At 41.5% G+C, this 263,035-nt stretch overlaps 5 protein-coding genes and 5 long non-coding RNA genes across 21 annotated transcripts; 5 read left to right on the top strand and 5 right to left on the bottom strand.

Moving 5' to 3' along the window:
* Window positions 1–5,457: 5,457 nt before the first annotated feature.
* Window positions 5,458–6,443, bottom strand: LOC134221119 (uncharacterized). The gene is made up of 3 exons (XR_009982231.1): window positions 5,998–6,443; window positions 5,837–5,935; window positions 5,458–5,772 (listed from the first exon to the last, which is right to left on the bottom strand). It is a non-coding gene; the product is annotated as an uncharacterized LOC134221119 (long non-coding RNA).
* Window positions 6,444–13,051: 6,608 nt separating this feature from the next.
* LOC134228054 (RNA pseudouridylate synthase domain-containing protein 1-like) lies at window positions 13,052–27,866 on the top strand. Its single transcript, XM_062709822.1, has 4 exons — window positions 13,052–14,213; window positions 14,278–14,521; window positions 24,283–27,172; window positions 27,235–27,866. Exons 1-3 carry the CDS (start codon window positions 13,977–13,979, stop codon window positions 24,702–24,704), a joined length of 903 nt encoding a protein of 300 aa, XP_062565806.1. The 5' UTR covers window positions 13,052–13,976; the 3' UTR covers window positions 24,705–27,172; window positions 27,235–27,866.
* Window positions 27,867–33,339: 5,473 nt separating this feature from the next.
* Window positions 33,340–34,830, top strand: LOC134221034 (uncharacterized). Of its 2 annotated transcripts, none has more exons than XR_009982188.1 (4): window positions 33,340–33,843; window positions 33,913–34,126; window positions 34,188–34,452; window positions 34,505–34,830. It is a non-coding gene; the product is annotated as an uncharacterized LOC134221034 (long non-coding RNA). The 2 variants fall into 2 exon arrangements; XR_009982203.1 differs by having other exon boundaries at window positions 33,340–33,857.
* Window positions 34,831–47,846: 13,016 nt separating this feature from the next.
* Window positions 47,847–48,711, bottom strand: LOC134220955 (uncharacterized). The gene is made up of 3 exons (XM_062700148.1): window positions 48,560–48,711; window positions 48,289–48,425; window positions 47,847–48,145 (listed from the first exon to the last, which is right to left on the bottom strand). Exons 1-3 carry the CDS (start codon window positions 48,633–48,635, stop codon window positions 48,047–48,049), a joined length of 312 nt encoding a protein of 103 aa, XP_062556132.1. The 5' UTR covers window positions 48,636–48,711; the 3' UTR covers window positions 47,847–48,046.
* A 3,489-nt stretch (window positions 48,712–52,200) lies between these two features.
* On the top strand, window positions 52,201–53,011 carry LOC134220896 (uncharacterized). The gene is made up of 3 exons (XR_009982121.1): window positions 52,201–52,246; window positions 52,312–52,383; window positions 52,781–53,011. It is a non-coding gene; the product is annotated as an uncharacterized LOC134220896 (long non-coding RNA).
* An 834-nt stretch (window positions 53,012–53,845) lies between these two features.
* Window positions 53,846–54,691, bottom strand: LOC134220843 (uncharacterized). Its single transcript, XR_009982087.1, has 3 exons — window positions 54,554–54,691; window positions 54,419–54,489; window positions 53,846–54,021 (listed from the first exon to the last, which is right to left on the bottom strand). It is a non-coding gene; the product is annotated as an uncharacterized LOC134220843 (long non-coding RNA).
* Window positions 54,692–58,207: 3,516 nt separating this feature from the next.
* On the top strand, window positions 58,208–61,513 carry LOC134228039 (putative helicase MOV-10). Of its 2 annotated transcripts, none has more exons than XM_062709803.1 (5): window positions 58,208–58,358; window positions 58,440–59,291; window positions 59,368–59,666; window positions 59,724–61,173; window positions 61,241–61,513. In XM_062709803.1, the coding sequence occupies exons 1-4, from the start codon at window positions 58,305–58,307 to the stop codon at window positions 61,105–61,107; spliced, it is 2,589 nt and encodes an 862-aa protein (XP_062565787.1). In that variant the 5' UTR covers window positions 58,208–58,304; the 3' UTR covers window positions 61,108–61,173; window positions 61,241–61,513. The 2 variants fall into 2 exon arrangements, with proteins under 2 accessions (XP_062565787.1, XP_062565794.1); XM_062709810.1 differs by having other exon boundaries at window positions 59,724–61,177.
* Window positions 61,514–78,035: 16,522 nt separating this feature from the next.
* LOC134228008 (2,3-bisphosphoglycerate-dependent phosphoglycerate mutase-like) lies at window positions 78,036–125,765 on the bottom strand. Of its 5 annotated transcripts, none has more exons than XM_062709766.1 (4): window positions 125,512–125,765; window positions 94,148–94,491; window positions 79,515–80,012; window positions 78,036–78,561 (listed from the first exon to the last, which is right to left on the bottom strand). In XM_062709766.1, the coding sequence occupies exons 2-4, from the start codon at window positions 94,248–94,250 to the stop codon at window positions 78,401–78,403; spliced, it is 762 nt and encodes a 253-aa protein (XP_062565750.1). In that variant the 5' UTR covers window positions 94,251–94,491; window positions 125,512–125,765; the 3' UTR covers window positions 78,036–78,400. The 5 variants fall into 5 exon arrangements, with proteins under 5 accessions (XP_062565750.1, XP_062565773.1, XP_062565766.1 ...); XM_062709789.1 differs by having other exon boundaries at window positions 94,148–94,397; XM_062709782.1 differs by having other exon boundaries at window positions 94,148–94,382.
* Window positions 125,766–141,434: 15,669 nt separating this feature from the next.
* On the bottom strand, window positions 141,435–258,994 carry LOC134227976 (cadherin-23-like). Of its 6 annotated transcripts, none has more exons than XM_062709712.1 (22): window positions 258,790–258,994; window positions 256,925–257,082; window positions 239,229–239,842; window positions 238,623–238,888; window positions 238,456–238,562; window positions 238,217–238,396; window positions 227,260–227,904; window positions 227,004–227,194; window positions 226,595–226,942; window positions 225,812–226,539; window positions 200,932–201,077; window positions 200,645–200,790; window positions 200,183–200,310; window positions 199,935–200,038; window positions 153,909–154,038; window positions 153,577–153,684; window positions 153,015–153,500; window positions 152,839–152,954; window positions 152,380–152,540; window positions 142,073–142,453; window positions 141,942–142,008; window positions 141,435–141,867 (listed from the first exon to the last, which is right to left on the bottom strand). In XM_062709712.1, exons 2-22 carry the CDS (start codon window positions 256,949–256,951, stop codon window positions 141,700–141,702), a joined length of 5,247 nt encoding a protein of 1,748 aa, XP_062565696.1. In that variant the 5' UTR covers window positions 256,952–257,082; window positions 258,790–258,994; the 3' UTR covers window positions 141,435–141,699. The 6 variants fall into 6 exon arrangements, with proteins under 6 accessions (XP_062565696.1, XP_062565689.1, XP_062565704.1 ...); XM_062709705.1 differs by having other exon boundaries at window positions 256,925–257,071; XM_062709720.1 differs by having other exon boundaries at window positions 258,813–258,994.
* Window positions 158,843–159,631, top strand: LOC134228001 (uncharacterized). The gene is made up of 3 exons (XR_009983816.1): window positions 158,843–158,887; window positions 158,943–159,007; window positions 159,068–159,631. It is a non-coding gene; the product is annotated as an uncharacterized LOC134228001 (long non-coding RNA).
* Window positions 258,995–263,035: the final 4,041 nt, after the last annotated feature.

Below are 263,035 nucleotides of genomic sequence, written 5' to 3'. Positions count from 1 at the left end.
AACAATAAGTGGATCTACTCATAAAATGAGTAAAACATTGTTTACTCTTTAATGAGTAAACGCAATATGTGTCAAAAAATGGGGATTTTTTAACCCATTTTCAAGAATGATTCAGAACATTGAATGGGTAAATTTTACTCGCTTTGGGAATAGTTTTTTTTGGCGACGATCGATAATTTGAATGATTCTTCTGACTTCAAAATAAAAAAGAAAATGAAACCATACGAACACAATAAGTTTATTTGTAAGTCATATAAAGTGTATTTTAATTAAAATATGTTTTCGCCAAAGGGACCGACACAAGTTTTTCCAAGCTGAAAAAACGGCATATATTGTGCGAATTTTTGTCATCTTTTTTCTGGGATGTGCCGTCTTTTTCTAGAATTTTGGACTCGGGAAACCTTGTGTCGTTCCCCTGGGACCTGATGGGTTTTTGCAGAAAATGCAGCAATATAGTCCGAGTTGCACTGTGTATGCTGATGGTGTTGCTTCCGTAACTCCTGCATGCTGAAACAAATTATATTAAACATGAGGAATAAAATTGAAGTTGAAAACAAAGTGCATACTTACTTTTACACGTACTAGCTCTCCCTTGTTGTTAACGGTCGTAGTAATAAACTCAAGCAACTCAAATCGAATTTAAATAAAATATTCAATGTAAAAACCACTTTACGTTTTGATAGGTTCAAATTCATCTCCTAAGTATTTTTTCACCCATTTAAGAGTAAAAGATAGTCATTTTCGTACTGAAACAAGATTCTCAAAATGAGTATTTTTTCACACATTTTAAGTTGTCAAATTTTCCCCATTTTCTGACAGCTACATACTTGAACTTAAAATGAGTACTTTTTTACTCATTAATGAGTTTCTGAGTTTATCCGTAGTAAAGGTACACTCTGAGAAAAATCTATACTAAATAGATTTAAAGTCATTCTAAATGGCTATTCGCCTGGTTGACCCCAACTTCGTTTATGTTCTGGTTATACTCGATTAGTATAACTTTCATTTATATGTGAATAGTATTGTTGCAAAGCCGCTTGAGAACCCCTGGTTGTGCAGCTGCAATAAATATGACAGCTTATATGCAGCAGTGATAGTAGCGAAAGAAGAGAGAAAATGTGGTAGTTGTGGTAGGAATATAAAACATAAACAACAAGTAGTACAGAACGAATATAATTTGCGCTCGCACGATAGGAAGAAAAAGGTGATTTAGATTTGCATGAAGTAAAAGAGTTTTAGTTGATTATCAAGTGTAGGTATAATTTGTAGGAAAAAAACAAGTGTCAAGGCAATTTCAATACTGAATCCAGTGAGTATAAAACCTAAAAAGAAAGAGAAATTGTGTAAATAATAAATGTAAACAAATGTAAATACTTACCTGCAGGAACGGTGAATATTGATGCTTATCAATTAAGTACCATCGGATGTGCAAGACAGTCCTGTATTAGTTGGCCTGTTCAGGATTAGCTCGTAAGTAGTCAATGTGTAAAGCTTCAGCAGAATTGATAATTGATTGTTTGATGATTTAGATAGACCCTGACGACCAAACCTGCTTAGGGTAATTGCACAAGTGATTGGCAATCGAAGTTTAAAGAAAGAGTCAAAGAAGTTAGCGGGCTAAAGGATACCGCTTCTTGTGAGTAAAAAATAATGAAATTAAGTTTAAGAAAATTGTTTACTAATGAGAAATATATTATAGTTTAAGCGTTGCTAAAAAATAATTGGCTGCTATAAGAATTGTGGTTCCCTTCGGGAACATTCTTAAAAAGAAGTGACACAAACCAGGTGTCCAATTAGGAAATCGGACCTGCCTGCAAAATGGCTTCGGATTCAGAGCTTGTGGAAAAGCATACCAGTCCAGAATACACGGAGGTTTCGTGTGGTATCTGTGGCCCGTCAACTCGTGATGAAGATATGGTAAGGTGCGACTGTTGTTCGGGATGCTTTCATTCCCGTTGTATGGGCATCGTCGAGGGCAATTTGCCGAAAAAGTGGTTCTGCCCAAGCGCCGCCTGTCAGGAGAAGGCCAAGGAGTCCAAAGAGAAGAAGACCGTCAAGAGGCATCAGACCCGTAGTCAGAAAGAAGCCGATGAATCTGACAAATCTAGCACGAATACTTATTTGGTCGCATCCAATGTGGAAGCAAAGGTGCGTGCGCTGGAGGAGCGACAGAAGCAGCAGATGGAGCAGTTGGAGGTGAAGATGCAGCTGCGGAAGAAAGAAAAGGAGATGCAGCGTGCTCTAGAGCGGAAGATGATAGAAATGGAGTTGCAAATGCGTGCCGAAGAAGAAGAAGAGCAGAGGGCCTGGCAAGCCGAGATGCTTCAGAAGAAGAAGGAGCAGATGGATCGAATGAAGGTGAACCAGAAGACTTTCGAGCAGCAAATGGCGGCCATGGACAAGGAGATGGCGGATCTTTCAACTTCCAAAGTGCCCAAGCCATCGTCGAAATATGTGGCAGACGATTCGCGAGCAAGAAATTCCAGCAAAATCCAACAAAATGTGTGGAAGCTGACCCAGAAGCACGTCAAAATGCTGGAAGAAGACGACGAGGACACCGAAGAGGAGGACGAGGATGTCGACGAGGAAGAAGAATCGGAATTATCGAGCCGGAGCTCCGAGTGGCCACTGGAGAAGGGAGTCAAATGGCGTGATTCGCGGAACATCAGAAGGCAGGTAGTGAAAGAGTTTCAAAATGGGCTGGGGCATCAGCAGACTGGACCGTCAAAGGCTCAGCTGGCTGCGAGGAAGGGGCTGACATACAAGCTTCCAAAGTTTTCGGGAAAACCGGAGCAGTGGCCATTATTTTACGCGGCCTACAAAGCGTCCAACGATGCATGTGGCTACATGAACCACGAGAACCTGATGAGGTTGCAGGAAGCGCTCGAAGATGATGCACTCGAGCTGGTGTCGGGTCAGCTACTACTGCCGGAATCAATCCCGAGAGTATTAGAAAAGCTTCGTAGGCATTACGGCCGACCAGAGCAACTACTCGATAGTTTACTGGACAAGGTCAACAGGTTGGATCCCCCTAAGCCGGATAACCTTGGCAGTTTCGTTCCTTTCGGGAACGCGGTAGAGCAACTCTGCGAACATTTGGAGGCCGCTGATCTACGACAACATCTCGTAAATCCATTATTGATCAAGTCTCTGGTTGCAAAACTTCCTGACCGTGAGAAGCGAGAATGGATTCATTACCGAAAAATCGAGGAGAAACGACATTGCGGACACTTACGGACTTCCTGATGGAGATTGTGGATGACGCATGCGAAGCCAATGTTGATATGGATTTCAAATTGTCGTACCCAGCTCAAGATGACTCAGATTGTGAAGGAAATAACTCAGATGAGAATAGCGCCACATGCTGCAACTGCAAATCTAGCAGTTTTAGGAGAACAAATAAAGAAATAAGGACAAACTCTTGTAGGCTTTGTCAGTCTACAAACCATCATATAAGGCACTGTGCAAACTTTAAGAAGATGCGATACGGCGAACGTTTGAAAGTTGTAACACGGGAAAGACTGTGCTCTGTGTGTCTGAATGAGCATGTTGGACAGTGCGAATTTAGAATATACTGTAACATAGGTGATTGTAGAGAGCATCACAATCCGCTAATGCATCCAGTTGAGAATGCGACCGGATTGAGTGCACACATGCACACAAACTGTGATGTCCTATTTCGGATTGTACCGGTGAAAGTGCACTGTGGACAAAAATCGGCTACGGTGTTAGCGTTTCTTGACGAAGGTGCTTCCGTCACGCTTATTGATAAAAAGCTAGCTGATCGCCTAGGTGCAGTCGGAGAGCCAGAGCGGCTAACTATCCATTGGACAGGAAATGTATCTAGAGTGGAAGAGTCTCAAAGAATTAATTTGTGTGTCTCCAACACAAATTCCGGCACCAACGCCAAGATGTTACTGCATACCGTCCACACGGTTGACAAATTGAAACTTCCTCACCAAAAGCTGGACTACAAGGAGCTTGCCGCACGGTACAAACACTTGCGAGGACTGCGGATTGAATCCTACGATGGACAGCCACAGTTATTAATCGGAGCTAACAATATTCATACATTTGTGCCGGCCGAAGCAAAGGCAGGTGAATTATTGGAACCTATCGCGGTGCGTACTAATCTTGGCTGGACGATCTATGGACCCAGACAATCAATTACGGCAACAGCTGATCATTATGTAGGGCATCATCAACTGGAAAACAACGAAGTTTTGGTGAAGAAAACTGGTGTAGAGATAAATTTGAACGAACTGCCATCGTCAAAGAAGTCGGCGAATAAAATAGGAGAACGATCGAGGATACGGGTAACACTGAGACAAGAGTTTCTAAACTTTCCCAAGTAAGAACGATCTGCGACGCGAACGAAGATCCAGCGTTCAGATCGAATATTTTCAAAGAGAAGCGTAAGTACCGAAGGAAATGCGTTATGAACGAAGTGGTCAACGGTACGAATCGTGGTTGCGATCGAAGTATACGTGAAATAAGCGGCACTGGAGTTACTGTAAATCCTAGAATGACGGATGTTACGGGCTGGGGTGTTGCAAAGCCGCTTGAGAACCCCTGGTTGTGCAGCTGCAATAAATATGACAGCTTATATGCAGCAGTGATAGTAGCGAAAGAAGAGAGAAAATGTGGTAGTTGTGGTAGGAATATAAAACATAAACAACAAGTAGTACAGAACGAATATAATTTGCGCTCGCACGATAGGAAGAAAAAGTGATTTAGATTTGCATGAAGTAGGTAAAAGAGTTTTAGTTGATTATCAAGTGTAGGTATAATTTGTAGGAAAAAAACAAGTGTCAAGGCAATTTCAATACTGAATCCAGTGAGTATAAAACCTAAAAAGAAAGAGAAATTGTGTAAATAATAAATGTAAACAAATGTAAATACTTACCTGCAGGAACGGTGAATATTGATGCTTATCAATTAAGTACCATCGGATGTGCAAGACAGTCCTGTATTAGTTGGCCTGTTCAGGATTAGCTCGTAAGTAGTCAATGTGTAAAGCTTCAGCAGAATTGATAATTGATTGTTTGGTGATTTAGATAGACCCTGACGACCAAACCTGCTTAGGGTAATTGCACAAGTGATTGGCAATCGAAGTTTAAAGAAAGAATCAAAGAAGTTAGCGGGCAAAAGGAAACCACTTCTTGTGAGTAAAAAAATAATGAAATTAAGTTTAAGAAAATTGTTTACTAATGAGAAATATATTATAGTTTAAGCGTTGCTAAAAAATAATTGGCTGCTATAAGAATTGTGGTTCCCTTCGGGAACAAGTATAGATCGAGTATATTTAAAACAGTATTGATTAGAATTATTTGATTTTGTTTAGAATTACCGTTTACAAAAAACAACAAACAGCAGTGAAGAAAGTTTCCAACACATTTTTATTTGTTGTGAACAATCAAAAAAGTTGCAGCTTAAAATATAAATTGCTGTCTTTTCCACTCTTTTAATTACATTTCTGGAGTTCCCGATGGTCTTATTGTGATTGTTGCGTATGTGCTTCACTCCTCCGAAGAATTCCTTGCCTACGCTGATCCAAGAGCCTATCTTTGATTAGCTATTTTCGAACTTTTTGGATTTCGATAATTTGTTTCGTTGTTTTGCTGCAACAGTTAATCCCTCTGACGATAGTTAGCTTCCATTCTTTTTTAACTGCTGATTTTGTTCTTGTGTTTCGTGATCGTCTGTTTAAGGGCAGCTACAATCCCCGTCATTTCTTGGCGTCAAAAATATGGATTCTTTACGAAAGCTGACCTAAAATAAATAGATTCGATTGAGCCAATGGAAAAAATAAGTCAATAGAAATTTCCATACTTACCAATTTATGTTTTGGTGTATAGAGTTTTTAGCTCGTAGTTCATTATTATCAAATAACCTCTTCAGCTGATTATTTCGATGGGCAACACGTTCCAATTACCTGTAATAAAAAACATCAGATAATGTTGTGCTGGATTATACTAAGTCGCCGTTCAAAGTTACCGTGCGAGAAATAGTCTGCGGGTAATAAGTCACCTGCTCCGCTACATTTATATCAGCCGCTAGGAGCTGGTTCTAGCTGACGGTCGTAGTTAACGCACGACGATTGTAATCTGGTCCAACGGGTCATTGCGGTACAACTTTGTAACTGATTTTTGAGTACCTTTTTGCCAATTTTGTCCGTGTTGTCAACAACGCTGCATAGATTACATCCAGCTGTCCTGCCCAAACCAGACTGACCACACATTTCTTGTTTCGGATTGTCACCAGCTTGGCGGACCGTATCGTGTATTGCAGAACAATTGATGTTTGCTTATGTACCATCGTCACGACATTGAAATTCTCAATAATGTCCATTCTGTCTATCCAATTCGCCTCCGAGATTGGGGATTTCGTGGAACTTTCACAAATAAAAACTGTGTTGCTTTGCTTTTCAAATGCTCATCCATTACCGCAGACATTATCGCCATATACACAAGGATCCTTATTCTACTTGTGATTAAAGCCATTCGAATCATATCGGAACGATTTTTGGTACAGTAGACGTTCGATAACTGCAAGTCATTTAACTGCAATGCTTTTTAACTGCAATTCGATAGTTGCAACAGTTTTGCAGTTATCGGACCGCTAAACTTCAAAGTGATGTCAGATTCAATGACAGCTGCATTGCGCTGCACATTTCAATGCACTTTTATTGCATCTGACGTCGATTGACAACCGTTTGACGTCTAGAATGCGTTGCAGTTATCGAACGGCATTCGTTAACTGAAAAGTAAACATCTTGCAGTTATCGAACGGCTACTGTACTGAAAACCAAATTCAATGAGCGCTATTTAAGAATTTTAACTCAAAAACCTACCTCCAACTTTTGTCCTCTTTATCGCCGTAGCCGTGGCATTGTAATAAATCCGAAATCAGCATCAGAAATGACCAATTTGGGGGTAACATCCGGGATCAGAAAGATTAATTAACAATGCGTTGACGGCAAAAATGTGACCAGAGCAACAAATATTTACACTGGATAGAATTTTCTCGCAAAATGCGGTGGTAGATTAAATCGTAATATTTCATAGATTACTTTTTAAACTATGCTGAGTATAAGTTTCGAAAATATGAAAAGAGATTTGTTTTTACACTATCATGGATTTGTTCTATTTCTGAGTGAGCCTCACACCTCGGGAAAAAGCTATTCATCATCGGTTACTTCAAGACAAAATTTTCAAAACGACTTATCTGCTTTTGTAAACAAAGATACAAACGACGATTTGACGAATCTGATAGCTCTCCCGCGCAAACCAACACCACCAATAGGTAGATGAAGGTTTCCGCTATCTGTTGATGGTGTTGGTTTGCGTGGGAGAGCTATCAGATTCGTCAAATCGTCGTTTGAATCTTTGTTTACAAAAGCAGATAAGTCGTTTTGAAAATTTTGTCTTGACTTGAGTCTGCCGAAAATCTCAACATCTTGCTCGAGGAACAGTTTGGTTTCCGACGCGGTCGGTCAACTGTACACCAACTGACTCGAGTTACCAACGTCCTCAGACGGAACAAGTTTGTCTCAAAAACATCCGCCATGGCCTTACTCGATGTCGAGAAGGCATTTGACAATGTATGGCATGATGGCCTGGTGTACAAACTACAACGCTACAATCTTCCCTGCTACCTGGTGAAAATCATCAACAATTACCTGTCGGCAAGGACATTCCGGGTCTCAATCAGCGGAGCGAGTTCCAATGCGCACAACATTGTCGCAGGCGTCCCCCAGGGTAGTATCCTCGGGCCCCTGCTTTTCAATCTGTTCACCTCCGACATGCCAGAACCTCCAGAAGGCGGCATTCTGTCTCTGTTCGCAGATGACACCTCCATCGTCTACAACGGTAGAGTGATCAGAGCGCTAGTGGCAAAACTCCAACGAGGCCTGCCCAGGTAACCAAAAGTTCCTTTAAGAGTACGTTTTACGCTTAAGCAGCTCTTTGAAGCTGATTAAGCGAAAAACGTACTCTTAAAGGAACTTTTGGTTACTTGGGTGGATGCCCTGACAGAGTACCTCACCAGCTGGAAGATCTGTATCAACGCGGCGAAGACCCAGGTCATCATTTTCCCCCACTCCAAATCCCCTAAACTTGTTCCGCCTGGGGACTGTAAAATCATCCTCAATGGCACGACTGTGGAATGGGCCAATGAGGCCGACTATCTTGGCTTGACCCTCGACAGCAAGCTTATTTTCAGGCAGCAGGTTGACAAAACGGTGACAAAGTGTAACGTCTTGTTGAAACTACTGTACCCTTTGATCAACCGCCGGTCGTCATTGTCCCTAAAAAATAAGCTTGCTGTCTACAAGCAAATCATCCTCCCTGTGATCGAATATGGCATGCCGGTCTGGGAGAGCTGCGCTAAAACCCACCACCTCAAACTTCAACGGGTCCAAAACAAATTCCTGAGGATGATCCTCAACACCCCTCCCAGGACAAGAACAGGTCCTGGAGGTCCACCGTCTGGCCGGAATGAAAACCTTACATGAACGCTTTGGTGAGTGTAAAGAAAAGTTTAGAAAAGTTTGCTTGCACTCGAACCAAGAAGCGCTTAGGGCGCTAGTTCCAATCTAGGTTATCAAATTTTTATTGTAAATATTAGTGTACATAGTAGTTAGGTTATCAAATTTGAAAAAAACACTAGCGCCTCCTGAAGGCCGTCATGATACATTATATTTTAAAAATTAAGTAGAAACATAAAAATAATAATAATAATAATAATTAAAATTGAAGTTGGAGGGCCAAGCCGGCCGATCACTGTACATGTCAAAAATAATTGTAGAACAAAAAATGTGTAAATAAAGAAGAATTTTACTACTTACTACTACCTCGGGAATTTGGTTCGCGGAATTTTTCCCCATGCATTTTTACATATGCGATGTTTTCGGGATTTGGGCACGGAAAATCAAAATCCCGGCCCCATTTAGGCTCGATGCCCACGTAGCGTTTTTTCAACGCCACGTGCACGCAGCGGTCAAATAACGCAGGTGTGCATCGGCGCGGCGACGCTGCGTTACCGCTTTTTCCCGATGCACACCCGCGTCTTTTTGACGCCGCGTACACACAGCGTTGAAAAGACGCTACGTGGGCATCGAGTCTTAAAATGCACGGGGTCCAAAATCCGGCGGAAAATTTTCCCGAGGTGTACACGGTTAGATGACTTTACCCATTAATGGGTACTGTGTTATTGTTGATATTATTCCCACCGTGAAAAATTCACCCATTTTCTTGAAAAAGTGCCACTACCCATTTTAATGAGTAGTGGCGCTTTTTGAAGAAAATGGGTGAATTTTTCACGGTGGGAATAATATCAACAATAACACAGTACCCATTAATGGGTAAAGTCATCTAACCGTGTAAGGTAGCCTTAAAGAGCTAAACACATAGGATACGTTTGCGTTGCATTTGACACATTTCCCATAGGAAAACTGTCAAACGCAACGCAAACGTATCCTATGTGTCGGGCTCTTAAAGGAGCACAACTTCGTGATCGTGATAGCTGTACCATGTTTCCAGATTCAAGACCCATATGAGAGCATTCTACGACATCAACGACAAAAAAAATAACAAAACACATATTTAATCAGCATAACTTGCTAAATAATATAAATAACTTGAATTACCAAATAGTAATGGTAAATTAGTTTTTTTTTGTTTTGCCCCAATTTTCTAAATTGTATCATTTGTCGTGATTCGTCAGTTGTTTATTAAATATTAATAGTCAGCTGATCAGCTGCCCCAAAAGCTCATTTCACTCTCAGCCCCATATTAGCATCACTAATGCAGCAATTGAGCTTTCATCAATGCATTATAGTAGCATGATAATTTGCTTTGTCCGGCATTATATCAGCATTGTATCTGCACTGAAAGCCGATGAGCATTAAATGGGTAGCATCACGTGCAGATATAAAGCTGAATTAAAGCAGCATTTTAATGCTAACGGTTACTTGGGAAAGATAAAACGTGATTCATACTTTTGTTCCCATCACGTGCCACAAATCTTTACATGCTTTAAATTAGGATCTAAGTAATGAATGGGTGGGGATTAGAGAACAACAAATTTACGAAGCAAATGGCCTTCTTTTGTTATCCGAGATTTTAACAAATACAATGAAGTTCCAATTTCTACCAAAAACATTCCAAATCTTACCCAAATGCAATCCCAAACTGAGCGGTGTTGAAATTCATTTCTAATAAGATTTAAGAACAACCTAATTAAGATTAGAAAATCCACGCTAATCCAATGGATCAATCAAGGTAACTCATTTTGCACTCACCGCATCAAAACAACGGCGGCACTGTATACGCATATTTATATTCGTGTTGTTTTGACAGAACATGTCTACGGTGGCTCGATCCGTTCGTTTCATAGCGGCAGTTTTTGCTTATTGATTGATCCATTCAAATCCAATCCAAATCCAATCTAATCCAATCCAAACCTAATCCAATCCAAACTCAATCCGAATCTAATCAAAAGTCAATCCAAATTCAACCCTAATCCAATCCAAATCGAATTCAAATCCAATCCAAACTCAATCCAAATCCAATCTAATCCAATCCATACCTAATCCAATACAAATCCAATCCAAACTCAATCCGAATCTAATCCAAATCCAATCCAAATCCAATCCAAATCGAATTCAAATCCAATCCAAACTCAATCCAAATCCAATCTAATCCAATCCATACCTAATCCAATACAAATCCAATCCAAACTCAATCCGAATCTAATCCAAATCCAATCCAAATCCAATCCAAATCCAATCCAAATCCAATCCAAATCCAATCCAAATCCAATCCAAATCCAATCCAAATCCAATCCAAATCCAATCCAAACTCAATCCGAATCTAATCCAAACCAGTCCAAATCCAATCCAAATCCCATCCAATCCAAACCAATCCAAACCAATCCAAACCAATCCAAACCAATCCAAACCAATCCAAACCAATCCAAATCTAATCCAAACCAATCCAAACCAATCCAAACCAATCCAAACCAATCCAAACCAATCCAAACCAATCCAAATCAATTCAAACCAATCCAAACCAATCCAAACCAATCCAAACCAATCCAAATTCAATCCAAACCAATCCAAACCAATCCAAACCAATCAAACCAATCCAAACCAATCCAAACCAATCCAAACCAATCCAAACCAATCCAAACCAATCCAAATCCAATCCAAACCAATCCAAACCAATCCAAACCAATCCAAACCAATCCAAATCCAATCCAAACCAATCCAAACCAATCCAAACCAATCCAAACCAATCCAAACCAATCCAAACCAATCCAAACCAATCCAAACCAATCCAAACCAATCCAAACCAATCCAAACCAATCCAAACCAATCCAAACCAATCCAAACCAATCCAAACCAATCCAAACCAATCCAAACCAATCCAAACCAATCCAAACCAATCCAAACCAATCCAAACCAATCCAAACCAATCCAAACCAATCCAAACCAATCCAAATCAATCCAAACCAATCCAAACCAATCCAAATCCAATCCAAATCCATTCCAAACCAATCCAATCCAAACCAATCCAAACCAATCCAAACCAATTCAAACCAATCCAAACCAATCCAAACCAATCCAAACCAATCCAAACCAATCCAAACCAATCCAAACCAATCCAAACCAATCCAAGTCCAATCCAAATCTAATCCAAATCAATCCAAACCAATCCAAACCAATCCAAACCAATTCAAACCAATCCAAACCAATCAAACCAATCCAAACCAATCCAAACCAATCCAAACCAATCAAACCAATCCAAACCAATCCAAACCAATCAAACCAATCAAACCAATCCAAACCAATCCAAACCAATCCAAACCAATCCAAACCAATCCAAACCAATCCAAATCAATCCAAATCAATCCAAACCAATCAAACCAATCCAAACCAATCCAATCCAATCCAAATCCAATCCAAATCAATCCAAATCCAATCCAAATCCAATCCAAATCCAATCCAAATCCAATCCAAATCCAATTCAAATCCAATCCAAATCCAATCCAAATCCAATCCAAATCCAATCCAAATCCAATCCAAATCCAATCCAAATCCAATTCAAATCCAATCCAAATCCAATCCCCGCTATGTTAGTAGCCAGTATATACATTCCAAGATAAATTTCCAGATAACATATTTGGCTTTCCGATTATAATCTTTATCTTGTAACTATAATGTCTTTTACTCCAATGCATCAATGCTCAAATGGATCAAATAATGCTGAAAATTTTGCAATACTTTATTTGACTGCTTCGAAAATGCCTGAATGATCTGCTCCTCGGCACGACGATCTTGCTTGCTCAAACCAGGTCGGTGGCACGACGCCATGTTTTTGCAGCCAACTTCTCAGTGTAAAATTCATGATAGTATGTGTTTTGTTTACAAACATCACAATTGATTCTCATTGGGATACAGAACTGTCAGTGGGATACGGTCGCGCGGGCTGACTAAAACGCTCTGAAGAATAGAGGTAATAAACTATCCAGTTTTCCGCGAGCGGTAATGGCCGCCAGCTTGCCTGCGGGTCAGTCTCTGATTTGACGTTTCTGGAGGTCAACTGCACCCACCGCTCCGAGCATTTTGACCAATGTTGCATATAAGAAGGTGCTGATTCAGTAAATTCAAGCCTTCTTATATACCACCTTGATCAAAATGCTCGAATAGTGGGTGCAGTTGACCTCCAGAAACGTCAAATCAGAGACTAACCCGCAGACAAGCTGGCGGCCATTACCGTTCGCGGAAAACTGGATAGAGGACGATCGTCGCTTCGGTTCCCTTTGTTATCGTCCCCATGTTGGGTACCTATCTTTCAAAACGTACTGATTTTTCCTTCGTTGATATTTAGTGCTCTATCCTCGCCAGCAAAAGATAATTCGCCAGTGACGACAGCGACAATCTTCCTCTATCCAGCATTTCGCGTGCGGTAATGGCTGCCGTTTTTTGACACTTATCCAGACAGTCAAGTGTCAAAAAACGGCAGCCATTACCGTGCGCGAAATGCTGGATAGTTTATTAGCTTTATTCTCTGAAGACATTTTGCGATGCGATTTGTTGAAATTCGACCATTTACAGCCAGTTCCATTCTCGCACGTCCAAAAGATAACTGTCAAAAATACTTCACCTCTCCTTCCGCATACATCTAAAAACGCTAAAAACGCTTTTCACCGCAAACCCACCCACACAACCCACTCGCCAGCAAGGATAACGGAGCCAAAGCAAAATCTTCGATGACATCAGACTTTTGCTTTAGAACGAGCGGAAAGGATACTCTCAACGAGGAACAGGACTTTCAGTCGGGTCCGAGAGAGAGAATCGTAATGTTGTAAAGTGGGTAATCGTCATCAGTGCCATCGGAGTGAGTTCGTGTGAAGGACTATTGTGCAGTGCGGTCGAGCTACATTTTCGAGTGTGCCGAGGAAAATTCCATAATTTGCCATCCTGTTGGCCCTGTCCGAGAACCAAACTGGTTGGTGATGAACGTTCAAACGGTGGAGCGACAGTTGCCGTATTGCGATCACCCCGTTCGAATGGCCAACCGAACGAAAAACTGCCAGGATTCGAGGGTTCCTCCATTGGGTCAGAAGAATTTTTCTCGATGCTAGTGGAATCATTTTTGCACCAGGAATTCCACCAGCAGTAGACGAGAGAGCAGTGAGAGCGACTGGACAACAACGACGGAGAGCAGTGGGAAAGTGCGAGAAAGAATTCCACCAGTAAGGACTAAGAAGAGCAGCATAACTTATGGAGGAAACCCTGGAAGGAAATCGGAATGCATCCTGAATAAATAATTTGACAGATCCCGCGGAGCAGATAGAAGACAAGATATTCCAAGTAGAAAAAAAAATCCTCTACGCTTTCGAATCCCACATTTGCTAGTTGCTAAGTAGCGTTTATATTAACAAAATTCGAGGGTCCAGCCAAAGCAAGTATGATCGATGAAGTCGTGTATCGAATCATACAGTTCTTCTCCACCGGGTTGGTGGAGAAAATTATCAAAGCGTTTTTGGTTTTGTGCGATCGCTTTGTAAACTTCGTCCTGTCCTTATGTGAAGGGAATAATTACAAAAAGAAAGACGAAACCGTAGACGTTCTGTACAGTAGCGGTAATTTTCTCGTCATTAACAAAAAACACGATCTACTCATTAACTCGAACGATACGAAAAAGGTAAATGTTTTTTTTTCGAGTGTATAACATTATTGAATAATTTATAGAATTTATTGGGTTTTAGAAAACGGTTCAAACCATCATGCGAAAGCAGTTTCCCGAGTACGTGCAGGACAATCTGACGCACGATTTCTATTTTGCCCATCGGTTGGACTTTGCCACCAGTGGGATTCTGTGCATTCCGCTGAATAAGAACGCCTGCAAGGAGGTCTGTCAGGTGTTCGAGGAGCAACGGGCTCGGAAGTACTACCTGGCGTTGCTGCGAGGTCATACAGACTTTGACGACGAAGTAATCGACATTGCAATTGGTGAGTTGTTGGTGGAGTTAATCAGTTGTGTGGGAATGACATCATTCCGGTGACTGAATGGAATAATCAAAATGGTAACAATTTTGCATCACAGTGTGAGCTCACCAAAAACATAGGAATGTCAGGTTTGATAATGAAATTTTGTTCATGATTAATTCAATTGTTTATTTATAATTATTTTATTATCGCTGTAGCAAACAGCTCACCACATAAAAATACTGTCGAAATAGTTTTTAAATTGACGTATTGACGTACGTATAGCATATTTCTGGAAGAAAAGTAATATCGACAAAAATGGACATGGGATTCATAAGCGAATATTGTATAGGCAGTATATTGTCCTTGCAAAAAAGATCTACGAGAAGCCCGAACATTGCCTCGGATTACTGCCTTGTAGTTACAGAAATTCGTGCGCAACTGTCTAGCGTGAGGAATTTTTGAAATAACAGAACGACGCGTTTCAATATCAAACGATTCGCTGTTGACGGGGTTGTTGAGTATCTGGCAAAAAAAGATCTTAGTACTTAGTGGTTATCGAGACTTTCAACCCAAGGCAAACTCGGGACATCTTTCATGCCATTGTCCGGCAATTTTTAAAAAGAGATTACAGTTCTTCAACAGGGGGCTGATACAACCCTCTGAAGTTGGAGAACAAATCCCAATACGGTAGTAAAGTTCATCAGAACCATAATACCGAATTGCGACAACGCTGTAAGTCAAGGCGATGCGATTTCTCTACATAGCAATAATGCGTCAACTTGACAAAGCTATATCAAATGGGGAATATATCACAATAGGTCTAACAAATGGTCGCAGTGATTAATATACCCAACAAGGAAAAAAAATCTGGCGGTAGTTGGACGAGATGATAGGTGATGCTAACGATAGAGAATAGATGCGACGTCAACAGAATATGGGAGGTTACCCATGAAACTGTGACAGCAACAGCGCAGGAAGTGTGGCGGCACAGCGTTGGTTTGATAAAGAGTACCAGCCAGCGATGGACCGGAAAAATATGTACTACGAGGAGCTAGTGGCTGGTACCCGAGAACACAAATAATGGGTTCAATCAAAGTTAATTGCCTATATTCCGGGACCACCCGACTTCTTACAAACGAGCGTGAGGTGATCCAAAGGTGGCGGCAGCACTACGAAGAGCACCTGAATGGCGATGTGGCAGACAACGGTGGCGGTATGGTAATGAACCTAGGAGCACGCGCGCAGGACATACGACTTCCGGCTCCGCATCTCCAGGAAATCCGGCTGAAAAACAACAAAGCCCCTGGAGTTGACCAACTACCAGGAGAGCTGTTTAAACACGGTGGTGAGACACTGGCTAGAGCGCTGCACTGCACCAAGGTTTGGGAGGATGAGGTTCTGCCGCAGGAGTGGATGGAAGGTGTCGTGTGTTACATCTACAAAAAGGGCGATAAGCTGGATTGTAGCAACTACCGCGCAATCACATTGCTGAACGCCGCCTACAAGGTACTCTCCCAAATTTTATGCCGCTGACTAACACCAATTGCAAGAGAGTTCGTGGGGCAGTACCAGGCGGGATTTATGGGTGAACGCTCTACCACAGACCAGGTGTTCGCCATACGTCAGGTATTGCAGAAATGCCGCGAATACAACGTGCCCACACATCATCTATTTATCGACTTCACTCCGCATATGATACAATCGATCGGGACCAGCTATGGCAGCTAATGCACGAAAACGGATTTCCGGATAAACTGATACGGTTGATCAAGGCGACGATGGATCGGGTGATGTGCGTAGTTCGAGTTTCAGGGGCATTCTCGAGTCCCTTCGAAACGCGTAGAGGGTTACGACAAGGTGATGGTCTTTCGTGTCTGCTATTCAACATCGCTTTGGAGGGAGTAATACGAAGGGCAGGGATTGACACGAGTGGTATGATTTTCACGAAGTCCGTTCAGTTATTTGGTTTCGCCGACGACATTGATATCATGGCACGTAACTTTGAGAGGATGGAGGAAGCCTACATCAGACTGAAAAGCGAAGCTAAACGGATTGGACTAGTCATCAACACGTCGAAGACGAAGTACATGATAGGAAGAGGCTCAAGAGAGGTCAATGTAAGCCACCCACCACGAGTTTCTATCGGTGGTGACGAAATCGAGGTGGTTGAAGAATTCGTGTACTTGGGCTCACTGGTGACCGCCGATAACGATACCAGCAGAGAAATTCGAAAGCGCATAGTGGCTGGAAATTGTACGTTCTTTGGACTCCGTAAAACGCTCCGATCGAATAGAGTTCGCCGCCGTACCAAACTGACTATCTACAAAACGCTTATAAGACCAGTAGTTCTCTACGGACACGAGACCTGGGCGATGCTCGTGGAGAACCAACGCGCACTTGGAGTTTTTGAAAGGAAAGTGTTGCGTACCATCTATGGTGGGGGGCAGATGGCGGACGGTACGTGGAGGCGGCGAATGAACCACGAGTTGCATCAGCTGTTGGGAGAACCATCCATCGTTCACACCGCGAAAATCGGAAGACTGCGGTGGACCGGGCACGTAGCCAGAATGTCGGACAGTAATCCGGTGAAAATGGTTCTCGACAACGATCCGACGGGAACAAGAAGGCGAGGTGCACAGCGGGCAAAGTGGATCGATCAGGTGGAGGACGATTTGCGGACCCTCCGCAGACTGCGTGGTTGGCGAAGTGCAGCCATGGACCGAGCTGAATAGAGAAGACTTTTATGTGCAGCACAGGCCACTCCGGCCTTAGCCTGATAATAAATAAACGAGATGAAAGAACCATATCGCGTCTGGGGCTGAAATAATTGTAGATAGTTTGCTTAGTTATGCTGAACAATCATAATTTGAGTTTCGACATTGTACGAAAACTATTAAGCCAGATTTGGGCTTTTGGAAATGTATGTAGATAAACGTATGGTGAATTTAAAATTCACCACGGGCTTCATTGTATAATCACCATAATCGTTGTTTGGTATCCATCTGAGCAAGGCTGTTCACTTACTGGCATAGGATGCTATGATTGAATTAGATCAATGCTCGTCCGCTTCACTCACGCTTTCAATGCCTGGTCATAGCAGCCCGCGGTTTGGTTCACGATCAATCGCACCTATCAGAATCTCGTCGATTACGATGAGGAAAAGTGACGGTGATAGAATACATCCTTGTCTCACACCAGGACCCGGATAGGGTCGGACAAGACCCCATTGTGCAGCACTCCACAGGAAAAGGCCTCGTACTGTGCCTCGATGAGACCGATGATTTTCTCAGAAACCCCCTTGCGTCTCAGGGCGCCCCACATATTCTCGCGATTGAGACGGTCGAAAGTTTTTTCGTAGTCAATGAATACCAAGTAAAGGGACTCTTGGAATTCGTTGACCTGCTCTAGAATGATACGGAGGGTGACAATATCATCCACACAGGATCTACCGGCCCGGAATCCGGCCTGCTCCCGCCGGTCTGCATCGATCTTCTCCTGAAGCCGGTCTAGGATAACTTTGCATAGAACTTTGAGAACGGTACACAGCAACATAATGCCTCGCCAGTTATCGCATACAGTCAGGTCACCCTTTTTGGGCACCTTCACTAAGATACCTTGCATTCAGTCGGCCGGGAAAGTTGCGGAAAATGTTACGAAATAAACGATGCAGTAGATGATGTCATGGGGTCAGCTTTTAGCATCTCGGCTGATATGCGATCGACCCCTGGCTCTTTGAATCTCTACCAGTGATAAAGCTTCGGTATTGACGCGTGTTATACGTCGGATCCTAGGCAGATCATGCCGAGGTGGTGGTAGCCTGGCTGGCACTTGAAAAAGTTGTTCAAAGTGCTCGAACCAACGTTTCAGCTGGTCAGTTGGGTCGGTTAATAACTGATCATTCGCGTCTTTCACAGGCATCGTTGCATTCATCTTTGCCCCGCTTAAGCGTCGTGAGATATCGTAGAGGAGACGAATGTCCCCGGTTGCTGCGGTTCTCTCTTCTTCGTCGCCCAGAGAGTCCTCCTGCCGACGAATCCGCGCAATGCGCAGGCGTATTTCGTCGATGAGGAGGTGATGATCAGATGCGATAGCGGCACTACGTTTATTTCGTACATCAAGAGGGTTCCGTTTCCATTTTCGACTGATGCAGATGTGGTCGATTTGATTTTCTGTAAAGACGTCGCGGGAGACCCACGTGAGCAGGTCGATAAGGGAAGAGCGATCCCCCGATCACCATGTCGTTATTATCACAGAATTCTGCGAACAGCTCTCCGTTTTTGCTCATTTCTCCGAGACCATTGCGCCCCGTAATGCGCTCATGGTTCTCAGTTGTCGGATTCGATCTTCGCATTGAAGTCGCCCATACAGATCTTGATATCACCCCTCGGAATTCTATCTACGACGGCATTGAGTTGGCTGTAGAAGTTCTGTTTGTCTTGCAGATCGGCAGTATCGGTTGGCGCATAACATTGGATTATAGTAAGGTTTAGGAACCCGTGTTCTAAATCTAGCAACGATTATCCTTTCCCTTATAGTTTTCCACTTCATAAGCGCAGATTGTGCCTGGTACTTAGTAAGAAACCAACTCCGTGGTGGGATAGGGTTAAAACGTTCCATGCTCCTATTCGTGTCCGTTGTTTCGCGCTACAAATTGATGTTTCGGGAACAGTAGGTTGTTGGCCCAAGGTTCCCTATCCACCGAGATGGGGCTGTCATCTTAGGTATAGCACCTCCTTGGTGAACAGACGCTTGATCAGTCGGGTAATATTTGTTTAAAGTTATTTGTTTTCTCATTGGTTTGACTTAAACGAGTTAAAATGTCGAAATAATACTGGAGTAGCGCCGAAGCAAATGATTCGTTTTCTCTTCGGTTTCCATTTGTAATATTGAAGGTGCCAGATTGAATGATTTCTCGCTTAACTTTTCAAAAGGACCTAAGTAACATTTTTTTCATGAATTAATTTGAATACTGCAATCAATAGCTTTCATGTTGTTCTGTTGTTTGCGCTATTCAAATTAATTCATGAAAAAATGTAATTTAGGTCTTTTTGAAAAGTTAAGCGATAGATGTTTTGCTTATCGGTATCGACTAAACATGATTTTTTCGGAATAATTTTTATTTGTTTTCTGCTTGTGTTGTCGAAGGTGCTCTGGAAGAGTATCGGATTGTTGCAGCTTTTTGATGGTGAAGGTTGTGTAAAAGAGGGGCGGATTGTTCGCGTCAAAACAACGTTAATGCAGATCAGCAGAACACAACCATTAAAATTTGAATTTCGAAGGTGTTGTGTGAGAGTACCGGACTTATTGGCTTGAGCTTGAAAGGCATAGTATGTTTGGCGAACCACCGATATTGTTTTGATTTTCCCATTGGAAAGCCAACAAATTGTATTGGATATGGACTGCCGGATCGAATTCTATTGGTTTTGGATTGCAATGCTGGAAATATTTGCAAAAAAAAAATAGAAGGAATACAGCTGGAGGATCATGAATCTGAAATAGTTGACATTTTCAGAATGTTAAAAAAGGCTGGATTAATTTGCTTAGTAAATATGTATTTGCGTATTTGTATGTGGACTTTGAATTGAAATATTGAACTTGGATTGTTTTTGGTATTGGTTTTCAATGAAACATTTGATTTTTGATAATGGGTGAGGTAACATGATTATTAGATTTGAAAATTGGAGTTGGATTAGAATATTAGTTGTGAAAATTGGATGGACAAAATACATAACCATGCAATGGCAGGCATAAACAAAACTTTCAATTAATTACTGTGGAAATGCTAAAGAACACATAAATAGTAAACCGAGAACTAGTTGTAATGCAGAGCCATGGAGGAGAATGATAAAAAAAACTTGATCATATAATATGAATGTTTGATTTTAGTATTCCATTATAAAAACGTTCCAATGTTGGTCTGGGAATAAAACTTTGTTCATGGAATAGGAATATTGGATTTGCTTTTCGGGTTCATACATTGGATTTGAGTATCAGATTGGAAAATTATATTGAAATATTTGAATTCCAAGTTGAATTAGGATCAGAGCCGTAGCGTGGACTCCCAGCGCCCTTGGCGAAACCTTTATTAGGCGCCCCTTACTCAGATGTTAAAAAAAACGTGCTATGAGCAGGGAGATTTATTTTTTTTTTGCGAGGAGGGTCTAATGAATTTTTGCTTTATGAATTCCTAAAGCCTCTATAACCTGCATATGTTCCACTAGGTAGAAAGTAAGGATTATTAAAAGACCAGAACATCTCTAGAAAACCGCTGAAGTTTACCGATTTTCCGAAAGATTTAATAAACTAATGCAAGTAAAAAAAAATAGATCCAGTAGTGTGTGGACTCACGACAAAAAAAGGGTTTAATTAGGAAAATAAAATAGCTCTCAATTTTTGCTTGCTATTCGATTTTGATTGCTATCGAACCTAGTCACATCAAGCAGAACCCTTATATGAAGTGGATGACCATCGGAATCGCCATTAGCCCTTTCGATGACGAAAAATTCAATTTCGGAGTGGCTTGGTTTGCAAAAACTACTGATCTTTCAATAAACTTCAACTTTGGAGTGAACTGGTTGATTGTGAGAATAGCGATTGGTCCAAGTCGTATCAAGAACAAAACAATTCTGGAGTGGGTTGATTATTGACCAGAATAACCAACGGGCCCTATTCAGATCAAGGTATATGAGTTTTTGGAGTGGGTCTGACGGTAGTTTGGTGGCACTGTTTGTTTTGGATGAACCAATAAATTTCTACTTTAAAGAAAGTCAGTTACTGATCTCCCTCCCTCTCCCTAATCTGATTTAGGGCTCCCTGATCTGATCATATTCTCATATTCAGCATACCATCATTTCAAATACTCTTTCCCGCTAAAAGCTTTACCAGTTTATAAAGATTAGACTGGATCAAATGCGATCGCATAGTTTGTTTGCATAAAATGAGAGAATTTATCTCAAATTCACACAAACTTCTTATCAGTATTTCTGTACATCTATTATTAGATTTTTTCGGTTTGCATTTTCAAATAGCGAACAAAAACTATATGTATTTGATTTACGCTTCGCCTTTGGCTTATTGAAGTCCTTATCTGGGGCTCCTTCCCCAGAAGCTTGTTTCATGCTCTTTTCCATTTGCATTTCCTGTTCCTTCCTTTTCCTTCCACTTTCTTTTCCACCAAGTAAATTATGAAAAAGACATTCCCAAATTAGGGGAGCATGCCGACGTTCTGATACATTGAAATGTTATGACCCTGGGAGTTCCAAGAAAGGGACTAGCCTAGACCCTAAGCTGCTGGTCTGACCAACGGCAGCTTCCGGGGTGGGCGCAACATGCCTCCTTTCTCCCAGGTCCCAAGGACTTTATTCTTAACACTTTACCTTTATGGTTTATTCAGGGGTATGGGCGACGATGAGATACAGTGGCAATGGCTTGGTCAGTTAGCAGTGGCACTATCGCAGATGGCGTTAGGTACTGGCGCGACGTGTAGCTTGATGGTCGTTGGTCAGATGGTCGTCGAATGACCCGGCGGCGTCCACGAGGTGTTGCTTCTCGACGATCTTATGGCCGAGGTAAATTCCGGAATTTTCATCCGTTGACAGAAGCCGATTACACGGCGTTAGTTGGCACGATACGTGAGAAAAGCTGGGACGAATAATAGTTGTCGTTATCAGGACTCCGTATGACAAAATGGCGTTCGTGGCGTGGTTCCGCCCGTCAGTCCGGGCGAAAAAGTACCCTCAGGAATACGAGAAGTCCCGACACCTCTGGGCAAAATATTAGCAACCTCGGTGATTCTCACTTGGCAGGTCTTGCCAAGCTCGGGACGATCGGCTTCTTCACTACGCACCGCTCACTGGAAGTGGTCTGCCGACCGGATAGCTTTGGTCCACGGAAGTCGTCTCGCAGAACTGGGGCCAACAGTTGTAAACCCCGGAAACGAATAACCAAACGTTGGCCAGCCAAATGGTGATTCCTCGCTCCGGAGGTGCACTAAGGCACGCGGAAAACTACCAGCAACAGGACGCCGATTTGCAAGATGGCGTTCTCGTGGTAATAACATCTACAGTTGGTGAGAGGCGTCGAAAAGGCGCAATCACCACACACGCACGTAGCTGGATTCCCACTTAGTTCGTTCCCGAACGTCAAACTATCGGACCGACTATATGGGCTGATTTACCATCATCAAATTCCGAGTCTCACGAGGATAGGAACAAACTTCAAAGATGCGAGTTGGCTGTAGGTTCATAGTACCTCGTTCCTCGACTGATAACCGTATTCATTTGTCATCCACTTTGCCCGTTTTTAAATTACGATTGTACACTAACTTGACAAATTATTTCCCTGCACACAAAGTGATACCATTCGGTAACAACCTGTATCAATTATTGACGGAACAGGGCCTTCCGGAAATACGTCAAATGTATTGATTATGTGTCCCCGAGAGAATCGTAATAAAAGGTTAAATTTGTATCAATTTGAACCAGTGAATTTTTGAAAAATTTGTCATCACTTCCTATAGCGGAATTCTGGATTTTGGCGCCCCCCTAAGGCCAGGCGCCCTTGGCGGGGGCCAACCCGGCCAACCACACGCTACGGCGCTGATTAGGATGATTTTGAATATAAGAATTGAGTACAGATATTGGATACTGGATTGTAAAATTAGAAAAAAAAATGCGATTTAAATAGTTGTTTATGAAAATCCTAAGTCAATGTTTTTTTTCTCTTTTTTAGTGAGAGAAGAAGGGGAATGTGAGGGTGAGATATATTATGAGTTGGGCAATCCACTTTTAGAGTGCATTGATGACAGATATGCAGACTCAAAATCAAGACAAAATTTTCAAAACGACTTATCTGCTTTTGTAAACAAAGATTTAAACGACGATCTGACGAATCTGATAGCTCTCCCACGCAAACCAACACCATCAAAAGGTAGGTGAAAGTTGCCGCTACCTGTTGATGGTGTTGGTTTGCGTGGGAGAGCTATCAGATTCACTAAATCGTCGTTTGAATCTTTGTTTACAAAAGCAGATAAGTCGTTTTGAAAATTTTGTCTTGAAATAATCTACACATTAATGGTACGTGAAAAATCACGTAGCTACTAAATTTCACTCACACCACTCATTTTACCTGATATCTATAAAAAGTAAGAAGTGGCACATGATTCTTGACTGAAAACTTTTTTAATTAAACCAAAATAAACGGTATGATTTACGTGAATTTCACATTAGTGAGCATAAGCTGAGAACCTTACGCAGCTTGATGTTTAGCTGTCAAAATAATTCAACACGTCAGTCATTGCTGAATAAAAATTTGTTATAATTCTAATTATCAGGAATTCATAGTTCCTAAGGTAATTGTAGAAATAAGTGACCAAATTATCCATGTGGCGGAAGCATATATTTATTTACGTTTTCAAAATACGTTGCCTTTGCCTCTTTCCTCGTGGGACAATGAACGGAGTCGCATGCGCGATTAGACAGCACATCCCGTGATAGCTCGTTCGGCAGAACTAGGCCGCACAGTAGTGTATTCTCGCGAGCCGCACTTTGGGGATCACTGATCTACAGCTACCATGGAAAGGAAAGGGTTAAGGTCGTATTCTAGGGATTTCTTGGATGACCAAGAACATATTTAACAAAGCTCGACAACCTTCATAGACCAACGGTGTGTACGAAGCGTTGGAATTCCTTCTGAATATCTGCTGTCTTGCAGTAAAACACTATTGAAAAAAAAAAAACAGAAAAGGCAAACAGTTTGATGAACATTTTTATTCTCTATTCCAGGCGAGGACATCCGATTCAAGGACACCAGCAAGAAGATGTGCACTATCCTAGAGGATGAACTGTGCCAAAATCCTCGCCGCAGCATCACCAAAGTGTTGGTGCTCGACCGAGGCTACTACAATGGGAAACCGGTCACCAAAGTGCTCTTGCGGCCTATCACTGGTCGGCGGCACCAGCTGCGGCTACACTGTTCCCAGATCGGGCACGTGATCGTCGGGGACTATACGTACAGTCTCAAAATCGACACGTCGCCGCCGCGTATGTTTCTCCATGCCTTCCGCCTAGTGCTGCCCAATTCGTTCGAAAATATCGACATCCAAACGGACGACCCGTTCACGGAGAAGGCACTCAAGTACAAGTGGAAGGTCGTCGAGCAGGTAAACGCTGTTGGGAACGCGTTCGATCTGATAGATTCTTTTTAACATTTGTGGGAACCATGTAGTTACCAACTGCGTAGGACTCGCACCTTTACGTTTCGACTGGAGCAGTTTCGTCGGCGGTTAAATGTAAATATTCGATCGATTTCGCGAATTTACTCGCTTTAGGTTCTAGCGTCGTCCTCGTCTCGCTACTGGAAGAGGAAAAGGCTGCGGCCCGGTGTGCCTCGGCGACGGAAAGCATCGACGACAATCCATGGGCGGGAATCCGGTACAGAGCGGGGACGGCCCGGTTAGATTTTCCCTGAATTCGCGAAACTCTTTACCTAGTAACATTTAGACGTATTATGTAAATTATGACGAGCAGGCTGACGCGTGGCGTGAGCATGGCAAACGCGTGCCCAAGACGAAAATCGCAACTTACATGCAACATTTTTAGGAAGATAGGTATGGTACCGGAGAATGCCTACATCCCTCCACGTTTCGGGCGGGTAGCGTACAAGGTCGAACGTTTAGTGATAGAAGCGTAGCGAGGGTACCAACAGAAAAAAAAACACATTTCAAGAGAAACCGGGAATGAACTGTGAGGAAACATATTGAAGGGACTTGTTCAGCCATATTCACACTAATAAACTTTAATAACTAGTTACACATTTGATCTTATAATTAGTTGAAGTTTAGAAGTATTTACTTAAAGAATGAATACAAAAGTCCTTTAGATAACTGGAAGGTGTGTCGATGGAAGACACAGAGACAAAAATAGATAGTTATTTAATTTCGGAAATAATTACGGAGTTGCTGGTGACTGTTTTGGGGAGCTGCACAAGCCTTCTCTCAATTTAGAAGAATTTTCAATGATGGTTGTTTTTTTTTGCTAGATTGAATGTAGTAGTGGAACAGATTGATAGTCATCAAAATTATTCTAAATTTTCGCGCCAATTAATATAAGTTCAGCTAAATTAACCTGGGTCAACCAAGGCAAGGCACCCCGATTGATGCATATGGCCGAATTGATATCTCGCTTAACTTTTCAAAAGGGCTGTAACATTTTTTCATGAATTAATTTGAATATTGCAATCAACAGACCAAAATGAAAGATTTTGATTGCAGTACTCAAATTAATTCATGAAAAAAATGTTACTCAGGTCCTTTTGAAAAGTTAACCTTGGCCGGCTTCACGTTTTAACCTGTTGCCAGGTTAGATTTTTTTCGACTTCTTTCTTTGTGAAGGCAATTCCGCCACAAATCACTGGTTCTGAATCTGGGTCACAACCTAACGCTTGTTTGCAGATGTTGTTTGCGCCCACCATGTAAGGTGTGGCCGACGATGACGGAGACACTGACGGTGGAGATCGTTGTATGAGATCCGATTATTAGGATCGAATTATGTGCAGCAATTATCGTTTGATTAGTGTGCTCCGCTGATACACACCATGTTTCACAAAAATTGGGTCTTAGCGCGTTGACTAATATATCTGTTCTTCGAAATGTTTTTTTAATTCGCAATGGCAGCCTTTGGCTTCCAAACTGTTGTAAATTGCGGAATAGAAATTAGCAACACCGCCGCTTGGACATAATGGGGCGCTTGATCAACTAGCTTAACCTTCTATTGGACATTTGATTCGACTATTCCTATATTGATTTGTTTTCCCTCGCCCAAATAGGGAGACTATGAAACTGCCCACACTGTCACCAGCAGCTACCTCAGCCATTGTATATTGTTGAATTGAATCATTGATGATCGCCAGTCGCGAAGGAAGATGAAACGATTCCGTTTCCGCGAGACATTTGAACGTCTCGGCAAGTCGCTGAACTACCAACCAATCAGTGTAACAAATTTCAATTTAGACTAGAAAACTTATTCAACGCAAACGGACAAAGTTATTTAATGACAAACCTTGCAAAAAACATGTATCGCCCAGCACTAATCTTTTTGTAGGAAAAAAAGTCCAAAGAAAACGAAGGCAGACAGCGTGTCTCGAGCCAACAAAAAAAGTTTATCCGAACTTTAGAATGGAACGGAACAGTTTCTAGATAAAAAAAACGATAAATCGCTCCTCTTTTCACTTGTAAAACTATTCAAGATGCTTAGGAAAATCGAGCTGCAAAAATATTTTTGTTTGGCATTCGATTCGAACTTAACTTTTGGCGTTATCGGTTTACGAATTATGCGTAGTAATGAAATGCCTAAATAGAAGAAAATCCAGAGTAAACGCAGAAACAATAGGAACTTATAGACATTCAGAGAAGCAGTTGGTAAAGTTTCACCTATTACAAGTTGGTCGTTGAGTTCATTGTTCTGTATTCGATTTAAGTTGGGTTAAAAAATAAAAATTGCTTTGAGCTGCCGCCGGAACAAGCAAGATGAAGCCAGTTTACGAGTTCAACCTTTATCAGACATGCGCACGTTAATCAGTACTAAAGCTATTAAGGTCCTCTGGTCGTGCTGTGGGGAATTGACACGATTTTTCCTCTACGACGTGAGGATCGGTTTTAAGGATTTACTATGGAATGTAGGTTTTCATTTATTAAAGGTGTAATTGATTTTACTAATGTTGCTATATTCTATTTTCAGCACGTTCTAATTCAATATGGCCAATGCCTGAATTCTTTGCCACACTGCCAATTTACTGTTACTTTACCGAGTCTTTTATGAAAAAGAAAGCGTTGGAGAGCACATGTATCAAGACCAAGACGGAAAGGACAACTCAGGAAAGCTATTCGTGTGGAGGAAGCGCGGCAGCTTGAATCGCTCAACTGGTTTAATAATTAACCGTTCCTAGTTTGATTAGATTTTTCTTCCGTTTTGTGCTGTTTCTTAACTTAATCACAAAAGCAAATATTTACATTTACACTGTTGTCAATCGACGGAGATCATTCCAAAAGGCTACAGAACGACTCCTTCGAAGGATATTGTTAAAAGCTTATACGAAAACACAAATACGAAAATCCTTTCACAGACACAACCCAACACATCCACACACATACATTTGTTGAATGGAACCAATCTCTTTATCTGCCTGGTGAAATAAAAAAAAAGTAACAAACAAGCAGGAACAATAGTAGTACTTTCGTCAAAGAGCAATTGTACGTAAAACCAAAAGAAAAATGTAAAGAACTGACGATTTCTTTATTGTTTGATTATCAAAAACATCAAAAAAGAGAACATAACGGAAAAATAAATAATGCTTTTTTGAAGTCATTGAAGTGTGATTGAAGTTTTGAGTGGAAAGAAACTCTGATATGGAAAGATATGGAAAGTGTGAATCAAACATGAACCGTATCTGCTGTTGGGTGAAACATTCATCACTCATGATACCACCGTGAGCATCGGACGGGTAGTGGGCTGGGCATGCAACCAGAATGTCGGATCGCAACCCGGTACAATGGTTGTCAATTCAACTCAAGATCAAGCACGCTTTAATCAAGATGGATCATATAGATGGAACTAGATTGGCGCAATCACTAATCGTAAGCAGCATGGTTGCGACGACCAGCAAGTATATGGGAGATGTTTTTTTGAGTGTCCTACGAAAGGCGGAAAGCACATAAGACGGAATACAAAAAGCAGAATGAACGAAAAGCGGTACAATACAAAAGGCAGAATGAACGAAAGGCGGAAAGGCGGATTTTTTTTTCGGATCGGCGGACTCTCCTTTCTCTATAATAATATATCTTTCCGCTTTTGATTAGCCAGCCAGATGCATGCTTTCTTGTTGTTTAGTGGGAAGGAGACCTTCCGTAGCTTAGCGATCAGGCATATTATACGAAGCATGCCTGTTGTAGAGAAAACGGAAACGGTTATAGTGGGCGTAAGAATAATTATTGTCATTAATAATTAGAAAATAAATCATTCGCATTTGTTCGTTCATTCTAACCAGACATTATTATCCACTGAGAGTTTACTCCTCACAAGAATACCATGCTGAAGACGGTGACTGATATCGAATTTCTATACGGTCTGAGAAGTTTTTGGGTGAAGAATTTTCTCGCCATTCCGAAGCATAGATATCAAACACTTAATAACTCTGGAAGGTCATTCCTGACCTTGGAAAAAAAGTCATGATTATGGAAAAAAAAGAAAGAGAAAGCAAACACTGATGATGTCGATGATTGAATTCGTCGAATGTGAATCAATGATTAAATTCGTTGTTTAGTGTTGTCGATGATTGAATTCGTTGGAATCTTTAACGTGTGGATGAAAAGTCGATGATTAAATTCATCGTGAATGAAACCTAAATGGTCAATGGTGTGAATTCTAAATGCTGCCATGCTAATGATTTAATTCGTCGAGGGAAAAAGAAAAAGAAATGTAAACATTCGTATTTTTTCTCAATCTATTCTAGGGAGGAAATGAACAGAACGAACTTCTGTTTATACAAGCACCACAGACACAGCTCTATGCAATTTTCCGCAATTTAAATTTAAACACCTGCCTTCCTCGGAAGTACGCGGCGTATGGAATGGGTGGATTCGCGGTTTCGAGCGCGTCATGAAGGCTTCTAGTATTACGGATGGATCGATGCGGAAAATTCAGATGCTAGCAATGGGCGGATTAGAGTTACAGTCCGTTTTCGATTCAATCCCTGGAGCCGATAACGAGTCAGAACAAAGCCCGGATCCGTTTACGAGTGCAAAAGCCAAATTGGATAATTATTATTTTGCCCCAAAACAGTACGAGAGCTTCGAAAGGTACTTGTTTTGGGCAATGTCTCCGGAATCAGAGGAACCAATTGAAAAATTTTTGGAACGCATCCAACAGAAGGCGGAAAAGTGTACATTTGGGAATTCCAACCAGGAGAACAAAAGATATTTTAGTTTGTACTAGATAAAGATTGTCGCTTCGGTTCCCTTTGTTCTGCTGTCCGAAACATGTGTGGTACATACCTGTCAAATCGTATGGATTTTCCTTCTTTGACATTTAGCTTCCCTATCCTCGCCAGCAAAAGATGTTCCGGACAGCGACGACTGCGACAATCTTTATCTAGTAACTAAAATATCTTTTAGGAGAACCGACAGATCGCAGTGGTGGACAAAATCATTCAGCACGATTTGCGCGAAAAACTTTTGGAGAGAGAGCATCTTGCACTAGATGAATGCATAAAAGTGGTCAATTCGCATCAAGTATCAAGCAGCAAAGATGAATGGGAAATCCCCGGTTCCGGTGTCTACCGATGTTCAGACGATGTATGCAAGTGCAAGCAGAGGAAATTTTCGACAAGCAGCTCCGTTTCCAAAGAAGGCACCGCGTTGCACTAGGTGTGGTTATAATCAGCATAACGCAGGTGAAAGGTGTCCCGCTACCAATCAAAAATGCGTCCGCTGCCATGGAATCGGTCACTTCAAAGTTGTTTGTAGAAGCACTAACTGTGAAACGATGAATTCCCGCCAACATCGGGTCATTTTAAACGACAATATCCATTCAATTCCCGTAACACGACCGTCTTCAAGAAACCCAGGAGTGTGATGCACATTGAAACGCCGGATGACACAGAAGGAAAGAACGTGGAATCAGACGAGGAAGATCTACCAGTATAGACGAATCAAGTAAAAATAAGAAGAACACATACGACGGTGTTAACTTCGACAGATCCTACAGCGCAGCATAGGGAGATCATTTTAAAATGCTTATAATTAATTCTAGACAAATTGTAATTAAAATCTGATTGATGTACGGTACGGAAAAAGTTCTGAATTACATATCTGGAAGCTTATCTCAATTTTTTTAATATTTTCCAAAAATGTATCTATCATACAGTTCGGAACTTATTCCGTATCATACATCAATCAGATTTTAATTACAATTTGTCTAGAATTTATTATAAGCATTTTAAAATGATATCCCTATGCTGCGCTGTAGGATCTGTCAAAGTTAACACCGTCGTGTGTCTTCTTCTTATTTTTACTTGGATTCGTCTATACAACGTTGGTAAATAATATGGACGACGAGCTTATTCAATAATGCAGAGTTGGAGGTGTAAACATAGAAATGTTGATCGACTCAGGTTCGAAGTATAATTTGATCGATGACGCGACCTGGTAAACAATGAGTAGGTGCAACGTCAAAGCAAATAACATCCGTTTAGATAAAAGCAAAAAATTCCTCGCATACGGAAAAGTGCCTTTGAAATTGATCGCCGTGTTCGATGCTGAAATCGAAGTTGAACTGAGAGGAAACTGGAATTGAACACAACATTCTACGTTATAGAAAAAGGATAGCAACCTCTTTTGGGCAAAATAACTGCCCAACAGCTTGGAGTTCTTCGTATTGGATTGGGATCAGCGCACGTCAATCACGTGGGCGTAGCTAAACAGCGTTTTCCGTGTATTCCCGACATTGAGCTTACACTTCCTATTGATCGCAGCATTCCACCAGTAATACAAACACTCCGAAGGTGCCCGGTACCATTGTTATATAAAGTGAAAGCCAAATTGGATGAACTTTTGACGCAGGACATCATAGAACGGGTGGAGAAGCCTACATCTTGGGTGTCACTAGAAATACTAGAATAAGAGATCGGCGAAGACGCCATCTTGTTTCCAATCGAACCGTCAAAAGCGGTTCCATTTCGACTTGTTTACTTTTTGCTTCCATAAGAAGCAAGCAAAAAGTTCAAGTGCTGCCAGTATCATTGTCACGATTTCATGCATTTTCATACGTTGCCATTTCGACAGTTTTTCACTCCGCCGGTCTCTGGTTATAGGGTGGCTAGGTGTCACCTCTTATCCCAATATTGAAGGATAATGGAGATTTGAGAATGTGCATCGACATGCGAAGGGCCAATCAGGCGATTCATCGGTTGAATCATCCACTCCCAATATTTGAAGAAATGTTACCACGAATTCGCAACGCCCGATTTTTTTCACTTTTGGACATGAAGGAATCCTACTTCCACGTGAAATTAACCGAATGCTGCAGAGACGTCACCACTTTTATAACCAACTGGGGGTTATGCCGGTTCAAGAGGCTTTTCTTTGGCGTTAATTGTGCACCAGAGCTATTTCAAAGCTAATGGAAAGTCTGTTGGCAACTTGTCCAAATCTGGTAAGAACACAAAAAAAAATCGTACGTTTAGATGCCTCATTCATATTTTGTTTTCAATCTAGATTGGGTTTATCGATGATTTTATTGTGTTTGGTGAGACGGAGGAGGCACACGATAATGCATTAAGGGCCGTTATTCAGAGGTTCAATTATTGAACCACCAGAAATGCAAATTCAAACAACCTGAAGTCGTATTCTTAGGGCATCGACTTTCAGAGAAAGGTGTTCTGCCATCAGATGATAAGGTTCGCTCTGTTTTGGAATGCCGACCTCCGAAGACAAAAGAAGAGCTACGGAGCTTTCTAGGTCTGGTGACATTTGTATCTCGCTTCCTACCTGATTTGGCGACAGCTAATCACCCATTACGTGAACTTGTCAAACAATCCACCGATTACGTTTGGAACCATGAACATCAGAAAGCTTTTGATTTGATTAAACAACGGATTGGCAGTCTAGACTATTTGGGATACTACGATCCGTCTGATCGAGCCCTAGTTGTAACCGACGCATCCGGCGTGGGCCTAGGAGCAGTCCTTATTCAATTTAAGAATAACGTACCAAGAGTTATTAGTTATGCTTCGAAAAGCGTTTTAGAAACGGAGATGAAATACCCTCCGATTGAGAAAGAGGCTCTAGCCATTGTATGGACGGTTGAACGCTTCAGGATTTATTTGATTGGCATAACTTTTGAGCTCGAAACTGATCATCGCCCACTTGAAACAATATTCACAAAAACTTCCAAACCAACACTGAGAATCGAGCGTTGGCTTCTTAGACTCCAAGCGTTTTCTTTCAATGTAGTCTACAGAAAGGGTTCAGCGAATTTAGCTGATTGTCTTTCCAGACTCGCTTCTCATGTGGAGGACGCTTCTTGGAATGAAGAGTCAGAGGTTTACATACGCCGAGTCGCAGCTGAAACGCTAGCTTCGTTGAGTGGCGAAGATGTTCAAGACTTCGACGAAGTTACTGAGATTGAAATAAAAGCCATACAAGAAGCAGCAGCCATTGACATTTCCGAAGTTGTAGTGGAAACAAAATCAAAGAGCAGTGCAAAAGGCAATCATGTCCAGTGTTGTAAAATGTCATTTGCATTCGTTTGTATACCCAGAACTTTTTCCAGAAGGTAGCTATCAAATCATGATGTATGACGAACTTATAGCGCTTAAATGTGCCTACAACTTTGTCTAACAAGACATTGCTGTAAATATTATCAATTCAGTGCAAATCCGAATTATAGCCGCTAACAAAGTTGGATTTTTCTCACAATTCGTACGTTAAACCTAACTTCGGAAGTGGTGCGCTGTTTTCATTTGGTGATGTGCTATACAGCGCACTACTTCCAAAATTAGGTTTAACGTATGGATTGTGAGAAAAATCCAATTTCAATAGCGGCTATAATTCGATTTTCTACTGAATTTATAATATGTAATCTGGGGCGTGGGAGACAAAATGTCATTCAAATGACATTATGTCAAATGAAACGTGACATTTTGGAGAGTTTTCACTCTCCAGCCTCAGATGTTATATTTAGAGCAATGTATCCTTGGACAAAAATATAGCCCTACTCAAGCGTTATGAGTACATCTAAAATTATCTTGTCTTGTCTTGTCTTGTCTTAGCACATGCACAGCCAGTATTGAAAAGCATCCTGGAAATGTCGGTTGTATATCCGAGCATTTTCTTGTCAGCATTAATATTTGCAGCATATCATATATACCCGCATGGAAGGATGTCTAAAAGCGAACAGGAATCTACCTGGATAGGACGCAAACCACTATAGCAAAGCCACAATTTCATCCAACGCATAACCCATGTTCCTTTTTAGAATGATTGGGCATGTATATGTTACCGGTACACTTATACCGCCAAATAAATTAAGCGGTTCAACTGTCACAAAACCTCGTGCTTTTTTTCGTCGTCACTTTTTCACCGAGTCGAGTGTTTGGTGGTTCGGTCAAAGCTTTACCTTGCTGTTTTTTCAATTGGGAAAAATTTGCGAATTTTCCTTTTTTTCTTGAAAATCGCATTAGCCCGCGTGGCGAATATACCTCTGAATAAACATATTTTGCTCCAGCGGAATTCATCAACGAAAAACTGATAAAAACGGGCAGATTCCGGCGGAAAACGACTCTCTCTGATGGTAATGGTACATCTGTAAGTTTCTATCCCTTTCAAATTAAACTCAATTTCCAATTCCGATCATTTTCAGACGCATCTCTATCATGCTCATCAAGTGGGGCTGAATCTGGGAATGTATCCAGAATCCCAGAGCTGAATGCTTACATCCGTCTGGGTTTTTCTGTTGTCTTGCGGAGCAAATCGAACCCGACGAAGTGGTGCCTTTGTTAATTTCTCGCATTCATCGAAATGAGAGCGAGGGGATCAGAGATGTTTCACAAGCTAAACTTCAGAAGATCGAACAGGTAAGTAATTTTTCTTCTGTAGTGTACACCTCCCACTTAACGGTTGTTTTTTTTTTGATAGAGATATCATTCACCCAGTAGCACGATCATTCACCCGTTTCGAAAACTCCATTTAATCACTGCACTTCACCACCTGAGGTATGTGAAGTCCAAAAATGTTTCACCGGCGCTAATGAAGCGTTCACGGTGACTGTAATTAGTATAGACAGGATGCAGGTTTCACGCAGCAAATCCCAGTTGAAATAAGCTTCCATCAGAACTTCTTATAAGGTGAAGATTTACATTTTAATAAAGCGCGGTATTGAAGAATGATGGAGACGGTAAAGGTAAGAAGTTTGTTGGATTCCATTCGTAAGTTTAAGTATTATTTGTATGTAGCTAAAACGACCAATTGGACAACACCTCTATTCCTGGGTTGCATGACTACGATGATCCGCCAGACGCACCTGTATGCCGCATTCGAGGCCGCATTACAAAGAGAAGTCGGGCAAACTCCTGCTGGCCCTATCCACCCGGTATTACAAGTGGCCGGTATAATGCCGTACACGCCCAATGTTCCGGTCGGGAGAGATCAGACCCGGTGTCACCAAACTAAAAACGATACACACTTCGTGCAGCATCACAAGCACGCCGCAACACATCTTTGTCCATCTTTGAACTAGTCCATACCATTATTTTATTAATAATAAACATAAAAATGTAAAATAAAAAAAGTATTCTGAACTTTCCAGCTTTTGAATTTTAGATGTCAACAAACCGAAAATTCCAAAAAAAAAGAATGTTAGGAAGAAGAAGTATCTATTCAGGTACCCAAGTCTCCATTATATCTAGCAAAAATCTACTAGAATGGTGGTACCATAGTCTAAGAGATGTCTAAGAAGTATCGAAGAGATTCTATCTGTCAAATCTCTATCGGTTCAAACGGTTCATTCGCCGAAAATTTGAGGTAGAAACGGTTGTTGCATTTGAGGTCTGACAGGTTCTAGACATCGAAGAAAAATATCTAGGAGACTAACTTTTTTGTCTCAGAGATATCACGGGAGACATCTAGGAGATCTTTCCGAGCGGGTATGACACAAGTATTAAAACGGCCAGGCCCACCGTGCAGGCTTCAATTTGGGAGAAAATCCAGAACTCCCCGGCAATCAGATTATTTAGTATAAATAACATGATCAACGAGAGTTTTGAATCTACGAAAGGAAGAAACGGGGACAGCCGTACCAACCGTTTCACATTCAGGGAGAAAGTTTATTGACGAATCGTTGGGAGTGACTTTGCTAAGAAGATTAATGTACACTCCATGGGTCCTCGACGTCTTGGGATGGGACACAGTTTTTAGTCTAGTGCCTGGCTTATACACTGATGGGCAAAAGTATTCGCATAAATTCAGATACATTACCAAGAAAGCATGACGAATATTTATGTACATCAGTGTAGATATAGGCCTAGGTTTAAGCGCCATTACTCGCTCTCTGGAACGAGAAAAAAAAAAGAAAAAGAAACGAAAGCGATGAAAAACAAGCAAAAACTTATAAGACGATAAAATTATACTATATTTTTACTTACAATCTCCATATTTTCCGTGCTTGGAATCGTTCTTTTTTAATTACCCCTGTCAAAACACAATTTATTGAAATTGCTTATCAAACATTTTCGCGATCAGTGAGTGCGGAGTAAAAATTAAGAAACAAAAAAAAATCATTGAGAAAGCCGATTTTTGTTCATTCTCCCAAGTTTCGTTCTAGAGAAAAGAGGAGTGAACTTTATACCAATAGTCTTTCGGATTAGTTTGTTAATCGTAATAGAACTTCAAAATCATGGTAACTCTTTGCAGAATGCAAAAATAGAGTACACAACTTGAGTAAAAATGGATTTAAAATTGCTACCAGGCCAATCGTTTTATATTGTGACAGACGGCGGTAATTCTTTATAGTTTTGGTTCGCTCTTTGTGCAGAAGGTTATTTAGCAATGAATATTGAGTTTTCAGAAATTGCACATGGATGGAACGCTCAAAGATATGAGTTTTGATAAATATTAATTGGAACAGGAGTAAGGTTTTCTTACGACTTGATTTAGTTAACCGTCACTACTCGATATTTGTGCTAAAGTGTTAAGCAGCTAAAGGACGAGATGGTGTTTTGTCCAGATTTGGACGAGATGGTGTTTTTTGGTGGTGAGATTGTCCAGAATTTTTTAAATGATAGATTTTTGGAAAATTTGTAAAAGAAACGTTAAGCAATGTAATTGAAATGAATAAAAAATGTTGATGTAGTATCAAATTAAATTGTACAGACTCTAATGAGGTGGAATAAAAAATCATGACGACATTCCAAACGGTGGCATGTAAACCAAAGTCCTTTTTAAATTTTTTATCAAGCAAAAATCGTGCTCCGTCTTGAATAAGTTATTTAAGTGGAGGAAAATAAGTCTAATGGATATATTGGATGGACCTTACTTGTAAAGTGATTGTTGCTCCTATTTAACGCCTAGAGGGTGTTAAATCCGATGCTGAATACTTGAACAGGTTGCTTAGTAATGGGGCATTTGATAGCTTGTTTTATGATGAAAATGCGAGGCATTCTTGAGAAAAGCCCATTTATATAAAAAAAACTCTGAAGCTGTTTTTCCTTATCCTCTTAACTGAAGTTTCCTCAATGTCATCAAACTCCGGAAAAGCTCCGTGGATTGAGATATCACTGAACGATTCTTGATTCCTTCGGCTTATGATGAAACTTCAACCTCGATTTTATAATTTTTGTCGGGAGCTTTTCAGTTTTGACGGGAGCTAGAAATGTTTGCTTCCATATTTTCTGACCGGCCGATCGTATTCTGCTTACTGAATAAAACACGACCGCACTCGATACAAAATGTTACTTTTTCCTCTTGTTAGATTTTTTCAAAATTTAAAGCAGTTCAATAACACTAAATCGACTTGGGCCACCACGAAATTCTACTAGAACTAGCTGAAAACTTGACAGGAGGCTTAATTTAGCATAACAATTGTGATTCTGGGATTTCCGGTTGAATTTTGATACTTTTTGAAAGCATGTATACGTCTACTATATATTGCAATGCTTTTAATGGGAATAGAACCATATTGAATTAAATATATTCTATGCTAATAAATGAAACGATTAAAAGAAAAAAAACGGAACCATGAATAAACAGATAGTTAAAACAATATTTGTTCTAGAGATGGAATTGCACAGTAGAAAAACGAAAGCAAATCATAAGCATACGAAACAAACTATACGGTAATAGGTGGATAGTCTTCTGACACTCGCCGCATTGCAAAGAACTGGATAGTGACGCAATCGTGTTATTAGCTTATGATTTCAAGAATTATTTGTTTCACTATGACAGTAAGTACAGGGTATTAGATAGCTTTAAAGGAATAACTCACCGAAGATGTTTGACGGACACTACATTTGAACAAATGTGTTTATAACAAACCGTGCTCCTCAAATTATTGCCGAAATCGCTTAAGTCCCTTCCTTCGTATGATCTATTTCCTCCTCGGTTGTTCTCAGTCATCCTTTGTCTTCAGCTGCGATCCGTAATCGTACAACCTTCCACTATAACGAGTAGTTCCGCGCCAAAGATTAAGATCAGTTTTAAACTATAACATCTTCTTGATGTGGTTTTGCGAGTGTTCGTAGCGCATATCGGCCACATTTTGATCAATGCACATTGACCAACAAGCTCTACAAAATTACACCGTTAGGTAGGTACTTTTGATAAAAAAAATCCTAATCGACGATGAAAAAATTGCGGAGCGAAAATTTTTGACGTCTGTTTATTTCAAAGCACGCTGCGTCCTGTTATTAGTACATCTAAAATTATGGAATAAATTTGGCTTCCAAAGAAAGTTATGAACAAATTAGTCAAATGACATGCAGATGACATTTTACCTGCATTTTACAAGCCTGATCATGTCAAACAATTGTTGTGATTCGTTAGTAAAACCATATGCTCCATTCCATTATGAGTTGAGTTACATTAATGGCTTGGTTATGCGTAATGCGTGGTATCAAGCTTGTGATACCAAGCGTCCTTTGAAATAGAATGTGTCAGTTGGCACATGAAAGCCATCCTGGCCAATCAGCAATGAAAAGCCGACTACGTGGTAAATGCTGGTGGCCCAACATGGATAGGGAGATCATAAAGATTTGCGATTCCTGCAAGGGGTGCCGTTTGGTACATTGTTCCAGCCCGCCTGAACCGATGATTAGGCGTACGTTGCCAGAGAAACCGTGGATTAATCTAGCGATTGACTTCCTCGGTCCTATGCCTAACGGAGAGTATATCCTGGTGGTGATAGATTATTATAGCAGATATATGGAGCTGGAAATCATGAATAGGATTACGGCCCAAGAGACGATTCAAAGGTTGAAAAAGATTTTCAGAACCTGGGGTTATCCGAAAACCATAACCTTGGATAATGGCAAACAATTTGTTTCGCAGGAATTTGCAATATTTTGTAAAACGCTCGGAATTCATTTAAACCATAGTACACCGTACTGGCCCCAGGCAAACGGCGAGGTAGAGCGCCAAAACCGATCCTTACTAAAATGGCTCAAAATATCAAATGCGTTGTATGGAGAATGGAAGAAAGAATTGGATGACTACTTGATTCTCTATAATAACTCACCCCATAGCGTGACAGGCAAGGCGCCGAGCGAACTTCTTCAAAACAGGAAACTCAGATACAAAGTACTCTAAATGGACGATCTCAATTCACTTCCTCTAGACGCAGATTTCCGTGATCGCGACAGTCAGAAAAAATTGCAAGAAAAACAACAAGAGGATGCTAGGCGTAGGGCAAAGATAAGTGATATAGATATCGGTGACACAGTTCTGGTCAAAAACCTAGTACCGAAAGACAAACTCTCCACCGATTTTCATAAAGAGAAATTCCTGGTGGTGGACAAGAAAGGTTCAAATGTCACAGTCAGAGGATAATGCGAAATGTTACGAGAGGAATACGTCATATCTGCGTAAGATAACTGAGCCGTCTAGTAGCAATCTAACGGGAAATCAAAATGAGGAACAACATGTCCTAGGGCTACATCAGGTAATTATTAAATATATATATATATATATATATATATATATATATATATATATATATATATATACGTTATGACGGAACCCGCCACCAGCATAGAGACACATTCGGCCGATGCAACCAATTCCAATTATTGATGACCTACGCACATGGACGACACTCGCAACGTAGCCAACCTATCGGACCCGTGAACCCAACAGAGGACGATCAACCCAGTTGAAGGAATTGCTGACGCTGCAGAAGTGATTATATAAAACTAGTTGTGCAAGAGAAAATCAGCCAGTCTGAAGTGTGGATTTAAGTTGAATGTAATTAATTTTATTTGGTTAGAAATAAATTATTTTTTATCGTAATTCGAGCGATTAGTTCTTGTAGTGAAAAGTGGTGAAACGAAGGACTAAGTGTTTGAGTGTACATCAATACAGAAGAAATTCGGAGAAGTGATTCTAAGTCTACTAGTGACTGGCTGTTACCCGGGAAACCATCCCTGCACGTATACCAGCGGATTTGCGGTACCAGAAAGATTCATCATCTTCACACCACCGGACCAACCAACGAACAATCCCACATCATAGGCTCCAGGATAAGATGAGGACCATCATCCTGTTAATGTGAGTAACATTTTTATACATTACTTATCAACGCAGTTAAAGTGATAGTGTTATCCCAAGTGATCGTTGCATAGGGAAACTCAGAAAAATCACAATTATCAACACAATACGTGAAAACAATTTAAAAAAAAATTAACTACCTACTATAGTAACACTTTTAGGGCATATAACAGTGTGAAATAGTGTATGAAAAGAGGGAAATTATTCGATAAGAATCGCAACATGTCGATCCCCGAAGTTAACGTGCAAGAGCTTCTTGACCAGGTCAGAAGCCTAACACAGAATCAAGCAATGTTAGTGCAAACCATTAACACAATGCGGGACCGATCAAACGATCCGTTCCTAAATTTCTCGATTCCGGACCCCATTAGGAATATTCCGGTGTTCAATGGGAATCGAAAAGAGGTTTTAGCATGGGTAGAAGACGCAGAAGAAACACTCAACGCGTACGATAGCTACAAAAATGATCCGATTTACAGTCAAATCGAGCGGGCGGTTAAAAATAAAATCACAGGTGAAGCAAAAGAAGTGTTAATAGCAGCAGGGAACCCCAAACATTGGAACGAAATTAAAGATGTCTTATTAAATGCGTACGGTGATCGGCGTGACATAACAAGTCATATCCAATCACTTTTTTATATTAGACAAGGAAAAAACAATCTATCAGATTATTATAACAAAATTAGGCAAATTGACACGGCAATAAAATCATCTGCCGCTAGCATGGAAGATTACAAATCACATGCCAAAGTTATTAATTCATTCGTGAGCCTAATTACACTCACCAGATTTGTGGATGGATTAAGCGAGGAAATTTCGATGCACGTTAGAAGTTGTCGACCAGACAGTTTAGAGCACGCGTACGAGATAACTATGCAATACTCCAACGCGGCGTATAGACACAGAATGGATAGGAGAACTCAATTAGCATCGCAAACAAAACACAGTGGGCAACCAATGTATAGCAAACCAGGACCATCAAATCACCCTAACCCAAATAGACCACCATCAGGAAAATTCATAAATAAAAACAATATCGACGAGGATGTTTCCATGAGATCGCATAGATCGAACAGGGCCATAAATAATCACTCTCAAAACAAGGAAGTCAATTTGGACGAGGAAGAAGAGGACGATGCCAAGAACAAAACACACGACGACGAGTTAGATTCAGAAGATGACGATTACTTTAAAGGCGACGAAATAAATTTTCACATGGCAACAGGAAACAAACAAAGAAAATAACGAAGAATAACGACTTTTTACCATACGTTTCCATTCAGACCTCGAAAGGTGAATTAAAATTCTTAATCGATACAGGCGCGAACAAAAATTACATTTCTCCAGCGCATGTCAAAGTAGAAAATTGCCAATCAGAGGGAATATGCAAAGTCAGGAACATCAATGGAGTGCACGAAATTATTAAATTTATCGCATTTGACCTACTCGGAATAAAAAAGAAACTCAAATTTCATGTCTTCAGTTTCCATAAGTTTTTCGACGGTTTAATAGGTTACGAATCACTACGCGATTTGAAAGCAAAATTAAACATAGTAGAAAACTCGCTGAAAATCGGAAGAAAGGAAATTAAGATGAAAAAGTGGTTTCCCGAAACCCACAAAATTAATTTGACTGAGCATGAAACCCAATTCATAAAAATTCCAACCTACGCGAACGGGACATTTTTGATTGAGGAAGAGAAACATTTCAAAAACTGTAAGATACTTCCAGGACTATACAAAAGCGAGAATGGGGTAGCCATAGTTGAAATTCAGAATGAAACGGAAAATAGGGAAATAGAAATCGACATGAATGAATTCGAAATAAATGTTAATGAACTAGAAAACGGATCAGACTATCACGAACTCAAGAAAATTACACCTTCGCCAGATGGACTTAAATACAAACTTAGGGACGAACATCTGAATGAGATCGAAAAAGAAGCATTGTTAGACACCATTAATAATAATAAAGAAGTTCTATACTATGACGAAGACAACCTAACGTTTACTCACAAAATTAAACACAAGATACGAACGACCGACAACATTCCCATTCACACAAAGTCATACAAATATCCCAAAGCTTTTGATGAAATCGTTAAAAAGGAAATTTCGAAATTACTGAAAGATGGAATTGTACGCGAATCCATATCCCCTTACACCTCACCTGTTTGGGTAGTGCCCAAGAAGCCAGACGCTTCGGGTCAAAAGAGGTTCAGACTGGTAATAGACTATCGGAAACTGAACGAAAAAACCATCAGTGAGCGATATCCAATACCAGAGATCAATGACATTTTAGACAAACTGGGAAGAACAAACTACTTCTCTACAATTGACTTGGTATCGGGCTTTCATCAAATTCAGCTCGATGAAGAGGATATTGAAAAAACAGCCTTTTCAGTAAACTCGGGAAAGTACGAGTTTACTAGAATGCCATTTGGGTTGAAAAACGCACCCGCGACTTTTCAACGCGTGATGGATTGTGTTTTAAGAGAATTGTTAGGAGTATGTTGTCTTGTTTATATGGACGACATTATAGTCTTCTCACCGTCTCTAGAAAAACACAAAAGCGACTTGAATAAGGTCTTAAACAAATTAAAAGAGGCAAATCTGAAAATTCAATTGGACAAGTGCGAATTTTTCAGAAAGGAAGTCCAATTTTTAGGACATACGGTCTCCGAAGATGGTATTAGACCAAATCAAGACAAAATTGAAACAATAAAAAACTGGCCTTTGCCAGCTACAGAGAAAGAGGTAAGGCAATTTCTTGGTATTCTAGGTTACTACCGAAGATTCGTAAAAGATTTCGCCAAACTCGTGAAACCATTGACCGCTCTACTTAGAAAGGACAATGAAATTGAAATAACACCAGAAGTGGAAACATGCTTTGAAAGGTGCAAACAGGTTCTGATGAGAGACCCAGTTTTGATCCATCCTGATTATGAAAAGGAATTTATACTAACCACTGACGCAAGTGATTTTGCGATAGGAGCCGTGATTTCGCAAGGTCCTATTGGGAAAGATCGCCCGGTGGCATATGCTTCAAGGACGCTAAATAGAACAGAGGAAAACTATTCAACAACCGAAAAGGAATTTCTCGCGATGTATTGGGCCGTAAAACAATTCCGACACTACCTATGGGGAAAGAAATTCAAGTTAGTAACAGATCATCAACCTTTGACACACTCGCTTACCAATACAAATAGACGGATTTTTAGAGGGAAATTAGAGCTAGAAAACTATGACTACGAGCTGATATATAAACCCGGTAAAAACAATGTAGTAGCAGACGCGCTATCTAGAATTAGGAAAGAAGAAATTAATGTACACGACAATGCACAATCAGACGATGACATAGAGACAGTTCATTCTGCGGACACAAGTGACGACTATTACTTATGGACAACGGAAAAACCTATTAACGCCTTTAGATCACAAGTCATTTTCAAAATCGCTAACATCGAAACCGACATTCACGAACAGATATTCCCGAAGTTTTTCCGAAACACTATAGTCAGAAAAACTTTCACCGAAGAAATCATCGTTAATGCATTTAAAAAATTTTTTAACCCAAAAGGACAAAATTGTATTAAAGCACCGATTTCAATTCTACAACTGATACAGGAAACCTATCGAAAACATTTTTCATCCAATAAAATTTACAAAGCTTTCATTTCAGAGGTTCTATTGGAAGACGTGAGAATGGAAGACCAACAAGATGACATCATAAAGAACACCCATCTATTTGGACACAGGGGCCCGAAAGAAAACAAAAAACAAATCCTGCAACACTATTTCTTCCCAAATTTAGATAAAAAACTGAAAATCTTTATAGATTCCTGTGATACTTGTAAAACTTCCAAGTATGACCGGAAACCTCCAAATTTAATAAGAAAAAGTAATTTTGGCCAAACCCCATTTGAAAAAATTCATATCGACATTTTCTTTTTGAAAGGCTCTAAATTTTTAACAATAGTAGATTCATTTTCAAAATTTGCGAACGCCATTCCAATACAAACCAGAACAATAATCGATCTTAAAACCGCGATTACCGAACACATAAGGCATTTCGGCCGACCAGCCACTATAGTTAGCGATCAGGAACCTGCATTCAGATCAATAGATTTCATTGGTTTTCTTGCCGATCTTGGAATAGAAATTCACTTTGCTAGTAGCTCCAATACAAACGGCATCGTAGAACGTTTTCATTCAACTCTAATTGAAATCTATAGAACGAATAAAACAAAATTCAACGAACATAACTTGATCGAGCAGATAAACATAATGATCGACATCTATAACAACACGTTCCACGATGCCACACAACAAAAACCCAGAGATTTAATTTTTAATACACGCAATACTACAAACACTGAAGAAATAAATGAAAAATTTCAAAAATTACAATCCGCGGCTAAAATCGAATTGGCAAAATAAAAAATTAAAATACGAGGAAAAAAATCAAGATAATCAAATTCCAGTAGAGCTTAACCCTAATGAGGAAAAATACGTACGGATTACACAGAGGCAGAATAAAGATAAAAACCCGTACAAGCTAGCTAAAGTTAAAAACAACGAATTCCTAACTTTTAACGATCGCAATGACATTAAAATTCACAAAAATCGTATAAGGAAATAGCATCAATATTTATAGATTGTAATGATGTAAAAATCCAACAAAGATTTGATATTCCTAATCAATACAAAGCATGTAAAGAATTCCAAATTATACTTAACCACATGGGTAAACTAAAGACAAGCACCTTCTCAATCATCTTTACAGACTTGTACCGCTGACAGCAGCCACCATGTATCACGATGTCTCAACACAAAATGGACTACTAATCATCAAAACAGACAAAGTTCGCATCAGGACAGGGTTTGAACGAGTATTGCATAAAGTCAATCTTGAAGATCTAAAACAGAACATCAATTTTATAGAGCATATTTCCACTCACTTAAACATGTCAGACCACATAAGCCAAACGTTAAACTTCAAATTAAATAAAGCCAACGAGAAATTACTAGCACTGTATCCAAGACGCACTAAGAGAGGACTCATAAACGCACTAGGGACCGCAATTAAATTCATCTCTGGAAATCCCGATCAAACAGATTTAGATATGATAAATCAAAATTTGGAAACCCTAGAAGTAAACAGCAATAAAATTATAAATAACCAAGCTAGACAAATCCGAATCAATAATTTGTTACAGGATACAATCAATAAAGTTGCAAAATCTTTAAGATCAATCAAACAGGAAGTAAACTCAAAACACTTAGATTTCAAAAATGATTTTGAACTCATTAATCTGATATTTAATATTGACATCATCATAAGAACGCTTGAAGATATAGAAGAACAAATAGCCTTTTCTAAAAATAACTTTCTAAATAAAAACATTCTTAGTCCAAACGAAAAAGAATATATTTGGAAATCCCTTAAGGAACAACAACTCAACATTAAATTTGAGGACGAAATTTACAAATTCATAGAAGCGATTGTTTCACTGCAAAATAACCACATTATAATAATTGTAAAGATCCCTACAATTGAACAGCAGGAATATACTCTGATGCAGATCGAACCAGTCAACGCAAATGGAAACCGGATAGACACAGCTATTCGTTACATAGCTGCCCATCAACAGACGTTCTACGAGCAGAAGGAGAGATGCTACATTTGCGTCAACGACAATCCAGTGAACGACGAATGCGTATTCAATATATTGGTAAACCAGAAAGCCAGGTGTCGAATGCACAAACAATCAGATCAACCGATCGTGAAGGAGTTAAACGCCGGGACCATCCTAATCAACACAGATACAGCGGTCCACATTCTAGATTCATGCGGAGACTCTCGCATAGTGTCATCACCCACAATAGTTGAAGCAGGTAATTGCACAATCACAGTGCAAAACACCACATTTAAGGGCAACCCAAAAGCCATAAAACAGCAAGAATATTTCACACCCATTTTTGGGAAGGAAATAGAGGTATCTAAAAGGAATACAAATATTGAAGAGGTGCACCAGATGAACCTACAAAACCTGGAAGAAATAAGGAAACTCAAACTGCATATTGCCGGTTCCCACATGCTAGGAGCAATAGCTCTCGCTTCCTTAATCTTGCTACCGTTAATCATTTTCTGTATTCGTAGATACAAAATTCAACACAGAAATCAGTTTCACCAAACTGATAAGAAGGATATCGTTTCGTTAAGTATTTCCAGCAACCCAGCTAGCGACGATTCAAAAGAAGACCAGAGAGAGAAACCGTTTCGTTTCATGGAAACACTTTTTCCAAGACCCGAATCTGTATTTTACGGGAAACCAAGTAATCAACCGAGGACGCTTGAAACCTAGGGGGGAGACGTTATGACGGAACCCGCCACCAGCATAGAGACACATTCGGCCGATGCAACCAATTCCAATTATTGATGACCTACGCACATGGACGACACTCGCAACGTAGCCAACCTATCGGACCCGTGAACCCAACAGAGGACGATCAACCCAGTTGAAGGAATTGCTGACGCTGCAGAAGTGATTATATAAAACTAGTAGTGCAAGAGAAAATCAGTTAGTCTGAAGTGTGGATTTAAGTTGAATGTAATTAATTTTATTTGGTTAGAAATAAATTATTTTTTTATCGTAATTCGAGCGATTAGCTCTTTACTTATATATATTTGCACTCATGGTTTATTAAAATGAATCAAAGTCTTATCAACATATTTGTCATCACAGATACAGCCACAACATAACAGTCCGTCAATCGTAAATGAATCGGTGATTATCGAGCCATTGAAGGATAACCAAAATAGTAGCCTGCTCAGAAGATCGTCCCGGGTGCCAAGAGCAAGATGTTGCTATAGTCCATAACATTGGGTGTTAAACTTTTGAGTCAAATAAAGGTTTCAAGCACTGTTATGAATCTATGCCAAATAAAATAAAAAAAGGGATATGTGATACCCTTCGTACCTACGTACGTCATTAGTGTGAGTGATTGTTATTAGTCCGATTAGCAAGCTTCGTGTCTTGGTCAGTCTTACTTTACATCGCGTGACCGTCGGTCGTTATCGTTGATCACCACCACAGATACTAAGCTATAAGAGGCTGCTAGTGTTCCAGTTGTGAGATGAGATTCCTATAGATAGAAAGTAGAAAAATCCAACATTTCAAAAGGGCCCTCCTAAGCCGTGCGGTAAGACGCGCGGCTACAAAGCAAAACCATGCTGAGGGTGGCTGGGTTCGATTCCCGGTGCCGGTCTAGGCGATTTTCGGATTGGATATTGTCTCGACTTCCCGGGGCATAAAAAGTATCATCGTGTTATAGCCTCATGATATACGAATACAAAAATGGTAACCTGGCTTAGAAACCTTGCAGTTAATAACTGTGGAAGTGCATAATGAACACTAAGCTGCGAGACGGCTCTGTCCTAGTGTGGGGATGTACTGCCAATAAGAAGAAGATTTCAAAAGGGCAAAACTGCTTTTGTAAACAAACGCTTCTCATGTCACTGGTGGACTAATTTGAGCCCTCCCACGCAATCCAACACCACTGATGGAAGCAGCGAATTCTCTTCTTCCATGAAATGGCGCTGGATTGGCGTGGATTTCGCCCTTACGCCCTACAAAAGGGCGTGCTTTTAAAGAAGGAATCATATTTCTCGTTAACTTAGATCGGGCAGATGCGAGCCTTCAAAGAATAAAATATGTTCTCCCTTACCACAAGCACACGCCTGTGTAAAATTAAGAAATGACAAAATTCTGCCTTTTGTAATTCCGTCTTTCGTTATTACGCCTTATGATACATTCCGTCTTTTGTTACATGTAAAGAAGGTCTGCCTTTTGTGATTTCGCCTTCCGTTAGAGTCCCATTATTTTTGCAGAGGTTAGGTGATTAAACAACGTTCCAACACTGACAACCCGGGTTGTCCGAATAGAAGACATCATGTGATTAGAGGTCCGCACGGTTTAGGCTAACCCAACTACGAACCTTTTTATGGTTTGTTTCGGATCCGAGGCGAAACAATTAATTGTTCGGCTAGTTTCCGATTATTTTATTACTCCATCGATTAGCATAGCACTTTCTTGAAACAACTTTGGAACTTACAGATAAACGGGTGCAAACAACACACCCGGCGACGACTTGGTTTAGTCTTGCTCCGGTTCCGCCGAACACTAGCAACTATATTTCCTAACGAGCTAGGATGTAAACAATCGGTCTATCGATTGTTTAGTGTCCGCCCGTTCTGTACTCACGCATATGGGCCAACACCCAGACTGGATAAGCTAACACTCCGCCGAAAATGGCAAGTCCGTGGATGACTTTTTCCTGTGGAAGAAAAAGAAAATGACCCGGGTTTGTTACGTAACATTCGATGGGTGGGTGAGAACTTTTGCAATAACACTTTTCACTTCGGAAAAAAAACTGATGCAAAGTGGTCAAAGTACAACGATGAACAATGGAATACTTACACCGAGCGACACTCGGACTTGCGGTAGTCCGGGAGTGACCGAGTAGAATCCACGGCGCTGGTGCTGAACCAGAGCGGTACGGGCGACGGTCGTCATACGGGAGGAAATCATTTTGGTTTGTTCGGTTTTGTTTGCAGCTGAAAATTAAAATGAAGGTTATTTTACAGGTATTTAAATAATCGATCGTCTAGAACTTGATGATAGCATGAACATTAGAAAATCTTTAGTTGAAATTGAGAAAAATCTCAAATAGTGTTACAAAAAAATTTACCTGCACGAGCAAATGACGAAGTATGAGAAAAATATGGCGATTTTATTTTGACAGATCTGATTGTCAAAACTGTCATTTTGGGCTCAACCAAAAACTACTTTTCAATTTCGGATATTATTAAGTTCCTATCCCTCACAGGAAAATGCGCAATTTCTCAAAAGGGCAAACATCAACACTGCAAAAACTGCAATGATTTCAAGACAAAATTTTCAAAACGACTTATCTGCTTTTGTAAACAAAACTTCCAACGACGATTTGACGAATCTGATAGCTCTCCCACGCAAACCAACACCATCAATAGGTAGCGGAATCCTTCACCTACCTATTGATGATGTTGGTTTGCGTGGGAGAGCTATTAGATTCGTCAAATCGTCGTTGGAAGTTTTGTTTACAAAAGCAGATAAGTCGTTTTGAAAATTTTGTCTTGATTTGTTTTATCTGGCTTTACACTTCGGTTATATGAATAATCGACAAATAAATTATATTATGTCAAACATGACCAGCAGGGTTCGGATTTCTCACTCACTCACGCGACAACTGATCACTCCACCATGCATTTTATCCGGATAAATTACAGTGCGATAAGGGATCGTTCAAAAATTACGTCCATCGTTTTTCGGCATTTTCAACCCCCCTCCCCCCTCCTGTCACAAACTGTCACAAATAATTGACCCCCCCCTCCCCCTGTACGTACATGTCTCATTTTTATTTTAGCGATTACTGTGGTTTATCTTTTTCGTACACTATTTTCACAATAACATAGTGAGTTATGTCCCTTACTAACAGTTTGAATGTTTTTAAAATGCAAGTTGTTTCTAAAATGCTTTCAGTATTTTTTTCTTGTGGACGGACGTCACATAAGACGAACCCCTCCTCCCCTGTCACAAACTGTCACAAAACTCTGACCCCCTCCCCCCCTCAAACCTTGGACGTAATTTTTGAACGGCCCCTAAACTCCGGCACAAGCGATGGTGCGAAAAATTGTTATCCTTCTTCCCATGTTTCGCGAAAATCAAATGCCGCTTGCTTTGCCACTCCAAGCTGATTGAATCTAACGATGCGCCACGATAAGCAAAAGGTTTAATACAGCAGTTTTTCCATTCGCTCTCAACCAATTCATGTGCACTGTAAACTCGGCAATACTCATTAATGAGGAAAAATACACATTTTTGGCGATATACGGAGCTGTCAAAATAATGGGTATTTTAAAATTTTGAAAAAAGGGTACTTTTTCCCTTTTGTACTTCCAACTGTTTACTCATTAATGAGTGAAAATCCAGTTGGTTACGTTTATATTTGTTTGCAAAAGATCCTCTCGACAAATTTAAGTTTTATTTCGAAAATGGGTGCGAAATCTACAACCAAGGATCAAATTTCGGCGGAAATAGAAGCTGAGGCTGCTGTGTTTGACAGTAAGTATTTTATTAGTGCTCTAAAACATTGAAACATAAATAAATCCATATTTTCAGTCCGCGCCAAACTAGTCCCCTTGCTTGTAACTGCGGCCAAACTTTCGCCAATGATAAAGAACCATGGCTGCAGCTCCCAAAAACCAAGGTCCCGGATTACAGAATCTGATGAAGTCGAGATGCTGGTACCTACTAGGAGATCCCAACAAGTTCATAGGATAAACACTATTGACGATGCTGCGTGACTCAAAAGGCGAGAAGCATTGATGCCTTGATGATGTTTATAAACTAAGTTCATGATCATTAATGCAGGTTTCCATGTATTTAAAAACTTTGTTTAAATAAAATACCTTATCATGATGTGGAAAACTTGATCTTTTCTTCTCGATTCGAAACAGCAAATCCAGTTTCCCTGTTTTTCCACGGTAATAAATAAAAAGGGGTTTATTTTACTCATTTTGCATTATATTTCAATATCCTTAATGGGTAAAAATTACACCTTGTTTTGACGTAAAGTCAAACTACTCTTTAATGAGTAAAGGCCTTTTACTCTTTTAATGAGTTGAACTATTTAACTTCATAATGGGCATTTTTTTACCCATTAAAGAGTACTTTGGTGGCACAGTGATGGTGGCGTGGTTTTAGTGGGCGCTCTGAACATTTTAAAAATTGTTTTGGGTTCGAATCCCGTTGCTGTACTAAATTTTTGTAAATATGCTTGTAAAATTTATCTGATGAGGCGACGAGAAGGAAAATTTGTGGATTAAAATTAAATTATCCGGCGATCTGGCGCTCACGAATTTATCACTCGCCATTCTATCCGGATAAAAATGTTGTGTGAGAATACCCGAATAGAATGAAATTATATAACTATTTTTCCAGTTATCGTTTTGATTTTAAATAATTGTAATTGAATTTTTAATGGAATCATAAAAAATATCGAACGATAATCATACGATGAATAATATTTACGATAGGGTTTACAATAATTCGATATCAGACGATACACTGAATGGGTTGTTAAGTATCGTTACCATTCAAAAAGGCCAACTTTTCCATATATTTTTGCTAAGCAATTTTACCATGTATCGTTAGCTAATCATATATTTTTGTCATGCGATGATTCGGATTATGATTGTATTCAACAAAGAAGATCAAAAGTCCCGAATAGAAATAAATTGTACGCCGAATAGTTGATATTATTAGTTTTCTATTACACTTATAATCATCATAAACTGTATAATACATGTACATTAATATGGTTAACAAAATTTTCGGCCCAATCATATACCATGATTTGCAGATTATACATTCTGTAGTAAGGATTACCTGACATAATTTTATTATAAACGTATCATATCATAAATGATTCAGATAGTTTTTTCCAACACAAAAATTATATGTTTTCTTTTTTAGTGTATTAGTGACAACCGCCAACCGCCATTCAAGTTTTTTCTCGAAGCAGCGGCGATGTGAAGAACCCAGATTAATCAACCTAGCGGTGATGATGCCTTTCTCGCGCAAAAAGGTAATAAATGTAGCCTTTACGCTTACACCTAGATGATGTACAAGAAAGGCAAAACAGTTACACCGTCTAATGTTATGATAGAAAATTTACACTAGTAGACGACAGATGGCGCTGCCAAAAGTTTCTTGAATTTCCTATGTTCGAATTTTGACTTTCGGACAATTTCATAGTACTATGAAACTGAACGAAGAGCATGCTTACGCCTAAATGCGCGCAACACGAGCATCTTTATAGTACGATGAAACTCGTAATGGGAGCAAGCCACGGATAAACACGGAGCAAGGAAACGGATAAAAAATATTCATAGATGCAAGGCATTTTTCATAACACATTATTGTTCTATGTGATTATGTCTCATCACTATTTTAATATTATCTATTTTTTACAATTCGCAATTATTATGAAATTCAATAGTGATCAACAGCGTTTTAGTCTCTGCCGGATGCAACTTGTTGCAAGAAAATCGGTTAAGAGCTTCTATGTGAAAATTTGGCTAATGTTTTTTATGGCATTTTGTGCACACACACACACACACACACATACACACACACACACGCACACACGGACAGACAGACATTTGTTCAGCTCATCAAGCTGAGTCGAATGGTATATAACACTATGGGTCTCCGGGACTTCTATCAAAAGTACGAATTTGGAGTGAAATGATAGCCTTTCGGTACAACTTAGTTGTACGAGAAAGGCAAAAAAGAAAATGTGAATGCTGAAACAAAAAAGCGGATCAGAATGCATGTAAGTGGAAACTGAATATTACTAACTAAAAAGCTGATATAAATATAACCATTGTTTATTTCCAGAAAAATACAACCTCATAAAAGGAAAACGACATACGCCATTACACTAGGGAATCACGAAAAATGTTTGCGAAGGTAAGAATGGTCTATGACGGGCCTTATTTGATGTATGTATTCATATGTATGACCCATAATCGATCCGATAATTTAACACTTGAACAGAGTTGTACCTGGTACAAAGTATCCGTATGGCGGAATTAACAACCATCCGCAATACCCCTTCTATCGACCTTTGCAGTCAAAAACTTTCATTCCCCAAAAAACCCAGATAATACACTTAAAGCGGCAATGGTGCGAAAAAAACATTAGAGAGGTCAAAATAGCACATAAAGAAGAAAGATTCCATTATTTCCATTAATTCACATTTATTTGCCAAAACGGTTTGCTTATAAAGAAGTCAGAGCACAGACGATGCTCAGGAATCCATATTTATGTGACAGCCATTAATTGTTTTCTTTAATTTATTTTATAGGAAATATACAAAGAGTCACTGATGGGAGAGCCTCGGGGAGAGCAGCATATTCTCTGGTGCAGACATGGACATGGACAAAAATTCTACATCACATAAAAATTTCATCAAAGGTTGCAATTGCATCAACAAGAACTTGTCATATGGAAAAAAAATTTAAAAAATGTGATTGACTACAACTCAGTGATAGAAAACTTTAATAACTATAAAAGATGTGAAATAAAATACTATTAACATCAAGATTAACACTTGTTTTGTGCTCAATTATTCTATAATGAACTGAAAAACCCAAATCTAATGGCAATCGTAGCAAGAATAGTAGTATTCTTAAACTATCATATCCTGTATCATCGTTCGTAAAATAGTATTATACATATTGTAATACGGCTATCATATAATTGAATATTTATCAAACACCTTTCAATTTGGATTCACCCTAGAATCTTCGCTTGTTTTAACAAAAATCATACTTTTGATCTTCTTTGTTGAATACAATCATAATCCGAATCATCGCATGACAAAAATATATGATTAGCTAACGATACATGGTAAAATTGCTTAGCAAAAATATATGGAAAAGTTGGCCTTTTTGAATGGTAACGATACTTAACAACCCATTCAGTGTATCGTCTGATATCGAATTATTGTAAACCCTATCGTAAATATTATTCATCGTATGATTATTGTTCGATATTTTTTATGATTCCATTAAAAATTCAATTACAATTATTTAAAATCAAAAAACGATAACTGGAAAAATAGTTATATAATTTCATTCTATTCGGGGTATGATTTTTGTTAAAACAAGCGAAGATTCTATGGTTAATCCAAATTGAAAGGTGTTTGATAAACATTCAATTATATGATAGCCGTATTACAATATGTATAATACTATTTTACGAACAGGATATGATAGTTTAAGAATACTACTATTCTTGCTACGATTGCCATTAGATTTGGGTTTTTCAGTTCATTATAGAATAATTGAGCACAAAACAAGTGTTAATCTTGATGTTAATAGTATTTTATTTCACATCTTTTATAGTTATTAAAGTTTTCTATCACTGAGTTGTAGTCAATCACATTTTTTAATTTTTTTTCCATATGACAAGTTCTTGTTGATGCAATTGCAACCTCTGATGAAATTTTTATGTGATGTAGAATTTTTGTCCATGTCCATGTCTGGACCAGAGAATATGCTGCTCTCCCCGAGGCTCTCCCATCAGTGACTCTTTGTATATTTCCTATAAAATAAATTAAAGAAAACAATTAATGACTGTCACATAAATATGGATTCCTGAGCATCGTCTGTGCTCTGACTTCTTTATAAGCAAACCGTTTTGGCAAATAAATGTGAATTAATGGAAATAATGGAATCTTTCTTCTTTATGTGCTATTTTGACCTCTCTAATGTTTTTTTCGCACCATTGCCGCTTTAAGTGTATTATCTGGGTTTTTTGGGGAATGAAAGTTTTTGACTGCAAAGGTCGATAGAAGGGGTATTGCGGATGGTTGTTAATTCCGCCATACGGATACTTTGCACTAGGTACAACTCTGTTCAAGTGTTAAATTATCGGATCGATTATGGGTCATACATATGAATACATACATCAAATAAGGCCCGTCATAGACCATTCTTACCTTCGCAAACATTTTTCGTGATTCCCTAGAGTAATGGCGTATGTCGTTTTCCTTTATGAGGTTGTATTTTTCTGGAAATAAACAATGGTTATATTTATATCAGCTTTTAGTTAGTAATATTCAGTTTCCACTTACATGCATTCTGATCCGCTTTTTTGTTTCAGCATTCACATTTTCTTTTCTTCACATCGCCGCTGCTTCGAGAAAAAACTTGAATGGCGGTTGGCGGTTGTCACTAATACACTAAAAAAGAAAACATATAATTTTTGTGTTGGAAAAAACTATCTGAATCATTTATGATATGATACGTTTATAATAAAATTATGTCAGGTAATCCTTACTACAGAATGTATAATCTGCAAATCATGGTATATGATTGGGCCGAAAATTTTGTTAACCATATTAATGTACATGTATTATACAGTTTATGATGATTATAAGTGTAATAGAAAACTAATAATATCAACTATTCGGCGTACAATTTATTTCTATTCGGGTACTTCCTCACAGGGGACCATGAAAATCAAACTCCGCTAAATGGATTCATCACAGGTTTTTATTCATATGAGTGAGAATTCCGAAGCCTGATGACCAGCATTTTTGTCATTCATGCTATGTATCTATACCACAATTAGCTACTATGTGTGAAAACAAATAACCAAAATTTATTATAGCATGTACATATAGATGGAATAACCAACAGATTATGGAGAGCGAGGTTGAAAATGGCGTTCCAAGCGCACTTTGAAACCGGGAATCGAACCCAGCCACCCTCAGCATGGTCTTGCTTTGTAGCCGCGCGTCTTACCGCACGGCTAAGGAGGGCCCACATGTGGTATATACCCGGATAAAAATTAACATTAACTTGTATGACATAACTCATTGAAATACAATAGATTGTGTGGTAAACAATACAAACTATTGTACGCTTATTGTAAAATTTTCGCGGTTGTAAAAGATCTTTATTGTACTTACATTAAAAGTACAATAGATTTAAATGTTACCCATACATTCTATTATATTTTATTGTTTGCTTATGTTTAGGGTCTGTCTCAATTGGATAATTAAACTGAAATTAAACTTAAAAGTGACATTTTAATAATTATCGAATCATCCTGCTCGCAGAGCAAGATTACTTTTGACAGATCGAATCATTTTTCATCGATGTCCTATTGGAATTGCTGGGTAGCACCAGCCATTCTTATAACGGGGTCATTTTTTAATTTTCGAACTGTCACTTTTAAGTTTAATTCTCCAAATGAGACAGACCCTTAGTATTGCTCATCCAAAAACTGAACAAAAAATAAAAGTATTCTGTCTGGATGATCAGGAAATCAGTCCTTGAAAAAATTATATAATTTTGGAATATTTCATTGATTTATTATATTGATGAAATTACAATTGAAAACAATAAAATAACATTAGCTTTGCTTATCAAATGAAACAAAACATTATCCCGTTTCTCAAGTATTTATTTTTATATTGCAGGTCTAGAAATGTTATGTAATAAAAATTTGAATTAAAAAATTAAAGGGAACCAAAACTTTTGCTAATCATTTCACTCGGAGAATGGATGGATTCATTTGAGCGTGTACAGTTTTGTTTATAATTGAAGAAGAAGAAGATGGTGCAAGAAGTGTCCTTTTCATTACTGTTTCTGGTGCTGGGCAAGCGGTAGTTTACTGGCTTCTGAATCGAGGTATTTTAAGTGTTATACAACAAAAGTTCAATGTACAGTCGCGGTTCGCTGCTTGGGTCACAACCTGGACCCAACTAACGAATTCTGTTTTTTAGTTAGTTGGGTCAACTGACACCAATTTGAACTCGTGCATTCCAATTTGAACATCACGCAGTGGTTCATCCCGATCAACAAAAAAAAGTGTTATCATCATAACACCTGGTGATATTGAAATCTTTAATGTACCTTCAAGAGGGTCCTTAATTTCCATCGCCAAAGCAATTTGAAACATTTTTGGTAACTTGTTCCTTCTAAGAAATCAAGCTTATGGTAAAATATTGCTGCTCGCTGCCTTCACTGATTCAAGACCGTTCAGTGCAAGGTTCAGTGGCTATCATTGGCCAATCACACAAACGGGAGGTAATTTTTTTCTTTCCTTCTCGACGTATACTTTCTAATAAAACTTTTTTTTTTCTTTATTAATGTGTTCTAATAAAACTGATATTCTTTTATAATTTACATTTTTCACAGGTTTATATTTATATTCAACTTCGATCCACCTATGCAAGGAAAAATAAGCCATTGGAGATAAATCGAATCCCCTTCTCTAGTAGCAGCAGTTACGGCGTATTTAACGAGTATAGCGGACTGCGTCATTGCCGACTTTCAGCGTTTATGCACCCGTGTCAAAATAACAGCAAAGCAAGTAAGAATAAGTAAAAATTAAGTCTGAACTTAATTAAAATTAAATTGGAAATAAAATAATTTGAAAAACAATTAATTGTATTGTATTTTTGTTGTAATATTGGAGTATAATGTATTCTAAATCCTGTTGTTTTTCTACTGTAAAACAATAGAAAAAGTAATTGAAAACATTTAGAACACAATGTTTTCTATTGTTTTGTCGCTCGAAATCATCCCATTGAATAACCGTAAAATCAATTGTTAGGCTCCGAATTTTGTATGGAAAATTTTCGATTTTTTTATTGTAAAGATACATAACAACCCCCCTTTTTTATTGTAAAAGTCCCATTTACCATTTATTTTATCGTGGAAAACCATTATTTTTCATGTGATTTTATTGTTTAAATTCCATTATATTCAATGGTGAAAATTATGTTTTGAATGGTGGTGTAACAATAAAATGTATGATATTTTAATGATATTTTTTATCCGGGTAAACAGGCTTGAATTCACTTAGAGCATCATTATCGGTCGCGAGCATTTTAATCACCCGCGCAGCGTTTTCATTTTAGTTTCGTTACTCGTTTCCGTATCGGTCACTATTTTCGGCTCTCAATTTGGTTGCTGTATTCCATACCGGTGACGTTTGACAGTTGACAGTTCATCAAATAGCAGCGCTCTTATCGCGCTACCAAATTTGGTCACCTGTCAGTCGCGCTACTGTTATAGCAGCGCGTTTAGTAGCGACCGGTGAAGTGTCAAGTAATGATACTGCGCTGCCAAACGGCTTAAACTCACCACCGGTAATCTTGCTCTTATGTGGAACATACCAACAACCAAAACAATCGCAACTGTCTCGTTTCAAACTTTGTAACGTTGCCATTGATACTGCAGAGCAAAGTCGATAAAAGGCAAGGTATTCAATAAAACTTCAAACTTGGGTACCGAGGGACCAAATGCAGTACCAGAAGTGGTCCCTCAAAAGAGCCCGACAGTGACGTCTTAATTCAAGACAAAATTTTCAAAACGACTTATCTGTTTTTGTAAACAAAGATTCAAACGACGATTCGACGAATCTGATAGCTCTCCCAGGCAAACCAACACCACCAATAGGTGGTAGGTAAACTAACACCATCAACAGGTAGCGGAAACCTTCACCTACCTATTGATGGTGTTTGTTTGCGTGGGAGAGCTATCAGATTCGTCAAATCGTCGTTTGAATCTTTGTTTACAAAAGCAGATAAGTCGTTTTGAAAATTTTGTCTTGAATTATTAGTCTTTGCCCCCACTCCCTATTGCGTTACGTAATATTTGAACAGACCCTTATGTGCAATCCGCAAACAGATGTTTTTGTTCAGTGTGGCACCAATCAATATATATACTGTGGCAATTTAGCGGATCTGACAATCACTCACTGTAAACGTCAATCAACTAAACGTCAATGTCAATCAATATTTTGTGGCTATCAGCAGATCGATTACTCCAACGCGTGCTTCAAGTTAGAGCAATTCTTTTTCTGTGAAAATGATTTCTAATTCATCATCGAAAACTGATAAAAGTAAGGTCGCAACCGAAAAGGTAAGATTGTCTAACATAAATGCCAGAGTGAACAATCTATTCATCTCCACAAACATCCTCAACTCAAAAATTTTCTTACAGCCAAAGTGCGATAAAGCCGAAACAACGTCGTCAAAGAGCAAAGAACGTCCATACAAACTGCGACACGTTCGGAGCTTCTCCCGCGATTACCAGCAGATGAGTCACATTCCGCTGTACTGCTATTTATGCCGGTTACAGTGCAAAGATGACGACCGTTTCGCGAAACACATGGCGAAACACGGGCGCGTATTTGGTTTCATTCGTCAGGTTGATGACTACATTCTGGAGGAACCGAGTTTCGCCGTGCGTTTGGACTACCGTCCCGATTACGCCAGAACGTTGGTGTACGTGCGGAACGTGTCACCCCATTCGGTGTTGCGACTCAGCAGGGCGTACATCCACCTGGCAGACGGTCACATGAAGATGCTGATTGAAAGCGAGATGCGCCTTCCTTGGGGTACGGTTTCCAAGTTTTGCTTCGACAGTTGCCTGCTGTCGGAGCTGGATAGGAGCTACGGACTGATATTGGTTGGACTGGCGGACTCAAAGACAGAAATATTGGAACTTTACCACCTGCAAGTGACCGTGTTGAGTCATTTCGTGAAAGAGCAGCTAGTTTTGAAGAAACCAACGATTCATTGTCCGCCGTTGAATCAGTATCCGGTACCGATGTTGATCAAACAGTTGTATAAGCACGACTTTTCAACGAAATCTAAATGTGATGGCGCGAAGCAACTGCTGGATCAGTTGGCTAAATTCAAGGAAGAGGGCTTGAATAAGGGGAACTATGTCGAATATTTAAATGTACTGAACCAGATAGAGGACTTTGATATTCAAATGGAATATACTAAGTACAAAATCGATGAAGCTAGACTAGTGCCCGGAATTTCAGAGAAGTACTATCGTTTGTCGGTATGTAAAAACAAGCGTATTATTTTTTAAATCCAATTTTATTTTATTTTTATATGCTTTCATATTCGATTTGTAGATCGATCAATTTCAAACGGCGCCCACCCTTTTGAATGATGACTGCACGGTAAGGATGATCATTCCCAGCGAGTTCGAACCCCGTAGCTTTCTAGGAACTATCCATGAGATCAATCCAGATTACATGTTGATTCATGTAAACACCATCCTTGAACCATCGCCAACCTACACGATTGTGTTCGAATGCAGTCGGCTCTTATTTAAGCTGGAATACTATGTCCTGTCTTTGGTGAAGGAAATTGACTTTGAAAAAACATTGTTCCCTAAGCCACCGATGGAAAAGAAGATCATATACGAGAGGTGAGTTGTGTTACAAAATGTTCGAACTCAAATGCTTAAATACAGTGCGTTTTACAGTTTTCAATGGTTCAACAAATATGTCGCAACAAATCGCGAGCAGCTGTCTGCTGTGCGGAATATCGTGAATCGGACCGCGTTCCCTGCTCCGTACATATTATTTGGACCACCCGGTACTGGAAAAACTTCAACTATCGTAGAGGCAGTTTTACAAATTTGGAAACTACAACCCAAGGCCAACGTTCTCGTATCGGCAGCGTCAAATTTCGCCTGTGATGAATTCACCACGCGCCTGCTGGAATTCATTCCCGCCACCGATGTGTTCCGTTTCGTATCCAAAGCCTGCGAGAGAAATATTGCTAATATGAACGAGGCTATCATTGATATTTCGAACCTGTCTTCTGGAACGTACACAGTTCCCACGTGGCACGACATATACAATAGTAGAATCGTGGTGGCCACAATAACCATGTGCGGTCGCTTAGCTCAAGCCAAAATTGACCCACATCACTTCAGCTATATATTCATTGACGAGGCGGGAAGTGCCAAAGAAATTTCCACCCTCATTCCAATCATTGGAATCGGAACTAACAAAAAGGAAGCCATTGCCAGTGTGATACTGTCCGGAGATCCTAAACAGTTGGGCCCAGTGGTAAGGTATGAGTACCTTCGAGATACGGTACAGGGAATATCGATGCTGGAACGCCTAATGAATCACAGCATCTACATGAAAGATCCTTCCACTGGGCAGTACAATCAAATCGTTATCACAAAGCTTTTGGACAACTACAGATCCCAGCAACGCATGCTGGAGTTTTCCAATTATGCCTTTTACGATGGGGAGCTGCGTGCGCGAGGATCGGCATTCGCTACCGAGTGGGCCATCGGATGGTCAGAGTTACCGCGCGGCAGGACTCCCTTCTTCTTTCATGCGCTACGTGGCCAAACAGAAAAGGATGCCCATTCGAGCAGTTTGTACAACCGCCAAGAAGCGGATCAGATCATATCGTACATCAAAATAATCCTCTCGGGGAAAATCAACGGTCGCGTCATCAGGCAGAATGACATAGGCGTCATATCGCCGTATACCAAACAAGTGCACTATATAAAGAGTATGATCAACAACAACGAGTGGGACCAGTTGGAGGTGGGCACTACCGAGCAGTACCAGGGTCGTGAAAAGTCAGTCATTCTCATATCGACGGTTCGATCCGGAACGTCCACTGTTGGATTTTTAAGCAACGAAAAACGCCTCAATGTGGCAATCACCCGAGCGAGAGGGTTGATGATCATCGTCGGAAATCCGGATACGTTGCAAAAAGACGTATATTGGTACTCGCTGTTGAAGTTGTGTGTCGACTATGGAAGTTATAAAGGGGAAAACTTCAAGCTGGTACCCCCGTACATGCAGGTTGGCAGAGGTGCATATGAAGGCGATTGGTAATAAACCGGAACAAATATGAAATAATCAAATGATATGGAAGTTCTGTTTCTGTTAGAAACAAAATACGTAGGTATAAGAAGAATATTTGTAGGTAATCTTATAATTTACAAAATCATTTTATTTTATTTTCCAGTAATCCCAACATCTGGCATAGGTACGAGTGAAAATATTGACTCTGTTCAATTTGGTATAAAGGTCAATCGAGTTCTAATTCCAAAGGTTTGAACTGTTATAGAACCTAGAAAAGGATCAAATATTGCTAATATATTATCACAATTTAAGTTTTCTTCCCGTGAATTTATGCAAAGCTAATAGCACTATCTATGAGTGATGTCCTGGTATTATTTCGGAAACGTTTATTTTATTAAATTCCTTGAGTGACTTTGCCTGTATTTTCACTTCTTCAGTTCTTAGAATTTGTATTTATAGAATTACGTTGCTTTTGGTTCTACACCTCGGTCAGGTCGATCTCGTTTGGTTCATTTCATTTCATTTATTTATTTAACATCTAAACAGGTAACACTGAATCAACAATTTGAGGCCACTACTATACATGGGTCGAAGCCATATCTCTCCATCTTCGGTTGCATCCCACGCTTGCCAAGTCGTTCTGTACCATGGCCATGCCACCTCGTTCGCTGCGCTCCACGCCTTCTTGTATCTGCCGGGTCGGAAGCGAACATCATCTCTGCAGGGTTGCTGTCAGGGGTTCATGCCCTTTTACTTACTTTACATATGGATCCTGTACACCTCCGGTGGTGCGGGTCTACTACGAAAGGCCGAATCACAAAAGGCCGAATCACGAATGGCCGAATTACAAAAGGCCGAAAGCAAAAAAGGCCGAAACCACAAAAGTCCGAAATCACATAAGGCCGAAACCACAAAAGGCCGAATGAAACCGGCAGACCAACAAAGTGGACCGGAGCTAGCGCGCGCTCGCTCCGGTCCACTTTGTTGGTCTGCCGATTTATTTCAAACTTTTTTTTTAATTAAATACTTAATATAATTTAGAAGATTTGGATTATTTTGTGATTTCTCACTAAAGTCTTGTGAAGTCAGTTTCTCTTAAATTGGGAGAAAATGAAATACATTTAAGAACACCGCGTTACCGTAAGTTATACAGCTTTTAGTTAAAAGCATAATAATTTGAAATTTTGATTTTGTTTAGCTTCTGATGTCGCAATTAGATCATGAGTAGTGCGCATCATTAGCACAACCATGCGTCATGAAGCGCACAACTCCTACATTAATGCAAATCGGCAATTCGATTCTGTGAGCCATGAATCCGGTGGAATTCAACTTGGGCTCTTGCATTAGATTTAGGAATTTAACTTTTCCCAATACTACTGATAATGATTACTACATCACCAAAGGAAGAAAAAAGAGAGCTCTTGGATTACTCCGTTACTTTAAAGTGCTAATATTTATACGTATACAGTGTTCAGTTATGTTCATCCTTTCATTACTGCAATGAAGATTGATATATTATGGAATATATTAAGGATTCAAATTGACTCTGTAAACACCGTCATACAACTTCTTTCAATTGAAAGATTGAGCTTCGGCGTTGAACTGACATTAAATACCTCAACTGAATAAGATTGATTAGATCGCTGCTAGTAGTTGCAAAACGGGGCTACCCCGTTTGGCATAAAGTCATTTGGCATAAAGCCGTTTGGCATAAAGTCGTTTGGCATAATGGTCATTTGGCATAATAGTCGTTTGGCATAACGCAATGAAAATGATCTTATTTTCGATATTCATATTCTTTACGCAACTTAAAGCTGGACTTCAACATAGGCTTCTTGATATTGACAATAAAGAAGGCGCATGCTTTCAAAAAAGGCATCATCAACTCTTTTGCATTATTCCGAGCAATCGCGTAATATAAAAGAAAGGATGATCTCCCTTTTTGCATTGCACCGAGCAAATGCTCCCTTCAAAGGAAGGCATCATCAACTGTTTTGGATTATCCTGAGCAATCGCGTATATTAAAAGAAGGAATCATCCCCCCTTTTGCATTGCTCCAAACAAACGCGTGCTTTAAAAGAAGGCATCATCAACTCTTTTCATCATCCTGAGCAATCGCGTAATATAAAAAAGGAATTATCTCTTATTTCGCATTGCATCAAGCAAACGCGTGCTTCAAAAGAAGGCATCATCAACACTTTCGCATTATCCCGAGCAATCGCGTAATATAAAAGAAAGGATGACCTCCCTTTTTGCATTGCACCGAGCAAATGCGAGATTTAAAAGAAGGCAGCATCATTTTTTTTTTTTTTGCATTATCGCGAACAATCGCGTAATTTAAAAGAAGGAATGATCTTCTTTTTTGCATTGCTCCGAACAAACATGTACTTTAAAAGAAGGCTTCATCAGCTCTTTTTCATTATCCCGAGCTATTGCGCAATTTAAAAGGAGTATCCTCCCATTTCGCATTGCACCGAGCAAACGCGTGATATAAAAGAAAGGCCATGTCACGTGTTTCGTCTATCTCGAGCAACCGTTTGATTTAAAAAAAAAATGATGCGAACAAAAACCAATAAAATAGAATTGCCTTTACTTACACTTTTTGGGGAATAATACGTTGTGAAGAATGGTCTCCTCGCAATTAGTAAATATATTCTGGGAAAAAGATTCAAATGGTACGGTTTTCGTCAGACAGTTTTCTGGGAAATTGTAAAGAACCTAAATCTTTGATAAGAACATCAATTATTAAAGTGTAGTCATCTAAACTGAAAGAACAGCCTATGTGCAAATGAAGGGAAAATCATATTGTAATTATAACTTACATAAATGCCAATTACAACTTTTCTGAAAGAATTGTAATTTTTCTAAGGGCCAATTTCTTCACCTCCGCTTAACTGTTAAGCGATGCTTACCCATACGTTTAAACCTGGTTTAACGCCTAAGCGAAAGTGAAGAAATCGACCCTAAGTATACATCTATTGTTTTTAATCAATTATGCTTTATGCCAAACGGCGTACCCCCTTGCAAAACACGTGGACAAGTTTTTCTTAATGGGGCACCATAATAAAAGTAAACGTAAATTTGTGAGTATTCTAAGTTCTCTTGGTTGAAAGATTGTAACTTTTGTAATGATTCGGCCTTTTGAGATTCGGCCTTTTGTATCATTCGGCCTTTCGTGGTTCGGCCTTTTGGGGTTTCGGCCTTTTGTGGTATGCTAGAACATTTTCGGCCTTTTGTGATTCGGCCTTCTGTGGTTCGGCCTTTTGTGATTCGGCCTTTTGTACTGATCCCGGTGGTGCAAAGGGCCGACTTGAAAGATCTCCATCCTGGGCGATGTCCAGCTATCGCTTTAACCTGTCGCCATGTTAGATTTCGGTCGACTTCTGCTATTTCTTCATTGATGCTTGGGCGCCATGAGTCTCTGTCTCTGCTGCGATGTCCCGCTGGGTTCTAGTCTAATGCTTGTTAACAGATTTTGTCTCCGCCTCTACGTAAGATGTGGCCAACCCAGCCCCACTTTCGATCCTGAATTTCTGTTGCTATCGGCCTGTGGTGACGATGACGATGGAGCTCGTTGTTTGATATCCAGTTGTGAGGTCACCAGGCCCAAATTATATACCGCAGGCATTTGTTGATGAACACCTGCAGCCGTTGAGTGTTCTCCACTGATACACACCATGTTTCGCTAGCGTATAATGGCACAGATTTCACGTTAGAGTTGAAAATATTTTGGTTGAGTATTTTGGTGCGTTCACAGACGCTTATGGGAGCTTTACAGGGGCGTTAAGCGATTAAACAGGGTCTTAAATGCTTGTGCGAAATTTCCGATCAATCGGTAAAACTATATTTTAGCGCCGCCATAGGATTTACCTTTACAAAGAAAAAATCCCCAAGGTGTCCCATTATTCTCTAACAAGAAATCGATCCAACTATTTTACCTATTTTACCACCAAACTTTCATTGGAAGACCGCAAAGTGATCCGACGCTCATGAAGAATGTTATTTAAATAAAACTAACAGCTGTATGAACGCAAGGCTCATTGTACTTTTTGTTCCAGCATCACTGCCGTCTGCTGCTTGCTGTTGTTTGCACGAGGCACCACTTTGCGTGGAGGATTCGCTTAGCATGAATGAAAAGCGGATTACTATTCATTTCATTTATTTAGTCTACATCTAAACCTAGGATAGGATGTGACAATAGAATTGCAACTGCCTTGTTGTTTCCTCAGTCGATTGCTTTGACGAGGTAGTGGCCAGTGCTTCCGAATATTTGTTATGCAAAATCCGCCGAATAGTACATGTGAAAAAATCATGTTTTCTCGTTCTCTTCTTCCAAAATTCGTCATAAAGGATGCTACGTACTATCAGAAAAAAGTTTTTACGTGGAGCTGAAAGAGTTTTACAGTGGAATGAGAAAAAAGTTGGTCAATAATGCGTCTCATCGAGTGTTTTAAATTAGCATAACTCTTAATAATCATGCATACATCATTTGCAGCCTAGCATAAATTAATTTTACCCAAAAAATGAGAAAACAAACTTTTTAATTTTGTCAAAAATTTCAATTTAATTACCCAGCAACACGGCCAAGGTAACAACAAATGAAAATGTGATACCGCCGATCGAAGTAATCGATTGTCATTTTCACCCAATCAGCAACCGGTACGATTTTGACAGAAAATCGGTACGATTTTTAATGACCAATTGGCACATCCTATCCTAGATCTAAACAGATAGCACTGAATCAACAACTTGACGCCACAATACACGGTTCGAGGCCGCATCTCTCCATCCTCGAATACGCCCCACGCTCGCCAAGTCGTTTTGCACCTGGTCTGCCCATCTCGCTCGCTGCGCTCCACGCCGTTTCGTACCTGCCGGATCGGAAGCGAACACCATCTTTGCAGGGTTGCTGTCCGGCATTCTTGCAACATGTCTTGCCCATCGTACCCTTCCGGCTTTAGCCTAGGATAGGATGTGTCAAGTAGTTATTAAAAATCGTACCGATTTTTTGTCACAATCGTACCGGTTGCTGATTGGTTGAAAATGACAATCGATTACTTCGACTGGCGGCGGAGCGTTTTTCGCAGGGGAGCATGTTGTTAGTTTGTCCGTGTTGCTGGTTTGTAAAGTTGATATTAAGTAAAACACGTAAATGTTTGAGTTTCAGTTTTTTGACACAAAATTAATTTATATTGAACTGCAAACGCCATATAAATTTATCTAAAGGGTTGTTAAGGTTTAAAACTGTTGATTTTAGGCATTATCATTCACCTTTCTGTCATTTTTGATCTCAAAGTCATACTTTCATTAGCGAAAACTTCTCTCTGTTAGTATTTCGCTTCTGTTACATAAATAATGGATGGAACGGAAAGAAAAACATCAAGTCTCGATACATGATATTTGGAAGATTTTGAACCAAATTAATTTGGCTGCACTGGCGACCACCTCGTCAGAGCGATCGACTGAAAAACAACAAGGCAGTCTCAATTCAGTTGTCACATCCTATCCTAGCATTCTAGATACTGGGTTCGCCGTAGAGCTGGGCGAGCTCATGGTTCATTCTTCGTCGCCACACACCGTCTTCTTGCTGACTGCTAAATGGTCAGTTGACATCTGGGAAGGAGCGACCTACACAGCAATAGTCCTCACAAGTTCCAATCTCACGCTTCGACGGATCTTCCGATGGCAATCGACCGCCAGCTAAGGGTTTTGTACTTAGCTGGTAGTGCAGCCTAGGCAATGTTGTCGTTCTGACATCAGCTAGAGTGAGTGGGTGCGACTAAGGGGATTATCGTCCCTAACCCCTAATCCCAAGACGTTAAGCGACCCGTGCCGAGGGGATGCATGGCCATGGGTGAAATAATGAGCTAGGCCTTTAACGGAGCCTGTGGGGTACCTGGGCACCCTCCACAGTAATTGTCCCTTACCGCGTCATGCTGGGCTCTGGCGTGGTGGACCTCTTTTCCCGAGCAACTCGTGGGACCAAAATGGAAAACCAAGTCAATTCTTCAATTAGTGGTGGTAGTGTAGACGACAACCCCTTCGCAAGAGGTGGGTTGTTGAGGTCTCCGCCTAGCAGGCCAGAGGAAATAGTCGGCAGCTCGGTGCGCAGCGCTAGCGTGGGTCATTTAACCTTCCCCTCGGCTATGCCGGTAGAGGTTATGGAAGGTCCATGGCTTGTGAAGGCGATGAACCGCAAACGCGATGGGCTTTCGGCCTTCGAGGTGGCGACGGAACAGCTGGACGCCGTCATCGACTTTGCGTCATCGAAGCATAATATCAGCAAGGAACTCAAGAGGAGCTTGCAGAAACTTCGAAAGTCGATGCTGGACGCCAAGCTGGAGAGTGTAAACCCGTGAAATCCGTGGAGTCGAGGTCTACCCAGACTGAGACCGAGGGTGTGCCAGCGAAGACGGTGGTACCAAAGTCTATCCAGACTGAGGCTCAAGTATTTGCGGGTACGTCGGGGGTGACTGCTCAAAGGGAGTAGACACAAAAACGGGGAGACAGTCTCCAGGGATGAGCTCCTGTGGGCCGCTCCAAAACGCGTAGGGTTACTACCCCGAACAAGGGTAGTGGGGCTGGGAAGCTGAACCCCGGCCAGGTACCTCCAAAACCGGGGAGGAAGGACCTGGAAAATCCGTCCACCCAGGAAAGACGGTGGTAAGGGGTTACGGCAGGCTGAGAGCTCTCAGCCGCACCAGACCAGGGAAATAGAGGGAGATGACGCCTCCTGGACCCAAGAACAAGAGGAAACCGAAGACGTCAAGGGCCGAAAAGAAGGCCCAGGCGAATGAGGGTAGCAAGAAGTCTAGGGTAGGCGCCAATCGCTCCAGGGGCGATGCCCTAGTCATCAAGACGGACGAGGCTAAGAACTCGGACGTCTTGAAGGCGATGAGGAGTGACGTCAAGCTCGGTGAACTCGGCGCCGACGTACGTCGAATAAGACGTACCCGGATGGGCGAGATGATCCTCGAGCTGAAGCGGGGCGTCTCGCAAAAGGGCGCCGCCTACAAGAAGTTGGCGGAGGAAGTTCTTGGCGAGACGGTCAAGGTGAGGGCACTCACGACGGAGGTGAATCTAAGGGTTAAAGACCTGGACGATATCACCGAAGTCGAAGAGCTCGTCACGGCACTGCGGCGACAGTGTGAAGTGGAGACGCCCACCGCAGCCGTTCGGCTACGGAAAGGTCCGGCAGGGACGCAGGTAGCATTGGTTCGGCTATCTGCAGTGGACGCCTTCAAGGTAGTCAAGTTAGGGAGCGTCAAGATGGGATGGTCGGTGTGTCCTGTGAGCATATACGAGCAACCCGAAGTTTGCTTCAAGTGCCTGGAACCAGGGCACAAGCAATGGGATTGCAAAGGCCCTGACAGAAGCAATCTCTGCCGACGCTGCGAATTGGAGAAACATAAGGCACAATGCTGCACGAACCCTCCCAATTGTTTGATTTGTTCCAGCAAAGCTGTGAACAGCAAACACCCCATGGGGGGTTCGATGTGCCCGGCGTTTAAGCGTGCTGCAAAATCACAGTGCAGGTAACGCAGCTGGCTTGCTCGGCCTCGCCCGAGTGTTTGGTGTGCGCAGGTTTAGAGGAAACGGCGGAACACGTGTTGTTCGTGTGCTCACGTTTTCGCGCAATGCGGACAACCTAGTTCGGAGGATGTGTAAAGATGAAGTTGGCTGGAACGCCGTTTTATCGGCTATCACCCAAATCGTCTCGAAGCTACACAGAAGGTGGCGCGTGAACTCAAGGATGGCTAGTTCAGGCGCAAATAAGAGGTGGTCCAAGGAATCGGAGTCGGCTTCATGGGTCATACCGGTGGTCATGCTCTGTGGTCGAACTCGATACTTTATCGAACAAGTGGCCGCGCGAAGAACAACATGGTATCGTCGCTTTCGCGGTGTCGGTCAACCAGGCGGGTTCCGAGCCCGAGGACGGAAAGAGGTCCTCGTCAAGGCTGGGGCAGGCGTAGGCACCGCGTCGGCAAGTCCCTCTGTGTGCTGGCGAATAGGCCCTATCGCAGAGAGGTCAATTTGGGGTGCACGCGGCATCATCATTCTTCATAACAGTCGTGCAAAGGGAGGCAGGCGCAAAGTCGACCCTTCCCACCTTCCGAGGACATAGGGCGTGGTAAGGCTACCTGGAAAGCTGGCAATGTGCTGGCACGATACCATGGTGTTCTTCTAAAACAACGAGTCACGATGTTCGGTGCTGCAAGGACACGCAGCTAACCTCGAGGGTGCGTTGTGCACTGGCCCCTTTAAAGCATTAATTTATGGTTGTACCGAAGGGACGGTTTAGGGTCATTTGGGAGAATGCCGTTTGGCCGAATGCCATTTGGCCGAAAGGGTCATTTGGCCGAATGCCGTTTGGCCGAATAGTTCAAATACGCCTTCATACGAAGTGATGAGTGAGTAGTGAGAAGCAAGAAGAAGATGGAAAAAAGGAAAAAGGAAAAACGAAGCAAGAAGAAGGAAGAAGAAATAAGGAAGAAGGAAGGAGGAGCAAGAAAGAAGGAAGGAGGAAGAAGGAAGGAGGAAGAATGGAGAAGGAAGAAGAAAGAAATAGAAAAAAGGAAGAAGGAAGAAGGGAGAAAGGAAGAAAGGAAAAGGGAGAAGGAAGAAGGAAGAAGGAAGAAGGAAAAAAGGAAGAAGGAAAAAGGAAAAAGGAAGAAGGAAGAAGGAAGAAGGAAGAAGGAAGAAGGAAGAAGGAAGAAGGAAGAAGGAAGAAGGAAGAAGGAAGAAGGAAGAAGGAAGAAGGAAGAAGGAAGAAGGAAGAAGGAAGAAGGAAGAAGGAAGAAGGAAGAAGGAAGAAGGAAAAGGAAGAAGAAAGAAGGAAGAAGGAAGAAGGAAGAAGGACGAAGAAAGAAGGAAGAAGGAAGAATAAAGAAGGAAGAAGGAAAAGGAAGGAAGAAAAACTAAGGAAGAAAGAAGAGGTAAGAAGGACGAAGAAAGCAGAAAGAAGAAAGAAAAAAGAAGGAAGAAGCAAGGAGGAAGAAGGAAGAAGGAAGAAGGAAGAAGAAAGAAGGAAGAAGGAAAAAGAAAGAAGGAAGAAGGAAGAAGAAAGAAGGAAAAAGGAAACAGAAAGAAAAGGGAAGACGACAAAAGGAAGAAGGAACAAGGAAGAAAGTAGAAGGAAGAAAAACTAAGGAAGAAGGAAGAAGGAAGAAGGAAGAGGAAGGAAGAAAAACTAAAGAAGAAAGAGGAGGAAAGAAGGACGAAGAAAGCAGAAAGAAGAAAGAAGGAAGGAGGAAAAAGGAAGAAGAACGCAGAAAGAAGAAAGAAAGAAGAAGGAAGAAAGATGGAAGAAGGAAGAAGGAAGAAGAAAGAAGGAAGAAGGAAAAAGGAAGACGAAAGAAGTAAGAAGGAAGAAGTAAAAAGAAAGAATGAAGTAGGAAGAAGGAAGAAGGAAAGGGAAGGAAGAAAAACTTAGGAAGAAAAAAGAGGAAAGAAGGACGAAGAAAGCAGAAAGAAGGAAGAAAGGAAAAGGAAGAAGAAAGAAGGAAGAAAGAAGAAGGAAAAAGAAAGTAGGAAGAAGGAAGAAAGAAGAAAGAAGATATAGGATGGAAAAAAGAAGAAAGAAGGAAAAAGAAAGAAGGAATGAGGAGGAAGGAGGAAAAAAGAAGGAAGGAGGAAGAAGGACCACTCGTAAACTGAGGTCATTTTTTTAACTATTCGCTCTAACGGCATTCGGCCAAACGACCCGTTCGATCAAACGGCATTCGGCCAAATGGCGTTCGGCCAAACGGCATTCGGCCAAATGGCCTGACACCGAAGAAACTATGGGCTTGGCGGCAATGGAAACGGTTTAGCGGGTCGGGGATGTAGTCCTGCCTCACTCGTTTGCTGTTGGAGGTGGTCCCTAACCCCGCAATTCCTGGACAACCCAGGATGTCTGTTGAGCAGATTCCCCCTCCATTGCTTAGGAAGAAAAAAAAACACGCCGTCTTCTTGCACACCGCCAAAGATGGTCCTAAGCACCCGTCTCTCGAATACACCGAGTGCTTGCAAGTCCTCCTGGAGCATTGTCCATGTTTCATGTCCGTAGAGGACTACCGGTCTTATTAAGGTCTTGTACATGACACATTTGGTGCGGTGGCGAATCTTTTTCGACCGCAGTTTCTTCTGGAGCCCGTAGTAGGCCCGACTTCCACAGATGATGCGCCTTCGTATTTCACGACTGACATTGTTATCAGCCGTTAGCAAGGATCCGAGGTAGACGAATTCCTCGACCACCTCGAAGGTATCCCCGTCTATCGTAACACTGCTTCCCAGGCGGGCCCTGTCGCGCTCGGTTCCGCCCACAAGCATGAACTTTGTCTTTGACGCATTCACCACCAGTCCAACTTTTGCTGCTTCACGTTTCAGGCGGGTGTACAGTTCTGCCACCTTTGCAAATGTTCGGCCGAAACAAATGTGATGTTCGAAAAACCCAGAAAAATTGCTTACGTAATAAGTGTACGACCCCTAATGGTGACAGACGACGGAAGATGATCTGGGATATCACTTTGTAGGCGGCATTAAGGATGGTGATCGCTCGAAAATTCTCACACTCCAGCTTGTCGCCTTTCTTGTAGATGGGGCATATAACCCCTTCCTTCCACTCCTCCGGTAGCTGTTCAGTTTCCCAGATTCTGACTATCAGTTTGTGCAGGCAAGTGGCTAGCTTTTCCGGGGCCATCTTGATGAGCTCAGCTCCGATACCATCCTTACCAGCTGATTTATTGGTCTTTAGCTGTTGAATGGCATCCTTAACTTCCCTCAAGGAGGGGGCTGGTTGTCTTCCATCGTCCACTGAACTGACGTAGTCATCTCCTCCGCTGCCTTGACTTTCACTGCCTGTACTCTCAGCGCCATTCAAATGTTCCTCGTAGTGCTGCTTCCACCTTTCAATCACCACACGTTCGTCCGTCAAGATGCTCCCATCCTTAACCCGGCACATTTCGGTTCGCGGCACGAAGCCTTTGCGGGATGCGCTTAGCATCTGGTAGAACTTGCGTGTTTCTTGAGAACGGCACAGCTGTTCCATCTCCTCGCACTCCGCTCGCACTCGCACTCCGCTTCTTCCAGGCGGCGTTTCTTCTGCTGAAAAAGGCGGGTCTGCTGTCTCCGCTTCCGTCTATAACGTTCCACGTTCTGCCGTGTACCTTGCTGCAGCGCAACCGTTCTCGCTGCGTCCTTCTCCTCCAGAATCTGTCTGCACTCTTCGTCGAACCAATCGTTCCGTCGACTTCGTCCCACATACCCGACGTTGTTCTCCGCTGCGTCGTTAATGGCTGCTTTAACTGTATTCCAGCAGTCCTCAAGAGGGACCCCATCGAGCTCACCCTCTTCCGGCAACGCTGCCTCGAGATGATGCGCGTATGCAGTGGCGACATAAGGTTGCTTCAGTCGCTCTAGGTCGTACCGCGGCGGTCGTCGGTACCGAACATTGTTGACGACAGTTTAACCATCACCAGATAGTGGTCAGAGTCGATGTTAGCGCCACGATATGTCCTGACGTCGATAATGTCGGAGAAGTGCCGTCCATCAATCAGAACGTGGTCGATTTGTGATTCTGTCTGCAGTGGTGATCTCCAGGTGTACCGATACGGGAGGTTGTGTTGGAAGTAGGTGCTGCGAATGGCCATATTCTTGGAGGCGGCGAAATCAATTAGTCGTAGGCCGTTTTCGTTCGTCAGCCGGTGAGCGCTGAACTTTCCAATAGTCGGTCTAAACTCCTCCTCTTGGCCAACCTGAGCGTTCAAACCTAACCCAAAGGTTAATCAGTCCCATTCTCCACATTTAGTTACACACACTTTAAAATCCAAAATGTCATGATCGCCGAGAATCCAACAGCCGAGATCTCAGCAATGATGTTGACAAATCTCGGTAAAAATTTTACCGTGATTTCGGAAAACATTACCGCATCATCGGAAATCGTTACCGATATCTCGGTAGAACAACAAATTTGCCAGATTCCGGTAAAAGATTTTCTCAAGATTTCGGCTAAACAGCCCTGACACGACGGCCCTCCGACGAGACAGGAGGTTTGCGCAGGCCCAATAAGCCTCCTGGAAAACCAATAATTACGAACAATATAAGAGATAATGCGACACGACATAATCGGCAAAGACCTAGGCGACGAATAAAGGATCACGATTGGAAGCTTGGAACATGGAACTGCAAGTCTCTAAGTTTCGCAGGTTGCGACAGCATAATCTACGATGAATTACATCCCCGAAACTTCGACGTCGTGGCGCTGCAGGAGATTTGCTGGACAGGACAGAAAGTTTGGGAAAGCGGGCATTGAGCGGCTACCCTCTACCAAAGCTGTGGCACCACCAACGAGCTGGGAACCGGGTTCATAGTGTTGGGCAAGATGCGTCAACGCGTGATTGGGTGGCAGCCAATCAACGCAAGGATGTGCAAGCTGAAGATTAAAGGCCGTTTCTTCAACTATACCATCATCAACGTGCACTGCCCACACGAAGGGAGACCCGACGACGAGAAAGAAGCGTTCTACGCACAGCTGGAGCAGACATACTATGGATGCCCACTGCGGGATGTAAAAATCGTCATCGGTTACATGAACGCACAGGTAGGAAGGGAGGAAATGTATAGACCGGTCATCGGACCGGATAGTCTGCACAGCGTATCGAATGACAACGGCCAACGATGCATAAACTTCGCAGCCTCCCGCGGAATGGTAGTCCGAAGCACCTTCTTTCCCCGTAAAATATCCACAAGGCCACATGGGATCATCTAACCAAGAAACGGAAAACCAAATCGTCCACGTTCTAATCGATGGTAAATTTTTCTCCGACATCACGAACGTCCGCACTTACCGCAATGTGAATATTGAATCCGACCACTACCTCGTTGCAGTATGCCTGCGCTCAAAACTCTCGACGGTGTACAACACGCGTCGAAGTCTGGCGCCGCGGCTTAACATTGGGCGACTATAATACGGTAGACTAGCCCAAAAATACGCACAGCAGAAGAAGTGGCACTCCTAACGGAAGAGCAGCTAGGCGCAGCGTCTCTTGAAGATGGATGGAGAGATATTCGATCCATCATTGGTACCACCGCAACCGCTGCACTTGGCATGGTGCTCCCGGATCAGAGAAACGACTGGTATGACGGCGAATGTGAGCAGTTAGTAGAAGAGAAGAAAGCCACATGGGCGAGATTGCTGCAACACCACACGAGGGCGAACGAGGCACGATATAAACGGGCGCGGACCAGACAAAACTCGATTTTCCGGAGGAAAAAGCGCCAGCAGGAAGATCGAGACCGTGAAGAGACGGAGCAACTGTACCGCGCTAATAACACACGAAAGTTCTATGAGAAGTTAAACCGTTCACGTAAGGGCAACGTGCCACAGCCTGATATGTGTAAGGACATAAACGGGAACCTTCTTACGAACGAGCGTGATGTGATCCAAAGGTGGCGGCAGCATTACGAAGAACACCTGAATGGCGATGTGGCAGACGAAGATGGTGGTTTGGTGATGGACCTGGGAAAACGCGCGCAGAACATAATTTTACTGGCTCCAGATCTCCAGGAAATCCAGGAGAAGATTGGCCGGCTGAAGAACAACAAAGCCCCTGGGGTTGACCAACTACCAGGAGAGCTATTTAAATACGGTGGTGAGGCACTGGCTAGAGCGCTGCACTGGGCCATTACCAAGATTTGGGAGGAGGAAGTTTTGCCGCAGGTGTTCGCCATTCGCCAAATACTGCAGAAATGCCGCGAATACAACGTGCCCATACATCATCTATTCATCGTCTTCAAAGCCGCATATGATACAATCGATCGGGACCAGCTATGGCAGCTAATGCACGAACACGGATTTCCGGATAAACTGACACGGTTGATCAAAGCGACGATGGATCGGGTGATGTGCGTAGTTCGAGTTTCAGGGGCATTCTCGAGTCCCTTCGAAACCCGCAGAGGGTTACGGCAAGGTGATGGTCTTTCGAGTCTGCTATTCAACATCGATTTGGAAGGGGTAATACGAAGAGCAGGGATTAACACGAGTGGTACAATTTTTAATAAGTCCGTCCAGGCGTCGCCGACGACATAGATATTATGGCACGTAATTTTGAGAAGATAGAGGAAGCCTACATGGTAGACATGGTAGAAGAATTTGTGTACTTGGGCTCACTGGTGACTGCCGAAAATGATACCAGCAGAGAAATTCGGAGACGCATAGTGGCTGAAAATCGTACGTACTTTGGACTTCGAATAGAGTTCGCCGCCGTACCAAACTGACAATCTACAAAACGCTCATTAGACCGGTAGCTTCACGGACATGAGACCTGGACGATGCTCGTGGAAGACCAACGCGCAGTTGGAGTTTTCGAAAGGAAAGTGCTGCATACCATCTATGGTGGGGTGCAGATGGCGGACGGTACGTGGAGGAGGCGAATGAACCACGAGTTGCATCAGTTGTTGGGAGAACCATCCATCGTTCACACCGCGAAAATCGGAAGACTGCAGTGGGCCGGGCACGTAGCCAGAATTTCGGACAGTAATCCGGTGAAAATGGTTCTCGACAACGATCCGATGGGAACAAGAAGGCAAGGTGCACAGCGGGCAGGTGGATCGATCAGGTGGAGGACGATTTGCGGATCCTCCGCAGACTGCGTGGTTGGCGAAGTGCATGGACCGAGCTGAATGGAGAAGACTTTTATGTGCAGCACAGGCCACTCCGGCCTTAGTCTGTTAATAAATAAATAATAAATAAACGTAATCCCCGCACTGAAATGGTCGCATGATTCGCACTTAAAATATGGAAAGTGGTAAGAATTTTCGCCAATGTACCTTCATGTTGCTAAACTTCTATCCAACACTTTACAACATTCATTCATTCATTTGTTTAGTCTACACCTAAACAGATAACACTGAATCAACAATTTGACGCCACAATACACGGTTCGAGGCCGCATCTCTCCATCCTCGGATACGCCCCACGCTCGCCAAGTCGTTCTGCACCTGGTCTGCCCATCTCGCTCGCTGCGCTCCACGTCGTCTCGTACCTGCCGGATCGGAAGCGAACACCATCTTTGCAGGGTTGCTGTCCGGCATTCTTGCAACATGCCCTGCACATCGTACCCTTCCGGCTTTAGTTACCTTCTGGATACTGGGTTCGCCGTAGAGCTGGGCGAGCTCATAGTTCATTCTTCGCCGCCACATACCGTCTTCTTGCACACCGCCAAAGATGGTTCTAAGCACCCGTCTCTCGAATACTCCGAGTAATTGCAAGTCCTCCTCGAGCATTGTCCATCTTTTTTGACCGCAGTTTCTTCTGGAGCCCGACTTCCACAGATGATGCGCCTTCGTATTTCACGACTGACATTGTTATCAGCCGTTAGCAAGGATCCGAGGTAGACGAATTCCTCGACCACCTCGAAGGTATCCCCGTCTATCGTAACACTGCTTCCCAGGCGGGCCCTGTCGCGCTCGGTTCCGCCCACAAGCATGTACATTGTCTTTGAGGCGTTCACCACCAGTCCAACTTTTGTTGCTTCACGTTTCAGGCGGGTGTACAGTTCTGCCACCTTTGCAAATGTTCGGCCGACAATGTCCATGCCATCCGCGAAACAAATAAATTGACTGGATCTGTTGAAAATCGTACCCCGGCTGTTACACCCGGCTCTGCGCATGACACCTTCTAGCGCAATGTTGAACAACAGGCACGAAATTCCATCACCTTGTCTTAGTCCCCGGCGCGTTTCGAACGAACTGGAGTGTTCTCCCGAAATCTTCACACAGTTTTGCACACCATCCATCGTTGCTTTGATCAGTCTGGTAAGCTTCCCAGGGAAGCTGTTCTCGTCCATAATTTTCCATAGCTCTACGCGGTCTATACTGTCGTATGCCGCCTCGAAATCAACGAACAGATGATGCGTTGGGACCTGGTATTCACGGCATTTTTGAAGGATTTGCCGTACAGTATAGATCTGGTCCGTTGTCGAGCAGCCGGCTTGATAACTTCGCACGAACTCATTCACTAATGGTGACAGACGACGGAAGATGATCTGGGATATCACTTTGTGTAGGCGGCATTAAGGATGGTGATCGCTCGATAGTTCTCACACTCCAGCTTGTCTCCTTTCTTGTAGATGGGGCATATAACCCCTACTTCCACTCCTCCGGCAGCTGCTCAGTTTCCCAGATTCTGACTATCAATTTGTGGCTGCAAGTGGCTAGCTTTTCCGTGCCCATCTTGATGAGCTCAGCTCCTATACCATCCTTACCAGCTGCTTTATTGGTCTTTAGCTGTTGGATGGCATCCTTAACTTCCCTCAAGGTGGGGGCTGGTTGGCTTCCATCGTCCGCTGAACTGACGTAGTCATCTCCTCCGCTGCCTTGCCTTTCACTGCCTGTACTCTCAGCGCCATTCAAATGTTCCTCGTAGTGCTGCTTCCACCTTTCGATCACCACACGTTCGTCCGTTAATATGCTCCCATCCTTATCCCGGCACATTTCGGCTCGCGGCACGAAGCCTTTGCGGGATGCTTTGAGCTTCTGGTAGAACTTGCGTGTTTCTTGAGAACGGCACAGCTGTTCCATCTCCTCGCACTCCGCTTCTTCCACGCGGCGTTTCTTTTCCTGAAAAAGGCGGGTCTGCTGTCTCCGCTTCCGTCTATAACGTTCCACGTTCTGCGTCGTTAATGGCTGCTTTAACTGTATTCCAGCAGTCCTCAAGAGGGGCCCCATCGAGCTCACCCTTTTCCGGCAACGCTGCCTCGAGATGCTGCGCGTATGCAGTCGTCGGTACCGAACATTGTTGATGACGGATAGTTTTGGGCGCAGTTTAACCATCACCACTTTACAACATAATGAAGATGGTTGATGATGAGAGAATCTGAGACATGAGAACCAGTGAAGTACTGGGATAAAATTTAAAAAATCCACAATAACCAAGACGCAAATTTGGTACATCTTCCTATGAAATAATGAGCCAAGTATCAATTTAAAACTAAACTTTATTAATCAAAAAGTATCACGAATCGATGTATGTCTTATAAATATCTTTATAAATATCTGTGTATAAATAAAATGTTAATCCACATTTGATTAAACTTAACGGAACATATAACGATTACAACGAAAAATTCGGTTTCGGGCTGAGATAAACGAGTGATAATAGTTTTACAGTACGCAGTACAGCATCAAACCACTATTCAAACTGTTGTCCATTTTGTAAATTTTCATTTGAGGTAGGTCGAGTTTCTTCAACGCATAATAGTTCCGGCAATACTCATAGTCTCTGTCTCTCCTCCGTACTCGGCCCTGTTTATTCTCGCCTCATTTAGCTGACCGCTTTTCCGCCCTATTTGCCAATCGATGCGACCTTTTCCATAGCCTTGAGGACGTCTTCCTGATTAGCCAGAAACCGAATCCCACCGACCATCTTCATGTTCTCGTCGAAGTCGAAGATGAACGGAATACTGTTCGGTAGGTTGAACTTCATGATGTCGGCATCTGAAATATCTGGAGCGGTTAGCCATATTGATCCACGTGGGTTTGGGAAGTTTAATTTTTTGCCATTTTATATTTTTGTTAATTCCCGTTGGTTTTGGATACAATTATTTGGACGACACATACAAAGACGCAAAGATAGACATAAAGATGTAAAAAGAAAGAGAAATAAGAAATTTTAATTATTAGAATTAGACCACCACCGTTTCTGTGACAAAGTATCCAGCATTCAAAAGTGCCAATATTAAATTGAAACGCAGAAGATGATTAACATAGAAAATATGTTTGCGTTATGTCTGCTATTAGCACTTTTGTAGTACGGATTTTTATAAAATTTGATGCGAAAATGACTATTACAATCTTTCTTATTATTTTATTGTATTATAAATTTTTTGATAAAAACTTAATTTCAAAGCAAGTTTTTCATATTATTTGAATTTGAGTGTTTCAATCATGTAACATATGCAAGAGATTTGTAGAACTTACTATTGAATAAACTATCTGAAGTTGGTGTAACGAAAATTTCAATGTATAGCCGCAAAATTAAGCTCCTAGGTGGACCAAAATTCTAAATTGTTTTGAGAATATGTCGCATGTGCAAAATAGAAGCTCTCTTTATTTACACTCTCTTCCGTTAATAGATAGACTAGTTATGCATTTTTGCTACTTCTTCATTTCAGCACGCTTGTCAAAGCTATTGTCCTTAGATATCTGCCAAGAAATCCGAAGTAAGCTTTCGTATATAGTGTTATAATAATCGAAGGAGAAAGGAAGCAAAGAGAGACTCTCTTTTGCACATGCGACCAATTCTCCAATTCTCTCGACCAATAGTATATATAGACCAATTGAACAAATTACCCAACGTGTGAAATGCATATACTCAGAAAATAGCAAGATTGTAACAAACATTGACGCCCATGACGTGCTTGATATACCTTCTAATACCAAAGAGAACTCAATTGTACCTTGGATGTGTTTGACCAAACCACGAAGACTGGTTCCGTGGGCAACCACCAGGACCTTCTTGCCAGCGCGCACCTCTGGAATGATGGTATCAGTCCACTCCGGAATCACCCGTTGCATGGTCGTTTCCAGCGTTTCCGTCAGAGGAAAGTCCGTGTCGGCGATGTGCCGGAATCTGGGATTGTTCCGAATGGCGCCGTAGTAGGGATTGTCCGGTTCGATCGGTGGTGGTGGAACGTTGAAGCTTCGGCGCCACACCTGAACCTGCGGCTCACCGTAGATATCGGCCATCTGCCGTTTGTTGAAGCCGGTCAGGGCACCGTAATGACGCTCGTTCAAACGCCACAGCTGATGAACGGGGATGTGTGTGAGATTGAGTTCTCTGAGAACTACCTCCAGGGTCTGATTGGCTCGACGCAGACAGGATGTGAACGCAACATCGAAGGTGAAGTTTTCACGTTTCAGTGAGGCGGCTGAAATCTCCAGGGCGTCCCACTCTCCTGGATAAGGGAAGGGAAGAAAATTATTATAGAAAAAGTTAGTGTTATTTTTATAGTTAAGGTAGATTTCTTAATGATTATATTCGAAAAACCCTGATTAATCTACCAGTATATAAGAAAAGTCTAGAACAGCACTGATAGGTGAATCAGTTCCATTCTCCACATTGAATTAAATTTTACTTACACACACTTTAAATTCCAAAATGTCATAATCGCCGAGAATCCAACAGCCGAGATCTTAGCAATGATTTTGACAAATCTCGATAAAAATTATATTGTGATTTCGGTAAACATTATCGCATCATCGGAAATCATTACCGATATCTCGGTAGAACAACAAATTTGCCGAATTCCGGTAAAAGAGTTTCTCAAGATTTCGGCAGCCCCCACCGACGCTTCATTCTCTCTCAATCGATATGGAGCATTTTTTGACGTAAACTACGTCTGAGGGGAAGAGTTGGATACAGGGTGTAAAATGGCTAGCATTTGTGGATTTCTAGTTGTCGCGACCGGGTTTTATCGACCCATGCTTCTTTGTCATACTCGACAATCCGACTATCCCTTCTCCGACAGCGATGCCTCGACTAAAGGATTGGCCCCGGACCTTGAGAAGAATCTCTGCTCTGGCTACGGACAAGCGGGTGCCTTTGTCCGCTGGTAGTCAGACCATCGCGATGCATCGAGCCATCACTGGTGGAGGAATACGAGCCCTGGACCCTTGGTGTACCGTCTCGCATCTGACTATGGGGATCCCCATACAAGCGAGCGGTCAAAATAAAATTGGACTTTTAAAGTGATTTTCCACTTAGTTTTAGCTGTGTATGGTCGAAATAGCATGAATATACAATTTCCAACCCCCTTTGGGGATCGTCTATGAATTACGTAATTATTTTTCATAGGTTCGATTAACGTGACAAAGCAAACCTATTTGGGAAGTTGAAATTTCGTGCGTTTTCTTAAGGAGAAGGAAGGGGCTGTACAAAAACTAAGTTCAGCAATTTATGGACATTATGGCGGCGATCATGTTAAATGACATTAATTTCATGACATTCCGTGATATTTTTTGTTCTCACTCTCATGCCTCACAATTTGTATTTAGAACAATTTGTTTGACAAAGTACTAGGATCTGAAGGATCATAAAGCATTAAATGTTAATCAAATAATCAGAATTGAAAATAACTTTTGAAAAAGGGTATTAGCAAATTAGAAATCGCAATCCCATGACATTTTTACGTGTACAAGTTATTCAAAAATGAGATTAATATATTCTCAAAAAATGTGGACATTCATTGTGGAATGTAAGAATGCTCCATTCTTCCGAAAAGCAAAATTCTTTTAATTTAAATAACAACACTATTTGAATTACTTTTGATTTGTTTTCATGATTTCTACAAGTTATATACAGCATCATTCTTTTTCTGTGTCAAGGTTTAAGTCTTCAATGATATTTTCTTCAATTCCATCAACGATGGAAGATGAGATAAATTCATCTAAAGTATTAGAAGATAAAGAACTTTTGAAAATCTTCAAATATTACAAAATTACGCATGGCATAAGAATAACTAAGTGAAAAATTTTTCCAACGTCTCCTCGTTATCCAAATCGAGCTTAAAATGGATCTGATTCATGTAAGGCACGAAGGAAAATGTCAACATTTGCCTCTCTTGGTCATTTTCTTGCATTATGAGTTCTAAATTTCTTCAACTGTTTATATTGACTTTCCGCTGGTTGTTCAGCCAGTGAACCTCAAAGTGTAGATGAGTGAATAAATATTTCCCTACCATTAGCCAGACATTCATGAACACTAGCAGGAATTTCATACGCTCCGTTCTAACTAAGATATTGTTCGTCTTTACTTTTGCAATAAACATGTCGGAATTATTGATTCCAGGAGATTTATAAATATTTACATATTATGAAATCTCATATTTAGTTCTCCATCAGTAGCTAATGAATAGCTCAGAAAATTAGGTTTAGAGAATGACTCAAACCACTCAAGCCCCAAACGCATTTCAGCGGAATGGCGACGGAAACAGTAAAATTTGACAGGAAATATATGAGCGAACTGTTAAATCCTTCCGTTACCGTTGTGCTGCATTGCACATTGGGGTTTTATTCATTTACTCCTTTGAAAAGTTAATTAAATGAGCTCAAATGGTTATAAATAAAGTCGAAGTTATTACCAATAAATGTATTTTGACCATACCCTTTGAGCGCATAGTTCAGTCTGACCCATTTTCAATAGGAAACGATGGGACTAGATTTCCCGTCGAATGAAACTTGTTGCGAGAAAATCGGACACAAATAAGTGTCTAAATGGCGATTGCGTTCTTTTGCGCACATACATACAGACGCGCATGCACACACATACAGACATCACCTCAATTCTTCGCGCTGAGTTAGTTGATATATACCACTAGGGGTCTCCGGGCCTTCTATCAAACATTCGTTTTTGGAATGAGCATTAACCTTGGAGTACGAGAGAGGCAAAACACGGTAAAAAACAAATGAAAAAAATCAGAGTGACTTAACTCTGTTAATTGCAAATACTGGCAAGAAATTCTTTCAGGACATTTTAGTCGAAGCTTTGTCCTTGATGTGTATCATAAAAGAACCCGGGGATTCCTGAGGAAAAAAAGTTCTTCACTATCAAAGTTGAAAATAGCGTCGTTTTTGGAAAAAATATTGCTTCCGCATTTTTCAATTTTTTTCACAGTGTAACCATTAGTTTTTGCACACCATTTAAAAGCTTATACAACCTTTGTAATGATGTATTAACATTGAAGAAAAACATTTAAAAAATATTTCAATAAATAGTTGAAAATAAAATATTTTTCAGAAAATTTGCTAACTTTTTACCCATTTCTGACTTTGCCACCTTATATCTTTGGAACTAGTGCACCTAGAGACTTCAAATTCAGAATTTCTCTTAATTAGAGTATTGACAATGGAGAAAATATTTTAAAATAATTCGGAAGACATGACATTTTCGATTAATGACCACTTGAAATCCTATAGTGCATCTGTCTTAAAATTGCAAAATCTTGGTAAACGCACTCAGCAAAATATACACCCTGAGAAGCACACATATTGCACATCAATCACAGTAACTTATATATGACCGGATTCAGTCACAATATGGTTACTGCAACCAGAACGACATCATTCATCAGGTATACTTTTTTCTTGATCATCTAACATTTCTTCATTAGACATCGTATGACATCATCAATGAGCACTCAATTATAGAGTTTTTTGTTGCAAAATAATATTTCTCTATATTTAATAATCATACTCCACTATTTCCATTTATATCAAATTCTAGACGAACCTGCCCGATTCCGCTAGGGTTTTATTTTGGATCTGTCAATTGATTAGTTGTTTGCAAGGCGCACTCTAGATCGATTTCAGTTCGAGCTTGATGGCATGCTTCAGAAATCATAAAACCGTTTTGGAACATTTTTTTCAACTTTTCCCGTCAAATTTATCAATTCTTAGTGTACATAAACACAGCTGATCCCAAGGCGAATCCATTAGAGAGAGTGAAAAAATTCTCACAAATCGGTCAGCCCGTCCGTGAGTTATATTGCTTCGAAAAATCAAGTTATATACAACAAAATCAGAATTATCCACCTAGCAGCGATGATGCCTTTCTCGTGTATTATAAAACAAGAAAACACATAAGAGTAACAAAAAAAGCACATAAAAGATAGGTCAATGGGTCAATTGGAGGTGAGAAAGGGGTCACTGTTTCTGATTTAATGTATATGAGGACAAGAAAACTTAATTATACCCAGGTTTTTTTTACGCGGTTGGAATTTATTAATTTCTCGATTAACCTAAACGTTCACGGCTTTTTAAATACCCCCTGAATTTTCTTTGTATTTTTTTGTGAATTTTTTCGTGGGGTTAACTCATTGTTTCATTGACGCTTAAGATCTTAAACGATTTAAGGTGATTATAGAATGAAGCCCGTGGTGAATTTCAAATTCACCACACGTTTATCTACATACATTTCCAAAACCCCAAATCTGGCGTAATAGTTTTTGTACAGTGCCGAAACTCAAATTATGATTGTTCAGCATAACCACGGCATACAAAAAACAAGGCAGGCTCATCACGTCTGTAAACATTCAGTTTGAATGTAAACATGTGACGTCACTGCTATCTTCGCACAAGCTGGACCGAGACGATGCTCTACGGTCGCAGCATGCTTACTTTTGTACTCCAACATGTGGCGATAAAACATGCGTCACATTCGAAGTGTCATTTTTCTAACGAGCCTACCTTGTTTTCTGTATACCGTGAGCATAACTAAGCAAGCGATCTACCATTATTTCAGCCCCATACGCGTTATGGTTCTTTCATCTCGTGCTCTTGAAAAAAAAATATTGGAAAAGCACGTAATTTACAAAATGGTCGATTTCTGGCTTCATTCTATAATCACCTTAAACCAAACCGTGTAAAAGAAACCTGGGTGTAGAAGAGACCTTTTTGGACGATTTTGTTATCCGACCTCCAGACTGTAGGTGAGGGCGCTGACCCATTGTCACCCCCGTCAACGGTATGTATTTAACAATTTTCATATTTTAGGTTACGTAAATTTTGTTCTAAACCAGTGCCATTGGCGTAACTAGCCCCAATGCCTAGGGGGGGGGCTATAGCCCTTTCATCTGTTTTCTCTATTTTGAGCATCTTTTCAAAAATTCCCGAACATTTTTCCACCTCATTAAGCTATCTTATAGTGGTATTGTGATGAATACAGTCCAACCACCTAAGGCAATTGCAGACCAATCACACTCATCCATATTATCTTTTCTCAAGCACGTGCTTTCTGTTGTAGCACACAGTATCGAAGTGTGCCTGTTTACCAGCCGATGATAACCAACGACTCAAATTGATAGTGTATGACTATTGCGTCTAAGTGTAGTAACGCTCGGCTTGGTCCCGCACACTCCAAGCACACCGAAAGAAACCTTCAAAGATTCTGAAGGCAATTTATCACGGATTCCGACAGGAATATTCCAGGTAGTCCTCTCGGGATGTCGACGGGAATCCTCCAGGGATTCCAATGAGAATCTTTTAGAGATTATGAATAAAATTCTCTAGGAATTCCGACGCTAAATGTTCCAGGAGTTCCAACGAGAATGTTCCAGAAATTCAGTCGGAAATTCTCCAGGAATTCCAACATGAATGTTCAGGGATGTCGTAGGAAATGTTCCAGGGATGTAGAAGCAAATCTTCGAAGGATTCCTGAGTAATCTGTCGAGGGATCCGTCGAGGAACTTCGAATTATTCATACAGGGATTCGGTAAAGAATCCTCCAGCGATTCCGAAGGGAATTCCCCATGGATTCCGAAGCAAATCATCAAGGATTCCAAAGTAAATCTTCGAGGGAGTCCGAACTAAATCTTCAAGGAATTCCGAAGCAAACTGTCGATGTACACCCAGGTTTTTTTTACGCGGTTGGAATTCATTAATTTCTCGGTTAACCTGAACTTTTACAGCTTTTCAAATACCCCCTGAATTTTCTTTGATTTTTTGTGAATTTTTTGGTGGGGTTAACTCATTGCTTTATTGCCGCTGAAGGTCTTAAACGACCAAAACCAAACCGTGTAAAAAAAAACCTGGGTGTATTCCGAAGCGAATCGTCGAATGATTCCGAAGCAATTCGTCAAGGGATTTTGAAGCAAATCGTCAGAGGGCTTCCAATCGTCGAGGAAGTCCGAAGCAAATCATTGAGGGATTCCGAGGCAAAACGTCGAGAGACTCCGAATTAAATATTGGAATATTTTGAAGTAAATCGTTGAAGTATTCTGAAACAAACCGTCAAGGAATTCAGAAGCAAATCTGCGAATGATTCCGAAACAAATCTTCGTACGACTCCAGAGGATTTCTGAAGCAAATTAATGAAAGATACTGAAGCAGATCCTCCATGTTTTATGAAGAATATTCCCCACAGATTCCCAAGGATATCCCTCAACGACACCGAAAGGAATCCAGTGTGAATTCGTCTAGATTCATGATTCTGAAAGGAATTCTTTAGAGATTCCAATGAGAATTCCTCTCGGATTCTGATGAGAATCCTTCTCGGATGCTGATGCTTTGGTGCCTCACCATTGTTGATCATATCAAGCTTGATGCTCTCAAATCAATTAGATATTGCCTTTTCATAATTAACACCAAGTGCATTTTCACTGCCACATAGGAATCTTTCTCAGAAATGAGAAACAAGCTCATTTGTCTTCCACTAATTTCATTATGATAGGGCGAATATGGGAAATAATTCTTTTGTCTTCAAACTTTTTCAGTAATTCATTTTGCTATTTGTTGAAAATTGATATCACCGCTAACTAACTGTTCAAATCCTAGGGAGGGCTAAGCCTTATTTACCTTATTTACGCCAATGACCAGTGACATAAATAATCAAATTATTTAAAAATATTCATACATGATGATCACTGCAGTCCTCAATGCACCAAACTGTTTTACGTAGTTTAGGTTAGGCGGTCGTGTCGTGTACATAACCCTTCAGATTTTTCCTTCTTTCTTTTACTTTTTTAACTTCTTTCTTCTCTCTCAATATTCAGTTTTCCGCGAGCGGTAATGGCCGTGGTATAACGTGGTATAGCCGTAGTAACGTGGTATATAAGAAGGCTTGAATTTACTTCATCAGCACCTTCTTATATGCCACATTGCACTATAGGGAATCAGGTGGCCGAAAATAAAAAAAATCGACTTTCTCTGATTCGTAATTCAAGTTGACCTACTAAATGCTAATGCTTTGAAGCATTAAACCCCAGCATATCAGCACTCTAAGCCATATGGTTATCAAGATATAGGCATTAGAGCCAGACACTTTTTAGTTCTTGAAAAATCAATGCATTATTCAACTGTCAATATCTTCGGCTACAGTAGCTCTTTTCCAACTGGACTTGCGAAGAACGGGTTAGTTATGGGAAAATAGGTAGTGAAACATCCGAAAATGACCCGAAGAAAAAATTTTTTTTTTCATACAAAAAATTCCATACAAAAAAAGTTTCTCAAAGTTTCGCTTAGCGACTACCACTACGACTTTCTTTGGACCTCCCAGAAGGCATTAAAACAAATTCCAGCTGCTTATGGCTGCAAATCTGCGAATCCGATCACTTTTTCGAAAAAAAAATCATTAATTTTGAACCATTAAATGTAATTATTCTCATAATACACGGCAGACTGTGATGGGCTGGATACAAATCCCATGCGTATGACAAAAGAGCATCAAGAACAGTTAAAATAGAGATAGTAGATAACACGAAAAGTGTCGTAGGCTTCGTGGTAGGCCGTGGACACGATAGCTTATGCAGCTATATGATACTCCATTTGGCGTAGGCTTACCAAGAGGAGGCAACTCATTATCTATCAAGTATCAAGCAAATAAATATGAAAAAAACAATATACTCTTGAGGGTTACGAAAATACTCTAGGCTTCATTTGAAATTATTTCATAAAAAGTAAAATTTTGATATTAATTAAAATCCAATATGTGAATACAAGAAGCAAAAATGTCTGTACCTAAGGACATCTTTCGATAATTATTGGTATGTACCTAGGTGAAATAAATAAACAGAACATTTATGAATGTCTATCTGAGTGCATAGTGAGCTGTGATTGCGAAGGTAAATCGTGTGAAGTGTTTGTACTTATTATTTGGTGAATCATGAATTATAGGCAACTCATTGAAGTATTTAGAGCTCACGAGGGACGTCAGGTAGATCGCGTTGAAAAAGCTTTGGAATATATTTGCCAAAGCTTCGCTGTGGATAAACAAAAAAAGAGTCAACTCCAGACAAAATTGAAAAATCTGCATTTGAAATTTGAAAAAAAATGGCAGGCCGCATCCCGGTCCAAAACTTACTTTGACTCATATAATGAGGAATGGCTTGACACAGAATTTGAATTAGAAGAATTTTATCATGCTGAGCCAGAGCCAGTGGCTTCAACATCTCGTGGAAGGCCATCAAAAAATTTTGAGGATTTAAGTGAGCGTACGAAGCGCAGAAGAATTAATGATGAGCTAATGGATCCAAGAGAGGATACCATAGAAAAAGCGCTACTGGGAGCAAGAAGAACTGCCTACAACAGAAGTGATACGAGTATGGTGAAAGTGATAGGCCATATTTTAAAAAACCGAGATCACGCTTCCAGAATGTACACTACTCTAAGTGATTCTCATGGAATGATGTCCGATGAAGAAACTTTTGAATATTTTCTCGATTGTGGTATGAGTAAATATGTGTACGAACAAACACATAAAAAAAATCCTGCAAGATTTCCTACTTACAAAGTGATACAAAAAATGAAAGCGATATGTTCTCCTCCGCTGGATTCCATCGAAAAAACGGCAACAAAAATACAGGTAATGAAAGATAGATCATCTCCTTGAAATGGAATAATATATGTATTCATATTTTTCTTTTAGGTTAGAATACAATCGCTAATGCAACATACTGTAGAACGAATAGTGAAATCATTGAAACACGAAATCAATCAACCTTTTAAGTAGTTGGGGTATGGACGGATCTACGGGATACTCGCAATACCATCAATCATTCCCAGGTACGAATCAACAAGACGATTCAGATGTATTTTCAGTGACAACGACTCCAATACATTTATATTTACATAGTAATCGTAACATATTTTCTGGTACAACTTGACCCCACAAAGTATTCGTTAATGCAGACCAATTATGCTAGAGTTTGTGAAGGAATCGAAGCAAGTTGTGATCGATTGCAAAAACACCATAGAGAGAGAACTAAGTGAATTAGTTCCAGTTAAGATCGATTTGGAGCAGGAGAAATATGTTTTGGTTGACTTCGATTTTGTCATGAGCATGGTGGATGGTAAAGTTCTAAATTACATAACTGGTACGTCATCTATGCAAAATTGCCCAATTTGTAAAGCCACTCCAAATGTAATGACAAGCCTAGAGGTATTATTTTTTTATAAGAAATACTTGTACATATTTTTCAAATATTCTAGGAGTTTGAAAAAGGATATACACCAGAGATAGGGACACTTATTTATGGAATATCTCCATTACATGCATGGATGCGATTTTTCGAGTGCCTTCTTCACATATCTTACCGAATGGATTTTAAAAGTGGCAGGTATCAAAGATATTAAAGGAAGCGTACTTGAAGAGAAAACAACTTATACAGAAAAGGCTTTATGATAGCTTTGGTGTGAGAGTCGACCAGCCAAGGCAAGGTGGAGCAGGATCAAGTACAACTGGAAACATTTGTCGACGAGCGTTTTCGAATCCAAATCTGTTAAGTGAAGCATTAAATGTCAACGAAGAGCTAATTCACCGGTTCTGGAACATTCTGATCGCGATAAACTGCCAAGAGCCAATCAATCCTGAAAAGCTAGACAGTTATTGTAAAGCAACCTACCGGTTATATTTGCAGCTGTATGATTGGTATAAAATTCCTGCTACGGTGCATAAAGTCCTTGCCCATGCTGGGGATATAATTATTCATTCACCAGCACCACTTGGAATGTTGGCTGAAGAAGCAGCTGAGTGTCAACACAAGCACTCAAAAAAAAGTCGGACTCATCATGCCAGGAAAGCCTCAAGAGAAGAAAATTTACATGACGTTTTCATTCGTGCTATGAACTCGTCGGATCGCTTTGATAAGCTCCCTCAACTTAGGTAAGCGACTTCAAAATAAATCTAATCTGGAATATCCAGAAGATGTTCAAAGTTTTTTAGTGACTGAAACTTCTTGCAATACAACAGATTCGAGTACAGAAAAATATACCATAGCAGATATTTTAATCGATCTTGAAGAAATAAATGATGATTTTGTTGAGGATGTTCATGTACATAATGAATAAATAAATGTTGTTGCAGTATACTTATATATCTTGAAGCTTTTATTGCATGGAGTTCGTTTAGCTTTAATAGAGCTTTATATTGTATTCCCTTTACTTCTTTTACGGGTTAAGCGCCTGAACCAATCTGAAAAATCCTACAAAGACAACCTGTTACGTATGTAGATGCAATGGCCTGTATTTGACGGAGTCCTTGTGCAACTTAGAACATCTGTACAACTCAATTCACATAAAAACAGTATACAATTTTCTAGTTTGAACTCTACAGGTCTGCGCTGCAATAAAATACACATCTATAGACTGCTGTGTACATGAGACATTCGTAGATAAAAGGGATATATTCCATAGAGATCAAAGGTCTGTATTCCAGGGAGTTTGGAGACCTTAGAAGTAATAACGACCTGCAAAACAAGTATTTCACATCTTTTAGACAATAATCTACGATATAAGTGTGAAATATTGCAGAAATGAAATGAAAATATTTTCGGCCACCTACTTGTATGGAGCCGCCCCATAGTGCATTGGTCAGAATTCTCGGAACGGTGGGTGCAGTTGACCTCCACAAACGTCAAATCAGAGACTAACTCGCAGGCAAGCTGACGGCCATTACCGCTCGCGAAAACTGGATTACCTTCTTCCTTCTTACTTCTCCTTTGTCACTTCTTTGACGTGTGAAGTGAGAAGTGAGAAATAAAGAGAGGGAAGTGAACATCAGAGTCTCTTAATTCTCGTGTATGCATGGATGAGACAATGTCTCGGACAATGTGCCATGAGCTGCACAAGTTCACGTAGGATCGATTCGGTGCTAGCGCGCATCAAAAATAACTGAGTAAGCGTGGCTCAATGTACGTCTCATGAGACTCATCTCATGCGCTAGGAATGTATAGCTGGCGTTACTTAGGCGACGATCTTATTGAATGAAAATTTTCCACCCAAGTGGTTTTACGGACCTTTGCTGTTGCTTGCAAAGGTTTGCCATGGCAAACAGCACATGAGCTGATCGCATTGAGATTTCTCAATGCGACTCACCAATGTTAATGACACAAGCTCCGTGAGACTCACGTGCGCTTAATTTTATGGGCGCTTACACAGAGCGAAAAAAAGGTGTGATTTCAACATTTTTCAGTTTTGTTTCAAGAGTAAAAAAAAAAATTGGTATTATTGAGTGCTAAAACTTTTAAGTCAAATATTAAATTGATTGATTGCAAAGTTTTTTCCGTGGCTAATTTTTTTTATGTCTAAAAAAACAATATTGCCGTCGAAACTACCATTCTGAGGGTTATTTTAAGAATGTGCACCGACGATTTTCAGCAGATAACAAACCCGTTTGATTTTACCATGCGCGCAGTAAAAATCAACTGTGGCGCTAGATCTTACCGCGGTGGAGGTTGGTACTCGGATTCTGATGGCTTTTCCGCAAACGTGACCTTTAAGTGGTCTTGTTGTGTAGGGGTTATCACGCCTATCTAGAGAGTAGGAGGTTGAGGGTTCGAGTCCCTCCAAGACACGTGGATTCTTTTTCGCAAATTTTATATCAATTTGTCCATTTCGAAACATGTGCTGTGCATATGCACAGCCAAGATATTTAACAAAAAACGGTTTTCGTACGGCCGATTTGCTGAATAATATGCAAATAATTGTAATCAAGTGTCGGTCTTCCACCGTCATTAGGCGTCTGAGTACACGCGACCGCAGGGGCGTAGGGCAATCAAACTCATCAAATGCTTTAGCCAAGCAAGCCTTTGGCACAGCAGAGTGTGATTTATTCACACTCTATACAAATCCGCCCAGTCCGTTGTTGGGGGCATAGAGTTCGATCCTCTCGTTTAATAAACAATGTGCACTCGCTTGACTGTGGATATACAACAGTAAAGCACATGTGAAGATTGAACAAATCAAGCATCCGAAAGATATTATACATTTGCAAAAAAGATCTAACCGCGGTGGAGGTTGGTACTCGGATTCTGATGGCTTTTCCGAAAACGTGACCTTTAAGTGGTCTTGTTGTGTAGGGGTTTATTATTATTTATTTATTATAGTATACATCAACAGGCTTATTACTGCCCCAATGATATTTGATTTAAACACAAAAACAAGTAATTCAAGGACACAAACAAATCTCTCATAGTCAAGTGATTAACGTGAACAATACAATCACGGTTATCACGCCTGTCTAGAGAGTAGGAGGTTGAGGGTTCGAGTCTCTCCAAGACACGTGGATTCTTTTTCGGAAATATCATATCAATTTATCCATTTCGAAACATGTGCTTTGCATATGCACAGCCAAGATATTTAACAAAAAATGGTTTACGTACGGCCGAGTTGCCGAATAATATGCAATTAAAGTGAGAATAGTTAAAAGAAAATCAAAAAAACTTTCATTTCGAGAATATGATATCCCTACAAACATTGAAAGCTGAGAGAGCGCTTATTCAACCAAAAATAACCTTCTTCAATTTTAATAAAGAAAAAAAAACCTTCTTCAACAAAAAAAAAACAGTTTATCCAGCTAAAATTGTTTGTTGGGATTACGTCTAAGATTGGTGAACTATTAAAACAACTTCAAATGCAACATTCCTGAAACAAAAGTTCTGTGTTTGTTAATCCAACAGTGCTATACTTTCTACTTTTTACTGAAAATCACTAACGAATTTCCTTAATTTTACCAACGATTCTTTTACTTTTACCAACGATTTTTTTTGTGTGTGGCAATCTTTGCTCAATCTCATATTTTTGTACGCGTGCAAGATGTCTGATTGGTGAGACGAGGTGAACCGGCCCAGGGCCGAAAATCTCACTAATAAAGATAATAATAATAATGTCTGGTGAGCATTCTCGCTTGTCATTTCTCACTTCTCACTATCGTAGTGAGATTTCTCACTTTTCACACATCATTACGTATTTATGATTTCTCACTTCTTAATTATCATTAATCACTCCCAAACGTCATTTTTGGCCATATGACTCGTTTTACAAACGAAATTTACGGTGCTATGATTTGTTTTGCTAGATGACATTTTCGGCCATTTAACCCGTTTGGCCAAACGACGGACATATGATCAACCCGTTAGGTCAAATGACATTTTCGGTCGAATGACAATTGCCCTTTCTGCCAAACAACCGTTTCGGCCAAATGACCCGTTTGCCCACACCCCTCTCCGTATTTTCTGATCATGCCTCATCAGCTAAGCAAGTTCCTCAAGTTGTTTGTCGGAATACCCAAAAGACTATCGCTTAAATGCAGCGTTCTGAGTAGATTCCAATTTATCGTCCTGCCAAACAGGCGAACTGAATCAAATTTACCGTCGGATTCCTTTTCCTTTCTGAATTATTCTGACGATTTAGGGGTTCTGCCGTCACATCAAGCAAGAATAATCATCTCCGGAGAGCAGCGCAGCAAGTACAATAAGATCCCAACTACAACACCAACGGATTGGATGGGTTTCAACCGAAGTATGGTTTTGACGGTTATCTTCTAAATAACTTTCGTCCTATGTCCCGTTCCTGTTTCGACCAGATTTTCCTAGGCTACTAGTTTTTCGTTCTTAATTTGTCGTTCAAACCTGTAACTGTTGTTAGTTTCAAAAACCTTGCTTACGGATGGTACCTGGGTGCTTTAGTCGCCGGCCTTCCGGCCTCGGCATCACCATGACAAGCGAGGAACTGTCTATCAAAGTCAAAACTCACATTAATGAACAGGAAAAAAAGAAAGCTTCGAGTTTCCTCTACCTCTACCAATTTGTGAATGGGCTGTATAAAGATTACTTTCAGAGCCAAATTATTATTATTACCATCTTTATGACAATTGCAACGCAAAAACAAGACGTTACTATAATTGTTGAAACAATATTGAATGAGGTTTATAAATAAACCTAAAGGTAGAATGCGCATTTATTTATTTGCTAACATTACGCTGTATCAACAGGCTCAATTTTTGCTTGGTTGGATTAAATTAGACCTTCTTTGTCTCCGGTTTCTTGATTTGCTGCTGTCCAATTACCGCGGTAAGCCCCCTGAATGACTCACGTTGTAAGCCCTTTCGAATGACTCATGCGATACCTTTCGAAAAATGGACACATTTCGTGCACTATAATTATGGGGGATAAACAGCAGCACACTTATTTCCGGTGGCTTTAATGATACAGATAAACATCATCTGCATTCGAAACACTCACTATCTTATCGATGATTCCCTAAACATTTAAATCCTCGGTCCAGTTCAAATGAGATTTAAATTCAAGGTTACTAGACTCACCTTCTTCGCTGAGCCCGACGTCGTGCCAGCCGCAAAAGAGGTTCATCTTGTTCCACTCGCTCTCGCCATGGCGAATGAAGACCACGCTGTACTTTTTTGTCATTTTATCGTCGGTGACGCTGGGATGCGAGCTCCGTAAAATGTCTTTAGAATTCTGTGCACGCGAACGAAGTTCTTCGAATCAATTAGCACCGAAAATGTGATGCCTACAAACAAATCCACATGGTTCACTTCACTTTGAGAAAATGCACTTTCATTTGGAGGATAAAATCTGTTCACTTCTCGAAGGGCATCACGAGGATAACACTTCTTCTGATCACTTGGAATTGTCAGCTTGTAACATACTAGGAGCCAGGTTAGTAGGATTACTAAAAGCTATGAACCGCATCGGTTTGGTAGCACACGGCAACTGAGTCCATACCGGGATCAACCCGCTAAATAATACGAAAACAAACCGGCCGCGCCACGTTTGCGCTGCTTCTACTCATATAACGTTAGCTTCGATAGAACCTACTCATAAATATACCTCGTGGATAGGTTCTGGATTGCGATTTGAATAAACGTTGTCGAAGGGAAGTTTGAATCAAAACTGAGTGAGGCAAACAACGCGCGCGTTCGCTCCCCGATGCGATGCCATATTACCGCATATAGGGCAAATCACTACTTGGGCCTATGGACCCCATTCCCGGCTCACTGCACAGAAAGCTAATGATTTATAGTGTTTAGTAGCCGTAGGTTTATGATTGATCATTTTAAAAAAGTCTCCTATTTATCTCGCACAATACTTAATATTTTTCAACCATTTATTTCACTCCTAATCGATCCAATTATAGAAAATAAAAATGTAGATTTCAAACTTTTGCTCTTCGTTGCAACACCACTGAGCCGAAGTGATTCTTTCCACTTTTACAAAACGGTATCATCAAATAAACACCTACCTGAAAATCGTCACAGTGCTCGATACAACCATTGCTTCAGGCTGTTTATCACCACACAATAATGCTAAACTCACGCACTTTAATCTTTTGTAATTGTTCGTATCACTAGATTTTATATAAACATATTGGAATACATTTAAAAATGTATCCTCAAACCGTACAAAAAATCACCTCGGCCCAAGAACTTCTAGCTGTACAGTGCTGCCAAAAGGCCATAAGTCTTATTTTAGTATGAAGATAATCCTTCATCGTTAATAGGAAAACTGTCTAATACGTTGAAGCTATCATGTTATTTATAATTCTCTCGATTTCAAAAGGTGGAAAAGATATTGTTTTTAAGTGTTTGGAAGAAATTTGGATGAGTAAATATATCTTCTCAACCAAATAAAAATGATTATGAATAATACCATCTGGCATCTTGTTGTCGTGGAACGTGCATATTTTTGTTTACGTCGCATTTTCTACCGTCCCGAGAGAGAATGAGAGTAAGATGTTGAGAGATTGAGTAAAATATTGCGTATGCCGAGGAGATTTGGGGTATGCCGGATAAGCAATCGCCTATGACTGAAATGAGTGCTGCACCATGTTAATTTAAATCAAATAAAAGCTTTTTCAAGCGGTGTTTAGCAAGAATAACTATTTTTGAAGCAGAGGTGAACCCCATCGCAATATTACACGGCCCACAAAATTCAGAAAAGTTGCCCCTAGTCATAAATATCAATTAAATAATGCAGTCGTGCGCATGTTAGGCCGGGAATGGGGTGAGAAACCCTACCGTTGCGTATTAATGTTTACGAAAAGTAGGAAGCGACAAGAACAACTGCAACGAGATCCGGCGATACAACCGCGATGGATGTAGCGCGACATACTAAGATGTGGCATCGGTTGCATTGTATTGAAGCATGCCGCGCGCGGATCCGCTTCTCGAGAAGCACGTGATTAGGAACAGTGAAAGGCAATTGTGTTGTTTGATATGTGTCTGTTTCGTGAGTGACTTTTGGAATGCTTTGAGGGTTTTTGAAATTTCAGGCGAAAGTGATACTTATTGACAAAATAAATTTATTTTCCGCGAAGGTTAACGGAGTTTCTGATCGTTCTTTAGTGCTGTAATGGTGGAAAGCGCAATTCCCAACAAAAAAATCATGAATTAATATTTACCTTCATTCAAATTCTATTTTTTTAGAGTAGTTAATTCTTGTCCAATATACTATTCTAAATATTGCCAAAACTCTGACCAAAAAGACTAACGTGTGAGGTTTGGAAGAAATGATAACAATTATGATTTTAACTTGGGGTGTAGTTGGAAAATGCGAAATAATTAAAATATAGTCCACCAAAACACGTGGCATAGAATCATTGTAATAAACAAAATAAGGGAATCAGAAATATTCATGAATTAGAACCACCACTTTAAATTATTTTCTTGATTCAAGTGCGAGACGCATAAGGCGATCTTATTGTTTAAGTCGAAATACATTTCAGTGAAGTTATAAGATGGTGGAATGAAATGGAACAGTACTATACCACGTCTTGTTGCAATTGAAGACATTCCACTTGACCTAATAAGCTCTGAAAATTATTTTCTATCCAATAAACTTTTGTCTCTTCCTTCGACATGGGAGACTCGGTATCCTATTCGGTCGCGATATAAGTACCGAAGTGCACAGCGAGCGGTGGCGGGATTGAAGGTTCCCCAAACACTCGCGACGCGATTCTATCGCTTGGGGACTCACAAGTTCCAATAATCACGCTTCCACGGGTCTTCCGATGACAATTGACTGCCAGCTAAGGGTTCGGTTCTTAGCTGGTAGTGCAGCCTAGGCACTGTTGGCCTTCTGACATCAGCTAGAATGAGAGGGTGCGTCATGTGGGGTCTGCCTAGGATGTGGTGGGGTTCGACAGTGGGCTCTGTACAACTTCTATAAAAAGCTGCATGTGTCCTCAAGCAGGCCCTATCAAAGCGACCGTGTGCCGCTCAAAGCGCACTAGCCTAGTCCTGGTATTAGGTGGGACTTCAAACAAATTTGACCTGACTGATCGAATGTCTGTTCACCAAGAAGGTGCGGCTCAAACAGCGTCAGTTCTGGCATCCAGCGGCTGAGTACGAAATGCTATTCCCCGGAAGCTATACCTAAGATGGCAGCCCTATACCGGTGGATATGGAACCTTGGGCCAATAACCTACTGTTCCCGAAACATCAATTTGTTCGAGAATCAGATAATGAAAGAATACGGACTGATTTTCAGGCATCTACTTTTAGCGCGAAACAACGGATACGAATAGGAACATGGAAAGTTTTAACCCTAGCCCAGCAGGGTAAATTGGCACAACCTGGCAATGAGGCACGCCGCATGAAGCTTAAGGTGAAGCGTTGAGACACTCAAATTGCAATGTGATTGTGTCATAAAAAGCATCAACTACGGATTTGTAGTGGTGGACACTTCCAATACCAATTCAGTAAGCATACACGTGGGATTCATTTTTTGTTAACATCCGACAACAGTAAACATTGCACGCATTCGGAAGAATTCAGCCCAATTTAGAAGCAGTATTAATCAATACAGTCTAAGCATGGGATTCACTGATGGATTTTGTCAGAAAAGCATCAGTTTTACTTTGGTTTAGGTGAATATTTATGAATTATGTTTTCACGATGCTGGCTGTTTATGTTTACATCCTCAACTGTTGTTGCCAGCTGCTCAAACGCATCAATAACAAGATTATTTTTTGCCCCAATTTTTCAATTTTTAACAATGCACCCCAAAACAAAATCAATAAGGTATTATTATTGCATCAATACATAATGCGTTAGGAAAAGATTGATTAATTAAATCGATATTTTACATGTTTCCGCTATGATTTCACAATAGTTCATATCGACATCACTGTCTGCTGCTGATCAATGATTGCTTGCATACGACGCTACCGACGTCGTGCAGAGTGTTGAAACCGGCGACGTCGTTGGCATTGTGCGCTACTGGGTTGAATTTTTTCACTTTGTCCACTTGCTTATATATCTTCCCTAAATTAGCGCTATGCGATAATATCATCATACCGCCGCATAGATTGAAATTAGAACTAAGTCCAGATTTACTTTTTTAGTGAGAAGATGGTCAGGTATGTAGGCAATATATAAATTAAATTTATCTGTGCATATCGGGGTGGGTGGGGTGGTTGATTGTTTGACTGTGTTGGTAAGCCGCAAGGCAGCCATTCTGAATGACATGTCATGAAGCCTTAAGATCCTGGGAATGAGTGAAGTCCATTGGTCAAACTTTGGAGAACACAAAACGCCGTCGCCGTCGCCAAACGCCGTCACAGTTCCGATATACTCTGGTTTACGAGGTGAACACGCTCCCCGGCATCGCGGAGTTGGCTTCCTACTAAGTGCTCAGGCACACTCTGCGCTTATGAAGTGGGAACCTATAAGTGAAAGGATAATCGTTGCCAGATTTAGAACACGGGTCCGAAACCTTACTATAATCCAATGTTATGCGCCAACCGAGGTTGCCGATCTGCAAGACAAAGAGAACTTCTATATCTAACTCAATGCCGTCGTAGATATAATTCCGAAGGGGGATATCAAGATCTGTATGGGCGACTTTAATGCGAAGATAGGATCCGACAACTCGAACTATGAGCGCATTATGGGACGCCATGTTCTCGGAGAAATGAGCGAAAACGGAGAGCTGTTCTCAGATTTCTGTGGTATTAATGACATGGTGATCGGGGGATCGCTCTTCTCTCATCGACCGGCTCACGTGGGTCTCCCGTGACGGCTTAACAGAAATCAAATCGACCACATCTGGATCAGCCGAAAATGGAAACGGAGCTTTCTTGATGTACGGAATAAACGTAGTGCCGATATCGCGTCTGATCATCACCTCCTCATCGGCGAATACGCCTGCGCATTTCGCGGATTCGTCGGCAGGATGAGAGAGTTGGACGACGGTTCAACACACGCCGACTGGAAGATGCCACGGTGATTCGAACTGGATACGCGTTCTGCAGATATTCCGGAAGGTGGCAGCATGGAAGACCAGTGGACCGCCATCAAGAATGCCTTCATAGCCACCAACGAGAATAATCTGGGCGAACTGCGCACTCAGAGAAAACAATGGATCACCGATGAGACCTGGAGGAAAATAGAGGAGCGAAGAGAAGCCAAAGCCGCGATTCTGCGGCACCGATTTTGTGGCACCTCAGAAATCAGGATGGGGAGACCATCACACTGACTGAGGACTATCTGGGCTTCGGAATATCAATAGGTGGGTGCTACCTGCAAAGTACCTGTCCTTGGTACCTATTGGCAGTATCAAAGTCCGGGTAGGTGAGTGTTAGGCACGCGAGACGTGCCGGGTGTTTCACGCCCACAGGAGGTGCACAGAGTGGATAGAAATGGGAGATGGGGGTATTACAACCCCCACAGGTGAGTGTTGGGGCACATGGGGTGCCAGTGTGTCATGGGGAGTGTCGGAGAGTTGAGGCGCATACGTGCACTTGTGTACGTCATGGAGAGGGCGCAATGCCCGATAGTCATCCCCGAAGTATTGCTTAATTGTGGGCCGGGGAATGACTGGAGAGGAAGGAGTTGGTTTTAGTGGGTCGGGAGTTGTGATCCCATCCCCACACTACCTGGGTTCGTCTTCCCAGGTGTCTGGTTGCAGATTTCCATTACCTTCGTTAAAAAAAGTATCTGTCGCTACTCTCTCACTATGATGCAAGGGCATCTCTTAGCAGATGATTACTTCCGGCACATTATGGTACTACGAGCGACACAACATTATGGGTTCTGAACCTCCATACGCAAGATCACTCTTAAGACACTCCCGTGCAATTGGCACCTCGACTCGTAATGGAAGTATCATTTCCAATAAAACTTGAATTACCAATGTGATAGTCTATGTGATAAAATAATGCCAATGACCTGAAAATTTCGAAAAACCACAAAAAATATTTCGGATGTGGCTTTAGAATCAGACGATTTTTAGATACGCTATATGGGGTTTGATCTAGACACTAATGACAGAGACCACATTGCTCCACAGTTGGCACGGCAAATGCTGGGTAAAGCGTACCATTGGTACTTCGCGTACCTGAAGGAATAAAATAGACCCCATCTCGCGGTCCTTAGCCTCTTACCCAGCTATTCCTATCCCTACCTCCCCGTGGTGCTGGCCGGGATACGAGCAACCTTAGGGAAGATCGGGTAACCAACCCCGTTGGGAACTATGGTCGTATGCTGACAGGGAAGGGGGAGGGGGGGTTGCTCCTCTCCGGAGGTGTAAATCTTATTGAGCGTCTGTTCTCCATGTCAGGATCGGCTCACAACAGCGTCTGTTCTTCATGTTAGGGGCGGCTGATCATCGTCCGAGTGCCAGCGAGGGACTCTAAGTGAAACTGTGCACCGTGGTCCACCGGGAATAAGGAGGAATGGTCCTCCGGAAATTTAGGGGGTTTGGTGTCAGGCCCTGCAAGCCAGCCTTTAAAAAAATATAAGCAACGAACAATCAACAAGAGAGTACGGACCGGAACCATCGGCAAAGACCACCGCGACGAAAAGGGACTAGCGATTGGAAACTCGGTCCGTGAAAGTGCAAATCTCTCAACTTCACCGGGAGCACACGCATACCCACCGATGTGCTCAAGGACCGTGGATTCGGCAACGTAACGCTGCAGGAGTTTTGTTGGAAAGGATCAATGGTGCGAACGTTTAGAGGTAATCATACCATCTACCAGAGCTGCGGCAACACACACGAGCTGGGAACAGCTTTCATAGTGATGGGCGATATGCAAAAGCGCGTGATCGGGTGGTGGCCGATCAATGAAAGGATGTGCAGGTTGAGAATTAAAGGCCGGTTCTTCAACTTCAGCATAATCAACGTCCATAGCCCACACTTCGGAAGCACTGATGATGATAAGGACGCATTCTACGCGCAGCTGGAACGTGAGTACGACAGCCTCCCAAGCCACGACGTCAAAATCATCATAGGAGATTTGAACACTCAGGTTGGCCAAGAGGTGCTGACGAACGAACGACTAATTGATTTCATCGCCTCCAAGAATATGGCCATTCGCTGCACCTACTTCCAACACAGCCTTCCGTATCGGTACACCTGGAGATCACCACTGCAGACAGAATCACAAATCGACCAGATTCTGAAGGAGAAGGACGCAGCGCGGGCGGTCGCGCTGCAGCAAGGTACCCGGCAGAACGTGGAACGTTATAGACGGAAGCGGAGACAGCAGACCGGCTTTTTCAAGAAACGCCGCCTGGAAGAAGCGGAGTACGAGGAGATGGAACAGCTGTGCCGTTCTTAAAAAACACGCAAGTTCTACCAAAAGCTCAACGCATCCCGCAAAGGATTCGTGCCGCGAGCCGAAATGTGCAGGGATAAGGATGGGAGGATAAGGATGACGCACGAACGTGTGGTATTCGAAAGGTGGAAGCAGCACTACGAGGAACATTTGAATGGCGCTGAGAGTACAGGCAGTGAAAGTCAAGGCAGCGGAGGAGATGACTACGTCAGTTTAACGGACGATGGAAGCCAACCAACCCTCACCTTGAGGGAAGTTAAGGATGCCATCTGTGAACGCACGGAACAGGCGAATTGTAACTTTCGATGACGTCCACACGTCTGGAGAGTGGACGTCCTCACGTCCCAAACTAGCTCACCTCGTAGGATAGGTCTCAGGGTCGGCAATCGACCTGCTTTAGGGAACACACGGACGCCTCAACTCAGAAGCGGACTATAATAGTCAGAACCAACCACTTGCATGCATAAGACGACTTCCAACAAAGAAAAATGAGAGAGAGATACATTTTAATTTCATTTATTTTTTTTCATCTTTAAATTAGGGTTAGTGGATTAGGGTTAGTTTACGTTGCGGCCGATCGGAGAAGTTGGGGCCCTTACGGTGTCATGCGGAGAACATACTCCAAACATACCTTGAACGCTTCGGGGGAGGTGTCGCCCCGACTGCATGTCAGACTTCGCGGGGTGGCCTAGGTTCGGTTCGTATCCTATACGAGCCGAGGGCTTCAACGATGGTTGGGGCTTCGGCTGTCGATTGTCGCTGTGGCTCCGTGTCGCGTTCGTTAACGGCCGAAAGAGCCCTGCGAGTGCTCGTGGATTCGGCGTGGCTTGGTTGATAATACGAGTCGATCCCTCCTTCACCTAACGCAGTGACGGACTTCCGAGGTGCAGGCCGGGCTCGCTTGGACTTTCTGGTGGGCTACCCGGGTGATTCAGACGGACTTATAGTAACAAGCACTAAAGGATGCAACCGAGGATAGGCGGACCGCCGGGAATGGTGGTTGCGTTTCCACGGCGTAGAGCTTGGCTGGTCACCGTACGGTATCGGCGAGCGCCGACGACGTGGGTCTGATGGGCTACACGGGTGATTCAGCCGAAGAACATGCACTAGAGGATGCCACCAATGATTGGCGGACCGCCGGGAATGGTGCTTGCGTTTCCATGGCGTAGAGCTTGGCTGGTCACTGTACAGTACTGGCGAGCACCGACGGCGTGGGTTCTCGCTTCGGCCTTTCTGAATGTAGGTAACAGCACTTGTTGTCGAAAGCAACTTTATGTTGGCCTTCCCAGGAGGCTCACGATAACCCTTCCAAATAGGGAACCAGGGTGGGGGCTCCTGACGATGGACACTCTTTCGGGATGCTTCGGTCCTTGCTGCCCTCGACGAGATAAGGAATCACCTCCGGCTGCACCTGGCAGCTCAAAATGCTGCCCCACGGGTTTGGCGGTGGTTTTAGGAAATAAAACTTCTATCGCTGGACTTGCTTGCCTTATGGTTTGCAGCCGACTGATCTCGATCCAACAATCCTATTTCGCTCTTTCCCTTTTCTCCTTTCTTCGCCCCGGATCTCAGGTTGCCTCCATGATATTTCGCCCAAAGGCGAGTCGTCGTTTGGTAACGTTAGTACATTTACACGGTGAGGGTAGAATAATCTCATATCGATAATTGACATACAATTATTCTACCCATTTTTCTACTACATGCATAGTCTCACAATTTGGGGTCTATGTAATTAGTCTTTTTAATCTGGTTAATGTCGTGCAAGCAAGTATGTGGAACTATTAAATTGTTATCGTATTCGGTAACACATCCAACAGCTAAAGACCAATAAAGCAGCTGGTAAGGATGGTATCGGAGCTGAGCTCATCAAGATGGGCCCGGAAAAGCTAGCTACTTGCCTGCACAAATTGATAGTCAGAATCTGGGAAACCGAACAGTTACCGGAGGAGTGGAAGGAAGGGGTTATATGCCCCATCTACAAGAAAGGGGACAAGCTGGAGTGTGAGAACTTTCGAGCGATCACCATCTTTAATTCTACCTACAAAGTGGTATCCTAGATTATCTTCCGTCGTCTATCACCATTAGTGAATGAGTTCGTGGGAAGTTATTTAGCCGGCTTCGTTGACGGCCGCTCGACAACGGACCAGATCTTTACTGTACGGCAAATCCTTCAAAAATGCCGTGAATACCAGGTCCCAATGCACCATCTGTTCGTTGATTTCAAGGCGGCATACGACAGTATAGACCGCGTAGAGCTATGGAAAATTATGGACGAGAACAGCTTCCCTGGGAAGCATACCAGGCTGATCAAAGCAACGGTGGATGGTGTGCAAAACTGTGTAAAGATTTCGGGCGAACACTCCAGTTCGTTCGAGACGGCGTGGAGCGCAGCGAGCGAGATGGACAGACCAGGTGCAAAACGACTTGGCGAGCGTGGGGCGTATTCGAGGATGGAGAGATGCGGCCTCGAACCGTGTATTGTGGCGTCAAATTGTTGTGTCAGTGTTATCTGTTTAGATGTAGACTAAATAAATGAAATGAAAATGACCTGAAAATTTCGAAAAAACACAAAAATATTTCGAAAAATGAATAATCATTATTAGTACGGATGTGGCTTTAGAATCAGACTTTCAGATTTTCAGATACGCTTAATGGGGTTTGATCAAGACACTAATGACAGAGACCACATTGTTCCACAGTTTGTTACCAACAACTGGGAACAATAGCTAGGTCCAGTGCCCGGTGTTCAGGGTAGTTAGTTCAGGCTAGCGGAAAGCAAACTATTTTTCTTAGTATAATTTTTATTGAACAAAATTCCCTAAATGTACATGGCACAACAATTATTTGAAGCAAATTAAAAATATATAAATGCATTTGAAATTATATACCACCTAATTGGAAGTAAAGCTAACGCAATTAAATAAAACTGTCAATTTGAAATCTATGTATCAGTTATATTCTCTACAACGGTTAACATCCTCTAAAACTATAAACTGACTACAGAATATTTAAGAGGTTGGTAGTACGTTTTCCGGAAGAGGGGAAAATAAGAAAGAGAGTGATAGAGATAAAGGGAGAGCGAAAAGGGAGAGAGAAAAGGGGTAGAGAACAAGGAGAGGCAGAAAGTTGAGAAGATAATGACGGGGAGAAAGGCTTGAACCTTGATAGAAGACGGACGGATTAAATGCTCGCTCGATTATGAAAAACGGATCCCTGTTTTGAAGGAACGAAAAACGTGTTCGCGGTGAAACGGGAGTGCAAAGTATTCCCTCGGATTCGGTGTTGAGTGTCCAATTCGGTGTCAAGTGCCCAAGGGGTCCAGTACCAGGATTTAGCCACGTCGTGATCCGGAGGATCCAGCCCGGACCAGTGTCGCTACATTCCAGCCCGTGGCGAAGGCTTTTCAACAACCCGAGGAATCACTAAAGCGCCACGGATTTCTAGCCGCATCATTAATCGGTGCCACGTACCAGAAGCAAGTCACGGAAGTCTGGATTCACCACGGTCCCGGTCTGGTGGAAATCGGTGGTCACGAGTCTAAGGAGTGTTGGACAGTTTCGGCGAGTCCCGTGCTGGTGGTTCGTGCGCCCGACGACATTGCCACACCACACGCCACGATCCGCGATGGCCAAAGTCTTGGAGGTGAGGGTCTAGCAAGGTCCGAGGGCTTGCCCCGCTTGCTAGAATCCAAAATCCGATGAGCCATCGCCCCGTGAGCGAGCACGAGGAACGTCGAAAGGAGGGCGCAGTCCAAAGCGGAAAACCTACGATATCCCGAAAGCATTGAGGCCACGCGGCCGAGACTCCAGGAAGGCGCAGTCCAATTCGGAAGACCTACGATACCCCGAAAGCCATAAGGCCACGCGGCCGATACTCCAGGTAAACCGCCAACAATCAAACTACACCTCTCTCTCCCATTTTGCATGCTTCGCCCAATCAGAGGCGTCTACGGAACCGGATCGGCCGCAACGATACCCCCTTTCCCCCCTTAAATTGATGTAAAACAAAAATGTAAATAAATAGTACTTAAGCCTATCTAATTGTGTATGTGCCAATTTTCTTTCTGGAAGAGGGTCCTGTTCACCTAGTATTGGTCCGCATTCGTTTTCAGTTGTTTGGTCTGTAGTGTGTCCTCTCGAAGCAAGTGAGTGCCGACCCTGAGGTTAGATTTGCCCGAGCTAGCCAGTAGAATAATTTACAAGTTATCAAACAATCTGCTTTTATTGACGGAATGCGTAACCGGAAGCAAATTGATAAACCGCTTTTAACTATGAGTGCACATCTCATATCATATAACTGAACGAAACTAAACTTCTCGACCACATACGACCTTTGGGATCTACAGATCCACAAGGACACCATTCTTCTTGCAGGCGTCCCACCTACGCAGAGGAAGAAACTCTTGAATGCGAGCGTCCCATCACGAAGAATTGTGATCTGTCCGATCCACAATAACACTATTTCTCTCCCAGCAACGCTGAATTGTGGCGACTAGCCCCAAAAAACAATCAAAATGATAACGAGCTCTCGTTTCCACTTTTGTTTAGTTTTTTTTTACTTTTTGGAGCAATGTGGTCTCTGTCATTAGTGTCTAGATCAAACCCCAAGATATAGCGTATCTGAAAATCGTCTGATTCTAAAGCATGTGGCCGTACAAATAATGATTATTCATTTTTCGAAATGTTTTTTTTTGTGGTTTTTCGAAATTACAGAAAATACAGACATTATAATGCGTCTGTATTAAAAATTATATTGATCTAACAGCTATACGTTTTTTCTATGTAATTTATCAAAAAACATGGCCGGACTATCAGGGTTTCTCTCGTTAATCCATGCAAATGAACAAAAAAAATCACAGCACAAATTTGAAAACTGACAGCACAATGTTTTTAAATGGGTGTTGATACTTTTTGATCCAGAAAATTCCGAATTAGCAAGATCCGGAATAATGAATCGTCGGACTAGCAAGGTCCGGATAAGCGGGGGGATACTGTAGGACATCATGTACATCGACAATTTCATAAAATATCAAGCGGTATTTCAATTGGTGAATTGGTGATCAATAGTGTATCTATAATGCCCAAAAATGGTGACCTGACTGTATGCGATAACTGGCGAGGCATTATGTGTTGAGCGCACTATCAGTGGAAACAAAGAAACATCGGATCGAGAAAATAAACTGGAGCGGAGAATAAATAAACCGGTTGCTTGGACTTTACTCGAACGAATACAATTTATTCAACAACATAAATAAAAATATAAACAATAATATTCGAAAACACAACCACAGTGTGTTCGTCTGGCCTGAGCATAAAAGTAGTCTTGATTACGAGGGGTGACGGTTGCACACTAAATCTATTTCCAACACCCCTCCTCAAGTCGACAACCCGAGTATCACAGTAACAAATATCACAGATCCTAACAATGCTAGTCCAACTTTCGACAACTTGATCTTCAAGTTAAACAAAATAAATTTCAGAATACTAGCTTCTAGCACTTCCTTAATATTAATTCCCTTGTTAAAACTTTCTCTTCTTCATTCGAGTCTTCCTTTTGCATCTGCACTAGTCATAATCAAACAGGCCCCTCCTAGTCCCCAGGCCCCTCCTAGCCGCAAGCACCATCGATACATACTGCTATTCCTCCTTCATGGGTTCTCCTTCGGCACTATCTATTCTTCTGTAATATTCGATTCATTCAACACATTTTCAGCTTTCACCACCTTGTGGACTTTCATCTTCTTCTACTACTGCAACTTTTTATGTATTCCGCTTCCACAGGTTCAGTTCATATTGTTTATTTTTGTAATGTGCTGCAGCCACAACTACCCCATTCTCAATCATTTCTGCTCTGTTACCTACAAAACTGACTCGTAAACCAGCTCTCGCCACCCGATTCACTGAGAACAGATTGCAGCTAAGTCCGGGTAAGTATAGCACATTCTTCGCTTCGCACTTCTTCTTTCTATTTCCAAAAATAGCATACACCTCCACATCACCACAGTATTCTGCCAGTAATTTTTCGCCATTCGCTACTAACACTTCCACTGGCCGTTCCAGGCGCCGCATCGTTTTAAAATAACTACTGTCGTTCACCATGTGATCCGTGGCACCAGAGTCTAGGAACCACTGCGCTTTGACCAGTTCTTTTTCTTTAGACGCCATAAAAACAACCTCCGCGCGATCCGAGGTACGGTTTTCTTCAACGACTACGTCTGCTTTATAGTTTCGCCTTCTCACACTTCTGTACTCACTCGGATCTGATTCTGACACTTTCACATGGCAATCGGCTCGTTTATGTCCGACTTTACCGCACCGAAAACAGGTCAATCTCCTCCAACTCTGCCTACTCATCATGGCAACACCTTCATCATCGGCTCCAGGGGCCAGTAGGCTTCTTTTCTTCAAGTCTACATCTAGCAAACGCTTCTTCACGAAAGCCATTGTTACACCGGACGGAAGCGTCTCGATCGCGGTAACTACCGAATCAAATGAAGATGGCAATGTCAATAACAGATGGCAAATCGCGTCACATTCTTCCACAGCCGCACCACTTTCCTTCACCTCTCGAATTAGCCGATCAAAGTGTTCCGACAAACCGTTATCACTAGCATCCTCCACATATTTCGATGTTAGGAGCTGCTTCCGGATAAACAACTGACCGGCAACACCACAACACTCGAACACCGCTTTCAGCGTGTCCCAAATTTGCTTCGGAGTCACATAGTCTTTCACTAATTCCAGTTGATTATCAGCTATCGCCTGATAATAATCACTGCTTTGCACTTTTTATCTGTGGCTCTTCGCGCCATCAGTTTCTTTTTCTTCTCCGCTTTCACACTCGCAGAATCGTCCGCCATCACTTTTAACTCATCGATCGCAATCATCTCCTGGTGGAGGCAATCCAGTAGATCGAAAGTATCGAGGACGGTTTCCATCCGGAACTTCCAGTTGTGGAAGCCGGATCCGTCGAACGCGGCGATTTTTATTTTCTCGTCCATGCCTGGGCCAATAACCTGTTGAGCGCACCAACAGTGGAAACAACGAAACAGCGGACCGAGAAAATAAACTGGGCTTTCCGGAGCGGAGAATAAATAAACCGGTCGCTTGGACTTCACTCGAACGAATACAATTTATTCAACAACATAAATAAAAATATAAACAATAATATTCGACAACACAACCACAGTGTGTTCGTCTGGCCTGAGCATAAAAGTTGTCTTGATTACGAGGGGTGACGGTTGCACACTAAATCTATTTCCAACAATATGTTGCTGTGTACCGTTCTTAAAATTCTATACAAAGTTATCCTAGCCCGGATTCAGGAGAAGATCGGTGTGTGTCTCTCCGGGGGCAGCAGGCCGGATTCCGTATCAATCTGGAGCAGGTCAACGAATTCCAAGTGTCCCTTTACTTGATATTCATTGAATACGAAAAAGCTTTCGATCGTCTCAATCACGAGAATATGTGGAGGGCCCTAAGACGCAAGGGGGTTCCTGAGAAAATCATCGGCCTTATCGAGGCACAGTACGAGGCCTTCTCGTGTAGAGTGCTGCACAATGGGGTTTTGTCCGACCCTATCTGGGTCGTAGCTGGTGTGAGGCAAGGATGTAATCTATCACCGTTACTGTTCCTCATCGTAATCGATGAGATTCTGGTAGGTGCGTTTGACCGTGAACCAAACCGCGGGCTGCTATGGCAGCCTATAACCTTGGAGCACCTGAACGACTTCGAATTGGCTGATGACGTTGCACTCCTCGCTCAACGGCGCTCTGATGTGCAGAGTAAGCTCAACGACCTTGCCGAGCGCTCCCCTTGGGCAAGTTTAGTCATCAACAAAACCAAATCGTTGGATGTAAGCAAAGCGACCCCTTCCAGTTTCTCAGTAGCCGGGCAATCAGTGGAGAATGTTGAAAGTTTCCAATATCTTGGTAGCCAAATGGCAGACGGATCACGGATCAAGATTAAGAAAGCAAGGGCTGTCTTTTCGAGTTTAAGGAATATCTGGAAAAACAGGCAGATAAGTGAACGCACCACAATACGAATTTTCAACTCTAATGTGAAATCTCTACTGTTATACGTGGTCGTACACTAATTACGTATGCCCTTAGGGGGAAGGGGGGTTTGTTATTTTCTTACGCTCCATATAAATAAAAAATGATTTGTATGAGAAAAATCTTACATGGAGGAGGGGGTGTTGAAAAACAAAAAAAAAATGCTTACGTAATTAGTGTACGGCCCCTACGCTAGCGAACATTGTGTGTATCAGTGGAGAACACTCAACGGCTGCAGGTGTTCATCAACTGATGCCTGCGGTATATAATTCGGGGCTGGTGGCCTCACAACTGGATTTCAAATAAAGAGCTCCATCGTCGTTGTCACTCAGGGGACTGAAGAGAAGATTAATACGCCTACCCACCATTCGTTCAATATGGCATGTTGTCATCAGAGGCCGATAGCAACAGAAATTCGGGATCGGAAGTTGGTCTGGGTCGACCACACTCTACATGGGGGTGGAAACGAAATCTGTAAAAAAGCATTAGACTGGAACCCAGCGGGACATCGCAGCAGAGGCAGACCCAGAGGCTCATGGCGGCGAAGCCTCAATAGAGAAATAAAAGAAGTCGACCGAAATCTAACCTAGCAACAGGTTAAAGCGATAGCTGGACATCGGTCAGGATGGAGATCTTTCAAGTCGGCCCTATGCACCACCGGAGGTGTACAGGACCCCAAGTAACATAGTTTGTTGAATGAGTTCAAGAAAATCATCTTTCAAACATATAGGTTGTTTATGTTTTGGTATATACATTTGTTTCATGACCTTCATAGACCGAAACAGCGCAAAAATAGATGAAATTTTCAACACCTTTCAGTCGCACGAAAGAAATCGTAATTCATTCACAAGACTAAAGTTAAGTTGGAAGTGAGTATTCAATAACATTCTCTCAACATGATATGATCTGTCAAATTGAATACAACAAAAGTTGTTGACAAATGTTTCATGCCAAAATAATATTTACAAGATTGGAAGAAAAAATGCATGCATAAATTTAGCTATGAATTGATAAAATAAAATATACTTCACATAGGTACATAGCATTTGAAATTCGTGACGATGCTTGATATGCCACTCACGACTTATCGTGGAACTTTTTATTTTACTTCTCCTAAATTCATGCGCCATTGATTGGAGAAAAATACGCACTATATGAAAAACATAAAATTTAGAAATTAATCTGTAAACACATGCTTGAATCTGCAGAACAGCAATATGGCGAATTCTCGAATTCTGAAGAGATGTTAAAATGAAATTCAAAACACCGATTTCAGCTGAGCCCGCATCATAACTATACATCTTCTAATGTGTAAAAAAAATAAAAAAATAAACATGTTAATTGTAAGTTCGTGAAATCATCCTGGCGACATGTTTTATGTCTTGAGAGTGTAAAACAAAACATCTTGAAAATCCAAACAAATGTCAAAAATGACCTGTTATCAGCAAGTCGTGAGAATGTAATACAAAACATCTTCTATGATCAAAAAGCTATATGCAACACAGATAAAAGTATGTTGTGAATTTAAATGTATTTTCATGCACATATTTGGAGCATGCAAATATACGTAACATTCAATTGATCTCACTGTTCTTTTCAATCAAAATAAATTTAAACTGCGCTTGCTTGTGAAATTCAGTCAAATTTGATTGAAAATCGAATGTTAATTCATTTGATGGGGTGAGGTGCAATTTTACACGTCGTTGAATTTTCAAAATTATTTGCTGTGAACAAGTTATGTTTTGTATTTCATCTTTCTAACCCTCATACAACAAGTATCTCAAACCTCCAAAAAAAGATGTTTTCGGTGTTACTTGGAAAGTAAAGTAAGTAAATTGATCCCCTTCCTACTTTGTGACCAAATACTCTTGGATTTTTTTCAATCAAACAACAAACGCCAGTAACCAGTCGATTTGAGAGTTCAAGAACTACAAATGCAACACATGAACATCACGAATACAAATTTACTGTCAACCAGTGTAAACAACACTGCGAGCTTGTCATAAGACGAGTTTGTACAATCCCATTGAATTCCACCACTTAATTGTATCTTGACAGATACGTATTTCGACCTCAACAGTAAGGCCGTCTTCCATGGGCGTAGCCAGGATTTCGAGAAGGGGGAGGGAGGGCAACTGTTTTGGTCTTCTAAATCGTAGTTTTATAGGAGTTTTATAAAAACACATGAATATTATCACATGAAACCAAGTCGAAACAATAATGGATTTAAAAATGCGTGATTTATTGCTCATCAGATATTTTTAAATAAAGTGAGAAAAATATTAACGAACTTACTATTCAGAAAGAATATAAAATCGGCTATAACAATTATAAAAATCCTGCATTCTTCCATAAGTTTAAGAAAACTAGAACCATACATCTGAATTTCAAAACAAATCCTCTCTGAAATAATATTTATTATAAAATAGGCAGAAAAATCAATATGCAAGCTTTCTCCAGGAATTCCTTCGACAATTGCTCCTGGCATTCTATCCGAAATTCTATCAGGGATTCTTTAGGAATGCCTCCAGTAACTTCTTCGGCAGTGTCTTCTGGAATTCCACCATAAATTTTGCCGGGAATTGATCCGAAAATTCCACCATTATTTACTCCAAGAAAATCTTCACGAACTTCTTTATAAGTTCTGCAGAATTGCCTGCAATAATTCAAATAATTTCGTGCTGTTTCCCATAATTTTTAGGAATAAGAACATTCCGTGGAAATTCCACAGAATTGCCAGTAAACATTCCTGAGCATTTCACGAAAAATCTTCGAATTTCTTTTGTAAATTCCATAAAATTTTCCGTGAATTGTTTCGAATATTTTTTAGTGAAAATTTCAAAGAATTTCTCCAGGAATTCCACCGGAAATTTATACAGAAATTATACCGAAAATCAACAATGGAATTTTCGGAGGAATTCCTAGATTAATTCGCAATGAAATCCTGAAAGAATTCCGGTGGAAACTTCAAGATTTCCACTGGGAGATCCTCCAGGAGTTTCTCCGAAAATTCCACCGGCATTTCCACCAAGAATTTCTCTAGGATTTCCTTCGAGAATTATTCCGGTAGTTCTATCGGCAGTTCCTCTGAAAATTCTTCCGGGAATTTCGGCAGAATTGGAATTTATTAAGACTTTTTCAGGAATTGATATGGATTTTCCACCAGAAGCTCCTCCGAGAATTTCTCTGCGAGCTCCTCAGGGAATTCTCCGGGAGGTCCTCTGATGATGATGATGGCCCAGCTTCAAACCCCAACAAAGGTTTCAGCTAGTTTCCCCAGGGTTCCTTTGGAAATTCTCCCGGGAGTTTCTTCAAAAATTCTTCCAGAAAATTCCTTCGAGAGTTCCTCCGAGAATTCCACCAGCAATTCATCCGAGAGTTTCTCCGGAAATTCCTCCGGAAGTTCGACCAGAAGTTATTCCAGGAAATTATTCAGGCTTTTTTCAGGAAATCATTTAGGCTTTCTTAAGATATTAAGCTGAAAATTTCTCCCGAAGTTCTTCCGATAGTTTCTCTGGGAGCTCATCCGGGAGGTCCTCTAGGATTTCTTCTAGGAGTTCCTCCTGAGATTCCTCCGGGAGTTCTTACGGGAGATCTTACGGGAGCTCCTCCGGCAGTTCCTTCGGGAATTCCTCCGGGAGATCCACCAGCAGTTTCTACGATAATCCCTCCGGGAGTTTCACCGGCAGTTTCTCCGGGTGTTTCTCTGAAAAGGAACTCCCGAGGGATTTTCTATAGGAATTTCCGGAGAAATTATCAGAGGAATTCTCGGAGGAACTGCCGGTGGAACTTCTGGAGGAATTCATTGAAGAACTACAGGAAGAATTTCCGGAGGAAATCCTGGAGGAACTCTCGTAAGAATTCTAGGATGAACTCCCAAAGGAACTTCCGTAAGAATTCCAGGAGGAACTCCTGGAAGAATTCTTAAAAGAACCTCCCGGAGGAATTCCCGTAAGAACTCCCAGAAAAATTCTCCGAGGAACTTCTGGAGGAATTTGTAGATAAATGCCTAAAGAAATGCTAAATGAATTCCTGGAAGAAATCCTGATTGAATTCCCGAAGGAACTACTGGTGGAACTTCAGAGGAACATCTGGTGGAATACCCTAGAGGAAGAGAAAAATATTTCTTAAGGAACTTCTGAAATCCCATTTTCCGTGAAATTCCTACCAAATATCGTCCAGGAATTCCCTGTAAAGTTCCTGGAGGTATTACCGGAGAATTTCTTGGAAAAACTCCTGGAAGAACTCCCGGAGGAACTCCCACAAGCACTTCCGGAGGAATTCCCACATGGAACTCCTGAAATAATTCTTAGAGAAGTTCCTAAAGGAATTTCCGAAAAAATATCTGAAGGAATTCCCAGAAAAATACCAGGAGAAATTAATGCAGAAATTCCCAGATGAAATCCTGAAAGTATTCCCAAATGAATTGCTGAAGAAAATCCCTGCGGATTGTTCCGAAGAAATTTCTGGAAGAACTCTTGTAATCCCGGAGGAATTAAAGGAAGAGTTCCGAGAGGAATGCCCGGAGAAGTTCCTAGAAGAATTTCCGAAGGAATTTCATATAGATTTACAAGTGAAATTATGGAGCTAAATCGGAGGATTTCCGTCATAAAATTTTTTTTGAAGAAAATTCCGTTTGTATTCTTGACGGAACTCTCGAATGCATGCCTGAAGGAAATGACGGATTCTTCCTGAAGAGAGAATAGCCGAAGAAATATCTAGAAGTAAATCTTGGAGAGAAGAAAAGAAATCTTCAAGGAATTTCCTCGTGAATCTCCTAAAAAAATGATGGGGGGTTTCTAGATAAGGAGGAATTACAATTACATGAGACGGATTTTCAAACGATTTTCAGAGGAATTTGTGGATAACTTTCCGGAGGAATTCAGAAGTTCCCAGGGGAGCTTCTAGAAGGATTTCAAGGAGAATTTTTGAGCCCGAAATGTTTCGAGTTGTTTTGAACTTTCATATATTATGGATCCTGGATGCCCTAATAAGTTTTGGGAATCTTTTGAATTTCAACCACCTATTTTTGTATATGATTGGATCGTAAAGTGCACATGTTTGAGGGAATTCATTTCAGTACCCGTTCAATCTTTCCACAGTTTATAATACTGCATTGGGGTTCACTTCTGCTTAAAAAATAGCTATTCGTGCTAAATATCGTTCAAATAAGCTTTTATTTTATTTAAATTAACGAGGTGCAGCACTCATTTCAGTCATAGCGATTCCCAATTCTATAATTCGATTCCCGGCATACAAAAAACCTGTTCCCGGCCTAAGCAAAATTTCACTCAATCTCTCAACATTTTACTCTCATTCTCCCTCGGGACGGTAGAAAATGCGATGTAAACAAAAATATGCACGTTCCACGACAACAAGATGCCAGATGGTATTATTCATAATCATTTTTATTTGGTTGAGAAGATATATAAACTCATCCAAAATTCTTCCAAATACTTGAAAACAATATTTATTTCACCTTTTCAAATCGAGAGAACTATAAATAACATGATAACGTCAACGTATTAGACAATTTTCCTATTAACGATGAAGAATCATTTTTATAATCCTGGCCTTTTGGCAGCAAGGTGCGGCTAGAAGTTCTTGGGCCGAGGTGAATTTTCGTTCGATTTGTGAATACATTTTAAAATGTATTCTAGTATGTTTAAATAAGTTCTAGTGAAACGAACAAATAAGAATAATTGAAGTGCGGGTGTTTAGAATTATGGTGTGGTGATTAACAGCTTCATGCAATGGTTGTATCGAGCACTGTGACGATTTTCAGGTAGGTGTTTATTCGATAATACCGTTTTGTAAAAGTGGAAAGAATCACTCCGGCTCAGTGGTGTGGCATCGGAGAGTGAAATTTTGAATTCTACATTTTTATTTTCTACAATTGAATCAATTAGGAGTAAACAAGTGATAGAAAAATATTGAGTATTGTGAAAAATAAATGGGAGACTTTTTAAAAATTATCAACCATAAACCTACGACTTCCAAACAGTTTAAATCATTAGTTTTCTGTGCAGTGAGCCGGGAACCGGTTCCATAGGCCCAAGTAGTGATTTACCCTATAAAGTAATTAAAAAAAAATTGAAAGTAATATAGTAAATCTAGATTGCTTTGAGAATAGGTCGTATGTGCAAACGAGAGATTCTCTTTGATCACGCTCTCTTTCGCTAATATATCGGCTAGTTTTGCATGTTTTGCTACATTTCCACTTCAGTATGATAGATAAAGCTATTGTCTTTGGATATCTAACAAGAAATTCGAAGTAAACTTTTGTATAGTTTCGTAATAATCGAAAGAGAATAGATCCAAAGAGAGACTCTCTTTTGCACATACGACCTATTTTCAAAGCACTCTAGAAATGTTCTAGTCTACGTCGGTTGGCCAAATAGAACTTAACCACAGCCTTTCGATACACTTAGCGTACGAGACAGGCAAACCAGTGATGCATTTGCAAAAACATTACCAACATAACTCAGATTGTAGTACGAAGCTCGAACGCTCTGCTATATCTTCATTACGCCGCATATTGTTTACGCTGTATTTAATTATATTGTCATTTCTCGATTTTGTTTTCATACCACAGCTATAGCATTTTTTCTCGAATGCGCGTTCTTGCGATCTGGTTATGGTTTGCCTTATCACATAACGCCTTTAACTGCCGTTCCAACCAACTTCAGACTAGTGTTATTTTAATAGAAATAATAACAAGCACTGCGCCCCGCGAGGTTAATCCAGCCGTGTATTTGACACCACCCAACTGATAATCATGCCGCATACAACAGTTCACGGTAAAGTCACTCGTTGATCTGGAATACACCGTAAATCGGAGACAGCTTGATCATCGAGGTGACAAGGTTGTTAACGATCATTCAGTAATTTGCGTTCGATCATTTAGTAGTTTGTCAATAACACATTCCAGAAGCTGAATTTCAAAATGTGTTGTACGGTGGACTTCTAGTGCGAAGGTTTTTCTACAACTCTGCCTAATAGTTCGTTGTTTGAATTCCACTAGTAACGGAGTTATAGCTATAGTTTCAGTAACTTAGACTAAATGATAACAAAATTCCAATCATTTAGTTTGAGTTACTGCAACTAGCGCTCTAACTCCGTTATTAGTTGAATTCTAATAACGAACCATTAGGCAAAGTTGTAGAAAAACCTTCGCACTAGAAGTCCACCATACAACATATTTTGAAATTCAGCTTCTGGAATGTGTTATTGACAAACTACTAAATGATCGAACGCAAATTACTGAATGATCGTTAACATCCTTGGGTGAAACTTATCTCTCCAGTGATGATACTGGCATGGTTGTGGTATTGGGAGTTTCAACTATTTGTATGGCACAGTAAGATCCGGTTAAATTGGTAAGCACACTGAATAAAACTGAGTTTTTTTAAGATTGAACACAATGCCTTCGGTTTAGGGTACCTGTTCACGCACTTTATAGGCATAAACATATTGCAAGCTCAATAGGCGCGCAGTGGATGAAGCCAAGTGTGGTATTCTGATCAAAAACGTTTATTGACATCGCTTATTGCTCTAAATAGGTAGTCAGCTTGTTTATGTGTGTGTGCATACAGAAGGTACAATCAACTTGTGATAACAGTTGAAATGTAGGTCAGGACGCTACGCAAGTATATGGAAGCGGTTATCAGCGTATTTTGGTTTCTAAACAGAGTTATGATGTCTGGTTTCTTCATTCACGTGAATTGCTTTCCACGTTTGCTTCAGACTCATGTGATGCGATAACCCATTACGTGTTTAATGAAGTGTGAAACGTGAGCTCAAACCTGTGAACTCTTTTTTTCTAAACTGTTTTATGAGACAACATTAAAAAAAAGAATAACTTTCGAAACAAATATCGTAAAAAATATAAATTATCATCGAAATAAAATATCAACTAATTCTTCAAGGGATTGATGTTCATTCACTCATTCAAACATTTCTATTCAATAACATAATGCAATTGAAGATTGGTCACAAGTTACATGTATTTATTTAAGCCGACCCGAGCGTCCAAGTTCCAAATTACCATTATTATAGTTTAAGAAGCTGTAATACAGACAATTACACTTGAGTCCGAATAGTATAAAAAAGACCTTGAAATTCTGCGCAAAAATATTTTCATAAATAATAATTATTGATCAGTCACGTTCAAGATTTTCCCTGGGGAGCCAAGCCTTTCCGCCACGTCGCGACTATAATAGTCTGGGAATGCGAGGTTCATGAATGGAAGTGGTAAAACAGAAGCATAAGAACCAGAATAAAACCGGTGGCGCCTGCATAGTAATTGTCTGGAAAACAGGTTGTTGTTGTTGAATGCTCTTTTCAAAAATAATGCATATTCATGAGCCATATTCTGATTCATTTTTGGCCGACGGCTGCAAAAGACATAAAAAACAAACGACTGATAGTCGCAGTTCAATATTCATCTGTATTCTGCGGGCATTTCCATGTTTATTAATTGCGAGGTGTCTGACACTATGTGCAGACTACAGTGCTCGTAACATATGAATCGGTTAGCTTGAAGCAGAGCGTTAATGAGCAAAGATTCCAACATATGATTAAATTCGTTATGAATAAATCATTTAAGTCTATGATTAAAGGTTATGATTAATGGTTGATTTCATGAATATGAATCACGATTAAATACTTTTTGACAATGATTAACAATTATAATAAATGAATGAAATGCTTTGAGTAGGTATGATTTAAAGCGAGTAGGAAAGCCTACTGAGTGCTACGGAGACTTCCCGCTGGTCATCCTGATAAGGAAATGCCTTTCGGCCTACAAGGAAAAACACTAAGAATGCAGGTCAATAATACTTTCTCGATTCTGTCACCCGGCTCCATCTGTTGCCGAACGCTGGGGAAAGTCAACACGCTTAGTGGCAAGCGAAGGTCTTCCTCCATCCACCTAGATACACCTGGTCGTACCATTACCGATCACCCCGAGGTAGCCTACACGATTATGGAGTAATTAAAAAAATGGATTCAGTTTACCGTTTTCTGCTGCCGAGTTGTCATTCGCCCTCTCCAACAGTAATGGGAAGTCCTCCGAACCTGACGGAGATGACCTCTTGTGTGTCTAAGGTTGTTGAGAGGTTGATGAACCGACGGCTGTGTGATAAACTAGAAGTACAGGGTGGACACGGATTCTGGCAGCATGCGTTCCGTCCAGGGTACGGTACAGGCACATACAATGCAAAAAAATTCAATGCAATCTGCCTGATCGAAACAAAATATTGAATAATATGGTTAAGAATATGCTTCTGAACTGAAATCTAGGGTCTGAACCCAACAAACAATTTAAGCTAAATAAGCTCGTTTTTCAGCTGAAGAAGTCTATTTTGAAAGAAATAAGCCTTTTATCAGCTTTCATTGTTTCTTGGGAAGGTACGGAGGCCTCTATTTGAGGTGCATGACGGCATCCTATGCTTCTCAGAAGCCTCCTTTCAAGAAACTCGGAAGCCTTCTTTCATGAGGCCCCGAAGCCTCCCCAAGTAGCACACGCAACATCTTCCAGAAAGCACCTTGATTCTATTCAGTTTCATTAAAGGCACTGGAAAAGCATCAAAGCACGAAAAAGTTGCATCAAGATGTTTAAAACGTTCGAATTGTGATCAATGTTTCATAAACATTGCAATACAGTACGCGTTTGACATTTGGAAACAAACAACCAAAGAATACTGTGCTGCCAGAGTGTATGTAATTAAGAGTGGCGACACTGTCAGAATTGGAACAAAATTCATCTGTCATTCCCATACAAAATCGTGTTACAAACGAGCAGGAGACCTGTCAAATGCGGCACATGTCGCCAGCGCCACTCTTAATTACATACACTCTGTGTGCTGCATGTACATTAATGATTTTGTTTCGTGTATGCAACGTTTCAAGAGGCTCGGAAGCCTCCTTTCAAGAGGCTCGGAAGCCTCCTTTCAAGAGGCTCGGAAGCCTCCTTTCAAGAGGCTCGGAAGCCTCCTTTTAAGAGGCTCGGAAGCCTCCTTTCAAGAGGCTCGGAAGCCTCCTTTGAAGAGGCAGGGAAGCCTCCTTTGAAGAGGCTCGGAAGCCTCCTTTGAAGAGGCTCGGAAGCCTCCTTTCAAGAGGCACGAAAGCCTCCTTTTAAGAGGCTCGGAAGCCTCCTTTCAAGAGTCATAGATGCCTCTTTTCAAGAGGCTCAAAAGCCTCCTTTCAAGAGGCTCGGAAGCCTCCTTTCAAGAGGCTCAGAAGCCTCCTTTCAAGAGGCTCGGAAGCCTCCTTTCAAGAGGCTCGGAAGCCTCCTTTCAAGAGGCACGAAAGCCTCCTTTTAAGAGGCTCGGAAGCCTCCTTTCAAGAGTCATAGATGCCTCTTTTCAAGAGGCTCAAAAGCCTCCTTTCAAGAGGCTCAGAAGCCTCCTTTCAAGAGGCTCAGAAGCCTCCTTTCAAGAGGCTCAGAAGCCTCCTTTCAAGAGGCTCAGAAGCCTCCTTTCAAGAGGCTCAGAAGCCTCCTTTCAAGAGGCACGAAAGCCTCCTTTTAAGAGGCTCGGAAGCCTCCTTTCAAGAGGCTCAGGCCTCCTTCCAAGAGGCTCAGAAGCCTCCTTCCAAGAGGCTCAGGCCTCCTTCCAAGAGGCTCAGCCCTCCTTCCAAGAGGCTCAGAAGCCTCCTTCCAAGAGGCTCAGAAGCCTCCTTCCAAGAGGCTCAGGCCTCCTTCCAAGAGGCTCGGAGCCTCCTTTCAAGAGGCTCAAGCCTCCTTTCAAGAGGCTCAGAAGCCTCCTTTCAAGAGGCTCAAGCCTCCTTTCAAGAGGCTCAGAAGCCTCCTTTCAAGAGGCTCAGAGCCTCCTTTCAAGAGGCTCAGAAGCCTCCTTTCAAGAGGCTCAGAGCCTCCTTTCAAGAGGCTCAGGCCTCCTTTCAAGAGGCTCAAGCCTCCTTTCAAGAGGCTCAGGCCTCCTTTCAAGAGGCTCAGAGCCTCCTTTCAAGAGGCTCAGGCCTCCTTTCAAGAGGCTCAGAAGCCTCCTTTCAAGAGGCTCAGAGCCTCCTTTCAAGAGGCTCAGAGCCTCCTTTCAAGAGGCTCAGGAAGCCTCCTTTCAAGAGGCTCAGGAAGCCTCCTTTCAAGAGGCTCAGAAGCCTCCTTTCAAGAGGCTCAGAAGCCTCCTTTCAAGAGGCTCAGGCCTCCTTTCAAGAGGCTCAGAAGCCTCCTTTCAAGAGGCTCAGAAGCCTCCTTTCAAGAGGCTCAGAAGCCTCCTTTCAAGAGGCTCAAACCTCCTTTCAAGAGGCTCAGAAGCCTCCTTTCAAGAGGCTCAGAAGCCTCCTTTCAAGAGGCTCAGAGCCTCCTTTCAAGAGGCTCAGCCCTCCTTTCAAGAGGCTCAGGCCTCCTTTCAAGAGGCTCAGAAGCCTCCTTTCAAGAGGCTCAGAGCCTCCTTTCAAGAGGCTCAGAAGCCTCCTTTCAAGAGGCCTCAGAAGCCTCCTTTCAAGAGGCTCAGGCCTCCTTTCAAGAGGCTCAGGCCTCCTTTCAAGAGGCCTCAAGCCTCCTTTCAAGAGGCTCAGAAGCCTCCTTTCAAGAGGCTCAGAAGCCTCCTTTCAAGAGGCTCAGAAGCCTCCTTTCAAGAGGCTCAGAAGCCTCCTTTCAAGAGGCTCAGAAGCCTCCTTTCAAGAGGCTCCGAAGCCTCCTTTCAAGAGGCTCAGAAGCCTCCTTTCAAGAGGCTCAGAAGCCTCCTTTCAAGAGGCTCAGAAGCCTCCTTTCAAGAGGCTCAGAAGCCTCCTTTCAAGAGGCTCAGAAGCCTCCTTTCAAGAGGCTCAGAAGCCTCCTTTCAAGAGGCCTCAGAAGCCTCCTTTCAAGAGGCTCAGAGCCTCCTTTCAAGAGGCTCGGAAGCCTCCTTTCAAGAGGCTCAGAAGCCTCCTTTCAATAGGCTCAGAAGCCTCTTTCCAATAGGCTCAGAGCCTCCTTCCAATAGGCTCAGGCCTCCTTTCAATAAGCCTCCTTTCAATAGGCTCGGAAGCCTCCTTTCAATAGGCTCGGAAGCCTCCTTCCAAGAGGCTCGGAAGCCTCCTTCCAAGAGGCTCGGAAGCCTCCTTTCAAAACCTGCCTGGTATTCGACGATGAAGGACTCCTCAAGCGGTCTCAGTCCTGCCATGATACGTCTTCGAATTTCTCTGCTAGTATCGTTATCGGAGGCCCAAGTAACATTTTAAGTTTTAAAACGCTTTTGAAGACCATAATTTACACTTCTAGAGTGGCGTTCAGCAATGCGATTGCGTGGTAGTTGCTACAATCCAGCTTATCGCCCGTTTTGTAGATGGGACACACGGCACCTTCCATCTACTCCTGCGGCAAACCTTCCTCCTCCCAAATCTTGGTAATGACCCAGTGCAGCGCTCTAGCCAGTGCCTCACCACCGTGTTTAAATAGCTCTCCTGGTAGTTGGTCAACCCCAGGGCCTTTGTTGTTCTTCAGCCGGCCAATCTCCTCCTGGATTTCCTGGAGATCCGAAGCCGGTAAAATTATGTCCTGCGCGCATACTCCCAGGTTCATCACCATATCGTCAGCTTCGTCTGCCACATCGTCATTCAGGTGTTCTTTGTAGTTCTGCCGCCACCTGTGGATCACCTTATGCTCGTTCGTAAGCAGGGTCCCGTTGATGTCCTTACACATATTAGGCTGTGGCACGTGAGCGGTACAACATCTCATAGAACTTTCGTGTTATTAGCGCGGTATAGTTGCTCCGTCTCTTTACGGTCTTGATCCGTTATGACTACAAAACACGAAGTCAGTGAATTCAATAATAAATTTTAAGATAATATATTTGGCCTTCCAAACAAGTTTGTAGCATACGATAGTTCTTCCTATCTCCCGATATATCTCGATATATCTAGTTCAACTGGTCGGCTCATGTACACTAACGCCCCTAAGTGTATAAACTTCATACAAAAATTATTTTAACCAAAAATTATGCTTCCAGGACTAACCTTGAGATTTTCTAGATAGTCAACCCTTTTATCGGTAGTCTTCTAGACGCTTCTTGTAGTGCGGGCTTGGTAGTCATATGGCTACTGCTTCTGCCTCATACGCAGGAGGTCGTGGGTTAAATCCCAGGTCCGTTCCATTCTCCTACTTTGAATCTTTCTCTTTATTTCTCATGTTCTAGCAATCGCTAGAACTGGAAATGGACTTCCATACCGTTTCCATTACTATTCCTATACCTTCAACTTGAGTATTCTAACAGTAATCTGCTCGAATTGAAATGAACCATAGAGCTCGTTTCCAACATCCAATAAGAAATTCCATCAGTTACCTTCTCCTATCTATCACATTGGCAGCTCGTTAACCAAGACGGACCTCTGCCTCTCCAACCTAACCCAAAAATTCCAACAAATTCCGCATGAACTCGTGGCAAGTGCAGAGGTATATTCGGCTTGCAGTGGGCGAGTGATTGCATCATCATTTCTCCCCTTCCCTACATTGACTTGCATTCTGACGTGGCAGGCGCCAGTATGATCTAACAAATGAGATCACCAGTACTTGTACATTGAAGATGTGTGCTTGTCCCAAGCAAACATCTGTTGGTTCCCTGTGCAAGAACAGCTGATCTGGTCATAATGGAGTAGCAACTACGAGCAGTCAATCAAGCTCAAGCTCAAGTCTCCTAGACGCTTCTTGTAGTCGATTTCGGTTGTCCAAACCACAAACCATTTTCCAGATGCGTTTTGTGATTTTTTAAGCTACAAATGTTCGGCGATCTTCCTGACGCGTCTTGTGGTTTTTCATACTACAAGCCATCTACCGGCAGTCTCTCAGACCCGTCTTGTGTTTTTCCAAATCACAAATCATTTTCCACTTGAATTTAACTCACTTTTTGAAATCAGCGCCAGGATTCGTAAAGAATAACCCGTCAGCAGGGTTTCCAGAAATCGCTCTCAAAAGATAACGAACAACAAAGAAAGGCAAAAATCATAGTTCATAACAAGACATGATAACAAATTTACCAAACTTGAATACAACTACGAAAAAACAGAATCGGGGGCTACCACACTTCACTTTGTTCTCGCTCATTTTTTGTTGGAGACCGCACAGCTGGGTAGAGCAAGTTGAAATACATCATCAGAACCAGTGCTCCCCGCGTTTGGAGCTTTTTAAAAGAAATTTATCATGAGGTGTAGCCCTCCGAATCAGTTCTTTGTCATGAAAACTTGCGGAAAAAGTGTCTCACGGTATGCTACATATCGTATATGTATACAGAGCTGATAAGTGACAGACCTTTTCATTCTCTTTTGGATTCAATCCCTGTCCGGCTGTATCGCCAAAATGTGTGCACGCCATGGAAAACTGACAAGAAGTAGAAAACTGGCCGAGTAACTTACTTAAACTCCACACCAACTACCGAAGAATAATCCTCATTAATTAGGTTTACACGATTATGTCCGTATTCTGTTTAACCAGCACCAACCTTGAAAACATAGACGTTAAATGAGGCTGATCGGAGAGCTTTCGCCATATTTTAGCGTAAGGGATGCGGACAATACATGGTAAGCGCGAGAACGGCATCTGGCGGCGTCCGCATCAATCATGAGTTATATCAGGTATATAAAAAGCTGGATATTGTTAAGGTGCCCGCCAGAGTAAACGCGACGAGCGATGCGACGCGACGCGACTCACGTAAAAGAATAACAATCAATATCATCAGGCGCGTTTACTCTGGCTTGCCCCTAAGCTTATACAAAACGGCAGACTACGGTGAGCTAGACATGTTGTTCGTATGCCGTAAGATCTCAAGCGAAGATAATATTCAGTAGAGAACCCGAAGGATTCGTGATAGGCCGCGTATACGTTAGCTTTTATCAGTTGAAGAGATCCTGAGGGCGCTAGTCGTTCAGGGCGATTGGAAGCGATTTTCCTAGGATCAAGTCCAGTTGTAAAGGGTACTCCATTCGACGTAGGCTCATCGAGGAGCTGTAGCCCAACAAGTATATAAATGATATTCAAAAAAGAGACAATTTCGACTAAATCTGTGTAGATTTTATCTATATCATGCGTAATTCAAGGAGCAGTTACCCGGAACGGAGCATAAACTTAACCGCTAGAAACTTATATGGCAAAAGCTATCTAACGCATGTTTTGTAAAAAGTAGGATTTTTTTTACGAAAATCTAATTGGCATCAGCTGCATTATGCAGAATTTGAACAAAATACAAAATAGAAATATAAATCAAATCGCGAGTTTACAGATAATTGCTATAAAGCCTTTCAGTAAAACATTGTTGTATGAAGGAATGCAGAAGGGGAGAAACATTATTTTGACAATCAATGTTATCGTAGGGAATAGTGCTACACGGTTCGATTTGGATCGATGTCGATTCAGCGACATCCCTTATCACGTAATGTAATTATTTTTGACACGACTGAGTCTCATCAAGGTCATTCAAGGAGTTAGATCAACCACGAATAGCGATGTATTCTGACTATCCCCATTTCCTAAACCAGCTTGTCAGCCTCATTTTGATTCAATACTCTGAGTTCTACCATCCCAATAGCGTAGAAGAATGATTAACGCCTTCTTCATCGCACTTTGATAAAAAAATGTAAACATTCCTACGCTGAACGGTACAATCGCGCGTCGATTTGCTGGTCAAGGTCGTTCAAGACACCGCGCGCCGTATACGACCGGTTGCCGCCGTATAGCTCGCGTTTGTTTTTGTTTTCGTTCTCCGGCTGTTTCACTGAATACATTCCTGTACACTTTGTACGCCGCATTTTAAACCAAAGAATGATTCCTCCGGCCCCTCTCGTTCTGAATGAACGATTTCTGGTCACGTTTTGATTGCTTCACCGTCGTCGTACATCCAAACACGGACTAAAGGAATGGAATTGGGGTGTCGCTCGAATTCGTCGTACAATGTGGTACAATTATTTTCGTCGTGCCGCGAAAATCACATAACTCAACCATCTGCTTGGTACCTAGTATGTTATCACTCAAGCCAAACACAGTCCACAATTTTTCGAAACACTACACAAGAGTTTAATGGACCTTTGTGTTTCGAGGAAAGATGTAAAAAAGCTACCGTCGCTACCTTAATGAATGAGCGCTGTATCCAACTTAGGTTTGTATCTCTTTAATGCCAACGAGATAGGAGGCAATTTTAATTCGTTCACAAATAGCCCCACAAAAATAACACAATTGCTGCGTAGTTTCGCGAGGCGCAACCACGTTGCTGGAATCGGAAATTATGCACTTTGTCACGGCACAAACGTTTCACATTAAATTTCCCGACTCGCGAGCTTAATAACAACCATCTGCGGTAAATAATTTCTACTAAGTGCGGCCACCTACTACCTAGCACCGACGATCCATGCTGGGTGGTTTCATTTGCCTTTGATTTGCACTTGATGATGACACTGCAGCAACATGTGTATGAGTGAGTCTGCGTACGAAAAATCGATACCCAGCATGGATGTTGCATCACACGGGGTTTTCCTCATGCTGTGGGTGTGACATCTTGGCACCGCGCGGCAACGCAGCATGTGTTGCGGCCAGTTTCAGATATGTATCACACGACGAGTTCTACACCGCATGGCCGTGCGTGCGTACGCAATTACGCAAATGGTTTCGTGAACGGAATCCGCATTCATTCATTTGTGGGTCATTTAGTCACATTGGTCATACTTCTGAACTCCGCATCTCCTTTCGACAGCTCTTTCGTATGACAGTTTGCATGGTTTGCTACTAAGTATACGGTAAAGGCTATATGTTCGCTCCAAAAACGAACTTTTTATAGGATGCCCGGATACCCATAGTGTTATATACCGATCGACTCAGCTCGACGAATTGAGGTGATGTCTGCATTTTTTTTTCTTCCTAAGCAATAGAGGGGGAATCTGCTCAACAGACATCCTGGGTTGTCCAGGAAGTGCGGGGTTAGGGACCACCTCCAACAGCAAACGAGGGAGGCAGGACTACATCCCCGACCCGCTAAACCGTTTCCATTGTCGCCAAGCCCATCGTCCCTTCGGTACAACCAGAAAGTAATGCTTCAAAGGGGGGCCAGTGCACAACGCACCCTCGAGGTTAGCTGCGTGTTCTTGCAGCATCGAACATCGTGACTCGCTTTTTTAGAAGAACACCATGGTATCGTGCCAGCGCATTGCCGGCTTTCCAGGTGGCCTTACCACGCCCTATGTCCTCGGAAGGTGGGAAGGGTCGACTTCGCGCCTGCTTCCCTCTGCACGACTGGTATCAAGAATGATGATGCCGCGTGCACCCCAAATTGACCTCTCTGCGATAGGGCCTTTTCTCCAGCACACAGAGGGACTTGCCGACGCGGTGCCTACGCCTGCCCCAGCCTTGACGAAGACCCCTTTCCGTCCTCGGGCTCGGAACCCGCCCGGTCGAGTTCGACCATAGCCTGAACTAGCCATCCTTGAGTCCACGCGCCACCTTCTGTGTAGCTCCGAGACGATTTGGGCGATAGCCGATAAAAAGGCGTTCCAGCCAACTTCATCTTTACACATCCTCCGAACTAGGTTGTCCGGGGTAGTGTCCAGACCACATGTGGCAAGCATGTGGTCACGCATTGCGCGAAAACGTGGGCACACGAACAACACGTGTTCCGCCGTTTCCTCTAAACCTGCGCACACCAAACACTCGGACGAGGCCGAGCAAGCCAGCTGCGCTTAAACGCCGGGCACTTTGAACTTGCTTTCTGTTCACAGCTTTGCTGGAACAAATCAAACAATTGGGAGGGTTCGTGTGAACAGACCTCTACCGACGGGGCGACGATCCCCGCCGGTGGGCCGCGCGGCGGCACTGGATTTTCGAATAAAAATTAAAACACCACTCAGTTCGGTGGTACAAATAAGACTCTTTATTAACTTACATTTAACTTACAGCTAACCTACTTTATGTTGACAATTTTCTCTCTCTTTTTACTTAATGACTCTCTCACACATAACGGTTCATTTAGAACCTTGCCAAGTGCTGTATTTTGCTTATAAAGCAAAAGTAAGCAGACTTAAACAACAAAAGCCGGTTGCTGGGCGCAAAACTCTTTTTCTAGCGCGGGTCGGTGTCAAGGTAAACTGACTCCGCATAAAAGGTGTGACGAATCCCCTGAAGGAATTTAAGTAGTTGGGGTCGTCACATTACCCCCTACCAATGAGTTGAAAGTGTACTTAAAAAGATCACTTTCAATTGAAATGTGAGTTGAGTTCTAAACTTTATAGCAACTTGGTAGAACTTGCAATATTTTTGTACACTTTTCCTTTTGGATAACTTTAAGTATCCAGATCCATACAAAATTCTATAAATGTACTCCCCTTTTGTATAATTTTCTGGAGGGTGTTTTCCTCTCCCATAATATCCTTTTTAAGGAGGCATAATTCTCCTCCTGCAATATCTCTTTTTATTTCTTTCTATAGGAGGCATGACTCTTCTCCTGTAATATCTCTTTTAATTTCTTTCTATAGGAGGCATGACTCTTCTCCTGTAATATAGTATTATTTCTTCAAATAATAAATCTTTCTATAGGATTATATCCTCCTTCATTATTTTCCCTTATTAAAATTTGGCAAACTAATGTGCCAATATGAACATTTTCATACGTTGTATATAAAACCCACTTTTAGAAAAATGTACCATGTTGTTGTTTTCAAAAATGGCACATGAAAAATACTGCAACTCTACCATATTATATGACTTTCGAACATTTATCCAAAAATTAAAAATGTGATGGCTCCCTTTTCGGTCAAAGGCCAAGCAGAGTCATCGCATCACCCCCTTCCCAATCAGTTCGTGGTGGAATATGAGGGTCCATTTCCCTTTCTGATGATGGAATGTGAGAGTCCATTTCTCTTTCCCAATTTAAAAGACAGCTAAAGTAATGGTTTTGATTAAAAAACCAAGCTAGCCGTCATATAAAAAAAAGATTGTCCACCAAACTAGCGCTTTAGGAGGATAGATTTCAATGTTTCCATTAATTCATATCTATTTATGGTCATTAGAATGCATTGCATTATAGTAGTAATTGCGGCTTTAGCCGAAACGAAGCCGAAGCGCAATAGCCTGACGGAATACCTGCCGATTCCCTGTTCCTCCTTTGAAAGAAGAAAAAAAATAGCAAAAGATTCCTTCTTTGAAAACGTTATAGTGAAAACCAAGGCTCAAAATAGTCCGTTATTAAAAACAAAAAGGCTTGAGAGAGACTGAAATTTCAAAATACAATTAGTCAAGATCCATTTTTTTAAGAGAGAGAAAATTGTTCACAGTTTTTTTTTGTTTTGAATAATTTCATAATTTTAATTTTTCAATAATGTGTTCAACAATAATATAACAATAAATTTTTTTTTTTGAATCGTTCTACATGCTACGAATTATACGCTGAATGTTTTAAACTGTTTAGTCTTTTACTGTTTGAGTTCTTCAATGTGTGTTCGTTTGGGGCAATAATCTGATTAAATTCTGTTAATTAATAATAAAACTTAATAAGCAACGTGCTCGACGTCACATACACTCGAATGATTTTTCTGTACATTTGTATCGCGTAATTCCGCTGCTTTTTAATTTTAAAATAAATTTTCTCGATTAATACACTTATTCTTATATGCTAACTGTTGGACTCAACGTGCTTCTGTTTCTTTGCAATATCACTTGAACGCATAAAAGATTCACTTTTACACACAACTTTTGTTGTTGAATTTAAAAGATGTTTCACTAGTAGATAATAATAAGCGTCAAAAAATACGCGCAAACGAAACAAAATCCGCAGTTAAATTATTAATACAAAAACTTATTATAAGACGTCCAGTTGTAAACCAAATGCATATTTTTCTCTGAAACTTATAAGAAAATACTCGCGTTCAACTAATGAAAGTATCGCACTACACTTAGAAGATAAAAGAAGACAAAAGGCATACTTATCATTTAAATCACTTTCTCGGATATCCTATCGAAGTCGAAGCTACTAGAAACCACCTGCAACAGAGGATTCACCAGGCTTACGTTGCGTGCTGGAACCTTTCTTCTCCGTCGGCAGCTGGACGTTTCCTCGTGGCCGCAGACCCTCAACCAAAGAGTGCACAGTTGAACCATCTTTTGTCGCAAAGCACTCGTTTCTTCCGTGCGTACTACGCAAGCGAATCCGTAACTCGACCAGAGATCTACATCACCATTCACATTTGTTGGGTGTGATATCCGGAACGTAGGACAATTCCCGGCTTCTTCACCTTTGCATATTAAAATCCACTTAGCTGTAGTTCATTGTAAATCAGGATCTGATGAAAACTCAATTTTTTGTCGTAGAAACGAATGCCCGTGGTCGTTTCGCAAGCGCCACTTTTCGCTTATCGCCATTTCAAAACAATTACACTCAGCTGTTTTCGTCGCAATTAATTAATGATCCAATTTTACACTCAAGCTTTGCACAGCATAATAGCTCTTCGCGCTTTGTTGCTTCTTGTTTGCTCACTTCAAATGTTCTCTTTTTGAAATATTATCCTTGGGGTTTTCATTGGAAACCCGATCATGCAGGACACCACATTCTTTGTCACTAATGTTCACCAAACTCTCGAAACTCACTTAAATCCATATAAGCCATTATTTTTGCACTGCAGATTTTTTCTGGCGTACCGGCGCTTCACACGAAGCGCTTTCCGCTGTCACCACAATGAGGTGGCGACGATCCCCGCCGGTGGGCCGCGCGGCAGCACTGGATTTTCGAATAAAAATTAAAACACCACTCAGTTCGGTGGTACAAATAAGACCCTTTATTAACTTACATTTAACTTACAGCTAACCTACTTTATGTTGACAATTTTCTCTCTCTCTTTACTTAATGACTCTCTCAAGCTTAACGGTTGATTTGGAACCTTGCCAAGTGCTGTATTTTGCTTATAAAGCAAAAGTAAGCAGACTTAAACAACAAAACCCTGTTGCTGGGCGCAAAACTCTTTTCTAGCGCGGGTCGGTGCCAAGGTAAACTGACTCCGTATAAAAGATTGTGACGAATCCCCTGAAGGAATTTAAGTAGTTGGGGTCGTCACACGTGCAGCATTGTGCCTTATGTCCCTCAATCCGCAGCATCGGCAGAGATTGCTTCTGTCAGGGCCTTTGCAGTCCCATTGCTTGTGCCCCGGTTCCAGGCACTTGAAGCAAACTTCGGGTTGCTCGTATATGCCCACAGGGCATACCGACCATCCCACCTTGATGCTTCCTAACTTGACTACCTTGGAGGCGTCCGCTGCAGGTAGCCGAACCAATGCTACCTGCGTCCCTGCCGGACCTTTCCGTAGCCGAACGGCTGCGGTGGGCGTCTCCACTTCACACTGTCGCCGCAGTGCCGTGACGAGCTCTTCGACTTCGGTGATCTCGTCCAGGTCTTTAACCCTTAGATTCACCTCCGTCGTGAGTGCCCTCACCTTAACCGTCTCGCCTAGGACTTCCTCCGCCAACTTCTTGTAGGCGGCGCCCTTCTGCGAGACGGCCCGCTTTAGCTCGAGGATCATCTCGCCCATCCGGGTACGTCTTATTCGACGTACGTCGGCGCCGAGTTCACCGAGCTTGACGTCACTCTTCATCGCCTTCAAGACGTCCGAGTACTTAGCCTCGTCCGTCTTGATGACTAGGGCATCGCCCCTGGAGCGATTGGCGCCTACCCTAGACTTCTTGCTACCCTCATTCGTCTGGGCCTTCTTTTCGGCCCTTGACGTCTTCGGTTTCCTCTTGTTCTTGACCAGGGTCCAGGAGGCGTCATCCCCCTCTATTTCCCTGGTCTGAGAGCTCTCAGCCTGCCGTAACCCCTTACCACCGTCTTTCCTGGGTGGACGGACCTTTCCAGGTCCTTCATCCCCCGGTTTTGGAGGTACCTGGCCGGGGTTCAGCTTCCCAGCACCACTACCCTTGCTCCGCGTTTTGGAGCGGCCCCCAGGGAGCTCATCCCCTGGAGACTGTCTCCCCCCACGTGCTCGCGAATACTTGAGCCTCAGTCTGGGTAGACTTTGGCACCACCGTCTTCGCTGGCACGCCCTCGGTCGATTCGACCTTGCCCGAGTCCGCGAATCCTTGCGTTTGCGGTTCATCGCCTTCACAAGCCATGGGCTGTCTATAATCTCTACCGGCGTAGCCTGGGCGATGGTTAAGTGACCCACGCTGACGCTGCGCACTGAGCTGCCGACTATTGCTTCTGGCCTCCTAGGCGGAGACCTGAACAACCCACCTCTTGCGAAGGGGTTGTCGCCTACACTACTACCACTAATTAAAGAATTGACTTGTTTTTCCATTTTGGTCCCACCAGTTGCTCGGGAAAAAAGGTCCACCACGCCAGAGCCTAGCATGACGCGGTAAGTGACAATTGTTGTGGAGGGTGCCCAAGTACCCCACAGGCTCCGTTAAAGTCGTAGCTCATTACTTCACCCCCCTGGCCATGCATCTTCTCGCCACGTGTCGCTTAACGCCTTGGGATTGGGGGTTAAGGACGATGGTTCCCTTGGTCGCACCCACTCACTCTAGCTGATGTCAGAAGGACAACAGTGCCCAGGCTGCACTACCAGCTAAGTACAAAACCTTTAGCTGGCGGTCGATTGTCATCGGAAAACCCGTGGAAGCGTGAGATTGGAACTTGTGAGGACCAGAGCTGTGAAGGTCGCTCCTTCCTAGATGTCAACTCACCATTTCGCAGCCCGCGTGTGTGTGTGTGTGTGTGTGTTTTTTGTCTTCCTAAGCAATGGAGGGGGAATCTGCTCAACAGACATCCTGGGTTGGTGGAAAGTGATTTCCCCATGGCGCCTCTTGACCCACGTACCTATCTCCGGTATCAACCTATGTGTCCATCTACCCTTAGTGGAACTGTCCCACGCACGCTGCCATTTGACCATTGAGGCCAAACCTGACAGTCCTACGGATGCCTCTCGTGCCGCGCATTTCGAAGCACTCTATGTCTTCACCGATAACGATGTCTATAGGCATCATACCGGTGATGAAGCAAAGTGCATCGTGCGACACGGTACGGTACGCACTCGCAGCTCTTAGGCACATGAGCCTATACGTACTTTCTAACTTCGTTCTGTAGCAGTTAATACACAGGGCCGTGCCCCAAGCTGCCCCCATACCTCAGTATGGACAGAGCAACGCTAGCCAGAAGCTTGCGCTTGCTGACATAAACCGCAGAGCTATTGGACATCATCCGGGACAATGCCACTATAGCTGTGGAGACACGCTTGCAGGCGTAATTGACGAGGAAACCAAAGATGAGCTTATCGTCGATTATTACCCCCAAGAGTTTGATGGAGCGTTCAGAGGTGACCGTGCAGTTGCCTGCCCTTATCACCGCTTGTTGCTCCGACTTTCGGAGCCAGATCTAACTTTCTGGAACTCATCCACTCCTCCACAATTGCGATCGAGTGGGCTGCAGTCAACTCCACCTCTTCGATCGATTCGCCGTATACCTCCAGCGTAATATCGTCAGCGAAGCCGACAATTACCACGCCCACCGGGAACTTCAACCTCAAGACACCGTCGTACATGACGTTCCATAACACCGGACCCAGTATGGAACCATGCGGAGCCCCTGAGGTTATATCTACGCACTTCCGACCCGCCTCCGTGTCGTATACCAGTACTCGATTCTGGAAGTAGCTTCCGAGAATCTTGTACAGGTACTCGGGAATTCCAAGACGCAGGAGCGCATCTGCAATAGCTGCCCAACTGGCACTATTGAAAGCATTCCTCACGTCGAGAGTCACTACTGCACAATAGCGAACTCCTCTCCTCTTACGCTGGATAGCTATCTCCGCGGATTTGGTAACTGACAAGATAGCGTCTACGGTCGATTTACCTTTTCGGAAGCCAAACTGGCTACTCGCTAGACTATCCGCACCCTCCGTGCGTATCAAGAACCTGTTGAGGATGATCTTCTCGGGCACCTTCCCCGCCGTATCAAGCAGGCATATTGGTCTATATGCCGACGGATTCCCCGGTGGTTTCCCCGCCTTTGGCAATAAGACCAAGCTCTGACTTTTCCATGCTTTAGGGAAGACTCCCTCGTCCAGGCATCTCTGCATGACAGATCTGAACATCTCGGGAGCCTCAGCAATGGCCGCTTTGATGGCCAGGTTCGGAATACCATCCTACAATAAGGGACTGTGCAATCCCCGCAAGTTCCGCCACAGTTACTCTTCCATCGTCGGCCACCCTGGCCCCTGGCAGCTCCACAAAGGGAGGCCAGGGACTGTGGTCGTGACGTGGGAAGAGCCCCGCGATGATCCTCTCCAGCATCTCTGGAGACCGCTCTGTAAAGGCCATCGCTCCACGTGTCTTGGCCATTACGACCCTATATGCGTCACCCCATGGATTCGCGCTGGCACTTTGACACAGGCCCTCGAAGCAGGCTTTTTTGCTTGATCTAATCTCAGTCTTCAAAGCGGCTCTAGCTGCCACGAACGCCACCCGTCGTTCAACACGCTTCTTTTCTGTGCGTGCTTGCTGCATCCGCCTCCTTGCCCGTAGGCAGGCGCGGCGCAGGTTCGCAATTGCTTGAGTCCACCAGTAAGCCGGTGGCCTCCCATTCCTAGGGTGGACTTTCCTAGGCATGGTGGCATCGCATGCACGTGAGAGTACTGTTACCAGCTGCTCGCCGCTCAGACCAAGAGTATTGTGCTCGCGGCGGAGCGCTTCCTTAAACACCTCGTCGTCGAAGTACGATGTCTTCCACATACGAGGTCTAGGCCTTGCCCCTTCTTCCGTCCGCTGAATGCTGGTCGTATAGTCGATACTGTAGCGAACCGCCAGGTAGTCGCTGTGAGTGTAGCCATCATCTACCCTCCAGTTCGAACTACTCGTTTGGCCAGGGCTCCAGAACGTAACGTCGATAATCGACTCGGCCCCGTTCCAGCTGTAGGTACTTTTGGTACCGACATTGGCCAAGTCCACATCCAACATGGCCAGTGATTCCAGCAGGATCTGCCCCCGTTGATTCGTGGATCGGCTTCCCCATTCCACGGCCCAAGCGTTGAAGTCCCCCGCTATCACCACCGGCCTACGTCCCATCAAGTTAGCCATCAAACAATCGAGCATTCGACCGAACTGCTCGATCGACCATCGAGGAGGCGCATAGCAGCTGCAGAGAAGACCCCGTTGATTTTGGCTATGACGAAGCCCTCGTGTGTCGAAGACTGGGTATTTCCCCGTTGTCCATATCGCCGCCATTGCCATTATCCCATCGGTGACCCAATTACCGTTCCTGGCGGGTACAAGGATCTGCTATGATGGCGATATCCGTCCCCCATTCAGCAACTGTCTGACACAGCAGTTGCTGGGCTGCATCACAGTGGTTCAGATTTAGCTGCGTTACCTGCACTGTGAATTTGCAGCACGCTTAAACGCCATGGGGTGCTTTCTGTTCGCAGCTTTGCTGGAACAAATCAAACAATTGGGAGGGTTCGTGCAGCATTGTGCCTTAAGTCCCTCCAATCCGCAGCGTCGATAGAGCTTGCTTCTGTCAGGGCTTTTGCAGTCTCATTGCTTGTGCCTCGGTTCCAGGCACTTGAAGCAAACTTCGGGTTGCTTATATATGCCAACAGGGCATAACGACCCACCAACCTTGACGCTCCCTAACTTGACTACCTTGGAGGCGTCCGCTGCAGATAGCCGAACCAAAGCTGCCTGTGTCACTGCCGGACCTTTCCGTAGCCGAACGGCTGCGGTGGACGCCGCCACTTCACTCTGTCGCCGCAGCGCCGTGACGAGCTCTTCTACTTCGGTGAGCTCGTCCAGGTCTTTAACTCTTATATTCACTTCCGTCGTGAGTGCCCTCACCTTGACCGTCTCGCCTAGGACTTCCTCCGCCAACTTCTTGTAGGAGGCTCCCTTTCGCGAGACGCCCCGCTTTAGCTCGAGGATCATCTCGCCCATCCGGGTACGTCTTATTCGACGTACGTCGGCGCCGAGTTCACCGAGCTTAACGTCACTCCTCATCGCCTTCAAGACATCCGAGTACTTAGCCTCGTCCGTTTTGATGACTAGGGCATCGCCCCTGAAACGATTGGCGCCTACCCTAGACTTCTTGCTACCCTCATTCGCCTGGGTCTTCTTTTCGGCCCTTGACGTCTTCGGTTTCCTCTTGTTCTTGACCAGGGTTCAGGAGGCGTCATCCCCCTCTATTTCCCTGGTCTGGGGCGGCTGAGAGCTCTCAGCCTGCCGTAACCCCTTATCACCGTCTTTCCTGGGTGGGCGAACCTTTCCAGGTCCTTCCTCCCCCGGTTTTGGAGGTTCCTGGCCGGGGTTCAGCTTCCCAGCCCCACTACCCTTGTTCGGGGTAATAACCCTCCGCACTTTGGAGCGGCACCCAGGGAGCTCATCACCTGGAGACTGTCTCCCCCGTTGTTGTGTCTGCTCCGTTGGAGCAGTCACCCCCGACGTGCCCGCGAATACTTGAGCCTCATGTCTGGGTAGACTTTGGCACCACCGTCTTCGCTGGCACGCCCTCGGTCGATTCGACCTTGCCCAAATCCGCGAATTCTTGGGCCTCAGTCTGGGTAGACCTCGACTCCACGGATTTCACGGGTTCGCACTTGGCAGTCCCGACCGCCGTTTCCAGCTTGGCGTCCAACATCGACTTTCGAAGTTTCAGCAAGCTCCTCTTGAGTTCCTTACTGATATTATGCTTCGATGACGTCCAGCTGTTCCGTCGCCACCTCAAAGGCCGAAAGCCCATTGCGTTTGCGGTTCATCGCTTTCACAAGCCATGGGCTGTCTATAATATCTACCGGCGGAGCCTGGAAGATGGTTAAGTGGCCCACGCTGGCGCTGCGCACTGAGTTGCCGACTATTGCTTCTGGCCTCCTAGGCGGAGACCTGAACAACCCACCTCTTGCGAAGGGGTTGTCGCTTACACTACTACCACTAATTGAAGAATTGACTTGTTTTTCCATTTTGGTCCCACGAGTTGCTCGGGAGGAAAGGTCCATCACGCCAGAGCCCAGCATGACGCGGTAAGGGACAATTGGGTACCCCAGGTACCCCACAGGCTCCGTTAAAGGCCTAGCTCATTATTTCACCCCCCTGGCCATGCATCCCCTTGGCACGGGTCGCTTAACGCCTTGGGATTAGGGGTTAGGGACGATGGTCCCTTTGGTCGCACCCCCTCACTCTAGCTGATGTCAGAAGGAAAACAGTTCCTAGGCTGCACTATCAGCTAAGTACAAAACCCTTAGCTGGCGGTCGATTGTCATCGGAAGACCCGTGGAAGCGTGAGATTGGAACTTGTGAGGACCAGAGCTGTGTAGGTCGCTTCTTCCCAGATGTCAACTCACCATTTCGCAGCCCCTGTATGTGCGTATGTATGTGTGTATGTGTACACATTTTGTAGACACACTAGGAACTTAGCATTGTCCGAATTACTTGCAACAGGTTCCATTCGACGGGGAATATTGTTCCATTGTTTCGGACTATGGGATAAGAAGTTATGCCTAAAATACTATTTTTTATGCCCAAACACGCTAAAAAAACCTTATTTATATTTTTATAGTATTTTTTGCACGAGAAAGGCACCAACACCGCTAGGTGGATTAATCACGCAAAAAAAAAAGATTTGTTTGTAGAGTAAAGCAGAGCTGTAGGGGAAGAGGCCCCAAAACGCCCCCCGAGGCAAAACGCCTTTTGTGGTTTCCTTCATATTTACCGTCATTAAGATGTCCGTAACAAAACTAGATCTAAAATTATGTACACACTTAGTTCAGCTCGGCATTTTTCAATTCTTTTGCCGAGATCCGCACAGCCGAGCGCTCGGTTCGTGACTTTCTGCTGATATCTCGGTTGAAAAAGCAATCTGTTTACTGCGGCACTCATATGTGCCGCCGTAATCATTCGTCAATTCAGCCGATATTTCAGCTAACGAACTTTAACCGAGATTTGCACAGCCGAGATCGGTGAAAATTTTTAAGTGTGTAGGTTAGGCGAAAAAAGTTTCAAAATAGTGTATGGGAAGGTCGGAAAAACCGAAAATTTCCACATTTTGAAGAAACATCTAACGATTTGGCGAGGCAAAACGCCCTAGTGGCACTAACCTACAATGTACTTGCGTCTCCACGCACTATCCATACCAGAATGCTGATTTGCCGACGCGTGGTGCTTTGTTCCTTAGGAGCTGCTAGCTAAAAAGCGTTTTGCCTCATGAGTTTTCCGGCAACAAATATCATCACTTTTTTTAAATGTGAATATTATCAACATGATTGAGATTTTTAACAATTTTTGAATGGCGTCAACTAGCAATCTTGTTAAACTGATGCATAATGTAAAAATATCAATGAATAGCGTTACAAATAAGACAATAAAGCAGTGTTTGCTTAGCTAGGGCATATTGCGGTATGAATCTAAGACCGTTGCATGCTTCTTATTTCGCGCAAGAAAATAGGATAGTTCCTAATTTCGCGCAAAAGTGTTCCTAACTTCGCTCATGTTTGGAATTGAATATCGTTATTGGTTTGATGAAATATAATCAATAGAGTGGGGCGCAGTTGTATGGAAAAACGCAAACTTCGTCCGATCAAGTGAGATCAAGGTTTTTCTGAATCGTTTTGGGACCCCAATCAACTGTGCAAAATATGGGCTCGATTGGTTGTGACCTCGCATGCCGCATCGCGTTTTAAATTTACATGAAGATTAGTATGGGAAAACGTACTTTTTTACATTTTTGCTATTAGCGGCTTCAATTTATCATCAATCACGTGACTCAATACGTTAGCATATAGTCTGGAAGATGCCGAAAGACTTTGCCGAAGAAGGTACGTAGCTGGAAGGTCTACAAAAAATGTTATTACGTTTCGAAAATTAATTGTTCAAACCATATGCAAGAAATCAATGTTTCTGCCAGCACTACCGGACGACCTATGGATATCGAAGGGTAAAACCCATCTTCCTTCTTATCGGATTTTTTTCTTTGTGAAATGATTCCGGATAGCTCCCATGAGCTCTAAAGCCCTATAAGATCAATTATTTTGAAATAACACTCAGTTAAATTATTGGTCTATGTAGTTCGGCAGTGCTGGCAGAATATACGATTTTTTACATATGGTTTGAGCACTCAATCTTCGAAGCGTTATAACTTTTTTCGTGGACGTTCCAGCAGCGTGCCTTCTTCAGCAAAGTTTTTCGGCATCCTTTGGGTTATACTTTAACGCAATGTGCCACTTGGTTTACGATGAACTGAAACCTCTAGTAGTAGAAATGCAAAAATATACGTTCTCCCATACTAATTTCCATACAAACTTCAAACGCGATGCGGAAAGCGAGGAAGCAACCAATCGGTCCCAAATTCTGCACAGTTGTTCAGGACCCAGAATGGCTTCGAAAAACCACTGATTTGAAAAAATGACCATGACGCCCCACTCTAATAATCAATTAACCAATAGAAGCATGCATCCATTGTTCAAAATATGCAGATAACGATATCAGACAGCCGTCAGTGACCCATTCTTTAGTCGAAATGGTATGTGCCTATATTTCGACCCCGGAGCTTTGCTTAGATTTTACTTCATGAATTTTAGTTGACACAAGTCATAAATCCTAAAATATTGTTTTCTTCTGAAATATAAACCATATTTAAGCAATGTTTAGCTGGTGTATAAAAAAAGTTTAAATTTTCGAGACGTCATGAAAGAAAGTCTTAAATTCCGCTATCTCTTACATAGGACATCTTCAAATATGTGTTTTATACAAGACATCTTCAATATTATATACATTATCGAAAAAGCTGCTGTAGTTTTATCTTAAGTTTAGCATCATTTTACACATCGCACATTTTAGCATCATTTTACACATCGGATTTGATAGCTATTGCAGGCACTGATCTATAAGATTTTTCAAGTCAACATTAGTCGATGTCGGTGGTTAAGCTTAGCTTAGCTTAGCTTAGACTGACTGTACATATCAATGGTTGCTACTCCGTGATTGATCAGAACTGGTGCAAATTGCACTACGATCCAAGTAAATAGTGGTTGGGATTTACCAACTATTCTCGAAGTGCACGTTTCAGCAGCTCGCAAATATTGATCAATAACGGCGCCGGCCAAGTCCTTACAGTCAGTTGGGAAAGGGAGGGATTGTTAGTCCGACTCTCGTTGCTACTAGAGACCGAGAACACCTCTGCATCTCCACATTTACCACGGGAAGGAAGTAGTGTTAGTTGGGTGGGGTAATCAGTAACATAGATCAGGATTCACCATGGAAAGTGATGTGCCCTATGAAACTTCTACACAGCAGTACTAGCATTTCCTTATTAGTTCAATTGTTCATTCTTCGCGAGAATAAACAATCAATCGCTCAAAGTGAGCGATTGTTCATTTGAATTTCGGATTAGGCGCCCGCGTTATCATTTCATTAACGTATGAAAAGTAAAAAAGAAACGGGATTGAAAATAATTGATAGTAATCGGAAAGCTAATGTTATTCAGCAACCCTTATTTTATCTCTATTTGACGTTAAGTAAGAATGTAAATTTACGTTCATTTTACATGTCGTTTATTTTGCATTACTCAACATTAGTCGATGTCGGTGGTTAATTAGAAAATTAGATAAAAAGCGTATGGGAATGAACTCTTCGGGTTCTATTCAGTGTAAAACTGTCCAATACACAGGACAGTCTAATGTTGCATGAAGAAGAAGAAACAGAAAAGATTATAGGGGAACTGTACCGGTTTTGGCCATGGTCATTTGGCCATATATCCCCCACGATCAACGCTGCTTTCAAATGATTGATTATTTTGGAAAAATATGTATTTTTCAGGGCTGGCCAAATTAGGCACTAAGTTGGCCAAAACCGGTGCACTTTCCCTATTCGAAAAAAATTGCACGGCGAAGCATACGTAGAAAATTTTGAAACTCTTTTTAAAAATTCTAGAAGCAATATAATTAAAAACTGTTAGCAGTACGGGGTCGGAAATTTCTTATATTATATAATAACCACATCATTTCGATTTAAAATTTCATTTAGTGATATTGCACTCTATACATAGTATAAGAAATTTCCGACCCGCACTGTTAACCGTTTTAATTAAATTTCTTTAGAATTTATAAAAGAGTTTTAAAATTTTCTACGTATGCTTCCCCGTGCAATTTTTTTCGAATATCATCTTTAAGGCTCCCCCAGACCTAAGCGATATCATCGCCGCGACGGCGACAACTAGACGCCGCGATTCTATCGTTGGGTCGCTGCAGGCAATGATCTATTTACGCTTCCATACCAACGGCGACAGAATCGCTGTCGCCAAGAGATAGAATCGCGTCGCGACTGTCGCGTCGCGTGTGTTTGGGGGAACCTTTATGCTTCTTCTTCTTCATGCAACGTTTGTTCGCCAATTATATTGCTTTTGTTTCATTAGAATGTTGCAAATGAAACTGCGCAACAACAATAAACGAAATTAGGCACCATAATTACTCTCATATACCTAATTTCGCGCACAAAGCAAAAGTCTAAATAAGCATAAAATACATAAAATTTTACACTTTCAATAGTAATGACGAATAAACATAGCCAACAAAGCATAATGGATACAAATATTTCCAAAAAGTAGCCAGTTTTGTACAGTAAAATCATTTGTTGACCCAAGTAGGGTCATGTTCTTCGTCGCTGTGCTAAGCACAAGCAAATATGGCGGTCGATGGGAGGATCAAATTGAAATAATTTTATTTGATGTACTAAACCAAGTTTGTTTTTCAAATTTTTTCGTGAAAAACATTCAACAACAATGATATTTTGTAATCCTCCAGATTTTTCAATTTTGACTGGCACCTATACATTGAAAAAAATAAATGATTTTATAATGCGCGAAGTTAGGGCGCGCGCGAAATAAGGGCACATCACGGTATCATTATTATTTACAAAAAACTATCTCTTTGCAGTCATTTTCCTCTCTTGCAGCGTCTGTTTCTTCCTTGAAGCTTGCAGATAAAGTTTTACTTGAGTTCTGTTTTTCAATGTGGAGCAAGTTTTTAATTCTGTCATATTTTTCAATGAAACACCATTTATGTAACCCATGTCACAGATTTATTAATTGGCAATAATAGCTGTAATGAATATAAAAATAAAACAATGTTAAAAGTCGTAAAGTGCTTGTTATCAAAATAAGATAATATGCTGTCCTTATTCCATTGCGCAGTGTCTGAATTATAGACATCATAAAAATACCTCATTCCACTTGACCACATTGAAGGGCAATGCAGCGAATCGAACATGGGACATAACTTCTTGCTTTAACGTTTACATATTCTCCCAGCGCTCAAAATCGATGTATCAGTTCATCGTTATTGTCTGTCTTCGGCCGTGCCGGAGGTTCCGGCTCGAGCTTTATAGAATCCCCTATGTCCGCACCTGATCCACCATGAACCAGCGGGTTTAACGACCGCTGCCGGATGTGCTCCATCAGAGCGGGATTGAGTCCATCATCCTAAACCGAGACGAATGGCAATGGTTATAAAATTAAACTTTTTTGCTGTTGAAAGTTTAAGGTTCAGGAAGTACCTTTTGCTTTGAGTTGGCGAACAAGTCGTTGTCAATTCCAATAAAATCTGATTCGTATGATTGAACACTGTTCAGAGGAAAAAGGCAAATTTTAGAGGCAAATTAAACAAAAGTAATGTTTCCTGACTCACCTGACGTCGTCGTACGCTCCCTTGGTGTACTCTCGATTGTTGAGAACCGGATTGGATCCTTCGACAGAGAAGACATTTGTGGTTGGTACTTTTCGACCGCCTCCTCCCCCGATGTTCATATCGGATGCAATAGACACGAAATCGGTAGCCGACATTGCCTTCAGCTGCCGATTGAGGCTGCGTATTTTGATACAGAATGCTACCAACAGGATTATGCAAAGAATGGCCAATGCAGCAGCGACCACTATCAGGATTGTTTGCAGGAGTTCGCTGTTTTCTTCTGCTTCGGTTACGCTCGTTACGGGCACATCTTGAAGGAAGAGCTGTCGTGCAGATAGGGCCGTTTTTAGATTAGTTACGAAGACGCGATCGTTGGAACGTCTGTGGGAGAAGAGATTATTAATTAGAGTTGATGTTCACGTGCAGTAAATCAACAGCGCGTGCTCGCAATTGCGGTAGAAAAATGTCCAGCATGCTGAGTCTGGATAATAACTCAAACCGCCACATTAGCATTGGATATCAATAGTATAGATAAATGAAGATCACTTTTATTGGTCAAATGAATACAAAAACTGTATTGTATTCCCGTATACGACGTGATAACGCTTCCCGGTACAGTTGATTTTCTACTCCAGGACAAGGTACATTTTTAAAGAGAATTGAATGCCGTGACATCAGGATCTATGTACATGGGTGACATCAATGCAAAGATCTGCTCCGACAACACGGACTTTGTGCGTTTCATTGTCTCAGAGAAACGAGTAAAACCGGCGAGCTGTTTGCACAATTCTGCGGCAACAACGACATATGGATTGGAATATCGCTCTATTCCCATTGACCAGTGCAGTGCACAAAGTCACGTGGGTCTCTCTGGATGGACATCAAAAACTGAATCGACCATCTGCTTCTGCCGAAAAAGGAGACGAAGCCTTCTTAATGTCCAGAGCAAGGATGTTATCAATCATTTAGTAATTTGCGTTCGATCATTTAGTAGTTTGTCGATAACTCATTCCAAAAGCTGAATTTCAAAATGTATTGTATGGTGGACTTCTAGTGTGAAGGTTTTTCTACAACTCTGCCTAATGGTTCGTTGTTTGAATTCTACTAGTAACGGAGTTATAGCTATAGTTTCAGTAACTTAGACTTAATTGATAACAAAATTCCAATCATTTAGTTTAAGTTACTACAACTAGCGCTTAGTTAACTTAGTTGAATTCTAACAACGAATCTTTAGGCAGAGTTGTAGAAAAACCTTCGCACTAGAAGTCCACCATACAACAGATTTTTAAATTCAGTTTCTGAAATGAATTATTGCAAAACTACTAACTGATCGAACGCGAATTACTAAATGATCGATAACATCCTTGGTCCAGAGCAGGGACAGAAAAAGTCATTTCAACTACACTCAAATAGCTGACATCCAACACACAATCAAGTTGCTAGTCCTTCACGAATTTGAATGTGCGAATGAATAGGACGGCATGTGTACGAACAGCAGCAAGCGTCGACTCTCGGTGTCAGCGTTGTTTTGTGCGGTGTCAAAATGAATCTTCAGCTTGGCACATTGATATTCAATTTGAAATCTCAAAATATGAATATCATTTCATACTGCGGTGCATGGATTCAATCTTTTGAAGTCAGATTCCTAAAATATATGCATCTGTTTAGTATATAAAGTAAAATAATCATCATTTATCGGTGCAAATCAACCGCAATTCAAAATATTCATTTCAGCCCCGCTAGATATTCATTTTTTACGCTCGATTATCAATCGGCTATTGAGGATCGGGCGGTAAATTTGGTATGGAAGTTTCACAGCATACTGCGAGATGTTCGTGCCCGCATTGCCGAGCGGCTGATCAAAACAAACACGAATTAATGACGAAGCTGCCTACTGAGCATCGATGCAACTGATAGTAAAACGAAGATTTCCGTCCTTGGTCCAGAGTAAACGCGATGCTGATATAATTCCCCGAGCAGGAGAAATTAACTCAATAACACCTCATTTTGTTATTGATACCAAACTCTGTTATGAACTAGCTTTGCATAAGAGGTAAAATACCAAAAAATAATACCACAAATTACTATGAATATAATTGAGGCATAACATACTCTATTATTACCAGGGATTCATTTTTTCTTGGATGCGCATGCGAAACAAGCAACAAAAGATTCAACGACAAAGCTCTATTTTGAAAAAAAAAATTCGGCAACAAAAAAGAAGACAATTTTGTTGCTAACTTTTCATCTCGTTATTTTGCATTATCTCTACAGCAAATTTCGGTTTTATGTTATCACAATTTCTGCTTTTATAGAATCGAGACTCTTAATACAAAAATATCAGAGTATGCAAGGCAAATGATTCTTGTCATATTGTGTTCGGATTCATATTGATTTCATGATCACAAATTACGAAGTATTGGGGAACGGTTTTCTATAAAAGATACAGTTTTTATAGTAATTTTTCATACAAGCTTCAAACTGCGTGTGCTCACTCAAATTACATCTAAAATTTAGGAGGAAAATTAAAATAACAAATGCAATCCTTTAAACATCGGGAAGCTAAAAAGTCAAAATTTGAATCACTCGTATGTTGACAAAAAGAAGCGACGAAATTGGTGCTTTGTTTTGCGATGAGATGAATATACGTTCAGTGAGATGGGAAACGGAACAGTTCCTCTACGTTATGGATCTTTCTTATGCAGAACTGAACAATTTTCGAATGAGTTTATCATGCTATTCAATTTTGCATTGATTACAGAATTAATAATCTACTGAATTCTGCAACCATGTCAGGAGGAATTCGTGGAAGATATTGCTGAGGTAAATCCAGCAGGAATTTATTGATGAATACCTGTAGGAATTCCAGGATGAATTCGAGCAGAAATTCCAAAAGTAGTTGCAAGAGGATTTTCATGAGAGGTTTCTTCAGGAATTCCAGTAGGAATATTTGGAGAAAGTCCAAGAACAATTCCTAGAGGGGTTCCATGAGGAATTCTCAGAGGAATTTTAAGCAGACCACTTGGAGGATTTCTAGGAAGTTTAGGATGAATTTCAGGAAGAACTTTCGGAGGAATTTCTTGAAAAACCTATGCGATAGTTCATGGAGGATCTCTTGAATGCATTTATCTTGGATTCTTTAAGGAATTTGTCCTGAATTCCCCCAGGAGTTCACTCTGAATTGCTCCAAGAATTAGTCCTGACTTCCTCTAGGAATTTACTCTGATTTCCCCAGGAATTAGGAATTCATTCTGAATTCCCCCAGAAATTCATTCTGAATTCCCCCAGGAATTCATTCTGAATTCCCCCAGGAATTCATTCTGAATTCCCCAGGAGTTTATTTTGAATTCCCAGGAATTCATTCTGAATTCCCAGGAATTTATTCTGAATTCCCCAGGAATTCATTTTGAATTCCCAGGAATATATTCTGAATTCCCTAGAATTCATTCTGAATTCCAGGAATTCATTCTGAATTCCCAGAATTCATTTTGAATTCCCAGGAATTCATTTTGAATTCCCAGGAATTCATTTGAATTCCCAGGAATTCATTCTGAATTCCCAGGAATTCATTCTGAATTCCTCAGGAATTCGTTCTGAATTCCTCAGGAATTCATTCTGAATTCCTCAGGCATTTATTCTGAATTCCTCAGGAATTCATTCTGAATTCCTCAGGAATTCATTCTGAATTCCTCAGGAATTCATTCTTAATTCCTCAGGAATTCATTCTGAATTCCCCCAGGAATTCATTCTGAATTCCCCCAGTAAATCATTTTGAATTCCCCCAGGAATTCATTCTGAGTTCCACCAGGAATTCATTCTGAATTCGCCCAGGAATTCATTCTGAATTCCTCCAGGATTTCATTCTGAATTCCTCCAGGATTTCATTCTGAATTCCTCCAGGAATTCATTCTGAATTCCTCCAGGAATTCATTCTGAATTCTCCCAGGAATTCATTCTGAGTTCTTCCAGGAATTCATTCTGAATTCCTCAGGAATTCATTCTGAATTCCCCAGGAATTCATTCTGAATTTCAGGAATTCATTCTGAATTCCCCCAGGAATTCATTCTGAATTCCCCCAGGAATTCATTCTGAATTCCCCCAGGAATTCATTCTGAATTCCCCCAGGAATTCATTCTGAATTCCCCCAGGAATTCATTCTGAATTCCCCCAGGAATTCATTCTGAATTCCCCCAGGAATTCATTCTGAATTCCCCCAGGACTTCATTCTGAATTCCCCCAGGAATTCATTCTGAATTCCCCCAGGAATTCATTCTGAATTCCCCCAGGAATTCATTCTGAATTCCCCCAGGAATTCATTCTGAATTCCCCCAGGAATTTATTCTGAATTCCCCAGGAATTCATTCTGAATTCCCCAGGAATTCATTCTGAATTCCCCCAGGAATTCATTCTGAATTGCCCCAGGAATTCATTCTGAATTTCCCCAGGAATTCATTCTGATTTCCCAGGAATTCATTCTGAATTCCCAGGAATTCATTCTGAATTCCTCCAGGAATTCATTCTGAATTCCTCCAGGAATTCATTCTGAATTCCTCCAGGAATTCATTCTGAATTCCTCCAGGAATTCATTCTGAATTCCTCCAGGAATTCATTCTGAATTCCTCCAGGAATTCATTCTGAATTCCTCCAGGAATTCATTCTGAATTCCTCCAGGAATTCATTCTGAATTCCTCCAGGAATTCATTCTGAATTCCCCCAGGAATTCATTCTGAATTCCCCCAGGAATTCATTCTGAATTCCCCCAGGAATTTATTCTGAATTCCCCCAGGAATTCATTCTGAATTCCCCCAGGAATTCATTCTGAATTCCTCAGGAATTCATTCTGAATTCCCCCAGGAATTCATTCTGAATTCCTCAGGAATTCATTCTGAATTCCTCCAGGAATTTATTCTAAGTTCCCCCAGAAAATCACATTGAATTCCTCCAGAAATTCATTCTGAATCTCCCCAGGAATTCATTCTGAATTCCCCCAGGAATTCATTCTGAATTCTCCCGTAACGTATTTCAGAAGACCAGGAAACATGGTCAGATGGTTTTGGGACATCCTGGGTTTTCCATCACTCTAGCTTTTTTCGTCACTTCAAGCTTGGATATGTATTCAACCATATCCATAATATATTTGTGAAGAACAGGAGACATGGTAAGATGGTTTTGGGGGTCATCCAAACTGTCATTGCAGAATTGCAGAACTTGCAATCTACAGCTGCTAAGAAGCTCTTTTTGGTACTCAAAGATTCAATATGCATTCAATTATATCCAACTGGGGGCAGCAGGGACTATGTCCAAGGGCTTGACGATCCCTCCCCAGGCCATCTGCGAGTTGTGGCGCCTGCCTAGGATGTGGTGGGGTTTGACAGTGGGCCCTGTTAAACCTCTATAAAAAGCTGCATGTATCCGCAAGTAGGCTCCGCCAAAGCGACCGTGTGCCGCTCAAAGCGCACAAGCCCAAGTCCTGGTGTTAGGTGGGACGCTAAACAGCCCTGACACGACGGCCCTCCGACGAGACAGGAGGATTGCGCAGGCCCAATAAGCCGCCTTTAAAAACAACTATTACGAACGACATAGAAGATAATACGACTCGATACAATCGGCAACGACCTAGGCGACGAATAAAGGATCACGATTGGAAGCTTGGAACATGGAACTGCAAGTCGCTAGGCTTCGCAGGTTGCGACAGGGTGATCTACGATGAATTACATCCCCGCAACTTCGACGCTGGCGCTGCAGGAGATTTGCTGGACAGGACAGAAAGTGTGGAAAAGCGGGCCTCGAGCGGCTACCTTCTACCAAAGCTGTGGCACCACCAACGAGCTGGGAACCGGCTTCATAGTGCTGGGAAAGATGTGCCAACGCGTGATTGGGTGGCAGCCAATCAACGCAAGGATGTGCAAGCTGAGGATAAAAGGCCGTTTCTTCAACTATAGCATCATCAACGTGCACTGCCCACACGAAGGGAGATCCGACGACGAGAAAGAAGCGTTCTATGCGCAGCTGGAGCAGACATACGATGGATGCCCACTGTGGGACGTCAAAATCGTCATCGGTGACATGAACGCTCAGGTAGGAAGGGAGGAAATGTATAGACCGGTCATCGGACCGGATAGTCTGCATACCGTATCGAACGACAACGGCCAACGATGCATAAACTTTGCAGCCTCCCGCGGAATGGTAGTCCGAAGCACTTTCTTCCCCGCAAGAATATCCACAAGGCCACATGGAAATCACCTAATCAAGTAACGGAAAACCAAATCGACCACGTTCTAATCGACGGTAAATTCTTCTCCGACATCACGAACGTACGCACTTACCGCAGTGCGAATATTGAATCCGACCACTACCTCGTCGCAGTATGTCTGCGCTCAAAACTCTCGACGGTGATCAACACGCGTCGGAGTCGTCCGCCGCGGCTTAACATTGGGCGGCTACAAGACGGTAGACTAGCCCAAGACTACGCGCAGCAGCTGGAAGTGGCACTCCCAACGGAAGAGCAGCTAGGCGCAGCATCTCTTGAAGATGGATGGAGAGATATTCGATCCGCCATTGGAAGCACCGCAACCGCTGCACTAGGCACGGTGGCTCCGGATCAGAGAAACGACTGGTATGACGGCGAATGTGAGCAGTTAGTTGAGGAGAAGAATGCAGCATGGGCGAGATTGCTGCAACACCGCACGAGGGCGAACGAGGCACGATACAAACGGGCGCGGAACAGACAAAACTCGATTTTCCGGAGGAAAAAGCGCCAGCAGGAAGATCGAGACCGTGAAGAGACGGAGGGACTGTACCGCGCTAATAACGCACGAAAGTTCTATGAGAAGTTGAACCGTTCACGTAAGGGCCATGTGCCACAGCCCGATATGTGTAAGGACATAAACGGGAACCTTCTTACGAACGAGCGTGAGGTGATCCAAAGGTGGCGGCAGCACTACGAAGAGCACCTGAATGGCGATATGGCAGACAACGGTGGCGGTGTGGTAATGAACCTAAGAGCACGCGCGCAGGACATGCGACTTCCGGCTCCGAATCTCCAGGAAATCCAGGAGGAGATCGGCCGGCTGAAAACAACAAAGCCCCTGGAGTTGACCAACTACCAGGAGAGCTGTTTAAACACGGTGGTGAAGCACTGGCTAGAGCGCTGCATTGGGTGATTACCAAGGTTTGGGAGGATGAGGTTCTGCCGCAGGAGTGGATGGAAGGGGTCGTGTGTCCCATCTACAAAAAGGGCGATAAGCTGGATTGTAGCAACTACTGCGCAATCACATTGCTGAACGCCGCATACAAGGTACTCTCCCAAATTTTATGCCGTCGACTAACATCAATTGCAAGAGAGTTCGTGGGGCAGTACCAGGCGGGATTTATGGGTGAACGCTCTACCACAGACCAGGTGTTCGCCATACGTCAGGTATTGCAGAAATGCCGCGAATACAACGTGCCCACACATCATCTATTTATCGACTTCAAAGCCGCATATGATACAATCGATCGGGACCAGCTATGGCAGCTAATGCACGAAAACGGATTTCCGGATAAACTGATACGGTTGATCAAGGCGACGATGGATCGGGTGATGTGCGAGTCCCTTCGAAACGCGCAGAGGGTTACGGCAAGGTGATGGTCTTTCGTGTCAGTTATTCAACATCGCTTTGGAGCAAGTAATAAGAAGGGCAGGGATTTACCCGAGTGATACGATTTTCACGAAATCAGTCCAGTTATTTGGTTTCACCGACGACATTGATATCATGGCACGTAACTTTGAGAGGATGGAGGAAGCCTACATCAGACTGAAATACTGAAAAAGCGAAGCTAAATGGATTGGACTAGTCATCAACACGTCGAAGACGAAGTACATGATAGGAAGAGGCTCAAGAGAGGTCAATGTGAGCCACCCACCACGAGTTTCTATCGGTGGTGACGAAATCGAGGTGGTTGCAGAATTCGTGTACTTGGGCTCACTGGTGACCGCCGATAACGATACCAGCAGAGAAATTCGGAGGCGCATAGTGGCTGGAAATCGTACGTACTTTGGACTCCGCAAGACGCTCCGATCGAATAGAGTTCGCCGCCGTACCAAACTGACTATCTATAAAACGCTTATAAGACCGGTAGTTCTCTACGGACACGAGACCTGGACGATGCTCGTGGAGGACCAACGCGCACTGGGAGTTTTCGAAAGGAAAGTGTTGCGTACCATCTATGGTGGGTTGCAGATGGCGGACGGTACGTGGAGGACGCGAATGAACCACGAGTTGCATCAGCTGTTGGGAGAACCATCCATCGTTCACACCGCGAAAATCGGAAGACTGCGGTGGGTCGGGCACGTAGCCAGAATGTCGGACAGTAATCCGGTGAAAATGGTTCTCGACAACGATCCGACGGGAACAAGAAGGCGAGGTGCACAGCGGGCAAGGTGGATCGATCAGGTGGAGGACGACTTGCGGACCCTCCGCAGACTGCGTGGTTGGCGAAGTGCAGCCATGAACCGAGCTGAATGGAGAAGTCTTTTATGTGCAGCACAGGCCACTCCGGCCTTAGTCTGATGATAAATAAATAAATACGGATATCGTAAGATATTTGACTTGAAATCTACGATATCTGAAGGCTTCCTAGAAGGTGTGATGGATATAATTGAATGCATATTGAAGCTTTGAGTACTGAAAAACGATGTTCTCGCAGCTGTAGATCTCAAGCTCCGAACTCACGGACAGTTTGGATTGCCCAAAATATCTCAGAACTATTTTACGATATCCGTTGACCTCCCGGGAGGTGTAAAGGATATAATTACGATATTTGTTGACCACCCAAGAGATGTAATGGATGTAGTTGAATGCATATAGAAGCTTTCAGTACTGAAAAAAAGATTTTCTTGCAGCTGTAGATCTTAAATCCCAAGCTCAAGGACAGTTTGGATTACCCAGAATATCTCAAAACTATCGCATGATATCCGTTGACCTCTCGAGATATGTAATGGATATAATTGAATGCATATTGAAACATTGAGTACTGAAAAACGATGTTCTCATAGTTGTAGATATCAAGTTCCGAACACAAGGACAGTTTGGATTGCCATGAATATCTTGAATATATCTTACGACATCTGTTGACGACCCAAGAGATGCAATGGATATAATTGAATGCATATTGAAGCTTCCAGTATAAAAAAAAGATTTTCTTGCAACTGTAGATCTCAAGTCTCGAACTCAAGGACAGTTTGGATTGCACAGTATATCTTAAAACTTACTTACGATATCCGTTGACCTCTCGGGAGGCGTAATGTTTACAATTGAATGCATATTGAAGCTTTGAGTTCCGCAAAGAGTTTCAAAGCAGCTGTAGATCTCAAGTCCCGAACTCAAGGATACTTTGGATGGCCCAGAATATCTCAAAACTATCTTATTATATTCTTTGATCTCCCGAGAGTGGTAATGGATATAACTGAATGCATATTGAAGATTTGGGTATTGAAAAACGATTTTCTTGCAACTGTAGATCTCGTGTTCCGATCGCAAGAACAGTTTGGATGACGCAGAAATATTAACTGTTAACCTTTCAGGAGATGTAATGGATATAATTGAATGCATATCGAAGGTTTGCATCCCGAGAAATGCTTCTGAGCAACTGTAGATCTCAAGTTCCGAACTCAAGAATAGTTTGGATAACCCAGAATATCCCAGAGGTGTTTTATCACCTTTTATAAGATATAACGAATGTGGTTGAATGCTCAAATAAACTTTGAATAACGAATTTGAAGCTTCTGAATTTGAACTTGAATTTGTATAAGAATCTAACAATTTCGCATATGCCCAGTTCTTATTCAGGTTTTGCTAGGTTCATGTTGCCTCGGTTGCCCATCTCACACCTATTGTCCGTGGAAAAACTCTTCAGAAAAACTTCATCGGGTTCATCTGGAAAGCTTTGAAGGAAATTTTGAGTCGATTGGATGCATTACCATTGCAGCCAGTGAGATTGGTGTCACTGGATATCAAAGAAATATATTCGTGCCCACCTCACACCTACTAGCCGTGGAAAATCTCTTCGGGAAAACTTCAACCGGTGCTCTGGGGGAACTCTGAGGGAAACGCCGAAGAAATTTTCACTCTGGCCAGTGAGATCATATGCGTACTGGTATGCGCTGGTATGGCCCTAGATCTCTTCCAGTACTAACATTATTTTAGAATGTATACATTTACCTGGTTGGTATGGTACAGGATAACTTCTTTGAGCTGCCCGCTGGGCCCCTGGTATCGAACTCAAGCGCCACAGCACATAAAAATATACAAAAATAAATAACTTACTGCTGTATAACCACTGCTTCAACGGCTTCATCATTCTGGATGAAATGAGCACGAACATCCGTCACCAAGTCTCCACTTTTGGTCGTCGCATCAATGGTACCCTGTACCACGTCATCAATATTGCATTCCATTTCGTAGTATGTGGTGAACTCGGTTTTCAACTGTAAATTCAAAAGGTAATCCAGTTCAGTAGATCAATTTCCATTTAACGAAAATTGGTCAGCTCTTTTAGCGGAATGTCTACACCTGTTATAAGACTACTTGAGTATGTACATTTCATTTAATTCCACCACGTTGTAATCTTTATAGATACATATTTCGACTCAAGTCGAGTCAAGTACGAAATACTGAAGACTGCCTTACAGTTGAGGTCGAAATACGTATCTGTAAAGATTAAAACGTGGTGGAATTGAATGGACTAGTACTAAACTCGTTCAATTCAACATCAACTCAACTTACGAATTCACGCATTTCCGCAGTGTTGATATCATCGACATTGTTCAGGAATACAAATTTAACACGATTGGATTCGGCTATTATGTATATTTTGACTGGCACCGTATCGTTGTGATCAACTGTAAGCAAACGCCAATGATTCAGACTTTTTGTTAGTACTTGTAGACAATTAAGCTTACCCAAGTCTTTGGCAACAATCGTGAAGGTGAAGTGACCCTTCATGTTATCCTGAATTTGGACGCTCAACGACAGTTGTCCATTTTCCTTGTTCATTGCGAACGGGAATGGACTCGTGGGAAGGTTGGTACCGTGAGTCTCCAGTGTCGTTTCGTCGATCGAGTAGCTGATAACGTCGTCCTCGTCTGGATCGTCGGCGAAAACTTCGAACAAAATTTTGCCCGAATAATCGTTGGCGGTTATTCCGGCCGAATAGGACAGCTGCTGAAACTTGGGCGGGTTGTCATTGACATCGTTGACTTTTATGTAGACGATCAGCTGAGAACGCGAGTCCGCGGTAAGGGTAGCCGTTGGACCGTTAACGTTATTGGTGGCGATTACACGGATTTCATGCGATGGAATTTCCTCGCGGTCGAGCTCTTGCGTGAGACGAAGAATGCGGGTTTCCTTGTCTAGTTGGAAAAGATGGCTTGCGTTGCCATATGTAACTGTGAGAATAAACAAATGAAGTGGTCAATCAGGTACGGTATAAAGTCAATAATGAGTTCAACCAATAATACGTACGATCGATGAAGTAGAACACGTTGCTGTGCTCTCCTTCTGGTAGCTCGGCGTTCTTTGGATCTATGGCTTCGGGAATGGTTCGTTCCTCTTCCATGCCCTCCTCATTCTCTGAAAAAAGAGAGGTAACACTGTAACAAGATGGTAACAAGATGGCTGAATCGTGAGTTTGGCAAATTGGAACACCTAGCGATGTATTCATCTTTGATGTGGACCTAGCAATTGGAATTGTAAATAGGAACTAGTTTTTTTTTAAATTAAGTTTAAAATGACCCAAATAGAAGCAAATATTAAGGTATGCCCAAATGTTGCTTTTACATGCTGAGCTTACTCACCAGTGAAATCCGTGTGGAATGGCGAATCCTCATCTTGGAACTCTGGTTCACCGGTCATGTTGATGAATGCTATTACTATATTTACCGGTGTTGCTGATCTCCCACCACCGTCAACGGCGTGCAAAATGACCTACAAAAAATGTGGCGAACTAAATTTAAAATAATCTCAACAAATAACTGAAAAATTCAGTGGAAGTAAAATATTAGTTTTAAAATAGAAAAAAAATATGGAAAAATGACAAAAGGTAATAACGGAATATGAATTTTATATGTAACAATTGTTATTATTTATTTATTAACATCTTACAGATATTAACACTACATTTGATCAGAAAACTTTGAATCAATGACTCGAAGCCATGATACACGGTTCAAGACCATATCAATCCATCTTCGTGTGCGCCTGACACTCGCCAAGTCGTTTCATATCTGCGCCACATTGCTAAGTGCGCTCCACGTCCTATCAGCTCTGAAGCGAACACCATCTTTGCAGCGTTGCCATCTGAAATTTTTACAACATGCTCTGTCCATCGTTTCCTTCCAGCTTATGACACTTTCTAAATACTGGGTTTGCCGAATAGTTATTTTGCGCTTCTACGAAGATGCTCCTAAGTACGCGTCGCTCGAAAGTCTCGAGCGCTTGCAAGTCTCTTTCAAGCTTGTGTTATGTCCTTAGAGGACAATCGGTCTTGTGCGCGTTTTGTTATTTATTTATTTATTACCAGAGTTGCCTGTGCAGTACACAAACATCTTCTCCATTCAGCTCATCGCCAACTACGCCGTCTGCGGAGGGTCCGCAAACCGTCCTCCACCTGGTCGATCCAGCTTGCCCGCTGCGCACCTCGCCTTCTTGTTCCCGTTGGATAGTTGTTGAGAACCATTTTCACCGGATTACTGTCCGACATTATGGCTACGTTTTGCGGAGTCCAAAGTACGTACGATTTCCTGCCATAATGCGTCTCCGAATTTCTCTACTGGTATCGTTATCGGAGGTCACCAGTGAGCCCAAGTACACGAATTCTTCAACCAGCTCGATTTCGTCACCACCAATACAAACTCGTGGTGGGTGGCTTACGTTGTCCTCCCTTGAGCCTCTTCCTACCATGTAATTCGTCTTCGACGTCTTGATGACTCGTCCAATCCGTTCAGCTTCGCTTTTCAGTCTGATATAGGCTTCCTCCATCCTCTCAAAGTTACGTGCCATAATATCAATGTCGTCGGCGAAACCAAATTACTAGACAGACTTCGTGAAAATCGTACCACTCGTGTCAATCCCAGCCTTTCATATTACCCCCTCCAAAGCGATGTTGAATAGCAGACACCTTGCCGTAACCCTCTGCGGGTTTCGAAGGGACTCGAGAATGCCCCTGAAACTCGAACTACGCACATTACCCGATCCATCGTCGCCTTGATCAACCGTATCAGTTTATCTGGAAATCCGTTTTCGTTCATCAGCTGCCATAGCTGGTCCCGATCGATTGTATCATATGTAGCTTTGAAGTCGATAAATAGATAATGTGTGGGCACGTTGTATTCGCGGCATTTCTGCAATACCAGACGTACGGCGAACACCTGATCTCTGGTAGAGCGTTCACCCATAAATCCCTCCTGGTACTGCCCCACGAACTCTCTTGCAATTGGTCTTATTCGGCGGCATAAAATTTGGGAGAGTAACTTGCAGGCGGTGTTCAGCAATGTGATTGCGCGGTAGTTGCTACAATCTAGCTTATCGCACTTTTGTAGATGGGACACACAACACCTTCCATCCACTCCTGCGGCAGAACCTCATCCTCCCAAACCTTGGTAATTACTCAGTGCAGCACTCCAACCAGTGGTAGTTGGTCAACTCCAGGGGCTTTGTTGTTTTATAGTCGGCTGATCTCCTCCTGGATTTCCTGGAGATTCGGAGCTGGAAGTCGTATGTACATTAGGGCAGTTCACATTTCAAAAATGTTCCAAAATTCCAACTCCCATATGTTTATTAGCATCATTTTGATGATATAGGAGTCCGGGCAAAATTTCATGCAATTCGTTGGCCATTTAGGGGTGGCGCGAAGTCAATTTATGTTTATATGGAAATTTGTATGGGAAAAACTTTAAAAAAATTCAAATCCCCCTACAACTCTTAAATCGTGATGAATTCAAATAAACATCCCCAACCTCCATTTTTGGAATCTATTTGAGCTCAACCAGTGGATAACTCATTAATTTTGATTTATATTTCCACTGCTACGTTGAGGCTAATTACACCATTTTAGCCATTTATCTCATATTCACACTGTCAACAGAACCGTTCAATCCACTCATAACTAATGTGTTACCCGGAGGTCTCATTTATATAGGTTCCAAAAAGGGAGGTTGGGGATGTTTATTTGAATTCATCACAATTAGACAGTTGTAGGGAGACTTGAATAAATTTCAATTTTTTCCCATACAAATTTCCATATGGACATAAATTGACTTCGCGCCACCCCTAAATGGCCTCCGAATTGCCTGAAATTTTGCCAGGACTCCTATATCATCAAAATGATGCTAATAGACATATGGGAGTTGGAATTTTCGAACATTTTTGAGATTTGAACTACCCTAATGTACATATGTATGTATGTATGTATGCAATCTAGCCTATCCCGACTAGAAGAGCCTAACAGAAACTGAACACAATATTAATATATTGTGATATGTATAACTTATTTTGATACAATTTTGTTCTTACTAGCCATTATCTTTCAAATGTTGTAACAGGATTTTATCATAATATGATTTAAAAAATGCTTTACACCGAATTGCCCAACAGTAGGCAATTAAAATAGATGCAGCAAAGTCTTCCAGCCATATAGATATCACAACGCTGATATTATTTGCAAAGGTTGCCTTATTTGTAATGTTGTTAGTTTCATGTTCTAGAAAAATATTCTTGTTCAGACAAAAATGAAAGTTCTGATTGTTGATCACAAGATGAAGACCTATCACGAACTGTAAAAATTTGCAACTGCACAGAAACAATATATTTTGTATCTGATTCTGTTATAAATTTCTAACAAAATATGATATTTTTATGATAAAATTGTAACAAAATTTGATAGTTTTTTGTTTCCAGTAGTGTAATTTTTGATAGAAATTTACATATTTTAACAACATCCTGCACCACGTTTCTAACACATTTTGTTATAAAAATTTAGAATAACATAATAACATAGGTTGATATAATTTTGATATGACCTTCTAGTCGGGATGCTGCATTCTTCTCCTCAACTAATGCTCACATTCGCCGTCATAACAGTCGTTTCTCTGATCCGGAGGCAACATGCCTAGTGCAGCGGTTGCGGTTTGTACATGGTACATTTAGTGCGTGTGTAAATATATTTTACCACAGTTTCTTCTTAAGCCCGTGGCAGGCTCGACATCCACAAATGATGCATCTTCGTATTTCACGACTTACGTTATACTCAGCCACCTCGAAGGTATCATCGTCCACCACAACACTTCAGGCGGGCCGTGCCGTGCTCGGTTCAGCCCGCTAGCATGTACTTTGTCTTCGAAGCATCCATTCCTCAAGTTACCTCACGTTTCAAGCGGGTGAACAGATCAGCCACCTTTTCGAACGTTTAACCGACAACGTCCACATCATCAGCGAAACAAAACAATTGACTGGATCTGTCGAATATCGTACTTCGGCTGCTACACCGCGCATCAGGAAAAGTCGCCGGTTTATGATGATGTTTTGATTAAAAATTCTCGGGGGTGAGTGGGAGTTAAGTTGGAAATTCTAAGTGAGATTCGAAAAGAGTTCAGCGGAAATTTCTGGGGAGTCCTCGAAGTAATTTATGAAGGAATTTCTGGAGGAACTCTAAGAAGAATTTTATGTGAAATTCATTGAGGGAGAAATGGTGTAAATTCTAGGGGACTATTCGTAAAAAATGTAAATAATCGCCAGGTAATTTTATAATAGCTTCTATGGAATTTCTAGACTCCGGAGAAATTTTTCAAGGAAATCTGGAGGAAGTGCTTCAGGAACTCCCGGAATAATTGGTGTAGAAATCTCCAGAGGAATTACCTGAGAGACTTCCGGACGAACTCTCTGGGGAACTTCCAAAGGAATTTTTGAGAAAACTTCCTAAGGAAATTCTGAGGAGTTTTGATGGAACTTTTGTAGAAATTCTGGGATGAGTTCTTGGAGGATTCACAGGATTTTCTGGAGAAGTTTCCCGAAGAATGCCTGGAGGATATTCCCAACTAATTTCTGTTGGAACCTTCGAAATAATTTTTGGAAGAACTTCCGGAGGTATCCCTGGAACAACTGAAGGAAATCATGGAGGAACTTTCGGATGAATTTGTGGACGAACTTCTCGAGTCTTTCTTGGAGGAACTTCAGGAGAAATCCCTGGAGGAACTTCCGGAGGAATTTCAGTACGAAATCCTGGAGGAGCTTCTAAAGGAAGTCCTGGTGGACCTTGTAACAGTAGGCCGTTACACGAAACAAATTTGATTTATTTTGTAAATAATATTTGAATTCTTAATTATAATTAATTGTTTTTTTTTGCACCACATCACATGGAACGACTCAAGAACAGCATAATATTTCAAGAACTACGCGCTTAAGACAAAATTAAAGGTCCGCCTACATCCATGCAATCGGTAGACACAACACCTGAGCCTCCAGAAGATTCGTTAAATCTCTCGCGAGAATTAATTGATTGCCCGCGATTGAGAATCAACCGAATGTTGAATTTGGTGGAGAACCTTTGGGGATTGGGGAAAAGAACGAAGAAGCGTAACTTTATGACTACTGGTGGGAGCGAGAAGTCAGCAACTAGAGCGCGAACATGAAATCCGATTCGGAACTCTTCGCGAAAAGATGACTGTGCCCTGACTATTTAATCTGAGGGCTCCAAAATTCCATTTCACTTTGCCTAGTCACTTTGCCTAGTAGTTCAAACGTTTCTAAAGTTTTTCCCGTGATCCGCGATTTCTCAAAAGTGAGATAAATTAAAAAAGGAGGTAGCTCAGTGAATAACAGTTTGAATTTTGCAGGATTAGCTAGTTTCCCCCAAGTGCCGATTATTCGTTATAGTGTGAGCCAAGAAAAGTTAAGAAAGGTATTGAAGTCGTGCTTAGTGATGTTGCGTTGCTCTCTTAACCCTTTATCTGTCGAACAGCCGTTCGACGGCTTTATGTTTCGGATACAGGCACCTCGTGAAACAACCGTCGTGAACATCCACCAGGCAAGCCGCCGGCCCACATCCATCGGTGGCCGAAGGGGCCGCGCCGTTCATATCGCGCCCAACATCATCCCGCATCTACGTCCACGTAAGTGAGTGATCCCACCTGTGAACCTACGTAGTGCGAACCGTAACCGGGGCCGTTTTGAATCCCCAAGCCGGTCTGCCGTCGATAAGCTTAACAGCATCGGCGGTCAAGTTTAAAGTCTTTGGACCACCACGTGATCGGGAATCAACTCACCAGCAAGACCGCTTAACGCTGTAGGGGAATTGATCAACGCGTTTCCTGCTTCTTTTCCCACGCCGGCGAACAATAGCGGTTCCCACGCTATCTGGAGCAAAGCCAAGCCGACGGACAAAGGGACCCAAGCCACGCCGTCGGACAATAGAGGAAGGTGAGCGAACAATGCCGGCCCGCCGACAATAGAATGCGGAAGCGTAAAGCGTGAGTAACATGTGCACATGTGACGTCATTGGTAGAGTGTGAAAGTGTAGGGTAGAGAGCACGCAAATATAGGGGTAGATCGTTAGGCCTAAAGTTAATAGAAATAGACAATAAAGCTAGCAATGTGAAAATGATCTTGAAATTGTAATCCATCGCCTACTCTCCGCAATATTCTTCCCGCTGTTAATGATCATTTGAGCTCTCTCCTTTCTGCGATTCTTCGTTGTTCATTTATTGGTTGTGAATGAAACCGTTCAAGCTTTCGAGACGGTCGCCACCTAGGTACAAGTAGTGGAACTTCCGATGATGATAAATTGAACTTTTATGGAAGAAGTTCGTCTTTGAAACGTTGCGTTAGGGTCGTGTCAGTAATGTTCGCTCTAGTTGATGAATTTTGAGTAAGTCGGACGCTAGGAAAGTGGAGTTTGCGGAATTGTTCTTGGAACCTTCCTTCGAAGGTTTCTTCCATTGGACCAACTTCGGAGTCTTAGACCGGGCAACAATTCAACATGAGCGGGAAGTCCTCTAACGAGGTGGCGCTTAAGCTTCCTGTTTGAAATCGAACAATTTTCGCGAACCCACCGTGGCGAATTTTAGGGAATTTCCGGCCGGCCACGAACAACTCTGCTCGTGCGGCTATAACCTTCAGAAGGAATTCTTCCTGGAAGTACTTCCGGAGGAATATCTGGAAGAATGTTCAGATGATTTTTTTTAATAAACTTCCCAGCAAGCTCGTGGATGAACTTCTTGACGAATTCGTTGAGGAACTTCCGAAAAAAATCCGTGGAATTTTTGACGCTTGAAAATAATTCACGCCTACCCACGCCGCCGCGCCGCCGCCGTCGATTACAAACGGCGTGACGTCACCGTCGTTGGCCTAAAATGTTCTATTACGCCACCGTCGGTAAAACTTCAATTGGCGCATGGGTCTATTTCCAGGTTACCAAGCAATCCCTGGAGTATAGGCCTTAAGTTCTGCACGCGTAACCAAAGGTCTATTATCTTTTTGCCTTTCTCGTATACAAAGTATACGTAAAGGCTATATGTTCGCTCCAAAAACGAAATTTTTATAGGAGGTCCGGAGACCCATAGTGTTATATACCGTGTGGTATGACGCGCGGCTACAAAGGAAGACCATGCTGAGGGTTGGTGGGTGCGATTCCCGGTGCCGGTCTAGGAAATTTTCGGATTGGAAATTGTCTCGACTTCCCTGGGCATAAACGTATCATCGTGTTAGCCTCATGATATACGAATGCAAAAATGGTAACTTGGCTTAGAAACCTCGCAGTTAATAATTGTGGAAGTGCTTAAATGAAAACTAAGCTGGGAGGCGGCTCTGTCCCAGTGTGGGGATGCAATGCCAATAAGAAGAAGAAGAAGAAATGTGTGTGTGTATTAGGGTGGCTCAAAAAACCCTTTTTCAAATTTTTTGATGGGCCGCCCTCTTATTCGGTTCTATTTGATGCCCTGATGCTCTGGACAAAATTTCAGCCAAATCGGTCAACGTTTGGGTAGTGCTAAACTCGTTGGAAGTTTATATGGAAAAATGTATGCAGAAACATCCAAAAACAGTGATTTGCAGTTGGACGGCACAATTTACGATCAAGAACCATGATACTCATTCAGTTCTTGTAAAATAAAATACAGAATGTTATGCTGAAAACCGCGAGAAGATTAGAGTTTATTACGCAAAGATATTGGCATTTTATTAGAGTGTTGAAGGGGTGAATTTATTTCTTTTCAAAGGTAAAAGAAACGAAATTTGCTCAAACCCCACTGCAGAGAAATGCTTATAACTTAGCCGGGCACACTCGAAACTTCTCACGGTTTTCTGCATAACATTCTGTATTAAATTCTCCAAGATCTGAATGAGTATCATAGTTCTTCATCGTAAGTTGTGTAGTCCAGCTGCAATTCACTGTTTTTGGATGTTTGTGCATACATTTTTCCATATAAACTTCCAACGAGTTTAGCACCGCCCAAACGTTGACCAATTTGGCTGAAATTTTGTCCAGAGCATCAGGGCAACAACAGAACCGAATAAGAGGCGGCCCATCAAAAAATTGATCAAAGTTTTTCCCATACTAATTTGAGCCACCCTAGTGTGTGTGTGTTTGTGTGCGCAAAACTTCACTAATTTTTAGGCACTTATCCTTAATCAATTTGCTCGCAACAAGTTACATTCGATGCAAAATCCTGTCCCATTGTTTCCTATTGAAAATTGGCCAGATCGGACTATAGGCTCAGAAGTTATGGCCAAAATACAATTTTTTATACCAAAAACGGGTGCGTAAAAATTGCTCACTCATTTTTTGGCATTTATTCTAAATCGATTTTCTCGTAACAGATTGCATTCAACGCGGAATTTTTCCCCATTGTTATCTATTGGCCATATCGGACTTTGGGCTCAAAAGTTATGGCCAAAATACTATTTTTATAACACACGAGAAAGGCTCCATCGCCGCTAGGTGGATCAATCTGGGTTTTTAAAATGGTTTATGTCCTATTTATTCCTATCTATCAACCCAAATTGGAAACGACTTCAATAGCAGTTCCTTTCCAGATCATCCAAGAATTCCTGGAGTATAGGACGCGCGTAATGCCCCTTCAAATCCTTAGAATCAAATTGGATACGCCTCCATTAACGGTTCCATCCTAGGTTATCTAAGAATTCTCTGGAGTACATGCCATGGATCCATGTGGCTGAATATACAGCGACTGTCGGACGAGGGCTGTGCGGAGCAATTTCCTCATAAGCTCAAAGAAGGACACCAAACTGAAAAAAATGGAACGTATTGTGGCAACAAGTTCACAAGGCCAATACAACAGCCACAGAGGTACATGGTACCGCATATGGAAACCAACGGAAAACCCTGGATTGATGTGGAGTGAAAAAGAGTGACATATCAGAAAATCCAGACCAGAAGACGCATGCTCGTAGCTGCGTCAAAATAGAGAACGATATAAAGAACTAAGTGCAGCCGAGAAAAAACTCCACCTGTGCACTATGGAGGACTAAAAATAAAACTCCCCCCAAAAATTTAACAAAACATTTTTTTCTGAAGGGTTAACGATGGCCCTCAAAGGGTTAAAAAAGAGTTCCTAAATGTTCCTTCACATAATATGTATTGCATAAGTAGAAACAGTTTTCATTGAAAAAATATTCTTGGCCATCCATTTGTATCAGAATTCTCCATAGTGCGGCGTAAAAAACGGGGGTATGATGAAAAAGTACTTTCGAATGCAGAGGAAGTTCTACAAAATGATCAACAGCATGCGCAAGAAAAGTGCACCGACGCCAGTCATGATTAATGACAGCTCCGAAAATCTGTTGACCGACCGAGTAGTGGTGGTTGCTAGGTGGAAGAAGCACTTTGACTCATTGTTGAATGGAAAATCGGACACAGAGGCGGCAGCAAAATCTGGATTGAGGATGATGGACAATCAGTGGAACTGCCGCCTACAAGGTAATCTCCTGCAATCTGTTTAGAAGACTGCGTCCGTTTGCGGAGATCTTTGTCGGCGAATATCAAAGCGGGTTTCGAGCAGGACGATCAACAACGGACTAGATAATACAACTTGCGGACTCATAATCTGATTGTTAATTTTAAGGCAGCGTACGACTCAGTAAAACGGAACTACAGGGGATGGACAAAATAAGTAGGATAGGCAAATTTTGGGTAAAATTAGATGTGTTGTAACTATGTTAGTTATCATCCGATTTTGACATTTCCGGGATGTCTGAACTAGAAAATTAATGCAGTCTTACGGTATGTCCATGGAACTGACTGTGGCCGTCGGACTCCGGAGATATCCCGGGTTTTTAGGAGGTAGATTCAAAACCGTAAATTTGAGGTGGATATTAGGATAAGTTGTGGTTAATAATATTAGTAACCACAAATGAAGTAGGGCTCTTGCCGATTGGAACCATATATTAGGATTTGGAATCTGACCAGAATCACGTGAGATATGGCAATTTGTTTATAACCGGTTCCGATCGATACTTATCAAAAGGGGTCGGGCCACTAATTTATTTGAATCTCGCTTTTTGTTAGGGGAAGAGGCCCCAAAACGCCCCCACCCGAGGCAAAACGCCTGTTGAGAAGAGTTGAAGTTATGAGTGAAACTGGCAACACTGGCTTTATAACTGCAATTACCGGCGCATTAGTGCATCCTGAAATACTGATTAATTTTGTAATAGTTTAAGGCTCAAGACTCCATCACAATATTTTGAAAATTAATGACTGTATCGCTTGTTTGTAATAGTGAGGTAATTGGTACGGAAAAGTGCAGCAGCAATAGATAAATTTTGTTTACAACTGGGGTGGGTGGATATGGGGTGTTAAAATATGCCAGCTGATGCATAATGTTGCCAGACTTGACGAAATGTTTATTCTATATCATAACACATGTTCGCGATGTAGCAATTATATGGGTATTTATCGGTTTATCAACATTTATTCACCAGTTGGAATGCAACAGAAGCTTACATAACATGTTTAAATATTTATTTCTGGTATATTTGTTCAGTCCGACAAACAACAATGACTTTTTTCAATAAATAAATCTGGCAACGGAGAGGAGATGATTATTTTCTTTTGTATGCACACCTTTGTTTGCGTGCTGGCTGGCGTATACGGTGTATTGTTAGGATTGAATGAAGTTGCATCGCGTAGATTTTGTTCTCACCATTTCACTTATTGCGCTAGTGAATTTGAGTCTTCCGCATTTTATTGCATTTACAATACGGTCTTCACATTTGTCTCTCACTTCGATTTTCGGAAAGCAGTTTTTGACAGTTTTTGGACGTGAAGTGAATTAATCGGTAGTCAAGATTGAATAAAAGGTGTAACTCAGTTAGTGAATATGTTTTCGGAGTGATTAAATCAAGGAAACAGTGGAAAAAGATCAAGTGAAAAATCAAGTGTGTGTGTATGTGTTTGCTCCGAACGTTCGGAGTTAGTATGCGTTCGAAAAAATACGAATGTCGGCCCAGGAAAAAAGGCAGTTTTTAGCGTTTTTTCAGCAATTCCTCAGTAATTGATAATTTAGATAAGTGAAAAATTGATATGAAAATGTAATGAATATGCTATGATGGAGGTAAGTCGGCAAATAGCCCCAAAATATTGAATTTAGTTCAAAACTTTATTAGTATTAGTGCGGATTCGAATAAAATCATCGTCATTATCGAATTGATTACGGTTTATAGAGCCTTAAGAGTTGTGATGTAGAATTTGTTGCTCTGGGAAGATTGGAATAGAAACTAGTTTGTAAGTTGATTTATGTAACCGAAATATTAATTTCTAATATGAAATAAAATCTAGCTTTGAAGCTTTGCATAATGGACAATGCTGTCAAGGAGGTTTCATTCGAGCCAGAGGAAAATCATCGCAACAACGCCTTTTGGGTATTCCCTCATATTTATCGTATTTGGCATGGCCGTAACAAAACTAGACCAAAAATTATGTAGGTTAGGCAAAAAAAGTGTCAAAATAACAGATAGGAGGGTTGGAAAAACCAAAATTTTCTACATTTTGATGAAACATCTAACATTTCGGCGAGGCAAAACGCCTTAGGGCAACTAACCTACAATGTACTATGCGTCCCCACGCACTGTCCATATCAGAATTCTGATTCGCCGACGCGTGGTGCGTTGTTTCCTAATAGCTGCTAGCTAGAAGGCGTTTTGCCTCATGCTTTTTCCGGCAGCGAAATATCACAAATTTTTTGATATTATAAATATAATCAATATGATTGAGATTTTCTTCAATTTTTAGATGGCATTAGCTAGCTACATTGCTTAACTGTTGCATTAAAATCGTTACAGCTAAGACAGTAAAGCAGTCTTTACTTAGCTAGGACATATTACCTCTCCTAGATAGTACACTATGATTTTATTCCAAAAGGCTTCTAATGTGTCAGGAATGAAAAACCAATTGAATAAACGGATCCTGGAGTCGCTGTGATGCCCCCGACGAACCTGTGGAAAGGTACATTTAAGTTTTAGCAGTAAAACCAGTCATTCGACGGCTCTTTTTTCATGGGTTTCAATCAGGAGGCGAAGTACGAATATAAAATAGACCAATGAGGGCTCTGACCGCTTCCAGGACCTACGGATTGCCCCCGAGGAACCTGTAGAAGAGGACATTTTAGTTTTAGCACCAAAACCAGTCGTTCAACGGTTAAATGGCCAATATCTCACTTGATTCTGGTTGGATTCCAAATCCTAATAAATGGTTTCAATCGGAAAGAGCCTTACTTCATTTGTGGTTACTAATATTATTAAATTTTTAACCACAACTTATCCTAATATCCACCTCAAATTTACGGTTTAAAACCTACCTCCTAAAAACCCGGAATATCTTCGTAGTCTGATAGCCACAGTCGGTTCCATGGACATACTGTGAAACTGAATTAATTTTCTAGTTCAGGCATGCATAAATTGTGAAAATCGGATGATAATTAACATAGTTACAAATCTAATTTTACCCAAAATTTGCCTATCCTACTTATTTTGTCCATCCCCTGAACATGCTCAACAAGTCTTACATGCTCCTTGGTTTTGCGGATGACATCAGCATCATTGGTGTAGATCGCAGAGCAGTGGAAGAGGCTTCGTGCCTTTAAAACGAGAGACTGAAATAGTAGGGCTGATCATAAACTCAGTCAACACTTAGTACCTACTCAAGCAGCACAACTTGTTTCACTACTGAACATTTCAACATGCAACCATTCGGGAAGAAACAATCTTTGCGTATGTGCCATCAAATATAACTCTCTTGCAATCTAAAAAGCGCAAGAGGTAGAGTCTACGGAAACATCCTTCGATTGTAGTAAAATTGCAATTATGTTGCAAAATACTACAGCGGAAAAAAATAAAATAAAAATATGGATTCGATTTATGGATCTTGTGATTGATAATCCTTCATTCTACCACAGCACCATTCATCACTTCGAAGAGACTGCATGCTGACTCACCATAAAAACCATACGATTATGAAGTTTTGTACTCGGGTTTCCTGTTACTTGATTGCACTATCACAGGAAAAACATGTGAGTTGTCCAAACGTTGAACGATGCTAAATTCATATTCATAACTTCAAGACACATTCAACTTATCTGCAACTTAATTTAAACAAACAAAAAAAATTTGAAAGACGCATTGAAGTTACATGGTAAAAAATATGCATCTTAAAAATTTTGTTTCGTTTTTGCAACATAAAGTGCAGTATTCTTTGTTTGTTTGTTTCCAAATGTCAAACACGTACTGCATTGCAATGTTAATGAAACATTGATCACAATTTGAAAGTTTTTGACATCTTGATGCAACATTTTCGTACTTTGATGTTTTTCCAATGCCTTTAATGAAACTAAATAGAAACAAGGTGCTTTTAGGAAGATGTTGCGTGTGCTACTTGGGAAGGTACTCTCCCAAATTTTATGCAGCCGACTAAGACCAATCACAAGAGAGTTCGTGGGGCAGTACCAGGCGGGTGTTATGGGTGAACGCTCTACCACAGACTAGGTGTACGCCGTACGTCAGGTATTGCAGAAATGCCGCGAATACAACGTGCCCACACATCATCTATTTATCGACTACAAAGCCGCATATGATAAAATCGATCGGGACCAGCTATGGTAGCTAACGCACGAACACGGATTTCTGGATAAACTGATACGGTTGATCAAGGCGACGATGGATCGGGTGATGTGCGTAGTTCGAGTTTTAGGGGCATTCTCGAGTCCGTTCGGAACGCGTAGAGGGTAACGGCAAGGTGATGGTCTTTCGTGTCTGCTATTCAACATCGCTTTGAGGGGAGTAATACGTAGGACAGGGATTGACACGAGTGGTACGATTTTCACGAAGTCCGTCCAGTTATTTGGTTTCGCCGACGACATTGATATCATGGCACGGAAACAAGAAGGAGAGGTGCACAGCGGGCAAGGTGGGTTGATCAGGTGGAGGACGATTTGCGGACCCTCCGGAGACTGCGTGGTTGGCGAAGTGCAGCCATGGACCGAGTCGAATGGAGAAGACTTTTATGTATTGCACAGCTCATTCCGGCCTTAGTCTGGTAATAAATAATGTGGAGTGTACAACTACTTAGATCATAGAGTTGTGATTATTTTGATCTTTTAGTGGAATGCCTTCGCTTGTCATGGGACGAACTCATGCTGTCCCGTTTAATTCCACCACTTGATCAAGTGGTGGAGTTCAGCGGGATACTACGGGCTCGTCTTATGACAAGCATAGCATTATGTTGGAGTCTTGAATTATCACTGGATGACAAAATCAGAAAAAAGTTTGTGTTCGCGATGCACATATGTTGAATTTGTAGCTCTCGATCTCTAAAATCGACTGGTTATTGGCGTTTGTTGTTGGATTGTAAAAATTCCAATTTTTTGGTCACAAAGTTTGAAGGGGATCATCGCTTTAACGGCGTTGAAGTTCGCTTGCATGTTTGCATTAAGGTTCCCCCATACACACGCGACGCGACAGTAGCGACACGATTCTATCGCTTGGCGACAGCGATTCTGTCGCCGTTGGTATGGAAGCGTATATAGAACATTGCCTGCAGCGACCCAACGATGGAATCGTGGCGACTAGTTGTTGCCGTCGCGGCGATGAAATCGCTTTGGTTTGGGGGAGCCTTTACTGCGTTTTCAGATAAGTTAAAATACTAAGTTGTTACGATAATCTAAATTATTACGATATCTGAATGTCCCCATTAGTGTTTTTCAGGCATAAATGGGCCTCTTAGGGGAAACGATAGGTATGGATTGTAAAAACTGTTCAGCAGCATATAAGCAATGAAGCGTATGGAGACGCATGGTACATTTGTGCGATGATTCATCTTGTGACTAAACATTTTACGCAAATTTCATCTCTTCCGTTTTATTAAATAAATGAACAAGTGTGTAAGCATTTGCATGGAACTGGTATTATGGGAAACTTGAACATAATTGCTACCTACAGGTTCTTGGTTAACATGTCGAATTGATCGCAGTCAAGAAATCATTAGAAACATGATTTCAAACAGCAGGTTCCCAGGCGTCTTCTAAGCGATTTTCACAATAAAATTTACCGATTAAGAAGAACTTCAAAACGAGTATCAATCCAGCTTGTCCCTGCAAGACCCTGAAGCCCTTGCGTTTCTCATGCAGTTCAAATTAGTTTGATGCAGATGTTCTCGGTTCACCAAATTGTTCTGGAATTCAGATCATTTAGTTTGCAAGGTCAACTACGCCTGGTTTCAATCCAAAATCAACCCAGCATGTCCACACGAGTCCCTAGAGGCCTTGCGTATTATGTGTGCAGTTATTGTTGCTACTAGAAACCGAGAACACTTCTGCATCCCCACAATATCATGGAAAGAAATTTTAGTTAATTGGAAAATGCAGTTAAACTGAAGCATAGATCTAGGATTCGCCAAGGAAAGTGATATAGTCCATGCCACATTTTGATTAATAGGGACAAGCCTGGGATTGAACCCACGGCCTCCTGCTTGTAAGGCAGAGGTAGTCCCTACTCCAATGAAGAGCAATTCGAGTGAGCATAAGTGCTAAAAAAAGAGATTTTTTATATATGAAATTAGCAATTTGGTCATAACTTTTTACCTCATAATTCAATTTCTAATAGAAAACAATGGGACAATGCAACTGGTCGCGAGAAAAATAAGTTATTAAAATTTATGCTGACTTCACAATGGAATCGGGTTTAAAACGTCTAACAATGTAGTGAGTGATAACAAAAAAGTGAGTGTGAAAAATAGGGTCATCACGGGTTAAGTTTTTATCAACAGATACGTATTTCATCTTGATAACAAAACATTGAATAAGTTTTCAACTAGGGAAGGAATTACGTATCTATTGAAACAAACAATGTAGATGAATTAAGAAGTTGTGTTTTAAAATTGTGTATTCATTTTCTGCTAGAATTCATTTGAAAAAATTGATGATGTTTCGAGATTTATTTTTGAAGAGATATTTGACTCCACTCTCCCTAATGAAAAATCATGAAATATTGCCAAATCTCGCGCTTACTTTCATAGGGGCGTAACTGTATTGATCGATCTTATATTTTGTTAATAACTCAATTGTTTCAAAATCTACAGCCATTATTATTGATTCTGGTGCAAGATACAATCATCCTTTATCATACCAAACCATTAAATCATCGACAAACTAGTGCAATTTGGTACAATAATAAAAAGAAAACGAAAAGAAAGCGATCTATACAGCCAGTGCTGTCATGGTGGTTACTCCAAGTTACTCACTGAGTAACCAGCTCTCGGGACCAAAAAAAAAATTTTTTTTGCTTACTTTTCACCGAAAAGAAAAATAATTTTCATCTGAAAAATTTTCCGCTCTTCCATTCTGAAATCGTTCCCTCTTATATTCTCCATTGATCCTATTCGGGATTCCCGCTCCCCAAGAACGTATTATTCGAACATTTTGCACACCCGTAGATTTTGAAGTATGTCCTCTGCAGGATCTCCGCCCTCCTATACGAATCCCTCTAACTGATTTGTGCCTCCTTAGATTTAAAAAAAGTCCTCTACGGGATTTCCGCCCCCTAGAACGTATTATTTGAACTTTTTTGCGCCCCCGTAGAATTTATTTATTTATTTATTTCCGCCCTCCTATACGTATTTCTCTAACTTTTTTGCGTATTCAAAATACGTCCTCTACGGGATTTCCGCTCCCCAAAAACGTATTACTCGAACTGTTAGCGCCCGTGTAGATTTAGAAATATGTCCTCGGCAGGATCTCCGCCCTCCCATACGTGTTCCTCTAACTTTTTTTCGCCCCTGTGGATTTAAAAATATGTCCTCCACGAGATTTCCGCTCTCCTAGAACGTATTATTCGAACTTTTTTGCGCCCCCGTGGATTTAGAAATATGTCCTTTGTAGGATCTCCACCCCTATATGTATTCCTCTAACTTTTTTGCGCCCCCTTAGATTTCAAAATATGTCCTCTATGGGATTTCTGCTCCCTTAAAACGTATTTTCGAACTGTTTACGCCCCCGTAGATTTAGAAATATGTCCTCTGCAGAATCTCCGCTCTCCTATATGTATTCCTCTAACTTTTTTGCGCCCCTGTAGATTTAAAAAAAAATGTTCGCTTCGAAATTTCCGCCCCCCCTAGAACATATTATTCAAACTTTTTTTGCGCCTCCTTAGATTTAAAAAAGTACTCTACGGGATTTCCGCTCCCCTAGAACGTAATTTTCGAACTTTTCGCGCCCCCGTAGCTTTAGAAATATGTCCTCCGCCCTCCTATACGTATTCCTCTAACTTTTTTAAGCAACTGTTGATTTTAAAAAATCCGCTTCCGATTTCCGTATTGTTCGAACTTTTCTGCGCCCCCGAGGATTTTGAAATGTATCCTCTGCAGAATCTCCGCCCTCCTATACGTATTTCTCTAACTTTTTTGCGACCCTTAGAAATCAAAATATGTTCTCTACGGAATTTCCGCTCCCCTAGAACGTATCATTCAAACTTTTTCGCGCCCCCGTGGATTTGAAAATATGTACTCTGCAGGATCTCCGCCCTCCTATACGAATTCCTCTATTTTGCGCCCCCGTAGATTTTGAAATATGTCCTCTGCAGGATCTCCGCCCTCCTATATGTATTCCTCTAACTTTTTTGCGCCCCCTTAGATTTCAAAATATGTCCTCTACGGGATTTCCGCTCCCCTAAAACGTATTATTTGAATTTTTTCGCGCCCCCGTGGATTTGAAAATATGTCCTCTGCAGGATCTCCGCCCTCCTATACGAATTCCTATATTTTGCGCCCCCGTAGATTTTGAAATATGTCCTCCGCAGGATCTCTGCCCTCCTATACGCATTTCTTCAACTTTTCTGCGCCCCCGTAGATTTCAAAATATGTCCTCAACGGGATTTCCGCTCCTCTAGGAAGTATTATTCAAACTTTTTTGCGCCCCCGTAGATTTCGGAATATGTCCTCTGCAGGATCTCCGCCCTCCTATATGTATTCCTCTAACTTTTTTGCGCCCCCTTAGATTTCAAAATATGTCCTCTACGGGATTTCCGCTACTCTAAAACGTATTATTCGAATTTTTTCGCGCCCCCGTGGATTTGAAAATATGTCCTCTGTAGGATCTCCGCCCTCCTATACCAATTCCTCTATTTTGCGCCCCATAGATTTTGAACGCTATACGCATTTCTTCAACTTTTTTGCGCCCCCGTAGATTTCAATCTCGCAGAATCACAGAATCTCCGCCATCCTATACGTATTCCTCTAACTTTTTTGCGCCCCTTTAGATTTCAAAATATGTCCTCCACGGGATTTCCGCTACCCTAGAACGTATTTAAATAAAATCGCCCCCATCGATTTAAAATTATGTCCTCTGTAGGATCTCCGCCCTCCTATATGGATTCCTCTAACTTTTTTGCGCCCCTGTAGACTAAAAAAATGGTCCTCTGGAAGATTTCCGCTCCCCTAAAACATATTCTTCTAACTTTTTTGTGCCTCCTTAGATTAAAAAAAAATGTCCGCTTCGAGATTTCCGCCCCCTAGAACGTATTTTTCGAACTTTTTTTGCGCCCCCGTGGATTTAGAAATATGTCTTCTGCAGGATCTCCGCCCCTTCTATACGAATTCCTATATTTTGCGCCCCCGTAGATTTTGAAATATGTCCTCGGTAGGATCTCCGCCCTCCTACACGCATTCCTTTTTTGCGCCCCTTAGTTTTAAAAATATGTCCTCTACGGGATTTACGCTCTCCTAGAACGTATTAGTCAAACTTTTTTGCGCCCCGTGGATTTAGAAATATTTCCTCTGTAGGATCTCCGCCCTCCAAAACGAATATGTACCTCTTTGTTACGCCTCCGTAGATTTTGAAATATGTTATCTGCAGGATCTCCGCCCTCCTATACATATTCCTCTGACTTTTTTGCGCCCATGTAGATTTTAAAAAAAATGTCCACTTCGGGATTTCCGCCTCCTAGAACGTTTTATTTGATTTTTTTGCACCCCGTGGATTAAGAAACATGTCCTCTGTAGGATCTCCGCCCTCCTATACGAATTCCTCTATTTTCGCCCCTCAGATTTCAAAATATGTCCTCTACGGGATTTCCGCTCCCCTAGAACTTATTATTCAAACTTTTTTGAGCCCCCGTGGATTTCGAAATATGTCCTCTGTAGGATCTCCGCCCTCCTATACGTATTCCTCTAACTTTTTCGCGCCCCTGTAGATTTAAAAAAATTGTCCGCTTCGGAATTTCCGCTCCCTAGAACGTATTGTCCAAACTTTTTTGCGCCCTCGTGGATTTAGAAATATGTCCTCTGTAGGATCTACGCCTCCCTACACGGCTACACGTATTCCTCTAACTTGTTTGCGCCCCTTAGATTTCAAAATATGTCCTCTACGGGATTTCCGCTCCCATAGAACGTATTATTTGAAATTTTTACGCCCCGTGGATTTCAAAATATGTCCTCTGTAGGATCTCCGCCCTCCTATACTTATTCCTCTAACTTTTTGCGCCCCTGTAGACTTAAAAAATTGTCCGGTTCAGGATTTCCGCCCCTACAGAGGACAAACGTATTGTCCAAACTTGCGCCCTCGAGGATTTAGAAAAATGTCCTCTGTTGGATCTCCGCCCCCCCATACGAAATCCTCTATTCTGCGCCCCCCTAGATTTTTGAATATGTCCTTTGCTGGATCTCCGCCCTCCTACACGCATTCCTCTAACTTTTTGCGCCCGTAGATTTCAAAATATGTCCTCTACGGGATTTCCGCTACCCTAGAACGTATTGTACAAACTTTTTTGCGCCCCCGTGGATTTCGAAATTTTTCCTCTGTAGGATCTCCGCCCTCCTATACAAATTCCTCTATTTTGCGCCCCCGTAGATTTTGAAATATGTCCTCTGCAGGATCTCCGCCTCCCTACACGGCTACACGTATTCCTCTAACTTGTTTGCGCCCCTGTAGATTTAAAAAAAAATTGTCCGCTTCGGGATTTCCGCCCCCTAGAACGTATTGTCCAAACTTGTTTGCGCCCTCGTGGATTAAGAAACATGTCCTCTGTAGGATCTCCGCCCTCCTATACGAATTCCTCTATTTTGCGCCCCCGTAGATTTTGAAATATGTCCTTTGCAGAATCTCCGCCCTCCTACACGCATTCCTCTGACTTTTTTGCGCCCCGTAGATTTCAAAATATGTCCTCTACGGGATTTCCGCTACCCTAGAACGTTTTGTCCAAATTTTTTTTTGCGCCCCCGTGGATTTCTAAATTTGTCCTCTGTAGGATCTCCGCCCTCCTATACGTATTCCTGTAACTTTTTTGCGCCCCTGTAGATTTTAAAAAAAACTGTCCGCTACGGGGTTTCCGCCCCCTAGAACGTATTGTCCAAACTTGTTTGCGCTCTCGTGGATTTAGAAACATGTCCTCTGTGGGATCTCCGCCCTCCTATACGAATTCCTCTATTTTGCGCTCCCGTAGATTTTGAAATATGTCCTTTGTAGGATCTCTGCCCTCCTATACATATTCCTCTAACTTTTTTGCGCCCCTGTAGATTTGAAAAAAATTGTCCGCTTCAGGATTTCCGCCCCTTAGAACGAATTGTCCAAACTTTTTTGCGCCCTCGTGGATTTAGAAACATGTCCTCTGTAGGATCTCCGCCCTCCTATACGAATTCCTCTATTTTGCGCCCCCGTAGATTTTGAAATATGTCCATTGCAGGATATCCGCCTCCCTACACGGCTACACGTATTCCTCTAACTTGTTTGCGCCTCCTTAGATTTCAAAATATGTCCTGTACGGGATTTCCGCTCCCCTAGAACATATTATTTGAACTTTTTTGCGCCCCCGTGGATTTCTAAATATGTCCTCTGTAGGGGCTCCGCCCTCCTTTACGAATTCCGCAATTTCGCGCCCCCGAAGATTTTGAAATATGTCCTTTGCAGGATCTCCGCCCTCCTACACACATTCCTCTAACTTTTTTGCGCCCCGTAGATTTCAAAATATGTCCTCTACGGGATTTCCGCTACCCTAGAACGTATTGTCCAAACTTTTTTGCGCCCCCGTGGATTTCTAAATTTGTCCTCTGTAGGATCTCCGCCCTCCTATACGTATTCCTGTAACTTTTTTGCGCCCCTGTAGATTTAAAAAAAACTCTCCGCTACGGGGTTTCCGCCCCCTAGAACGTATTGTCCAAACTTGTTTGCGCTCTCGTGGATTTAGAAACATGTCCTCTGTAGGATCTCCGCCCTCCTATACGAATTCCTCTATTTTGCGCCCCCGTAGATTTTGAAATATGTCCTCTGCAGGATTTCCGCCTCCCTACACGGCTACACGTATTCCTCTAACTTGTTTGCGCCCCCTTAGATTTCAAAATAGGTCCTCTACGGGATTTCCGCTCCCCAAGAACGTATTATTTGAACTTTTTTGCGCCCCCGTGGATTTCGAAATATGTCCTCTGCTGGATCTCCGCCCTCCTATACGAATTTCTCTATTTTGCAACCCGTAGATTTTGAAATATGTCCTCTGCAGGATTGCTCTAAATATTTTGCGCCCTGGATATTTAAAAAAATGTTCGCTTCAGGATTCCCGCCCCTGGAACGTATTAAGGCTCCACCAAACCTAAGCGATCGTTGGGTCGCTGCAGGAAATTCTCTATTTACGCTTCCATACCAACGGCGACAGAATCGCTGTCGCCAAGCGCTAGAATCGCGTCGCGACTGTCGCACGCGCGAGTGTGTTTGGGGGAACCTTTAAGGCTCCACCAGACCTAAGCGATATCATCTCCGCGACGGCGACAACTAGTCGCCGCGATTCTATCGTTGGGTCGCTGCAGGGAATGTTCTATTTACGCTTCCATACTAACAGCGACAGAATCGCTGTCGCCAAGCGATAGAATCGCGTCGTGACTGTCGCGTGCGTGTGTTTGGGGGAACCTTTACTCAAACTTTTTTGCGCCCTCGTCCTCTGCAGGATCTCCACCCTCTTATACGAATTACTCTATTCTGTGCCCCCTTAGATTTCAAAATATGTCCTCTGTAGGATCTCCGCCCTCCTATATGTATTCCTCTAACTGTTTTGCGCCTCCTTTAGATTTAAAAATATGTCCTCTATGGGATTCCCACTCCCCTAGAACGCCCAAGTAGATTTTGAAATTTTCCCCTTTGCAGGATCTCCGCCCTCCTATACGTATTATTCTAACTGTTTTGCGCCCTCTAAGATTTTGAAATATGTCTTCTACGGGATTTTCGCCCCCATAGAATGTATTATTTGAATTAGAAATATGTCCTCCGCAGGACATCCGGCCTCCTATATGAATTCATCTAACTTTTGCTGCGCCCCTGTAGGTTTAAAAAAATGTCCGCTACAGGATTACTTTCCGCAGGATCTCCTATACGTATGTTCTGGGATGCGAGAATCAGCGAAAAATGCATCCGGAAGATTTTGTTTACAAATTAGGGGGAAACATCCGAAAAGCAGCGGGAATGCTTCCGGACGCGTTCGTTTCATAATGGTACGCTCCGCATCAACAATCCCCAGCATTCAGAGGCTGTTCCAATGCGGGAACCATGCGATCTGTATGTTCCGGGCTGTGAGAATCAGCGAAAAATGCATCCGGAAGATTTTGTTTACAAATTACGGGAAACATCCGGAAAGCAGCAGGAATGCTTCCGGACGCGTTCGTTTCACAATGGTCCGCTTCGAATCAACAATCCCCAGCATTCAGAGGCTGTTCCAATGCGGGAACCATGCGATCTGTATGTTCCGAGTTGCGAGAATCAGCGAAAAATGCATCCGGAAGATTTTGTTTACAAATTAGGGGGAAACATTCGAAAAGCAGCGGGAATGCTTCCGGACGCGTTCGTTTCATAATGGTACGCTTCGAATCAACAATCCCCAGCATTCAGAGGCTGTTCCAATGCGGGAACCATGCGATCTGTATGTTCCGGGTTGCGAGAATCAGCGAAAAATGCATCCGGAAGATTTTGTTTACAAATTAGGGGGAAACATTCGAAAAGCAGCGGGAATGCTTCCGGACGCGTTCGTTTCATAATGGTACGCTTCGAATCAACAATCCCCAGCATTCAGAGGCTGTTCCAATGCGGGAACCATGCGATCTGTATGTTCCGGGTTGCGAGAATCAGCGAAAAATGCATCCGGAAGATTTTGTTTACAAATTAGGGGGAAACACCCGAAAAGCAGCGGGAATGCTTCCGGACGCGATCGTTTCACGATGGTACGCTTCGAATCAACAATCCCCAGCATTCAGAGGCTGTTCCAATGCGGGAACCATGCGATCTGCATGTTCCGGGCTGTGAGAATCAGCGAAAAATGCATCCGGAAGATTTTGTTTACAAATTAGGGGGAACCATCCGGAAAGCAGCGGGAATGCTTCCGGACGCGTTCGTTTCATAATAATACGCTTCGAATCAACAATCCCCAGTATTCAGAGGCTGTTCCAATGCGGGAACCATGCGATCTGTATGTTCCGAGTTGCGAGAATCAGCGAAAAATGCATCCGGAAGATTTTGTTTACAAATTAGGGGGAAACATCCGAAAAGCAGCGGGAATGCTTCCGGACGCGTTCGTTTCATAATGGTACGCTTCGAATCAACAATCCCCAGCATTCAGAGGCTGTTCCAATGCGGGAACCATGCGATCTGTATGTTCCGGGTTGCGAGAATCAGCGAAAAATGCATCCGGAAGATTTTGTTTACAAATTACGGGGAAAACATCCGGAAAGCAGCGGGAATACTTCCGGACGCGTTCGTTTCACGATGGTACGCTTCAAATCCATAATCCCCAGCATTCAGAGGCTATTCCAATGCGGGAACCATGCGATCTGTATGTTCCGGGCTGCGAGAATCAGCGAAAAATGCATCCGGAAGATTTTGTTTACAAAATTACGGGGGAAACATCCGAAAAGCAGCGGGAATGCTTCCGGACGCGTTCGTTTCATAATGGTACGCTTCGAATCAACAATCCGCAGCATTCAGAGGCTGTTCCAATGCGGGAACCATGCGATCTGTATGTTCCGGGCTGCGAGAATCAGCGAAAAATGTATCCGGAAGATTTTGTTTACAAATTAGGGGGGAAACATCCGGAAAGCAGCGGGAATGCTTCCGGACGCGTTCATTTCATGATGGTACGCTTCGAATCAACAATCCCCAGCATTCAGAGGCTGTTCCAATGCGGGAACCATGCGATCTGCATGTTCCGGGCTGTGAGAATCAGCGAAAAATGCATCCGGAAGATTTTGTTTACAAATTAGGGGGAAACATCCGGAAAGCAGCGGGAATGCTTCCGGACGCGTTCGTTTCATAATGGTACGCTTCGAATCAACAATCCCCAGCATTCAGAGGCTGTTCCAATGCTGAACCATGCGATCTGTATGTTCCGAGTTGCGAGAATCAGCGAAAAATGCATCCGGAAGATTTTGTTTACAAATTAGGGGGAAACATTCGAAAAGCAGCGGGAATGCTTCCGGACGCGTTCGTTTCATAATGGTACGCTTCGAATCAACAATCCCCAGCATTCAGAGGCTGTTCCAATGCAGGAACCATGCGATCTGTATGTTCCGGGCTGCGAGAATCAGCGAAAATGCATCCGGAAGATTTTGTTTACAAATTAGGGGAAACATTCGAAAAGCAGCGGGAATGCTTCCGGACGCGTTCGTTTCATAATGGTACGCTTCGAATCAACAATCCCCAGCATTCAGAGGCTGTTCCAATGCGGGACCCATGCGACCTGTATGTCCCGGGTTGCGCGCATCAGCGAAAAATGCATTCGGAAGATTTTGTTTACAAATTAGGGGGAAACACCCGAAAAGCAGCGGGAATGCTTCCGGACGCGTTCGTTTCACGATGGTACGCTTCGAATCAACAATCCCCAGCATTCAGAGGCTGTTCCAATGCAGGAAACCATGCGATCTGCATGTTCTGGGATGCGAGAATCAGCGAAAAATGCATCCGGAAGATTTTGTTTACAAATTAGGGGGAAACATCCGGAAAGCAGCGGGAATGCTTTCGGACGCGTTCGTTTCATAATGGTACGCTTCGAATCAACAATCCCCAGCATTCAGAGGCTGTTCCAATGCAGGGACCATGTGATCTGTATGTTCCGGGTTGCGAGAATCAGCGAAAAATGCATCCGGAAGATTTTTTTTACAAATTACGGGGGAAACATCCGGAAAGCAGCGGGAATACTTCCGGACGCGTTCGTTTCACGATGGTACGCTTCGAATCCATAATCCCCAGCATTCAGAGGCTGTTCCAATGCGGTAACCATGCGATCTGCATGATCCGGGCTGTGAGAATCAGCGAAAATGCATCCGGAAGATTTTGTTTACAAATTACGGAAACATCCGGAAAGCAGCAGGAATGCTTCCGGACGCGTTCGTTTCATAATGGTACGCTTCGAATCCATAATCCCCAGCATTCAGAGGCTGTTCCAATGCGGTAACCATGCGATCTGCATGATCCGGGCTGTGAGAATCAGCGAAAAATGCATCCGGAAGATTTTGTTTACAAATTAGGGGGAAACACCCGAAAAGCAGCGGGAATGCTTCCGGACGCGTTCGTTTCACGATGGTACGCTTCGAATCAACAATCCCCAGCATTCAGAGGCTGTTCCAATGCAGGAACCATGCGATCTGCATGTTCCGGGCTGTGAGAATCAGCGAAAATGCATCCGGAAGATTTTGTTTACAAATTACGGGAGAAACATCCGGAAAGCAGCAGGAACGCTTCCGGACGCGTTCGTTTCATAATGGTACGCTTCGAATCAACAATCCCCAGCATTCAGAGGCTGTTCCAATGCAGGAACCATGCGATCTGCATGTTCCGGGCTGTGAGAATCAGCGAAAAATGCATCCGAAAGATTTTGTTTACAAACTGCAGAAACATCCGGAAAGCAGCAGGAATGCTTCCGGACGCGTTCGTTTCATAATGGTACGCTTCGAATCAACAATCCCCAGCATTCAGAGGCTGTTCCAATGCAGGAACCATGCGATCTGTATGTTCCGGGTTGCGAGAATCAGCGAAAAATGCATCCGGAAGATTTTGTTTACAAATTACGGAAACATCCGGAAAGCAGCAGGAATACTTCCGGACGCGTTCGTTTCACGATGATACGCTTCGAATCCATAATCCCCAGCATTCAGAGGCTGTTCCAATGCAGGAACCATGCGATCTGCATGTTCCGGGCTGCGAGAATCAGCGAAAAATGCATCCGGAAGATTTTGTTTACAAGTTAGGGGGAAACATCCGAAAAGCAGCAGGAATGCTTCCGGACGCGTTCGTTTCATAATGGTACGCTTCGAATCAACAATCCCCAGCATTCAGAGGCTATTTCAATGCGGGAACCATGCGATCTGTATGTTCCGGGCTGCGAGAATCAGCGAAAAATGCATCCGGAAGATTTTGTTTACAAATTACGGGAAACATCCGGAAAGCAGCAGGAATACTTCCGGACGCGTTCGTTTCACGATGATACGCTTCGAATCCATAATCCCCAGCATTCAGAGGCTGTTCCAATGCAGGAACCATGCGATCTGCATGTTCCGGGCTGCGAGAATCAGCGAAAAATGCATTCGGAAGATTTTGTTTACAAATTAGGGGGAAACATCCGGAAAGCAGCGGGAATGCTTCCGGACGCGTTCGTTTCACGATGGTACGCTTTGAATCCATAATCCCCAGCATTCAGAGGCTGTTCCAATGCGGGAACCATGCGATCTGTATGTTCCGGGCTGTGAGAATCAGCGAAAAATGCATCCGGAAGATTTTGTTTACAAATTACGGGGGAAACATCCGGAAAGCAGCGGGAATGCTTCCGGACGCGTTCGTTTAATATTTTTTGGATTGAGCGCTCGTCGGAGTCCATAAGGGCGGTCGCAGTATCATTTTGAGTTCAATTCGGTTGCTTCAACGCGATAGTAGATTGAGCGCTCGTCTGAGTCCATGAGGACGAGCGCAGTGTCGATATGAGTTCAATTTGGTTGCACTTATATGATGATAGTGGATCGAGCGCTCGTCTGAGTCAATGAGGGTGTTCGCAGTAGCATTCTGAGCTCAATTTGATTGCTCTAACGAGATAGTAGAATGAGCGCTCGTCTGAGAACGGGCGCAGTGTCGATATGAGATCAATATGGTTGCACTCATGTGAGGATAGTGGATTGAGCGCTCGTTTGAGTCCGTGAGGGTGGTCGCAGTGTTGAAATAAATTCAATTTGATTGCAGTTAAGTGATGATAGTGGATTGAGCGCTCGTCTGAGTCCTTAAGAGCGGGTACAGTGTCGATATGAGTTTCATTTGGTTGTACTTATGTGGTGATAGTGGATTGAGCGCACGTCTGAGTCAATGAGGGCGGGCACAGTAGCATTTTGAGTTCTATTAGGTTTCTCTAAGGAGATAGAAGAATGAGCGCTCGTTTGATTCCTTAGGGGCGGTCGCAGTGTCGATATGAGTTCAATTTGTTTGCATTTATGTGGTGATAGTGGATTGAGCGCACGTCTGAGTCAATGAGGGCGGGCACATTAGCATTTTGAGTTCAATTTGGTTGCACTTATAAGGTGATAGCGGATTGAGCGCACGTCTGAGTCAATGAGGGCGGGCACAGTAGCATTTTGAGTTCAATTTGGTTTCTCTAAGGAGATAGCAGATTGAGCGCTCGGTTGAATCCTTGGGGTGGTCGCAGTGTCGATATGAGTTCAATTTGGTTGCATTTATGTGATGATAGTGGATTGAGCGCTCGTCTGAGTCAATGAGAGCGGGCACAGTAGTATTTTGAGTTCAATTTGGTTTCTCTAAGGAGATAGCAGATTGAGCGCTCGTTTGAATTCTTGGGGCGGTCGCAGTGTCGATTTGAGATCAATTTGGTTGCTCTCATGTGATGATAGTTGGTTGAGCTCTCGTTTGAGTCCGTGAGGGCGGTCGCAGTGTTGAAATGAGTTCAATTTGATTGCAGATAAATGATGATAGTGGATTGAGCGCTCGTATGAATCCCTGAGGGTGGTCGCAGTGTCGGTATGAGATCAATTTGGCTGCTCTATCATGATGGTAGTAGAATGAGCGCTAGTCTGAGTCCATGAGGACGGGTGCATTGTCGATATGAGATCAATTTGTTTACACTTATGTGATAATAGTGGATTAAGCGCTCGTCTAAGTCCTTGAGGGCGGGCGCTGTGTCGATAACAGTTCAATTTGGTTGCACTTATGTGATGATAGTGGATTGAGCGCTCGTCTGAGTCCATGAGGGCGGGCACAGTAGCATTTTGAGTTCAATTTGGTTTCTCTAAGGAGATAGTAGAATGAGCGCTCGTTTGAATCCTTGGGGCGGTCGCAGTGTCGATATGAGATCAATTTTGTTGTACTTATGTGATGATAGTAGATTGAGCGCTCGTCTGAGTCCTTGAGGGCGGGCGCTGTGTCAATATGAGTTCAATTTGGTTGCACTTATTAGGTGATAGCGGATTGAGCGCACGTCTGAGTCAATGAGGGCGGGCACATTAGCATTTTGAGTTCAATTTGGTTTCTCTAAGGCGATAGTAGAATGAGCGCTCGTTTGAATCCTTGGGGGCGGTCGCAGTGTCGATATGAGTTCAATTTGGTTGCATTTATGTGATGATAGTGGATTGAGCGCACGTCTGAGTCAATGAGGGCGGGCGCATCAGCGTTTTGAGTTCAATTTGGTTTCTCTAAGGGGATAGTAGAATGAGCGCTCGTTTGAATCCTTGGGGGCGGTCGCAGTGTCGATATGAGATCAATTTGGTTGTATTTATGATAGTGGATTGAGCGCACGTCTGAGTTAATGAGAGCGGGCGCAGTGTCGATACGAGTTCAATTTGGTTGCATTTATGTGATGATAGTGGATTGAGCGCTCGTCTGAGTCCATGAGGGCAGGCACAGTAGCATTTTGAGTTTAATATGGTTTCTCTAAGGAGATAGTGGAATGAGTGCTCGTTTGAATCCCTGGGGGCGGTCGCAGTGTTGATATGAGATCAATTTTGTTGTACTTATGTGATGATAGTGGATTGAGCGCTCATCTGAGTCCTTGAGGGTGGGCGCAGTCTCGATATGAGTTTAATTTGGTTGCACTTATGTGATGATAGTGGATTGAGCGCTCGTCTGAGTCCATGAGGGCGGGCACAGTAGCATTTGAGTTCAGTTCGGTTTTCTAAGGAGATAGTAGATTGAGCGCACGTCTCAGTCAATGGGGGCGGGCACAGTGTCGATATGAGTTCAATTTGGTTGCACTTATGTGATGATAGTGGATTGAGCGCTCGTCTGAGTCTATGAGGGTGGGCACAGTAGCATTTTGAGTTCAATTAGGTTTCTCTAAAGGAGATAGTAGAATGAGCGCTCGTTCGAATCCTTCCCAAGTAACCAATAAGCACTATATTTCGCCAAATCGGCCATATAGTGCTATTCTAATGTTTAAAAGTTTTTAAATAGCCGTATAGTGGCCCTATATGGCGGTTTGGCGTAATATAGTGCTAATGGTTACTTGGGTTAGAAACGATATGAGTTCAATTTGGTTGCACTTATGTGATGATAGTGGATTAAGCGTTCGTCTGAGTCCATGAGGGCGGGCGCAGTGTCGATATGAGTTCAATTTGTTTACATTCATTTGATAATAGTGGATTGAGCGCTCGTCTGAGTCCATGAGGGCGGGCGCTGTGTCAATATGAGTTCAATTTGGTTGCACTTATGTGATGATAGTGGATTGAGCGCTCGTCTGAGTCCATGAGGGCGGGCACAGTAGCATTTTGAGTTCAATTTGGTTTCTCTAAGGAGATAGTAGAATGAGCGCTCGTTTGAATCCTTGGGGCGGTCGCAGTGTCGATATGAGATCAATTTTGTTGTACTTATGTGATGATAGTGGATTGAGCGCTCGTCTGAGTCCTTGAGGGCGGGCGCTGTGTCAGTAGGGGTGCAATTTGGTTGCACTTATTGGGTGATAGCGGATTGAGCGCTCGTCTGAGTCCATGAGGGCGGGCACAGTAGCATTTTGAGTTCAGTTTGGTTTTTCTAAGGAGATAGTAGAATGAGCGCACGTCTGAGTCAATGGGGGCGGGCGCAGTGTCGATATGAGTTCAATTTGGTTGCACTTATGTAATGATAGTGGATTGAGCGCTCGTCTGAGTCTATGAAGGTGGGCACAGTGGCATTTTGAGTTCAATTAGGTTTCTCTAAGACGATAGTAGAATGAGCGCTCGTTTGAATACTTGGGGGCGGTCGCAGTGTCGATATGAGATCAATTTGGTTGCACTTATGATAGTGGATGGAGTCCATGAGGACGGGCGCAGTGTCGATATGAGTTCAATTTGGTTGCCTTTATGTGATGATAGAGGATTGAGCGCTCGTCTGAGTCCATGAGGGCGGGCACATTAGCATTTTGAGTTCAATTTGGTTTTTCTATGGAGATAGTAGAATGAGCGCTCGTTTGAATCCTTGGGGGCGGTCGCATTGTCGATATGAGATCAATTTGGTTGTACTTATGATAGTGGATTGAGCACACGTCTGAGTCAATGAGGGCGGGCGTAGTGTCGATATGAGTTCAATTTGGTTGCATTTATGTGATGATAGTGGATTGAGCACTCGTCTGAGTCCATGAGGGCGGGCACAGTAGCATTTTGAGTTCAATTTGGATTCTCTAAGGAGATAGTAGAATGAGCGCTCGTTTGAATCCTTGGAGGCGGTCGCAGTGTCGATATGAGATCAATTTTGTTGTACTTATGTGATGATAGTGGATTGAGCGCTCGTCTGAGTCCTTGAGGGTGGGCGCTGTGTTAATAGCAGTTCAATTTGGTTGCACTTATTGGGTGATAGCGGATTGAGCGCACGTCTGAGTCAATGGGGTGGGCGCTGTGTCAATATGAGTTCAATTTGGTTGCACTTATGTGATGATAGTGGATTGAGCACTCGTATGAGTCCATGAGGGTGGGCACAGTGGCATTTTGAGTTCAATTAGGTTTCTCTAAGGATATAGTAGAATGAGCGCTCGTTTGAATCCTTGGGGGCGGTCGTAGTGTCGATATGAGATCAATTTGGTTGCACTTATGTGATGATAGTGGATTAAGCGCTCGTCTGAGTCCTTGAGGGTGGGCGCTGTGTTAATAGCAGTTCAATTTGGTTGCACTTATTGGGTGATAGCGGATTGAGCGCACGTCTCAGTCAATGGGGGCGGGCGCAGTGTCGATATGAGTTCAATTTTGTTGTACTTATGTGATGATAGTGGATTGAGCGCTCCTCTGAGTCCATGAGGCGGGCACAGTAGCATTTTGAGTTCAATTAGGTTTCTCTAAAGGAGATAGTAGAATGAGCGCTCGTTCGAATCCTTGGGGGCGGTCACAGTGTCGATATGAGATCAATTTGGTTTCACTTATGTGATGATAGTGGATTGAGCGTTCGTCTGAGTCCATGAGGACGGGTGCATTGTCGATATGATATCAATTTGTTTACACTTATGTGATAATAGTGGATTGAGCGCACGTCTGAGTCCATGAGGGCGGGCGCAGTGTCGATATGAGTTTAATTTGGTTGCACTTATGTGATGATAATGGATTGAGCGCTCGTCTGAGTCCATGAGGGCGGGCACATGAGCATTTTGAGTTCAATTTGGTTTCTCTAAGGCGATAGTAGAATGAGCGCTTGTTCGAATCATTGGGGGCGGTCGCAGTGTCGATATGAGATCAATTTGGTTGTACTTATGATAGTGGATTGAGCGCTGGTCTGAGTCCATGAGGGCGGGCACAGTGTCGATATGAGATCAATTTGGTTGTACTTATGATAGTGGATTGAGCGCTGGTCTGAGTCCATGAGGGCGGGCACAGTAGCATTTTGAGTTCAGTTTGGTTTTTCTCAGGAGAAGTTGAATGAGCGCTCGTCTGAGTCAATGAGGGCGGGCGCAGTGTCGATATGAGTTCAATTTGGTTGCACTTATGTGATGATAGAGGATTGAGTCCTCGTCTGAGTCCATGAGGGCGGGCACAAAAGCATTTTGAGTTCAATTAGGTTTTTCTAAGGCGATAGTAGAATGGGCGCTCGTTTGAATCCTTGGGGGCGGTCGCAGTGTCGATATGAGATCAATTTGGTTGTACTTATGATAGTGGATTGAGCGCACGTCTGAGTCAATGAGAGCGGGCGCAGTGTCGATTGAGCGCTCGTCTGAGTCCATGAGGCCGGGCACAGTAGCATTTTGAGTTTAATTTGGTTTCTCTAAGGAGATAGTAGAATGAGCGCTCGTTTGAATCCCTGGGGCGGTCGCAGTGTCGATATGAGATCAATTTGGTTGTATTTATGATAGTGGATTGAGCGCACGTCTGAGTCCATCAGGGCGGGCACAGTAGCATTTTGAGTTCAATTTGGTTCCTCTAAGGAGATAGTAGAATGAGCGCTCGTTTGAATCCCTGGGGGCGGTCGCATGGTCGATATGAGTTCAATTTTGTTGTACTTATGTGATGATAATGGATTGAGCGCTCGTCTGAGTCCTTGAGGGTGGGCACTGCGTCAATTTCAGTTCAATTTGGTTGCACTTATTAGGTGATAGCGAATTGAGCGCACGTCTGTGTCAATGGGGTCGGGCGCAGTGTCGATATGAGTTCAATTTGGTTGCACTTATGGATGATAGTGGATTGAGCGCTCGTCTGAGTCTATGAGGGTGGGCACAGTGGCATTTTGAGTTCAATTAGGTTTCTCTAAGGAGATAGTAGAATGAGCGCTCGCTTGAATCCTTGGGGGCGGTCGCAGTATCGATATGAGATCAATTTTGTTGTACTTATGTGATGATAGTGGATTGAGCGCTCGTCTGACTCCATGAGGGCGGGCACAGTGGCATTTTGAGTTCAATTTGGATTCTCTAAGGAGATAGTAGAATGAGCGCTCGTTTGAATCCTTGGGGGCGGTCGCAGTGTCGATATGAGATCAATTTTGTTGTACTTATGTGATGATAATGGATTGAGCGCTCGTCTGAGTCCTTGAGGGTGGGCGCTGTGTCAATATCAGTTCAATTTGGTTGCACTTATTAGGTGATAGCGGATTGAGCGCACGTCTGAGTCAATGGGGGCGGGCGCATTGTCGATATGAGTTCAATTTGGTTTCACTTATGTGATGATAGTGGATTGAGCGTTCGTCTGAGTCCATGAGGACGGGTGCATTGTCGATATGAGATCAATTTGTTTACACTTATGTGATAATAGTGGATTAAGCGCTCGTCTAAGTTCTTGAGGGCGGGCGTTGTGTCGACAAGAGTTCAATTTGGTTGCACTTATGTGATGATAGTGGATTGAGCGTTCGTCTGAGTCCATGAGGGCGGGCACAGTAACATTTTGAGTTCAATTTGGTTTATCTAAGGAGATAGTAAAATGAGCGCTCGTTTGAATCCCTGGGGTCGGTCGCAGTGTCGATATGAGTTCAATTTGGTTGCATTTATGTGATGATAGTGCATTGAGCGCTCGTCTGAGTCAATGAGGGCGGGCGCAGTGTCGATATGAGTTCAATTTGATTGCATTTATGTGATGATAGTGGATTGAGCGCTCGTCTGAGTTCATGAGGGCGGGCACAGTAGCATTTTGAGTTCAATTTGGTTTCTCTAAGGAGATAGTAGAATGAGCGCTCGTTTGAATCCCTGGGGGCGGGCGCAGTGTCGATATGAGTTCAATTTGGTTGCCTTTATGCGATGATAGTGGATTGAGCGCTCGTCTGAGTCCATGAGGGCGGGCACAGTAGCATTTTGAGTTCAATTTGGTTTCTCTAAGGAGATAGTAGAATGAGCGCTCGTTTGAATCCCTGGGGGCGGTCGCAGTGTCGATATGAGATCAATTTGGTTGTACTTATGATAGTGGATTGAGCGCACGTCTGAGTCCATGAGGGCGGGCGCAGTGTCGATATGAGTTCAATTTGGTTGCACTTATGTGATGATAGTGGATTGAGCGCTCGTCTGAGTCCATGAGGGCGGGCACAGTAGCATTTTGAGTTCAATTTGGTTTCTCTATGGAGATAGTAGAATGAGCGCTCGTTTGAATCCTTGGGGGCGGTCGCAGTGTCGATATGAGATCAATTTGGTTGTACTTATGATAGTGGATTGAGCGCACGTCTGAGTCCATGAGGCCGGGCGCAGTGTCGATATGAGTTTAGTTTGGTTGCACTTATGTGATGATAGTGGATTGAGCGCTCGTCTGAGTCCATGAGGGCGGGCACAGTAGCATTTTGAGTTCAGTTTGGTTTTTTAAGGAGATAGTAGAATGAGCGATCGTCTGAGTCAATGAGAGCGGGCGCAGTGTCGATATGAGTTCAATACCCGAGCAGCACAAGTCAGACAAAAATGGTTGCAGCAACTTGATTGTAACTAAATCTGGTCACATATGAGTTGCAGCAACCTATGTGAAGCATGTGTGCTGCTAGGGTATGGTTGCACTTTTGTGATGATAGTGGATTGAGCGCTCGTCTAATTTGGTTTTTCTATGGAGATAGTAGAATGAGCGCTCGTTTGAATCCTTGGGGGCGGTCGCAGTGTCGATATGAGATCAATTTGGTTGTACTTATGATAGTGGATTGAGCGCTCGTCTGAGTCCATGAGGGCGGGCACAGCAGCATTTTGAGTTCAGTTTGGTTTTTCTAAGGAGATAGTAGAATGAGCGCTCGTTTGAATCCTTGGGGGCGGTCGCAGTGTCGATATGAGATCAATTCAGTTTGCATTTATGTGATGATAGTGGATTGAGCGCACGTCTGAGTTAATGAGGGTGGGTGCAGTAGCATTTTGGGTTCAACTTAGTTGCTTAAAGTGATAGTAGAATGAATACTCGTCTTAATATTTGCGGGCGGTCGCAGTGTGGATATGAGTTCAATTTGGTTGCACTTATGTGATGATAGTGGATTTATTACTCGCCATAGTCCCATGAGAGCGGACAGTTCATGAATTTGAGTACAAATTTGGTACTCTGAGACGTTCATAGTGCCTTTAGCGCTCGCCAGAGACTCATGAGGGCGGGCACATCATGAGTTTGAGTTCAAAACTCTTGCTTTGAGATGCTCATAATGAATTGAGCGCTCACTGGAGTCCCATGAGGGCGAACACAGCATGAGTTTGAGTCTAAATCTGTTGCACTGAGACGTTCATCGTGAATTGAGTGCTCGCCGAAGTCCCATAAGGGCGGACACATCATAAGTTTGAGTTCATAACTATTGCTTTGAGAAGTTCATAGTGGATTTAGCGCTCACGGGAGTCCCATGAGGACGAACACAGCATGCATTTGAGTACACAACTTTTGCCTTGAGACGTACATAGTGACTTGAGCACTCGCCAGAGACCCATGAGGGCGGGCACATCATTAATTTGAGTATAAAATTGTTACTCTGAGACAGGGTTACTGGATCAATCGCATCGCATCAAGTCACTCGCATTCACTCATATTCTCCGTTACGAATCGGGGAAAAACGATAAACGATGCATCCCGAATAAACCGAACGATGCCCATCGTTTGAATGCTATTGAGTTACTCCCGTACTTTGGTGTTGGTCGTGCTGCTTTTACATCGGCCACGATTCATCACTATGCAGGAATTGGAGATTTGTGATCGGGTGCGATGATGATGAGTGATGAGTGATGATAGAAAAAATGAAACACTGAATCACCGATCAGATCATATGGATAACAGCAGAGTGTGAGCCGGGAACAGCAGTAACGCAATGAGTTATGGAGCATATAAATGGATAGTAAGCGATGCAATTGGAGAAAGCATTTAAGAGCGAGGTTAATAGGTCGCTGTTTGGCTTTCTTTAGTGTTGTGAATGTATTACGTAACACTACATCATTGTCGGTACTTTCATGCCATATTTTTTCGCATTAGAGCAGTACAGAAATCAGGTGGTCATCAGGGTAAGGGAGGGAGGTTGGGTGTAATGGAAAATGACTACGGTAAACCAATTGGGGCAAGAAGGGGGTTGACGGCAGAATTACGTTGTATCTAATATTTTAATTTTGGACAAACAATATTAAGTGGATATGTAAAACCACGCACCATTCAGTTACTAAACGCAAAACAAAATAAATATTCTAAAGAAAAGACATCAAGTACAGAAATATTAGCCGGTCCGATAATCATTGGTAAAGGCATTTGTCATAATTTTGAGATAAACCCTTCAACCCAATTTTTAATTCCCCATCGAACTGCTATCGTTACGTGGTTTACTTTTCTGTTTCTGATATCATCGGGTGGAATGAAACAAATTTCTTAAATTCAATTACATGTAAAATATGAACAGTACTGCCCATGATATCATGATTAACGTAATAACCTTTCAAAATTTCAGCTAATTTAACTCACCGCGCATTTACTACGGTAATTCAACCGTTGTAACATCGATAAGTTGCATACCTCATATTAAATGTTCAAAAATAGCAAAGTTCATTTAATCATCGTACAATGTTCTGTGAAATTGTTCTGGAGCATACCAACAATCGAGCGATCAGAACCAATTTCCAAATCGAATGATGTCCGAGGTATATTTTCCTATATATATATATATCTAATCAAATGCGCAGCTTATGCTACAAGCGATTGAGCAGAAATTTTGAGAGATTGATATTCTCACCATAAGACACAATCCGAGGGGGCGTAGGATTCACCAATTTTTGTTCCTGGGCGAGTATACTGGATACCTTGCGTGGGCGTGGCGTTCATAGTGACTTGAGCGCTCGCCAGAGTACCATGAGAGCCATCATGAATTTGAGTACAAAATTGTTACTCTGAGACGTTCACAGTGAATTCAATACCTAATTTCCATAACGACTTATCTGCTTTTGTAAATAAAGATCCAAACGTCGATTTGACGAATCTGATGGCACTTCCACGCTAATCATCACCATCTACACGTAGGTGAAGGCTTCGGCTACCTGTTGATGGTGTAGGTTTGCGATGGGAGTGCCATTGATTCGTCAAATCAACGTTTGAATCTTGTTTACAAAACCAGATAAGTCGTTTTAAAATTTGTTATTTAATTGAGTGCCCTCCAAAGTCCCATAAGGGCGGACACAGCATTGTTACTCTGATTCGTTCATAGTGAATTGAGCGCTCACCAGAGTCCCATAAGGGGAAAAACAACATTAATTTGAGTACAAGATTGTTACTCTGAGACGTTTATAGTGAATTGAGCGCTCGCCAGAGCCCCATGAGGGCGGATACATCATGAGTTTGAGTTCAAAACTGTTGCCTTGAGACGTTCATAGTGTCTTGAGCCCTCGCTAGAGTCCCGTGAGGGCATGACTCAGATTCGATTTGATTACAATTTGGTTACTCGTAGGTGCTCATAGTGAAATAAGTGATCGTCTAAGTCCCATGTGGGTGGACATGAATTTGATTTGAGTACAATTCGGCTACTCTGAGGCTTTCATAGTGAATCGAGCGATCATCTGAGTTCCATGAAGGCGGACACAGATTCAATTTGAGTACAATTTGATTACTCTGAGCCATAGGTGTTCATTGTGAAATGAGTGATCATCTGAGTCCCTTGAGTGGGCGGACATAGATTTGATTTACTCTGAGGCCTTCATAATGAGTTGATAGATCCTTTGAGTTTTGTAGTGCGGACATAAAATCAATTTTAGTAGAATATGTTTGATTAGAGGCATCCATAATGAGTTCAGTGAACGTATGAGACCCATGACACAGATTCGATTTGAGTACAATATGGTTACTCTGAGACCTTCATTGCGAGTTGGGCGGTCTTGTAAGTCATATGAGGGCGGCTTTAGTAGCAATTGGAGTACAATTTAATTGCTCTAAGGCATTCATAGTAAATAGTTTGTTTTGGTCGATTGTTGAACATTTAAAATTAAAATTTAAGCCGGTACACCTTGTTAGTTTTCATTTTACCGTGACACACCACGATAACAAATTTGTCTTGGCTTAAACAAAGGACAGCACTCTCATGCAACACTTTTGTTGATTAGTGATAAATTTTCCGATGCCGAAAAAAATCTTTTTACTAGTGTAGGAATCAAATCGACATTTCTCAGCACATGCGACTAGACGATTGAAGTTACCCAGAAGCATTTTAAACGTCCAAAACACATGGGCGTAAAACTGTTACTGAAGTAAAGCTTAGGAGTGTGAAAACAAGCATTTTTATGGAATGTTTGTTCAATGAACATACCTAAATGTGTGGAGACGAAATTTAAAAAAAGAAGAAAAAATGTCGGGTGCAGGCAAAATTCAACGAACGCGGACGTAAAGACATTTGTTCAGTTTGTTGAGCTGAGTCAATTGGTATATAAAGGCTCCCCCAGACCTAAGCGATTTCATCGTCGCGACGGCGACAACTAGTCGCCGCGATTCTATCGTTGGGTCGCTGCAGGCAATGTTCTATTTACGCTTCCATATTAACGGCGACAGAATCGCTGTCGCGCCAAGCGATAGAATCGCGTCGCGACTGTCGCGTCGCGTGTGTTTGGGGGAACCTTAATACTATGGGTCTAAGAGCCTTTTATAAAAAGTTCGTTGTCGGAGTGAAATGATAGCCTTTCTTTACGGCAAATGATCACAGTGCAAAATTTTCCTAAAAGCATTGCAAATTAGTGAAAATATCTTCAGAAGTTTCGATACTGGTTTGAAGCTACTTCAAAAAAGCATTCTAAGTGGGCGGAATTTCCTTTAGAATTTTTTTTAATGATATGAGGTAATTAGAAGACTAGTTTGTCAAAGTTAGGCATTTTGTATGAAAAACAACCTTTGTTGAGGCAGTCACCAATTCGAGGCGCGTAGGACCTCTAAATTAAGTAAGAGTTTTCTATAAAATTATGAGTGAAACATTATTTTGATAAATGTATTTTGATTTTTTGTGGCGAGCCGATTCGGTTATGTATACTCTGATATATTCTAAATAGTGGTAACCTTTTTTAACTTCTAGGACGCAAGTATGAAAATGCCGTCACTATAAAATAGTGATCTTCACCATATCGACAATCTCTGCTTAAATTATTTATTGCACAACAAGCTCTTATATTAAACTATTAAACTATATTAAACTAAAACGTACTTTATTTACATAAAAACGTATGTAAATCATCTTGGAGTCCTATGTCTCTATGAAGCATACCAAGTTAGTGGAGGTTGTCTTAGTATTTTTTCCATTGATTTGATGCTTTTAAGAACTTTTAAGAATTTAGCGATTATTTACAAAATTGATCCAACAAGCTTTGAGACGATGTTAAGTTGTTAAGTTAGAAATTAAGAGATATTCAAAATAGCGGGATATGGTAAACTTGAACTCTACATTCCGTTATTTTTTAGATAAAAATGCATTGGTATTAAATGGAGGCGTTTTAAATAGACAATAAAAACTTGACTTGGACAGAGGGCGGAGTAATCAAGAAAAAAATAATGAAATATTCATATACAAATATACAAAGTACAGTTGAAATTTCGATCAATGTTTTACTCATCAACATAATTGTTTTTGAATGGAGTCGGCACATAAACCTGTAAAAATCATAATACGATGCATTACACTCAATGAGTTTAGAAAGCGGTATTTTGAAAACTATAGGAGTTCCGTTCCATCACAGTGTATATTTTGAAGATCCTATTTCATTAGAATTTCACTTTCATTCTAACATGCCAATTGAACTTAATTTCAAACCCAAATCATCAATACTTTGCATATGAATTCTTGTTTATGCAGATGTATATGACGCATCATGGGGCCCTCCTTAGCCGTGTGGTAAGACGCGTGGCTACAAAGCAAGACCATGCTGAGGGTGGCTGGGTTCGATTCCCGGTGCCGGTCTAGGCAATTTTCGGATTGGAAATTGTCTCGATTTCCCTGGGCATAAAAGTATCATCGTGTTAGCCTTATGATATACGAATGCAAAAATGGTAACCTGGCTTAGAAACCTCGCAGTTAATAACTGTGGAAGTGCTTGGGGCCCTCCTTAGCCGTGCGGTAAGACGCGCGGCTACAAAGCAAGACCATGTTGAGGGTGGCTGGGTTCGATTCCCGGTGCCGGTCTAGGCAATTTTCGGATTGGAAATTGTCTCGACTTCCCTGGGCATAAAAATATCATCGTGCTAGCCTTATGATATACGAATGCAAAAATGGTAACCTGGCTAAGAAACCTCGCAGTTAAAAACTGTGGAAGTGCTTAATGAACACTAAGCTGCGAGGCAGCTCTGTCCCAGTGTGGGGATGTAATGCCAATAAGAAGGAAGTGCTTAATGAACACTAAGCTGCGAGGCGGCTCTGTCCCAGTGTGGGGATGTAATGCCAATAAGAAGAAGAAGAAGATATGACGCATCAAACTAATATCTGGTGTTACACTGGTGGTATTACGTGTTTTGTTTGATCTAGAATAAGTATTAAATTGAATTTATTCACATTTAGGCGTGGGGCGCAATTTTCAAATCAATAAAGTTTGATGGGCGGATTTTCCAAGGGCGCAAAATTTTAAATGTATGAGTAACCAGCTCATGATTTGCCATGACAGCACTGTATACAGCTACGCCTCTATGAAACTAAGCGCCAGAAATATTTTTTTAATACATAGTCAAAGAAACATTGCCAAATATTCAACAACAAATATAATTAAATATAATATTTTAAACTTGCTATGAGAACTCTGAAAACAACTTGATTTCATACTTTTTGATAATTTCTATAATGTTGATTACAATACTTATCTCGCATTTAGCATAGATTGGTAATGTTTGTTTACTTTGCTCGTTTGGTACCGTTCGATTGGTACTTTCGGCTTCACTCTTCGCGGGTCTCTATCTATAAACAACGTCTTTACGTCAACGTTTTAACCAGATCGGAAAACATCAATACAAGTAGAGTGAAACAGTGCTGGAGAAAATATAAATTTTCTTGATTTTTCTTGAGTTAGTGCTCCTGAAATATATATAAAATTAAAGCTTTGTAGTTCCTCTATTGCTCTATGGGTTTAGTTTCCTTTAATTCTAGCCGATTCAATCCGGATTTTTTTTTTCATCGTTTTACAACATAAATTTTGGACATTCTGCTTCAAAAACGTATGCAAACCATGAAAAAGTAGAAATATGGGGTAAAATATTTTTTTTGAGATCTTCTAGGGCTTCCAAACCTTCCTTGAGTTCAGATCTTGACGAACTACATAAACAACAAAGCGTTTTACGGGGCCTAAATCCTTATTTGAAGTTGGCATTGCTACTTGAACCATAATTAAACTATTTTTTATCAAATCGCAGTGTTACCAAAACATAAACGGTACTCCAAACTATTCTTGAGTTCAGATCTTGGAGGTCTACAAGATCAACAGAGCAGTTCATAGGTTCCCGAGCTTGTGTAATAGTTGGAGGAGCCCCATGGAACATTATTACAGTAGTATATACAAAATACAAGACTCCCAGAATATCTACGGTACTCCAAACAATTCTTGAGTTCAGATCTTGGAGGCCTACAAGACCAACAGAGTGATTGATAGGTTCCTGAGCTTGTGTGTTAGTTGTAAAAACCCCTTGGGGCGTGATTATGTCAATATATAAAAACATCCACATTCCCAGAATATCTTCGGTACTCCAAACCTTTCTTGAATTCAGATCTTGAAGTTCTACAACACCAACAGAGTGATTCATAGGGTCCTGAGCTTGTACGTTAGTTGGAGCAACCCATTGGGACATCATTACACCAGAATATGCAAATCACAGCATTCCCAGAGTTCCTGGGGTAATCCAAGTCATTCTTGAGTTCAGATACTGGAGGTCTTCAAGACCAACAGAGTGATTAATTGATTTCCGAGCTTGTGTGTTAGCTGGAGAAGCCTCATGGAACATCATTACACCAGTGTATACAAAATACAATATTCCCAGAGTATCTACGGTACTCCAAATCATTCTTGAATTCAGATCTTGGGGGTCTACAAGACCAACAGAGTGATTCAAAGGCAACTCAGCTTATGTGTTAGTTGTAAAAACCCCATGAGACATCATTACACCAGTATATGAAAATTGAAACATTCCAAGAATATCTACGGTACTCCAAACGATTTTTGAGTTCAGATATTGGAGGTCTACGAGGCCAACAGAGTGAATCATAGGATCCTGAGCGTGTGTGTCAGTTGTAGAAACCCCATGGGACATCAATATACCAGTATATACAAATCATAACATTCCCGGAATATTTACGGCGCCATACATGAGTTCAGATATTGGAGGTCTAAAAGACCAACATAGTGATTCATGGATTCTGAAGCTTGTTTGTTAGTTGGAGAACCATCATGGAACATCATTACACCATTATATAAAAATCTTGTTAGTTGGAATTGCTCAAATGGACATCATTACGTACACAATACGTAAGTACGAAAAAAAAACGTGTTATTGTGATCACAAACATCGCATCCAAACATTTTTCGTTCCTTTTATCATCTATAGTGTTATAGAGGGGGCCTCCTTAGCCGTGCGATAAGACGCGCAGCTACAAAGCATGACCATGCTGAGGGTGGCTGGGTTCGATTCCCGGTGCCGGTCTAGACAATTTTCGGATTGTTTGTCTTGATTTTGATTGTCTTGATTGTCTCGAATTCCCTGGGCATAAAAGTATCATCGTGCAAGCCTCGTGATATACAAATGCAAAAATGGTAACTTGGCTTAGAAATCTCGCAGTTAATAACTGTGGAAGTGCTTAATGAACACTAAGCTGCGAGGCGGCTCTGTCCCAGTGTCCAGTAGAGCTATTCCAACTCATAAAAATAGATGGGATGACGTAGATCAACATGAAGATCGATTTGAGTATTGAGATCTGTACTCATGGACAGTTTGGAGTGTCGTCGATGTTCAACGAGTTCTGTAATGTATCTACAATGGTGTATCGAAGTCCCGTGGAGCTATTTCCACTCCATAGAAATAGTGGAGACCTCAAAGATCTTCGTGTTGATCGATTTTAATATTGAGATCTGAGCTCAAAGACAGTTTTGAGTGTCGTAGATGTCGAGCGAATTCTGTGGCGTGTCTCTAATAGTGTAACCAAATCCCGTGGAGCTATTACAACTCATAAAAATAGTTGAGACATCGAAGATCTCTATGTGGATCGTTTTGAATATTCTGATCTGTACTCATGAATAGTTTGGAGTATAATAGATGTTCAACGAATTCTGTTATGTATTTATAATGGTTTAATGAAGTCTCATGGAGCTATTCCAACTCATAAAAATAGTGGGGACATCAAAGATCTTCTAGTTGATCGATTTGTAAATAGGGATCTGAGCTTGTTTGGAGTTTGGAGTGTCGTACATGTTCAACGAATTCTGTGGTGTATATCTTACTGTGTACCGAAGTTCCGTGGAGCTATTCCATCTCGTAAAAATAGTTTAGACATCGGAGATCTTCATGTTGATCGTTTTGAATATTAGGATCTGCGCTCAAAGACAGTTTGGAGTGTCGTAGATGTCAAACGAATTCTGTGATGTGTCTATAATGGTGTCACGAAATCCCGTGGAGCTATTCCAACTCATAAAACTAGTGGGGACATCGAATATCTTCATGTTGATCGATTTGAATATTAAGACCTGTACTCAAGGATAGTTTGGAGTGCCATAGATGTTGAACGAACTCTGGTGTGCTTGTAATGGTGTTACGAGGTATCGCGGAGCTATTCCACCTCATAAAACTAGTGGGGACAGCGAGGATCTCTATGTTGATCGATTTGAATATTAGGATCTGATCTCAAGGAGAGTTTGGAGTGTCGTAGATATCGAAAGAATTCTGTGGTGTGTCTGTAATGATGTTACGAGGTATCCTGGAGCTATTCCAACTCTGCATGTTGATCGATTTGAATATTAGGATCTGTACTCAAGGATAGTTTGGAGTGTCGTAGGTGTCGAACGAATTCTGTGGAGTGTCTGTTATGGTGTTACGAGGTATCCTGGAGCTATTCCAACTCATAAAACTAGTGGGGACATCGAAGACCTGCATGTTGATCGATTTGAACATTAGGATCTGTACTCAAGGAGAGTTTGGAGTGTCGTGAGTGTCGAACGAATTCTGTGGAGTGTGTAATGGTGTTACGAGGTATCCTGGAGCTATTCCAACTCACAAAACTAGTGGGGACATCGAAGATCTGCATGTTGATCGATTTGAATATTAGGATCTGTACTCAAGGATAGTTTGGAGTGTCGTAGGTGTCGAACGAATTCTGTGGAGTGTCTGTTATGGTGTTACGAGGTATCCTGGAGCTATTCCAACTCATAAAACTAGTGGGGACATCGAAGACCTGCATGTTGATCGATTTGAACATTAGGATCTGTACTCAAGGATAGTTTGGAGTGTCGTAAGTGTCGAACGAATTCTGTGGAGTGTGTAATGGTGTTACGAGGTATCCTGTAGCTATTCCAACTTACAAAACTAGTGGGGACATCGAAGAGCTGCATGTTGATCGATTTGAACATTAGGATCTGTACTCAAGGAGAGTTTGGAGTGTCGTAGATGTCGAACGAATTCTGTGGTGTGTCTGTAATTTGGAGTGTCGTAGGTGTCTAACGAATTCTGTGGAGTGTCTGTTATGGTGTTACGAGGTATCCTGGAGCTATTCCAATTCATAAAACTAGTGGGACATCGAAGATTTTCATGTTGATTGATTTGAATATTAAGACCTGTACTCAAGGAAAGTTTGGAGTGCCGTAGATGTCGAACGAACTCTGGTGTGTTTGTAATGGTGTTACGAGGTATCGCGGAGCTATTCCACCTCATTAAAATAGTGGGACATCGAAGATCTTCATATCGATCGATCTTAATATTAGGATTTGTACTCAAGGAGAGTTTGGAGTGTCGTAGATATCGAACGAATTCTGTGGTGTGTCTGTAATTATGTTACGAGGTATCCTGGAGCTATTCCAACTCATAAAAATAATGGGGTCATCAAAGATCTGCATGTTGATCGATTTGAATATTAGGATCTGTACTCAAGGATAGTTTGGAGTGCCGTAGATGCCAAACGAATTCTGTGGTGTGTCTGTAATGGTGTAATGAAGAACCGTGGAGCTGTCCCAACTCACAAAAATAATGGGGACATCGTAGATCTTTTTGTTGACCGATTTGAATATTAAGATCTGAGTTCAAGAACTGTTTGTAGTATCTTAGGTATTGAAAAAGATCTGTTATACTGCAGGACAGGTGCGGGATATTATCATAAAGCATTTCAATTTCAATTATTTAATCAGAATGTGGTAAAAAATGGTGTTGATTCCTTAGAACATCAAAATTAGAACTCAAGGATAGTTTGGATGCTCTAGATCATCCTAGTGACCATAACCTGACCTGGGCAATATTTTTCCTGGATGGAACAGTTAATTTTGAACATTTTTGCTGAAGAAAGCAAGGCTCTATCTCTTAAAACTGATTTTTGACAACTGATTTTCGTCTTGGGTCATATATGACCCATCCGGATTGAATCGGCTAGATCTGTTGGTAAAAAGTATTTTTTTTCAACTGCATTTTCTCCGAATGTAAACAATTGTACTACCATATAGTAAATCACTTGGTATAAAATGTTAATTGAGTAGAAAAAGCATGCAAAATTTGAATAAAATCGGTAAGCCATGTACTGCCAAAGTTATAACATTTTTTGATTTTTATTTTGATTTTTTATTTTTATTAATTACTAGCAGACCCGACAAACTTCGTTTCGCATAAAATTGATCTATTCTCTGATTAGCTCTCGAGTTATGCAGAAATTTTGTTTCATTATTATGGGCCACTTTTCTAGAAGAGGGAGGGGATTCGAATCATCACAGAAACATATCTTCCCTTCCAAAACCTCCTCATGCCAGACTTGGTTTCATTTGCGTGATTAACTCTCGAGTTATGAAGAATTTGGTGTTCCATTAGTATGGGAGCCCCTCTTTCCAAAGAGGGAGGAGTATCGAGCCATCTTAAGAACCTTCCCCGGCCCCAAAAACCACTGCATACAAATATTCACGTCGATCGGTTCAGTAGTTTCGGAGTCTATAAGGTTCAGACAGACAGAAATTCATTTTTATGTATAAAGATATGTATAAAGATTTTGATTTTTTTACATTCATTTTTGAAGGGCCCCACTTCCCCTCAATGAAAATATCTGAAAATTTGCGAAATGTCTTGAACAAATCTTGAAAATTTCATACAAATTGAAGAACAACGATACAAGCGGGGGCGCGCATCTCGCGAACTGGCTTCTAATTTTTGAATACTCCATGAAGGATTTCTTATTTTCCAACAGCTGTGTTTGCCAGTATCTATTATGTATTGAACATGTTATGAAATTCAAAAAAAGTTATCCAACTGGAGTGTAATGCCAGTAAGTGACGGTTTTGTTATTAAACGTAAAAACTAGTGACTTATTGTGAAAACAAGAAAACATATTTACCCGATAGGAACGAGCTTGTATTGCTTCTGCATTTGCCAACTCCAGTCGCACCGTATGCTTGTCGATTACGGTTAGCTGGAAAAACACGTGATCCTGAGATGAATCTAACACGAAAGAAGAAGAAATAAAATCCAAAAGTAAGAAATCATGTACACACATTTTTCCATGGTGTCGTTTAGTCGAAATTGCATTTAGGAAATAAATCAATTTTTCTCCAGTCCCGGTGGACCCTAGTCGTTCGTTCGTACCGTCTTGACTCTGCAAGCTGAAGGTGACCACCCCGAAGTTTCCTCCGTCCGTGTCGGTGGCCCAGAAATTCTTCACCGTGTTGCCCTGCGTGTCAACCAATGGTTGCCCATTGGTCAGCGATTCGAACCTGTTGAATAAGGGAGACGGAGGAGGTACGATGGAAAAGCAATTACATTTGGCACTTTGTCGGTTTGAATTACTTAGGTTTCAAATGTGGATTGTTCGACATACGCATACCTTCGATTAGTATAGAATATCTTTTACCTAAACTGTTGTTTTAATTTAAAATTTCAAACAAGTATGCTGTTATTTTTAGGCATTATTTATATAAATTGGAACCAAACATTTTCAGCTTCAATACTACGTTTTTGCGTATGAATTATATGGGATTATGAACAGTAACCCTGCTTTATCCTAAACGGATTTATACCAATCACAATCGCTAGGTATCGCATACTCACTTTATTCGAATACGTTCGTCATCGCCGGGAAATTCGATTTTCGGTGCCATATAGTTGACCGGATCGACCTGAACGGTGTAGGTGGAATTGCTACACAGTCGAGGGCTGTCTTCCAATCGGTCGTACTCGTCTCCTCGGTCACATGCCTATAGGCGGAGAATTACAGAAATGCAAGAATGAGAAAAAATAGTGATGACATTGCCAGTTGCAATTAAACCCTTCCGTGGTGCTAAATCCATATGCATATATGTACATGTGCATTTATGTTAACCGATCCTGATGCTAACCTCAATCTGGACCGACCAGCTTCCGTAGAAAGTTTTCAGAGCCCGCCCCACCGAGAGCCGGGTCGCAAATTCGTCCAGCGAAGTAAGAGTGAAGAGGGGTTCACTGGTTGTGTCTTGTGCAGCCGCCTCCGGGGAGTTGTCGCCGGCTGGGAACGAGAAATAATAACCGGAAAGCGAAAAGTTAAAAGTTGATTAAATACTCCATCGTGGGATATGGGTTGCACGCAGAGCTGAATCGGAGATTGATGTTGGTGAAGGGTGAGGGCTTCCAAAAATTTCAAATTGGTCTGATGCATGGAAAATTATCTTTTTTGTGGTTTTTGTTTCATTGTACGATTTATTTTTGACTAGATGTGTGGCCTCAAAACGCCCCCCCGAGGCAAAACGACCTTCGGGTATTCACTTATATTTACCTTTTTTTGATAGCCTTAATAAAACTAGACGTGAAATTATGTAGGTTAGGCGAAAAAAGTGTCAAAATAATTGATAGGAAAGTAGAAAAAACAGAAATTTTCCACATTTTGATGAAACATATAACATTTCGGCGAGGCAAAACGCCCTAGTGGAACTATCCTACAATGTACTCGCGTCTCCACGCACTGTCCATACCAGAATGCTGATGTGCCGACGCGTGGTACGTTGTTCCCTAAGAGCTGCCGGCTAAAAGGCGTTTTGCCTCATGAGTTTTCCGGCAACGAAATATCACCACTTTTTTGAAATGTGAATATTATCAATATTATTGAGATTTTTTCTAATTTTAATATGGCATCAACTATTGTTTAACTGTTGCGTGAGGTACACTCAGAATTGAGGTTAAACAAGTATAGTTTAAAACCAAATCATTTTAGTGATTTATCAGATTAAAACATAGCCTAGTATAAAAAGAATATTATTATACATTAAAATTTATACTAAGTCCGATTTGTGCTTAAAAATTTAGAAATGTATTATGTTTTCTCTGAAAAGTTTGAAGAGACATGTTTTCTGTCAGTTTAAGCAAATTGAAGTTCTGCAGCGAATGGCGAATGATATATAAAAAAACGTAAGTTTATCCAAATAATTCTGTTGCGAACGATTTTTATTGAGTACCTAAATCAAATTGCTGGTTCTTCCATAGGTCAAAGTTATCACCAAACGAGTTGTGATAAATGACGGAACATGAAATGACCGTATTGCAGTAATTAAACTACGACAACTATGACTTCCACCGTGACCAACGCAGAGATATTCAACAAGTGGCAAATGGAAAAAAGGTGTCGGAACATATTAAACGAACGAACGCAAAACCTTGTTCTGGCAGAGATTCAAGGAAACTTAGAATGTACTCCCAAACAGACAGCACTGGAGCCGGACCAGAACGGGAAAACTTCTATACGCGCTGTATTCAAGGAAGATGGCTCCTGGTGAAAACGTCCACGACATGTATATGTACCTACGAACCAAGGAAACCGGGTATCTGGAGCGATTTACCCAGGTGTTGGAACGGTATCGTCACTTGCGACTAGTTGATAGATGCCGTTCAGTTGCACCAATAATTGCGACGGAGGAGGAAATCCTGACCAACCATGAATACCGGAGCAGGTGGAAATTCTGCGAAGTGCGGACTCGAAACAGTTCGAGGAGCCGCATTACTATGCCTTTTAAGTGCACGTATAATTGTTCGCTATTAGCTATTACATGAATATGATTAAGATGCGGTGAATGTCGTCGTTGCGAAACGGGTTCAGCATGGGACTGCCATCATCGAATTATTGCTGCGAGCCAGAGATTTTGCCGTGGAAACCATCATCGAGTTTGCCGATCAATATAAAGTACTTCCGTTGAAATTTTATGTGATTTATTAATTTATGCTCGTGTATCAATAAAATATAATTAAACTGAAATTTTATAAAGAAATGGAACATTTTGTTGTTTATTGCTTTTGACAGTTCAAAACTAAACCAAAATCATTAAAGCGACGTTATACTATTTTTATATACCGGAAAGTTATACTATGCGCTAATAAATTAAAGTTATACTATCTCAGTATTGTTCAAGTTTAAACTAATGCGGGGTCAACCAGGCGAATAGCCAGTTAGTATGACTTTTAATCTATTTAGCATTTATTTATTTCTGAGTGTAGAAACACCCATGACAATCGCTAAGGCATAAAAGCAGTCTATGCTTAGCTAGGGCATATTCCCCTCTTTTCCCTAACCGTATGTTCAAAATTGATGATTTGATTTTGCAGCTACGCTGCAGATGATGCTGAGCTAGAAATTAAATGTTAATGTCCATTTAGGAACATTTTTTTTACCATACAGCGTAATTTTCTAGTGGAAGCAGGATTTTTAGTTATAATTCGTCAAAAAACAGACATATTTCTCCCATTGATATTTATTATGTTGAATCTCTTATGTTAGATTTTCTAGTGATTTTCTTGAAAAATTATTTGGCTTTCTTGTATATTTATTTGGTTTTTTGAGTTTTTTTATGATTAAAGATGATTATGATTTATGTTTTTTGAAGTATATTGCCACCAATTTTATAATAGCAAACATATATTTGATTATAATACCATGTAAACATAGTGTCTTATTGATGCTTTTTGTTGATACATTGTTTAGTTTCTTCTGCCTTGAAAAGGGTTAAAATCTCAATAGGTGTAGATATATTTGGTCAGATATTCCTTCTGTCATAAGACGAATTTAGTATTATTCCATTTGATTCCATCACGTTGTTATCTGTACAGCTAAGTAATTCGACTTCAACTGTCCTTGTAGGGTAAGGCGATATAATGTGCGAGAAAGGCAAAAACATCTTCTGTCATTATTGAGCTCTCTGGAACCATTCATTCTGTCAGCGTTTATGCTGCAGCTTGCATAAGACTAGCACACTATCACTTCATGCAAACTTCTGGGTTGTATGACATTCGCCAGAATGCACCATTCCCCAAAATTGATCATCTCCTATTTGCCATGCACTCGTTTGCCCAGTAGGCGCGAAGAATTCATAACGCCATGAGCTTTTGACATAACTATGAACAGCGTTAAAAGGTAGGGTCATTTGGCATAAGGGACATTTTCTATAATTTTGCTTTGTTGTTGTTTTATAGTTGTTTTCTAGTGAGGAATATGACACCGCGCCGGCCGATAATAGAATTGAAAAGACGTAATCTGTACATAAGACGTAAGCATACATAAACCGGGTATAGCCCCTTGCCCGGATTAAGGCACTGGTGGATGTGACTCCTTCTTTAAAAACAGGCGCTTGTCAGGATTAAGGCAATGGTGGTTGTAATTCCTTCTTTAACCTTCCGGGACTCGGACCGTTGTAAAAAGTTCAGTGTAAATACCACCTTCGAAAAAAGCACGCTTATCGTTCTCAAGAGCGGCCGGACTGCGTGAGTGACCCAGGACCAACCCGAGCAGCACAAGTCAAACAAAAATGGTTACAGCAACTTGATTGGGACTGAATCTGGTCACATATCAGTTGCAGAAACCAATGAGGAACATGTGTGCTGCTAGGGAAGCGAGTCCCGGAAGGTTAAAACTAGGCGCTTGCCGGATTAAAGCAATGGTGGATGTGATCCCTTCTTTAAAATAGACGTTTGACAGGATTAAAGCAATGGTGGGTATGATCCCTTCTTTAAAAGTAGGTGTTTGCCCGCGCCCGTGTTTGAATATGGCAATTGTGGATATGATTCCTTATTTAGAAGTAGAGATTTTGCTTAGATTTGCAGATATAACTTCTTCAATTAAAGCAAATAGCTGTCTAGTATGACTTAAAGTGATATCATCCAATTGTAGATATGATTTAATTTTTGAAACGAAGTCTGCGTTTGGAATGAGGCAAAGAAATTTGATAACAATTTGTTTGGTATTAGACAAATATGGATGTATTTTTTCTGATAAATAGCATCCATCTTTCTGAATATTGTTTAATATGTTTTAAAATCCATTTTATGAAAATAAATTATAGCATATATCCCTTCATTGGTAAATAATGCGAAATCCACGTTATACTAAATTACCTTTTTTATATTTTCTTTTTCTATTTTTGAACCACCAATAATAATCGTAATTTCCAGTTTTACTATATCTGGGGAATGGTACATTCTGGGAAATGGTCTATTCTGGGGAATGGCTTTCTGACGTATGGTCCATAGTGGTAAATGGGTTTCTGGCAATCATCATTCTGGCAAATGGTTTTCTGGCGAATGTCATACAATCAACTTCTGATTTCCACCTTAGACTAATCAACTGACTAAAACTGAATAAAAAATAAAAAATAAATCAGGCATTTGACGAAACTAATAATTTGCCCGTCCATATATCTGTTATCTTGAGTTTTCTGTTCAAAGATTAAAGATTTTCAATGCTTTGAGGTCTGGAGATTGAAGACGACGCGGGACCGTTACAGCAGCTGCTCTGTTAAGAGCTTGTAAGAATGTTTTGGATTGTTGCTTTGAACAAATAGAAAAAAAAAAAGATCTATGAAAATCCATTTCAACGGCGCATGCTTTCAAAGGTATCCTTCACATTTTCCAAATAAATGAATCGATCAATAGTATTGCCAATTATCAACAAGCCATCCGAAGGTTGGCAATGACAATTTTATTGTAATTTACGTTTTAATTCTTGTTTCAAAAAGTTCAAAGTAGCCCACGATTTGTCAAAAGAAGCACCGCACGACAGTACTGATAAACGTTAGGTTTTTGGTGCCGTTTACTCTAAAAGCACCCCAAATCATATCATCGATATTCTGTCACTCGATATTTTCCCTCACTCGATGAACTTAACAATACCTTAAATCTAGCATACTGCGTATCCTCCGTAAGTTGATACCTCCCTTACTCGATATTCTCTAAGACGAAGCAATTTTCCAATGCATTTCACCTCGCTAACTCGATGTTGTCAGGAAAGGTTCACACACACGATATACACGGTCTCGGGCAATTTCGTTTGGCCGAATAGTTAAAAATAAACATGGATTGTGAGTAGTGAAAAGTCAGAAGTTGGAGGGAGCAATTCGAAGTGAACGATGCGAAGTGAGATGTGAGAAGTGTAAAGTGAGTAACAAAAAGCGAAAAGTGAGAATTGAGAAGTAAGAAGTGGAAAGTGAGAATTGAGAAGTAAGAAGTGAGAAGAGAAAAGTAATAAGTGAGAAGTGGAAATTGAGAATTGAGAAGTGCTAAGTGAGAAGTGAGGATTGAGAAATGAGAAAATCGAAGCGCAAAGTGAAAAGTGAGAAGAAGAATGTGAAAAGTTAGTAGAAGGAGTGAGAAGTAAGTAATGAAAATTTCGAAGTGAGAAGTGCTAAGTGAGCATTCTTCTCACTAGTTCCCCTTTCCATCTACTTTCTTTCGTTTCCATTTTATTTTTCTATTATTAGTCATGAAATTTCGATTTTACTACCACTGAATCAACGCCATCTCTTGCAGTGAACGTTTTGACTGGTACCTTATTGCAAAATAAGAAGCGAGAAGTGGTAATAGAGAATTGAGAAGTGAGAAGTGAGTAGAGAGAAGTGCTAAGAGAAAAGTGAAAAGTGAAAACTGAGAAATGAGACATTCTACGAAATGAAAGTGAAAGTGAGAAGAACAAAGTGAGAATCAAGAAGTGATAAGGGAGTAGTGTGCTGTAAGAAGTGAGAGGTGGAAAGTGAGGATTGAGAGATGAGAGGAGCACTGAAGAGTGATAAGTGGGATGAAACTTATGAGATTTTGCCATTCGGCCAAATTGAAAATTAAGAAAACAAATTCTTATTCTTTCCAATTTTCTTCACATTTTTTTTGCTACTGTTTTTCTTTTTTCAACGTTTACCTATTTCCTTCTTTCTTTTTCCTTATTCCCTCTCCCTTCTACTTTCTTCCTTTCTCCTTCTCCTTTACAATTTCCATTATTTATTCTTCTTTTTCATCTTACTTCTACTTTCTCCCGTTTTTATCATTATTTCTTCTTCTATCTTCCTTATTCCTTCTTTCGCCTCCCATCCTCCTTATTTATTCGTCCCTTTCCCTTCCATCTCCTCTCTTCCTTCATCTTTCTTTCTTCTTACTTCTTCCTTCGTTTTTATTTCTTCTTACCATAGGCGTAACTAACAAAAAAATCTAGGGGAGCTAACTTTTTTTTTCTATTGTTATAGTCAAAACACAAAAAAGGCAACCCAACTCAACAGACTCGACCCAACTTATATATACTGTTCGCAAACTGGCCTACAGCTATTTCAACAGATCCATTGACGACTTAAACATTACAAACAATGTTCATCGAGGCTCAGCGCTGACTTAAAAAATCTAGAGATGTCCTAGTACTCTCGAAAACTTTGGTACGTTTTGAAGGAACTTATCAATAAATCCATCTTAAAAAAATCAAGTTCTTCCACATTTAAATTTTAATTGCCTCTCCTTGAAATCTCTGGGGATGCCTTGATAATCCTTTTAGAAAGGCCATGCATCTTTTGGGACCATGTCAGAAAGCTAAAGATTACACGTTCGGGTTAGTAAAAAATACTCCAAAACTCTTATAAACGTTTAGTTTTTGGCTGTTGAAGTTTTGTAACGCGGCAAAAACGAGTTCAATTCAGCATCCGACGGTTTCGATAATTTATTTTACCTTTTTCAATAATTGTAAATTTTTTTTTGAACGTCTAATCCTTCAAAAAGGTAAAATAAATTACCGAAACCGTCAGATGCAGAAATAAACTTATTTTTGCTGCGTTACAAGACTGTAACAGCCGAAAACTACACGCTCCGTTATGTATCCACAGTCGCCAAGCATTAATTCTGAAAATAATTTAAAAATATTAAAGGATTGATCATTTGCTGCAAAAATTCAATGAAAATCAGAGTTTGCTAAAAAAAAAAATCCTCACTTCCATTCTTCAGTACTCACATCTCACTACCCTGTACTCACTTCGAACATCTCATTTCTCATTGTTAACTGTTCACTTAAAAAACTCACTTTTTTCTTCACATAATAAGAAAACAATTTTAACTATTTGTCCGAATGACCCTTTCTTCCAAAAATTACCTTTTCTTAAAAAATGACGTTATGGAAAGTATTTGATGTTTTGGGAAAAATATAAATGTGTTTCCTATCTCAATATCTCCCTAACTCGATGGTTCCTTCAATATCGAGTAAGGGAGAGTTCACTGTATGACCAACACTGTGGTTCACACTCGGTCGCCTTTTTTCATATCCAATCCTTTAGTTGTTTGCGCCATTAGGCTGGAGAATTTACTGTCAAAAATTCAAATAATTTCTCGTGTTGATTCCGGAGAATTTCCCGTAAAAAATCCAAAGAATTTCTCGTGGAAACTCCGGAAAATTTCAGTGGAAACTGTTTAGAATTTTCAGTGGAATATCTTGAAAATTGCTCGTGGAAATTCTGGAGAATTTTATGTAGAAGTTTCGGAGAATTTCCCATGAAAACTTCGAAGATATTCCCGCGGAGATTCCAAACATTCCCAGTGAAAATTCCACAGAATTTCTTGAAGAAGTCCCGAAGATTACCCCGAAGAAGTTCTGAGAGTTCTGATTCCGGTGAATTTCCATTGAAAATTACGAAGGCGTTTCCGAAGAATTTCACGTCGGAATTCCGAAGAGTTTGAAGCGGAAATTTTACAGAATTTCTCGTGAACAATCACGAAGAATTTTCCGTTGAAGTTCCGAAGAATCTCCCGTTCACATTCCGAAGAATTTCGCATGAAAATTCCGAAGCATTTCTCATGGAAGTTCTGAAGAATCTCTCATTCAAATTCCAAAGTATTTCCCATGAAAATTCCGAAGAATTTCCCATTGAAATACCAAATAATTTCCCATGGAAGCTCCGAAGAATCTCCCATTCAAATTCCGAAAAATTTCCCGTGGAAATTTCGAGGAATTTTTAGTGGGAATTCCGGAGAACTTCCCATGGAAATTCCGAAGAATTTCTCGTGGAAGTTCCCAAGAATCTTCCGTTCAAATTCCGAAGAATTTTCAGTGGAAATACCGAAGAATTTTTCGTGGAATTTCCGAAGAAACTTTTGTTGAAATTTCGAAGAAATTTCCGTGGAAATTCCGGATAGTTTTCAGTAGAAATTCCGGGGAGCTTCCCGTGGAAATTCCTAAGTAAAATGTCGCCCCAAACACACAATCGCATGAGAAACTCATTAAATTTTCTTGAAATTGCTTGAATTTCTTTTTTACCAGGAACGATGGGCCCTTGAATGCGGGTTCAACAATGGTCATAAAAGCCTAGTCAAGGAATGACATTTTAAATTGAAATTAGTCTTCTGAATTCTTTTATCAGGATCCGATTCAAGATCAAGAGTCACTATGAATAAAGCAGGGTCACGATATATTTTATAAAAAATGGCATGTGAGTGCTCTAATTTTACAAAACAACATCGGGAACTCTGAAATTGCAATTTTCAATTGAAATTTACCTTCTGAAATATTTATAGGGCTGGTTTTAGGGGTCATAGCTTGGCAACCAAGGGACATAAGACAAAACCGGAAGGGATTCCGATGAACAAGCTCATAACTTTATAAAAATTTCTGAGAAGATTTCAATATATGTTTTCGGCTTCATCACTTAAATTCTCAATTGTCATATGAAATCCTACCCTCAAGACCTGATTGGAAGCCTACTTCCGATTGGAATCCATTTGCACATTTTTTTCACTATCTGGACACTACCCGGTTAGGGAAAGCAATGAACCGTACCACTCTGAAACTAGCTACCCACAATCCAGAATGCCTCGTCGTTCGTTAGCAGAGTAATTTTCAAAGTGTCAAATGCACTTGGAATTCATCCCACGTGGTATCCATCCGCATGTATGCTGTTGCTTTGATATGTTGTTCTCTTCCGCCGGTGCTGCAACAATGGACGCTCGACACCACACATCAAATCAAAGTTTACAACAGTAGAAGTTCGTGAGCCTCTTTCCTTTTTGTATCAATTTCCGCCGGAACTAGAACCGGACGGTTGCCTTGTACATTGCATTGCACAAAAATTCAACAGACATTTTCGATGTTTAGTAAAGCTCGTTCATGTGCTTTATTCACGGTTATTATTTCATTGAATCTAAATTATTGGTCAGGTATTCGAATCAGGTCTACGAAATTATACTCAGCAGTTCCAAATTTGTGTAAAGCGATATCTCCATCCGGTCTTCACAGCTGCTTCCGTTCGACACGAGCACAATCTTCATTTGTCACGTTCTATTCATGACTTTCCGAATACCACAGAATAAACAAATATCCGTTCTGAATTTTTTATTTCGCATCCTGCCGTTAGATTGAAACGCTCTCGCAGCACTGAACAATGTTGTGTTATTCCATCCATCTGCAACGAAAGAAGCAGCAATGTCCAATGGTACCCAGGCAGCACTTAGTTGACAAAAAAGTGCAAAACAGGGTAAGGATGTGTAATACGCCCCACTCATAGTAATCCGATGCTAATACATATGATATTGTATAAATAATGCCAAATAAGACTTTGGAAGCTGCTTCTATTGAATGATTTGAATCCACTCGACTCAACGGATGTTTGGTTCGCCTGAACCACGCAAATCTGTGAAACGCCCTGAGGCGCAAAGGAGTTTGGGATAAAATTGTCGACCGCATCAATGCGCAGTATGAAGCTTTTATGCGCCAAATCCTGTAAAACGGAGCATTGTACGACCCCATCCTCATCTAAATTGACGTGGCCGCGATTAAATGCGTACAACGAGCTGTGGGCTGCTCTAGAAGCCTCTTACTATGGAGCTTACTTATGATTTCGATTTGCCTGATGATGTTGCCCTACTAGCCCCAAGCCGCTATGCAGAGTAAGCTCGACGACCTATGGACAAACGCTCATCTATGGTGGATGCCACCATGTACGTCAACAAGAGCACATCGTTTGATGTGATCACAAACAACCTCTCAAATTTTACAATAGCTGGGCAAGCAGTGGAGAAGGCCAAAAATTTTCAATTTTTGAGATCGACATTGGAGCACGAATCAAGACGGCTAGGGCTGCTTTTGCGAGTTTGTTGGCCTTACAATTGGATCTCGAATGCTGAGCTTCATCGACGATGCATCAATTCGAGAGTGTAAATTGCGGTCGGTCGGCAACACATTGCGAAACAGCGGAGATGAAACCGGTAAGCAAGCGCTGTATTGGAATCCGACATCAGAAGTAGTGCCAAAGCTTGCGGCGACGAAGGCTCAACAACGATATAAACACAGTCGATAGGAATCTGACCTGAGCCTGGATCAAGGCTTACGCGTGATCCAATTCTGCTTTTTCCTATATTGAACCTTTCTCTCAATTACTCAGTTTCTAGCGATCCAAATAAGGGTGATACAAATATTTAAAAAAAAAACGTCGATTTTTTTTGCCCAAAAATAATTAGAGAAGCAACAAAAAAATCGGATGTTCTTGAGGATTTTCCAAACATTCTTTAATAATTTTTTTCATTTCAATATTTTTTTATTATACCCTCCTTGACATTTTGGAGACATAATTTTAATTAAATATTTGTAACGGCCTAACTAGAAATGGATAACTTGCACCGAAATGGAATACATTCAGCTCGCCCATTCTATCCATACTACGAAAGCTTTTGTTTTTTTTAACTTTATTAATGTGTTTTTTTAATTCTAGGATTAGGTTCAACACAGATACTGCGAAAGCTTTTTTTCGATATAAAAGAAAAAGTCCGCGAAGGTATTTCGCTGATTTCGATGAATCACGGCATAGCACTCTTATATTTGTGCAATGATCTGAGCTAAATATGGGAGCCATCAATAATCTAACAGATATGAAGACAGCAATTGCTTACTATTCAATACCGCTGGCGCTGGTTCGTTTTCTACCAGTCTCTCCGTTGTTGAACCCTCCAATTAGAATCAGTGCTGAAAGTGTCGTAACAAATTTTCTCCACCACCACCCATTCGATGTACGTGTTTGCCAATTTTTGTGTGGCATGTTTCCTTCGTTCAGATTTCCACAATGTACAATTTCGCCTTTCTCGAAAGGCTAGAAGATCACTTCGAAGACGTAAATTTAAAAGCAGGAACGGAAGTTCTATACGGGACATTTAGAGTAGAGTTGGGCAAGAGTGCGCGGTAAGAGTACGTTTTCGATTTTTTGAAGTAATAAAAACGCTGGTTCGAGCACTTCGAACAACTTTTTCAAGTGCCAGCCAAGACATCACCACCTCGGCATGATCTGCCTAGGATCCGACGTATAACACGGGTCAACACCGAAACTCCATCACTGCTAGAGATTCAAACAGCCATCTAAAACATGAAATCGAATAAAGCCCCATGGGTCGATCGCATATCAGCCGAGATGCTCAAAGCTGACCCCATAACATCCGCTCGACTACTGCATCATTTATTTCGTAATATCTGGGACACCGCAACTTTCCCGGACGACTGAATGCAAGATATTTTAGTGAAGGTACCCAAAAAGGGTGACCTGACTGTATGCGATAACTGGCGAGACATTATGTTGATGTGTACCGTTCTCAAAGTTCTATGCAAAGTTATCCTAGCCCGGATTCAGGAGAAGATTGATGCGACTCTCCGGCGGCAGCAGGATGGATTCCGTGCCGGAATCCATGATGTGTGGACCATATTGTCACTTCACTTTGTATTCATTGACTACGAAAAAGCTTTCGACCGTCTCAATCACGAGAATATGTGGGGCGCCCTGAGACGCAAAGGGGTTCCTGAGAAAATCATCGGCCTCATCGAGGCACAGTAAGAGGCCTTCTCGTGTAGAGTGCTGCACAATGGGGTCTTGTTCGACCCTATCCGGGTCGTAGCTGGTGTGAGGCAAGGATGTATTCTATTATCGTTACTGTTCCTCATCGTAATCGACGAGATTCTGGTAGATGCGATTGACCGTGAACCAAACCGCGGGCTGTGATGGCAGTCTATAACCATGGAGCACCTAAACGACTTCGAATTGTCTGTTGACGTTGCACTCCTTGCTCAACGGCGCTCTGATATGCGGAGTAAGCTCCTCTTCGGCCTGCCAAGCGCTCCTCTTCGGCAGGCTTAGTCATCAACGTCAACAAAACCAAATCGTTGGATGTAAACACGGTGACTCCTTCCAGTTTCACAGTAGCCGGGCAACCAGTAGAGAATGTTGAAAGCTTCCAATATCTTGGTAGCCAAATGGCGTCAGACGACGGTACCAAGATCGACATAGGCGCACGGATCAAGAAAGCAAGGGCTACCTTTGCGAGCTTAAGAAATATCTGGAAAAACAGATAAGTGAATACGAATTTTCAACTCTAACGTGAAATCTGTGCTATTATACGCTAGCGGAACATGGTGTGTATCAGAGGAGAACACTCAACCGCTGCAGGTGTTCATCAACAGATGCCTGCTGGCCTGGTAGACTCACAACTGGATCTCAAACAACGATCTCCATCGTCGTTGTCACCAGAGGCCGGAAGCAAAAGAAATTCGAGATCGGAAGTGGGGCTGGGTCGGCCACACTCTATGTAGGGGCGGAAACGAAATCTGTAAACAAGCATTAGACTGGAACCCAGCGGGACATCGCAGCAGAGGCAGAGTCTTGGCGGCGAAGCCTCAATAAAGAAATGAAAGAAGTCGACCGAAATCTTACCTGGAAACAGGTTAAAGCGATAGCTGGGCAACGTTCAGGATGGAGATCTTTCAAGTCGGTCCTTTGCACCGCCGGAGGTGTGCAAGGATTCATAAGTAAGTAAATAAAAAAAGATAAACTAGCAACACTGTATCAGTTTGACAGGTATTCTATTGTCATGTATAAATGTAAACGTTTTTAATAAACAACAATGGAGATAAGAAGTTAGATCATTTTTTGGTAATTTTGCTAAAAATAATTGGGTTTCCGCAACTAGGGTATCTGTTCCTATATCAATAACAATAAGGCAATGTGCGTATAAAGTACATTGATTTCTTAACCGATTATCAAGAATTGTGAGAAATATTATGCTCAATTCATATAATATTTAAGAACAATTTGGTTACTTCAAAAATGAAATTGAAATCACATTTATGAAGTATTTAAATGAAAAACATCATCACCATTATGCACCCATTTCAATAACATTCAAAATCGTTTAATCCTATGCCTGTATCTATTTCAATAACACTATTTCCAACATAAACTACGCACACTATTAATCGTCTGTATTTTTTCCTGTTATTAGATCCATTGTAGCGTTACCCGTATCCTTAGTGTTAAGGTGCATGTCAAATTACTCCATTACTATTGATAAGCAAAGCAGTATCGGTTTCGATACAGTTGTTGTTTTGTTTTGTCAAGAGCACCATGACAAGGTTCCACTATTTAGACCCTTCACAGAGAGCAATCCCATTGAAGGCGCGCCCCTTATCAATAAGAAATCAATCCTTTCTTGTGAAAATAGAACAGTAATACTGTTTTTGGCCATGCATCGGAGCCCTAGCCACATCCTCGTCTTGCTTCTAGAATATCACCAGTAAAGCTACAAACCCGGGATTTAGCTCTGTGTGCAAGACCATTTCAAGCAAGAGAATTTTGTTCAGTAATAAAAACTTACTCTCACTACCATTGTTCACCAGTTCAAGAAGAGTTAGTACGTATTTAAAGCCCTAACTCAATTTGATCGGGCTTACCCGTGCCTTTTCGAAGGATTTTCTTCCGTCTATTTGATAGACGGCCCAGAAGATCATCCACGATGAATCACACCAACCAGGCTTTCAAGTCTATTGGAAAAAAGCTTGCGAGCCTTTCAAAAGAAGGTTCGAAGCCACTTGAAAGGAAGCTTCCGAGTCTCTTGAAAGGAGGCTTCTGAACCTTTTGAAAGAAGGCTTCCGAGCCTCTTGGGAGAAGGTTTCCGAGCCTCTTGGAAGGAGGCTTCCGAGCCTTTTGGAAAGAGGCTTCCGAGCCTCTTGGAAGGAGGCTTCCGAGCCTCTTGGAAGGAGGCTTCCGAGCCTCTTGGAAGGAAGCTTCCTAGCCTCTTGGAAGGAGGGTTCCAGGTCTAATGGAAGGAGGCTTCTGAGTCTAATGGAAGGAGACTTCCAGAGCCTCTTGGAAGGAGGCTTCCGGCCTCTTGGAAGGAGGCTTCCAGGCCTCTAGGAAGGAGGCTTCCGAGCCTCTTGGAAGGAGGCTTCCAGCCTCTTGGAAGGAGGCTTCCGAGCCTCTTGGAAGGAGGCTTCCGAGCCTCTTGGAAGGAGGCTTCTGAGGCTCTTGGAAGGAGGCTTCAAGGCGTCTTAAAAGGAGGCTTTGAGCCTCTTGGAAGGAGGCTTCCAGGCCTCTTGGAAGGAGGCTTCTGAGCCTCTTGGAAGGAGGCTTCCAGGCCTCTTGGAAGGAGGCTTCCGAGCCTCTTGGAAGGAGGCTTCCGAGCCTCTTGGAAGGAGGCTTCTGAGCCTCTTGGAAGGAGGCTTCCTGAGGCCTCTTGGAAGGAGGCTTCCGGGCCTCTTGGAAGGAGGCTTCTGAGCCTCTTGGAAGGAGGCTTGAGCCTCTTGGAAGGAGGCTTCCGGAGCCTCTTGGAAGGAGGCTTGAGCCTCTTGGAAGGAGGCTTCCTGAGCCTCTTGGAAGGAGGCTTCCAGGCCTCTTGGAGAAGGCTTCCGAGCCTCTTGGAAGAAGGCTTCCGAGCCTCTTGGAAGAAGGCTTCCTGAGCCTCTTGAAGGAGGCTTTGAGCCTCTTGGAGGAGGCTTCCGAGCCTCTTGGAAGGAGGCTTCCGAGCCTCTTGGAAGGAGGCTTCCGGGCCTCTTGGAAGGAGGCTTCCGAGCCTCTTGGAAGGAGGCTTCCGAGCCTCTTGGAGGAGGCTTCCAGGCCTCTTGGAAGGAAGCTTCCTGAGCCTCTTGGAAGGAGGCTTCCAGGCCTCTTGGAAGGAGGCTTCCAGCCTCTTGGAAGGAGGCTTCCGAGCCTCTTGGAAGGAGGCTTCCTGAGCCTCTTGGAAGGAGGCTTCTGAGTCTCTTGGAAGGAGGCTTGAGCCTCTTGGGAGGGCTTCCAGGCCTCTTGGAAGGAGGCTTCCAGGCCTCTTGGAATAAGGGTTCCAGGCCCCTTGGAGTAGGCTTCGCAGCCTCTGGGAAGGAGGCTTCCGAGACTCTTGGAAGGAGGCTTCCGAGCCTCTTGGAAGGAGGGTTCCAGGCCTCAGGGAAGGAGGCTTCCGAGCCTCTTGGAGGAGGCTTCCAGGCCTCTTGGAAGGAGGCTTACGAGCTCTTGGAAGGAGGCTTCCGAGCCTCTTGGAAGGAGGCTTCTGAGCCTCTTGGAAGGAGGCTTCTGAGCCTTTGGAAGAAGGCTTCCAGGCCTTTGAAAGAAGGCTTCCAGGCCTTTGAAAGAAGGCTTCCGGAGCCTTTGAAAGGAGGCTTCCAGGCCTTTGAAAGAAGGCTTCCAGGCCTTTTGAAAGAAGGCTTCCGAGCCTTTGAAAGAAGGCTTCCGAGCCTTTGAAAGAAGGCTTCCTGAGTCTTTGAAAGAAGGCTTCTAAGTTTCTTTAAAAGAGGGTTTCAGGCCTCTTGAAATGAGACTTCCGAACATCATGAAAGGAGACTTCCAGAACCCTCATGAAAGGAGGTTTCGAGGCCTCTTGAAAGGAGGCTGCCGAGCCTTTTCGAAGGAGGCTTCCAGGCCTTTTGGAAGGAGGCTTCCAGGCCTTTGGAAGGAGGCTTCCAGGCCTCTTGGAAGGAGGCTTCCAGGCCTCTTGGAAGGAGGCTTCCGAGCCTCTTGGAAGGAGGCTTCCGAGCCTCTTGGAAGGAGGCTAGGAGGCCTCTGGGAAGGAGGATTGGAGGCCTCTGGGAAGGAGGATTCCGAGCCTCTTGGAAGGAGGCTTCCAGGCCTCTTGGAAGGAGGCTTCTGAGCCTCTTGGAAGGAGGCTTCCAGGCCTCTTGGAAGGAGGCTTCGAGCCTCTTGGAGGAGGCTTCCAGAGCCTTTTGGAAGGAGGCTTCCGAGCCTCTTGGAAGGAGGCTTCCGAGCCTCTTGGAAGGAGGCTTCGAGCCTCTTGGAAGGAGGCTTGAGGCCCTCTTGGAAGGAGGCTTCCGAGCCTCTTGGAAGGAGGCTTCCGAGCCTCTTGGAAGGAGGCTTCTGAGCCTCTTGGAAGGAGGCTTCCAGGCCTCTTGGAAGGAGGCTTCCAGGCCTCTTGGAAGGAGGCTTCCGAGCCTCTTGGAGGAGGCTTCTGAGCCTCTTGGAAGGAGGCTTCTGAGGCCTCTTGGAAGGAGGCTTCCAGCCTCTTGGAAGGAGGCTTCTGAGCCTCTTGGAAGGAGGCTTCTGAGCCTCTTGGAAGGAGGCTTCTGAGCCTCTTGGAAGGAGGCTTCTGAGCCTCTTGGAAGGAGGCTTCCAGCCTCTTGGAAGGAGGCTTCCTGAGCCTCTTGGAAGGAGGCTTCCAGCCTAATGGAAGGAGGCTTCCGAGCCTTTTGGAAGGAGACTTCCAGGCCTTTTGGAAGAAGGCTTCCAAGTTTCTTTAAAGAGGTTTCCAGGCCTCTTGAAATGAGACTTCCAGACATCATGAAAGGAGGTTTCCAGGCCTCTTGGAAGGAGGCTTCCAAGCCTCTTGGAAGGAGGCTTCCTGAGCCTCTTGGAAGGAGGCTTCCGAGCCTCTTGGAAGGAGGCTTCCGAGCCTCTTGGAAGGAGGCTTCTGAGCCTCTTGGAAGGAGGCTTCCGAGCCTCTTGGAAGGAGGCTTCTGAGCCTCTTGGAAGGAGGCTTCCGAGCCTCTTGGAAGGAGGCTTCCGAGCCTCTTGGAAGGAGGCTTCCGAGCCTCTTGGAAGGAGGCTTCCGAGCCTCTTGGAAGGAGGCTTCCGAGCCTCTTGGAAGGAGGCTTCCGAGCCCATTGGAAGGAGGCTTCCGAGCCTCTTGGAAGGAGGCTTCCGAGCCTCTTGGAAGGAGGCTTCCAGCCTCTTGGAGGAGGCTTCCAGGCCTCTTGGAAGGAGGCTTCCTGAGCCTCTTGAAGGAGGCTTCCTGGCCTCTTGGAAGGAGGTTTCCAGGCCTCTTGGAAGGAGGCTTCCGAGCCTCTTGGAAGGAGGCTTCCGAGCCTCTTGGAAGGAGCTGTTACGTTACTGTTCCTCATCGTAATCGACGAGATTCTGGTAGATGCGATTGACCGTAAACCAAACCGCAGACTGTTATGGCAGCCTATATCTATGGAGCACCTAAACGACTTCGAATTGTCTGTTGACGTTGCACTCCTCGCTCAACGGCGCTCTGATATGCAGAGTAAGCTCATCTTCGGCCTGCCAAGCGCTCCTCTTCGGCAGGCTTAGTCATCAACGTCAACAACACCAAATCGTTGGATGCAATCACGGTGACTCCTTCCAGTTTCACAGTAGCCGGGCAACCAGTGGAGAATGTTGAAAGCTTCCAATATTTTGGTAGCCAAATGGCGTCAGACGGCGGTACCAAGATCGACCTAGGCGAACGGATCTAAAAAGCAAAGGCTGCCTTTGCGAGTTTAAGAAATATCTGGAAAAACAGATAAGTGAACGCACCAAAATACGAATTTTCAACTCTAACGTGAAATCTGTGCTGTTATACGCTAGCGAAACATGGTGTGTATCAGTGGAGAACACTCAACGACTGCAGGTGTTCATCAACAGATGCCTGCGGTGCATAACAAGCGCTTGGTGTCCTCAAAAATGGATCTTAAACAACGAGCTCGATCGTTTTTGTCACCAGAGACCGATAGCTACAGAAATTCGTGATCGGAAGTGGGGCTAGGTCGGCCACACCTTACGTAGAGGTAGAAATGAAATTAGTAAACAAGCATTAGACTGCAACCTAGCGGGACATCGCAGCAGAGGCAGAGTCTTGGCGGCGAAGCCTCAATAAAGAAATGAAAGAAGTCGACCGAAATCTTACCTGGAAACAGGTTAAAGCGATAGCTGGGCAACGTTCAGGATGGAGATCTTTCAAATCGGTCCTTTGCACCGCCGGAGGTGTACAGGATTCATAAGTAAGTAAATAAAAAAAGATAAACTAGCAACACTGTATCAGTTTGACAGGTATTCTATTGTCATGTATAAATGTAAACGTTTTTAATAAACAACAATGGAGATAAGAAGTTAGATCATTTTTTGGTAATTTTGCTAAAAATAATTGGGTTTCCGCAACTAGGGTATCTGTTCCTATATCAATAACAATAAGGCAATGTGCGTATAAAAGTACATTGATTTCTTAACCGATTATCAAGAATTGTGAGAAGTATTATGCTCAATTCATATAATATTTAAGAACAATTTGGTTACTTCAAAATGAAATTGAAATCACATTTATGAAGTATTTAAATGAAAAACATCATCACCATTATGCACCCATTTCAATAACATTCAAAATCGTTTAATCCTATGCCTGTATCTATTTCAATAATACTATTTCCAACATAAACTACGCACACTATTAATCGTCTGTATTTTTTTCCTGTTATTAGATCCATTGTAGCGTTACCCGTATCCTTAGTGTTAAGGTGCATGTCAAATTACTCCATTACTATTGATAAGCAAAAGCAGTATCGGTTTCAATACAGTTGTTGTTTTGTTTTGTCAAGAGCACCATGACAAGGTTCCACTATTTAGACCCTTCACAGAGAGCAATCCCATTGAAGGCGCGCCCTTATCAATAAGAAATCAATCCTTTCTTGTGAAAATAGAACAGTAATACTGGCTTCCGAGCCTCTTGGAAGGAGGCTTCCGAGCCTCTTGGAAGGAGGCTTCCGAGCCTCTTGGAAGGAGGCTTCCGAGCCTCTTGGAAGGAGGCTTCCGAGCCTCTTGGCAGGAGGCTTCCGAGCCTCTTGGAAGGAGGCTTCTGAGCCTCTTGGAAGGAGGCTTCTGAGCCTCTTGGGAGGAGGCTTCTGAGCCTCTTGGAAGGAGGCTTCCGAGCCCCTTGGAAGGAGGCTTCGCAGCCTCTGGGAAGGAGGCTTCCGAGCCCCTTGGAAGGAGGCTTCGCAGCCTCTGGGAAGGAGGCTTCCGAGACTCTTGGAAGGAGGCTTCCGAGCCTTTTGGAAGGAGGGTTCCGAGCCTCAGGGAAGGAGGCTTCCGAGACTCTTGGAAGGAGGCTTCCGAGCCTCTTGGAAGGAGGCTTCCGAGCCTCTTGGAAGGAGGCTTCCGAGCCTCTTGGAAGGAGGCTTCCGAGCCTTTTGGAAGAAGGCTTCCGAGCCTTTTGAAAGAAGGCTTCCGAGCCTTTTGAAAGAAGGCTTCCGAGCCTTTTGAAAGAAGGCTTCCGAGCCTTTTGAAAGAAGGCTTCCGAGTCTTTTGAAAGAAGGCTTCTAAGTTTCTTTAAAAGAGGTTTCCGAGCCTCTTGAAATGAGACTTCCGAACATCATGAAAGGAGATTTCCGAACCTCATGAAAGGAGGTTTCCGAACCTCTTGAAAGGAGGCTTCCTAGCCTTTTGGAAGTAGGTTTCCGAGGCTCTTGGAAGGAGGCTTCCTAGCCTTTTGGAAGTAGGTTTCCGAGGCTTTTGGAAGGAGGCTTCCGAGCCGCTTGGAAGGAGGCTGCCGAGCCTCTTGGAAGGAGGCTTCTGAGCCTCTTGGAAGGAGGCTTCCTGAGCCTCTTGGAAGGAGGCTTCTGAGCCTCTTGGAAGGAGGCTTCCGAGCCTCTTGGAAGGAGGCTTCCGAGCCTCTTGGAAGGAGGCTTCTGAGCCTCTTGGAAGGAGGCTTCCTGAGCCTCTTGGAAGGAGGCTTCTGAGCCTCTTGGAAGGAGGCTTCTGAGCCTCTTGGAAGAGGCTTCTGAGCCTCTTGGAAGGAGGCTCTGAGCCTCTTGGAAGGAGGCTTCCAGGCCTCTTGGAAGGAGGCTTGAGCCTCTTGGAAGGAGGCTTCTGAGCCTCTTGGAAGGAGGCTTCGAGCCTCTTGGAAGGAGGCTTCCTGAGCCTCTTGAAAGGAGGCTTCCCAGCCTTTTGAAAGGAGGCTTCCGAGCCTCTTGGAAGAAGGATTCTGAGCCTCTTGGAAGGAGGCTTCCGAGCCTCTTGGAAGGAGGCTTCCGAGCCTCTTGGAAGGAGGCTTCCGAGCCTCTTGGAAGGAGGCTTCCGAGCCTCTTGGAAGGAGGCTTCCGAGCCTCTTGGAAGGAGGCTTCCGAGCCTCTTGGAAGAAGGCTTCCGAGCCTCTTGGAAGAAGGCTTCCGAGCCTCTTGGAAGAAGGCTTCCGAGCCTCTTGGAAGAAGGCTTCCGAGCCTCTTGGAAGAAGGCTTCCGAGCCTCTTGGAAGAAGGCTTCCGAGCCTCTTGGAAGGAGGCTTCCGAGCCTCTTGGAAGGAGGCTTCCGAGCCTTTTGAAAGAAGGCTTCCAAGTTTCTTTAAAAGAGGTTTCCGAGCCTCTTGAAATGAGACTTCCGAACATCATGAAAGGAGGCTTCCGAACCTCATAAAAGGAGGTTTCCGAGCCTCTTGGAAGGAGGCTTCCAAGCCTCTTGAAATAAGCCTTCCAATCCTCTTGAAATAAGCCTTCCAATCCTCTTAAAATGCAATCAATTTTGGTAAAAACTCAAAATCTCAAAAGTCAAGAACTATTCAATTTAACCGTGAGTTGAAACGCACCAAACTCAACACTCATGGCTGAGTTGCATTATCCATTTGAATCATCGTAGGTTTTCTTTTGTTTTTTTTGTTAAAAACAGTGAAGTATGTCGAAGTGTCGCATTGAATAATGGATACTCCTGCGTGTGTGTATTTATTTTTTTGCTTAATGTTTTCAATAAATAAGACGTCTGAAGATGGTCGAAATAACCCTAGCAGCACACATGTTCTACGAAGGTTACTGCAACTCATATGTGACCAGATTCGGTCACAATGAAGTTGTTGCAACCATTTTGATTGACTTGTGCTGCTCAGGAAGGTAGTAGACCGAAACGTCACGCAGGAAAACAAATGGCGTATAATTATTGTTCACCGAAAAATATCAATAAATCAACCCCATATTGAGATTAAACCAATCAAAAAAAAAATAATTTTTCAACTTATTGCTGGTTGATCTAGACAACCACAAACATTTTCCACGACCAGCATCATTTCATTTTTTTGTAAAACGATAAAAATCTTCCATTAACTGGAATCAGTTTACCCATGCTGCTTTCTACTTTATCCGGAATCTGAAAAAATGCAGAAAAAAATCAGCATCAAATATTTCTAGAACCTGAATTTACAGTAAAAAAACTTTTACTGATGGGCTTTCAGCAAAACATTTTGCTACACCCAACCGGCGGTTGTTAGATTTTCCAACAATTATGTATAAGAATCTACCAAAACCTGTATAAGAATTGGGCATATGCGAAATTGCTAGATTCTTATACAAATATTGTATAAGAATCTAACAATGTTGTAAGCTTTTCTTACATTTTTTGTATAAGAATCTAACAATTTCGCATATGCCCAGTTCTTATACATGTTTTGGTAGATTCTTATACAGAATTGTTAGAAAATCTAACAATCGCTGGTTGGGTGTAGATGAAGAAATCAAATTTTGGTGTGTAGGCAACGTAAAGGCTCCAGATTGTTAATTTTATGCCCACATTCTCCACAATGTTTTTTTTTTTGGGGAACGGCCGTTTGGCCGAATACCGTTCGGCTGAATGCCATTTAGCCGAAAGAATCATTTGGCCGAAAGGGTCATTTGACCGAAATGGTTATTTGGCCGAAAGGGTCGTTTGGCCGAAAGGATCGTTTGGCCGAAAGGATCGTTTGGCCGAAAAGGTTATCTGGCCGCATAGGACTTTTGGCCGAATAGGACATTTGGCCGAATAAGACATTTGGCTGAATAGGTCATTTGAAAAATGATCTCATTTTTTACAATGAAACGTTTCACTACTCACTTAACGCTTCAAACTTTTTACAGTGAGAAGTGAGAAATGATTAATGAGAATTGAGACAAGACCTCTCTCCTAATTTCTTACTTTTCAAATGACCTACAATTCGGCCAAATGACCTATTCGGCCAAATGACCCTTTCGGTCAAATTATTATTTCGGCCAAATGACCTGTTCGGTCAAATGGTATGTTCGGCCAAACAACATGTCCTATTCGGCCAGATGTCATATTCGGCTAAATGACTTATTCGGCCAAATGACCTATTCGGCCGGATGACCCTTTCGGCCAAATGAGCCTTTCGGTCCAATGGTCTGCTGAATTCCTATCGCCGATCTCTGGACACTGACTAGCCTAGACACCGTCAACTTCACTGACGGCACCAGAGCTCTAGTATTGGTGGGGCACTAGGATTTTGGCGTAATTGGTTCATTTATAATTTGGTGTCAGTAGTAAGAACTACAGTTGCGTTAATCAGTAAAGCAATAAATCAATTAGAAAAAAATATCTTTTTGAAAGTTCAAAGAAGCAATTCTAAAAAAAATTACGAAAGGTAGATGAAATTCACGAAAGAACTACCTACTATCCGAATGATCCTGGAAGAATTTCTGAATGAATTTCAGAAGTGATTTTTTAAAAAAGTTCGAAGGTATTCCCAAACCAATTTCCGCAGACATTCCTAAAGCCATTTCCAAAATAAATCATAAAGAAATTTCCAAAGGAATTCTCCTAATTTAGGAAAGTTTCCCTGAAGCAATTTCCGTAGATATTACCGAAGAATTTTCCGTAGGAATTCTGACCAAATTTCCAAAGCAATTTCCGATGGAATTTCTTGATTTTTTTCCGTAGAAAGTTTTTCTTAAGACGTTATGGAATGGAATTTTCAAAGAAATCTTGGAATTTTTGAAGGAATATCTTGATGCATTTCTAAAAGAATTTCTGGATCTATCTCCAAAGTATCTGAGAATTTGTAAAAGAATCCTTGGAGGAAATTCCAAAGCAATTCTTGGAGGAATTCACAGAGAAATTCAATAATTTCGAAATTTTCTTCAGGAGTTCCCTCGGAAATTCCTTTAGAAATTCGTTCGGAGATTCCTGAAAGAAAGTTTGGTCAAAGAAATTCCTGAAGGAAATTCCGGAAGGGGTTTCTAAAAGAATTCTTAGACAATTTTTTGAGGAATTTTTGAAGGAATTTCCCGATTTATTTGCGGAGGATTTTTTAAGAAATTCCTTGAGGAGAGAGAAAAGAAATCACGATGGAATTCCTGAAACAATTTTCGAAAGTATGCCTGTAAAGTTTCTGGGCGAATTTTTGAAATATCACCTGAATGATTACTGAAGAAATTTCCGAAATAACTCCTAAAGTAGATTCCCAATGAATTCTCGAGAGTATCCGCAGGAGTATGATGATGGATCGACTGCAATCCCGATATTCGGCAAGACTTAATTCTAGATTAAAAACAGGTTTTTGTTTTACTACTGTACGAATTTTCGAAGGAGGTTTGGGAACTCCTCCAGGAATAATTTATAATATTTTGTAATATTTTTTTAAAATTATTTTGTAAATAATTTGTAAATTTCTCCAGAAATTCCTTCCAAAGTTCCTGCAGGAATTATTTTAGAAATTTTGTTGAAAAAAGTCTTCTGGAAAATTCTGGAAGAATGAAATAGGAAATCCTAAAGGAATTTCCGGAGGCGTTTCTAGCGGACATTTTATAGGATTCCTCAAAGAAATTTCGTAAGGTATTTCTAAAGAATTTTCGAAGAAATTACCAAAATAATTTCCAAATAAAATTTACGAAGGATACCTCTAAAAGAAATTTTAAAAGATTTTCTGAAAAGATTCTTGAAAGAATGCTCAAAAGAAATTTCGAAGGAATTTCAAAAGGAATCTCCGAAGAATTTCGAATGGAATTTCTACAAGAACTGCTAAATTAAGTCTGGGGGAATGACCGAAGGAATAACTAAATGAAGTTTCGAAAAAAATCCTTTAGAAATTCTAGAATTTCTTTCTAAAGTTCCCAAAGGGATTTCTTGAAAAAGCACTGGCAGAATTCTTAAAAATATATTCCGAAGAAATTCCAAAAGGGGTTTTTAAAGGTAATCCTAAAACAATTTATGTAGGTGTTGTAGGTACTGAAAACAATCTAAAAGAAGGATTTTTCGAAATTTTCTTTTAATTCCTTCTTTGAATTTTCGAAGTAATATTTTGAGGAATTTCCAAAAAAAAAAATCTGGATTTATCTCCGAAGTAATTATACCAGATAATTTTCTGGAAAATCCCCAAAGAGTACATTTTGAAAAAATACTTGGAAGAATGTTTGACGAAATTCTTGAACAAGTTTAATGTCGGAAGCGCCATCGAATAACTTGTTTGAAAAAATCCTAATGTGTAAATTTATGACAAATGTTCAGCTTCTGATTTTTAAGAATTCAACGGTAATTCTCACATTGGCAATTGGATTACTCAAAAGTCCAGGGAAAAAAGAGAAATAATGATATAATAAATTAGCAATGATTTGTAATAAATTCAAGAATTTTGTAAAACAACGACGTTTAGGCGAAACAGTGTTTTTGTGCACTAAGAAGCTTGAAAATCATTTTAACATGGTCAAAACGTGAGCGGAACGAATTCCAATCTTCACAAGACTTGTAGAGCACACCAAAAGCTTCCGTTCAGAGATTATTGCGATTATGTTAGGCGTTTATAACTCTTGTTAGATTTTTTTTCATATTTTTTTGTCTTTATTAACGAGACTTTTAGCCCAAGGCTGGCTCGTCTCGTAGGATTTTTTTTTGCTATTGAAAATAGCCCAAAAACACTCAATTTACTTGAGACATCTTGACATTTTATTTAGGAGGCTTATTTTTGCATAAGAATTGTGATTCTGGGCTGACGGGCTGAATTTCTGATACTATACAAAGGGCTGAAATGATTACGTTTTGGAAGTGACGTAAAGGGCGTTAGTCTAGAGTTGGCAGGAAATCTGTTTACAAAAGTCGAAGGTCATTATAAAAATATAATAAAAATAATTTGAGAACAAACACGTTTGCACCTAAATAGAAACCCATCTTCATTCACCAAACGAATTGTTAAACATAATCAATTTTTATCGGCTATATATGGAGTGTCACCAAGTAGCAAGTTCATATCAACTACTTACCTGCCTTAATGTCCATTAACCGGTAGTTAATTTTCGCATTGGGCGTGGTACGATCATCCAAATCGGTAGCTTCGAATCGTTCCACCAGTATCGCTCCCTCCTGGGCGTCCTCCGTTAGTCTCAAACTAGCCAAAACTGGCATTTTGGGTTCCTGATCGTTGATATCCAGCAAGATCAGTGTGAAACTGGCCTCGTCCGAATTCCGCCTACCGGTGTTGCCCGGGTTGTCCTGTGCCTTCACATTGATCGTGAAACGATCCGTTCCGGTGTCACGATCCAGCTCGTAATTGTTTTCCTTCACCAGAACCACTGCCGTTTGGTTCAAACGTTCGCCCGAGTCGTCCTCCTCTATAGTCACTTCGAAAAAGTTTCGCAACTCTGGGAAAGTTTTGAAATCGATTTCGAATGATACCAAGTTGTGCGGCGAATCGCGATCCAGATCTTGCACATTCAGTTGAAGGATTTCGGTTCCGGATTGGGATTTTTCAAAAATCTCCACTACGGCTGGGATTGATTCGCTAAAAGTCGGGCTTTTGTTGTTGGTATCGGTGATTAAGATTTCGAGGGAGCCGTTGGTAACGTGGAGTCCATCGGAGAGTGTAATCTCCAGTGCAATTGCGTAGGTAATTGGCACATCGCAATCAATATATTTCTCTTCCGAAGCATTGACTGTTAGCATTCCATTCGATGCGATAGTAATAAGACCCTCGTGATTAGGACTTTTTGCACTGTAGTAAAATAAAATGATAATCAAAAAGTTTTCTTATTTGAAACTCTACTTACGATATCGAAAAGATTATCTCATCTCCGTCCCTATCAATAGCCTCAACACTACCGACAATAGTTCCATTTGATGCTTCTTCTAATACGTTGCGTTCTACAGTCAGCGTGTTGCCGACAAATTGCGGTTCATTATCATTGACGTTGCCAATTTGTATAACTACAAGGGATTCAGTATCCCCTGGTGGAACAACCTGGTTTTCGTCTACCAAACGAACAGTGATGAACAATGTATCGTATTCTTCGTAATCCAGTCGTTGGTTTATCGTTTGCTGATCAAGCTCCGGATTTACTATAATCTTTCCCGTTACGCGATTTCGATCGGTTGAATCCTGGTCAATAATCAAACATCTGGCGATAAATAAAATATTGATTTAAGTTAGCATAATTAATTATAAATCTGTAATGTTACTCTTTGAAGATTTCCGGTTTGACAGATGATCCTCCTTTTACGGCGTAGCTAGTCGCCCAATCGATACTAAATTGGAGTTGGGCGTCCGTGTCAGTATCGGTTCCTATCAGAATCGCTTCCTCTCCAGTACTTTCAATCAAAACAACTGTACCGGGTTCCGAGTTTTCAAAGATATGAATTCTTTCCCGTGGCTATAAATGACCCATATTATAAGTATGTGTAGTATTATGTTTGCTTATTGTGCGAATAAACTCACCACTGTGATTGACGGTGGTTTGTTGTTGATATCAAGAACTTTGATCACCACCTGTGCGAAAGTCTGATGAAGAGATTCATTCTTTTCAGTTTGCAGCGTATCCGTTGCCTCCAGTTGGAGGATCACCTCATGCGCTACGTCGTAATCGAAAGTGTCATTCTTTTTTGTACTTATCCTGAATACGAAGGTTGGTACTTCATAATCCTGATCGGGAATAGTTACGGGATCTACTGCCATGTCTTCTCCAATAAGACTCATTATACGAAGCTTCACTTCGTCATCTACATCGCGATCGGTGATCGTCACCGTCAGCATCTCTTCATTTTCTGCAATAGTTTCATTGATTGAGATTTCGTAGATTTCTTTATCGAATTCAGGCATTTCATCATTCCAGTTGCGAAGCTTGATGGCAATACTCTGCTGGTTAGTGTGGGAAGCATTTGCTGCCTCGACAGCCGTTATGATAAGATCAAACTGACGCCGTTCCGGTAGCTCGAAGTCAAGTTGTTTTGTATTGACGATCGTTAGTATGAAAGAAGCAAGCTGATAACCACTTCTTGGAATGATGCTGAAGGAGTCCGGATCGGAGTGAATCGTGCCAGAAATGTCTTCTTCCAGATAAACGCTGTACGTTGCGTGGCGATCCTGCGATTGACACATAAAGCTTAAACAATTATTGTATCTGTCAATTCAAATAGTGGGAAAGCGGGATCGCAATTTTTCGTGTGATAACAGATTTCATCTTCGTATATTTCTAGCCTGATATTTATTTATTTATTTATTTATTATTAACAAACTCCATATAGTAACACAAATAATCACCTACTGATTCTCAAAGCTTATGCTACTATGCAACATCTAATACCAATGACTATACACTAAATAAATTATTCAAATTTCTTTTAAAAGTAGAAAAACTTCTTTCACTCCTTTGATTTCGAGGTAGATCATTCCAAATTTGTATGGCTCGTAAACGATAAGATTGTTTTAAACTATTAGAAAGGCATCTAGGAACGATGAGTAATGAACCTCTTGAAAAGCGCGCATGTCTGAAGAAATCTCGAAGGTAAATTGGAGGGTCGTTTATAATTTTGAATGTTTGGATACAGATTCTAAGCTTTAAATGACTTGTAAAATCACATCCAAGTATTGCCTTTTTATAATTAGATATATGGTCGAACTTTTTAAGATTAAATGCATATCTGGTGACTGCATTGAACACCTGGTTAAAATATCTCCATAATCAAACAATGGAACTAAGAGCGACCTAACCAATTGAACCCGGATATGTTGGGGAGTACAATGTCTCAGTAAGACAAGCGAATGTAAGGCATTATAAATTTTACTGCAAACGGCATTAACCTGGGATGTCCAGTTTAATTTAGAATCCATCATTAACCCAAGATTTCTGACTACATTAGAATATTCAATGATATCGTTACCTACTCTTATTGATGGTACATTAACAAGAACGGCACGTTTAGTGTGAAAAATAATCGTTTGAGTTTTTCCTCCGTTGAGTATCAGTCCGTTATTCTCGCACCATAGCAAGATATTCTGAATGTCAGAATTAATTCGATTTACCATTTCAGATATTGTATCAGGCACTCCTGATATGTATAATTGACAGTCGTCTGCATAAAGATGAAATCTACAATATGACAGATTTAAAGGTAGATCATTGATGTACATCGAGAAAAGTAACGGTCCAAGAATTGAACCTTGTGGCACCCCACGTAGGACAGGAATCAGTTCGGATTGTTGGTTGTTGAAATCAACGTATTGCATTCGGTCGGATAGATACGACTTAATTAATTTTATGGAAAATTGATCTATGTAGAAATTATACTTCAACTTGTTACACAACTGTCTATGATCAATAGAATCGAATGCTTTACTGAAATCCAGAAGAGCCAATAAAGTGACCATTTTGTTGTCTAATGCTTCTCTAATGTCGTTTTCAATTTTAATAAGAGCAGTCACAATGCTGCACGATTTCCGATATCCAGACTGGAGAGTACATAAAAGATCGTTGTGTGTCAAATACTCATTTAGTTGCTTAGAGAGTAATGATTCGAATATTTTTGATAGTGCGCAAAGAATACTTATTGGACGATAGTCTTTTTCAGTAACAGGGTGATCAGTCTTACCTATTGGAATTACTTTTGCGATTTTCCAATCAAGGGGGAAATCTGAGGAAGTAATACAATAATTAAAGATGTTTTCAATGTATTTGAGAGTAACACTTAAGGACATTTTCAAAACATTGAGCGGAATTAAATCGTTACCAACAGCATCACACGAAGCAGTAACGAAATCGGAGAGTATTTCATTATTTGTAACACACCTAAATGAGAAATTCGGATGTGTTCCAACATCATCATTTTGATTGAAGCTAAGTGGTGTGTAGTGAGCAACAAAGAATGAGTTGAGGGTATCTGCATTAACATCCCCTCCACCCATATTATTATTTGTTTGTTTTAAGCCTAATCGTTTAATGTTTTTCCAAAGTTGCTTAGCAGGAAGGTCAGCGCTTAGTTGGGAGGAGAAATATTCTCGTTTCGTACGTTTGACCTCTCGATTTGTTAAGTTGCGAAGACAGGTGAAATTTCTCCATTTACTCTCACTCTCTATCGTGTTTCCAACATTCATAAGCTTTGGACCGATTTTTAATCAATCGATGGATACGAGTGTTGATCCAAGGAGTGCTTGGATCTTTGACCGTTTTTTTCCTGAGCGGGGCATGCTTATCAAGAATGGCGAAAAATAGGTCATTGAAGCATTTTAGTTTCACATTAATCTCTGCATAGTTGAGTACAGCATCAAAATCTACGCAGCGCAAATCTGCCAAGAAAGAGGATTGATCTATTTTGTGATAATCACGTGTCCAGTAAACATCAGCACAAGTTTTAGGAAGCTTAAATTTGTAATCAATGCAAATGAAATCGTGATCACTGATTCCACCCATAGACGATTGATAAACGTTGTTTAAGTTCTGAGTGCAATTACCTGTAAATATGTATATCAATGGTTGATGCAGAACCGGGCCTGTGGCAAGTTGGATGAGTGGGAATTAGCTTGAATGATAATGCACTTAAATAGTCGATCAGTTTCAATGTATTGTTAGAATTTTCCATCTTCAAATTTATGTTAAAATCGCCTGTCATCAGAATGTTGGGTTCTGTATAGAGGTGGGCAGCCCGCTCGTGAACGGTTCAAAAGAACTAGTTCTTCTACGCGACTGAGAAAGCGGTCGCTCCTTTTTAACGAATGGTAGTTCTTTCCACACAAACGCTTGAAACTGCTTACTACAGTAATGCTGGTAGTTTATTCATTGCGCCACACTAACGAACGAATGAATGAGCGTGGAGCGCGAGCGCAAAAGAGCTATTTACCCAGCGCAGTCTGGCTGAGCCGAGGAAAGGGTTTTGAGCGAACGAACGAACCAAAACAAAAGAGCGTGGAGCAGGAGCGCGCTTTTGCACAGTGCAGATCTGACTGTGCTGAAGAAATGGTTCTTTTCATGAACGAACGAACTAACAGAAATAGGTTCACACGAAACAAGAGAGTGGAGTGAGAGCGTGCAGTTGATGTGTTTCAGAATATCGGCGTCGTGGCGTGTTTGATGCTTAGCGGTAGCTTGAGCACGTACGTGAGTGTATGCGCGTTTCTGTTTTGTATCGGCAAACAGTTCGAGAGCGGTAACGATGGAAATGGAAACAAATGTACGGGCTGCAAAGTCGAATGGGAAACAGCAAAATGCGCGCAATTCCATGTCGTCGAATGTAGCAAGCGTGTGCTGTGCGAGTATTTATATAAGACTAATGTTATGTTTAGACAAGTGAAGAACAAGTCGTTTGAATTGAACGTCTAAACGCCTTCATTCAACTCAATTGAACGGAAAGAAAGTTGAACAAGTTCAACTTTTGGCAAGTCAATTGAATTGAACTGAATTGTTCAATTGACTTGCCCTGTCAAATCGTATAACGCGAATAACAAGAATGAATTTTGTAAGAATAACCTTCTGTCAATGATTATTGCTTGATAAATATGTCCTTCATATTAGTTCATCTGTATAATTTATATATGACTGAAAGTCAATGGAGACATCAGACGAGGCAGTACCAGTAAGACAGACAGGCGTTGTTAAAAGGAGTGTTGGTGCACTGCAGCTTATTTATTAGCCATGTAGTGCTTTAGTGATCTATCCTATGCGGTAAAATATTATAATTTTATTAGGGTAATTGAAAACATGCGTTGGTACGATAGAGGCGAAGTCTCAACGAAAAAATCAATCTCTTTCTTAGGGGCGTACACAAATTACGTAAGCACTTTTGGGGGAGGGGGTTCTGCTGTTTTCTTACGCGCTATATAAACAAAAAATCATTTTTATGGGAAAAATCTTACATGGGGGGAGGGGGTATCGAAAAACCCAGAAAAATTTCTTACGTTATTAGTGTACGACCCTTATTATATTAATACCATAAAGTAAATAACCACTGAACTGAACTAAAAAAATCTATTATATTTCGCTTTATTAAATATGCTTCATAAAATTTAGTGAGCGGATGAACCGTTCAGATGAGCTAGTTCACTTTATTGAGCGGAACGATTCCGGATCGCTCAATAAGGTGAGCCATTTTGCCCATCTCTATGCAATTTCAGAAACAATGCTAAAAATTGCATCGAGTTTCGTTATTGCAACGTCTGGGGGTTTATACACGACTCCACAGACTAAATTAGCCTTTTTTAATTTGATAAACAAACAGTCAATTTCGCTTTCTTTTTCAGATTTTGTGATTACAGAGTATTTGATGTTTTTCCTCAAATAAAAGGCGACTCCACCTCTTCTGGATTTTTTCTTATTTTGACGATCAGATCTGATAATCTTGTAGCCCTCAAGCTCTACTGACATGCTGGTGTTAGAAGGTTTGAGCCAGGTTTGCAGGTGCTTCAAAGTTATAACAAAACTGACGAAAAAACAATGCTCAATTGAGCATTTGGAATAGATCTATGCGTGTATTTATTTAAATAATTAAACATGTGTTCAGTTTTACGAATATTTAATAAATTGTGATATTCAAATAAACACTCACTGAGCTATATTCATTCTGAAAATTGACGGTGCAGAGCCGAATATGAATATGTTTAGAAGTGAAGTGACAAAGAAGGCCCATGGGCTTCATAAAAAATAATCGAATATTAAAAGCTCTGCCATAGTGCATATGTGTACAAAATTTGGTTGAAATCGGTCCTGGGAGTTGAAAGTTACACTGAATTGTTCGTTTTCTAAACAAACCCCATCCCACCAACCCTCCCCCTTTTCCAAATGACCATCCCACCCCTTTGTTAACTTCTTCTGAGGATAGAGAATGTGTGAACCAAATTTGGTTAAAATCGGCCAAGTGGTTCAGAAGTAGTTAGCGAACATACATACATAGATTGGTTTTTATATATATAGATAGAAGAAAGATAGAAGAAAAAGAAGAAGAAGATCAGACCGCATCGTGCTTTCGTGCTGTGCGGTTCTTTCTCTCTTTGCGGAAGGAAGTTTTTAATACTACCCGAAGCTATTTTAATTTCAACGGTGCTTCTTAGCGCTATTTGTACCCACTGATCCCGTTACGATCTTTGCAAGGACCCGTGCCTTCGTTTTACGTTGGACCCGTTTGCGGAAGTAAAATTCCGACAAGCGGTGGTAATCCTGCAGGGACACCGTTCTGGGAAAAACCTCTTAGCAGGTCACGTCTCCACGCTCAGCCATGAGCATTAATAAAACAAGAGGAAGGGAGTCTCTGAATTCTCCACTTCCTTCAAAGAAACAAGGTTTCAAGACCGTCCTGCCAAAGCGCGGAAAAAATAGAAGGAAGCTGGAGAATTCAGATATTCCTTCTAACTCTAATATCGGAAATAATTCTTCTCCAATCGAACTGAGCAATCAGTTCGATTTGATTAATGATGAAATTGAGCAAATCGAATATACCTCTAGCCCAGGTGATTCGATTCATGCGAAAAAGCAAAGGATTCCGCCAATTGTGGTATCTGTTGCCGAGTTTTCTGGCTTCCGGAATGAGATTTTTAGTAACCTTCAGGGGATCAAGGTTTCATTTCAGATTGCTAGGAAGGGTGACTGCCGCGTTTTGCCGGGATCCTTTGACGATCGCAAACGTCTTCTTCACTATTTAACTGAGAAGCGTCATAAATACTTCACATACGACGACAAAACTGAGCGATTGTTCAAAGTCGTCTTGAAAGGTCTCCCCAGTGATGACAAATCACTGGATGAGATTAAAATTGAAATTTCTCAATTACTTGGATTTTCACCAGTCCAAGTAATTAAGATGAAAAAGAAATCCCACTCTGGTACTTCCCAGAGGGGCATTTCTCAAGAATTTTATTTAGTTCATTTTAACAAAAGTGAACTAAATAATATGAAAAGTTTGGAAAAGGCCTGTATTATGTCTCATGTCCGTGTTACATGGGAACATTTCCGCAGTCCTGGGGGAAATTTCCAAAACCCCACCCAGTGCCGTAAGTGCCAAAAGTGGGGTCATGGAACCAAACATTGTCACATGGATGCTAAATGCATGATTTGTGGTGGAACCTCTCACGCCAAGGACGCATGTCCTGTGAGAGAAGATTCCAATAAATTTAAGTGCGCAAATTGTGGGGGCAATCATAAATCCAATTTCTGGGAATGCCCTTCACGCAAACAAGTTGTGAAATCCCGTGCAAAATTGATGACGGGAAATTCCAATCGGATCCCAGATTCGACGGGTAGAAATTTTTCAAACGCTCAAATTTCGAAACCACCGGTCGAGCAATTCATACCCACCACAATTCACAAACAAATTTTGCCGCTCGTCAACGGGTAGCAAGCAGTAAATTCCAATTTTTCGAATGTACCTACGTATGCAAACATCGCTGCTGGTAGACAAAATTTCTCTTCTCAAAATAAGGTTTATACCCATGTCCCAACGGAAAATAATGGTCATGTTGCCGATTCAGGTAGCATGACTGCTTCCGATTTTGATTTTTTAACTGAACAATTGCATCACATGATTGATGCAATGTTCAAAGCAAATACCATACCAGAAGCTGTTCAGGTTGGTATAAAGTACATACAAAAAATTGTTATCGGACTCCGTTTTAATGGATCTAAATAATTGTGTGAAAGTTCTAAATTGGAATGCCCGCTCTCTAAAGGGTAAGGAAGATGAATTATTCAACTTCCTAACAGTTCATAATGTGCATATTGCCATTATAACTGAAACCTATTTAAAACCAGGACTCTCCATTAAACGAGATCCAAATTATTTCATCTACAGAAATGATCGTCTTGACAGCGCCTGTGGTGGGGTCGCCATTGTCATTAATAGACGTATCAAACATAAATTATTTTCATCGTTTGAAACCAAAGTTTTTGAAACCTTGGGAGTTTCTGTTGAAACAAATTTTGGACAATTTTCCTTCATTGCAGCCTACTTGCCTTTTCAATGCAATGGGCAGCAAAAGAATTTGTTGAAAGCTGATCTTCAAATTCTGACTCGCAACAAATCAAGATTCTTCGTAATTGGTGACTTCAATGCCAAACACCGTTCATGGAATAATGCTCAAAGCAATTCCAACGGCAAAATTTTATTTGAAGATTGTTCTGCGGGATATTATACTATTCAATATCCCAATGGCCCTACTTGTTTTTCTTCCAGTCGAAATCCTTCTACAATTGATTTAGTTTTAACGGATTCAAGTCAGCTGTGTGGCCAATTGGTAACTCATGCTGACTTTGACTCTGATCACCTTCCTGTGACATTTGAAATCTCACAAGAAGCCATTTATAATCCAATCAGCTCTACTTTTAATTATCATAGAGCTGATTGGGATTTATATAAAACGTATATCGATAGGAATTTTGATGTTGATATTCCTCTCGATACCAAAAGTGATATTGATAACGCTCTCGTATCTTTGACAAATTCAACTCCATTATTATTGACGACGATCTTCAGCTACTGATCCGTCTTAAAAATGTGAGGCGAAGGCAATACCAAAGAACTCGCGATCCCGCTTTGAAAGTTATTTGGCGAGATTTGCAAAATGAAATTAAAAAACGTTTCGCTATTCTGAGAAATACCAACTTTGAGAATAATGTCTCGAAGTTGGATCCCAGTTCGAAACCCTTTTGGAAATTAACGAAAATTCTTAAAAAACCTCAAAAGCCAATTCCAGCGCTTAAAGAGGAAAATAAAATTTTATTAACAAATGGTGAAAAGGCTCAAAAACTTGCTCAGCAGTTCGAGAGTGCCCATAATTTTAGTCTAGGTCTCATTAGTCCAATTGAGGATCAGGTTACACGAAGCTTCGAAAACATTCTCAACCAAGACAATGTTTTTGACCCTTCGTTGGGAACTAATTTGGATGAAGTGAGATCTATTACTAGAAAATTTAAAAATATGAAAGCACCGGGTGATGATGGTATTTTCTACATACTTATCAAAAAACTTCCTGAGAGTTCTTTATCCTTTTTGGTTAATTTATTTAACAAATGTTGTCAATTGGCATACTTCCCAGATAAATGGAAAAACGCCAAAGTTGTTCCAATTTTGAAGCCGGACAAAAATCCAGCTGAGACTTCTAGTTATCGCCCAATCAGTTTGCTTTCTTCAATAAGCAAACTGTTTGAAAAGATTATTTTAAATAGAATGATGGTTCATATTAATGACAATTCTATTTTTGCTGATGAGCAATTTGGTTTTCGCCATGGGCATTCAACCACTCATCAGTTATGAGGAGTTTTTTATTCGGCTCAACAAATCTAAAGAATATTCGACTGGAGTTGCTCTTCTTGATATAGAGAAAGCATTTGACAGTGTTTGGCATGAAGGTTTGATTGTAAAATTGATGAATTTTAATTTTCCTCTGTACATTATTAAACTGATCCAAAATTATTTATCAGATCGCTCACTGCAGGTAAACTATCAGAATTCTAAATCTGATAGATTACCTGTAAGAGCTGGTGTTCCCCAAGGCAGCATACTGGGGCCCATTTTGTATAACATTTTTACTTCTGACTTACCTGATTTACCACCAGGGTGTCAAAAATCTTTGTTTGCAGATGACACAGGTCTCTCAGCCAAAGGGCGTAGCTTTCGTGTCATTTGTAGTAAATTGCAAAAAAGTTTGGATATTTTCTCCACTTACTTGCAAAAATGGAAAATTTCCCCGAATGCTTCTAAAACTCAGCTTATAATTTTCCCACATAAGCCGAGAGCTTCTTATTTGAAACCTTCTAGCAGACATATTGTCACTATGAATGGGGTTCCAATTAATTGGTCTAGCGAAGCTAAATATTTAGGACTTCTACTAGATCAAAAATTAACTTTTAAAAATCACATTGAAGGCCTTCAAGCCAAATGTAACAAATATATTAAGTGTCTATATCCACTTATAAACAGAAAATCAAAACTTTGTCTTAAGAACAAACTTTTGATTTACAAACAAATTTTTAGACCTGCCATGTTGTATGCTGTGCCAATATGGACTAGTTGCTGCAATACCAGAAAGAAGGCACTTCAGAGGATTCAAAATAAAATTCTGAAAATGATTCTGAAGTTGCCTCCGTGGTATAGTACCAATGAACTTCATAGAATTTCTAATATTGAGACATTGCAACAAATGTCCAACAAAATAATTTCCAATTTTAGACAAAAATCGTTGCAATCTTCTATTGCAACGATTAGCTCCTTGTACCCTTAGTATAAATTAGGTTAAGTTTAGTTTAAGTAGAAAACATTGTAATTCCTACATGGTTTAATTCAACCAGAGGAAAAATTCTAACTGCCAGAGGCAATTGAAATGTATTAATAATAACTAAAAGTATAACATAGCAAATAAGGATGATAGTGTTAAGAAAACACGGAACACCTAGTCTAAGAGATGAATGCATGTATTAGATAATTAACAAATAAAATTAGTGAAAAAAAAAAAGAAGAAGATATAGATAGATAGATAGAAGAAGATATTCAACAACACTGCACCGTAGGCCGCTTTTATGTTTGAACTACATCAATGATGTGCTCCAAACATAAATAATGACAAGAAAAATGATAGAAATAGTCGATTTTATCATTTTCCAGGATTCTTCCAAGTGATGTGTAGACTAGACTAGACAGTATAAAAATATGGTATCGTTTTTGCTGTGTTAACCGTTAATACAAAACGAGATTAACTGGAGTACCGTCAACTAGGGGGAAGATGATCATTTTTAAGACAAAACATGCAATAACAATGTGTGTTTACATTTTAAATCGAAACAAATATTTTCAAAACACGTACTGCTATACGTTGCAATAATCAACAACTTTAGTTTTCTGAAATACGTTCGCATTTATTAAAATAAATTGAATTATCACACATTTTTTGAGTAATCTGGTTTGGGGTGAAGTTGATCAAGACAGCTCTACTAAAATCATTATGACCTAGTAGTCAAAATACACTAGGTTATTTGTATACATGTTGAATTTCCTACGTAAAGAAGTCTACGAAGTCAATATTTGAAAAGAAAATAGCGTCATTTATGACTATCTCTCTCTTTCTTCCACAAAATACATTTTCATGATTATAATCGAAAAACTCGGATTTCTACCTAGCGGTAACATTACTTGAACTGAGAATATTGTTGACTACCGTTTCATAAAAAAAATTGGCACTTTTGACTGACACATCAAATGATCATCTTCACCTCAGTGATCAAATTCCCCCCAGTTGACGGTAATCAAGTAAATGACATCATGACAGCAAATTTTGATTTCAAACTTTGCTTGGGTATCCGTCAGTATGACTTAGTAGTAATCAAAAGGTAAAGTGAACAAAGAAAGTGTTTGCGCAGAAAAGGTTTTTCAAAATGCTAGGATGAATAACTGTTGAATTGACAAATGTCCAGATTGTCGCCACTTACCAAATCAATATCCTCAATGTAGAAGTAGTCGAATGGCAGTTCCATTAAGGTATTTTCCCAAAATTCTAAACTATGCGGCGTTACATTGAACGTTGGTGCGTTATCATTAAGGTCATCTAGAATTATAGCAGCTTCACTAGTAATATTGTACATTTGGTTGTGGCACTTATAGGCCATAATCTGGAAATTGAGAAAATGAGATATCAACGTTTTAAAACCAAATAAATGCAACCAAAAACCTTAAACTGATAGTACTCATTTTTCTCCACATCCCGATCAATAGGTTTCACTTGCAATATTCCATGTTTAGCATCCTCATCGAGCATTATACTGAAGTATTCAGCATCTGTTGAACAACACAATTCTCAATTAGGATATTACTTTGAAATAATCTCAGGTCATTCACATTCAGGTACTTCGGTTTCCAGCTCATAACAAATGGGGGCGTTAATTCCCGTATCTCCGTCGATTGCTGTGACTGTTGTGTTGAATGACGTCTTCTCCGTAATCCGCTGTGTAGTAAATGGATGCGTGAAAATCGGAACTCGGCTCTCCACATTCTGAACCTGTACTACAGTGCTTAGGGTGAAGTTGTGGGTCCGATGCAGGTCGTGAACAGTGATCGAAAAGGTGTAAACCGCTCGATCAGCATAATTTAAACCTTGGATGACACTGTACATGGGAAATTTTTCGGTAGTTATATTCCTCAATTCCTGTTTTACACCCAACCGGTGATTGTTAGATTTTTTATCTTTTCTGTATAAGAATCTACCAAAACCTGCATAAGAACTGGGCATATGCGAAAAAGCTAGATTCTTATACAATTATTGTATGAGTCCTTACGATTTCGCAAGCTTTTCTTACAATATTTGTTTGTGAGCTTACATTTTTGTATGTGAATCTAACAATTTCACATATGCCCAGTTCCTATACAGGTTTTGGTAGGTTCTCATACAGAATTATTTGAAAATCAAACAGTCGCTGATTGGGTGTACAGATATGTAAATCTTACCTCAGATTAAACAGCTGGTTGAACTCACCCTGAACAATTGTTTGCTCCATTTCAAAGGTATCGTTAAATTCAGATATCTCAAATTTTAATTCGTTTGTATATTTTCCTTCGATATCATTTTGATTGAAACCGTCAGCGTGGTGCACTGTGAACTGACAATCGGACAGGAAGTCTTCCTCGTACTCTGGAATTCTGCAATTTCCTTCGCTATACATTGAAGGAGCATTGTCCAGAATGTTGACTAAATTGCTCACCACAGTAAACGTATTTAAAACGTTACCCTCGATGACAAGAGTTATAGAAGACAATCGATGTGATTCTTGTTCGTAGTCCATACGACTGGTAATTTCAAGATACCAATCGGTGTCCTGAATCAATGCTAGGTGCGTTGGTTTGTTTCCAACCGTGAGATTGTTGCCCTTGTAGTTAATCTTGGCTATCCGAATCGGGGTGTCCATTTCTTCCCACACCGTGATGGTTTGTTCCCGGACATCGTCTAAGTATTCGCCGATGACAACCTTTTCGGGTTCGAGAGATGTGAGATACGGCAAAGTCCATTCCCCTGCAGGTGTAGCAGGGCATCGACACAGGAAGGATAGCAGAATTAATGATATCTGAAAGAAGAAACACAATAGCAATTTTAATGCAAAACAAGTGCGGTTTCAAAATTGTGGTGTGTGGAGGTTTGATGTCGGCGAGATCTATCCCCCCCGGGGGGAGAACCTCTCACTCTAGATCTTCCACAATCATGAAAATCGATGGGAGCCACGCAAGGCGAACCTTTCCGTGTTCATGGATCCCAGGGATGAATACGACGATTTACGAATCCCTTACAATGACTACCTTTATGATCAAGGGGTTCGTATATCATTTCTCTAGGCGGAAATACTGACGCAGCCTTCCCGGAAGTTGAAAGCAGTACCTATGCTGTTAAGGTTAGAAGCCAAATCCACTTCGAAAAGTGGTTAAAATGGAGAAGCTAGACGATGGTTTTGCGGTTCAGATCATCCTTCATTCGGTTCATAACGGGTCAAATGTCGGGATGTGTTCGAGTGTTGAAGAATTGCGTGCAAAACTGGACGTACAAGGTTGTGATGAGGTACATCGTACCTTAAAGAAGGTTGGTAAAGAGAGGACTAACACCTCTCTGCTGGTTCTCATCATTCGCGGAACCTCAAGACCGGAATACACCTATTCGGTTTCTTGAAGTGCCCTTCTCGACCCTACTACCCTTCTCCAATTCAGTGCTTTGACTATTGACAATCTTTTGATCACACAGAAGTCCGCTGTAATGCAAGCTAGGATAATCACCCGATAGTAGAAGATAGGAGGTATGACCTTCCAAAATGTTGAACCAAATGCATCAGTGAACAGCACTGCAACTCCAGCTACCGAACACGTAATGCAGAAAAAAAGGTCAATTACAACTGCACCCACCTGCAGACGAGAAAAAATCTCCAGCAGGAGATCCTCGAAGAGATAAGAGCAATGCGCGTTGAGCTGGATTCTCTTTGGTTCGAGGTATAGACTTTATCGATTAGGAATAATTAATGAAAACCCAACTTAGTATTAGTCGTCGTTTTAGAAGTAGTTAAGATATCGAATCAGTCTTCGGGAAAATACGTTAGACACGCGTTGCTTTTCCGTCATTGTATCATCATGAAAAAAACTAATTAGTCGCTTACCAAGGCGATTTTCAATAGATTTCCTTCCATCTAACGTACTATTCCTCTCCAGTGCGCTCATGGAGATGCAGAGGATTCCTCGGTCTCTTGTAGCAATGAGCGTCGAACAAATTTTCTTCCCCTTAGCCTAATTGACTGTAAGGACGTAGCCGCCGTGGTTATTGATCTTGAAATCAAGAAACTCCGAACCATGTGCGTACAGCGAGAATCTACAAAAAAAAACTCTTGTAACTACTAAAAACTCTTGATGTGCATTCACATAAAAGGAGCGGCCCGATTCCAAAATTACATGACCTTGTTTTCAACAATAATAATTACACGTCGTGACGTAAGCGAAGTTTTACCTAATTTTACGTCATGACGTGTAAAATAATTTCACTTCATTGTCACCTAATTTCGGTTTTAGCAGCAAGGAAAGGGACGCATGTTTTCTTTCATGATCGTCAATTTTTTTTCGCAATTTTCATTTAATCCATCAATGTTATCAGAATTTTTAGTTTTGATAAGCATTTTTTTTTTCTCTTTTATGTTTGGTTGCGCAATATTTTATTTTATTTTGCAGTAGGATAGCCATGTGCGGTATGTCGTTCCTTTCCTTTTGTTTTCCCGATTAAATGGCCGGCGAATTTAAATCCGGTATCAATCGGCCTCCAGCAGGGATTGAATCCAAAAGAGAATGTAACAGTCTCCCACTTGTCATCTCTGTATACATATACGATATGTAGAACACCGTGAGACACTTGTTATGCAAGCTGCCATGATAAAGATCTGATTCGGGAGGCTATACCTCCCCAAGTAACCACCAAGCATTAATTATTGCATGTAATCAATCACAGATCAGCATATTAAATGCGAATTGCATTAGATCAGTTTTAACGATGTACAGATGCATTTATTCATCAACTGTCAAGCAACGATACACTAATTCAACATTACGAATGCAGCGAAGCATTACTTATGTTTTATTTCAACATGTCAAAGTAATGAAGCATTATTTCGGTCGTAAAAGGGCCTTTTTCCACTTTAAGTCAACTTTAATGGCCGTACTATTTGCAAGCATATATAGCTCCATGGTTACTTGGGTCATGATAAATTTCTTTTAAAACGCTCCAAACGCGAAGAGAACTGAATCTGATGATGCATTTCAACTTGTTCTACACAGCTGTGCGGTCTCCAACACGAAATGAGCGAGAACAAAGCGAGAATCATCACTTCTCTGTGGCGTTTATGTTTTTTGCACTTGTATACAAGTTTGATACATTTGTTATCATGACTTGTTATGATTCGGAACAGTTTTGCCTTCCTTTTATCGTTGTTCGTTATCTATTAAGAGCAATTTCTGCAAACCCTGGCCTCTAGCCATCAACACTTGCGCGCATCATTTATCAGCTATTTTCTTCGTACGTGTGACTGCCAAGCATAAACTGCGAAACGGAACACAGGATCCGATGAATATGGTATCTGCATGAAATGTCTGATTCCAATTTGTGTGCTGGAGGAACCTACGTTTAGATAATAATTGAAAATTGACTTACCTTAGTTATTTAACGAGACTGTTAACATTTCGCGGTACGACATTTGGTGGTTTATACCTTTTCGCCGAATGACTTTTGGCGGAATGTACAATTTCGCGGAATATTAATAATAATAGCCTTTGTTCATTCAACATATCCACAATTATAACCTGCGAGGTTTCTAAGCCAAGATACCATTTTTTGCATTCGTTTAACACGAGATTAACACGTTGAAACTTTTATACCTAGAAAGCTAATTTTTTTTTACGATAAATTTCCTAGACCGGGCCAGAAGTTGAACCCAACCAAGTAACATTTTAAGTTGCAGAACGTTCATAAAAATTATAATTTACTGTTCAAGAGTGTTATAAAACCAGCATAAAACCAAAATGTTACTAGGACAGCCTACTTCAGCATAGTCTTGCTTGGAAACCACGCATCTTCCCGCACGGCTAAGGAAGGACTCCCAGAATATGTAGAATTAGTTTCCAAAATTTTAATTGCCCCTTACAAATTCTTTATTATATCTGGCAGACGGGCCAGATATAATGAAGAAGGGATTATCTTCTTTCTTTACTTTGTTGTGGATAGAAATTTTTATGAATAATCCTTTATTTCTTCCTTTCGCCCTTCGCTTTGTACCGGGCAGACGCTACCATTTAAAGAATCACTCATTCTTCGCCTCATACCGGGAATTTCCGTTCTATTAAAGTAGAGTTTTATCAACTCCTTTTGCCTTATACCGGGTAGACGCATACATTCAAAGAAGGCATTATCAACTCATTTCGTCTTATGTCGGGTAGATGCATCCATTTAAAGAAGGCGTTACTCATCCCTTCGACTTATACCGGGTAGATGCGTTCTCTTAAAGAAGGAATTATCAACTCCTTTCGCCTTAGACCGGGCAGATGCATCTATTTAAAGAAGAGGTTACCTTTCCCTTCGCCTTATACCGAGCGGACGAGTTCTCTTTTGGAAGGAATTATCAACTCCTTTCGCTTTCTACCGGGCCGATGCATCCATTTAAAGAAGGCGTTACTCCTCCCTCTACCTTAAACCGGGCAGACGCGTTCTTCCAAAGAAGGCATTATCAACTCCTTTCGCTCTATACCGGGCAGATGCATCCATTTAAAGAAGCCGTTACCCCTCCCGTTACTATGCTGGGTTAAACTTCTGGCTCGGTCGAAGAAATTCATCGATTAAAAATTTTCTCAACTTTTTTGGACATAAAAGTTTCAACGTGTTAATCTCGTGTGATACGAATCCGGAAGATTCGGAACATCCGTAAAAGTGGTCAATTCCAAAGGTTCAATTGAGAGCTTCGCGATTTTTTCGTAGCCATACATACCGGTGAATTGTGTGTGCAATCAATAGTAAAAGTGCCTTGTGATCCCTAAATATTCCCAAAACGGTCCTCCGAAAGATCCAGAACATCCGTAAAAGTGACCAATTTCAAAAGTTCGCCTTTCTGCATTACTTAACTTTCTGGTACATATGACATACGCTATTTATTACATAGAGGCTGTCCCTATACCACGTTGACACCCAGTCAAAGCAAAGTCGTATATGGTGCCACATAAGATGCTAAAGAGGAGGCAATATAGGTGCTTCTACACACAACTTGTACGTACATGGCCTCCACTTTAGCATCTTATGTGGCATCATTAGGGTGGCTCAAAAAACACTTTTTCAAATTTTTTGATGGGCCGCCCTATTATTCGGCTCTATTGGATGCCCTGATGCTCTGGACAAAATTTCAGCCAAATCGGTCATCGTTTGGGCGGTGCTAAACTCGTTAGAGGTTTATATGGAAAAATGTATGCAGAAACATCCAAAAACAGTGCAGTTGGACGGCACAATTTACGATCAAGAACAATGATACTCATTCAGTTCTCGTAGAATTTAATACAGAATAATATGCTGAAAACCGCGAGAAGATTAGAGTTTATTAGGCAAAGATATTAGCATTTTACTGGAGTGTTGTAGGGGTGAATTTATTTCTTTTCAAAGGTAAAAGAAACGAAATTTGCTCAAACCCCACTTCAGATAAATGCTAATAACTTAGCCGGGCAAACTCTAATCTTCTCGCGGTTTTCTGCATAACATTCTGTATTAAATTCTTCAAGATCTGAATGAGTATTATAGTTCTTCATCGTAAGTTGTGCCGTCCAACTGCAATTCACTGTTTTGAATGTTTCTGCATACATTTTTGCATATAAACTTCCAACGAGTTTAGCATCGCCCAAACGTTGACCGATTTGGCTGAAATTTTGTCCAGGGCATCAGAGCATCAAATAGAACCGAATAAGAGGGCGGCCCATCAAAAAAATTGAAAAAAGTTTTTCCCATACTAATTTGAGCCACCCTAGGCATCATATACGACTTTTTGTTGACTGGGCAGTTTTCGGTCAGTTTTAGGTACTTTCTCCCCCAGGTCCACGCTGTTCAGAAACTTATATGATCCGTGGACAATCGACATACTCCTCCTTCCATCCTAAACTGTCCACGTGGTATATGAACAGCCCCATACACAATTCATCGGTATGAATAATAGAGGTTATAGAGGTTACGATCAGCAAATGTAAAACTGATCCATTGTCAATAGCAACAACATTGCCCTCTTTTGCAATTGACAGGACAAACTCGCAACAAACGATTGTCCCAATCTGCAACAGAGAAGTACAGTAAACGTTCGCTGGTTGGGTTTTTTTTCTAGTTGGGGGTTCGCTAATTGGAGCGAAACCCAATTAAAAAGCAGCTAAACGTCAAAATGTGATGTCAAAAACGCGTTGACGTTTTGTTTCCGTGTTTGGTTGGATCAATATTTTCTGGCGCGTAAAATTTTCCTTTGTTCAATGCAAAAAGTAAACAACATTGACGCTTGTCAAAACGCTCCAATTAACGAACGGCATTCGATACTTGGGGTGAGGTCGTGCCTCAATAAGCGAACGATTACTGTACAATGAGAAGTTGCCGGTTCTGACGTTTTTTTTTGAATAAAATTCAATTGGTAGTCCATATTTTGGCATAAAAAACACCATTTATTGACATGATTTCAGTTTTGCCTTTGAAAGATACAAATAATAGCAGTTTTGAATTTGCTCAACAGGATAAGGGAGGTATTTTGGACCACCAGTTCGACGACTCATATTTTGGACCACTGAGTGCAAATTCTTCTTGGTGGTCCAAAATAAGAGCCCCCGTAAGGGTGGCCCAAAATACATCCTTTACCCTACCACACCATATTTGTTGCAGATAAAATTATGGGATTGGGCTAATCATTTTAATACCATTTAGTAATCAGCCAATAGCTCATTCCAGAGACAAAATTTCGAAATGTGTAACACTTATTTTCATTTAGTATATTTATTTAGTGATACATTTCGAAATTTAACCTCTAGAATGAGCTATTGGCTAAATACTAAATGATGATAATGATGATGGTCCCGCCACATACCCCTACAAAGGTTTGAGCTTGACGATTTATCTTAAAGATAATTAATTGAATTTAATTGAACAACATTTTAATCAGATTTGCAAAACAAAACAAAAACGATCTGATTACCATTACAGTAGCCGTTCGATAACTGCAAAACAGTGGCGTAGCCACGGGGGTGGTTTTGGGCATAAAACCCCCCCAGAGACAACATTTTTAGAAGAAATTTTTTTTTTCGAAAAAATAAATGTTCAGAAACCCCCCCCCCCCCCCTTGGACACTGCTGCAAAATGTTTATTTTGCAGTTAACGAATGCCGTTCGATAACTGCAACGCATTCTAGACGTCAAACGGTTGTCAATCGACGTCATATGCAATAAAAGTGCATCTAAATGTGCATCCCAATGCAGCTGTCATCAAGTCTGACATCAGTTTGAAGTTTAGCGGTCCGATAACTCCAAATGCAACTATCGAATTGCAGTTAAAAAGCACTGCAGTTAAATGACTTGCAGTTATCGAACGTCTACTGTACATATATAAATTTCATAACTTTCCATTACTATACAGCAAAAATATGAAATGTGAAAAAACTGTTTATTTCATCTACAGATTCTCATAAGTATCAGTAGTGATGCTTCGAGTTCATAAAAATGCAAAACATGTGATATCTCTCGCACATATTTCAAAAGTTTCACCAAGAATCGTGTTTCATGTTATTACATGTGTAACGTTAGCCACTCGAAAGCATTAATAATAATCTAATAAACTATGTCGTTGTCAACAAAATCAAAACTTGTGTTACCGCTCCGTCGATATCAAAAGTTTCGGTATCAACCGCGGAAACAAAACTCTACTAGTAGCCCATTACTAATCCGCAGAATCATTAAAACAGCTTAAAAAGCGCAAGTCTGTACATAAATTTAAAAACTTTTGTAGACTACACAAGAAAAAAGTCAAATTACAGTTACGTCAATAAATATAAAATCCATCATCATATTCGAGGCGAACGAAATAGTTTATTAGTGCCTTAATTATTAAAAATACAATTGTCCAAACAAAATATCCGTAGGTCAAACTTCGTCATGATAAAATAATTAATGATTTTTAAAAAGTCAACTAAGTAGCTGCTTAAAATACTGTTTTTACGTGTGAAATACAAAGTAGGGGGAAAGACGGCTTTGGCAGGTTTTGTTCTATTATTGGCAGAGGGGATTTTGTCGGCAAAATTTTATGAAATTTGGCCACAATATTCTTTGATATGCAAAGAATGCTTAGGCCAAATTTGAGCCTAGCCAGTCATAAAAAAAACCCCTGCCAATAATAGAACAAAACCTGCCAAAGCCGTCATTCCCCCTATCTTGAATTAAGATAATATCGTTGCACGTTTGATATGTGTAGGCATCGAATTGAAATCATTTATATCTTTAAAAACAAAGAATTTTGTGACGCTCCATGGCAAAAGTTAGGTGTTCTTACATCTTCCGCGTTTCTAGTGTTATATCTATGAATGTCACTTACTCTTTCAATTCGATCACACAAAAACAAAAAAAGATGAGTGAGTGAATCTGAGTGTTATATCTTAACAAACGCATAATCTTACTCTGTAAGCTCTGCAATCTCGATATTTGTGTTTGATTTGCTAAAAACAAAATGGAAGGGCAAAAGTCCAAGTGAGTAGAGATGGTTAATTTGTAACTGTATTTTACTAGCTGTATTAAATTCGTTTTTCAGTCGACATAGGATTCATTGCTTGGCTATTTTCTTGATGACATTGTCAATATGTTGGTCAAATTTCAATTTATCATCAATAATCACGCCAAGATATTTAATTTCCCGTACGCGATCAAGTGTCTCGTCATCAATTTTCACAGAGACATTATCAATTGAACGATTTCGCGAAATAACCAGATACTTTGTTTTACTAATATTCAATTTTAACTGTTTGTACTTCAACCATCAACTTAAAGAATGCAAATCTTCATTCAAGTGTTCAATCGCTTCTTCCAGATTTTAATAATCAAACAAATTAATATCACAATAACGCAAGACCGTCGCATGTCATTAATGTACATAATAAATAAAAGGGGCCCTACACTCAGGCAAATGATCTATCGATTATCATAATACCAGAGCGTTAATGAATAAAGCTTCCAATGAATGATTAAATTTGTTATGATTAAATCATTCAACTCTATGATTAAAGATTATGATTAATGATTTATTCATCTTTGACAGTGATTAATGATTATGATTACCGATTAAATTAATTTTTGACAATGATTAACGATTATGATTAATGAATAAAACGTTTGGAGTATGATTAACGATTACCGATCATGATTAAATGTCGACACAATATGCGTATGATTAATGATTAACGATAGATATGATTAATGATTAATGATAATGAATAATCAAATTAAATGATTTGCATTGTGATCAATAATCAAGTAACCTTTCTACCAAACTGTGTTATTAAAAGGTATAAAAATGTTATGATTATGATTAAAGATTAATGAACAAAAGCGATGTATGCAATGATTAAAATTAATGATTAATTAATGAACTCAAAACAATCATGAATAAGATTAGTGATTAATGATTAAATGTGAAAATCTATGATTAACGATTAGTGATTAATGATTGAATCGTATTTTTTGTATGGTTATGATTAATGAATAATGATTAAATAACCCATTATTCATTAATCATGATTAAATCTATGATTAATCACTAATGCTCTGCATAATACTGCCTTTTGGAAATTTGCCACAAGTTATAAGATTGAAATTCAAAAGGATACATTATGAAAAAAAAATTCATAGTCAATACAAACCATAACAATTTCTTAAGGCACATTTATAAAATCACAGTGATGCATTATGAATATTGTATGCTGGACATTAATCAATCCATAACTCCACCTTATGATTTGCAACAGTAGTACTTGGCAGCCATAATCTCGCCTAATGAAATTCTTAATTCCTATAAAGCATCTTAATTAATTCATAATGCAGGTTTATGATTTCAATATTGCAATTTTTCATATATTAATCAGTTCATAATGTGACATTATAAATTTTTAATTTGAGCTCAATGAAAAAATGTTTCAACTGTGTGAACATGTGCTTCATTTGAAAAGATAATTTTGCAGCTTTTTGGTTCATACATATGCATAATTCATGTAGTTTCAAGTTCTCTTCTCGGCTGTATCGAGGAAATCGAGGGGAAAACAAAAAATAAGTGGTGTCAAACGTGTTCTTAAGTTCCTTCGAATCGTTGATTGCATGATTAAAAGTTACTTCTTCGTCGAATTGAAAATGATTCCATGCACGTATTGGTACAAATATTATTTTTCCATTGAACACTTATGATTGAGAACACTTAAGTTTCGCTTCAGATCCCCTCGATGTTGAAGTCAACCGAACGACTCGAAAAGATTTACAAAATGAGCGAACATGATTCTCTTAACTGAAACGCGTCCCTTCCAATCAGAGTAACATTAAAATTATCATGGTCATTGAAATGTTTTTCATAAGATACATTATGATTTTCTTTAAATTGGCTTTGCACCAAATACCAATAGGTGTCTTATGAAATTCTTTATGTGCAACGAATGAACGACATACGTCCCAACAATGAAATCTGAAGAGCTCAAGATAAAAATCATGAGGGACTTATGTTTCAATAATTTTCACCAATCTCCTAGATTCATAATTTTTGCCTTATGTACAGTCAAATTTCACTCGTTGGGCTATCTTTAGATGGGCTACGATTTAGTTGGGCGTCCGTTAGTTGGGTGTAGCCCATTTAAAACGAAGGTGGACGTCAAATTATGACGGCAGCTCTGAATTTCTATTGTATTCGCTGATTTGACAGATGAAATCTCAGCCCAACTAACGAAAGTCTTTCACTAGATGGGCTTCGAGTTTAGCCCAACGAGCGAAAGTTGACTGTATTTCGTATGTTCAGTTGCCTGAGTGTAATACACTTCCCTGCACGGAAGAAAAAAAGTACCCAAAATTGAGTATTTTTAAACTTACTTTTGAGCTGGGTGCTGCGGATAGAGCCGCTTTTCTGCGCTCAAGCGAGCAGAGGGATATTTTGAAATCACTCTCATAAGCAATTGTTTTGCAGTTTCTTGGCTGTCAAACATTTCCCGCTCTTCGAATTTCTCTTTCCATGCTGCATGAGGGCGCATACATGCGCGAGACTCTACATGGCTTTACGATGGTTTACATACATTCCTGCTCCAATCAGCTTGAATTTCGGAAAATTTCGTAACTAGTGCTATTTAATTGCATTCCTACTAATATTCAACTCGAAATATAATGTGAAAATATTTTTTACAAAAAATATAAAACTCAATCTAATTTTTTTTTCCCAAATAATAACAATACTTCTCAATATAGGATCTGAAACGATCATAACCACAATCTTCAATGTTTGGCTCCGGCACAATAGAAAAGTTTGGCTTCAGTTTGACAACCAAATCGATTCTATTCGCACCACCCAGCTTTTGAGTTATTTTTTCTCTTCTCTTTCATCCACTCTTTCTTTTGTTGTCAAAAACAAAAGAGCCAAACAATCCAACGACGCCAGTTCAATACGGGAAGCCAATTTCGAGTTTTATTACCTGAGGTCGAAATTGAGTGAATTAAACTTACATTTGGGTAAATAAATTTTCCGTTGGGTACTTTTTTAACATGGGAGTAAAGGCTACTTCGACCCTACTTACTCAATTTCGGCTTCCCGTACGGATGTTCGAGGTTGGGTGAATTAAACTCACTATTGGGTAGTTTATTTCTTCCGTGTGTGGTACACCAAGGTCATTCTCCACCGGACATGACACATAATTATTGAAGCAGTCCGTTGGGATCTGTCAGATAAATAGCTTTCAAACCATTTGTATGCAGAACCCGAAATTCCAAAGCGCTTAACAGTTTTCAACAATAAGGGCCGGGAAATTGTCTGAAAAGCGCGCTTGAGATCCAAAAACAGAGCAAAAATAGCATCTTTACGCTACATATTTTATTTCCATTTTGATAATACCAAGTTCAATGTAGTTTCACAGGAATGACTTTCTCTGTAACCTGATTGTTCCGGTATTAACAAGTCATTACTGATAAGAAAATTATTTTGAGCTTTTTAGTGGAATGTTTTCACCTGTCATAAGACGAGTTTATACAATCCCATTGAATTCCACCATTGGTGGTGAAATTCAATGGGATTGTATAAACTCGTCTTATGACAGGTGAAGTCATTACTATTTAAATATGTAATTAGCTGGCCTTTAACTACAAGTTCTAATTTTTTTTTCTAATGTGTGCAACATGTTGATGGGACGAAACTCTTGGGCTTTAATCGTTCCACCAACTTTTTGTATTGGAATCAGTAGTGATTCCTTCCAAACATGCGGCACGTGCCCAGCAAGTTGTGTCCAATGACATGAAAGCAATCTTGAATAACTCTAGCATTAACATTATCAACACCAGCCGTTTTACCTAAAGAAAATCAAATGTTTCTAAGTTCTTCAAAAGTAACTGGGTGAAAACAATCAAATCGACAGTTAATATTTATTGGCTGTTTTATTTCATCAGGCTCATCCACTGACTCGATAGATAAAACACTATCGACGAAATAATTGTTGAATTTAGATGCAATTTCTTGTTCTTACTGTACTAATGTGCTATTAAAAGTTATAGACCGCGGTTTGCAACTACTAGGGTTCAATAATGATTTCAATATTTTCCATAACTCTTTTGCTGTTGTTTTGATGCTGATAAATTTTCCTCTGAATATACTCGCAATGAGTACGTGTCAAAGATTGCGAATATTTGGTCCGCTAGTTCTACGAAACTTTTTATACAATTTATTTCTTTTACGTTTCAGGCGCAAAAGATCTAAATTATACCAGCTGTTAGAATTATGCAAAGTTACTGCAAACTTCTGTTCTACTAATTGATTGGTACAGCTTTTAAAACGTTCATTAGAACAGCTGATCTTTCATTTATGTTACCGGAATTTTCTTGAAAATCCACGTTTCTTTCGACAAGACCCGAAATTGCTTGTTTAGAGTATTTTCTCCAGCACTTCAATTTAATTAAATTACTATCATTACTGATATTGTCGGTAACATTAACGGCTAGCGTTTCATGATCGGTTACTTTTAAATCATTACTCGCTTCGCTAGTTGCAGAATCAAAATTTGTATACACATGATCAATCAAAGTTCTACTGTGCTGGGAAATACGCGTATAAGAATTTACTTTTTGTTTTAAATTTTAAATGGAATCATCACACCAATTGATATTAAAATCACTAGCAATTACATTTAATTTACTAGGATCTATAAATGACTCAAACCAGTTTTCCAAAATCTCAATATAACGCTGGTTACTTGCACTGGGAGAGTGATATAAAACACCATAATTACCCATCTTCATGCCACGTACAACTGCAATGCCTAAGAACCAGTTTCCATCACAAACTTCGTTTAATTGAAGCTTGAACTGAACTGATTCTTTGACATAAATAGCAACACTGCCAGTGTGTCTAGAATGTGATAAACAAGCAGCTATACTGAATACGGAATGCTATACTGATCAATTGCTTCAATGTCGACTATATGAGTTTCAGATAAAACACTAAAAATGGACGTTTATCTTCTACGATCTTACGTAATGCAACGTAGTTTGTATAAAAAAACCCACAATATTCAAATAAAAAATATTGAATCTGCTCACATTTCTACTAGAACTTGGTTGCTATTAATTGAAACGTAAGCTGCTCTTTTTCCGTTCAACTAATCGCTTATAAACACTACACTCAGTACTGAAGGCACTGTGGTTCAAGTCCAATTTCAATTTACGTTCGGAATTTATTTTTATACAATTTGTATACAATTGACACATTTCAATACAGTTGACGTGCATTCGGATGTCTTGTGACGATCGCTGCACTTTGAGCACGCAATGCTATTTTTGCAATCCGTACTAATGTGCTCATGTGCAGATGGCGGACGGTACGTGGAGGAGGCGAATGAACCACGAGTTGCATCAGCTGTTGGGAGAACCATCCATCGTTCACACCGCGAAAATCGGAAGACTGCGGTGGGCCGGGCACATAGCCAGAATGTCGGACAGTAATCCGGTGAAAATGGTTCTCGACAACGATCCGACGGGAACAAGAAGGCGAGGTGCACAGCGGGCAAGGTGGATCGATCAGGTGGAGGACGATTTGCGGACCCTCCGCAGACTGCGTGGTTGGCGAAGTGCAGCCATGCAGCATTATAGTGATAAAGAAATGATTAGTTCAATCCTTGTTAACCCTTAAACTTCCGGGACGAATCTTGACAACTTAAAACAGCTCGTTCTCGATCAATTCTCAATTAAAATGCAAGCGGTCTCAACTGTGATCAAGGGAATAGTATTTCCAGAAAGTAGACGGGTAAAAAATGGCACGGCAAATGCTGGGTAAAGCGTACCATTATACCTGAAGGAATAGAATAGACCCCATTTCGTGGTTCTTAGTCTCTTACCCAGCAACTCCTATCCCTACCTCCTCGTGGCGCTGACCGGGATACGAGCAACCTTAGGAAACTTCGGGTAGCCAACCCCGGTGGGAATTAAGGCCGTATGCTGACAGAGAACGGGGTTTGCTCCTCTCCGGACGTGCAAATCTTACTGGGCGTCTGTTCTCCATTTCAGGATCGGCTCACAACAGCGTCTGTTTTCCATGTTAGGGCGGCTAATCATCGTCCGAGTGCCAGCGAGGGACTCTAAAGTGAAACTGTGCACCATGATCCACCGGGAATAAGGAGGAATGGTCCTCCGGAAATTTAGGGGTTTGGTGTCAGGCCATGCAAGCCAGCCTTCAAAAAAACATAAGCAACGAACAATCAACAAGAGAGTACGAACCGGAACCATCGGCAAGACCACTGCGACGAAAAGGAACTACCGATAGGGAACTCGGTTCGTGGAACTGCGAATCTCTCAACTTCGTCGGGAGCACACGCATACTCGCCGATGTGCTCAAGGACCGTGGATTCCGCATCGTAGCGCTGCAGGAGGTTTGTTGGAAGGGATAAATGGTGCGAACGCTTAGAGGTAATCATGCCATCTACCAGAGCTGCGGCAACACACACGAGCTGGGAACAGCTTTCATAGTGATGATTGATGTGCAAAGGCGCGTGATCGGGTGGTGGCCGATCAATGAAAGAATGTGCAGGTTGAGGATCAAAGGCCGGTTCTTCAACTTCAGCATAATCAACGTCCATAGCCCACACTCCGGAAGCACTGATGATGATAAGGATGCGTTCTACGCGCAGCTGGAACGAGGAAGCTGCCCAAGCCACGACGTCAAAATCCTCATAGGAGATTTGAACGCTCAGGTTGGCCAAGAGGAGGAGTTTATACCGACTATTGGGAAGTTCAGCCCACACCGGCTGAGCATCGCCGCCTCCAAGAATATGGCCATTCGCAGCATCTACTTCCATCACAGCCTCCCGTATCGGTACACCTGGAGATCACCACTGCAAACAGAATCACAAATCGACCACGTTCTGATTGATGGACGGCACTTCTCCGACATTATCGACGTCAGGACATATCGTGGCGCTAACATCGACTCTGACCACTATCTGGTGATGGTTAAACTGCGCCCAAAACTATCCGTCATCAACTATGTTCGGTACCGACAACCACCGGTCGCGGAAGGGGTTATATGCCCCATCTACAAGAAAGGCGACAAGCTTCGTTGACGGCCGCTCGACAACGGACCAGATCTTTACTGTACGGCATATCCTTCAAAAATGTCGTGAATACCAGGTCCTAACGCACCATATGTTCATTGTTTTCATGGCGGCATACGACAGTATAGACCGCGTAGAGCTATGGAAAATTATGGACGAGAACAGCTTCCCTGGGAACCTTACCAGACTGATCAAAGCATCGATGGATGGTGTGCAAAACTGTGTGAAGATTTCGGGTTAACACTCCAGTTCCTTCTAATCATGCCGGGGACTAAGACAAGGTGATGGACTTTCGTGCCTGTTGTTCAACATTGCGCTAGAAGGTGTCATGCGGAGAGCCGGGTGTAATAGCCGGGGTACGATTTTCAATAGATCCAGTCAATTTATTTGTTTCGCGGATGACATGGACATTTTCGGCCGAACATTTGCAAAGGTGGCAGAACTGTACACCCACCTGGAACGTGAAGCAACAAAAGTTGGATTGGTGGTAAATGAGTCGAAGACAAAGAACATGATTTTAGGCGGAACCGAGCGTGACAGGTCCCGCCTGGGATGCAGTGTTACGATTGACGGGGATACCTTCGAGGTGGTCGAGGAATTCATCTACCTTAGATCCTTGCTAACGACTTATAACAATGTTAGTTGTGAAATACGAAGGCGCATCATCTGTGGAAGTCGGGCTTACTACGGGCTCCAGAAGAAACTGCGGTCAAAAATATTCGCCACCGCACCAAATGTGTTATGTACAAGACGCTAATAAGATCGGTTGTCCTCTACGGACAATGCTCGAGGAGGACTTGCAAGCACTCGGAGTATTCGAGAGACGGGTGCCTAGGACCATCTTTGGCGGCGTACAAGAAGACGGTGTATGGCGGCGAAGAATGAACCACGAGCTCGCCCAGCTCTACGGCGAACCCAGTATCCACAAGGTAGCTAAAGGCGGAAGTGTAGATCGCATGTTTTGAGCTCCAGGACGTTTTTGGAGTGCCACAAAGGCCTGTAGTAGTTTGTAAAAGCAATGATTGAAATCCTATCGGCTCAATGGACCTGCTGGGATATTTAGCAATTCACTGATACATCATTCAGGGATTTGTTGATCGGGTAGATCGCAGGTTTTGAACTTCAGGACATTTTGGAGAACCAGAAAGGTGTAGTAGTTTGTAAAAGTAATGAGTGAAATCATATCGGCTCAATGGACCTGCTGGGATGTTTGGCGTTGCACGTATACATCGTTCAGGGCTTGGTTGATCGGGTAGATCGCATCTTTTGAACTCCAGGATGTTTTGGAGACCCTGAAATAGGTTAGGTTATATCAAAACTCGATAATTTTATGTAGTATGATCACATAGATATTTTTGGACATGTTCACAGCTTTGGACCAAGATTTTTTTATATATAACCTGTACATAAAAAAAATCTTGCTTTGGACATTTTGTTTCTAGACATATTTTCTGATGTATTCGAGGATATGAGCTCTAGAACAGTTTGGACGGCCTAGGAAGTCCGGAAAAAATATTTCAACACCTTGTTTAGTTCTTTATATACTAGTTTTGGCAGGACCTAGCGGAAAAACCCAAATCTGTACGTTAAATCCATGTACAAAAAAAATCGTCCTGAAAGGGTTAAACGTGTATTTCTCGATGACGACGACGTTAAAAAATTCTTGAAGAACATAATCAAACTACACCATGTGTTATCCATAATTATCAATAGTAAACTTCCAATTTATGTTACTTTTAGTGCTTTTTGGTACTGTAGGTACCTGGTTGGATAAAAGCAAGGACGAACTATCTACGCTGTTGGATGTGTGGTGCTTAGCTACGAAACGTTGCAACATGAGTCCTGTCGTCACGCGAAATCAACAACAAGTCAGTACCTAGAACACGTCACTTTTGTTTCGAAAGACACGATCCCTCTGAATCGTCCGCAAAAGGGACTCATTAATAAAGGTACATCTTAGGAAATATGTATGTCTCGGCAGCATAGAACCTTCAATACTTTGGAAAAGATTGGAAGAAAGTGTCAAAGCTTGTCGCTTGTACTAAATCTAATGAAGAACGTGTGCAAGAAGGTGGGCCAGCTAGCATACAATCATCAGATAACAAAAATTAAGAATTTAAACCTGTTGTTAAAAAACCTAGTAAAAGTATTTCTATTAAAAAATAAATTTTCCAATATTGTCATGTCATGTTTGTTTATACTAGTTCAGGTTGAACGTTAACATTATTTTAATAAATATTTTCATTTAAAAAACAATGCATTTCTGATCTGAATATAAAGATATTCATTCTCTTGTGAATGAAAACTTACCAAAATTTTGCTTCTCTTCCAATCCATGACGATTTTTTTTCCATGCAGATTTTCGGTATCCAAATTTTCTTCTAACTTTTAATAGATAACACCTCTCGCTTCTGTTGGTGGCTTTCTGGTTTTGATGGATGTTCATACACAAACAAGCTGTTGATATTCTATAACCATGAGCACTTTTAATTCTTCTTATATCATGGTTTGCCTTTCCCATACAACAAATTGTACCGAAAGGCGATTATTTCACTCCAAAAACGATCTTCATTTGATTCTTATTCTTATAGCTACGTTGCCAAGAAATTCAAATTATCTACCTTCGCAGGAGAACAATGTAGCGCACATCATCGCACAGATGAAGACATGTCAAATTAGATTAACTGATTTGCTATCATTTCAATCAACAGATTTATAACGGGAAATTTCCTTATTACTCATTAAATACTTCATTGACGAAGAATGCGAGCTAAGTCAGCTACCCCAATTTATTCTTATCGCTGATTTTGTCTGGACACTTTAACTCTTCCCCTGTATTGAGTGAATAGTTCAATCAAATGCCAAACTGGTCACGTTTTGTTATCTTCCGTTACTTTCAGCGACCGCTATCAGATTCACTTGAACATGTTTTCGGTATATTGAGAAAGTTCTGCGAGTTTTAGTTTGGCCAAGTGGCTGCTATTTTTATTCACACAAGGAATCGATAAATGCTTCTGGCAGGCTCCAATTTTTTACAATTTTTTTCAGGGCACCTTTTGCTTTGTTCAGTAACTTGAAGTAAAACGGATCCTGCAGTTTCGGTTCATTTCTCTCATACTTCATTATTAGTCACCATTAGTTTACAAGCAGTCTTTTCATCTGAATAATCTTCAGCTACGTTGTCAATGAATAAATATTTATTATACACTCTTGCATAAAAGCGTTCATAGTATGTACTACGTACTGCCACTTAACTACATTTCTTTAATCTAATTTGAATTGGTTTATTCGGAGAGAGAACATGCTAAAATTGGAACAACATACTGATATGTTGTCGATTTGGTTGTTCAGGGGTGCCTAAATTGATTCAGAAATGATTGCCCAAGCACAGAGAAAAAGACGTCTCACTTAACACAAGTTCCATCGTTCACCTTTTTCAACGGTAGATTCAATTTTTTATAGGTGGTCGAACGGCCACCGATGGGCCTTCTGTAGATTTTGCTTGTGTTCGACGTTTGCTCCCTACCGCCATCTGGTTGCCGATGGTCCAATCACAGTGTATTTAGTATTGGGCGATAATGTTTCCGTGACGATGATTTTGATTACTTTTTGTTCTAAGTGAGACGTCTGTTTCTCTGTGGCCCAAGTGTTAATTTTCTCACTGTAATCTATGAATTTATTGCTCTAATATTCCGCATTACTCATTCAATATATAAACTACGTTGAATGCTTTCAAAGTCAGCTTGTCCAATTCATTTTTATCGCTGATAAGATTAGATCTTATCTAGGCAATTCAACCCTTTGTTCTGTATCGAGTGAATAGTCCAATCAAATGTGAAACTGATCAATGTATGTTATCTTCCGCCACTTTCGAGTACAACCAAATTCACTTGTACATACATCTTTTCAGTATATTGTGCAACTTTGATGAGTTGAAGATTGCCAAGAAGCTATTATGTTTACATGGAGATTGGCCAGAAATTTTCGGCAGCTTATTGCGTTTTGGTACACTTTTCAAAAAACCCGTAATTTCATCGTTCAGGCAGCATTGGAGATTCTCGTGTACACCTGAATGGTTAGGAATCTTTTTACATCTTTAAGTTAGGAGTATTTTATATCTTTCTATTTGTTTCACCAAATTAGCAAATCTAAGGTTTTATTAATTCTGTTCACACCGTTTTTAGAAGATTCACACTACCCGACTATGTACTATCGATCACTCCGGCCGCAAAAAGCAGTTATCCATCAATCAAAAAACAAGCGCCGCGGTCACTTGAAAGAATTTGTCCAACACGACAGACTACCGACGGGAAGATGACAGTTCTGATGTCACTGCGTGCAAAACTAGTAGAAATCGATCCGAGATAGATTCCGATTCGGCTGTCGCCCGTAGACTGAAGCTTGGCCCGTTCAATCTGAGTTGGTTGTCTCCGTAATCAGCAATATAGTGGGCTCGTATCTATTGATTGATAAATTCTCCTGTTTGATTGCCTGCAGTCCGAGAGGTACTCGGTGATAAGGTGCGAACAGTGGTTGAACTACTGCGGCTGGGGACTCGCTAAAGATACGAGTCCATTCGTCATTCTGTTTACGCATTTTGCACCTCTTCAAATTATTACGAGTTTCTTTTAGTTTGCCGACCTTAACTTAAAATAGGCGCATGGTAGTTACGGCTTGGAAAGTTTAAACCAGAACGCGAATCGTACTCGTTATCTCCTGATTGGTACTCTATTGGCAATAGACTCGCAAGGAATATAAAATGACGACCGAGCATCCATTTAGCACAATTCAGTCACTCAAGTTGATTGATTAGTGATGAGTAATTTGAGCTCAACGCTGGATTGCCATGTTCCCTATGACTACATGAACTGGTTTATTCTTTTTTTTCAGGTTTGTTTATTTGGTAGGCTCAGGCGTGTATAACACTTTACGGAGCCATTGTTCATTGTGATATATACAATCAATATCATTTTATTATACGGTTAGTAAGAGGGGGGTAGAAGCCAACGTACTCGTGGTGACTCGAGGTTAGTTTACAATGTTCAAGGACGGACGGGGCTAAGGATTTGGGATCAGGAAATTTCAGCTTCTCATCCGGGCATTTGGCGTCAGGGACGATGTGGCGTGTCGTCGTGCTCGAGGAATGGTTCGACTGGGAGCATCTTCCGGATGGCAAGAGCTATGGAGCTCTACGGAACAAAAAGGTAGAGATTGAACAAAAAAAAAACTTTAAAGAAAGAAAAAAAAACAAAATATTAGATTTTGATGTCAGAAGTACAAAGAAAACTATAAATGGCCTGCATATAGACAACATCACGATCTCCCAAAACACCTCGAACTTCCCTGAAGGGTTGTTTACCTCGGGCCACAAGGGTATCCAATAATTGCTCTCTGGAGGCGTCATTTTCCGAGCAGGACCAAACTACGTGATCGATGTCATTATAATCGGCTCCGCACCTACATAAGTTGCTATCGACGGGTCCGCGACGTTAGGCATAAGGACATTAGGCATAAGGACGATAGGCATAAGTACGTTAGGCATAATGGACGTTAGGCATAACGGACGTTAGGCATAATGTACGTTAGGCATAATGGACGATTGGCATAATTCTGCCTTCTGTATGTACTAGGCTGTTATTTGGGTCATTTTATGCCTAACGTCTATTATGCCTAACGTACATTATGCCTAACGTCCGTTATGCCTAACGTACATTATGCCTAACGTACTTATGCCTAACGTCTTTATGCCTAACGTACTTATGCCTAACGGGGTATACCCGCTATCGACAAGGTTAATTCTGTACAGATGTGCGTTTAGTGAATAGTGATTAGACATAAATCTCGACATCATGCGAATGAAGCCTCGACTTAAGTCCTCACCTCTGATACCACCACCGATACCCACCATAGCCACCGTCCAAGTTCGTTGTGTGTCCAATTTCTTTGCCAACTTTGAAGAGTACTCGGACGGACTAATGGGAAAAACTCGTTGCTCGAGTATTGTCTATCATAAACCTCACCCTCCTGTGAGCTCACCTTTGCCAGCGAGTCCGCCTTCTCATTGCCGTAGATTGAGCAGTGAGATGAGACCCAAACAAAGGTAATCTTGAATGATCTTTTGACCAAAACACGCATCTGCTCTCTTATGTTTGTAAGAAAGTGAGATGCGTGATTAACAGGTTTCATCGACCGGAGTGCCTCGATACACACTTAGAATATTTAACAGTATACGGTAATTTTTACCGAACTTTCAACAGCTGAACGTTCGGTAATCTGTACGGTAATTGAAACAATTACAAATCTTTCGGTATTTTTGTTTTGTGATGACCTGTAAAAAAGTACCGTACAGTTCGGTAATCCAAAAAGAAACATTACCGAACGTTTCGGTACTTTTTTTTGTTTTGAATAAAAATATGATTGTTTAATGATTTCAGTTGTCATCGAATGAAAAAAATATGATTATGGTTACAAAACATTACTTTTATTATGTTTTCTGCAAATAAATCGAGTGATTAATTAAATGTTATAGGAACCACATACAACTGGTTAACAAGAATCACGAGTCAAAGACGGCCTACACACTTAAATCGAGAATTTCAGCTCGGTAATATTATTAACTGATTTTATTCGGTAAAAGAAAAATTGAACCGAGAGCTCAGTTAATTGATAAGCTTTTACTGATTTCTGCATTCATTTTTACAGCTGTCTCAGTAGTTCAAAACAGAATACTGAGTTCCGGTAATAAGCATTACCGACCTACTCTGTTTTAAGAAAATGTTCTGCGCTTGTCAAAAAATAAGCCGATCTCTCAGTAAAATCAAAACTGCTTTACTGGACAACCGTTCAAAGAAATACCGAGCTCTGTTTCCGACCACATGCCTCCTGATGTGACGCCATTTTTACGACTCGGAATCGGATTAATTTCAGTACACGAGTTTGTTTCGTATTTGAATAGTGGCACCAGAAAAATATGATCCTAACTTAATGTTCAGGTATGTTCTAATGTATTTTACTAGCATTTATTAAGATATTTTTCTAGTTTTCAGAGTTTTGTTGATCATTTTGTTTCATTGATTTCCAGGCTAATATTCATAACCAGTATTTCATGTCGCCGTTGGTGCTGATGATTCGTTTCCAGTAAATTTCGTCTATGTTCTATATCCTGGTCTGTAATAAAACGGCAGGTATGTGATTTCTATAAATTTACTGTTTTTCTTAGATTGTTGCTGAACATGTTACATTCTACAATTCTAGATACAAACTTTCTGGACGGCAATGCGGTGCTATGCCACCATCTTCAAGGCAGCTTCCCGAGGTGTGAGCGAAGTAGCGCTACTGGAGGAGACAGGAGAAGAAAAATATTACACCTAATATTGCCTAACCCGCGAAATACTATACATGTTTCTAAATAAATTAAAAGACTATTAAAGAGCTGATATTCCATCTGTTTTTCATTATTAATGATAAAAATGAAACTTAAATTACATTTTACTCGGTTCTTTGAATTACAGCCGTCGGTTACATTTTTACAGATCCACCAGTATTTTTTTACCGAGAGCTCAGTAAGTAATACAAATCTGCTCGGTATATTTTGACAGTTCATCATCATTAATGCTGAACCGAGAACTCGGTAACAGAATTCGATTACCGAGGAGACTACCGAGAGCTCAGCTGTTGAGAAATCGGTAATTCAATTACCGAGCCCGTCAAATAAAATTAAGTGTGTACAGACAATAGTTGAGGTTGAAATATGTATCTGTAAAGATTACAACATGGTGGATTAAACGGAATGTACTCCTCTATATTTTTCACGTTATCGAATGATGGAAATTTTTACTTACGTATACGAAAACGTGCCGCTTAAGAATTGTGGATCGCACATAACATTGTTTCTTTGACAAATTACCATTACCAAAAAAAGTATGTAGCTGGAAAAATATAATCGCAAAAATAAACGAATTAATTGATCAATAACGAACCATACCTGCTATTATTTCTCCATTCATCCGATTAACAATCGATGCAAAATTGTTAAAGTTTCGAAGCACCGCTTGCTGCATATTTATAATTTCAAACAAAAATAACTTCGACAGTTTGACAGTTTATCGTAGTTTACCGTAGTTCTGTAATACGGAAATAATTTTGCAGTTTGTTCGGTATTTATTTTACCATGTACGGTGATAATTGAACTTTACAGTACAAACTGTAATTTTAACTACCGAACTCTGTCAAACCATTTAGGAATTACAATGTTTTCGGTAATATTTTACTGATGTACGGTAAAATTTTTCTTGTTTACCGAACTAACTGTAATTTCTCATATTTACCGAAATTTTTCGTCAAAAAAATTACCGAACAGCGAAATCTGTTTTAAGTGTGTAGAACTAAGACTATCCGAGAAGATGAAACAATGGTCTACGG

The sequence above is a fragment of the Armigeres subalbatus genome, chromosome 1, assembly GCF_024139115.2.
Source record: "Armigeres subalbatus isolate Guangzhou_Male chromosome 1, GZ_Asu_2, whole genome shotgun sequence".
Classification (NCBI taxonomy): domain Eukaryota; kingdom Metazoa; phylum Arthropoda; class Insecta; order Diptera; family Culicidae; genus Armigeres; species Armigeres subalbatus.
The sequence above is the reverse complement of the archived record's forward strand: the minus strand, read 5'-3'. Positions and strand labels throughout refer to the sequence as shown.

Coding starts and splice junctions, on each gene's coding strand:
- LOC134228054 (XM_062709822.1), top strand. CDS start 13,977: ATGATCGATGAAGTCGTGTATCGAATCATACAGTTCTTCTCCACCGGG. Junction 14,214..14,277: donor ACTCGAACGATACGAAAAAG/GTAAATGTTTTT, acceptor ATTGGGTTTTAG/AAAACGGTTCAAACCATCAT. Junction 14,522..24,282: donor AGTAATCGACATTGCAATTG/GTGAGTTGTTGG, acceptor TCTCTATTCCAG/GCGAGGACATCCGATTCAAG.
- LOC134228008 (XM_062709766.1), bottom strand. CDS start 94,250: ATGACAAAAAAGTACAGCGTGGTCTTCATTCGCCATGGCGAGAGCGAG. Junction 80,013..94,147: donor CGTCGGGCTCAGCGAAGAAG/GTGAGTCTAGTA, acceptor TCCCTTATCCAG/GAGAGTGGGACGCCCTGGAG. Junction 78,562..79,514: donor TTTGGTCAAACACATCCAAG/GTACAATTGAGT, acceptor TAACCGCTCCAG/ATATTTCAGATGCCGACATC.
- LOC134228039 (XM_062709803.1), top strand. CDS start 58,305: ATGATTTCTAATTCATCATCGAAAACTGATAAAAGTAAGGTCGCAACC. Junction 58,359..58,439: donor GTAAGGTCGCAACCGAAAAG/GTAAGATTGTCT, acceptor ATTTTCTTACAG/CCAAAGTGCGATAAAGCCGA. Junction 59,292..59,367: donor AGAAGTACTATCGTTTGTCG/GTATGTAAAAAC, acceptor TTCGATTTGTAG/ATCGATCAATTTCAAACGGC.
- LOC134220955 (XM_062700148.1), bottom strand. CDS start 48,635: ATGACAGTTTTGACAATCAGATCTGTCAAAATAAAATCGCCATATTTT. Junction 48,426..48,559: donor TTCGTCATTTGCTCGTGCAG/GTAAATTTTTTT, acceptor TTTAATTTTCAG/CTGCAAACAAAACCGAACAA. Junction 48,146..48,288: donor AAGTCCGAGTGTCGCTCGGT/GTAAGTATTCCA, acceptor TTTCTTCCACAG/GAAAAAGTCATCCACGGACT.
- LOC134227976 (XM_062709712.1), bottom strand. CDS start 256,951: ATGGATTGGAAGAGAAGCAAAATTTTG. Junction 238,397..238,455: donor ATGAGTACTATCAGTTTAAG/GTTTTTGGTTGC, acceptor CTCAATTTCCAG/ATTATGGCCTATAAGTGCCA. Junction 142,454..152,379: donor GAAGCAGTGGTTATACAGCA/GTAAGTTATTTA, acceptor CTTCTCCCACAG/ACGTTCCAACGATCGCGTCT.